This window comes from Serinus canaria, chromosome 3 (genome assembly GCF_022539315.1).
Source record: "Serinus canaria isolate serCan28SL12 chromosome 3, serCan2020, whole genome shotgun sequence".
In the NCBI taxonomy this organism is placed as follows: Eukaryota; Metazoa; Chordata; class Aves; order Passeriformes; family Fringillidae; genus Serinus; species Serinus canaria.
In genome coordinates, this window is record NC_066316.1 from 42,550,452 (window position 1) to 42,838,809 (window position 288,358).

Consider the following 288,358-nt stretch of genomic DNA (forward strand, 5'->3'; position numbering starts at 1 on the left):
TATGCTTTAGTTCTCAGGTTGTGCACTGTGTGAATGCTTTGTGCCCTCAGGCTCTTGGGAGAATGGGTTGTAAAATTTGTAAAGAGTTGCTTGGCTGACTGTAGAATATAAAATTAGTGTTTGAAAAGGGAGAGCAAAACAGCCAGGGTAAATGCAGTTTCTCCTTGGAGTCACTCAAGTTTTTTGACAGCTGCAGTGTTGCAGGAGCAACTCAATGTCATGGGAACACGGGAATTTGTTTTCATCAGAGAGTTGCTTTCCCTGCCAAGCTGGCAGCAGCTATGGATGAAGCCTTAACAGGGAAACACTTTCATACTGCCTGTGCTAGGAGGGGGTTCTCCATGAATGACTAAGTGACAGAACAGTGACCTTCACCTTCTGATCCTACATCTTCTCACTGCCCTTGTTGTGTTTCGAGGTGTTTGGTTTTATGTTATTTTTTTTATTTTCTGCTTACCAAGATGCTGGATGGCAGTGAACAGGGATGCATACAGATTTGCTTGTTACAAGGGCAAAATTCAAAAGGTGAGAAAAACAAGTATTGTGTAATGCTTAGTCCTCCACCTCGAACAAAGCTAAGGTTTCCTTCAAACGTTAAACTGTTTCCTGCAACCATTCTGAGGATCATCCTCACAGCCTACTCTGAGGTGTGCGATATTCTGGAAGAAGTTAGTTTTTAGCTTTGATCCTGAATCAAGCCTCTGTCATTTACGGGCCAAACATCTCTATGAGTTAGGTGATCCACTGTGTTTTGTCCACCACAGGGAGATTCCTTGAGGTTAAGCGTGTAACTTAACAACCCTAGAGGGACACAGCCCAAGATAAGAGTTAGAGGGGACTCTGATGGCCAGCCCAGTGATAGTGTTTGTTTTTGCAAGTGTTGGAGGGTGTGTTCCCCAGACATGTGAAGAAACAGCAAAGAAAATACCAGTTTGCAAGGGTGAAAGGGAGGTCAGTGAGATGAGCACTACAATTATTTGCTAGTATGGGCCTCCTCAATGTTCTCTCTATACAGTAGGATATAGGCACTAATAAGTTGAAAAAAGATAGCCACAACCCTGTGGATTTAGAAATGCACTGAAATACTCTCTGCTTTTTAAATTCTATTTCAAAATTCTTGCAAATGAACTAAAATTTCTCTGCCATGGATATTTCTGGGATGGTCAAAGCACAGTAATTAATGTTTTGAAGTGCGCTGTCTGCTTGTACTTGAGATATTGCTGTCTTATATCTGGTTTAATCCACTCCTCATGCTGCCAGGTACATAAGGCAGATGTCTGTCATCACGGAGCAGTTTTGTCCCAAACCAGTCCCTGGAAGATGTTCAAGCTGCTGACTTGCCATATTGCTGCTTTAGTCATTACTGGGTTTCCTCCTGTTCCTCAGGGTCACCGTCTCTTCTTTCCTCTTCATGTTGAAACAGGGCTTGTTGAAGGACCTGGTTATCAGGCACTCTCAAAACATGGCCAAGGTCAGTCTGTTTTCTCCACTGTACTGTTTGTACAGCTGTGGGTAATCACACAGGCTCTGAAATCTCAGCATTCCTTTGGCTCTCTGGCTGCTTTATGATCACTGTCCCCCCGCAGGCATCCGCGTTGAAGCACTTTGATTTCTAGGGAATAGACATGTCCTTCCAAGACTTCAGCTTGTACAGGTGTATGTGTAATGTATATTTAATAAGAGTGGCTCAAAAGAGCTTACAGGGAAGCTTAGCATTGATACTGATGACTTCCATATGGGATGTATTCTTGTCATGGGAACAAAAGAAGTATTTCACCCATTTTGAGATCATATTCTTGGACCAGTGAGTAGAGATATGCATGTCATCTAGAGGTATCCTCAGAAGATCTGTGCTCCAAGCTTACCCTAATTTGTTCATTACCCTTACATAGCTTGTGATAAACTTAGAAACCACTAATAGAGGCATTTAAAAGTCATTAGGATTAATGTTTCAGTTATTACAGTTTTCTAAACAAGTATTGATTCTCTGGGGTTTGTTGGAATAGGTGGATTTTCCTGGAGGACAGAAAATAAAAACTTCATGCTGACTTTTTAAAGGTGATTTTAAAAATATAAATGCATATAAAGCCTTTATTGATTTGCACTCTGGGGCCTTCACACTGTGACAGAACTATAAAATGTTCAGTCTGTAATGAGCACAGTTTTAACACTATTTCAGTTTTCCAGGTCAAAGCTGATCATACAGCACAGCACACAGGAATAGCTGGGCCTGAATTTTGGAGACACCTGCAGAAGTAACAGCCTGTGGCCAAATCACAGCTTTGGCATACATATGAAAGTTTCTGTGAGGAGGTTTTCAGCCCTCAGTGACTTCAAGGTCATCACCCATGACACAAAATGGCATTGTTAGACTACTACCTCTTCTCCAGCTCATTTTGAATGGACAAAGGTCTGTAACACAAGTGTTCTTCCTCTACTCATCTTGAATTCTTTGTTTTGATGCAGCTGTGTCAAAACCCTCCCCTGAGAACAAGCATAAAAATTCTGGTTTCTGTGCCTGGACTAATAGATTTACCTTTCTGCAGAGTATGAGAAGACTCACAAGCCCCCTGTGGCACAGGGGCAACAGACAAAGCCTATTAGTTTGATGCCAAAACATTTCAGAATACATGGGCATAAAAAGGCGGAATTAACTCTGTGTTAGCATTTAAAGAACCAGGTGAAACCTGTCAGTACTGGTCACTGTGACCCACTTGAGCACAAGAAACCTGGATGAAAGCAGCCACTAGGTGTGGGAAGGTAAAAAGCTATGTAGGGAAGTAGATGGAAAACCACCAACACACTCTGAAGCAAGGCTTCTTCAATACAAGTCTGTAACTGGCACCCCCTGTTCTTGACTCCTCATAATATGGGTAGCTTAACCAATGCCAGTTCAAAAGGCAAATGGCCAGCCTCTGTGACCAAACTGGTCATGTCATGTATCAGTCTCCTTTCCCTTCCTCATCAGGTCTGGAAGATCCCATGCACCAGAGAGAATTCTTCTCCCTGTTCCCTATCAGCCTCAAGTCTCCTGGGCCCTGGGCTCCCTTCCTTACCAGCCTTGAAGGTCCCAGGCACTCAGGCTGTGATGACACCATCACAAAACAGAGAGATGAGGCAGAACACAGAGCGCTGTCTATAAAATCAAGCACTTATGAGACTACAGTGAGACTTGGACCACAGTTGCCACTGGACAGCAGAACCCATGATCTCCCAGTGGTCAGGGATAGTTTCACCATCATCTGCTTCCCCCAGGTTCTGAATGTTTCATGTTTTTATTCTATATTATGATTATTATATTGATACCACAAGCCAACTATTAAGATTTGACCCATTCTGCAGAACATCCAGGTGATTAGGAACTGTAAGCCAACCTGTGGTACAAATTTTGAGCTAAGCTACCTAGAAAATTATGATATGCTGATTATAAAAATCATGTTTGATTCTGGTCAGAATTGCTATGTCAATCATAAAGTTCTGTTTAAAAAAATAAAGCTTTAATTATAATTACAACTTCATATCGTCATCCTTCCACCCCATAATGTTGTGTGACAAAACAGCTTTCATGTAAATTGTTTTCTGGCCCAACTGGGAATGAAGCACTTAGAAGAAGCTGCATACAAATACCTGGTGCAGATGTAGCTATTTTTTCAGCAAGGGAAAATATTTATTCTGGTGTAAGTATATCAAATAGCTCATTCTCCAGTGTAATAAAAGGCAACAGATGGCTCTTCAGCTCTGCATTGTGGAAGGGGTCTACTAAGTGGAGTGGCCAACCACAGAAAAAAACAGTCTGATGAAGTCACAGGAGGTCCCTGAGACCAGCAGTACCAACAGAGCCTATGCTCAGGGGGCACTTAATCTCCATTTCCCCCTATAATCACCGTAGACTCTCCACATGCACCAGCTGCTAATGCTAGTGTTCCAAAAGCCAGAGGGTTTTGCACTGGAGCATGTAGGAGGTGTTTAGTTTGCTTCTTTATCCTGCAGAACAAGGGGAGCTTCTTGTTGGGGTTTGGAGTCTGTCACTGGGAGTGGTTAATGTAAGGTGAGCAGAATAGCTTATGCAGGGAAGGTTCCCCTAACCTGTCATTTCTTGTGTGGGTGTGTTTTGCCCTGGAGCAACTTTAACTGCTTTTTTAACAGAACTTTTTGGTGGGAATTGTTAGGAAAGCATTTCTCTAACTACCTAAGCCTTGCTGTGTTTTTTTGGCCCTACCTAAACCGCAGCATAAAATATTCTGTACATTGGGAATTCTCAAGACTTGATAGTCATCTCAATGGCACCCAATTTAAAGGTAATTATTCCTGATTTACATAGGTGTGAATAAGGGCTTTCCATATATAATATAATATATTGCCCCTCTCAGATGTAGACACAAAAGGCCATTCTCAGATTCCTTCTCATAGGGAGTTAAGTGCAGATGAATCAGATTACCTCCTTTGCCAAGAGCCACTACTTCCAAGCTGCAGCACTGGAGAGGACCAAGAGGGTGAAGGAGAATATGTATTTGGCACTGCAGTGCAGGGGCAGCAGGGAGTCCTGAGGGCTGTAGGAACTGAAAAGCATTTGAGGTTCTTGAATGTTCATTTGGTTCAGATGAGAGACCTAGGCATGCATACCAAAAACAAACAAACAAACAAAAAAACCCCAAGCAAATTCTGCTGTTATGTAATTGGATTTTTCTTTTCTGATGAGAGCCATACCCTCAGGTTCCCTCACTTTTCTGACTCCCAAAGCTGAAGGAAACGTTTTAAGTTTTCTTTGCAGCTCTTACTCCACCAGCATCTTTTCCAAAACTGAAACACATTGTAACTTTAGCTCTTACATTTTCTGTCCTGCCTCCATGCTGTGGCAGAAAAGCCCAGCATCTAACTATCAAGCTACTCCGGAGCAGCTAGAAATACAAAGGATCATATCATTTCAGTTACACTTTGCAAGGGTTTCAGACAGAGCGGGGCATGGGAGAGATGAAGGAGAAAGGTTAATTTTTGCATTTCACTTCTACTGCATTAAGGGTTTTGGTGTTGATGCAAAATAAAGATATTCTCACCTTGAATTCCTCCAAAGCAGTTCTTTTATGTGGCTGCCTCAGTAGAATGAAATCTTTATTAAATAGCCAGCACACCCACCCAGACATAAGCCAGGCACTAACTGTTCATGTTTAGAAACAAACTTTCCCTATGGGTACATTATTCACAGCCGCTCACTTTCCAGTTTTCCCTTGTAAGATATAAACTAAACATTAGGAGTAAAGACCATGCATAGTTTGGTCTCTTTTTTTTTTTTTTTTTTTTTTTCCAGATGGATGTTGAAGCAAGTCTGTGGGTTCTCTGTCCTTTTTTCCACTCACTCGTTTACAAGTCAGCTAAATCAATGGTGCATTCCTAAAGTCTTTCTGCTGATCCACTCAAAGGATGCACCATGGTGTATTAACACTTGCATCCTGAAATCTCAAATTCTACCAGCACTAAAATATTCACAGCTTTCAAACCTTATTCCAGGAAATTAGGAAATCATCCTTCTGATCCATCCTGCCACTGCTGTGGGCATCTCTGTTGCCTGAGAAACATAACAGGTTGTTGTTATAACAGCTAGAGACCAGCTGACCTCCCCCTTCCTATCGTCAACCAGCTGCGAAACTCCTCGGTCATGGAACAGTCTCAAATTAAACATCTGACCCCAGTTTATGCAATTCCCCTGTGACCGTTTCATAAGCTTTTTGTCACTTCACTTCACTCAATTGTTTGTGGAAAGCTTTCACAGTTACCCTGGCTAATGGGAACGTTTCGGTGTGACAGCTTGCCCCGTGGCTAAGCCCTCCATCTCCAAGGCAACCTCACAATCTTGCTCAAAGAGTACTGCGCCATGTCATGAGATAAAATGAAACCCAAAAGGATACGCTGGGATAATTCCAGCTCTAACTATCCATAGTGCTTATTCTGCTTTAGCAGAAACTTTAGAAAACATTCCCAGGCTGGTTATTTAAACATGGGAGGGCACCACAAAGATAGCATTTGTCTCTAAAGATATACAAGCCATACAGGGGCATGAAGAGCTACACCATGAGCTCTGCCAGGGATCCCAGGGATCTTAAACCGTTTCCGCAGAGCTACAGCAAAATGATTGAGGGCAGAAAGAAATGGTAATTTCATGTGTCTGACATATCACCTGGGTCCTACCTCTGTGCAGCTCCATTACTTGAAGCTGTAGGTGTTGAAGCAGCCTCACTAGTATGGTTCTTGAGCTGGACCCACCACACTCTGCCCTTCACAGAGTTCAGCTGAGTCAGTGTTAAACTCGGGCTTTTACAGGAAAGGAATGATTCCTTGCCTGGTCCCTTGAGTGCCATGTTGAGGTGGTCTCTGCTGATAGTACTGGGAAAGACCAGAAGCCTCACTGAAGGACATTGTGTAGGAGTGTTGCTGAAGCAGGTCATTGCTCAAAGCAGCAAACTTCAGGGATAAAATGAATGGAGAAGTTCCAACTCCCTACAGTGGTTGTTTTCAGTTGGTTTCCCCACTCAGAAAGGCACAGATCCTCTCTGGTCTATGCACTTGAGCACTGTCCTAACAGCCCTGAGTCTTGAAAAACGCTTCTTTCCCATGTGAAAGCTGAGTTACCAACTTGTCTTAGGATCTGGAGCACAGTCCTGTGCAACTCATATACAACATCTCAGTGTGACCTTAAGTCTCTGAGAAAACCTTGTTGGTTTGTTTTTAGCTTGTTTGGGTTTTGGGATTTAGGGTTTTGCTCTACCCTAAATCCTCACAACTCCTTTCTCCTACCAATTCCTCCTTCAAAATGTTGCTATTCCACCTTCACACTTGGGGAGGTGCAGGTGCCATTCACTTCAGGCATAAAGAACATAAAACTGTAAGGGGAAGGGAAAATGTTTAAATAGCAGCTAGAAGAAAATGAAAAATACTGCAACTAACCTGTTACCAAAGTGGTTTAACATTGCCACATTTAAGTGGATTGTTTCAGAAGAAAAATCCCAACCAGTTCTTTTTCACAACAGCATCCAATTGAAGTCAAATAGGTTGAGTATCTCAGTACACGTGCAAATTGTCACTAAATCCAGCAATAATCAGCTGAAGACCTGACCTTCACTCCCTACAATTGGCTGAAAATTCTCCACTGCTGGGAAGCATTCAAAAGCAGGCACTCTTTCCACTCTCCTGTGACATTGATATAACCAAAACAACTCTGCTTTTTGTCCAAAGAGCTGCCAAGAACAGGGAAATAGCACAGTTAAAAAAAAAAAAGGGTCTGTGTTTCCAAAAGCAGTTAGCAGTTTTGAACATCTTCTAAAACAAAAGGCTGTGCCTGAATGTGTTCAGCGATAACACTGACACAAATCATTTCATGTCCTGATTTTGCCCCATAGAAAGCAGAAATCTCCTGTGCAGCTGGGAGGGCAGCAATCAAGCTGTTGCACAACTCAATATGCAGATCAGGCCTGAGGAAGTTCTGCCGGGATCCTCTTTGTCCTCTGTTTTTCAAGTGTGATTGAAATCTGTTTTCTCAGATTAGGAAATTGGAGAGAGGTTTTATGTTACACTTCTGAATAATTTTGAACACTGCATGACAGTCACGTGTTCTCAACAGTCGAAAATACCAGGTTTGAGCAACTCCTCCTTGGTTGCCTCCAGACTTTAAAGCTCACTGTCAAAGTTTTACTCCTCTGCTATCTAGTGAGGTGATTTACTGTCCTCTTGGACCTGTTGACAGATTCACCTGATATTCAAGTTTGTCAAAAGCTGTCTTTGTTTATTTGTTAAATGCAAAAGACCTGATACTGGGCTGGTGTCCGTGCTCTTGCAGAACTCCCACAGGCTGGGCTCTGCTAACTTTCCACTCTGAAGCATTTGCATTTCACAGCTGGGCTTATCTGATTTCTAGTAAGGTGCAAGTTCCACCCAAAAATTTTTCCTTACTCAGGATGTTTATAATCACTCCTGGAGGCTCTTTCCCTCTGTCAAATCAGATCGACCAGTTGACCAACAGATTAAAAAATTATTAAGGGTGGGGAGGAAGGACAGGCACACATGCACACCCACACACAAAGGCTGCAAGCACTCCGCCTTTGTGCTCATATGAGCTTTGTTTCCTTGGGAATCCAGCTACTAAAACAGGCAACAGCTGTGACAAGAAATGAGATCTATCAGCAGAGCAGCAAGACTGATGATTTGCAAACCTTTTGATTTGGGGATTTGCAAGACCTATCCCTATTTTAAACATGTTGGAGTAATCCGTCAGGATGCATGTGTAGGGAAGTATGAACCTAGTGGGCAAGCAGACTTTTTGTAGCTTATCATCATAAGAAGTGAAGCATCATCAAGTGCCCTCTGTGCTGGGAAATATTTACAGTGTGCATCCATCTCCTTCATGCTCAGTTCTGCAGTGTGTCCTGAGAACACTCACACTAAGTCTCCAGTAGAGGAAAAATAACTTTTACCAGGCCTGACTAAACATAGGATGCAAATAACCTGAGTTTGGGAATTTGTCTCCTCTGTACCAGCAGCTATATCTGCTGCTTCTCAGATTTCTTTTCCTGGTATCATGTGGCTTCACTATCAGATCTTTTCGGTGTACAGTTAGTGTCTCCAGTTTCCAGACCCTGTCTCAGTGTCAGTTTGCCATCCTCCCTGGCCTCCTTCCCCTGGCACACCACGTGGACTGGCACTAAGGGGAGTAAGGCGGCCCCTGGTGCTGCGCTGGGGGTTGCTCCCAGTCACATTGCCTGGAAGGAGAGCACCTGGATCCTGACGTGCTGGGGAGGAAAGGGGCACTAAGCAGCCAGGAGTGGACAGGCAGTGAGCAGATGACACAGTCTCATGCTGTGCCAGGGAAGGTTTAGGTTGAACGTGAGGAGGAATTTCTTCACAGAAAGAATGTCTCAGCTGGGCATTGGGATGGGCTCTTCGGGAAGGTGGTGGAGTCACCATTCCTGGAAGTGCTTCAGTGTTTTACGTGTCCCAAGACGTGACACTCAGTGCCATGGTCTGGTGGTGTTCAGCCACAGATTGGACCCGATGACGCCAGAGGTCCTTTTTAACCCAACTGATTCTGTGATTCTCACATCAGCACCATAGTGCTGATGTGCCGGGGAGGAAAGGGGCAGTAAGGAATCAGTCTGGGAGTGAGGAGAAGGCGACATGAGAGCCGCTTTGTGCGGGTCTGGGCTGCGGAATGTCGCTGGATTTCTGCGGGTCCAAGCCGAGGACCACCGTTGCCCCGGTGGCGGGACACGGCAGCCACCAGCGGGACATCGGGCACACGACCCCAGAGCTCCCAGCTTCACTCCGACTGCGCCGCAGCCCCGCCCGGCACTACATGTCCCGTCATGCCGCGGGCGCTGAGGCCCCACGACGGGGTCGCACACTAGCTGCCCACAGAGTCGCCTTCTCGGAGGCACGGTCCAGCCTCAGCGTTGCCCCGATGTCGCGGGCAGCAACGTCCGAATCACGCTCCGCGCCGCCACTCCCCCCCCACCGCTTATCCCGCTCCGCGGGCGGCGGGCCGGGCTCCTGCCGCTTGTGCGGCTTTTCGCCGTCAGGCACCCGTGGGGCGCCCCTCCATGGCGCCGGCAGGGCAGGGCAGGGCGGGGGCGGCGGGCGGCGCGGCGGGGTCCTGGCGGCGCGCGGGGAAGCTGCGGGTTGCCGGGGGGACGCGGCGCGGCGGCAGCTCCGTGATGAGCGGCAAGGAAGGTGATGTCCCCTTCCCACCCCACCCCACCCCACCCTCAGGAGACCGAGGCGTGAGGAGCTGGAGCCGGCAGAAGCAGGGGGAGGCCCCGCGGCTCGAAGGGGACGGGGGTGCGGGGCCTCTGCCGTGCCCAGCGGCGCCCTACGAGTGTGCCTTGAAACTCGCAGTGCGAGAGCCGCTCCTTCACGGGTGTCACCGGCCTTTCCTTCGTGGGTGCCCGGCCTTCCCGCTGGGGCTGTGCGGATGCGCCAGAGAACCTGGCTGTAGGGGTCTGTGTCCCTGGGGGTGGAAAAGCAGATGCCACAGAGGGAAGCTGAGTGTGAAGCCTGTAAAGCATTTGTTCAGTATAGTGTGTGTGTGTATATATATGTGTGTGTGTGTGTATAAAATGTTATGTATATAGCATAATATATATGTGAAATACATACTTTTCACAGCTTGCTCTGCCACCTGTGTGTTAGTTTAGCCCTGGCAGTCACAGAATCAGAGTCACAGAACGAGTCAGGCTGGAAGGAACCACACGGGGTCATCTGGTCCAACCTCCCTGCTCAGGCAGGGTCATCCTAGAGCACGTGGCACAGGGTTGTGCCCAGATGGTTCTTGAACATCTCCAGTGAGGGAGAATCCACAACCTCTCATGACAGTCTGCTCCAGTGCTCGGTCACCTGCACAGTGAAGTTCTCCCTCATAGTCAGGAAGAATGGAACTTCCTCTGCATTGGTTTCTGCGTGCTGGCTCTTGTTCTATTGCCTGGCACCACTGAGAATCACACGGACCTCCCTTCACACCTCTTTCAGGGGTGCATTTAATGTTTTATACTGCTATAGGAAAAACAAAACCCTGAACTCATGTCCAACAGAAAAGAAGAAAATTATTTTCAGTTTCCTCTTTAAGAAAGTAGCTACGCCCACTTCTTGTTTTGGTTTGGGATAATAAACAATCAAGCGGAAATATTTTAAAATCCAGTGTTCCCTTGGTTCTTCTTTTAAGGAAATTGAGAGGACTCCACGTATTCAAAAGGTATGCCTGTATTCAAGTTTGCCAAATTTTTTGCTCTGGAAAGGAGGAACAGTGTCCAGCTGTTACCAGAAGGAAGGAGACAGAGGAATGGTTGAGAAATGGGTGACACGATGAGTTAGTCTAAGGTGAAGGAAGGACGAAAGGAAGAAGCAATATAAGGTGTAAATTGGAAGTAAAATGTAGTCCAAAAGAGATGAGTTCTGGGTGTGGGTTTGAAAAGGAGGGTTAAGGAAGAGGCACACGAAGCAGCTGAAGTGAGCAGCTACATTCAGAGAAGAAACTGGTTAATGGGCAGAGTGTAAGGGCCTAAGAAGCTACACTGCAGGAGCTAAACCTATATAGCTGAATAGGGGTAGTCTGCTTAAATTGTGCCTTGCCTTACTTCTTCTTTGCATTACTGAAGACCCCCGACATAAATCACTGATTTCCATGCAAACATTCATCTATAGCAAGAAACCATAAAAGGGTGTGAAGACCCAAAGACCTGACAAAAAAAAGGCTTAGGTTCCTGCCATGCTCATCCATTGAAATGGATTTTTTTTCCCTAATTTTCACTAGCGATGTGGTAGAAGTAACATGATAATGTGAAGCTGGCATCGGTTGATAATAAGGTTCATCCAGTTACCTTATTCTGTCCTGTGGAATATGATTGCTGTCAGGAATGCTCTGAAGACAGCACTCTCGTGCTCCTTATGCTCTGGCAAAACTATTTTTCAATTTTTTTTTTTTTTTTTTTTTTTTTTTTTTTTTGCTATTTAATAGGATCAGGTGGGTTCAGAAAACGAAAACATGATCATTTTCCACATGGTCAAAGGAGAGAAGAAAAAGAGAATGTTAATCCACCTTCAGCTTTGATGTCGTCTTTTAAATGTAAGTAAGCATTTGGAAAACCAGATTTTAAAAATGTAGTGTAGAAATTTGTAGGAAGTTATTAGTGAAATAAACCAGTTTCTCCAAGGGAGAAACTCTAAACTAATTTGACTCATACTCCATACCTTTAGAGCTTAGTGTTCTGCATTTTGTGCAGTGAAGTCCTCGGAGTGGGATTTTGCAGACCTCTGCCTGGTTCATGACTTGCTACTGTTTCCATCCCACCTGCTGTTCCCCCTGCCCTACTCACTTGTGCTAAACATGATGCTGAGCAAATTGCACAAGTATTCAGCCAGGCAAAAGGTGATCAGGCTCTTTGGTGACAGAAAACTGTAGGATCTGCAGAAGTCTAATACAAAATCTGAGCCACAGGGGCAACAGGAGGAGATGGTGATCTTTGGGAAACCGAGGAGGCTCTGACCTTGGCTGTGATTCACATGATTCACAAATTACTAAACTACTGAAATGTAAATCTGGATGCATTGTTTCAAGAATTGGGAGTTGTTTATACCTGCACTTTAAAAAAAAAGGCTTCAACTAACTAATATTGACCTTCATGTAGTCACTTTATTCACTTTGAATGCCTTTTAAATATTAACATATATTTGAAGTTGTTTAAAAAGGCAGGTGTAAACTTCCCTTCAGCCAAATTGTTTTTATAGGATTTTTCATCAAACCAGATTTAAACTCCAGTAAATTTAAATTTCTCATTAGACAACCCCTAACAAAACAAAGCTGACCTTCAGAAATGAGAAGCCTTGACTGAAGAAGGAAGGAGATTTGAGATGGGAAACAGATTAATTCTTGTAAAATTTTCCCCATGTCACATACTTTTTATGAAGCTAAGAAGGGTAAAATATGAGCTGCTTTAGATGGTTAATGTGTACTTCAATGTCATACAACTTCCTGGCTATTTTAAAAATGGGTGTTTATATTTTTCTGTGTAAATCAGCTTGGCAGATGATTAACCATGACCCCTGAACTTTGCCTAGAGAAGCTGTGGCAGCCCCATCTCTGGAAGTGTTCAAGGCCGGGTTGGAGGGGGCTTTGAACAACCTGATCTAGTGGAAAGTGTCCTTTTGGACTAGATGATCTCTAAGGCTTCTCTCAACCAATCCACTCTATCATTTATATTGAGTATTGTATATACACTTTTGAATTGAGTAGAGCAGCTGTACTTTCAACTTTAATTTTTCACTGTTATGAATATCAGTTTGTCAAAAGTTGCTACTGCTTCCACTTCAAAACAGTTTCCCTCCCTTCTCATGAGATCCATTCATCCATGTTTGGTTAATTTCAGACAGAATTTAAGGGACATGGTTTCTTCGAAGTTTTTCAAAGATCCACTCTTTGTAAACATTTATCATGTTTGACTGTCAAAACCAGATACGCTTCCTCTCTTCTCTGTATTTGTTGTAGTTAGAGAGAACTAATATCAGCAAGTCAGAAATCTTATTTTAAACAATTGATCTCACTTTTCTTTAGTACTTCTAGTCCTTAGAGATATTAAAATACTCAGCTTTTGGCCAAGTCTAGCTGGGATGTGAAATGCAACCTTCCTTATGATTAAATGGTGCGTTTTGAACAGTATATGTGCCTTAGCCAGATGCTTTTTATTTGATTGGTTTAAGCACTGATGAATCTTATTAACAAATGATTGTAGGGTTTTATTTTTTGATTTGTCTTGCTGAATTGGGGTGAAATTTTCAGTCTGCTTCCAGAACAACAGTATTGTGGAATAGATTTTATTAGCAAAACCAAATATTTTACCTTAAAAGTTGTATAGGCTGCTTTAAGGCATCATCAGGATTGATATCTCCTTAACTTGGCTTATTAAACAAAGGTAGTATTAATGATGAATTTTGCAGCTGTGGCAGGTGACAGGCAGTGATGCTGTCTGCAGCTGTGCCCCATGCAGGGACAGCCCACCTTGGAGAAAGGTGCCCAGGGGCAAGGCTGGTGGGGTCTGTAAGGAGTTAGTGCAGCACAGGTGCTCTTCTCTTCCCCTGCACTGTGTTTGTGTGACAGTTGAGTTCTCCTGTAACGATTGACTCTGCAGCATTCCAGCTGGAGCTTGACACCAGGCACGATAAATACGAGCGGCTCGTGAAGCTCAGTCGGGATATAACGATCGAAAGCAAAAGAACAATATTTCTGCTCCACAGGTTCACCAGGTGAGTCACGGCGAGAGTGAAAATGTTCATAGAAACCTACAGTCTGCTTGCAGTGTTGTCTGTGAGTAACAGCTGCAATGTTCTGTTGAGAGGAATTTAATTACCTTCCCATAAACATCCTTTCAAGTGGATGTGAGCTAATGAATGCACAGTCCAGTTAGAGAATTAAAAGATGCTGGTACAGGTTTCTGAGTTGGTTTTATTGGTTTATTAAACCAGTGTGAAGCAGTAGAGTGAGGAGCAGATGAGAGCCTTCCAGCTTTCGGCAAGCTGTGAGAGAGGAGTTACGCACCCTTCCTTCAGGTTACTTGCCTGGGCAGTTCTGTCACCATTTTGGTTGTTGCACCACCACCCGAGGTCAAAAATGCAAATAGGAGGTGATCTGGGATCTGTTTATGTAAATACTACAGCTGGATAGGCTTCTGCGTGAAGTTTTGAGCTTCCATATGTTTTGTGTTCTCATAAGCCTTCAAGCAATCTTTGGAAGCCAGAGACAAACTAGAAGGCCAACAGGAAAATTTGAAGCTTTGCATAGCCTGCTGCATGAAGTGTTTGCTGTACATGACAAACACTGGTCTTGCATGTTACAACAGCTCTCCCTGTTACTTTTCTTTGTAATTTCATTTATCTTAATTTGCATTTTGTTACCTATCAATATATTTATGTTGAAGTAGTAACTATTTATAGTTGCAGTTATGAATGGAGAGTATGAAGTTGCCTATTCTTTAACTTGGTTTTCTTCTGCAGAGAGGTACTGCGATAGTTCCAGTAATCTCTACAGCCTTGACTGTAAATAACTACTCCCACTGCAGGGGCTAGGTAGCTGGGAACTTGTGGAGGAAGGAACAACAAAGAACTCCTCATTCCTCTGAATTTAGATTCCTGTTTTATAAGGCATTCCTGGTTTTGTGAGAGTAGAAATTTTCCATGCTGTATTTTGTATTTCCTTCTTCATTGCTTTTCACAATTATTGTGGCTTTAATTTCAGTAAATTTTACTGTTTGCTTTTAAATGTCTTCTCCAGACCAATTAATCAGTAGTTCCTTAAAGAGACTGTAAACTAATATACCATGTGGATTATTTGGGCTCAAGGGAGGAGAAAGTTTAAAGGAAATTAGATAAACTAAACTTTAAATGCCAAGTATATGTTGTGGTTGTGAATCAGATATTTCAGTTGTTCCTGAACAGCCCAATCCATAACTACTTCCTTAAAAAAAAAAAAAAATGTTGAAGTACATAATATATTGTATTTTGCAATACTGTCAAGTATTGCAAAATATTAATTTTTTTTTAAGAAGTTGAAGGACTTCTGTAAATACTGTTAGATTCCTGGAATGTTTTTTGAAGCCTTTGTATGTGTTTCTTACTTAAACAATAATAATGACTGTAGTCTGGAATAAGCATCATGCTACCAGAACCCTGACTGGTTGATTATTTTCTTGGTAAGAATCTACAGAATTTCAGAACCTGCAATAGCTATCTGTGAAAGTTAAACTGTTTCTCATTCTAGTATCAGTTTTGCTTTTTCTTGAAGCCAGTAAAAATGTATTGATTAGTGAAAGAAAAAGTGTAATGTTTTTTAACAGTTTATTCATGCTGGAAACTGCTCATTCAGTTTCTGTATGATTGCAGTGCTCCCAATGGGGAAGAAATACTAAGTGAATCTGAAGTCAAGCTAAATGCTGTCCGACAGAAGATCAAGCAGGTTGCACAAGAACTGATTGGAGAAGACATGTATCAGTTCCACAGAGCTATATCTCCAGGTAAATAATTTTAAATTAGGAAAGGTGTGCAGTTGTCAACTAAGCTTATTTTCTCTTTATGTAGCAATACTTTCTCTTCATACTGCAGGTCTGAATTTGTTAAATTTCTGTGATTATAAATCAGGACTTAGGTTAATCTTTGTTACTAGCAAAGTTAGCTCTGGTATTAGAGAAGCTATTGTCCTACAGTTTCATTGGAGTTTGAAGGAAGATGTAAATGGGAGTCTACAACTGGAACAATTTGGGCCCTGCCCTAAGGTGAAGTTGGGAGTATTTCTCACAAATGTACTGGCTGAGAGGAATACGTAGTGCACTCGTTTGCCCTGCCTGAAGGATTACGATTTCTAAGAGGAGAGTGGAGCAACTGTCTTGTGAAATTATCCATTTTGAGTGATAAAGTGATTTCAAGGTGATAAAGTTAATGAATTTAAATCCTTAGTTTAGAATTTTCTTTCTTCTAGGTTCAAAATGTGCTTCTACCTCTCTTTTACAAGCATTAAACTAGTTTGAGTGTTTCAGTCACATCTTTTTCTGCTCCCCTCTGTAAAAAGCAGTCTTTGCTAACATTCTTGAGATATTAAATCCCAGTTCGTTCATGACTCTTGCTGCCAAACCATATTTCTTTGCTGACTCCTTGCTGGCAATCTGAATATTACCTAAAATTGGTATGCCTTGGTTGTGGCAACACATGAGTAAAATATGTAACTTCTTTCCATAGTATAAAAGTGTCTTGTGTTTATCAATTTCATTTTAAACAATTTGGAATTGTGTATATCTTTCCTTGTTTGGGCGAAATTTCAGCTGATGAGAGCTGAAGATTTGCCCTGAATTATTTAATTGTTTAAAAATGTCCATAAGATTGGTTTGATTACCCAGCAGCAAATACGTGTCTGTAATTTACAAGACAAAGAATGGTTAAGATAACCTGTACTCATGTCTTAAACTAACTTTGCTGTAAGAGTGACACAGGTCTTGAGTCTCAGTTTAGCAATTTGGAACAGGAAGGAGCCCGCCCTGATAGTCTTCAATAGCTCTGATTAATTCCACAGTCCTGTTACCTGTGATGCATTGGGTTGCTCAAATTAGATGTAAATAGTTTTTCTTAGTGCCATTTAATCTGTATGTGTCTTGCTGCTATTTAGAGCCAAGTACTGTAGTGACACAATGAAAAGTGATAATTCAAAATGCTGACACTACAGATGAACTTAAACTGTGAACAGTAGTATTCAAAGTGTATTATGAGTATCTTAACACATTAAAAATGTCTTTTGATTTTCATTTTAAGTACTGCTTATAAAAGCTGAGAATCCTTGCAATTCAGTTTGTTTTTTTTTTTTGAAAGCTTGATTGTGACCTGTAAAATTTGTTTGAATAACCCCTGAAGTTTGTAGTCCTGTGTGAGTCATATAATGCTGTATATAGAACAGCAGTGTTTGAGCTCTGCTGCCTCATGGATCTTTGTGAGACTGCATGGTGCAAGCCATCAGCCATGCCATGTGAGTCAGATTGTCACAGGGTAACCACTTACTCTGCATCAGCTGCCTCACCTGACTCTGTTTTGTTTGATATGTGTCTTTGTGGCAGAAAAATGAAAGAGGCTTACCTGCCTCTAGTTCTACTGAGGAGCAGTAGGCCTGGAATTAGATTCACTCATCTCACACATGAGAGAGTATACCTACATGGCAGACATGTGGAAAGTTACTGCACAATAACTTCTGTCTATACCCATGTTCTTACAAAACAAGTAAGCAAACCTGATGCTAGTTTTCTATATCCAGATTCTCTCCTCTAAGTAAAAAAAAAAAAACTGTTTTTGTCTCTTTAAAGAAAATATTTTCAGAAATTAAAGGTTAAATTTCTTTTTACGTGAAAGATACCTAAACTTAAGCTAGCCATAGCAATCTGGAAATAAAGAAGTTAATGAAAAAAAAGTACTGTTCAGCTTTGCTTTGTGTATTTGGTAAATACACACTGTCAGCTACACTGATTTTCTTGCATAATTTATTTCTGACTTGCATAAAGGTACTCATTAATACCAGAAAAGACCTGAATAAACTGTTTAGAAAACAACTGCAAGTTTCTGTCAGGAATAATTCAGAATTTTAAATAGTTTTTTCTGGTGTTGTAAATCTCAGCCTCTTAAAATGACTAAGATGTATTTGTCCATTGGGATGAGTTACTCTAGGGGAGGTTAGTAGTAGAAGTAGTTAGCAGAGGAAGTTAGAGACCTGATGCATGTGTATGATGACTCAATGCCTCCACAGCTGCAAACTTTTAGAACAGAATAGGCAAATTCAGATGGAAAGAACTACAGTGATCATCCAGTGGCACTGCCTGACCACTTCAGGGCTGACCAAAAGTCAAAAAAAGTTGTGAAGAGCATTGTCCAAATGCTTCCTCTAAACACTGACAGCCCTGGGGCATCAACCACCTCTCTGAGAAGCCTGTTCCTGTGTTTGACCACCTTTTCAAAAGAAATACTCCTGCTTAGAGCCATTCCCGCATATCCTGTCACTGGATGGCACAGGAGACCAGCACTACCTTCTCCACTTCCTCTCCTCAGGAACCTCAGGAAGTTGCACTTCAGCCTTGTCCTTTCCAAACTACACAAGCCCCAAATCCTTAGCTGCTCCTTATAGGACATTCCTTCCAACAATTTCACCAGCTTTGTTGCCATCCTCTGGATGCCTTCAGGGACCTTCACATCCTTTTTAAATAGTGACGCACAGAACTGCACACAGTTGAATGTATGGTAGCACATCCTTAATGCTTACATGGGACTTGGGGTGAGATTGTCATAGAATTAAAGAATTTTCTTACTACAGTCTTAAGAAAACTTATGAGAATGAATCTTACTGACCCCTCAAGGTAAAAAGAAAGGAAGGCAAGAAGGTATTAGTGTGCTAAATAAGGGAGAGAAGAAGTAGATTCTGCTCTCTATCTTTCCAGCAGCCAGGTGTGGAATCTCTCAAATACCTGAACTTTGCAGTTTTTTTGAACAGAACTAAAGGGTAGAAATACACCGTCCCCCAATGCATTTCTGAAGTTAGAACTGGAAATACCTGTACTTTTACTTTTTCCCTCTCTTCAGGTGAGGTAAATGGTGAGTCTGTGCACTCCAATCAGTTGTATAATAGTTGGCCCTACGATCTTCCTGTTGTTTCTGTAATTAGGTATTTGTGTCTCCTTAAGGAGACTGTTTATAAAATCCAACTGAAATAAGTTGCCTTCATTCTATTTTGGTACATCATCCACATGATCTGCCTAACGTTCTAGCTCTCCTACATATGCTCCTCTGCAAGGAAAGTTTGTGCCAGCTGTTGCCCATAGTGCATGTTTAGTAAAGCAGTGTTAGAATGTACCTGTGTGTCACTGGGAAGACAGGGATTGCTTTGAGGTGTTATGTAAATGAGCTTGTGTGCATGACAAGTATAAAATGCTGACTTTCAACCAGACCCTTACTCTTACCTTCGTTAAATCCTCTGCTCTCCAGTTAGTCATTGGGATGGCAAAAAGGGAATATGCAGGCTTCAAGACGTAGATCTTGATTGTGCTGAAGCTGGCATCAGGGAGGTGTCAGAGATGTGAAGATGCTTGATGTCAGGATTATGAAGCTGAGATAGAAAACCTAGAAGCAGGAAGAATGAAGGGACAGTTAGATGAAGAGCAGCTGGGAGAGAGAATGCTTTATTCCACCTGCCAACCACTGTTTATGAAGAACTGTAATTAGGAGGTGAAAAGTGATAACAGTTAAGAATGTTGCATTTAGTTTTGGTTTTAAGTCTAGTGTTCTTTAATTGTTGCTTTGCTTTTTTTTGGTGGAAAAAGCTTGCATGTCTTTTTGAAAATAAAAGCAACTAAGAAAAGTGCTAGGTCTTTGTCTTTATATATTTCCTAGGGCTGTAAGTCTTGACCTTCCTTTAACCTAGTTTTCAACTCTGATTTTGTATTTTGAAGAAATTCTGGAGAACTAGTTAAAAAGCTTTTTATGAACAAAAGCATTGCCATGAAACTGGTTTTTTCTTCCAAAAAGAATAAAGAAATGCTTATGTCCCATATCTCAAAAGCAACATGTCTAATTAACCTCAAACTTCCTAAAAATATTCTCCTTTGTCTTGAAACCAAACATGAAACATCCTCCTGTTCCCCACCCTACCTCTCACCGAAGGAGTAAAAGGGTTCAAAATTTAGCTTATAATGGAAACCACTGTAGTAGCCTTAACTGGGGAATCATGATTGTCTGCATAATAAAGCTGCCTAATACATATTTTATTCAGTATAATAACTGTTAGCCTATAAATAGAAGAATGCTATGAGTATTATGCTTGGGAATATTGTTTGCCACTTGTAATTGTTAAATGCTTTTTTTGGGGTTACTCCAAGCAGTTGTTCTTTTGACTCGAAGATAAAACAATTCTGGCAGAGCACTAAAGGAGTTTTGTGCTTTCCCTCATTAAGAATAGTGCTAATGGCACGCAGGACGTTTCCCCAAAGGACACTTGCATGAGCTCAAACACTGAGTATAGCACTAATTGAACAACAACAAAAACTGATGACTGTTTTCTACACGTTTCTTAACAGTACAGATTGTCCCAGGGGATGATTAAACAAGCAAACAAAGAGATACTGAAATAATGAAGTCTTTTTTTAATGCAGAGCTCTTCATTTGTTATGTTAGAATGTTCTGCTTTGTTGATATTTTTAAAGCTTTACTATTTGTAATATAGAATTCCTGCTCCTTTGGCCCACTTTACAGTGTATACCTTATATATCCTGTGAGGAAACATGTACTCTTTCTTTCTTTAAAATTGTTGAGAGACACTATGCAAGAAGAGGACTGAGAAAGATTGTATGGATTTATGAAAGGAAGGAAGAAAATTTTCAGGATTTTTTATTTGTATATACATACGTGTTTAAGTATTTTATATATATATTTAATTCTCAGCTGCTGAGGGAAATATCAACAGTATACAGAAAAGATCTGTATGGAACTTCATGACAAGAAAGAAGTGCTCTGCAACTTGTGTAGGGTCCCACACTTTCGTTACACCAACCCCATGCAGTGCTGCAGGTTAGGGGGAGAACAACTGGAGAACTGCCTGCTGGAAAAGGACCTGGGGTTTCTGGTCTACAGCAGCTGAACATGATCCTCCAGTACATGCCCAAGTGACCAAGAAAGCCAGTGGCATCCTGGCCTCTATTACCAACAGTGTGGCCAGCAGGACCAGAGCAGTGATTGTCCCCCTGTATTCAGCACTGGCTGCACCTCAAGTTCTGTGTCCAGTTTTAGACCCATCACTAGAAAGACACTGAGGTTCTGCAACGTGTCCAGAGAAGGGCAATGGAACAAGTGAAGGGTTTGGAGCACAGATCTGCTGAGGAGTGGCTGATGGAGCTGGAGATTTAGCCCAGAGGAGACTCAGGAAGGACCTCATTGCACTTTACAGCTGCCTGAAAGGAGAGTGTAACCAGGTGGGGGTGCTCTCTTCTCCAATGTAACAAGAAATAGGATATGATGAAATATATCCTATTTCATATACAATATAAATCTCTAGGGGAGATTTATATTGTATATGAATAAAAATTTATTCGTGGGAAGGGTTGACAAGCATTGGAACAGGCTGCCCAGGAGAGTGATGGAGGCACCATCCCTGGAGGTATTTTAAAGACATGTAGATGTGGCGCTTAGAGACATGGTTTAGTGGTGGACTTGGCAGTGTTGAGTTAGTGGTTGGATTCAGTTGATCCTAAAAGTCTTTTCCAACCTGAAAAATTCTGTGATTCTATGCTAGGATGTATATAATTATTCAAAGCATGTTCTGAATCTTCTCTGCATAAATGTAAAACTTGTGTACTGCAGAGGGAAAATTAAGGACTGCTCGATAAGTTGGCACTGTGTGGGATTGAATGGAGTACCTTTTCAACATGACTTTGTTAAATGAAATCTCTAGCTATTTGAGGACTTTACTCAGTTTTTTACCCCTTAAGATGAAATATTGAATGGGGAGCCTGTAATTCTTCTGGATTTCCTTAAGTGGGGTGATGATGGTAGATGCAAGTGGAGCACTGTTGGCTGACCTTTGCTGTGTGCCTGTGCTTGCAGCAGTGGCGAATGGAGTGCTGTGCACAGGGAAGCTCATTAGCTGTTTATCATGTCTGCACTTGCTCTCAATAGGATTAGATGATGGGGCTGTAAAATGTCAGCACCTTGTCAAAACTATTGCTCTGCTTCTGCTGATGATGATGCAGGAAATTCTGTGTAAAAGTTCAGCATTGACGCAGTCTAACACATAATTTATCTTGTGCAGGCACTGTTTGTATTCTGAGAGATTGGTATAATGGAGCTTATTTCTGTCTCCTGCCTTATGCCATTTAGAGTCACTTCAGGCATGTAAGATACTGCAACAAACTGCACTGCTCGATTGGACCAGGCCAGTTAAATCTGTGTGGATGAAAAGGGAATACTTCAGTTGCACTAGAATGCCACTTTCTAACTGCAGTATGTTGGACCACCAGGCAGGATGCTGTAAGAAATGCTGTGGAGATGAGTGGAGTCTGTCCAAACAGGCCAGCTTTAGATTACTGATGATTTAAGTAACAACATTTTTTGGGTATTGTATGAAGGATTTTAATTAGAATGCAAACTAAAGGAACTATCTGTGTAATGATTTCTGTGTTTACTTGGCTTGTTTTAGGTTTTTTTTCCCTTAGCTTTTTAACTCAAAATATGGAAATAACATGCTCAGATTGTTCTACTTTGTAAACACACATGTATTTCTGAAATAATATCAAGGTACACACTATCAAAGATATAATATTAATGTACTGTTCTGCACATCAGGAACAGTATAAGTGAAAAACCTGTTTTGTTTTTTTTTTTCTTGAGAAAACTTAAAAACTGTAATTAAAATAGATGGCATATTTAATTTTAGGTTGGTAAGAGAAAGGAAAAGCTTTGTACTGCAGGAAGAAGGTATCACAAATTGTAAATGGCTCACCCAGGATGAGACCTAAATACACCTAAAACTTGAAAGGAAAGCTGACCATGAAGGAAGCAATCAGGTTTATGCAAGATGGTGGGAAAACACAGTAACACAGGAACAGGATGTGACTGAAGAATTAATCTCTTGCTGTTGTAGGTGAGGGGTAAAAATGCCAGAAATGGAAACAAAGTTTCCTGATTATACTGGAGATTTAACAGAATTTGCAGTGAATAAGCTTATGGTTATCAGATACAATTTTGTTAATTTCTTTCTTTCTGTTTTGTTATTTTCTGTGTTTCTCTGACTCATATGCCCACTTGGTCATACTGGTTTGGTTTTTTTTTTTCATTCTGCAAGTTGCCTATTTGAAATTTGATACCTTCAGTTTGTTGCATTTTGCTGCCCTTTTATTATTTTTGGTTCGTTCCTTTTTCCTAAGTTCTTCTAAGGAAAAGGAAAAAACACCGACTGCAAAGCCTCTCACTTTGTATTTTCTGCTGCAAGTTTTGTATGTCCATACACAAAAATTAAAACAAACCTGCACACGTGAATGCAAATTCTGACATGAACAAACTAGGCATGCACTATGTGAGAATTGATTATCAGCTCATCCCTGAATGAGATGTAGATTCAGCAGGAGCCGTTCAGAGCAGCAGAAGTCCATAAGAGAAGCTATGTAGAGTCTTTTAAAGATGCATGCCGTGGGTCAGCATGATCACAAAGATTGTCCTTTCCTGCTTGTCCCTTCAGACCTAAAGTCCTGCTGTACTATTATGACAAACACTGCAGTTACTCACATGACAGCCTGAAATTAGTGACGCTGTTTGTCTTTTAATTCAGTTTCATAGCTGGGAAATGGAGGAGACCTTGTTCTCTGGCTCAGGATTTTTTTTCAACCCTGCAGTTATTGACATTAGTGATTCACAGACCAGATCTCTCCAGCCTTTGCAGGAACAAAGCGCAGCTGGAACATAAGAGAAGTTAAAAAAAATCTGTGAATCTTTTTTGTTTGTTTATTTAAAATCACACAGGAGAATGTGTCATAGAGGAATTCCATTCCAAGAAGCAATGGGGGATAGCACATCTTGGTTCGGTTTTTGTTTTACAGTCACATGGGGAGAAGTAGAGGTTGGCAAGTGGTGAAGTACCTTTGTGCCATCCCACAGATCTGTGTTTATGTGGACAAATGGCCACTATTGGTTCTTCTGATGTGCTTGTGAGTTGAATCTGTTGCATGGAAACAACATCACCTCAAGAAGAACTTTCACTGTGTTTTGAACTGCAAAAGCTGTGTTGTGTTAGGTGCTCTTTCTTCTTTGATCATTGAACATCCTGGCTGAGTCAGAGCTTCCTTTCTTTGGTATCTTGAACACTTGCCCTCAAGGCTGCCAGGAATATAAAATTTGCTGTCTGACTGAATGACTTTTAAAACTCTGTATTAATTATGAAGGCAATTGGGGGTAGTCAAAGAGGTCAGGAAGATTACTTGTCACAGGAATAGTTTTTTTAAGAACTCATGTAAAACATTGGGTGCCCTTCATAATTACTACATTTGGGGCTTGTGAGTTGGAATAAAACCCCAAACTTCAGAACAAAAACCTTGATTACAAAAGTAAGCATGGTACATCCCTTAGGTCTACAAGTAGATGCAAAATAAAAGTTTGTGAATTTCTCACCCACAACTATTCATCTGCAAAAAGGCCTATCGTTTGTCATATGTCCATGTGTTTTTAATAACAGTAAAGAAAAAAAGGCTTGATTCCCTGCTCTCTGCAATGAGAGATTAAAATATTGTTTGCAGTTCTTTGAAGAGTTTTTGTACCTGTTTGGAGAAATAATTTAACTCTCACAGTCACCTGTCTGATAGGGAACTTATATTTGTTTCTGGGGTTTTTGGGAAAACTGACTAATCTTGGTATTGCCTTTTCCCCTGAAATGGTATTACCTTTTCCCCTGAAGTGTGTATTCAACTTTAAACAAAGTGCAAACAATATTAACACTTCAGTATCTACAATACATCGCTTCAACACATGCAGCTAGAAGAGATGTGGATGTGTCAAGTAGCAGTTGACTAATGAACAAAGCATTCAGGGCTTTGCAGAAGAAATTTACATTATTTTAATTATTGATATAATAATGAACATACTCAGCTCTTGAGTTATTAGTGAGTGAATAGAAACATGTGTTTTTCCAAATCTGTAAGCTCATACAGACTTTTGTTCTAGTACTTTTATTTGTATTTATTAGTTAGTACTGTTTTATAAAATCCATCCCTGACTGGAATTACTCTTTTAAGCCATTTTCACAACAGGATGTCCAGAGCATTCCTGTCTGTGAGCAGAGCTGGCTTTATCCTCTTTCAGTGTGTGTTATAAAATTAACCTCTGACTTCATGCTCACAATCAACAAAATGCTTTGATTGTTTCGTAGCCTCAGTTTAAGTTGATTTACTAAATTTTTACCCCTTCTGCCAAGAAAAAGATGTCTGAATCTTAGGAGTCATTGTCAAGTATGCAGAGAACTTGAAAGGAGTAGATTAAGGTGTGAATTACCAGTTTCATCTAAATAGGACAGTGGCTTTAGTTTTTGTATTAATACTTCTAAATTTATTGTATATACTTGTTTCAATTGATGGTTACTTGTTTGCTTATTTCACTCGTTTTCCCATTTATTAATCCACATGCTTCTAGAAACAAGTTCTTTAAGTTTAGCATGCTCCCCATATTCTGTGTAATTATTTCTCTGTTTGGGATTTCCACAAGAATATAACTTTTTTTCCCCCTGGATTATGGCAGGGATTTCTATGTTTTGGTGGTGGGTATTTTTTTTGATGTTGCTTTCTTTGTTTTTTCAGGGGAGGAGAAAGAAGGGAAGTTTTTTTCTGGGTTTGTTTGGGTTTTTTTAATGGCAGTGTAGCTTGCCAGCCTAAACATGAGGATAAGATAGAGTCTTGTTGGTGCTGTTTTGGTTTTGTAATGAATCAGCAAGTGGGTAGTTTCACATGACTCGCCCTGTAAATAATGTACCCCACCCTTCATGCAGTGATCCTGGAAGAAGCTTGCTGGGTGTATCTTCCTACCATCTTTCTAGTGGCTGCTCTTGGCCTGTGATTCCTGCTGCATGGCTTAGGGGAGGAGCTGGGTGAGAGAGCACAGGCTTGTGTCTGTCTGCTTGTGTCCACACCATCAGCACAGGCTCCTCTCTAAACAAAAAGATAGAAACAGGACAGAGGATGAAAGAAAATGAGTTTGGGAAGAAACAGGAAGAGAAGCAGCTTATTTGAGAAGATGGCAGGTGGCACTGGCATTGCTAACCTTAACAACCAAGAAGCATGAAATCCTTTTGAACCTGTTTTGTAACTGTTGAACCGAGATTTAAAGGAGGAAATGAAGTAAATGAAATTTTAGAAGGAAACTTTCACCTCTTATTTGATCTGTCATTCTGGGTGGAAGCTTCCATGCATGCATGGATGCATGCATATCTCAAGTGGAATTAGATTCTGTTTACCCTAATATGACTCCTGCAATTAAGTATTTTCAATTATTTACTCATTCTTTAGATAGAACTAGCTTTTCCTCTGTCTTATGCATTTATTTGACTCTTGGATTGAGTGCTCCAATTACTTTTTTAAAAATTATTTTTTCATCTAAGAAACCTAATTTCTTTCTAAGTTTCTTAGGGTAACTTCTTTTTCTTATTTTTCAGATCTTGCATATGTAGTTAAGGAAAAAGGTCTTGAATATCAGTTGGCAAGAGGTGCTAAAATTTTCAGGCAGAAAAATCTATATTTGTAGACACAAACTCAGAAGATATCTCAATGTAACTCTGTAGTTCTTGTACACAAAATAAATTTTTTAAAACATAGAAGGGAGCTGCTATACTGGGTCACTGTCACTTGTCTAGTATAAGCTATTTCTATAGAAAAAATGTAAGAAAATATCAAAATACTTAAGCAATTAATTTTTTACCATGCATCTGTAATTTTAAGAGGTGCTAGTAAAAATAATACAGTGTTTTTAATTGGTATTTTTGTCCATGTACAACAAAAAAACCCAAACCCATAAAAGGCAGTCTTAAAAACTATTCTATTACTGGCAGCTCAATCCATAAATAAGCTAATTTTGGAATAAATCCAAAACAAGAGCATAAGGGGAAAGGTATTGTTGGATGGTGTAGTGAAATGGGATGGGGTTTTTCACCTTGGGAATTATTTGCTGAAAATAGCGGATGTCCTACCATTAAGCTAAAACATAACATGTTTAAACATCCTTCTACCTGCACATGGAAATACCTTGTTTCAAGGTCTTGGCTCATTGAAATACCATTTTGTAGCTACTTCTGGAAGAAGGACTTGTTAAAAAAAAGAAGTAAAATACTAATGTTTTTTGCAAAATAGTAATGAACAGGATTTGTTAGCAGTCTGTTTGTGATGGTAACTTTAATTGAGTTCTGTGAGGCTTTCTAAACAGTGGGAGATAGATTCCCTAATTGTGAGAAGGTGACAGTAAATGGCAACCAGACGGTGTGCAACATTCACATGGCGGTGTTAAACCAAAGGAGCCCAAGGCTGGAACATTCATTTCAGCTAGTGTGGCATGGCAGGAGGAAGCAAAGATCTATGTGTGTACGTACGTATAAATATGCCCATAGAGATAAAAGAGCAGAGGAGCTGCTCCACTTATAATGGAGAAGGACAAAAAGTGTGTGAAGCAGTAAAGTGGAGTGAGTTGAAAGTGGGAGATCTGACTGATCAAGAAGACTGTTTACAAAAAAGTCTGAGGGCTGATTTGATCTCTCTGAGAGCTGTGGAAAATGCCAAGTTGATTCTTCATATATGATAGTCTTCTCCATAGATAGCAGAAGGAGATTCTCACAGATGTTGTCATGATGAGTGCTGCTGTATCTGGTAGCTTACAGCTTATCCTCAGAAAAAGCCAAAATTTCGTAATAGGTTACTGGTCCTGTTACATCAGAAGGTAAGTCAGGGATAGAGTGAGTGATGAAATCTACCTTTCTGCAGCCTGTGAAGTTATTTATCTTAAAAGATCCTGAGTAGCTTTTATCTAGTGCTTTTCTATTGCTTGTGCCCAGAATGCTTTACCTGAATTCTGTTGATTAAATTTTGGTGTTTAATTGGCCTTGCCAGCTCTGTGTTTGTGTTCTGGTTTGTGAACAGCAGTTTTGAGTGTGAGTTTGGTTGCTGCATATTTATTCTGCTTTTCCCAGTGCTGCTGTAGAGTACCGTAAAGGAATTGCCATTCTGAATTGCTTTTGCTCAAATACATATTTAAAAGAAAACAAAATGCAGGTCACTTATCATACTTCTGTAGTAGTAACTTGGAAAGCCTCCTACCCCTTGAGTTTTTTGGGGTATTTCCACACTCATCTGTTATTCAAATCTATGCTCTCTTCTTTTTGATTTAGACTATTTCTTTGATCCAGGTGAAGTCTAAATTTGCTTCTTCCTGCATACTTCCATAAGCTGAAGTCCTGGCACTGTACAGGTCAGTTGAGAATATTAAGATTATTCTAATGGAAACAGGCTTCTACTTCTGGTACCCTTGGTTACATCCTCATTTTCTCACTGACAAAACTATTGTCTGATCCTGGCCCTCTTGCAGCAAGATACCTGCTAGTGTCTCTTGAAGTGAAGTCATCCCCTTAAAATGGCTCAGAATAGCTCTGCTAGAACCTCCTCTGTCATGTGGCCTTTCCTTTAATGTCCTCTTTGGGCATTCTCCATGGGTCAGATATACACAGGCATCGACTTTGTCTCTACAACTTTTTTTAGCTTAGTACTGCCTTACCTGTTTGTTCCAGCCTTTTTTTCCACCAACAGTGCCAGCTTCAGCTTTCTGCTTAGGAACTTTTCTCACATGCTTCCCCCAAATCTGCTCTCTGCACATAAACTGACAACCTGTGAAATCTCTGTCTGAGCATTCAAACTTTTTTTTTAGATCCCACCTTTGTTGTAACATGTCACTGTTGAGTCAGAGATTATACATAATCAGATCAGAAGGTAAAGTGGCAAAAGCCTCATTTAGTTCATTCTCTCTTCTTTTATAGCTCAGTTCACTACAGGTGGACCTGATTGGTCATTTATTCAGTACATTTCACATGATTGGCTAATTAAAAAGACACCGATTTAGGTCTTGTTAAACAATCCTATGAGAAAAAACAGTAAAACAGATTAGAAAAACACCAACTGCAGGTTGTTTTAATATTTGGCTATCATTGTTTATCTCCAGCTCCCTAAAGCTTCCAAGGCCAATTCTGGGAAAACTTATCTAGCTTTCTCTTTCTCCAGGCTGTCACATCCACATTAATGCATAATAAAACCACCATCTGCTAAGTAGGTAGTGAGAGAGAATTGTGGCAGTAGATGGCATACAAATCTAGTACAAGCTGCATTTGTTATCCCATCTTTTATTCTCTTGTCAACACACTAACTCCTGTTGTCCCTCTGCATTTCTTAATTTTAGAGTGTAAGTTCTTTTGGACAGAACAGTTATTAATGTATTAATAGAATCACAGAACAGTTAGGGTTGGAAGGGACCTCTAGAGATGACCTAGTCCAACCCTTCTGCCAAAGGAGGATCAGCTGTTGGTCTTCTTATTGGACATCACAGTCCTGTCTGGTTTGTTTATTTGCTTATTTTTGTATTTATTTGGTCTGGAGTGATTTGTAACAACAGATGCTTTGCTTTGAATGTGAATTTCACCAAACCTGTGTATTTTAAGGAGCCTGATTCTCACAAAATAGAGAAGTGGGAAGCTCAGTTTTAAACGAGTATTTACTACTAGTCCTCCTGGGTAGGGTTGCTCTCGATCTGTTCTTCCCCCAGCCTGTGCTGATACTGGGGATCCCCTGACCCAGGTGCAGCATCTTGCACTTGGTTATGTTAAACTGCATGGGATTCCCATGGACCCAACTTCTCAAGCTTGTCCTAGTCCCTCTGGCTGGCAACGCATCCTTCGGGCGCATCAACTGCACCACTCAGCTCAGTGTCATCTGCAAATTTGCTGAGGGTGTGTTTGATCCCACTCTCTGTGACACTGATGCAGTAAACTGTACTGGTCCGAGTATGAGCCCTTGGGAATATTGTGGGGAGCTGATCTTCAGTATGTTTCTGAGAATACCATGATGCTTTATATTGAAATTACAGAAGGTTCTGCATGAAAGATGCAGATGGAGTAAAAACTTGAACATGTTGGTCTGTGTGCTTGGTCTGACTTTCATACTTCAGAAACGTGCTATGTTGGATTATGTTTCAATGTTATTTCTGAATTATGTTAATTTTCACTTTTTGCTGGTAACATTCAAATAGTCTCACTTAAAAGATTTCTTAAAAACTAAATAATTGTGAGCATGGATCATTGCTGGAAAGTTTGAAGCATAAGCTTGTTTCTGTTTTTGCAGGACTTCAAGAATATGTTGAGGCAGTTTCGTTTCAGTATTTTATCAAAACACGATCTTTGATCAGTGTTGAAGAGATCAACAAACAACTAATATTTACAGCAGAAGACAGAGAAGAAACAACAAACATGGTAAAAGTTTTTCTTTTCTCAATTGACAAACATCTTTCTGGGATGGAAATGCAATGAGAAGGCTTTGTCACATTTTTGGCATCTGATTAAATAAGGCCAGTTAGTGGCATGGGATTAGATAGACGTGTGGGCTTTGACTCACAAAAACATGCCTTTTATTCTGATAAGTAGTAAACTAAATCTGTGGGATGCAAGTTTATAAATTTCACATCCTTTTCATTCAGAGCAAACTGAACGCTTTCTGATATGGCAAAAGATCCAGGACAGTGAAATGCTAGCTAACAAATGTAGCAGAGGGATTTTTCCTGCCTGGGGCTGTCTCCAAGACCTTCTGGTGCATAGTGATATTGCAGAACATCATTTGTTGGGGAACACAAACAAATCCAAGGCAGAATGAACTCCAAGACTGAAATCTTATTGCTGGTATTGAACTAGTCACTGGAGGCACTGTATTTGCCTTGTGCATATGCCTTAACTGCATCATTTGTAACTCTTCTGGAGCTGATTCCTTTCAGAGGACAAACTGGTATCCCATCATACCTTAGCCCTAATGCTGTATCTGCTGTTTCTTGACTTGCTTGTACTCCTAGCCTGCCCTAAATGGCTCATAGGGACAAACTGCTGTCACCAAACACAGTAAACTGGGTGCAGTTTGATTGTTGACAGAGGACAACAGTGATTTGGTAGCCATCTACAGAAGTGCACAAGCAGTTGAGGTGCAGTGTACAGTAATGCTGCTTTACATGAATTCCTGAGTTTGCTTCTGCTGAGGAGATTCTGCTGTAAAGCACTTCTCATTCTTTCTTTATTCTCTTGGTTAGATATTTGCAGAGAAGCCTGATTTTTAGCTTAAATTAATTTGTTTTTACCAGAGGTTCCAACTAGGAAGTTGTTAACCCTAGCGTGCATGCCTCTGACCAGATCTGTCAATTTGGGTAGATAGCATATTATGGGAACAAGCGAACAGAAAGAAACCTGCATTGTCTCCCATGTTACCAATATGCTGGCAATAAAAAGTATTGGAAACTTCAGATATTGGAGCAAACTTGTAACTTTGTAATGGGTTTGCTTCATGAAGATTTTTGTTTGTTATTTTAATAAGCTCAGTTGATATAAAACAGATCTGAGAATACTGTGGCTACTTGTAGAGAATATATTTTGAAATTCAAGACACCATTATGAAATTATATTATTTGTTTTCATAATGCAGACTATTTTTGACTGATTTGCTAACTTTGGACTGACTATTTAGGAAAAAAATCTTATCAGGCTAAGATCTGTCAGATGAAAGAAAAACCCCAAACAACTGCAAATAAACGTTGCTGCAAAGATGTGATAATACTGTTTGCAAATTGAGATGGTAGAGTTAGGGTATATTTATCATACTTGCTAGAATGAAAATGACATCTCAAGTAGAAATTATCTTTTTATATGCTGGAAGGAGATTAGTACTTCTGAAATGAGTCCATGTGGAAGTGTCATGCAATTTAATTTTCCAGAATGTTTTAAATTTCCAGTTATATTAGATGAGTTAGCATGTAGTTGAACCATTACAGATGGCTTTCTCACACTTTTCTGTGCTGGACTTTCTTCCAATTTGTCTCCAGACCTCCAATTCCCATGACAAACAGCCGCATACATGGAGCCTGAAGGTAACCCCTGTGGATTACCTGCTGGGAGTGGCTGATCTGACGGGAGAGCTGATGCGGCTGTGCATCAGCAGCGTTGGGAACGGGGACATAGACACGCCCTTCGAACTGAGCCAGTTCCTGCGCCAGATTTACGATGGGTTCACCTTCATTGGCAACACCGGACCTTACGAAGTCTCAAAGAAGCTCTACACCTTGAAACAGAGTCTGGCAAAAGTAGAGAATGCCTGCTACACGTTAAAAGTACGGGGATCCGAAATCCCAAAGCACATGTTGGCTGATGTGTTCTCCACCAAAACGGAATTGATTGACCAAGAGGAGGGGCTTCCTTAAAATCGGGAAGCTCTTGCTACTCAGGAGAGAAGAGGACATAGAGAAAGCTCTCTAGTTGTCTTTTGTGGGGTTTTGACCCTTCTCAAAGCTTTTTAGGTAGAGACATTTTTAGTTTTATCTATGAGAAGGCTGTTTGCAGTGGTAATTTGTAACCAAAAATACTTTTTATGATGTGCAAGAGAGGAAATGTTTGACTTTGGCTTCTTGGTATGGAATTTCCTGTATTGGTCCATTGTATCTTCTTTCAGAATTACTAAAATTTCCACTGCACTCTACTCCAGTGACTGTCATTTGTATGACTCACCTCAGACTGTTGTTGGTACAAGTTTTCATCAAGCACAGCAGTGGAAAAAAAATTAGGTGCTCTTATTTAGCATTATCCGTAGGTTTCTGCTGACGCATTTTTTGAGTATTTGGGTTCTTTACTCATGTCACACCTACAACAATGCACCTGTGCATAAGCTCACCCCTTGACTTGAGACTGGGGTGGTCTCAACAGTGCCATGTAATTCAAGTTTTCTCTGATTAGTGCTTTAAACTATGAAACTAAGTCAACTTTTTGCCAGTTGATAATGAAGCTAAATGCACCAGGTAAACGCTACCGTCGCCTGTTATTTTGGGTCTCTGTTAAAACTGAGCTCTGTTTGAGCTAACACTGGTACTTCACAGTTTTGAGATGAGCTAGGAAATCCACAGCAAATAATTATGGGATGTATTGTTCTACATTTTTTGTAATAAAGTTTAGTGCAGAATCTGACATATTTTTGTTTGCAGACAAAAGAAGTTGTCATACAAAGTATGTAATTTGGTGTTTGGATAAGCAGTTTTTGGCCAGAACAAATGTGTTGCAGTGCTGGAAGTCTGTTCTCCATTGTTTGTGCTGCCCTGAGGACCTCCAGTGGGATTGAACTGGTATAAGTGGAAAAGGGCTAGCCAAGCTTTAAATACATGTTAGCAGGAACTATATCATGTGCACGTTCCTGTGGAAAGGAAATTGCAAACAGAAGTAAGGCAGGCATTCTGGCTTCCACATTTATCTTTGAGGGGGGTATGTCACTGTTGGCAAAAAATCAGGGCTTTATGCTGGTGTCTGAAGTTATGAAAGTCTGATAATGTACATAATGCTAAAGGAAAACAGATAAAACAACATGATCTCTAGACTCCAGGAAATAGGCCTCCCAACTGCAATTGAAAATACTGCATGTTTTTTATTTCCACTTCCATATGCTGTGATACTGCCAATACTTTTCCCATGAGCATGTTCTGAGTAGCTGGAATCATCTGATATATGGATAGGAATGGGTAAATACATTTCTGTCAAATATTTCCATTGTTTCCACATAAAGTAGTATGGGGTGGATTAAACAAGAAGTGGTATTTTTCCTATTGTTTAATACTATTTTTTAAAATAAATTCTGAAAAGTAGTCACTGTCTCTATGTTGGTCCTTTTGCCTGTCAGTCCAAGTGGTAAATTACGATGCAAGTTTCCCACCATGAAGGACTTCACTTGGAAGTTTTGATCCATTCCTATATTCATACTTCCATGGGCACTTTCTAATGCTGAATGTTTTTCTTCTCCCTTAACTTTATTCTGTGGTGTCTGAAAACTAGTTAGTATAGAAACTTCATGTGAATCTTTTGAATGAAAAAAAATGCAAAGGATTCAGATGACAAAGCAAGTATATCCCTGGAACAAATCTGCAACAATTCCCATGTTTCTACATCTCACCTTTGTTTTCTGCTTTTTTTTTTTTTTTTTTCCTGATGAGAGGAGGGGAAAGAAAGGAGGCTTGTTGCTAAAAAGGAATAGTTTTGGGGTGTCACCTTCTCCCTGAGATGCATACATCTAGTATTTCAGTTGATGTAGCTACAGTGTGGTTGTGCCTCTTTTGGCACACTAAATTTACTGCAAGTCATTGCTTGTTTAGTGTAAGTGTGTGAAGTGAAAGCAGATACTGTTAGATGTAGTGTGTGATGTTAAACAGAGGTCTGTCTCTTGTCTTTCCTAGCAGCTATCAGGGGGAATTAAAAAATGTTCATGGTGCAGTTTGAAACAGATGAGATGAATTTCAGCACATTGCACTGCTTGGCTCAGTGACATTCTGCCTCTAGCCATGGAATGAGCACACAGTGGCCACCACTTTAGTCAGCTCCTGCTTTTATACAGTCAATCATTTTAAAACTACAGATCTCTGAAAAGAGTACTTTTTTCCCCCTAGCAATGTTTAGAAGTAGATGCTCTTTCAACAAGTACATACTGGTTCTAGTGATTTTGGGATTCAAATTTTTGGTAAGGCAAGAGAAATTTTTTTAATGGCAGACATGATTTCTAAACTTCATGCTGCCTGGCCATAATCAAAAGCTGTGAATAATTTCTAATAAGGAGCAAAGTGTATGTGCAGTGTATTAAAACACCAGCACAGATGGGAAGTAGCTAATGGCCTGAAAACCTCCTGCTCAAGGAAATATTTTCCCCAAAAAACAATTGCACTGTAGCTATTTGAAAAGTGACAGACATTTATCAGCAAAACAAGCTGCTAAACAAGCAATGGCAATTTTCCCATTTCTTATCCCATTACTCTATGGAGCTATTGATACGCTTGGTCTGCAGCCAGAACAGGCCTACGTCATAGCAGATGTTTCACAAGGGCAGCTCTGCGGGCTAAAAATCATCTCTCTTTCTGGAATCTCCTTTCTCAGAAATGATTTTTCTTTACGGGTTCACTTTTTTCCCTGAGTGTTAATTTTCAGTGAGGAAAAGTGCACCCGCATTTAGCTTTCCAGAACTGCCAGAGAAGTTATGCAAGAGAAACTTCCTGTTGATAAGACACATATGTCTGTCTACTTAAACTCCTGCTTACTTGGTGTTCAGTGGGTTTATTGAAAATCAAAAGAAAAAGAAAATAAACCGCACCTTTTATAATATTTAGCATATTTAGCTTTATAGAATCCAGACCAGATTCTGGCACTGCCCTCAAAGAGTTTGCAGTTTAAGACTAGGCAGAAGGTCAGCCAAGACAAACAAAAGGAAGATGGCAGAAAGGGGAGGGGATAAAGTGACAGGATTTTTACCAGAAGATTTTGTGTAGTAGTAGGTTGGTTTACCACTTCCCATTTTGGAAAAGAAACTTGTCCAAACTTATGGAAGTCTGCAGTGTGACAGTTAAAGGGTTAGTTGGGAAGGGTGAAGGCAGTGGAGAGGCAAAATGGAAGGAAGTGAGGTGGAGACAAAGGGGGGAAGAGTGGCAAGGAGTGGGACAGCATGGAGGAAGAGCAGGCTGAACCACAGGACAGCGGGTGCACATGCAAGGAGGGTGGGACTGGGGAGGACGTGGGACAGGAAGACAGCCCTGCAAGAAGTTGGAAACAACACTTTGAAACCAAGTGACTCAGCTTTGGAGTTGACCAAAGGAACAGAATTTAAAATTACCACAAGGTCCCCAATGCATTGATCTAGCCTTGGGCCATAAATAAGGGGAACTTGATTTCCTGAGCAGCTGAGAACCTGCAGGTCCTGGATTGAGCAGGGTTTGCAGGCTTCCAGTCATGCTGTCACTAATCAACAAGCTCTCAGTTCCCATATGACCCAACTTCCCACTCACATTACCTTCACTCCCACACTAGTAGCCACAAACCTTGATGTTTGAATTGCCATCATCTGCAGCTGTTAGAGACATGGTTAGATACAGTTCTTAACATAGAGGGATGCTTACGGTGACGACAGTTTCCCCTTGTGTGCTGTTTACGTGTCCATTTCGCTGGCATTGCTGCTTCAAACCCCTCTCTGTTTCTTCCCTTTCTTTACTTATCCTTTCTCAGGCTGTACTGTTCTTTTGAGCCATGGCCCATGTCCATCCCATGGTTCAGTCCTTTCCGTGTTTAGCTGGAATCCTGAGGTAAAATGTGTCCGTGCAGCAAGAGGAATCGATCAGTTTCTTAGGTAGGGTTGTCTGCTCACACCTCCAAATTTGGGAGCAGTGCTCTGACTCTGAGGGGAGAGGTCTGGTATTCCTGCATTCGGATAAGGCCTACAGCAGCCATGGTGCCATGTGTCAGGATGGGTGGGCGGGTGGGCAGATCTCATGTTGCTTTTGCAGGTGAGCAAACCTCGGTTATTCTGAGGTTTGCAATCATCACGAGCCAAGGAAAATTGCCTACAAACATGAAAGAAGTTTCTTCGCCAGTTCTGAGGAAGGTTGTCTCTGAGGAGTATGATTTCCCACAAATTCTACCTCTTTTTACCTCACCCATCATCCCTTTGAAAGGCCTATTTGCAGAATGTAGCAGAAGAGACTTGCTCGTGACTTCTTCTGGAGCCAGTCGGTGCCTCCCTGAATGCTGGCCAAAAGTGATGTGATGGTTCCTTTCTCAGCTCCTCCCACAGACCAGGCAGGCTGGCTCTGGTGTCCCTTCAGCCACCCGGGGGCGGGGGGGGCTGAACTCTGAGCCTCCACTATTGGATTTTGCAGAGCAGTGACATGTGGGTTCATCTTCTTTTTTTTTTTTTTTTTCCCCTGGTGTTTTCATGTCATGCAGATGTTCATTCCTCCTAAAGAAAGACTCTGTTGTGTGTGCTGGTCTCCTGCACTGCCACAAAAGGTCAGATGACTTCTTGAGCCCATCATAAACTGTTTCTTGGCTACAGATACAGGGCAGGTTTTGGGGTGCATCTAGATTTGGGCACTTCTCCCATAGCCCTGAGGTTTCCTGCAGGCTTGCAAGTCCCTTTTAATCCAGAAGGGTCCTACTAGTTCCATTAAATTCTTCCTTAAGGTCCTCTCTTCAGGTGACCCCAGCAAGAGAAGCTGAAAATACTGGTCTGGAAGTTGCCCGGGTTTTTGTTCAAATGAACCTCTTCATGCTCAGGGACAGACCCCAGGGTGGCAAAGGATGTGCTTGAATAATCAGTTCTTGGAGTTTGGATGTCATGGGAACATTAAGTCCCAGGAGCCTCCTTTTAGGAGGGAGTGGGGGTTGTTTTCTCTCCTTGCACCAGGGGCAGTTGGTAGGTGTGCTTTACTTTGCACCTCGCACCTGGAAGTAAAAGTGACAGGCAGCAGATGCCGAGGCTGCGAGGAAAGGTGAGTAAGATGAAGCCATAAATCAGTAAATCAGCCAGGAGCCTGTAATAAGGTGTGACTGTTTAACCTCCAGCCCTGCTCCCACCATTGCAAGCCCGACCTCCTTTTTCTCCCGAGAGCCAGCCAAGGCCAGAAGCTGCACCACCAAAATGCCAGGGTCACTCGCATGGGCATGTCTGTCACCTGCCACAGGCCTGCATTTACATGTGCCCAGTGAGCAGGGGGTGATGTTGGAAACACTAATGTAGAACCTCCTGCTCGCCTTCATAAAGTCCTGATGCCCGTTATTTTATATTTATTAATTATTTTATTTATGGTTTTTATATCTTTGCTGGAGGGCACGAAGAAGAGGGCAGGGCACGGGCAGGATGTGTACTAACATCTGTTTCCTTTGCCTCCTTCCCAAGCCTTTTTTCCAGCTTTTTCAGCATAGCCTCTGCCTGTGATGGCTCCTGGTTGATGGGCTGTTGGAGAAATGCTGCTTTGCAGGAGCAAAAAAGCCCAACCTTAACAGAATCTGTGCTCATTTGAACAGATCAGGAAAAGCAGGGCAGCTAAAAACCTTCCATTTATTTGAGATACATCCTATAACTCCCTGGGCCTGCCTTCTTACTATAAGGATGAGTATTTGTCATGTACTGGAGAACATATAATTTTTGTGCCACCTAGTGTCCAGCCTTTGGAGTGCTCAAGCTTTTGGCTGTGAGTTACAAGTTAATTATTGTTTTCTCTTTAAGTGCTTATAAACACAATTATTGACGTGGTGTAAATTTCATTTTTAGACTGAGGTAGGTCTCTGATACTAATAATTTTTACTCTCTGCATACTCTACTATTTGGAAATCTGAGGTAGGTCTCTGATACTAATAATTTTTACTCTCTGCATACTCTACTATTTGGAAATCTAGAGAATAGCATATTTTTATTTTATATCTCATCATATGTGCATTTGGTGTTTTGAAGACAGATAAATAAAAAGCCGTGAGAAACTTTGACCGGGTGTGTTCTTGCAGATTTATGAATTATACAAATGTTCTAATTTGAACTAGTATGTTGAAGGAGTCTATAACAATTTGTAGACGAGAGTCCTAAATTCCTTAATTTATGTTCTACTCATGCTACCTGTACAAGAAAATTCAAGCCTTTTTTAGCTGTTGAACTCCTGGTATAAAATCAAATGCTCTTGCATGTGTGAATGTGCCTGTGTGCTTCTCTGCCCTGACTGTTGTTGCCACAGAAGCCCCTCAGGTAGAAACATGGGAGGCTCCAAACCCGCAGTGTGTCTGCAGGATAAGAGACGCAGCTGAACAGAAGGGGGCTGGGGTTGGTGCTTAATTGCTCAGTTTATGCTAAAGGTGATTTGGTCCCTTGTGTTGTCCTGGGCCTTTGTCTCTCCCTTGCACTGTGCTGCTCAGGGGTGTCCCAGGGCAGGAGAGACCTGGCATGCACCACAGCAGAGGGATGATGAACCATCAGGCTTTTAAAGGGGATAATACAGCCATAGTCATCACTTGGATTGCCCCAGTGGAAAAGCATTAAAAACAATCACTTACAAAATTACATCAACAGACTTAGAATTGTCACCCTGGAGATTCTTCTTCTAAAGGTCATTCAAGGGCAATGTTAGGTCCTTCTCCTGCAGGGTACGATCTCCACACGATACCCACTCTGGGACTGAAAGCCAGAGAACAGCCTAGATCTCCTCTTACAACCACAATTCCTGCCTGTCCTGTACCCAGCTCCAGAGTGGAGGGCTGGAACACTGGAAAAGATCAGGTGAAGCTGGTGCGTCTGGACACATGGCTGTAGACATCTGTTGCTACCCAGGCATTCTGCAGTACAAAATTAGCCCTGTTTTATGTTATATGGTCACAGTCGTATCTGAGCATCTTTGGCTTTTTGTAGCTTAGCTGGGGGCCAGATACCTCATTAATGTAAACTGGTTTCTGGATTACAGCCATGGGAGGAAGGAGATGCTGGTTTGTTTTAGAGCAGTTCCTTTGCCTCTGGAAGATCACAGGTTTCAGGGGGATTTCCGTCTTTTTCTGCCACAGCTTAACAAAGACAGATTTAATTTGTGAACCTCTGAATGCTTGGGACCCAGCATGCACATGTATAAAGGTCAGAGACAGTTTGAGTGCTCTCAGTCTTTATGATAAATTCCAGCTGGTGGCTTCAGTAAAGAGTTTGAAATCCCCAGCTTCAGCAGGGAAGGTAGTGGCATCCCTAAGCTGATGAAACTCAGCAGCTACATCCTGCAGCTTTGACCTGGGGCAAAGCTCAAAGCTCTCCCTGAGATCGTCAGGAGTTCTCGGAGTTCAGCTTGATGCTCCTTCTGGGCAGCAGGAAAGCTCAGAGACAGGCAGCTATGAAGGGTCTCCGAAACTTGGCAGCCCTTCCCTGGCCTGCCTGTGGCCCTGCTTTTCTGGTTCTGGTCTCTTTGGTTTTGGAAGTCACATTTTACTGTAGGGTGTTTCCATGGACGTTTGCTGATGCAGCAGCTGAAAATGGGATAACTGATACGTGAGCACCTCCTTGGATTTTCCCCTTGTTTCCCGGGCACTTCCCTCCTGCTGCCCTGGGCACGCATACGGCACATACACATAGAGATGTGGAAAAGAAGGGGAGCTGTGAGGTGAAAAAGTTTGCTCATGGTGAGATATCCACTGTAGTAAAGACAACAGGTGACTAGAAAATGTGCAGAAGAGCAATATGGACCTGCAGAGCGACAGGATGGGGAAACAGACTGAGTGTAGGTAGATGTGAAGCAATACACAGAGAAACACAATCCCCATGTACCCCCTTCAAAATACTGGGATTTTTTAAAAGAAAATGTCAATTCAATGATTGTCAATAAGCAAACCCCCCCCATTCTTATGTTAGGAATTTTGAGGGTTAGGAATAAAAGCAAGGATATGCTGTATAAATGGAACTGTATGAATCCCTGGGTCACCTGCTTTTGAGAGTGACTCTGATCCTTTTATCTTAAAAAGGATATTTTTAAGATAAAAAACAGCAGCTGCTGCTGCTGCTGCTGTTTTCCTCCTTGTCTCCCAGCAGAAGGGTGCAAGAGGTCTCAGGAGAGGAGACCTGGTCTCCTGCCCAGGCAGCTGCAAACACTGGGAAGGAGGATGCTGTTGAAAAGGGCTGTCTGTGCTTACACTCTCATGTTTTTCAGCACTGGAAAATAAAGTTTAAACCAGGTTTCCTGGGCCATTGAAGCTGAATGATTTCTACAGGAGCCATCCATGTCTTAAACCTTTCCCCTAAAGCTCCTCCAGGGGACTGGTTTGGTTTGTCAGGCTGGGTTTGGGGCTGGGAAGAGGACACAGCTCCCGAATACAGCAGGGCATGGCCCGGAGAAGCAGTGGGGATCCAGACCATGCATGGGCACCTCAACTCAAAGCTGCTGCTGATTGTGCTTCTGGCACAGCTCTGTGGTGAAAAAAGAACCATGGCAGCATCTTCCTGGCTTGACCTGAGCTCCTGGCTCACCAAAACACTTACACTGCCTGAGCTAATGCAGGTTTTGATGTCGATGTCCTTAAATTGTTTGTCTCTGTTTGCAACAGGCTTGTATTGATTTAAGTTAATTTGGTTACCCAAAAAAAAAAAAAAAAAAAAGGGTTGTGCTGATTGCTCTAAATGGATTAAATAGTGATTTTAGTTAAACTGATGGCAGGCTTGTGTGTAGACAGGGCCTGGAGCTTTGTAAGCTAATGACTTGGCAGTAATGCAATGGGGTTTTTTAGACAGCTGAAACCAAGCTGTTGTTTTAAATACAAGACCATAAATGTTACTATTCTAGTAAATGGTCCCCAAATGTGATAGTTTTCCACTAACTTAGACTCCTTCTTAATCCTGGCTGATAACTTTGCTAACTCTCACTTTCCTGATAATAATTTGCAAGTACCTTTATTCCAAATGGACTTTGCATTAAATCCAAGTGCAAAACACAGAAAATTTCCTATTTTTGACAAAAGTCTCTAATTTCTGCTCACTTTCCAAGCCTGCTTATTTTTGCATTTTTTTTTCATTTTTTGTCAATGGAAAAAAAATCATGCTCTTTTCTAATAAAAATTCAAGTAGAAGAAAAATGCAAAGGAGCTCCTGCCAACAGCAGGGGCCTTTCTGCACCAGAGAGCTCTTAGTGGAGGACAGGTCCAGAAGCAGCCACTGTTCAATTTCTTCACTTGGAAAAATACAAGGGTGAGATCATAAGAAAATCATAGAGGGGTTTGGGTTGGAAGGGACCTTAGCTCTTGGGCATTACGTATTTTGTGCCCATATAATCTCAATGGGAAGAAATCACTATATAGGTATAAAGTCTTTCCTGCCTGCCTCTGAATCCCCACAGCTGAGCTTCTGCCAAGTGTACCTGCCTTCACAGGTCTTTTCTCCACCAAACTGCAAATCCCATTTTGATTCATCTGCTTCCTCTGTTGATTTTTTTTATCTTCAGGTGGGGACTGAAGTCCTGACCTGAAGGTAACTGAAATTAGAAAGTAGATGACTGACATTAGAAAAGAATATGACTCCAGACAAATGAGTCACTGAGCCTTGTTTGGTTCTGATCTTGAAGGAAGTACTGTGAAGGGTTCTGAGATACTGAGTAAGCCTTATCTCAGGAAACAACAGTCCAACAGGTAGGCTGGGATCCTTTCCTGTCTTAGGCAGGTATGTGGAATCAGAAAGTGGATGGCAAGAATGAGAGGAGGCTTTGTGTCTCAAAGCACTGAGAGAGCAACAAAAAGGAAAAGCTCAGGGTTACCAACTGGAGAGCAGCTGGACACCACAAATCTGAATTATCCTGAGAAATGGGTACATGGAAACCCAGCGTGCACTAAGACATTTTTGGCAGATGTTTCTATACCACCAGTGCATGTTGGAGCCTGGACCATTTTCTGCATTCCTGGATTCTGAAAATTGGATCCCGGTAACTTGGAGCACAATAGAGGTGAAGCTGTGGGAGAGGAACATGACACAAACCAGGCAAATCAGGGCCGAGAGCACTTATGGTGGAGCTGAGTTACCCAGAAAGGGTAACAGATTGTTTTTCCAAGACAGAGGCCAAAGAGATTGAGGGAATCAGCACTGTAAAAGTCAGTGGGTTTTGTGTATGTCAGCTGCAGCATCTTGCTGGGGTGGTGGTCAGGAAGGGGCAGGGAAGTGCCAAAGCACAACCACGAGGCAGGGCCAAGCCATAAATTTGCAGTATGCTTGTGAGCCTGTGCTAATAAGCTGTGGAAGCCATTTCATCCTCAGTGGCCACCTCACCAGAGCAATCTGCCCGTGGGTGAATGTCCTTTGTCCTTTGGGCCTCTAAGCCCCACTGAGCAATGCTCAGGGGATGATCATCCACTTCTAGGGGCTTAGGGTAGAAATATTTGTCAAATAAAAATTACAGGGCACCTTCCTCCCTTGAACACCTGAAATGCAGGTGGACAAATCTTAATCAAACTGACCAAAACATTTGCACAGAGCTGATGGGACAGCTAGATTGAGAGCAAGGCCATTTATCCCCTCCTCCCATTTGCCATCTGGCGGTGTCTGAGAGCTCCAGAAAACAGCTCCAAAGCTGTTCCAGGCTCACAGCAGAAAAAGCTGCCCATGAGGGCTGGATGCCCAGCCCTGGAACGCAGCCCTCCCTGGGCTATGAGTCGTAAAATAAACTCTCAGATCACAAGGGCTGGCTTTGCTACAAAAGACTACAAAGCTCACAATGAGTAAAAGAATATCCTACAAAATCCTTCTTAAGACTTCCCTGAGCCTCTTCCATGAAACAATTAGTGGATGCTCTTGTTTTGAACTCTGTGACTCACTCCTGTAATTCAGTTGTGGCCTGTGATCACTCAGTCACCTAATTTGTGGTGGGGAAACAGGCAGTTGTGAGAATTTCCTCTGTGCCTCCCTGGGCCTCTCACTGCAGCCCTGGGCACATTGGAGCCTGGATGGTCCCTTTCCAGATGTGCAGGCTGCCCCTAAGGAATGCTTCCTCACAGCACTGAGTGGTGAGCAGGAAGGTTTGTCAAAGAGTAAACACATCTCACTGTGTTTTACAGTACTTAATCCAGCTGCAAGGGTGGTCCTATTATCAATGGTTAAATAGTTAAGTTGTGGCTTGTCTCCACCAGAGTTTTATTTGTGATTTGGTGTCTTCACAGCAGGTACACGTGTGCACAACTGTAAAAACTCCATTAAAGATAATGGACCCTATCAAAGAAATTACACTGGCTAATGTCTCCCCCATTCTTTTCTATTCACCATCCTTAACTTTGCCATTCAGCAGTACATTTACTGTTATGAACCAGTAAGTGACTTTTAATCACTGGATTTGTATAACATGCAGATTTGTGTAACTTTCCAAGCACATTGTAAGTATGAAAGACATTTAACAATTAAACCAAAAGTGTTTCCAGAGATTTCCAGTACACACTGAAAGTATTTCAAGGCTTCTCTGTGCTTATGTTACCTTGGTCCTGCTGAGATAATTTGGAAAGCAGAGCGAGGAAAAAGCACTGAATAATTTGCCAACTATTTCCCATCTAAAAGAGAAATTGAAAACAGAAAACTGAAAAATTCCTCCTGCTGGTACCACGTGTCAGAAACCCTGCCCTGTGTCTGCTGAACGGTGCTGAATGTTTGTCACGAGGAAAAGACAATTGCTTTCTCTGGCTGCTGCCTTCCAAGTGCTAAATTTCTGCTCTTACCAGGAATGGCAGAAGGGGCCATCACAGAGTGACCCTGGCAGAGGAAACTGCAGTGTCCTTCACGCAGGGCTCCCTCCAGACCCTGCAGGTGGCTGAGCCAGTCACTCTGGTGGCCTTGGGCAGTGACTGCTCCTCTGCCAAGGCACAGGGATGCTTCTCCACAGGATGCTCAGGCTTGTCAATCACGTGCTTCTGACTTCCCTCTGCTTGACCCCTCAGACACTTTTAGCCCCGTAGTATCTCTGTTATTTCCCTTTGGCAGTTGCTTTCCATCTTACAGCTCATGTTCATTCCTTTCTATTTCTTCCCCTCTCTCTCTTTTGCCTTCCCTATTCCTCTTACTTTTCCCTCTTGCTTTCTGCCAGACTGTGTGCACCACTCTCTCCTTCTCTGGTTATTTTTCCCAAGGGCTGAATCACAGCAGTTCTGTTTGAGTGGCCACTTGTCATCTCAGCCCAGAGTCATCTCCTAGAGTGTGGGGTGCTAAGCTGAGGAAGGTGACCTTCCTTGGTTCCCTCTGCAGTCAGCTGGAAGACATAGGAACCTTCAGAAGGTGACTGAGGTTTTGAGGCTGTCATAAGACCTTGTGAAGACTGATGTCATCCCATGAGCTGCCAGTAAGACAGACAAATATCCTAACTTACAGGCTTTGAATTGGGGACCCAATTTTATTTAGTACAAATCATGCTTTTGCAGACTTTTGGCACAGGTCAGATGGATGAGAAGCACAAATCAGGGCATCTTCCCTCTAACCAACATTGCCCTCCCAGGTGCCAGACTCCTGCCCACAGCCTGGCAGTTAGCAGCAGTGGCATCTGCAGCACAGCAGCTGACAGAGCCTTGCAGCAACCTTCCCCCACCCCAGAGTCCCATCTCTGCTATAGACAAAGCACTTGCTCCAGCTTCAAAAAGCCAAGCAAGCACTTTTGCTCCTGTTCCTTTTTTTGCTTTAAAATAAATATCATGCAAGGAATGAGGAAATAAAAGTGAAAGGGGAAGCAGAAGTGTCATTCTCACACAGCCATTTAAAAGCAGGCATCCGCACAGTTTCCACGACTTTCATTTCACCCGGAGAATGTTTCCCAGGAGTTAACTCCAACACTTTGAATGGAGCCACATTTAGCCTTTTCCACTGCAAATCACACAGGAGCCATGAACTGCAAATGCAGCCTTATCTCCAGCCAGACATTTGTTCCCAAAGAGAATTTTCCAGTTTCCTGTGATCAGACCAAGAAAATGTGAGTGACATTATAAGAGCTCTCCCAGAGCATGCTCTGTTGTATTCTGAGTTTGTTGACAAGCTGGTAAATGGTAAGGGCTGGTTTTCTCTGTAGAAGTCTGGTCCTATGATCTGACAGTGACATTTATTCACTGGCTTCCCTAGGATTTCACCTCCAGTACAATGGAAACTTGCTGATCCAAGAATGAAAAAAAAATTGTTGAAGTGGTTTTCTCCCTCCCCTTCCCTGTGCATGTCTGCCCTTATAAACACTTGTGGGCCCAGGAGGGATGAGTGCTTCCTTCATGAACATCCCTTGTCCCAGGGCAGGCTCAGCAGGACACTCTTTCCCACACTTTATCCCTCTCCACAGATCACTGGGGCAGGGAAAACTGGGTCCACACCCCCCTGTTCTTAGGCCCAGATAGCTGTTTGGAGCATGCTTTGTTTATTTTTATTACTGACATAATAAAATGAGGTGATGGATGATTCCTTGGCCAGGTGTCTGACCAAAGTGGCTGCTACAGCTCGCTCCCTGCCCTCTGAGTGTGCAGCTGACCTGGTGCCTTTGATAATCAAATTTTCACTAGGCTGCTAAGCAAAACTCTGGCATTGAGCCACAGGCAAGTTGTAAAGCTGGCCGAATAATTGGAATAATAATTCACTCATATTGAATGTGGTCCATTTAAAGGTGGTGCTTATTTCCTGAATGGAAATTAATATCTTCTAAGGATTTGGTTTAGATTACTTCACTGCATGGTTTACTTCAGCCTTATAATTTTCCCACTGATACGTAAAGTGAGTTCATAAATAGAGCAGCAGAGCCTTGGCTGTGTGCAGAGATAGTGCTGTGCACTAATGTAAATTATAAATGTAGAGCTAGAAAATGTAACAAGCCTGGCTGGCAAACTTCCCTGTATTATCTCACAATAATTGTTTCCAGCCAGTAGTGATTTTTTCTATAGCAGAAGACAGGTTATTTATATTACATATTTAGCCTAAAACTGTAATAACATCCTCTGGCAAAAGTATTATCTGATAGTGTCTGAAATGGAATCAGCTTTCCTCCTTTCAGGCATTAATAATTGAAACATTTGTGTCACCTCATGGCATTTCCTGAACTGGAGAATAAAATGAGGATGACTTTTTAATTCGTATCATTTACTTCTTAAAAAGTAGACAACCAGAATTTCCTAGAATTGTTATGTGTGGTTTGTATCACCAACCAGAGAAAGATTTCCTTTTGCAATTCTGATCAGGCAGAGACAACAGTACCACCAGCAGGACTGGCTGCTGGCTTAGCAGTCAGGAAAATACCTGTGACCAGGCAAGGTCTGTGAAGGTCACGGAGGAGAGTAGTTTCTTTCCCGTTTCCTCAGAAATGCCTGGATGCCTGCTGCATTGCCCATCTGCACATTCTCAGGCAAAGCCTACAGAAGTGAGGGTGTGGGCTTTCAATCCCCAGATGGCAATCCTGCTTTAGTGCCCCTTGGATTTCTGGCACGCAAGGGAACTTGTTTTACATATTAGGAGTTTCAATGCTGTGAATTTCTGTTTAATACATTATTGAAGGGATTCTTCACTTACATGGCATGTTGGTATGAAAATGGGAGAAAATGGCCTTCCCCTCACTGGGACCCACTCAATCCACACACGAGAATGGATGTGTACAATGGCCATTCTAAGATGACATGTTATAGAAGTAAGGTTTATTTAAAATGAATGCTACAGCCAAATGATGACAACTTCAAACCCAAACACACATGTGCTGTGAAAAAACTCCCACTAAAATAATGACAGCTCAATAGAAAGTAATTCCATATCCAGATGTAAAGGAAAAAAATAATGCAGGAATGTTTGTTTACTTAGTGGCTGTAGTATAGTGTTTAAACCCCAGTTTGTGACAAGCAGTAGATACTGAACAGTGTGAGAAATAAATTTGAGGAAATTTGGGATTTGGGGTGATTAATTCAGTAAAAAGGACAGTTGATGAGAAAAATATGTTTATTCTGCTTTTTAAATCATCAGTGTTTCTGCTTTTGTTTCTCACAGTTTTGTTCTTAGTTGATTTACTGACATATAATTATGGCTGGTCCACACTACCATGAGTAAAACCCATTTTAAAGCCTGCAGAACAGCAGTGTGAATCCTTATCTCGTTTGCTAGTGATCAGGTGTCTCTAGGGAAACTTAGTTCTTTTCTTCAACTAATTTAAATTTATGGAAAGTCATTCAGTCAAAATAAACATTGAAAGGCTTAACTCTTTTGAATTGTATACCACTGGATTAGGACTTCAAAAATTTTGAGTTACCCATAATATGTGATTATTAATCCCATAACTATTTTAATTGAGGGATAATGAGCTATCAGCTTTACTCTTGTTTTGAAGCCTACCCTGACACCAGTTGAGTCACTGTCTTTGGAACAGGATCAGAAAATGATGCCAGGAAAGCCAAAGAGCTGCTCTGCCACAGTTGGATATGAATAATGAAACAGGTGATTCTGGAAAGTGAAATGTATTCACCTATAACAAGAATCACAATAAAGCCTCATCTTTTTCTTTCAGATTGACATGAGTTTGTTTTAAAAAGCTGTTTATTTTTTTTTTAATGCTGTTTATTTTTTTTTTTAAACAAAATCCTGGCTTAGCTGAAGTTTGTAGGAGTTCTGTGGTTTAACAACTGAGTCTGGGACTTTTACCTTTCACCTGTATTTAGGTGCCTGTATTTATTTTATTTCTCTATCTATTAGGAAGATTACCTTTATGCTAGTCACATCACAAGGCATATTCCAGAGGTATTGTAAGTACCCACAGAATTAACTAAAGCACAAATTTAGAACAACTCATTTTGGATAGGGTATGATGGTACATCTAAACAAAACACTGATTAAAGCCATGCAAAAAAATTTTTGCTTCAGTTCTGTGGATGACCTCAAAATACATATATTTAAAAGTTCTTTGCATATTAACCCCAAATACCCTGGCTTTTACTAGTTTTTGATGGAAAACAATCATTTGCTGATGAATTTCATCATTGAAAGTGAAATCAGTTCTTCTGGTTTTGGCAAGTGGGTGCTTTGCCTCACTGTGCTCTGCCAGCCCATGCTGCTGCTCCACACTGGGCTCTCCTTCCCACCCTCCCACCTCACTGCAGCTGTCCCAGTCCATGCTGCAGCCATCCTTCAAAAGGTGCCCTGCAAATGGTTCTTCAAGGGAAGGAGAGAGGATGAGAAGAATAGCTCGAAAAAAAAAATCCATATTAGAACATGAGCATGATGGTTTTTACTCTTTTGATCCATGATAGATGCCACAGTGCCACATGCAAGCCCAGCTTAAAAAGATCAAGATGTCTTGATGTTGAAGAGATAAAAATAAATAAGTATAACAAGTCTGGGGTTTCCTCATTTTTATGCCAGGCAAAACCTTTTTTTTTTTTTTTTTAAATTTGATTTGAATTTGCAAGTAGAGCTGGCTTCCCTTCAGCAGCATGCTTTGATGAATACGTTATTTACTACTGAAACAGAAAAGATCTCTGGTGAAGCAGTGATGGGGCAGAGAGGGAAAAACAAAGATGAATGCAAGAAGAAGAAGAAAGGCAGAGTTTGCAGCTGAGCTGTGAGACGAAGCAGAGGTCGCAAGGGACAGAGCTACAGGAAATCTGCTCTTTATGGCAGCAGGTGCAGGGGCAGCTCTCATAGCCTGATGCCAATTGGAAGCGAAGGTACCGCACAAAGCAGCAGCTATGTGTCGATAATGAGAAGCTGAGAGGCCAAGACAAGCAGTGGAAAACAGGTCAGTTTGGAGCTTGCACGAGGGCTCAGGAAGCTGTTTGAGAAGGAAAGAGGCACCAGCTCTGCCTTCAGTACAGAGAGGGTTTGTTAAAATTTGGTGTGATTTCTGATGTAGCATGTAATGCTGTAGCTTCACAGTTTTCACAGGAGAAAAGTTTTTAGTGGGGGAAAAAAAAATTCCTAGTTAATTGTAGAGCCAATGAAACTCTCCTGCCAGCAGAAAGCAGGCAGTTGTATGGGGAAAGGGAAGGCAGGCACAACTGGAGATGTAGTGGAGGGAGCAGGCAGGACAATTTATTTTGGTGGCTGTGCCTGTGTGTGCCATTATAATGAAAAATGGAAATTAAGAAATAGCAAAATTCTCCAGCTCCCTCTTGACTAATCTAAACTAGAAGACAGCATTGTAGTATCCACTGTTAGGTACGCTCTACTGTGTCGTTTCTTACACCATCCTTCTCAATCTAAACACTTAACTACTGCCCTAAAGTGCATTAGGGCAAACTGGAGTGGGGTAGATTTCTCTACAACTCTGGATGTCTCATTATGTCATTTGAATCAGGCTTAGGGTTATAGTTATAATTAGGTTAGGGCCCAATCAAAACAGCACCCCAAGGGTACTATTCTCCTCTACTAACATTTGCTTCAGAGAGGTATCTGCACCTTTCCTCCAGTTATGCCTAAAGCCTTCAGTAAAAACTATCTGCCATCCCCCTGCAACTCCTTTCCAATGGTCTGGCAATTCAATGATCATGGCTGTCAAAAAGCAGCTCCTTTCTGGATAAAGGAACAGAATGTCATGTTCTCTGTACACACTCACATATTCACACATACTCCTCCTTGTTGTCTGAGGTAATGATTTACAGTCTGCTGAGTATTCTATTGCGGTGGGACTTTTTTGTTAAATATACACACTGATGTGAGTACACACGAGGTAAGGCAAGCTCACCTGAAGCAGAAGGGGTGAGGTTTGGAATAAAGTTTAACTTTAAAACTTTTGGAATTAACTTTAAACTTTAAAATCTACCAGTAGATTCAGAACAAATGCAAAGAACTCACTAGCAGGGTTTTTTTTCCTGAGTACATATCACGCCCTGCTTCTTTTAAATATTTGCTTTGAGACCATGTACCTTTTGGCAGCTTTGTATTGACCAGTGTCTCTTGAACTCCTCCTGTTCACCATATAAGCAGCTGGAACAAGTCTGCTGCTGTTACTGAATTACCTGAGTTAGCAGGAACAAGAGCTGGCTGCAAAGAACTGCAGAAGGACCTTGTGAGATTGAATAACTGGGCAATCAAACCACAGATGAAATTCACTGTGTGAATTGAATCAGCACCTACCAGGAAAAAAAAATTCCCAGCCTCTCATGTAAGATGAAAAGCTCTGAAATGATCACAGGCACTGAGAAGGAAACTTGGCACAAGTTACATATCAGAAAACATCAGTTAAGCGTGTGGTTGCACTCAATCAGATGTTACAGACCATTTGCAAAGGAACACAGAACAGAACAGGAAACATGAAGATGCCACTGCAAAATCCATAGCAAACCTGAACACTTACTTAGTCCCCTCATCCCAGAAAGCAGAAATAGAAAAAAATTAGAGAGAGGATGTGTACTAGGTCAGTTTGATTAGTTTAGCAGTGCACAATTTGGAAAATGGACTACATTATGAGTTAACACATGAAATCATCAGAGGCACAGACACATTGGGAAAAATATGTTTTATCATGCAGAAAAATCCAGGAGCTCACAAAGGCAGGGAGCCATAGCCAGGCTCAGAGGAAGAGCTGGTGCCTTGTGCAGCAGGTGAGACCTGGGCAGCCCCTCACCCGAGGATGATGTGTGGGCCAAAAGCTGCAGCAGGCTCAAGGTGGGGCTGGGCAAGCCCTTGGAGAGCCTGAGAACCATGGCAGGCTACTGACTCACCAAACCTCACCGAGCTGAGAAACCTGAGCACACATGGGCAGAGGAGGGTGGCACAGTCCAAAGGGGAAATGTGGCTGCTGCCTTGTTCCTGCTCTTGCTGAGGGAGCTGCCCTGGCTTTGAGCTGGGGGCAAGGCTGTGGTAGATGGGCCCTTTGTCTGCACCCATAGAGCTGCCCTTTTAGAACCAATTTCTGTCTGATTGATGGGAGCCAGCACTGACATCACTTGAATCAGATGCACTGCAGCAAGGCTGAAGGAAGAAGAAGGATGTGTGGCTATTTTTGGCATGTGAGGCACAGCTGCTTGCTGTCTTCTCTCTCAAGTCAGGAAGGGCACAGACTGGAGCAGGAGGTCAAAACTCTCTTAGCATGTCCTGTATTTCATAGTAAAGGGATTGAAACCAGAGAAAATTAGTAATATGACAGTTGTTGGATAAAGTCTAGCTTTTTTTAGTAACTTTTCTGAATGTTGTGAAAACTTCCTTGTGCACAGGATGGTGTATTTAACTTACAATTGCATTTCCTGCATTTGAGAAGAAAGGAGCATTCTTGAAGACTAGGATGGATGGAGGTCATCTGGAAAACACTGATTTCATGTACATGATTAATATAGTGGATATGATGATTTATGAGTGAAGCAGGTTTAACTTTAGCAAAGTTAATAAAAGCTTTTTTTCAGTGGGCACTCATAAGCTCATATAAAGCTTGTAATTATGAGTAAAAATAGAAATAAAACTGTCACTAGAGAAATACTAGGGATAGCAAAAATGATGTACGTGTTAACTAGGGAGGAGAAGATACACTGAAAATGGTGGAGGACTAAAACTACCTAAAAACAAGAAAGGGGATTTTAGCAGAAATTCATGTTGTTCCAATGATATGTAACAAGGAACTCGTTCACCACTTCCCATGGGCAGGCAGGCATTCAGTCATCCCCAGGAAAGCAAGGCTCCATCATGCATAACAGTGAATTTGGAAGAAAAATGCCACAAATTTGAACATCCTCTCTTCCTCCTCCTTCTCCCAACCATTACTGTTGGGCATGACATCATGTAGACATATGGTTTGGAATATCCCTTGGGTTGTTTAGGTCAGGCTGTCCCAGCTGTGTCCCTTCTCAGCTTCTTGTATACCTCAGCCTGCTCACTGGCAGGGCACTTCAAGAAGCAGTGTAAGCACTGCCCAGCTAAAACATCTCTGATTCTGGCCACAAACATAAAACAGAGTCCTAAATAAGCTACTATGAAGAAAATTGCCTCTATACCAACAAAACCACATACAAATATATAAAAGATAGTACCTTTCAACAAAATGAAAAACTCTGTGACATAAAGATATCCATAGCCATACAAAAGCAATGAAAATACATACATAAAATTCACAGTATCACAAAATATTCTGAGTTGGAAGGGACCCACAAAGATCATCAAATCCAGCTCCTGGCTCTGCACAGGACAGTCCTGAGAATCACACCATGTCCCTCAGAGTATTGTCCAAATGCTTCTTGAATTCTGTCAGGCTGGTGCTGTGACCACTACCCTGGGGAGACTGTTCCAGTGTCCTCTCTGGGTGAAGAATCTTTTCCTAATATTCAGCCTAAACCTCCCGACACAACTTCAAACTATTCCCTCAGGTCCTGTCACTGTCACCACAGAGAAGAGATCAGTGCCTGCCCTCCTCTTCCCCTCACAAGGAAGCTGTAGATGAAATGAGGTCTCCCCTCAGCCTCCTCTTCTGCAGGCTGAACAGACCAAGTGTCCTCAGCCACTCCTCATACACCTTCCCCTCAAGGACCTTCACCATCTTCATTGCCCTCCTCTGGATACTCTCTAAGTGCTTTATATCATTCATTTATTGTAGTGCCCAGCACTCACACAAGACTCGAGGTGAGGCTGCCCCAGTGCAGAGCAGAGCAGAGCAGGACAATCCCGTCCCTTGCCTGGCTGGTGATGCTGTGCCTGATGTCCCCCAGGCCAGGGCTGGCCCTGCTGGCTGCCAGGGCACTGCTGGCTCGTGTTCAGCTTGCCACTGACCAGGACCTCCAGGTCTCTTTCCATGGCACTGATCTCCAGCATCTCATTCCCCAGTCTGTCCATACATCTGGGGTTGCCCCAGCCCAGGTGCAGAGTCCAGCACTTTCCCTGGTTGAACTTCATATGGTTGGTGATTGCCTGGCCCTCTGATTTGTCAAGGTCTCTCTGCAGAGTTGACAGCTCCTCCCAATTTTGTATCATCTGCAAACTTTCTAAGCATCCCTTGAAGTCCTGCTTCCAAGATGTTTATGGCTACTTGAAGCCAATGAATTCCATTACAGCTGTACACGTCTTGCTAAATTCAGTGACTATCTGACATGCAAAGCAGTGCCAGAGTAGGACTCACAAACAGTCACACGATGGCTCTGAGACCAAGCAATGCCCAGTATGGCTAAACCCGAAAAGAAAATGTTTTCCAAGAGTATGTTTGGTATATATACTTGTTATTGTGCTGGGACCTGTGAGGTGGAGGACATATATCTGTATGGGTAGCACAGGTTGTGTCCTTCACCAGGATGAACAACCCAAGGTATGGCTCAGGGGCTGAGCTGATGGAAAGCAACTCTGTGGAGAAGGACCTGAAGGTCTTGGTAGACAGAAAGCTGTCCTTGAGCCATGCCCACACCCATGTGGACAAGAAGACTGATGGAACTCTGGGATCCATCAGGAAGAGCATTGCCAGCAGGTAACGGTGGCAATACCCTTAGAGAGGTATCCTGCCCATCTAAGGAACCCTGGTGAGGCATGTCCGGAGTGCTGTGTCCAGTTCTGGGCTCCTTAGTACAAGAGAAACATGGAGCTCCTGGAGCAGGTCCAGTGGAGGGATACAGGGATGATTAAGAGACTGCAGCATCTCCCCTGTGAGGAGAGGCTGAGGGAGCTGGACCTCTTCAGCCTCAAGAGAGACAACTGAGAGGGAAAATTATCCATGTTTCTAAGTATCTGAAGGGAGGGTGCCAAGAGGACAAAAGGCAAAGGGCAGAAACCAATGCACAGGAAATTCCACCTGAATATGAGGAAGAACTTTACTCTGTGAGCAGAGAACAGATTGTGCGAAGACGCTGTGGAGTCTCCCTCACTGGAGATACTCGAGAACCATCTGGACACAATTCCGTGCCATGTGCTCTAAGATGACCCTGCTTGAGCAGGGAGCTTGGACCGCTGTGGTCCTTTCCAATCGGACCGATTCTGTGATTCCCTGTTTCCTCTCCCGCCCAACTTAACGCCGCAGATCTGCGGGAACAGAGCCTGCACAGCCTGGGACGGCTGCGCGGGCGGGAGCCTGGAGAGCCCGGGCTCCCTGGGCTGGGCCGGTCGCACCGCACCATCCTCCGCAGCCAGAGCCGGTCCCGCCCGCCGCCCTCTCCTTCCCCGGGGCGGCGGAGCTGCCTGGAGCCCGCCCCCGGCGGGGAGTGGCCGGGCCAGGGCCGCTTTCCGCCGGCTGCGGGCCGGGCCCGGGGCTGGGGCCGGGGTCTGGCGGGATGTGGCGGCCGCAGCCCCGGCCGGGCGGTACCGACAGGCGGCGCCGCGGCGGCGGCGGGGACGCGGCGGGCCCAGGTGAGCGGGGCCGGGGCACCGCGGGGAGGAAGGGAGGAGGCGGAGGGTGCCCGCCCGGAGAGCTCCGCGGGAGCCCCGGGGCGTGGGGCACCCCCGGCGGGGCCGGGGCCGGCAGCGCTGCTCCCCGCTGGAGGGGCCGGGCGGCTCCACTCGGCTGGATGCTGCCCTCGGGCTGGGAGCAGCGGCAGCGCTTGGGAGTCGCTTTGAGTACGGGGAGCATATAGTTGAGGCTTTTGGTTTTGTTTTTTTTTTTTTTTTTTCTTCTTTTTAGTGACGGAAAACTCCACCCGGATCTTTCATTTCACAGTCCGAAAGTTTTAGGATTTTTAAAGTTTTTTTAGTTTTTTAAAAAAAAATTTAAGCCCCTGGTGATGATGGCATTTATTTCGCCGTTAATGCAGTCTAAGATAGGGTCTTGCGACTTTGAGATAACGTAGCTATAATTTTTTAACTCAAAAAATGAGATGCTTTGATTTTGCTTCATCCCGTGTGGGCGCAGTTATAGTGAAGATATTAATGGTTTATTTGGTATGGTTTGTTTGTTTATTTTTTAAATAACCAACTGCAAAGAGGGAAGCAATGGTGCTCTTAGAAAAGTCACCTACGTTATCTCTCCCGTCCTGGCTTAAGTAAGAAAACTGCCTTAGTGGACACTCTGTGTATATGCTTTTATAAATAAAAGAATCTTACAAGACCATGATCTCTAGTGCGGATGAACTGCTCTCCTTTTCTCTTAGAGCAGCGGCAATTAGTTGGTCTGAAAAGGCTGGAGCCACAAGGAAATTCTGGAAAAGAACACTTCACCTTTCTCAGGACAACTGGGAAAGAAAGGTGTATTTCTCACTAGGTGTGTCTGCTGTCTTTTGGGTTGTTTGGGATACGTGGTTCTCCCAGCTCCATGAGTCCACCAAGACTTCCTGCAAACACTTCAGTCATCCTTGCCAACAGTTTAATAGAAAACGGCTCATTCCTGTTTTGGTAATCCACATTAATCTTTGTGTACACTGCTTGAATAACTTGTTGCTATGCTTTTGAATTAATTATGCTAGCATTCTAAGAGTTCGGAAGTGAAGTGCTTTTATAATAAAGGCTTTCACAAAGTATGCTGCAGAAGGTGTAGCAGCAAGTGCTGCTGCTAATTTGAAGTAATGAAGGTTTTCAAAGAAATGGGTGAAGTCCCCTGGGATGCATTATCTCTTGTTTTGTCCTTTCCTATTGGTTCATTTACTTGCTAGTTTGCTATTGGCTTTACAGTAACTCCTGAAAATGGGAAAAGTTCTACTTATTAAAACTTTTCTTAGTGTTTAAATACTGAAGTGATGTTGTATGATCCCCCATCTCATTGCTAAAGTTGAAATTGTTGTGGTTCATTCTGGGAAGGCATTGACAATGGTTTTCCAGTTGAAGCCCTGTTCATAGGGCTTCTAGGCCCTTATGAAACTGCAAAGTAGGAGTGTTTAAAATAAATATTTGATTTAAAAGAAAAAAAAAGGTTGAGTGTAGAGATTTGTGGTTACTTAAAATATTGGGATCATGGGAAGTTGAAGGAAATGTACAAGAACCACCAAATGTTTATGTGCAGTGTTTTGTATACTTGAGATTAGGACCATATCCAATATGCCTTTTTTTTCTTCCCAGTGCTTGATATTATCAGAATTATCATTTTTCTTTCTAGCTTTCTTTGAGATGGGGCTCCAGAAATGGCACGTTCTCATACATGGCACTGAAGATTACAGTGCAGCAGCACTCTAAATACAGTCAGAGGCAAGTATTGTATTGCCACTGGCTTCCTCCCTCTTTAAATTTAGATAAATCATCCTTTGTTCCCTTCATTAAAGGGAAGTCAAAACTTTGGGCCTAAGCTGCTTCTGGTGGAATTGTAGTGGGTTCATGAAGAAAAGAGGATTTATTAGCATCAGGATAAATTAATTGTGATGAACAGGAGGACAGAAAGCACTGCAAACAATGTTTTGTACTGACAAAAGCAAAAACCCTAAAGGTTAATTCTGACTTTGTTCACAAATTAGGCACACTTGGTTAGACTTTTTTTGCTTGCCGTGGCTGGGGCCTTTGACAGCTTCTGAACCAGCTGACCTTTCAAGTGTGATTTACTCGAGTGTGGGACGTCTCACGGGCGCTCCTCGGGAGTTATGATTTTTTCTTTTCCCATTTTAGCCTTGTTTCCTTGAGCAAACCCCTCTTCCCAATTGAGCAGAGACAGGCTGTGACCTTTCCTGCTTTTGGCCATATTGCTTATGAATGATTCCTGTGGAAAGGGCTTTTCTTACCTCCTTTGGAGTACTGGCCTCCAAGGTGAACGGGAAGAGACCTGCAGAGTTGCCATAGTGATTTCCAAGTTCATCCTTAGCATCTTGTGTCTCTTTCCAGAAAGCAGCCCTTTCATACCAAGTCACTTAGATTAGGATTGAACCCAGGGTGTGTTGTAATACTATTCAATATTCTCGAAGGAAAACTGCTGCAAAACCCTGATGTATTCGGAATGAATGCGCCCTTTGTAAACCAGCAGTCACACAAGGGAAAACTTGGCCCTCTGGCACTGAACAAAGGCTGCTGTTCCTATTTTAAGCATGGTAGTATCCTTTTTTGAAGGTGTTTCCTTAATTCTGTGTCGTGTTAACTATTTAACACACCATGTAATTTCCTTTTTTCTTCTCCTTTACCATATAGGTGTGGACTCCATTAAGAGCTCACCTGAAAAATGCTTTCAGGGAGAAATATCAAGCCTGCAAGCTACTGATGCTGTGGAAGCTGGGATCCACTATGGATATACTTTGTTTGCTAAACATGAGATTTCTGTATGGAAATTGAATTAGCTGTTGACACGGAGTTACTTCCCTATTTAGTGATGCTGAGAATGTGAAGTGGCTTAATGAGTAATCTGAAGTCTGCAGGCAGAGGGGTGAGATCATGTGCTTGCCTGAAGTAGGGTTTCTTTGTTCGGTGTGATTCCTTTGGGACTTGCAGAATTTGGATTCTGCCTCCCCTTTGTACATACTGTAAAATGCTGCTTGCTGTGTTTCAGACCCTCCTTCATCTCACAGCCAAGCTTCCTTCCAGAGCACCTCTTATTATCTCTGTGTGATATATTTCTAATTGGGACCCAGCTGTCTAATGAGTATGATCAATGGTGCTTTCTGATTTTTCCCACCACCTCCTCCCTTCCTCTCTTGCTGCCTTACAAATAGGTCTCTTAGTTGTGTCACGCCAGAGTCAGGGTAAATTGTCTTGTTACCCTGCTCTTTTTGCCCTCTGTCACTATGTTTGTTTGTAACACTGACAAGTGTAAAAAAAAAACAAACTAAATTAGACTTTACCCTGAATAGTAAATATTTACTACATAAACAGCTGTGTACTTGGAATAAGGGATGGAAAGTGGAAAATATGTTTTCTTAGTACTGCTTAGTTAGCTCCTCTAAAGTTGTATGCACTACCTGTGTTTATGGATTGAATGAAAGAGCAACCAAGTCAGAACTACAACTGAGCAAAAGTTTGTTAAACTCACTGTATGTATGCTTAGATTATAAAATCTCCTTGGGAAAGAGCTGTGTGGGAAAAGTGGCTCCTTGAAATAAGGAGCAGAATGGATGTGGCATATGTGACCTTTCTCTGTTCTCTGCAATGGCTGAAGAGTTGGTTGTTTGGAGGGGTTTAATGTGCTCTTGTTGAAAGTTTTCCTTCGCTGGGCTGGGAGATCAGTGGGGCAGGAAACCATTACAGAGGAAAATCTCTTAGTAGGGAGACTTTAAGGCAACCTGTGGAGTGAAAAGTCCAGAGGTTGATAGTGAGTATTGTAAAACTAAATAAAATGAAAAGGTTAGTATCTGTGAGAGAGGCAGGAACTGGGAGTTAATACCATTAGATACCGTTTTCTGAGTCGTTTTGCAAGTCACCAGATCTGTGTAAGGTGAGGCATGTGGCTCTGGTGTAACTTTTCAAGACCCTGCTTCATGGTGAATAATAATACTAATGGAAAATCAGGATCAGATAATAGTGATGTTTTGAATGTGTCTGTAGATAATGAAGTTTGTCAATGGCTTCACAACTTTATTGCTTAATGGGGTTGAGCACCACAGTCCCTAGCTCAGCTCATCTATCTGACAGCAACTTGAGTTTAAATCACCAGTCTGATGATGTTGAAAATCATCAGACTGGTCTGAAAAATATGCTTTAAGCAATAAAGGAAACAATTTTTAACATCTTTTTGTTTGGTTTTTGGGAAGCCATCAACTCTCCAGAGAGCGTGGGAAGGAGAAGAATAGTTTTTTCACTATAGTAAAATGCTTTCTTGCTGTTTTAGTGGGATACTTCAAGTATTTTGTTTCTGTGCTGGTGGTAAGCATTCTTCCCACTGAGATAGCAGCTCAGTCTTATGGGTTATCATTACTGCAGATGTGCAGGCACTTGGAGTGGTGCTGGGGGAGACTACTTGCAAGGCCAAATGCTCATAGCCACAGGCTTTTCCTTTTTGTTATGGCTATCTAATTCTTGTGTTTGGTTGTTCCCCTTCCTCCACATATAAATATTCTACCTCAGGGAAACACCATGAGGTTCAAAGAAAGGAACATCCCTGAGCCTGTTCAGGGTGGTAAATTGAGGTACGAATTCTCTGTTACGATTTTGGACAAAGATGGTTACTGAGGCAGGAATGAGATTGAATTTCATGGTGCTGGTCTGTTTCAGGTGCTTCCTGTTGCTAATGGCCCGTGGAGATCGCAGTGATGGAAGGAAATGGGCAGCACAGCTGTTTGCTGGGGCTTGACTTTTCCCATTGAATGAGTAGTGCATTAACCCATCAGTATTTGCATTAATAGCTCAGGCCCAGCTGTGGCTGTGTTGCATTCCCTGCTCTGCTCCTGGAGAGCCATGGGCACCCCAGTCTCGGGGGGGTGTGACACACAGCTGCAGAGTTTGGAGATATTTTACATTGCTGTCGTAAGATTTCCTTGCTGTCAACATCCTTTTGGTTGCTGTGTCTATGGTGGGAGCAGTGTAGGTATGGTGCTGATATCTGTGCTTCAACAGTGATGTGGGGTCTCAGCATGAGGTGCTCTTGGATGGTCCCGGGCTGTGCTGCCACTGCAGTGGGACAGCGCTGTTTTAGCAGGGCACCATGCTGAAACTTTGCTCCTGTCCTGCCAGAATCCTTGTTTAGGAGAGCATGCCATTTTAATTTGCTCAGAACAGTGAAAATCTTGAGGAGACCCTCACTGAAATGGTTTAAGAAGGATCTGATTACTGTTGCCTGGGGTGCATAACCAGAGCTGCTGATCCTCTGTGTGGTTTTGCTCCCGAAGCAGTTAATAATCTACAGTTACTGTGTTTCCCTTTCCCCTGGAGAGCCTGAACACGGTCATGGTGAGAGAGCTGCTGTAGTGTTCCCACACTTGTGGCTGCTGGGGACTTGTACAGACTTGGCTGGGAGAGAAGAGCTGCTCCAGTTCATGGTTTCCTCTGAGCAGTCCGTCAGAACTGGATGTCTGCTTCCTGTGGGAATGAAGACTGGGGCAAAATCCGCTTTTGCCAGGGGGTCTCGAGTTGCTGTAAGCTAAGAAAAGATCAGCTTCGACTTCTCTTTTTTTTGTATGCAGTCAGCACTAGCAGTAAGGTATTTGTTCTTTTAGTTAATTGAGAATTTTCCTACTATGGTGCCAGCTTTTGCCACTGACACAATTTTCCATGGGATCATCTGTTCCAGGATCAAGTTAGGATCTATTTCATGTTAGCCAAGGAGGTGCTTTCTGCTCACCTTGAGTAGATGTAGATTTGTTACTGTCTTTTCCTATGTGAGGTAGGACTGGCAGGTAAAAACCAGCCTTGTTGTTTTGGGAAGAATAATCCATAAGACTTCTGATTGCCCATTGTGAAACCAACTGGCTTGTCCTGTTGTACTTCAAGGCCTTGTGTTTATCTTTTAAAGTGAGGTTAGTAAGGTTTTCCATCTTTGGGCTAAGTAGACAGTGCATCTTCATGTCATTCACTTTCTGAGTTAATTTTATATTATTTTAAAATAATTTATCTTTGTTACGAGTAGCAAGGATGGTGTGTAGCAGCTGTTCTGCTGTGTTTCCGGTGAGTTTGGCCTGGCACTGAGTTTCTTGGTGTGAGAGTCCAGACTTTTCTCCTGAATCTGGATGCACACACACTTCTTGTGTCACTGCTTCATGTGCTTTGCCTAGGCATAGCACAGTTGGAGGTTGGAAGCCTGGGCATTAAGTGTGACCCTTGCAAGTTTAGACTGGCTGTGCTATTAATGCTGAGAGGCCAGCATGACTCTTCAGTGCATGCCATGAGAAGTACATGGGGTTGCTGTCTTTCCTGCAGGTCTCTAAGGAGTAATTGTTCTAACTGTTAGTTGATCTCTAATGGCTTGGAAATCATGATGTAAAATACAGGAGGAGTTTTTAAAAGGAGGATTACAAGGCAGGGGGCAAGTAGGGAATAATGCCAGGAGAAATAATAATAAAAATCAGCAGACCAGGTGAAGACAATGCAGAGGATATGAGGAATTCTGGGTAGCAGCCTGTGTACGTATTTTGAGCACCAGCATTGCTAAAAAGTGGAACAAGAAAGAGACCAGCCCCCTCCAACTTGTACTAAACCAAGAAAGAGAAGATGTAGAAATAGCTGTGTTTGCTACTTAATTCAGTTATAGATAACATCAGATCTCTGGCATAGTTTTGGCTGTCTGATACATCTGTGTGGCAGAGTGTTCAGGCGTGACTTTTTACATGCTCATGTCATAATCAGACTTCATGGACTGGATAGGGTACAGGCAGTATTCCCTGGGCAGAAGTGGTCTTCCCCTCCCTTTGCTGGGAAATTTGTGAGATAGGCAGGTTTTGCTGCAGCTGTTCAGACGTGATGTTAGTTTTTTTGTGTTGTAATGCCCTTGGCACCATTTAAGGGATTATGTTTTTGAAAGGCAAGTGTCTTCAGAGAGTTGTAGTCTCACAGATGGCTCCATCTTGTCTTCCAGTTGGCAAGCAGCCTAGGAATAAGTATCAAAATAATTTTTAATACAGCAAAGAGAAATGCTTGCCAATGTTTGTACAGCCAATAAAAAGCCTCAGTAATAAAAATTTTGCGAAATAACTGCAGTAGATCAAAGTGACATTTAAGTGATGCTCATGAGCATCATTTAATCGCCAGCTAACTGCTAAAGGCCTGCTGCTGTGGAACAATTGGAGTTCCTGTGCTGTTATGCTTTACTGTATCTGTCTTGCTTAAGGCCCTGATCATCACCGAAGCTTGTAATTTCTCTCTCTCTCTGAGTGAGGGATGGTTAAATGCTGTTTGAGAACTTATTTATTTCTAGTATTGAACTTTATTCTGAATTTTGTTTCTAGAAAGTGAGCTGTTTTCAGCTTCCAGGATGTGATGGAACTATTGTTTGCTAACTTCTAGTGACTCCTTTGTGGAGTTATAAATCAGAGAAGTTGCTTTCTTGCAAGGTTGGATGCATCTCCACAGATCAAACTCTTGAACTTTTGTTGTGGGTATAGTTAACTAGTGAAATACTGCAAATCCTGAGACATGTATTTAAATCTTAGAAGTATGTTAGGATAGTTTGGGTTCAAGGGAACCTCAGATAATCTGTGGTCCAATTCCCTGCTGAAAGCAGCACTGACTCTGGGGTTGTGTCAGATTGCTCCGAGCTTTTATCTTGTTGGGCCTTGAAAACCTCCAAAGATACTACAGCCTCTCTGGGTAGGCTGCTTCGCTTCTCAGCTGCCCTCAGGGTGAAAAAGGTTTTCTTTGTATCCAGTTTCCTACTTTTAGTTATGCCCATCTCTTTCTTGTCCTGCCCCTCTGCCCTGCTGCGGATGGATTGCTGTCATCCTCACTATTGTTATGTGGCCTCTTCAGAGCCTTGCTACTAGAAGAGGGTAATTAGAGTAATTTCTAACATTTTAGAAGTCTTGGAGTAGCACACTTGCCTTCTTTGATTTGGCTTCCTTCCGACAGCCTAAAATAGCACTGTACTTACTGAGATTTACTGTTGCTGCAGGTATGTCTTTATACCCAAAGAGGGCATTCTAACCTTAAAGATGTTCTTAGTTCTGCCTTGCTGGCTTTCTCTGGTTCAGTCCTTGGTTATGACTCAGACTTTAGGGTAATTTAAGACATTTCATATGTTTTTGTTCAGTGAAGCACTATGACACTTTCATTGCTCAGAAATGAAAATCTCATTCTTCTCCGTATCTCTCATGGTTTTGTTGTCACCTCTTTGTTTTTGTAAGGCTAGTCATGCTTAAGGTGTTCCTGCTCACAGAGGGCTGGAGACAGAGGATGCTTTCTAGGTTGAGCAACTATGGCAAGTACATCCAAAATACTGTAAGTTTTCCTTTCTGCCTAGTCAGGAGGAAATTTTAAAAGATTTCCAACATAAAAAGGTAGCACTGTTTCACTCAGTAGTTAAAGGAGCCTGTCAATTAACTATGTCTGTAGACTATCTTCGTGGATTTGCTTGACACAGATATTTTATAAATCTATTTTCCAGTCTCAGATCTCAGACTTTTTTAGATTTAGAGTACCAAAACTTAGATAGATGCAAGTCAGTATAAACGAAGAGTCCTCTAAATACGATGTTTGCATTTGCTTCGTGTTTCTGGTGAAAAATAGGAGTTTAACTTGAGATTTCCAATAAAAATTCACCTGACAGAATAGCATTATTGCAGTATCTGCCTCAAGGGGACCTGCAACTCTAAGGTTTGATAGCTTAGATGAAATAAAGATAAAATTCTGAGTGCTGCTTTTCAATCTCCAACCTTTTCCATGAAGACAGGAGTTCTAAAGGTACAAAGCTTTAGGTGTATTCTGATAGTGAAAATACTTAGCTGTCTTTCAGGAGTCCTGTGTTAGTCCTTTGTTCTGTCTTGGGCATGCTTTGTCTGGCATAAGTTGTGTAGTTTCTCACATGGTCTGCTTCAACCACAAAGCAAATGCATCAGATTACTGCTGTACCTCAGAACTCATGAGATCAAATGTCTCTGAAATTCTGTTGCTTTCCTTGAAAGGAAGCTACAGCAGCTCTGCCTGCTGCTTCTTAATAACAGTACTTGTCAGGAGTTATGTGTGTAAACCTGAAAGACGCATAAGAAATTCCTAATTACACAGGGACCTATCCCATATACCTGAAAGGGATATGCAAATATGAGCTACCTCACACAGGACCCTGCTGATCCTGGATTATGAATTCAGGTTTTCTAAAGCAAATAATACTGCTTTAGAATTGGAAGTAATGAGTTAACAATCTGTATTTATTCTGGAAAACTATCCGAATGACACTCAAAGTTTTCCTCTGCCAAGCTTTTTGTTGCTGAAGCAGATCTGTTCAGGTGTGTGTGTGTTTAATGCCATATGGTACATTCTGCACCTTCTTTATCCACTTAAAATGCTAAGATGGATCTGGAATATGTTGACCTGAAAAACTGGGTTATTCTTCACTGGGTTATTCTTTTAAGACAGAGAATATTTTTGAGAGGTCTGACTTTTTGTGTTGAGTGCAGTATCCTGCCAAGTCCCTGGCATCCAAGAAACAAGCTATGTCATATAGGGGTGCAATTTCTTTGAGGATTACTGCTGTGCTTTCATTTACTTTGGTAATAAAAGCAGATAGGTAAGATTCAGTGAGAGGTGGCAGATTCTGTGTTTGTACTTAGGTAGTAGTACTTCTGTGAATCACAAACAGCATGTGACAGAAATATGTTAAACTTCTGGCAGAAGTCTGAGCTTTTGTTGAGCAGCACAGACAGGCGTTAGTAAGAGTAGCCTGTGTTATTAGCTAATGTGTGTTAGCCCAGGGAGAATGTCAGAGTAAATTGTGACAGGCAATTGTCTTGATTTCCTAGACATGAATAGCAGGGATTTACAGTCAGGGGAAAGAAGCTCTCACAAGGGTGTTTTCCTTGAGATGATTTCCAAGGAGATGAATGGAGTCAATGTGCCTTTAGAGTGAGGTTTAGTTTGGATTGTCATACGAGCTCTGTGTGCTGTGAAAGACGTAAAAGAAACCCTCAGCCAAAAAGCTGAGCAACTGGAGGGGAGTGATGAAATCAATGAACACAGCTGAAGTGGGCTGGACTTCTTTTAAATGCACCTGGAGAAGCCCAGAAAATTCTGAGCCCTGCTGATGGGCAGTGTGAAGCAGGAAGGCTCTCCACCTAGGAAGGATGGGGTGGGCTGAGGAGGTGGAGGGCCTGGAAGCTCATATGAGGAGGATTTCTGGGGGTAAGTTGAGGCATGCTTTTTTGCTGTTGTGAGAGAAAAGCCATTAAGGGGGCTGGAGGGAGGCTTGTGCATGTTGGGGTCGTGACCGAAAGGAAAGATTGCAAAGGAAGAGAGAGGCAGAATTGTGGAAATTGGTATTGGGAAAGAAAGTATTTCCTCTTTGGCTTGGAACACTGTTCAGGAGCTTTGTGGATGGTTATCGTTCTAGACTGTGAAGTGTGACCTGTCCAGAGTTTTTGTCAAAGCTCCAGAGCAGCAGTTGGAATGATTCTGGATCAACTATCTTTTTCACTTGAAGAGAAGTAAGCCCTTGGTTTGGAAGGAGTAACTGATGATTGAAATGCAGTGACTGTGGGTGTAAAAGCAGGCAGGGTTTGATGGGAACAGTGGAAAGCATGTGCAGTGCTGGTACTAGCAGAGTTAGGATGGAGACAAAAATGAATGAATGACACTCAAAGTAGATTTGTTAGTGTTGGTGATGTCCTCCCTCAGGCTAGGGTGTGACTGGCTGCTGCTTGACTGTATTCCTTGATCCTTGTCTGTTGCTGGTGGCCATGGCTTTTGAAGGTGTGTGAATGGGCTTTGGTCCCGTGGAGTCTTTGGTGTGAGGTGCATGGGTTGCTCTCAGCTCCTGCCTGAAGCTGAGCAGGCAGTTGCTAGGATCTCTGAGTTCCTGCCATACCTGGTGATGTGGGAAGTGTGGCCTCTAATCCCAGGACTCCTACATGGAGAAGTATGGAGAACCAGCTGTCTCGTGCTGGTGGGTGCCTCCTTTGAGTGCTCTCCAGCTGTGTATTGAGGCCTTCTCAACCTCTAGCAGCTCAACCTATTGGCAGCCCTTGTCCCTCTGTGCTGCCACATCTGCTAAATTCTGTAGTTCAGTGCAATTACCTTCTAGAGAGAAACGCTATTCTTTGCTGGAATGTTAATTTTTTAAAAAAATTTTAAAAGATATCTGACTTGCTCTAGGCAGAGTGACTTCTGACCCACTCTATTAGAAGGAGCTCTGATTTCTGCTAGAAGTGCTCTTGCCTGTGGTTAGTATTCTGCTGCTGTTTCAGCAATCTCTGCTATAGTATTTCTTTCGTAGCCTGTTCATAGATAATCTCAGAATTTCATCTGAACAACCCACTTTTCTGCTCTGTGCTAGAGGAAAAGGATATAGCTGACGTCTTCACTTTTGTGTTCTGGGGCCCAGTAAAACAAACTTCCAGCTTCTGTTTTGTCTGTCTGCAGCCTTTGGTAAGAGTTGTAAAGGTCAAGCCATATTCTCAGTGAAGATCTCAAAGGGGATATCATGTGTGTCTCTCCCACTTGCCGGTGAAGGTCTCCGAGGGAGCTGCACTCTGCTTGCTGGAGCACCTTTTCACCCCTCCCAGGCTGTAACATCTGCAGGCTGATGCTGCTGAGCAATTTGCTGGCCTTTGGCGAGGACTTGCACTGACTGAAGCTGCGTGTGCAGGCGTTGAGGACAGGAGGGTGGTGCTGCAGGCTGTGCCTCGTGGGGCCACTGGAGGATCTTCATCTCGCCACTCGGAGCAGCACTTTATTGTCAGCTGGCAAAGGTACAGCTCACACAATTGCTGCAAAGAGCAAACACTTGAGTGCAGGAATTCTGTTAGGGCCTAAAGAGCTGCAGGGCTTCAGGTAAAGCCCAGTGGTTTGGTTTCAGGGGAGCAGGGAGAGGGAGCAGCACCACTTCTTTGCCTTTCTCCTAGCTCTGGGTTGGCCTTGTGTCCTGTGCATTGCTGTAACTGCAGTTTGTGTTCGTGCCTGGCTTTTGCACTGTCTTGTGTTTAATCTGCATCCTGAGGTGCTGTGCTTTCTGTGGGAATTTGGTGCTCAGCTTCCTGATGTCTGGAGATCCATTCCATCTCTGTCCTTGCCTAGGCAGCATGGACTTTGCATCTGACAGCCTGACTGGGGCTACAAGATGAACTTCCTTCAGCAGGCAGAGGAGGAGCATTTGTCCTGGGACTTTGATATTAAATTATAAAGCTAAAAGCCTTCTGACTCCTCACCCTTGGCAATATAGGAGCTGCCACGTTGTTTTATTTTCATTATATGTGATCACTACTGAGCTGTTAAGAGAAAATTACTTTCTATTTCAGTAAACTCAATTCTGGTTTCAGACTGACTGTGCATCAGATGCTTAATTTGGAACCCACTCTCTTGGTGAAATTAAAAATTCAAATCTCCAAGCTGGAGCATTCAAACTGTGCTTGAATTAGAAATTGACTGCTGTCAATGTGCTCTCACACTTCACTTTTTTAAAAATTCCTTCTTCCCCTCCCCCCTGATGAGTTTTATATTAGAGTCTTGCTGTAGATGATCTGACTGAGCAGAAGTAGTGGGAATCCACACTGTCACTCTGTAGACAGAGTGATGAAGGAGAAGTGTGGTGTGTTAAGTAGACCATTTTTGAAAAGGACTGCTGTGTACTGATTTCACAGTTTCACGAGTGTTTGGTGGAATGATTTTATGGGATATGATGGCAAACCCATTAAGTGTTGTTTGCAAATTAATTTATGACCTAAGAAAACTACACAGTTACTATGCAACATCTTTGCTCCACTATTTCTGTGTAATATTTAAAGCTGTTGTCAGATCTTGACTGAAAGAATCCAGAGTGTTCTCTCCACTTTAGACATTTGCATGGACTGCCTTTACAGACTTTTGTATTGAAAGTGGGAACAAAAGAGTTTTTCCCCGGGAAGAAGAACAACAAAACTTACACCCACACCCCACCTCCTGAAATAGGCTGTTGTGAATATTTTCTGTAGGCTTGCAACTTGTGTGTCCATCTGCCTCTTTGGAAAGTGGGTAAATTATTCTCAATAACTTAACTATAAGTTAAAAAGAAATTTGCCCACAGGTTTGGAAAAAATTGAGCTGGATATTTTTGGGGAAGTGTCTTCTGTTATTCACTATGCTGAAGGCACCCAGTGCTGGTGCTGGCTTGTTTTTCCAGACCTGCTTGAGTTCATCCTTGGGATGTTTTGTTGTTCATCAGGTGGGCTGGCAGGATGGATTAGTGAGCTGGGTGTAGGGTTAGTGGTGACTGGGGAGCCTGGGAGCTGTTCTGTTGGGCAGCTGGTGGTGTGAGTTTGGCAGCTCTAGCTGGCCAAGGCAGGTATCAGTTTGTTGTTGGGTGGAATATATCTGTGAATTGTGTAAGGAGGTTTGGAGAATGACTGGATTGAGGCTGATCAACCAGAGATGAATTTGGAAAGTGAGTTCTAGTAACAAATATGTAATTGAGGTAAGGGTGATTTCTCTTATTCCCCTGACTAAATAGGTGATTGTTACTGACATGGGAAGTGTTTGCTATTTATCAACTTACTTTTTGGTAGAATTTTTTTTTGCTTTCTTAGTGTTAGGGCTAGACCAGGTTTAAAACTGGTTTTTTTATTTCTTGAGGTGTGAAAATTTAATATCAGCTGATGTGATTCTGATTCTTGAGAGAGGTGCCGTAATTTCATCAAATGGCTTAAAATGAGCTGTTGCATTAAGGGGGTAAGTGGCTTGATTGTGACAACTCAATGACATGCATTATGGGAGTGTGTCAACAAAAACACAATTATTTAAACCCTGGCTAAAGAAGAGCATTCTGGCTTTTGCAGTGCTCAACTCTTTGAAGTGCTTTTTAGTGGAGAATGGAAACGGCCATGCATTTAATGACCTCAGAGGATATGTCATTTGCCACGTGTTGGAAATCTAACAGTTGAGTAACTGAACCCAGCCTGTGACCTTAGAAATTGCAGGAAGCCTTGGTGAAGAAATAATTATTATTATATCAAATAGAGTGTAACTCAGCCAAACTTCCCTCTGTAGATACACTTTATAAAACTTTAGATAAACCACAGTTAGAGTTAACACTCAGTAGGTGAGGTGAAAAAGCGGAGACCTTTTCATTTTAGGAGTTACAAAAATCTTTATTCGAAATTGACTTTCAAAGAAAGCTTAATTGTGCAAAGAGATGATACTTGTTTGTTTCAACATAGGCTGTGTTGAGATCAGTGCCATCTTATTTTATATTTTTAATGGGGTCTTTGAAATTCAGTAAATGAGTCAAACTGTAACTGATCAGGAACTTGTCACATTTTACATATTTCTGTGACATAGGAGCTGAACAGTAATGGTTATTGTCATGTCAGATTAATCTCCAAAAGTGGTTCGTTTATGCTTCTGATAGGTTAAACATTTATGTGTGTATGTTTGTAAATAATAAATATTTGGAACTCACTTACTTTGTTTGTGTATAGTTTGATGCAGGTGTTATGGGCTTCTTTCAGAGCAGCAGCACTACAGAAATTGCTTGGAGCAGTGCTTTGATAGTTGGCTTTGAATATGACCAAATACCTTTTGTTCCACATCACAGTTACCACCCACAAGGGCTCTGAAGATGAATTTGTTATTCTAATAAAAACAAACTGTGTATAATATAGGTGTATTCAGACAGCTGAGCTACCTTTAAAACTTCATCTATCATTTCTCACTTTCAGGGAGAGCTTAAATGATCTTGCAAGCATTCTGCATCACATGCTTAAAGCAGGAGTGAGGAGATGATTATGATGGGGTTTCTGTACTGATCTATAGAATTCTATTGGAATAACAAAAATGTAAGGTATTTACACCTTTTCATCCACAGATGCTGTTAGAACATTCAGTCAAAAAACCCGAGCTGCCACTTTTGTGGCTGAGAACAAAGACTGGTGATCTAAAATAAATTAGATGACTGTTTTGCTGTCCTTTGGTGTCAGGTTGGGTACAAGAGAATGTGCTCTTTCCATCAGTGGGAAATGCTCCTAGGCTTCACCTCTCCCTCTTTCATCTCACTTGGTGTGACTAAGATGTGAACAATGTTGCTTTACAGCAATAGATTATTTTCTTTTTCCCTCTGCTTTGGATCTGAACTGCTATTGTACACGAAATGTTGATCATCAGGAAAGATTGCTATGGTGAAAGAGCTGGTAAGAATATTCCTGAGCTTTCATAATTTGAATTTGAAGTAATTTGCACATATCTGCCATTAAATACATGATACACCGTATTCCAAGACTGAAAAATATATGTTTTAAAAAACTGATTTTTAATATTACTATTGGAAGGCTCTTCCATTTGTGGCGTTTCTCTCTTTTTAAATGTGTGTCCCACACAGTGCACAACACATTGTAGTGTAGGGTTTTAAAATTGCCTTTGGTTGTTTTCATTCTGATAATTTTGAAGTTAATTGCAAGCAGTTGTTTTTTCTTCCAGCTGAGGTAAAAATGAGAAGAATTTAAGGGCTGTCTTTTTATTTTTTAACAAGCCAGCTGAATTGGTTCAGTGTCATTTCTCTGACATGCAGACAAGGCAAGCTATGGTTGGAAGGCTATGCAGAAAAAGTTTATAGAACTGTATTTCAGATATGTAATAGTAAACAACTGAAATTATTCTAATCTTGAGAAGAGGGACATGGCACAAGATAAACAGTGCTCAAACAGTACACCCAAGGCAATAGAACCTTCCTGGCTGGGTTTTGTGATGGCTGAAGGCACTGTGGTGCTCTCTAGCTGGACCTGGAGACCAGGCTTCCCCTTATCCTTTGGGGAAGGTGTGAGTGTCCATGTTCATGTCAGTCCCAGCTCTGTCTACTCTGCCTTGCTCTCAGGGGCAGCCACACTGGGGCAAAGGACCTGCAGCTCTCTCCCTGTAGCATCCTTGGATGGCTTTTGGCTTGGCCTAGCTCTAATCCTGGTAGGACTTGGGCAGTGTAACTCTGCTGTGATATCCAGGTGAGCGGTTTGTGCTGCTGGATGGACTCACCAGGAGATAGACCTGGGGTCTGTGAAGGAACAGAAAGCCAAACCTGTCTGGAGGGCTGCCTGTGAACCTTGTGAGGAGCACAGAGATGCCTGGGCTGTGTGTGATCTCATTCAGGACACTGGAATCGTACCCCTTTGGCTCCAATAATTTTTAGAATTGCATCCAGTTTACTTGGTGTGAATATCTAATGCTTTGGCCAATTTAAACCTTATTTACATTAGCGTAGTTTAAATTTGGTGTTTAAAGAGCTGTAATTGTCTGTCTACTTTAGAAATTCATAGTGACTTAGTGAGATCAATTTTAAACTGATTTTAATTAAACCAGAGAACCTTTTGTGTTTTTACAGAGGAGGCCTGTGACAGGCCTTTTTAAAAGGCCATGGGGTATATGCAGCCTTAGAATGTCTCTTATGCATGACTGATTCCTTCTGCTGAAGTCAAACTTAGGCTATTGTTTTGTATATAAACCAAAAGAATTGAATTTTTAAGAACATTCTGTTCAGTTTTTGTTCCCTTGCTCTGAGAGTGATTCCTGTTTTTTAGGACTTCTATTAAATTACTCCCAGAACAGCATTTCACTGTCTTTTTATAGTAGACAGGCTGATGGACTCCATGACCTTTTTTACTTCTGATTTCTGTGATGCTTTTTTTCCTCAGACAAAAGAGAGTATAAGAGACTGCTGGGATATTCTAATTTATGGTGATAGGAAGCAGAATACAGAGGCTTAACTGCAGTCCCATGGTGAGATGTGCCACTATTCTAGTATATGGAAAATGTATAAATTGCTTTTGTTGAGGGTTATTTGGAGAGAATGTAATGAATGTTGGGGAAATCCTCCTGGGAAGTTTTGGTTCTAATGCTTAAATTCTTGTATAGGATGTTGTCCTAGTGAGGCATGCATGAGGCCTGTGTTAGGAGCTGCTGAGGAGTTTAGATAATGTGCATATCCATAATGTAAAAACTGACAAAGGATTGTGATTAGGGTGGAATGTTGAGAGGTAAAGAAAAAATCAGAAACTTGTGTATTTGTAAGGGCTCTGTGTAGGTGACATGAATATTTCTAACACCCAATTGATTCTGTTTCTGTGAGTAGAGGGCAGCTAATAGAGGGCATAATTCAGCTAGGCATCAGATCCCCTTGAAGAGTGATTCTGGCAAATAGGTGCAGTCAATATCTTTTTTGTGTTACGAAATGGATGATAGTGCAGAGCTTGTATTCCCATTGATTCCCATTGTGCAGGACAGACATATGGAATTACCTTTTAACTACCAGTAAATCCATGAGAGAATGAAAGTAGTCATCATGTAATCTTTTACCAATAATGCAAATACAAAAATATACAGAAAACACAGACATTAAATTCTGATCTCCCAATTTTAATGTTTACTGTGGTATTTTTATCTTGTTTGGGTGGGGTTTTTGTTTGCTTTCCTACCTCTGCAAACAGCAAATTCATCTTTTCATCTGTGTAAATACGGTATGTGTAAGGAAATCAAGTTACCGAGCAAAGGCTGCTTCTTAATGATATTAATACTTTAGTAATGCTACAAACTAATAGTTTTCTAGGATTGGTGATTCTTCATGCAAAGCATTTTCTTTAACTTTACATTTGGACAATAGGTAGTATCATAAATCTAAATGTCAACTTGTACAGTATCTCATTAGAATGACATCTGCAACCACAGGGTGTTACAGTTCTATCTGTTAAGGCAGCAGAGTCTGAACCGCTCATAGTGTTGAAACATGGGTATGAACGCCAGAAACTGAACAAAACCTCTTTGTGATCATGGTTCTCACATTTCGGATGCAGGTTCAGTCCTATCTTAGATGTGTCTGTAAGCCTGAAATCACTTTGGATCAGAGAAACTTAAACCGAGTTTCTGCTTCAGCGCGCTGTTAAGGAAGTTGAGAATGGAAAAGCAGAGCGATATTGGGAACAGGGAAGATGATGTGATACATTGTACCCGGGTTTGTGTCCTGATGGACGAGCTTGTTGGTGAGCTCACTTAAGAACAGGTGCAAACTCTTTAGAAGGTGAATGAATACACACGTTGTTCTCCATCTGCAGTATGGTCAGTGTTTGTGTTTTGTTGAAATGGAAAACGATACACTGCCTGAAATTTCAGAAACGGCTATTTTTAGGTGTCACAGTATGTTAAGCCTGGAAAACTGCAGAAACACTGACTGACTTGTTCTCCCCTCCCAGGTGATCACCAGCAGTTAATGCCGGCAGGCTCTCTCCGTAAAAAGAAGCTGGCAAGAAGACCTGGATCCATGAGGCCAGAAGCTCAGCGACAGATCCAGTTTCAGTCCCTGGGTGCCTGCACAGGGTCCAGCCCAGCAGAGCTCCAGCATGGCAGGCAGCACTGTGGGGGCTCTGAGGGCTGTGCTCTGCACAGACAGTGCCAAACTGACCTGGAATTCCTGCGCTGTAGTGCTGTAGCTCCTGCTAATGGGGTGACAACCTTGGCCGCTACTGGAAATGCTCCCGGATGCTGTGGCAATCTTTCTTGTTGCAGTAGTCCACGGTCAGATAGCACAGGGCTAGGGGTCTGCCCTGCTGCCGCAGCAGGCAGAGATAAGGCTTCTGCTGTGTGCTGTATGTGGCAGGAAAGCTGCAGCACCAAGCCCCCAAACATGTGTGCTTTGGATCAGGCAGAAGTGAATAACAACTGTGACTATCAAAACAGAGATGGTATTTCTCGTTCTGCTGGTGCACAGGATAGCTTTAGATCAAGTTTCAGTTTCATACAGCTCTCCCTGAACTCGGCCTCTGGAGTAAACGATGTGGAAGGCAAATCTATTGAGGAAGCTGAGATCGTTCTGCATCCCAAGACCACAGGCAATGTGCAGAAGCCAGAAGAGATGGCACAAACTCATGAACACTTGGGAGATTTGTGTTGCTCCTCCAGTTCCGGTGAAGATTTGCAGTATGAACGAGAGAGCCCAGTAAATGATAAATTACAGGACTGTGAGACCATCTCTCTCTTGGATATAGACACAACATTTTCATATTCTACAGATTCCTCGGATGCAGCATCTGCTGGCTCTTCTGTCACCTCAGGCTATGAAAGTAGCTTTACTGTCAGTGACCATAACTGGGATACTTTGATGAAAAAATATGAACCAGTGTTACAGGATTGCTTGCTTGGCAACCGCAGTACGTTAAAGGTCAGTAATCTCACTTTGTTTTTGATACCTTTTCCTCAAAACATTTTATTTGTAGTGCCAAAATCAAAGTTTATGTGGGAGTTCAGATACTACTGGCTTTTGTGGCCTTTGTTCAGAGTTTTGCAGTAGATCTCTGCATGATAAAAATGAGATAATGGGATTTGTTTGGTTCTTTAAAAATAGGTGATATTTTTGCAGTACCCTATTCTATTCTCTACTGAAACTTTAATCCTCTCATTTCTAACATCACACATCAGTTTCTGACTTCAGTAAGTACCATTTCTTTTCACAGGTGGCTGTTTTGTCTGCAGCTTGGGTTATACGTAGTATAAAATTAGAAGGTGGTAAGAACTCTTTTCTTGAAGTATCATGATTTAATAGCACTAAACTTTTTAACTGGACATGTTGAAGTTGAGCCAAAGACTTCTAAGAATTAGTCAACTTTGTGAAAGTAGTGTGTAATCTAATAGGTGCTCTCCCCACGTGAAGAAAAATGGGGGTCAAGTCCCTCTCTGTCTCCAGCTGGGAACTGAATCTTTTTTTCTTTTCCCTTTCCACCCTAGGGAAATAGTGGGTTGGTGAGTCAGGAGTCTTTTTGCATATATGTATGTTCCCACATTTATACCTACAGTGTATACAGGCAGTTTCATTTCACTGTGCTCTTTATAGGAGAGGGGTGGGAAAACTTTAGAAGGATCAGTTGTGTTATATTTTTATGGTGGTAGGGTGGGCATTCTGAGCCTACCCAATCAAAGGAGCCAAGTATTGGCTTTATTGTGCACATAGGAAACATTAATCTAGAAATTAATATGGACACAATGGATTGTACTAATTTGTTCAAGGTGCACTGAGTGGGTAGTGGGGATTTTGTTGCCTTTTTTTTTTTGTTGTTGTTGGTGGTGAGTTTGGGTCGTTTTTTATTTTGTTTGTTTGTTTTTTTATTTTAATCGTCTCACTAGTGCCTGAGTTTCTTGGTTGCCTTTCAGAAACTCAGATCTTTGCAACTTCTCAGCTCAGACACATACCTGATGAGATGTGCTGAATTGTCTTTAGGCCTAATGGAACAACCTGCTCTGGGGAGACTTTGCACAAACCTCCTGTCTGGGCAAGACAGAAGGCTGAGAAACATTTATTCTTTCTTTGCTTACCATGACATCTGACCTGGGCTTACAATGCTCCATAATACTTTATTTTCATAGATGATGTGTGTAGAACTCAAACTAGGTTCTCTTATTTACAGACTTCACACACATTTACATGGAGCAGTTTCTTTGGTTTCATGCCTGGAATTGCAATGTGCCCATAGTATGAGGTGGTTTGGGAAATTAATTCACTGCAAATTTGGGAATGTATAACGCAATCAAAATAGGAAATTATTTTTCTTTCTTTTCATTATTGTCTATTTGATAGGCACAAAAGAAACATTGCTATCTTTAATTTCTGTATTCATTAATACGTTGAATGGAGAACTGGGGATTTGTGCCCTCAGATGTCTTTGCCCTTGGTTAGCCAGTAGTGTATGTTGAATTTGAAGCACCTTCCTATTGTAATGGTAATGAGTAGAGTCTCAAAGTTTTCAGAAGGGAACAAAGGCAACGGTAGTCAAGAAAAGGAGACAAAACCAAAGTTGTTAAAATTATGCTTTTTCTGTACTTAAAAAGTACAGAAGATCTTCATCTGGTACACATCTAGGACATGCCACTCTCAAGCACATGCAGGTCTTTGATTAGCTGAGTTCCAAATGCCTCCCAGCCTGCAAATAGAAAGCACTTTACAGTGCAGCATCAGTCAGTTTGCCGTGGGCGTGCCTGGGCTGTGGTACCCAGGCAGACTTTAAATGACCTGCCACTGTAGGGTGTGATGGAATAAACACTGCTAGCAGCAGCAGGGCTGTGCTCCCATATAGGTGGCTGTTATACATCATGTATATGAAAAAAGTGTCACTTGAAACATTCCTACTGCAAGCTTCTTTAAAACTATAAAAAATCGAGCATAAAACACAGGAAATAATTTATGGTGAGGGTTCAGAGCTCCTCCCTTCAGTACCATTCGCATTCCTCACTAGCCTCAGAGAAAAAAGATTGTAGTTTCAGAAAGTGAAAACTGAAAAAATGTAAAGCACAGAAGAAATGGGAATGTGTGAAATGGTTTGTGTTTGTTTTTCTTGTGGAGCATCCTGTAGCATATTATTAACCAAACATTTTTGTATACTCTCCTGACTTTGTTTTTATAGTTCGTTTCTTACCAGTCTACTTTCACATACTATATTTAGAGGGAAATCCTGAATTTAAAGGTTTGTGTGTTGATTGTATAATTTATGTGTTGATGTGTAGTCTGGATAACTGAGTGCTTCTATTAACTTGTTGACTGGCTATACCTGTTTTTCTAAATATGAGGATTAAATATGAAAGAGCTTCAGGGAGAAGGGAAATATTTTTAAATATTTCTTAAGGATGTCTAAACTATGGGTTTTAGTGCCCTCCCAAGCTTTTTCAGGTTTTGGACTTTTAGAATATACACTGCTTCTTTCTCCAGGTTCACCTTTCAGGGCTGATAGTGGCTTGTTTGGTATAGATCATGCATAAATTCAATAAGAAACACATTCCAGTCACGTACCTGCAGCTGTGGCTGTCATGGCAGTGAGGAGAGGACTCAACCTACCTTCTAACAAATTTCTTTTAACAGCAAAAACTTGTAAAGGCCTTACAAATTTTTAGTAAATTTAGAACTTCGGTCCAGACTGTTGATGTTAACAAAGAGAAGTATTAACTTTTGAAATAAAACTTTATTATGGTAAGTTTCTTTTGGAATGTGAGAGAGTACTTTGTATGTGGTTTGGGTATTCTTGGTGTTCTGCTTTTTTTCCTCATCTAGCATTTGCATTGTGAAAATGCAAATATCAACATTATGTAGATGAGCCTAAATTGTGTTTTAAGGAAACTTTTTTTGGCTGCAAATTAACATTATTTTCTGACCCATAACATCAATATACCTGTTCCAAAGTACTCATACTGCATTTCTGTTTACAGAATAAAATGTGGTTTGCATATGGAAATTTTATATTTGTTCTCTGCAAAATTCAGGTAAAAGATTGTTGGAATGAGCTCGGGAACACACTGTTGAGTAGAATGTGATCAGAAGTAGATGTCGTGCTGACAGAATTCTCTAATAATCATACTTTCATTTATTCAAAAGGTGAAAAATATCCCACGATTGCACGATCTCCTTTGCTTTTCAAGAAATATCATTTGTTATTCCCTGTGTTTGGACTAAAGCCATGCTTGGCTCAAGTAGCTGCAGTTCAGCTGACTTCCTAATAGGTCTGTCTACTTAACAAATGCTGGGCTTTACTGTCAAAATTTGGCCATTGTAGTGATGTAGTAATCCATTAAATTTATATTGTGTAAAAGTTAACAGTCTCTAAGTTTTAAATGCAGCTTCTTCTTAACTAACTTTTTTTCTTTGCGTAGTTAAAATCCTTGATCTTACGGCTTCAGAGGCTTCAGGAAAAAGCAGTAGAGGAAGATGACTATGATAGAGGTGAGAATTGCTCCTCCCTACTCCCCACTGGATCATGCTGCTTCTTTGTTTTCTTTCCTTCTTTCTCTATTAGTTTTATTTTATATTTCTTACATAGCAGTGACTAGGTGTGGAAAACGAGTTCAATGAACTGTATTGTTTATTCTGTCATATGGCAGGAAACAAAGTAGGTCAGCAGCAGGTAGCAACAGTTTTTATTTTCTTGAGCCACATCACCATGTGGCAAGGTTGAAATCCAAATACCCACCATCTGGATCAGCTGTTTTGAAGCAGCATGACTGAAAAAAATGCAGAAATGAGTGGAAGCTTCAAAAGGTGAAAGGACAGGCACTGGCTGCTGACAGAGTGAGATTTGCTGCTTGCCACATTTAGTCATGACACTACAACAGGGCTCATAGAAGTAAGGTCAGTAGCTATTACAGAAGTGAATTATACTGTCCTGTGGGATTAAGTTGATGTCCACTGAGTTCAGTCAAATTCAGCTAGACAATATGGTGGTGATGCAGCTGCTGGCAAATATCTATCTTTGAATAATGCTTTTTCTTTCAAATGCCTTGTCACTTCTGATAGGTTTTATGTGTGTGCACATTAATAATTAGAGCATCTGTTAACACATGTTGGGTTTCTTATTGTTTCCTGTTGTGGTGGTCTGTGTTCAGGTACTCACATTTTGATAATCTTGAGGTTCTAAGGTAAATTCTTCCTGCTAGGTCTGTCTTCAGCTGGAAGAGACTACAAGCATTTCACTGAAATCTGCATGGTTACTTCAGAGAATAAGCGTGGAAAAAGACAGCTCCTTTCCTCCCACTTTAATACTCTTGGCTTTTAGGAATTGGGCAGTGGTCAGACTTGTGGTTTGCCTCTCCAAACTAATGTGTGATGCTTTACAGTTGTACCATGACTCTGTTTTCCTGCCCCCAAACATGTCCCCAAGATGAAATCCTATTGTCTAGGGGGTAGGTGTCTAGCACTTCTGCAAGAGTGGTTCTGTTGGCCTGTGTGTAGGAGAACAGTCTGCTACTGCCACCAGTCTTTCTTTTAGTGTGGCATCTCCTAATGGGGAAAACCCTTAGGTGTGTTAAAATCTGAGGATGTAGTAGGTATTTATGGATTTAGTCTCTGTCAAATAGACATTATTAATGTGTGTGCTTTACATGTGTAACACTCATAACTCTTCTTTTTTAAGTGCCTGTGAGTTGAGCTCACAGTTGGAGACTTCCCAACACCTGTGTACTCGGTGTGCATGGTTACCACAGATTCCAGCTGGGATTCTCTAGGCAGTCAGCCAGTCTGACAGCAGTGTATCAGGTGTGATATCTCCATGTGATGCCATATAGCTGTTGACCACAGGGAAAAATGATGACTTGTGTTGAAATCTCACACAGAAAACTCTTATGTAATCTTCCTGGGCACTAGTCTTATATCCTTAAAACAGGACAAGTTGTCTGTTGTCCATCACTTCGTCCTTTTACCCTTTTCAGTTCCACCCTAGTTATCAAGCAGGGTTAGCACAGGGGGTGGTTTGCAGAATGTTGCATTAATTCCCCTCAGGTCAGTGGTCTGGCTGAAATGTTATTTCACCAGGTGTTGTGGGCAGAGAGAGAAAAAGTGATAAGGAGAATCCACAGGTGGGACTGCTGTTTTCTGTGCTAAGTCTGGCATAAACAGGCAGAAAACATTTGTTCTGATATGGGACTGGATGCTGAGGTGCTTGAGAGACTTTAACTTGAGTTCTTCCATCCCTTTGAAAACTAGACACTTGTTCTCAGAAACTGACATGCTTCATGCATGCATGCAACCAGGCATCCTGAACTTTATAAATTCCTAACTTTTGAGTCCTTGACCTGTTTTCTGTCATGCTGGTCTTTGTTCTCTTTCTGATACAAGTACCAACTGTTGTTTTTTTTTTTTTTTTCTTTTTTTTTTTAATGGAAGCTGAACTGGCTCCCTTAGTTTTACTTTTGTGAAACACAGGCAATGTATCTTCAAGATAAGACTTGCATGGGGAAGGTGCAGTGCTGCAAGGAGAATCAGAGCTGTGACCTTCCTCACCTTGCAGTGGCAAAGCTTTCCACCTTTGCTTCCAGAGCTATGCTGCTGCTCCTGGTGGAGAACAAAGTTTTCCCTGGCGTGAAGTGAGAGCTTGTTAAATAACTCACAGATTGGCCCAGTATCAATTTCTGTTCAAGTGAAGTCTGTAATTAGCCATCTTTAAAGGGATCTTACTGCCAAATATTGCTCGTAGAGAAAGGAATTGCTAAATGTGCAGAGCCATGATGTGGGGCATAAATGGTGGTGAATTATCAGGGAGTGGGAGAAATGAGCCTGGTGCATGGGGAGGGATGAGGACATTTTAACTGTAATGCTAGAGAGAAAATTACTGATCCTGTAATTTGGGGAGTGACTCTGAGTGTAGAATGAGTCCTCTGCTAAGAGCTGAACTGTTTTGGATCAGAGATGATGGCAGTGTTACGTGTAGTGCCAACACAGGTCTTGCTCATTTGGAAGTGCTGCAGGGGAAGGATAGACCTAGTGTGATGAGAATAGCTGTGAAATGGCCTGGGCATGGAAGAGGTGAAGAGGGAGGAGGGAGAGCAGGTGGAGGAGGTGTATGTGTGGCTAGACTCCCAAAGGAAAAGTTAAATTGCCAATAAATACATTATCATGTGTAATTACTGCCTTGCTGCTAGAGTCTTCTCTCCAGCTTCAGCCATAGTCAAGACTTTAACTCCAGAGATTTTCTGACTCCAGCTCTTTAAGAGTCATGTAGTCTTGGTGGAAGGCCTCTTGGTGGCAGGGAGATGTGTTAGCACTTAAAACTCCTCTAAGTGCTCAGAACTGTTTTCTGCTGTCTGACGCTGCAAACTTCACAGCTTAAGGAAAGACAAGCATCACAGGTTTGACGTTGTTGCTTTCCTGCTCTACAGAGCTTTTTGAAAGCTCCTGTAGTTTGGGGTAATGATTGAAACTGAATTATCAGTAAAGTAGTGTCCTTACAGGGAGGGAAAAGGGATGGCGCGGTGTTTTCAGTTCTGGAAGCAAGACTAGGAAATGACACAGAAATAAAGGCAAGCTTATCCCCCTACAAAGCCATGGACAAATACCTTGTTGCAAACAGCTCAGCAATAAGGATGCATTTGTTTTTCCACCTTGCAGAAACATAGGAGAAATGTATGGTGCTCGAGCTGTTAGAGAGTGTGGTGTCTTCCAGATTAATGTTAATGCATTAGCATTTATTTCCAGAGTGAGGGAAGATGTTTTAAGGGCAACCACAACCCTCCACTGTTGTTTTAAGAGGCAAGGGAATGCCTGTTTAGGTCTTTAGCTTGTTTCTTCCTAGTTTTTCCTTTCTTTAGATGAATCTATTTGCTTTTTCTTCCTCCTGCCCTTGAGCTTGAGAGGTGCACAGCAGAAATGACTTTTGCTATTGCTTGGTTACCTTTGCTGTGCCTCTGGAGGACCTGCCTTGGCATGGTTAGGGTGTTGGTGTAGAGGAGTTTCAATCAGGCATTCAGAGAAGTGCATTTTTTTCCTACTCTTTCTGGCAGTGCTGAGTGTGCAGGGTGTAGGATGTGTTTGTTCCAAGAGTGCTGGGGGTTGCTTGGGGTGGAGGTCACCCCCATGTCCCTCACTGGTGCTCATTTTCTAGAGGTCACAGTGCTGTGAAACCTGCAGGGTGTTCTCTCTTCGTGCTGTAGCTGTCAGGGCTTGTTTCAAATGCAGATATTCCTCGGCTGTGAAATGGTTGTGTGAAATGCAGACTCAGTGAGACAAATATCCTCAGTCCCAGTATAATTTTAAAGTAGAACCCTTGGGATGTTATGTGTTTTATTGCTCTTGCTTCTTTTTAGGTGCAGAAATATTGGGAAATAAATGATTTTTTTTTCCTGTATTTACTTGTGGTCTCCTCTTGATGGCCACATTACTGTATATTTTCTAAGCAGGTGGTGTACCATGGGAATATAAGCATTTTGCCTTGCATAGCATATAGGAAAAATTGGTCTGTTCTCCAAGGATCACTTGGAGTGTTGTCATGGCTCATTATTCATGATGGAGCTTGACAGCTCCAAGGTTAAACACACTGCTGAATACAGGAGGAGAAAAAAAAAAAAAGACTGTGTATTTTGTGTCTGTGGGAGTTGTGCTTGCAGTGGGAGCAAGTGCATTTTGCTCAGTACAAATCTATTGCCCAAACATTTGAAAACCTTTTTCCTGCTCTTTGCTGCTTGTGCTTCTCAACCTTGCCTGGTGCAAGAGGCAAGTGGATTGGTGACTATCAGGATCAAGTCTTGCTGCTGAACTCCACTACTGGCTCACGTGCCATCTTGCTTCTGAGCAAAAAGTTTCTGCAGAACAAATGATTCTTTTAAATTCTGATAATTATTTTTTAAAGCAATTTTTTCTTTGCAGATGCATTGCTTGCAACTGATCAGGAATGCTAATTTCCCCATGCAATTCAGAGTTAGGGTTCTTCAGTGAAGGTCATTGAGCAGATCAGAGCAACTCCTCATCAGTCCAACATGACAGAAAGAACACAGAAACGTTTATGCCTGTGGTGGCAAAATCTATCCTATCTCAGCAAGAAGGATTCATGCTGTAGATACATTGAATGTCATGTAAGCCTTCAGTTATTTTAGGTGAGCTCTCAAAGGATGAGCTGTGTGAATTGGTGAACTGCCATGGACTTGTGCACTGTGTGCTCTGCAGAAAAATAGTGTTTGCATGTTTTTTCGTTATTTTTTGCTCATTGCTTGTGTTTTTCAAGAACTTTTAATACCAATTTTCTTTTCCATATTTCAGGATCTGCAGGGCATCAAGGACACCCTATGGTGTGTGTAGGAGTTTGTCTCATTTTGCACATTTCCCTTTAATCACAAGAATAGGAAGGGAAAGGAAATACTTTGTAGCTGTTAGTCTCCTGTGGGTTTACACTATAATAGGTGCTGTTGCTCACTTGAACCAACTATTTGTTTTAAGGCAACTGCAGAGAAAGTAAATGAGGTAGAATCATGTTCAGTAATACTTGGGTTGCAAATGTTAAATGGCACTCAGAGGAAAGCTTTTGCCACTTCTTACACTGGTACTTGCAAATACTGAATTTTGCAAAAACTCTGAACACCTGGTCAGATAGGTAGCTGTTTGGTCTTTACAAGTTGCTTTTTGCAGTTTAAACTGGAGAGCAGTCCTTTTCCCAATTTGGAGTACTGTTTCTAATCATAGCTCTTAAACACTTGAACTAATTTGATATTCAAGCAGGTGGGTGGTGTGTTGTTCTTTTTGTTGTCTTTTTTGTTTGTTTGTTTTTTAATTTCTTTTTTTCTTGGAAGAGCTGTTTGTACATGAGGGTTGGATAGAATCCCTGCTTTACTGTGCTTCTATTATTTTGAACTAAACTGCTTGCTTGACAGATGGTTGCTATAACAGGACATAGAAACGAAGGCAACTTGGCTTCTTTCTGAGGAAGGGCAGGGAATTTGAGAGAAGTTATATCTGGAAATAACTCTCGAAGAACATGTTACTTTGGATTGGACTTGTTTCAGTGTGGCATGTACCTTTGGAAGTTGAATCTTCAAGCCCACCTGTATGTTTAGTGAAGCTCTCTAGCTGAGGCTGCTGACTAAATAAAAAGTGGTGAATGCTGGAGGAGCAGAGCTGCTGTGACACGGGAGACTTGCTGCAAGCTTGTAACTTGCAGTTGCAGTCACTGACTTGTCACTGGGTTTGGGGTGGATGGAACAAATAGGGCTTTCTGTTGTGCTATGCTGTCAGAGCCTTGTTTCATCACAAACTTGTAGAAGCTTCCTGAAATCTGTGGGTAAGTCTTCTAGGTTTAATTTTCATTTTTATAGCTTTCCTGTAAAGCTGTTAAGAGGATGGGGGGAAAAGAACTTGTATAAATTCTCAAACCCAAATCTTTGTTACATGGATCTTGTTAATCTTGTCCTACTCTGATAAATTTGAATAACTTCCCCAAAAGACTTTGGAAGGTTAAGGATAGTAAATGCTTATGTGAAGTATACATTAGACTTAATTTGCCTTCCAACAAAACAGAGGCAGCACAAGCCTTGCACCTCTACCATCTTGTCCATGTTCCTCTAAGATAGCAGCCTGAAATGAAAAACAGAAGTCTTTTTGCACACATCTGTTTTTTGTTTGGTGCTAGTTGAACCTGTGGACCGAAATGCTGTTGTTCAAATGCTTCATCTTGGCTTCTGTCCACAAGCAGCAGTAACAACATGACTGATTATTTTTATGCAATCTGTGTTAGGCCTATCCTGTTGCTATTGTGCTTGAGTTTGTTTTATTTAATTGTAAAACTGAGCAGGAGTCACAATTTAAAGGTATGAATTTCCTTATCTTGCTGTCAGGTAGACAACTGGGAAAACTTTTTTTAATACTAAAATAATAGTGACCAGTGCTTATGAGAGGGAGGTCTGCTATGCATTTTTGGGTACTTTGACTTCTTGCTTTTAGTCATTACATGAGAAACACATGCATCTTCAGCAGGTTCTTGAAATTCTTTTGATGTAAATTCTTATTTTAGACCAGTTGTTCTGTTTCACATCAATGAGTGTCTTGGAGGTAGAAACGACTCTTGGTGTTTGGGTAGTTATGCACCAAATTGAAAATGCAGTTGTGTTTTCTGTATCTCTAATTGCTTAGCCAGTATTGGAGCAGAAACTGCTGTAGTCATGCAGCATCATGCTTAAACTGTGCAGTCTAATTATTTTTAGGAAGCAGTAGTATTTTATGGGATTCTGCTATGCTCTTGTATTTTAATCTTGGCCAGAGCGAAGAGGTTCAGCTACGTCTTGTGTTTCTGGAAGCTGCTTGACAAGAGGGAAATTGCTGGGGTTTTGGCATACAGAGTGCTTGGAAGCTTTCTCTGCTCGTGGCCATCTGCTGTCTAAAGCTGACACTGCCGGCCACCCTCCTAGGGCACTCAGGCTCTGTTTCTCAGTCCATGATGCAGCCAAGCTGTTCCCAGACAGCCTGGCTAGTCTTTCACAAACAAACAAGCAATGACAAAAATACGAACAAAATAAGCAATTATGGGTAATTTAAGATCTTGCTTGCTGAATGGCTGTTTGAAGCATTGGGCTCTGATGGGTGTAGCTTGGGAGAAGTGTTGATGTGCTATCTGGACAGTACCCACTGAGTGAATGACATGGCTCTCCTGATACCCAGCCAGCCCATCTGCTTACTTTGCACTTGAAAACAAATTTTTTATTCAGGACAGACTTAGCTTTCCCTAGCTCTTTAGAAATATTACCTCCAGATAAGAAAACTGTGTTTCATTTGCAATATGACGACTGGAGACAGCATGGCTATTAATTCAACCAACAACTAGAAATTGATTTTGTTGCCCTTGTCTTACACTTTGGATATAAAAATTCTGATGGAAGGGGGACACCTGCTCTTTTCAACTGTTATCTGACTAATAAATGACTGAACACGGGCAGAAACTTCTAGATGTCATGATAACGCAATTTCTTTGTGAATTTGGATTAAAAGGATGCTGAATGAACGTGACTACCATTTGAAAGCAAACATGAAAATCTTTCAGTGTGAGTCTTCTGTGGGGACATGATAATGCTCTTTGCTGATTCTTGAATTGTGCCTGGTCAACTTCCTTAATAGGATGTTATTGGAGATCTCTGCAGCCCTTCCATTGCTTTCCAAACTCCCCTGCAAAGTGGGATTACCTCAAGTCAATTAGCTTCTGTTTTATCTTCACATTTCCCTCCTCTCCTCCATGTCCACCTGTCTAGGCCAAACTGCCCATGCTGGGGTGTGTTCATTGTTCTGCAGATGTGTCTGTGCTCTCTGATGCTTCACTGCCCTGCCCTTGGCATATGCAAGCTTCTGTGTGCTTCCTTCTTAACATTAGCCTGTGGCAGATGAAAGTAGCAAATATGGTATTTGATGGAGATCTTTAGTGCTCTCAGGACAGTGATAAGTTTGTGGCAGTAAGCATTAATGAGAACAGCCAAGTGGGGAAATTTCAAATTCTTAGCATTCTTATACAATAGCATGTGTTGGACAAAGACAGTGAGTCCATAGGAAATGCTGACTCTGGGAACATCCAAACTGATGTCAGGTGATGTGGGTTTTAAACTTGCTAACCAGTTTAATACCAGTCAGGATTCCTGTGACTGGGACATCTTTGTGCTCTCAATGAGATTTTTTTAAAGTGTGAAAAAAGTAGATGAAATTAATAAGTCGAATTGGTTTGATGTTTGGCAAAGTTGGCAACAAAGCAAGATGAGGTGCTGTGATTTGGAGGCGTAATTCTAACATGACACTGGAGCCACATGCAAATAAAGATGGACAGCCTTTATTGCTTAGGTCACAGCGTGTGACGTAAGGTCACAGAGTGTGCTATTTATCTGATTTATTTGTGGGTATTTATTTGGGTGTGCCTCTGGCAGTGCCGTGTGCCCCTGTATGCCTCCCTGGAGAAATAACATCTTGGAGAAAAGGCTTTAACCCTGGAGTTGCTAGAAACTCTCCAGAGGCCATTCAGCTTCTTGAGAAACTCAGGGGAAGTACAGAACAAAATCCATTTGGGTTCGAACAAAACCCATTTGGGTTTATATGTGCTGTGTGCTGTTGCCTTGCACCAGTGTCAGGGAGGGTGTTAAATATTGAAGCGTTTGAAGTATTGGTCTCAAGAATAAGACCTGCTTAGAAATGAATGGGTTTTTTAATTCTGATTTATTTTTCTCATGATGTACTGTACCTGAAATGTTCCTATGCTGTCCTTATATCCAACCCTAAACTTGGAATAGGTTGTTCTAAGATTGGGAATTGCAGTACCTAAATTTCAGACATTTCAGTTTCTTCCTCTTGCCTGAAGAAACTTTCAAGGGGCATGGTGCAATTGATGTGTTCTGCAAAGCTCCTGTACTTGGGTAATACTGAGTGAGAACACACAGGAGACATCTCGAATTGGACAGAAGTAACAATATCACTTCACTGCTTAAGCACTCTTGAACAAATGTGTTTTGTAAGATTTTTGTCAAACTCTAGGATTTCAGTTGTGCAAAATATGTGGGAAATTTTTCTTTGTTTTCTTCCTTTTGTGTTGTGAGGCTAATGAGATTAGTCATTAGCTATGGGTACAGGTGTTGGCCTTCTGGAGTTAAATACTCATTCTCAGTGCAGGATTCTGTAGGGCCATGAATTCCGGACAAGGTTTGTCACAGGGAAATATCTTTAGGAGTCTGACCATAATCAGACAAGCTTTTAGACACACAGGTGTGGAGGAGTTTTCATGCCTGAAATTTTGGATTACTGTTCTAACTTAACTAGTTGCCCTGGCTGACTAGTTAGCAGGACAAGCCTTGCGCTGCCTGTTTTGTGGTGCTCTGATAAATGTGTTTATAGGCAATAGTGTGGTGCTGTGGTGCGTGTGAGGGGAAAAGACAGTTCTAGCTTTGCTTTACAAATCAGTAGACTCCATGCTTGCCTTTGAAAATTCACAGTGAGAGTATATTTGCTTCTCTAAAACTGAGTTTGGTATTTTGCAGTAGCTGGTAACTGATAATGTCAAGTATGTTGCCAGTTTTACCTGCTTCATTAAGTTTGAATAACCAAGAGAACATGTATATAACTAAAATCACCATCTTAGAAGGATTTCTTTTTATGAAAAATAAATACTGATCACCTATTAGAAAATTGGAAATTCAAAAGCAAGTAGTTCCCATTGTGAATACCAATAGCAGTAAAATAAATATTGCTGGAATAAAAAGTATTTTTAAAAACTTCTGGAGGAACTTGGCTAATAAAAGGTCTTCTGAAAGCACAGGTGTTACTAAATGGTGTGATTTTTTTTTTTCCTCCCAGCTTTAGTTTTCCTTATAGAGGTGAAGATCAGCCATACAGTCAGAGCAGTGATCTGTGGCTTCTAGAGTTGTGCATAATTTGAAATTAATAATGGCATCAAAAAAAAGGACATATGAATAGGGTTGTGACTATCAGCCCAATTCTGGAACTTAATTCTACTTTATCTGTTTTTGAAGCAAATTATTTTTAGTTCTAAGAATTTTATAGTTTTAAAGTGGACTGTATGTTTAAAATTCCCCCAGCAATACAACCTGTGAATTTTTCTTGTGTTATCAAATGAGTATGACATGCCCTTGTGTATTTTTCAACTTTTTAAAATAAAGCATATGATGTAATGGGATGACTTTTGGCTGCACCTCTGCACTGGGCTGAAGCTGGTGCTCCTTTCAATCTGAATCCTGAGTGACACCAAGAACATTCTCAATGGGAGTAATTTGAAATGAAAAGGTTTTCTTAATCATGAGCACGTAGGAATGTAGAGAGAGAAGGTTACTGCTGTACCCCATAACACAGTGCAAAGCCTACTAGTAGGGTTATTGCTGAAAAGTCCTCATCTTTCAGATACCACTCAAGGAGAACTGATTTCTCAGTCCTTAATCTGAGCAAAAGTCAAACTGGTGAACTGGAAGTGGAAAGCTCAATAGCCCATTAGTAGTTCTGCTGAGTTCTTGTGTTTGCAGGTTTGAGAAAGTGGCCCTGGTGACTTAAGGAAGCTACACTGACTCTTACCTCCTTCAAATGTGTACAAGCAGTTATCTGCTGCTCTGTGTTCACAGGCCAAATGCCCTGCTTTGAGCCCATGTTCATAGAGAATCTGCTGTCCTGGCCTTTCCAAGAACAAACAAAAGGAATAAATCAAAAAGCTCAGCTCTTTTAAGTACACAGCTATAATTAAAATCAAACTCAAATTCATATTGAAGTGCAGGGGTGTTGGTTTGAAATATTTTAATTACTACCTTTATGTGGTGGAGAAAACACTTTTAAGCAAGAGCTGAAATAGCCCCATTTACAGATAGGCTTTAACAGCTGGTTATTCTGGTGCTGTCTAATAATGAAAATAGTGAGGAGTTCTGAGCAAAGAGGTTCTGGTCAGGCTGTGTCACTTGCCTTGCAGAACCTAGAGGAAGAAGATTCAACATGTGTGTGTAAAAAAACCCAAACCAATTCATGATGTTTTGTAAAATGACAAGATCTTCAAGGGAAAGAAATGCTGAAGATACTGAGGAGGATAAAAACAAGAATTATTTGGGGAAAAAAGATTCAAAGTAGAATGACTTCAAAATTAAAATTTAATTGTGTTTCAGAGCAATCTGCCTGCATAAACACTGCTACTACATCGGTTTTCTGATATAATTATTCTGCCATCACAAGTCTGTTCATGTCTGTGTGTAGAGAAGTCTGAGTTTTGTGCAGTTTTATATTTCCTGTCTCAGGTGCTTATTTCCCCACCTGTAACTCCCAGGACTTACTATGAGGAGTACATAGGATGCTGTTATTTCATTTAAATGGCTCTTACTTTTTTCTTTTGGAACATTTTTGAAAACAATAATGATGTTCCAGGTAAGAAGGAGGAGAGAAATCTGGCAGAGAAACAAATAGTCTTTGCTCCCCATGTCATGCACTGTTGCCACTTTGCTTGTTGAGTGAACTTACCCTTTACTTTATATAAGAGCTGTTTCTCTCTGCCCTGCTCCTGATTTCAAAATATTTAGGCTTTTTCTACCTATAGGTGTTGTACTGACTGACCCACTCAGGCTGAATATATAGGGACAGCCTTACGTGCTAAAATTATTCCATTGTTATTGCTTCTCAGAGTGACAAAAAATAAAAAAGACAAGAATTCTTTTCCTTTTCAATCAAGAAAGGAGAAGTGAGGCTGCCTGTCTGTGTGTGAATGGCTAATGCCTCACCAGTGCAAACAGATGGGAGTTACTTGGGAACCGTGTGGGCAGCACAGCAGCTGAGCTGTATTTGACTTACTTTCCTTACTTGTGACACACTTGTTTCTTGAATGTAGGAAAAGAAATACTCATTGTGTCAAAAAAAGTGACATGAAGCTTTTTTGACTGGTGTAAAGTGTCCTGAAAAATTCTGCTTTTGCTCAGATGATGAAAAAACAATGAAATTAGTTCCTGTTTAAGCCAGTGCTCAGTTGTGTGCTGACGGCAGGAGGTGTAGGTCATGTGAGGGCTGGAATCCTTTGTGGGGATAATGTCGCTGGTTCTGCTGGACAAGCATCTTCTGTGCTGCAGCTTGAAAGAAGCAAACTTGAAGTTTGACTTTAACAGGCCTCTTCTGAGAGGTTTCTTGTACCTCTGTGTGTGCTCCTGTAGGGATTGTGCCATTAGTGATGTTTGCCACATTTCCTGGCCTCCCTTGGGTGCCAGCAAACAGCATTGTTTATCCTGTCTCTCTGAAGTCAGTGGCCAAGTTTGCCTTGCATGCTATGCCTGCTTTAATTTGTCTGGAAGGCCTTTTTTCCTTGCTTTAATTTTATAATGTACAATTTCTTAATAGAAACCTCCTTGCCAGTGCCTCTAGTTGTTCAGAGTGAATGCTGATAAGAGCAACTACTATTGAACTGAATGTTTGCTTACAAAATCAGTTTTGATTTCTAAAGTTAGGAGGGATGGAGAATTAGCTCTTTGGAGAAGTGTGCCCTCCGTGACTCTAAACACTCCTGGCTTTCCCTTAGAGGCAACCTTTCCTCTATTTCCATTAGGAACGGGAACTTCTGTGCTCCACTTCCCCGCCCTGGAGTCCAGAGTGCTGCCTGCCCTTCTCTACACTTCTCCAAATCCCTTCTTTCCCTAACAGAAGTGGGCAGGTCAATGGCTTGTGTGCCTACCCCGCTGCTGGAGCAGGATCCTAGAAGCTGTTGTGCTCTTAGCCAAGACTGATGAGGGGTTTTTGAATTTTTTCATGAAAGGCAGATGCCTTTAGGGTTCACATTTCTTTGTCTGTAGGAAGATCTAAGGAGTTGTTTGGATCGTTGGTTGTTCAAGTATATGTAGTTGGTGTTTATTAGACCTGAGGAGTGTCTTCTTTCTCATGCTTGCTTTTTACGCAATCTTAATTCTTCTCCCCTATCCATTACAAAATTATACTTCATATCTGCCCAGAATTGTCAAAGTTTTTTTTTAATATCCAAGATTAACCTGTCTTGTAATGCAGCAGCACACAGTATTCCTAATATCTCCAATGCCTACGTAAAAGAAATATCTCTGGGATGCAGAACTTTTAAAGCAACCTTGGGAAAGCAAAGAAAGCCTTTTTACAACCCTGTTAAGCAACCAGAAAGGCTCCCTTTGCCAAAGTAGACTGGATAACCTTTGGAAAAATGAAGAAAACAGTATGAAATACTAGATATTTTTTCCCTCAGTTCTCATCTGCAGGCCAATTGACTCTTGACAGTTGGAGGTCTTTTTTTGAAGATGTGTTGCACACAAACCTATCATCTTGGCTTCCAAGCAAGTAGACAAATGACACTGGGGTCAGTCAAAAGTCTCAAAAAGTGCCAGCCATCCCTTCTATGCAAAGGGGTTTAAAGTAACAACCCAAACCTACTTGCAATAGAGAGATAGAGAGACTTCCTTGATGTTAATATTCTGCTCAGCCAAGATTAACTAAGTGCTGCAGACTTCTTTTGAAGGTTAGGATGAAGCTGGTGCTATGCTTATTTCCAATCAAAGAATGTTCTTGGGAGCTTGGAGTAAGGTCAGAAAGTTGAATGAATGTTTCATTGCTGCCAACTCTCATGAAGTTCATGACTGTCCTGCCTTTTACAGCTTTTTCCCACTTTACTCAGGACTTGTCAGGCCGCACCTGGAATACTGAGTTCAGTTTTGGTCCCTGCTGCATAAAAAAAGATGTGGACAGGCTGGAGAGGGTCCAGAGAAGAACCATAAATATGGCCAGAGGACTGGGAGCCTTCAGTGGCAGAGAAAGGCAGAGAAAACTGGGTTTGTTCAGCCTTTAGGAAAAAAGGATTAGGGGGAGACCTTGTCACCATGTTCCCATATTTAAAAGGTGGCTTTTAAAGAAGATGGAGAGTCCCTTTTTGCAAGGAACCACATGAAAAGACAAGGGGGTAATGGACACTAATTACTCCTAGAGAGATACCAGTTGGATGCAAGGAAAATTTTTCACAATAAAACCAATCAGTCATTGGAATAATCTCCTTAGGGAAGTGGGGCATTTCCCAATGTTGGATACCTTTAAGGTTCAGCTGGGCAGGGTCCTGGGCTGTCTTGTCTAGACTGTGCATCTCTGAGAGAGGTTGGATCAAGTGATCCCTGAGGTACTTTCCAACCTGGTATTCTATCATTGATTCTGCTTCCTTCTGTTGGTGAGGAGCCTAATTTGGGCTCAAATAGCTGTTTGAGAAACATCCAGTTGGTTTGGGGTGTGTTTAGCAGCATTATGATGTGTTCAGTGCTGAGCTGCCTGTTCATAGTCTTTGTGCAGGTGGTGCTCTTGCTGTGCTTGGGTTTTGATCAGTATTTAAATGGCTCTTTCTTTATTGCTCAGCTGCTTCCAAGCATAAGCAGCTGCTTGTTACTGCAATCTGTGGGGATGACCATCGTGTACAAGGAAGTGCTAATTACCAGGGTGACACCAGTGGGAAATGTGGTTCTGTCAGAACTGCTGTGTCTGGGTGGATTTTGTCCTCTGGTGTTTTGTACTTGTTCATTTAGAAATACTCTGCTTGGGGTCCCCTCCTGGCAAAAGGGCTGTCCATTTGCTTACTGCCTTAACCTTGGCCATGAGGAGCTGCCAGGGCTCCTACTGTGCAAATTCAGCCCCAGCAGATGCTGTTTTAGAAATAATGCCAAACTAAGAAAGGAGAAGAAGTCACAGAGTAGAGGATATCTTAATATCTGAGTATCTTAACCCTTTGTTTAGACAATAAGCAATTTAAATAGTTGTGTTTAGTACAAGAACAAATAATGGCTTGTTTAGCTTCCAAAGGAAAATTGGGAAACTGGGTGGAGTGACCAGGAATGCCTGAACGGAACAAGAGATATTTTTTGCTTCTTATAACAGAATTAATTTATGACTTTTTTAAACCTTTATGCTAATTATCTTGTTTAATAACAGTGGAGGAAGAAGGTGAATATGATGACAGTGCAAATGATGTGGCATCAGGGAGAACTTCTGTAGAATTTTTGTTTTAGAAACAAAGACTTTAGATCATTGCTGAAGCTCAGTAACTGGGATATAATGTAGGAGATAAGGCAGTTGTACAGAGGGAAGTATTCAGTGGGAGTTTTTTAAAAGAATAATGTCAGAATTTTACTTTCCTTGAAACTTTATGCAAATACTTTGTTGCATTTTTTATTATACCCTTTTGTGTATTTGACACGTTGCCTGATTTTACCTTCTGCCTAAATGTGTTTTAAAAAGTTATTTCTGGAAAGTTTTTTTTGAAAGTTGGCATGAAGGGATTTTGTTTGAGGGTTTATTTCTAAATGTTCATCATGGATAATTGCATTAAATATAAGACACAGCAGCCTGGTAATTCCTGGAGCTTGCTGAAAGAGGTCTGTAGTATTTCCCTGCACCAGAGGTGGGTGCAGTATTGCAGAGGCTGGCAGGCTTTTCTCTCCATCCTTTGAAGTGTTGAAACATCCAGTTGTCACTGCTTCAGGCAGGAGCCTGTGCTGGAATGGACCCTGGTCTGATCTAGTTTGGCAATTCTTGTCACTTCAAGATTGTTTTGGTTTCTTCTGCTGGTGTAGTATGCCCGTGTTTTGTTGTATGTACTTATTGTGCTGGCAAAGGTATAAGGTAGCATCTGTAAACTTTTTTTTTAGCCCTTTATAAAACAAAATAATTTTTTTTCCTGCAACTTAAGCTCATGTAACCACTTCAGCCTGCACATCTGAGAATCCCACTGGCTTCAGTGGATATCAGATTCTTTATATTTAGGTTCTGGATCTATAAGTTTTCACCTCTTCAGATAGGAGACAGCTGGCCTGGGGCAAATTCTATTTACACAGTATGCTTCTATTTGATGAAACCTCCAACTAAACAAATAACTTCTTCCAGAATGGGGATGCTGGGTAGTGTTCTCCAGAATATTGTTTTGTGTCAATACAGTTACAGGCAAAGCATCTACACATGGAGAGACATTAATCAAACAGTGTTTCATTAGCATAAAAAAACTTAAAAATTATATTTTCTGTCTCTTACTGAGAAGCTGTTTTCTTTTGGGTTTTCTTTATTGCAGCTGCTTGCAGCCTGACATTCTGATGCTGCTGTCATTCATTGTGCTTGTCACTGAAGAAACCATTGTGGCTTTCTAAGGTCTTGATAGTGTTGTTATTGAGTATATTTGAATAACTACTTGAATTTGACACAGTTAGGAAACCTGCCAGAGGGTAAAACAAACATCATTCCCATTCTTGCATGTGGCAGCTGAAGTGGCAGTGAAGAGGTCTGAAGAATGCCACCCTGTCCCTTTGCCAGCTTCCAGCCTTCCCTTCCCTGTGGAAGTGAAAACCTGTGAAAGGAGATACATGTTACTGTGCTATACCGGATATTTTCTTTTCAGTGGAGAGATAATACTGCTTTGAACAAGGGGTGTGTGGCTTCAGATACCTGTTACTGTATCCCTTGGAGTACCTAGTGATAAGATGGCCTGATTCTGTTCTTACTTGTGATTTATTTTCCCTTATCTCATTCTGGAAACATTCAGGTTGTTAATGTTTATTCTGTGTCTTAGGGACAGAGTTGCAGCTGTCTCTGCTTAACTTTCTTTTTCTTCAACAGAATGTTGTTTCTTTTTGTTTTAATCTAAAGCTTGCTTAGGATGGAGGCAATTTTTAGTTCTATTCAACTAGTATTTGGAAAGTCTAATAAGACCTAACCTGCTTTGCAGTAAATCTGGAATCCCTGTGCTTACAATCACAGTGTTGATTGCATGACTTTTATTTTTGCTTGTTTTAGAGTTGACTCAAAAATATTTCTACCACTCTTCCCAGTAACTGCCAAACTTCTTCCAAACTTGTCTTGATGATACAGGGTCTGAATCTTAAGCAATAGTGCTGAATTTTTAATGTTTTGTTAGTAATGGAAGCTGAGAATAAATTGAGTTGTGTATGAATTGAGTGGTGGAGGGATGTAGTGAGATGAGGAGAACCTGAATATCTTCCTTTCCCTTCTCCTCCATCATTGCACTGTACTGCTCCAGGCTTCCCTGGGTGACAAGGGTCGTGTGTCTGTGTAGGTTGGGTTTTTGATCACTTAACCTTAGTATTTCAGCTCCAGCATTAAAGTGGCTTGATGCTAATTTCTGAATTTGTATATGTAAATTTTATATTTTACAACATACTGTGATGTTACAAATGATTAAGTGCTGCTTTTTTAAGAAGAAGAAAAAGGTTTTGATAAGACAGTAATAAGGAGCTAAATGAAGGAAAAAACCCAAACGCATAACAGATTTTCTTTTTTGCGTTGTTTTGTTGTAGTCTGCATAATCATATTTGCTTTTTACTTTTTTAACTTTAGGCAAGCTATTTCAGTCTGCTTCAGGTGAGCTGTCCATAAAATGGGTGTGTCATCACTTGCCATACTACAGTTCTTTGAGTTCTAATTAAATACTCCAAAGCCCACTGACCTCCAGTCGTCAAACGACAGTAATGTTATTTTGTCATGTCTTCGGAAAAAAATGAAGTACTTGAACTCTTTTTTTTTTTTTTTTCCCCCTCTATGATGTAGATTACAACAAAGTTATTTTCTGTAGTAGCAATTATTGGATGGAGTGACCTTTTCCAATCTAGACACTGATGTAGTGGAAGGGACAGTTTTCCACTTGACCTTTATGCAATGTGTCAGCTTTTCCTGTAGTGCCAAATGAGTTGCAATTGACAGATTTGATGGAACACTGACTTGACGGGGGCTTATTGTTTGGAAGCAGTTATGTGTGGAAATGTGGAGCCACTAGTAGATAATGTGATAAAAGTCATTTGCATGTCTTTTATCACTAAGGAACAACTTGCTTCAAAATGACCACTGCCTAAATTGAGATTTGAATGCTGGTTAACTGAGATTCCAGTAAACCTTATCAAACAGTGATATTTTAGATTAAAATCTATTGGCTTATCTTTTTATTTCTGTGTTGCTTTGTAACCAAATAACAATGGTTTTCTGTATTTTCATCTTGCTACTTGTTTTATAAACAGTAAAGAGGAATAAAAGATAAACAGTTTTCAGTGTATGACAAGGAAGCAGTGTCTTTCAATAGGCTGGCCACGTGTGTGTGTGTGTGTATGTATATAATAGCTTTCTTGGTTATTTATTAATATATTACAGAAATAATGGCCAGGGATAATTTGGGAAGAGAGAAGTTCTGGCTGTGGGGAGGAGTGGAGAGCTATAAGCACTCTAGAGTGAGGGTGGTGGATAGCATAAAGAGAGCCATAAAAGGAGAACCAAACCATCCTGCCCCCTGTTTCAGCTAGGAAGTGCAGATGTCAGCTGCTCTTCACATCTGTTAAAATAAAGTAGGGAGAAGATTGTGTTTGTGGAGGAGAAAATTAAGAGCAAAGACTGAAAGTCGTTTATTTCAGGTGTCTTGTTCTAATCCAGTATCTCTTTCTGCTCTGGTGGAAGGCTCTTATACTTCCTGTAAATAAAATAATTCCACCTCCAAAATGGATAAGAAAAAGTTAGACTGGAGCTCAGGATCTACCTGACACTACCTAAGTAATGAATTATTGTGGCTTTTTGAAACCATTGAGCAGCAGGACTGAGAAAAGAGCAACAAATGCCATCTGTCTGATCTACATATTTTACCACAGTTCTTCTGAAGCTGTCTGTTGAGGTAAAGTAAAAAGGATCTGAATGGGTGTGGGAGGGGAAAGCAGCTCAGGTCTCTTCTGTTGGATTTGCAGGAGAGATTTGAAAGGGGGAAAAAAATTAGGAGTTTATAGAGGTTGCTGTTAGCAACAGACACATTAACATATTATTTGTTACTTCAAAGACAATCTGTTCAAACAATTTCAGTAGCAGGGGATGCTGCTGGACAGAATCAAGGTGGAAGGCTAGATAGAAATGTTTATTTTGCTGTGGTATAACAGGTTGTGTGGGTGTACTGGCATAGCATGAAATTCATAACAAGATTCACTAGTGTAGCAATGTTATTTGATTGTAACACCCAAAGAAAGCACAGATTAGTTAATGTGGAGCTGTATGATAACTTCACAAGAAAAGTTTTTATTATCATTTGTAGCTAATGCATGCCACAAAAGATAGCAGGCTTTAATGCATTTACTTTATGTGCTGCAGGAGATGAGCTGCAGGGGCTGGAAGCAGAACCTGCATCTGGTGAGCTGCAATTCTGGGGTCTACAATGTGATCACACTTGAAAAATGTTCTGTCTTTTGTATGAGGATTCCTATAAAAATGACAGATCTCTCATCCTTTCTGGAGCACCTCTTTTCTGAACCCCTTCTGGAGAGCATGGCAATATCCAAATCCCTCTCCCCAAGCTCCATTTCTAGGTGTGCATCCATCAGACTCCCACTTTGCTCCTCTTTCCCCTTCCCACCTGTCTCTGCCAACACAGACAGTGGTCTGGCAGCTTTCATTTCCAGCCTCTGGAGCCTCTGCTGAGCAGGGGGAGATGCTGCTGGGGGCAGTGACACTTCATGGGCCCAGGCTGTGTAAGGCAGTGAGCCTGTATGTAAAATTGTCAAGTCTTGTAGCTTGAAGTGTGAGGACCAGTGAAGGTACCTTGGCACTGCTGCATTCCACTCAGGTTGGGTGTTTGAGGGGCTCTTCTGTGGATCTGCCTGCTGGAGGAGGTTGGACTTCTTGCAGTGGCTGTCACTGTGTGGTCACTGCTGTTGTCTCATTCATACCTGCCTTGCTGAAGGGCCCCAAAGTAGAGTTAAAGAGCTGTGGAACTTCCTTAGAGAGCCTTTGCTCTTCCCCCTGCTGAGGTCCTCCTGTGCAGCTCTACCCTCTGTCCAGTACGCTTGAGAAGTAGTTCTTACACCTAAAACACTTCCAGGAGCTCAGAGCCAGGATGAAAGGAATATTGTAAATGTAAAAAGTTGAAGTGCATATGAGAAAGGAAGGAAGGTAGGGAAAATGACTTAAAAAAAAAAAAAAACAAAAACCCCACCAGGATCCCATTTGTTAAAACAGGAAAGATGATGGGCTTCATCTTCTTTTGAAATGAGAAGATGAAGAGGTGACTCCAGTGGGTGAGAGTCTTTTATATGGAACAGTCTGCAAAGCTCAAATTATGAAAGGGTTAAATACAAGGTTTCTTATGCAAGGAGCAGTTCAGGTTGTGTAATTACACCTATCCTTTTATCTGAAGATCTCACACAGGTGTTAATTAACCCTAATGAGGCCCCTATGGAGCAATTGTTGCTCTCTGTGTTTTTACAGACAGAGGACCTAGAAGCTGAAAGAAATAAGGTTATTGATAATGCAACACTGTAGAATTGGTGTTCATGGGAGAATACCCAGTGTGGCTTGAAGCCACGTGGCATAGGCAAGGCAGAACTAACCCCTACCATGAAACCATGCCAGTGGTATGTCCCAAATGTTTTCTCTTTGCCTTAAAGTGTAGGTATGTGTAGATGCATAAAAAGAAACTGTGAACTAAGAAAAATTACTATTTCTAGATGGGCTGTCTTCATTATGCCTGTAACTACTCCTGGGTTTTTCTTTGGTTTTTTTTTTGGTGTGCTATGCTTGTAATTTGCTGGTTCCTGTGATGTTTTGGTTAGCATCCAGTGTTTTGTGAGGCTTATGGGAGCCAGCAATAAGGAAAATATACCTCTGTTTCTGAGGTTTTGTATGCTAATTCCTTTCCTGTGTTCATCTAAATCTTTTCTATGCAGAGCAGACACATTGTTTTGTCAGCTTCCCATAGGGAAATCAAGCAACTCCTAATTGTTGTTTTGCTTCCTGTAATACTCCTGAGCTGTTGATAATTCCACAAAAGAATTCTGAAAAAGTACTGGTGGATGGATGAGGATGGGTAAATAGAGAGTTCTGAGATTCCTACTCTGCTTTGTTTGTAGAATGTTGGTTTTCTTAAGCAAATCATCCAAGCCTTTTGTCATTGTCTGACCCTACCTCACATAGTGTGGGGTGGTTGCCTGCCTTGTATTTAATTGTTCTGTTCTTTTTCCCTGGTGGTGGAATTTGGGCAGCTCCAAGTCCAAGCTTGTCAAAATTGCTGCCTTTGTTGTTTCTGGAAGCCTCTGTGACAGGCTGAACGTGGTGATGGCACTGAGTGTCCCAATGCCATGATGTGTTGGTAGAGATCTGTTTCAAGGAGGTGATGTCTCTGAGTCATCAGCTCAACAAAACACAAGCACTTTTCGCAGTAAGAACCTGCTTAAGCTAATAAGAAGCTGCCAAAATGAAGTATGGCTTGATAGCTGAGGAAATGCCTCCTCTGAGGTTCTTGCAGTGAGATGTGGCTTTGATCCAGTTCAGCCTGAGACTCTGTTTCTTCAGAGAAGTTCACTTCCTGCAGTGCTCTGAGCCCCACAAAATTTCTGGCTTTTTTCACAGTATTTGGTGACATTTAGGGGAATGTCAGGAATGCAGGATGTTTTTGAGTTCAGGATCAATAGGACAAAGTGTGCTTGAGATTAATTTCCAGAGGGGAAAAAATAAAAAAAAGGGTATGCAGCTTTTACATATTTTATATTATTTTTGGCCTTCCAAGGGAAGTTGCAGGATCCAACTACAGTTCCACTGCCCCAAATGATTTAAATTGTTTTGTGTTTATGTTTTGGTACCACAAACAGATCTGGAAAAGCAATGTTGAAGATGGTAGGTAGGAAATAGACAAAAGCTTAGTACTTGCATGTCTAAGCTAAATAAACTGTAGGTGCAAGTGAGACAGCTAAAAAATCATATTTTTTTCTGTTTTTGGAAAAGACTAGAGAAGCAGATGCTAGCTGGAAGATGTGGAAAGGGAAGAGGATCAAGGGGCAGAAACACTTAAGAGAGAAACTGGGGTGTAATGGTACCTGTGAATTGCTGAGAGGGAATTGATAAATAAGGCCAAGTTCAAATGGAAGGGCAGGAAGCCAATCGCCAAGTATTGACAGTCAGCAGGTATTCTGTGTTTATTTTCTTTGCCATTGTATCCTGATTCCTGGAGCAGTAATTTCCTGGTAGAAATTATTGGATCTGAGTAGATACAAGGCAGAAATTTTTTACAATGAGTGTGCTTTTGAAACACTGGAACAGGTTGTGCAAAGAGGTGATGGATGGATGGATTTATGCCCCATCTCTGGCAACACTGAAGGTCAGGCTGGATGGGGCTCTGAGCACCCTGGTTTAGTTGAAGATATCTCTGATTATTGCAGTTGGGTTGGACTAGATGACCTTAATAATCCATTTTTTGTTTTGACAGTCAGAATAGTCTGAGAACAAATGACAAAGGTTGTCAACCATTCTCTCTTATTGCTTGACTTCTTAGGATATGGCCTTTACTGTATAAAGCAGAACAGTGTAACTGCTGTGTGCTAGAACAGTGATGGATGGTAGAAATTGGAAAAGTGACTAGGCTGAACTAAGTTAGCATCTTTTATTTGCTATTTTAAAATTTGCCTTTATTTTTTGAAATAATGTTTTAAAAGAGTTTTTGGCTTTGCATCGACTGGTGCAGAGTGCTTGGGGAAGGCTGGAAACTCAGTTTGATGGTCAAGTTTTAGTTCTTGAAGACCCCTGGGAATAAGGAAGAAACAATGGAATTAGATTTATATATTTGAGATTATGTAGAGTATTAAATGTGAGAGTGGGTACCTGGAATACAAGCAAACATTGAGTAGTATTGTGGGAGCTCAAGAAGGAGAATGCAGGGAACAAGAGAGGCAGAAAAAGGATTGCTTTAACCTAAAGTAAAATTCTGGCAACCAGGTACTCATCCATAATGAATGGATGTACTGTTTTCAGCTCTGGTGCCACAAAGACTTACTTTATTTTCTCTCTCCCCTTTTGTTTCTAGAAGCTTCAAATTTCCTTGTAGAGTTCCCCACTGCAGTTTTTAGAGCAATTGCTTTGGGGCTGCATGCACACATTTATATTCTCTTTATAGTACTCTGTGTATAATATTCAATCAATAAGAAATAGTATTTTGTACCTTTTCATCAGCTTGCCTTGCCACAGAAGGGAGATAACATTGCCTAACTGCATTTTGTTTTCATGGTGTTGGTGGCTTAAGCAGAACTGCAAGCTGATTTCTTCCACTATTGTAGTCCTTGGGAAACATAGCACAATTTAATATACTAAACACACTTCAAAATCTGTGCTCTTTTCTTTCAAATTTCAACTGAATGCAACTCTGCATCTACTCATTGGTGTTCCTTAGCCTAGACTTTTTGCTGCTTTGTTCTGCATTTTTGCAACATGGCTTTGAAAAGTATGAAGATAAACCTTTGTGGAACACTGCTTATGTTATTTATGCTACTTTGTGGTTTCTCTCACAAAAAAAAAAAACCTCCAAAAAACTTTTAAACAGTATGATTTAGGATGGTGTTCTCAATATATTCACGTTAGGCAAAAGTGAAGGATCCTTTTCTTTGACAACTGGATCAAAGCACTTTAGATTCACAATATGTGCTTAAATAGAGCCTGGTACAAAAAAGTCCTGACAAAATCTGACTGTCTCTGGTTACAAAATCCTTGATATAAAAGCCCAGATATAGACAATCCCATATCAAAATTTCTTTCTGGAGTATTTAGAACCTTAAAAAAGTGACAGGGATCTCACAATGTAATGCAATTAGTTGTAGAGCACTGCATGGTTTACTGTTAATTGAGTCACTTGTTTTCTAATCAATCCATGGCATTTATTCAGAGGCAGTGAAGATGGATGGATATTGGCTTAGAGCTTTCTGGAGCAAGGAAAGGGACGTGGTGAACTGGGATTGAATCCCCCACAGTTGACATTGATATACAGCTGACAGTTCTTGTACTGGAAGCATCCACCAAGCCTGTTCTTCTACCATCTCCAGTTAAAGAATAAGCTGTATTGCCAGCCAAGGAGCTTTGCATGGATCTCTGTGAGCTTCCTTGCCTTGTGAGATCTCTTTCAGAGTACAATTTTTTTCAGAATAGTTGTCTGTGCCGTTGTGCTGCACAGCCTGACATTTTTAAAGATACAGATTTGACCTGGAGTCACTGGTACGTGTTTTCCTTCATTTCTCTAAAATCTCATATGTAGTGACAGTACTGTCAGCACTGCTTGCAGAATAATGTTGCTATCATATAAAGGGCACAAGCAATAAGCTTTTTTCCCCTTTTAGTGTATCTTTTGATGTTACTGTAAGTTATTTTTATTGTAAAGTCATATTGAAATGTAAAGGTCTTGGTGGTTTCATTGGAAACTTTGTGAAAGATTGTGGAAAGCAGACAGTCAGTGGGGCACTGTTTAATTTGTATTGTGAAATGGCTTAAGGAGAAATGATGTCTCCAACATTCACATGTCTCTCTGTGAACTTGTGTGGTGTTTGAAGGAATTTACAAATGCAGCAAATTTAAAGAGAAGGACTCTAGGGGATAGAAACTGTATGGAATTGTACTTTTCATGCAGTTACAAAGATTAATTACTAAGGTTGTCACATACAGAAAACTGCCCACTATTTCACTGTTATGCATGTCAGGCACATTAAAAAATGTGATTACTCCTGCATTTAGAAAATTATGGAAGTAGTTAGTTTATGATCTAATGTGAAATATTTATAGAGGTCCTAATATTAAAAATGTTGCTATTAAAGATACTATAAAACCTTAGTGTTTTTCAGAAATTTCAGATTAAGAGCAATGGAGATTAAGCTGCTTCTAGTATGCTGAAATTATTGCCCCTCATTTTCACCCAGAGTGTGGGTCTGATACACTGTTCTCTCCATTTGTCCCTTTGGCTGTCATTTATTTTGTGGATTGTAAATTTATTGGAGTGGGGTTACTTCCCCCCTGCGCCCCCTTGTTTGAGCCTAGTTGGAACCTCCATTGGAGGCTCCTCTGTGAGATGCTAGTGGCAAATAATAACTACTTTCCTTTCAGGATAGTCATGTTACAGGAGATTGTAAGTTTATCCAAGTAGTCCTGATGTCCTTAAACTCAGCCCAGAAATAACAGCTGTGAGGATAGTTCACCCTGCATCATTGCCAGGTGAGGAGAAAGTAGCATGAGAAAGCAAAATTTTTCTAATGTTGGCCAAGTAAGTAGAGAGATTAATTGTCCAAGTCAGGACTTGGATATTTTCCTCTCAGCCCCCAAATTTCCCAGAGGTGTGCTGGACAAAGCCCTTCTGGCTTTGTGGTTTCTTGCTTATGTTCCTGCTGATGTTGAAAGTAACTGCACCTACACTCTCACCAAACCCGTGGAGTTCTGTGGCTTGTGCCCCTAAATCCTGTTAAGTGTTGTTATTGAGAGCCAGAGAGCACAGCACAGATCTGAGTGACAGTCTGGCAGTCACACTGCTGCTGTGGAGCACTGGTCAAAATTTGTCATAAAAGTCTGCCCCAAGCTTTGCACTAGTTAACTTTCTGAGGGGAAGCTTCTTTCTGGGGAGATAGATTTTCCAGTGTTAACTGGAGGTGTATACTGTAGGTGGAAATCTTGGTGGTGTGCTTTGGAGGAAGCATCTGTTAAAATGTCTAAGAAAGTAGCTTTTTGTTCAATGCTAAATGAGTGCTCTTAAATTCAATATAAATTAGAGGAGGGAAATATCTGCCAATGTGTCATGCTTCCTTTTGTAATAACAGCTAAAAAGTGTCTGTTCTTGTATATTTTAAAGCTTTCAGACTTCCCAATTCTCCTGCAACACAGATGTTCATTACACTAAATTCTGAAATGTTATATATTTTAAGGAGGCAGCAATTTCCTGGGTTGTAATTGGTGTGAACTGATGGGTGGAAAAAGTAGAGCTTGCAGGGAGGCAGAGAGCATGCTTGAGCTGTCCTCCCTCTTAAGAAATCTTGTAGACAGTGTTCTCCATCCCGTCTCTTGAAGGGACTATTTTGAGTACCAGGTTTCCTTCCCTTTCTTCCCCCACCAGATTTATGTCTAGTGGTGTCTCATTGCTAGGAAAGGAGAAGGAATCTGAGGATAGGCAGCTGATGCTGACTGCAGCAGGGGGAGCTTGTGGCATCAAATGCTACATCAGGTCATTGCCGGGTCTTTTGGTTACTCTGGTACCTTGAGTCTGTCAGGGAATGCAGGAGACTTACTCGCTTGTACTCCTCTGGTTGCTAGGCTTTTAACTTTAAACAGCACCATCATTTGAGGTAACTAACCATCCATGGAGCATCTCAGCAGGGATTTGAAGGGTTTGTCTTCTGTACTAAGACTGAGAAATAACTGAGGAATACACACAAACCAAGGAATTATGCAGTTGTAGCTCCTGCAGATTTTGGCCCTCCTGCTTTAGGGTGAATTTTGTGGCAGTAGCTTCTGACTCCAAAGGGTGTTCAGCAGACAGGAGTTTGGTTTGTTCTGCTGCTCCTCAAGGTAGTCTTGATAGTTCAGGAGCAGAGCTGGAGTGGAGAAATTGCACAAAGTTGCCTTTTTGACTTGAATGGAAAAAGTTAAGTGGTGGGTGAGGGGCATAATTACATTTGCATTTTGCTCTACCTTTTTATGAGCTGAACATGAATGTTTGGCTGTGGTACCCAGGGGGTTATAGCCTTGTCTGGAAAGCTTTAGCCTCTGCTCACTGGCCTTTCCAGGAACTGCTTTTTCCACTGACTGCTGGATGTATTTAATGGACCCCGGCCAAAATATAATTTTAGTTCAGATTAGGTGCCTGAGCCTAAGGAGGAAGGAATCTCCCAATTGTCCCATTTACTATGCTTTGCTTTGCACTGTGGAGCAGTCTTGTAGTACAATGGGTTGGTTTTCTTTCAAGTGAGACTAAGTCAGAAGATATGCTGTAGAGCTACTAGAGGGGTTCAACTATCTGTTCTTGATTAATGGCATTGCACTTAACCTAGTTTGAAGTAGAACCTTCTGAAATGCAGATGTTGGGGCCTCAGTACTGAAGTGTTTTGCTCTGCAGATGTTCTCCTTTTAATCCACTAAATCAGCAGGGTAGGCATAACTCTGCTTCTCCCGTTGATTCAGTGGTGTCTGTCCCCAGCCCCGTGACTTCTTGGAGTCAGCCTTGCCCAGGTGTTCAGTTTGACTTTGCAGTGGCTTTATTTTGCTGTTTTCCACATGCAGGGCTGAATGGAAGGGAGGAAAGGTTTGCTCTGTACTCATGACCAGACAGCACATGGTAAGGGCTAGCTGTTTGACTATCCAAGAGTAATCTGAAGATGCATTTTATACATATCAAGTGTCTTTACGTTCAACTGTGTATATGTTTGGTACTGTTAAATGGTTAATTATTTTATCCTTTAGAGCAGATAGATATTCCAGGTGCTTACTGAAAGCCTTCAGTTCTTATCACAGTATATGTCTTTATGTGTCACATTTGGATATGAATTGGTCTGTGTTTTCTTCTGCAAGTTATTTTGCAGGGGGCCAATGCTAGTAACTGGGCTGTAGACACCTTGCATCTGCTCTCCAGATGTGTTTCAGTCCCATATTCAAGCTCCACATTAGACTCCTCTAGTTACCACATGGGGTATGTGTTTAAATAATTCATGATTCAATTTTTGTATTCCAAAAGCAAAGGTATCTGAGAAGAAAGAAGCTTCTGGTGGATAGAAGGGCAGTCTTTTAGCTGACAGACTTTAGAGATTTGGGAACAGCAAGGGGGCACTTTGCACCCTGGTTCTTTGTCTCCCCTCTGAAGTCCTGTCACTGTGTGTGGTTCTGGATACAGGCTGCAAGAGGGATCTTTGGTTCTGAACCTGGGACTTCTTTGGTTCTTACAAAATATCTTTGGTGCTGAGCATACAAGAAATCTCCATCATCTTGGACCCTTACAGTTTTTAAGAAGGTGAATGGTGGGGAGATTATGTGTTTCCAGAAGTTTTCTAGCAGACAAGAAAAAATATTTTAGAGCTGCAGTGTGTGAGTTATGGTTATAAATCCTACCTAAATCCTGTTTTAGGGCCTTCAGATTTTATGGGGGTGCAAGGGCAAAGGGGAAGAGGTTACTTGCTGAATTGTGGAGCAAGATCAAATGACCTTCCCTAGTTGAACTAGCTGAAGGAACACTTTTTTAATGTCCAGCAGTTTGTAGACTAGCATGATTGATAATTTTCCCACTTATTAGCACAGACATAAATAAACATAAATATATGCAATTCATAGCAAATTAGGTTCTGTCCTTACTGAGATGATTTTCTTAAATGTTTTTTAAAGTATGATGAATAATTCTGATAAAGTGAACCTTTTCTTTGGAGGAATAAAACCGATGTTAGAGTACTTAAAAAGTAGAGAGGTAGCCAGATGTTCTCACATAGTCAATTAGAAGTTATGGAAATTGCTTCCTTTACTCAAAGCTATTACGAAGCATGATCTTTGGAGACACTACTGTTCTCAGACTGCTGCTTGTTTAATTGAGAGCAGCAGTCAGTCAGCATCTTCCAGGCCTGTGCTATGGCTTTAAAGGGAGTGGGATGTCTGAGGTACACTGGCAGTAGTGGATTGCACAGAAATGGCTTGCAGTGGAGGGTAATTTAAGAGTTAACTTTTACTCTTTGGTCTGAAGTAGGAGCTTTGTCTAGGGTGTCTGAAGGACTCTTCAAGGCAGCGCGCTGGCACCAGAACGTAGTGAAATAAAAGTGATAAAGAGAATTAGGCCTCATTTTGAATGCTTCTGTAAAACAGTATGTATTGATTACCTGAAAGTTTGTTCATTTAAGAACCTCATCAAAAGGGGGGGGGGAGGATTTCTTTTTGGCATGTGAGCTGTCCACTAAGTAATTTATTTTGAAGTGAGGTGAAGAATGGAACAGGGAAAGTATTGAGCTATTCTTTGTAATGAGTAATGAGTGCATGTGGTTTCTTTTGGTGTCTCAGTCTATCAGCGGCTTCTTGGATTCTTTTCTCTGTTGGAATAACTTGTTAAAACACTAAAATGAAAGTAAAAGAAAGTTGTGTCTGTGGGTCTGATGACTTAGCAATAGCAAAGGCCTTCTGTGTCTGCTTCTTGGCTGAAAATCCTAGAAAATATGGTGGAAGAGATCACACTTAATATTCTGAGGTGGAATAAGGATCATCAAAGTCCAACTCCTGGCCCTGAAGAGGGGCCTCTTCCCTGGGGAGCCTGTTCCAATTCCCAGCCACCCTCTGGGTGAAAACCATTTTTCTAATATCCAGCCTAAACCTTCCCTGATGCAGCTTCAGGCCATTTCCTGTCCCTGGTCACCACAGAGAAGAGATCAGTAGCTGCCCCTCCTCTTCCCTTTGTGAGGAAGCTGTAACTACAACGAGATCTCCCCTCGGTCTCCTCCAGGCTGAACAGACCAAGTGACCTCAGCTGCTCCTCAAATGCCTTCCCCTCAAGGCCCTTCACCATCTTCATTGCCCTCCTCTGAGCACTCCCTAACAGTTCAATGTCTTTCTCATATTGTGGCACCCAAACTGCCCCCAGCACGGGAGGTGAGGCTGCCCCAGTGCAGAGCAGAGCAGGACAATCCCGTCCCTTGCCTGGCTGGTGATGCTGTGCCTGATGTCCCCCAGGCCAGGGCTGGCCCAGCTGGCTGCCAGGGCACTGCTGGCTCGTGTTCACCTTGCCACTGACCAGGACCTCCAGGTCCCTTTCCATGGCACTGCTTTCCAGCATCTCATTCCCCAGTCTGTCCATACATCTGGGGTTGCCCCAGCCCAGGTGCAGAGTCCAGCCCTTTCCCTTGTTCAAACAAGGGAATGCATTTGGTTTTTCTGGCCTCAACCCTTAAACTCTGCCAGAGGTATTCCTGAGAGATGTTTGTCTGACCTGAAAACCAACACTGGAGGAGATTTCCTGTCTAACCCTGGCAGTTAGATTTAGTTAGATTTAGTGCTTCACTGTATCCAATGTTTTTTTCCCCGATAATTTGCTGCAACTCAGGTTTGTTACCGAGGACTCAAGTTCTAAGAGAACATTCTATTACTGCTTTCTTTGCAGCTTGCTGGCTTGTAGTAGTAGTACTGGAAGTTACCTTAGTCTTTATCTCTGCTAGTCTGAGGAACCCTGCTTATTTCCCTCTTTCACATCCTGTTGGCTAGACTTCTGATAATTTCCTTTACTTGTGTTTGATCCAGATTTCTGCAGCACTAAAAGCTGGATTGAGATGAGCCTTATTTGCATGGTTCCCTGCCCTGCAGCTGGCACTGAGGCTCTTGGGTCTCTCCATGCACTAAAGATATCACCCAGGTCAAATGGCACGAATCTCCTTTCCAGGAGAGGATTCTAAAAGCTGATTGTTCCAGTATTGTTCAGCTCACTGGTGCTGGAGTCTCTTAAGTCATAACCCTTAAGTATGATGCTGAAAAAATGAAAGGGTAAAAGATCATTTAGTGCAGAGAGATAAGTGGATATGTGCAGCCATATTACTTATAAGATGCCAGTGGAACAAATTCTTTAGAAACGTCTGTTAGTAGAAACTAATTGAATACTGTGTAGATTGGAATATATGAAGCAGGATGCAGCCAAGACTTAATGAGAGAGAGAGAGAAGAAATTGGCATGTGGATTCCCTCATCTGTTTTCCTTCCCAAAATAGCGTGTTTCTAGGGCCAGGAGTGGTAGGAGTAGAACGATGAAACAACTGGACACACAAACACAGTTAAGCATAATTATGTCAAAGAACAATGATGACGTTGTTAAATGGCTATAGAGGGTTGCCACAACTCCCAGGAAGCCCAGTGGTGAATGGTGTGAGTAAAAGGAAGTGTTTCCATGTGGTTTGGCATTCAGTGGTCATTGGTCACTAGCCAATCCTTTCAGCCCTCACTATTCTGTTTGTAACAGTGGTCTTTTCGATGGCTGAGTTTGAAATGCTAAGTGGCATATTAGCATGCAAGTGCTGATATGTTTTTCTGGTCAAAATGTGGGGTTGGGAGTCTGATCTCAGCTCACATTTCAGTTTCAGTGTGGTGATAGGGATTGGGTGAATCTGCTTAGCTCTGGCCCCTGAGAAATGCATCACAGGTGTGATGTGAGAAAAGCATCACCTCCACTGCTTTGCAGGGATAGTATGCACATGGGTACATGAGGGGTAGGGCGCTCATTTCAGCAAGGGCCTTCTGATATTTTGCATGTGGATGACAACACAAAAGTGATTTCACCCTGGAGAACAGTGTGCTGGGACAGGGGAAAAATCTAGTCTTATTGGTAAGGTCTCTGTCTTTATTCTACCCTGTTGGCATAGAAGCAGAATGGAGATCAATACTAATGATAGATTATTGTAAAAATGCATCATTTCTCTAAATCAGCAAATGTAAGCAACTTCTCATGTTAAATCCCCTCAGAGGATAAAGAAAGAAAATAAGCAATAAAAAGCATGCACAGATGGATGCTATTCTGATAGTAACATACTGAAAATGTTAAAAGGATTGCTAATCACACAGAATTGTGTGCAGTGAGGTCACGAGCAGAGTACTGAACTGTAAAGGTTTTCCATTTGTGGGTTACTCAAAACTCTCTAATTTGACTAATGTATCATCAAAGGTGTTCTGACTTGGTTGGCCAGGCTTGTTATCTGTCACGAGTGTGATTTTGTTGATATAGTGGCACAACAGAAGGTACATGTACTGCATTAAGAATTAGTAGTTGGAATGGTCTTCCTTTGTTTTCTACACAAGGACAGAAAACAAATAAGTAACTTACATAAGAGAAGTGGTTACTCTAAGAAATGTGTAGGGTTATGGTAGAATCAAAGCAGTCTCTTGGGGACTACTGTTATTTTTATTTAAAGTTGGAGGTAAATCTTTTTATTTTTGGATGATAAACTGAGCATAATTCAGGAGAGCCTGGAATGTGATAATTGTTCCATTGCTATAATTGTACATGCATTTTCTGCTAAAGTACACTTTTATATCATATGTGATTCTTCAGTTCTTGACGTAATAACAATACAAATTTTTAATACGGTCAAAACTTAAATATGTAACTGCTGTCTAGGTTTTAAGACAAACTGAAGCAGTGAAAAGTAGCACTTTTCCTAGAATTTAATTCTCATCTGTTAGTCTAGGAAGAGCATGGATGATAACTTTGAGCCAATTCTTTGGAGCCCTGTGAAATAAAAAAGTGCTGGGAAGCCTGCAGTTTTGTCCTTGTCATAGAAAATGTAGCTTGGCATCCTGGTTATCTGCTGTTTACATTGCAGTCTTGTTGATTTGTCCTTGAGCAGAACAGACTGAAATATTTTATGGAACGAGGAAGAAGAACCACCAGAGAGGTGGATTTTACTTTTTGTTGAGACTATTTTCACCCCCTCCAGGTAAAACAGGACCCTTTCATCACTGTTTAACTTTTTTTTTTTTTTAATTTAATTTCTAGCTGATAAATTTAGACGGAAACTGGAAGAACTGGAGAAGGAGAAAAATTCTTTAAAATTTCAGCTTCCTTCAAGGCATCCCTCTGTGAGCAGTTTTTTGGATAGGTTCATGACCCAAGTTCAGGCAACATTGCACTGGGCTGCTGATAATTGGTAAGTTTCTTGATTCATTCTTGTGTAAAATGGTGCTTCTATTTTTCTCAAAATGCAGAATACACTTCTGAATATCTATAATAAAGAGTTTTTAATGACCATCTAGCATGTCCATATGGAGCTTGTTTATGAAAATCCCACCCTGCCCCCCCCCCCTTTTTTTTTTCTTTCTACAATTCTTTCAGAATTCATCTCAGAAACATTGATCATGATGAACTGGCAAATTAAACTGAGTGTTTCTCATTGATGTTGAGTGGGAATGGGATTGAATCCTTGACACAGCAGCTTGAGCACACAACAGCAATGCAGCATGAGCAACGCTTCCCTGTGGAGTTAATTCTGATGCTCCCTTTCAGGCAATGAAAGGATATTTAAATATAAAGTAAAAACCAGATTATTTTTTGATATGAATAGATCTTTGGGAGCTTCCTTTTGTGTGCCACTTCTTAGATAGCAATATTGAGCTCAGCACTGTACAAAGTCACAAAAATAAATTCTAAACCTCGTCTTGAAGGGATAACTTCAAAGATGGGAGGAAAGAGAGATGTGTCGGATGGCCCAGGAGGGATGGGTTAGGGGAAAAAAACAGTCTCTATTTCTTGGTCTGTCTTAATCTGTGCTCCTAGTTACTGTTGTTAGAAGAGGATACTTCATAGGAATTGAAAGCTATTCTCAAATGCAATCACACAAATGAAAGAAGAGAAGCCTTTTGTTTTCTGGCAGCTTGTTAATATAAAGGCTGCAGAGTGCTAGTCAATACCGTCGTGTGTAGTGGTTGATAGACATGAAAATTAGATAAAATCAGTACAGATAATATGATGTTTTTTGGTGAAATTGGAGAATTTGAAGGTATTTTTAGTCTCTATTTATGGCATCTAGTAATAAGGGAGGTTTATAAGAATCTGCATTCCTTCAGAGCTGTTTCCTTCTACCTTCTGAGGCTCTAAAGGCTGTTTTACTGTTCCTTAAAGATTAGGATACACCATTCTCTATTTTTTCAGTAGTATGTGTTTGGTCTATGCATTCATTTGTAATAATGATTTTGACATTAGAGGTAGTGTTGTCTTCTTTGTCATGGAAATTGAGTCACTAGAGCATTTCTTAGATACTGTTGGCTTATTTTTATCCTGCATAATGTATGTATAAGGCTTTTATATAGAAAATAGATGCTATAACATATTTATGAAAGTGTTCCTGTTCTTTGAATGATTACATCTGTAACTCTTCTCTTTGCACAGGTCTGAGCAGTGCCATTCTTCAGGGTCAGATGAATATCCTCTTCCTTTTTCTGTCTTGTGCACACTCCTTTCTTTGAGCTCAATTTCAAGTACTGTTGTTGTGACACCCTTTTATTTGCTTGCTTGATTCTTTTCTGTGGCCTGACTCATTGATACAGCAAGAGTACCCTTTGTCTTCTGTACAGGGGTTTAAGTCCTTTCTATTCCAGCAATATTTTTAGATACTGCAGTGGAAAACATAACTTCTTCCTCAAGGAAAATTTGGAGGCTTCATTTTTAATTGGAACATAACCAGAATACCCAAAAAGACTTATTTTTCCCCATGGAATATTAAAAAGATGATGAGACTATCAGACTAGTCTCAGAATACTAGATCATGGTAATTTTACTGTAGTCAAAGCAATCTCATCTTTTTGCAAGAAAAGTGTGTATGGCAGCTTATTTAACATATGAAGCTGAAATTCATGCCTCAGTTTTGTTTTATTTGATTAAATTACGAAATGAGTTTTTAAGTAAATGCATTTGAAATTGACACAGAATATTGATGGGAGTCAGATTTGGTTATGTTTAGCCTAGGAACAGCAAATGCTGTGGTTGTGCAATCAGTCAGGTTTGGTGACAGATACACATGGAATTTCAAAACGGTTCTGAAAATAAACTTTGTTTATAATGGAATTTTTTCTAAATTTTGACCAGCCACTTGGAAATTTATTATGTACATCTCTAGCAATGATGCAGCTCCAGCTTGAAGAAGGTGACTTCAGAGCTGCTGGGAAGTGTGGTTAGTTGGAGCCACAGGAACCTGTAATGTCTGTAAGGCACAGTGATGGCCTGGCACCTCATAATAGGGATGTCTCTTTGGTGCATGCTGTTAATACAGAAATGCAGTTACACTCTCATTGTCTATCTTGCTTAAGGATACCTGTGCTAGTGCTGAAGCTTTATTTTGCTTTTTCAGTACATTCTGCAGCCCACAGAGAGGGAGTAAAGCAAGTGTGTCTTCTGATGGTCCTGCAGAATAGATGAAAACCTCTTGTTCTACACACTTGTTAAACACCTGTGCATGGAGATCGTAATTGTGTGATTGATTAATCATGCTTAAGCCAGACTTATGATGCATGTTTTATATATGGCATGGATGGATTTGCTTTGCAAGATTACAGTGGGAAATGATGCCTCAAAACACTTTATTTGAGATGCAGTATTTTTTAAAGAAGATACCGAAATGTATCTGTACTCTTTATGTGGAGATGAATTCACTTGTCTCTAAAGATGGACACAGAAATGCAATTGCCCTTTGCAAGCGCACGTGCCCTTACAAGGGAACATGGAAATGGAAATGGGTTTGCATTGTTTGCAGGTGCATTTTGAGAGGCAGATTATGGAATTGATACTTAACATAATGTGCTGATTACCTTGGAGTCCAGTCATGCAAAGATTTACAAGTGAGGGTTGTACAGATGACTGGGAGGAAGCCCACTGATTGTGAATTTGAAAGAACTCGCTGTGCAAGAGAGAAGTCAAATTTGGCATTGTGGAGCAAACACTCCAGATGATCTCTAATGCAGTCTCCAAAAGCTGACAGAAGCTGCAAAAATGGCTTTGGCAAGTTTCTAAACTTCTGTCTAAGAGATTTTTCTCTGTATTGATAGAAACTACATGCCTTAGTTTTGTCTCTTTCAAGGCAGTGATGGATAAATTTCTGAAATATGATAAAGCTGGGGGAAGCCTGAAGCTATACAAGCTTTCCATTTTCTTTCTTCATCATGTTGTAAAAACAGTGCAAATGTTTGAGATAATAAAGGATTCTATGCCAAGGGAAAAAAAATCTCTTGTTCTCTAACTGTATCTGTTTGAAATGTAATCATTCTGGTGGTGGAGTGTTACGACTCTAAAGGTAACATGTAGCATCCTGACCAGTTTAATCCTTGAGACACTGAAACTCATGAAAACCACTAATTTTTAGCTTTTCTCATTTTATTTTTCATAGGGTTAGACATGAAGAAATTGGTCTTTGTAATGAAAAAGAGCTCAGACTTTTGAGATCGACTTCCCAGGAGAGGACGCAGGTTTCAGCCACAAAACGAAACCAGCTTTTTCAAGAAAAGAAACGATTGCAGGTAACAGGACTGCAAAGTTGTGCATAGGAACCAGTGCTGTGTGGGGAAAACCTTGTAAGCTGTCACACAGAATTAAATAAATTTATTGTAATAGCGACTTTGCTTCTGTGTAGTAATTAGAGCCTTGGCTGGAGTCCAGTCGATAATCTAAGTGATGATTGGAGATGGCAGCCACAGGAGTTGTGTTAATCTCATTACAGAAATGCAGAGCTGGAAGGTTTGGTGGCTTGTGTGCATGCTTAAACTTTCCTCATTATCTTTTTAAGCATGCTCTTTGTTACAATGATGTTTTAATATTACACTGATCTTCCAAAGTTTTTATTTGAAGACAAAAAGTTTTCATCCATTTCTGGTTAGAATTTACTATAAATATGTGATTTACCAGCTTTTATTCCTGAAAGATGATTGATGCTTTTCATAAGGATGAAGGAATCATCACGGAGCAGTTAGCATTTGCTAACAATAGCATTACAATGACACATGATGTCACAACGTGATAGTTTGGCAAATGGAATGTTTCAAGATGGCATTAGTCCAATTTTAAGTCTGCAAGCCTTTTAAGCAAAATTTAGCTTTTTCTTTTCACCATCCTTCAAAAATCTCAATGTGCTGTCTAGTTACATGTCTTTTAAACCTTGGTGATCACACTCAGTAATGTAGCACCTTAGCTAATTTTTCTTTTTTTCTGTGGTCTCATCTTGAAATATTTTTTTGTGATATTTTCATTCCTTTGGTGGATGCAATAGTATAATAGTCTCTGTGTGTGTGCACACATAAATTTATATATATAAAAAAACCTGCAAAGAAGTAGAGAAAAGCATCTTATGTGGTCATTGCAAAATTATACTTCAGTGAGGAAATGTCTTTTTCTTATCCTGTTAATCACCTTTGTATTTTTTAGGTTCATTTCATCAACAAGAGGAGACATAGTGTAGTTCAGCATTATCAGTATGTAGAAAAGTTTTTAAATCTAGGCATACAAGAGGCACCTCAAGATGTTGAACTGAGAACTGCTGTACTTAAGACTCCACAAGAGCTAATTTTTACACTTGCTCAAGCTGAATCTTTATTCTTCTGTAATTATACTAGGAAAAATTAACCACACCAATATACAGGCATGCTGTTTATTAGCATTTTATCAAAATTACTGGGAATTCAAGGTTCTGGGGAATGCTGATCTGTGGTGATTGTTTGCACCCAGGAATCCCTAAAGATTGCTCCTGCCCAAACTCTTGCATGATCAGAAGTATTTTTTTTTTCTTAAATTTTCCTCAGCCCCACTTTTCTTTACTTTCTCTTCTGCTCTTTTCTGTTGGTTCTGCATTTGTCTTCAGGGATTTGAAAACCCGTGGCAGTATCTATAATTTATGTATAATATTTCTATTGCAATCTCTATTTCATGGAGAACATCAGTCCATAGGTGAGGCTGGAGGTGTACAGTCAGTACTGATTAGCTGCTGGGTTGGAAATCCCAGTTTAAACTCAAATCTGCAAAGTAGAACTCCAGCTTATGTTTAGTGAGATGAATATCATCTGCTGCTCCATGTTGAGACTTTAGGCCCTTTTTATCTGTCCCTGGAGGCTGACCAAGAGCACGCTAAAGGCTTCTTTGCATTTCTGGAAAAGAATGCAGGAGTATTCCAGTTTACTGATTAAAATTTCCATGCTCCCAAGAATGCCTGTGAACTATTCCTGAGCAGAGCAGCTTTCTTTCTGTGAATGCAGATTGTGTGCTTCTAGTATCTATTTATGTTGTACATTTCAATACTAGAAGTGTGATTATAAAACCAGATTCTGTTCATCTTGCTTTCTGTTCCCATGTAGGTTGCTTATTGCAGTGATTTCAATTACCACATTTTCGGAGTATGGAGGTCTCTGTATTAAGTAGGGCCTATTAAGATTTTGGCAATATTCCCAAGGCACTAAAACAGAGACAGAATTGTCCTTTGTGCACACTAAAAGCCTAATTTGAGAGTGAAAGAAACAAAACTGATGTTTTTGGTTTGCTGACCTTGTCCTTGACAAATGCCTGTGGGTTGAAACATGGGCCATACCATTCTCTTCTTGCTATGTCTAAAACCATAGAAGGAGGAAAATAATTGAGGAACCTAGTGTGCAGGACTATTAGAAGTTGAAATTTTGGAGCTAGTCAACCTTTGAATGTACAAGGACCATTTCTTGTTCTAGGTGATACTTGAGAAAGCTGGTTACAGTGCAGCAAACTTGAAAGTGTATTTGTTAACAAAATTTGTGAACTTAACTTCATGTAAATTGCATTGAAAACATTAAAATAATGTTAAAGTTATCAAGTGAATATCTAAAAAGCAAAGAAATGCCAAAGTCTGTTATCTGTGTGTAGTACATATGTTTTATAAGAGTCTGTAATACTGAATTATGCCTTTTTCCCTCCCCTAGATCCCTGCCTTATACATAACTGAAGCATCTGTTCAGATATTCAGAATATTATTTTATCTTCATTACTCAGTATTTGACCCCAGAACCCTTTTACTGTGTGCCACTCAAACCTTCTTTTGAATAGAAGTTTATTAATTTGTGAGTTTGAATTTGGGCTCCTTTTATAATATTAATCAACATGGCATCTTAGTGATTCAAACCCACTTAATTTTATCTCTGCAACACCATTTTGGGTGTTACTGCCATTTGCTCAGATGCAGAATGGAGAAGTGAATTGCCATAAAAAGCCATATGGTTGCTTCTAACATCAGTGTTGTAATGCCTAATTTTTTACTTATTAAAGATTTGGTTTTTTGTTTTTCATTTTTATTTTTAGTTGGACTGAATGTGATCAGAGTTTGAAATTGAGCTTTGGTTTCTGTTGAGAGCCTGTAGATAGCATCTCAGAGATCTCTTGCAGGTTGTATAGAAAATTAATGAACATACAATCTGTGGCTATGTGTGGACATAATAGTTTAAATGGCTTGCAAAGTTTCCCAGAGACAGTAAGAAGTGTAGGAATAGAATCACATTCTCCAGTATGGTGTTCATCTAGTTTGATGACAACTTTCACTCAGCAACCCAGTTTCCTTCAACAAGTGCTGCTTCCTTGGATGCAGGCTGTCTGTTGGGTTTTCAAGGAAAAACTGTTCAAGGATGAAGTACAAATTCATGAAGATTTTTTTTAACTTTTGGCCTCTCACTTCAGGAAGGACATAGAGGTGCTTGAGCACGTCCAGAAAAGAGCAGTGAAGCTGGTGAAGGGTCTGGAGCACAAGTTTGATGAGGAGCAGCTGAGGGAGCTGGGAGTGTTTAGCCTGGAGAAAAGGAGTCTCAGTGAGGACCTTATCACTCTCTACCTGCCAGGAGGCTGTAGCCAGCTTGGTCTCTTCTCCCAAGTAACCATTGACAGGAAAAGAGGAAATGGCTTCAAGCGGTACCAGGGGAGAATAAGATTGGACATGAGGAAGAATTTCTTCACTGAGAGGGTGTTCAGGCTTTGGAGTAGGCTGCCCAGGGAGGTGGCAGAATCACCATCCCTGGAAATGGTCGAGAAATGGCTTGACATAGCACTTGGTGCTCTGGTTTAGTTGACAAGGTGCTGTTCAGTCAAAGGTTCGGCACGATGATGTTGGAGCTGTTTTTCAGCATTAATGATTCTACAGTTCCATGGTTCTAAAAATTGTAGTTTGCTCTTGCAAGAAACATCAATATCATAATGCACACAATTTGCACTTCTAGAGAAATGAGTGCAACTGACATTGAAGTTCTGTGCATTTTAAGTCAAGGGAAGGATTTTGTGCTTTCAGTTAAAATGAAATGTTACTTGTCAGAAGGGCTGATTAGATAGTAAGTGATTCTCTGCTTGCATCCTGTGCTTCATGTCTTCATGAATTGGAACCATCAGGCAAGCCATTGCAGGGATATTCTGCAGGATAGATGTTGGATCAGTTTAGCCGCCAGTCTGTAGGACAAGATCCTGTTGCCGTGGGTGATCTGGCATTTGTTTTTTTGGTGGAGGTTTTAGCTTGTGAACTTGTGAAATACCTATGTATTTTAAAAGTGAAAGAGGACTGACAGTAAGTGTTGGAAGAGGAACCTGAAGTGCCATGTTGAAGTGGAGGTGGTGAGTTTCAGACTGCTGGAAGCACTAGAGTTTCTGAGTACAACTGACATAAGAATTTTTGTGTGTCAACAAGAGGATGTCTCATTTAATGTTTGCTAAATTGAAAAAATTTAATTCATGCTACTTCTGACACTTGTACTGTTTTTTCTTAGGAGCAAATGGGTTTCTTTTATAAGATTCATAGTATGCTTTGGTTTCTGTTCTATGCAGAAAGAAATTGAAGATCTCCGAACAAGACTGGCCTTATTAGAAGGAAAGGATCAACAGCTGAGAAGAGAAATTGAAGAACAAGATAGGCTTATTCAGTCACAGGACTGTGAACTGGCTGCTTTACTTGGCTGCATTTCTTTGAGAGAGCTGCAGGAAATAAGCAAGGCTGTGGACGACACTTTAGCATCCTCCTATCAAATTCCATTCAGTTTAGATCTTCCAGGAGCTCTAAAGAGGTATTTAAATTCCAGTTTAGATGTAGAGTCTTGTATCTTCCTGTATGTTCTGCTGAATTAGCTGTCAGTTGTTTTCTTCATCCTTATTCCAGCTAATTATCTGGATTTAGACACTTTAAAACTTTCTGATAAGAGATTTTGGCGTTGTTAATATTAATGTACTTCCTCAGAGGAGTTTGTATCTATTTGAATGTCTTGCACTTCATGCTCTCTTATGGTGAAGACCCACCTGCAGAAAGCATGTGTGTCCATCAACTGTTAATTCCTATCATGAGCTTACACTATTTCTTGTTAGCTGGTGAAATTCTTTCTCCAGTTTGGTAATGCAGTAATTCAGACATATTTCTTACAGCCTGGAAATGTGTACTAGGCACCATTCAAGTAAATATTAGAGATGCTTCTTGCTTCCAGACAATAAAGTCTGATGTGATGAGGAGTGCTAGACTCTTCAAGACAGTGGACTTGAGGCAGTGGGGAAGAGGTTGCAGCAGGAATAATTTTGGAACACTCACAGTTAAATGAACAGTAGATGCATCCTTTAAATGGAAAAGTAGCTACTCTAGGCAGTATTTTGGAAATAACCTCATCTTTATTTAAGAAAGCAATTGAAGTACTGAAACTGTACTGGACTTTGGTGATGGGACTTTGAAAGTGGTAGTGCTGCTGTGTCACCAAGAGAAAATAAAATTCCTGTTTATCCTAATGTACTTTTCTTCCAGAAAAGCAATAACCATGTTGCTTGCAATTTTTTATCTCCCATCATGTTTATTGGATTTAGTTTGGTTGTATTAACATTCATGAGAAATTGCTGCTCATGTGTGCTAATTTATACAGATTTTTTGTAAGTCAGCAGAACATTTTATAGAGGTGGTATTCTTCTCTTTTGACATATGTTTAAAAGTTTAAATTAGGTTATGAGAAATAGTTTCTTGCATTAAGTTTAGCTTGTTTTGATAATATCTTATACCTGTGTTTCTGAGATTGAGGAATAAAAGATCTTAGGCAGTCTGAGAAACTGATTTGAGTTTTCTTGGTTTTGGATTTGCTTATGAAAGAATATTCAGATTTTTTTTTTTCTCTCATTGCTGTTGTAATATTTGCACTTTCTTCGCTGGGAAGTTATTTAAAAGTGAGTTAAATAGTATGGGTTCAGGAGGAATTTTCTCTGAGTTGTTTGCTTACTAGCACCATGAACAGCACAATCACTTGAGAGAAAACAGGCATTCATTATTCAAAATGAGTTCATAACTGGAATGAAAATTTTAAAATAATTTCTTTCCTTTCTGTTTATTTTTAAAAGATGCAGTGAATGAAATCTCTCTTTTTTCTTTTTTCTTTTTTTGGGGGGGGGAGGGGTGTTTGTTTGGTTTTTTTTGTTTGTTGACTTTGTTGTCACCAGTGGTCAGGTGATTCTGCTCTCATTCCCATAGCTGGAGTTCTGCTGTTGGGACTCCTCTGGTGTGTTGACCTTGGCTGCACACCAGGTGCTCACCAAGCCACTCTATCACTTCCTCTTCCCAGCTGGCCTGGGGAGAGAAAATAAGATGGAGAACAATCCATAAGTTGAGATAAGGCAGTTTACTAAAGTAAAAGCAAAATTTTCCATGCATGCAAGCAAGGGTTTTACTCTTTACTTTCCATCATCAGGGGATGTCCAGGCACTTCCCAAGAAGCAGGGCTTCAGCACCTGTAGTGGTTGCTCTGGAAGACAAGCACTGTAAATAATGAATGGCCTTGCTTCCTCTTCCTTTTGTTAGATTTTATATCAGCAGACATCCCAAACATCCTGTAGTATGGACTGTCCCTTTGGTCAGTGGGAATCAGATGTCCTTGGTATGTCCCTTCCCAGGATTTTGCCTAACCCCAGCCTACTGCTGGTGTGGGAGGGCAGAATGTTGGAAGGAGGGGGCTGATGCTGTGGCAGTGCACACTGGTGTGCTTCCAACACCTTTCCAGCCACCAATGCAAAGCAAAGCACTGTGGGGAAAGTTAACTCCATCTCAGCTAAACCAAGTACAGGACACATAAATGCAGTTATTTAACAGTGAGAGTTTCTTCAGATTAACTGATGGGTGGCTTCCTTTTTGAGCTGTGCAGTCTATCATACCTCAAGTACAGAGATTTTATGTCTGAATCCAGGCTTGTCCTCCTTCTGTAAGATGAAAAAGCATCATGCACATAGTAAGATATTTGGTGTGGGTATAATTCCCTTGTGCCTATGGGCATCCCCCAGACTGTCAGACAGTTAAACAATAATTTAGGAGATTACCTTGTTTAAACTTCTGCTCAAAGTGAGGCTACAATTTCCAAGTGAGATCAGGTTGCTCTGGGCCCTATATCTCTGAGTTTTGTATATCTTTAAAGACGGAGATTTTGCAGCCTTGCTAGGCATCCTGCACTTCACCACTCTTGCTGTAAACTCCTTTTCCTTTGTCTTGCCAGAATTTCCATGGTTGCAACTTGCATTGGCTTATTCTAAATCAGTACTTCTTGTGGCAGAAGTATTGCCTATTAGGTAACAGGTTTACATACTTTGTTGATGCTAGTTCAACATAATAGTTTTAAATTCCAAAGTCTTGGCATAGTTAATCTGGAAGAGATTTTTCTAGAAATTTGCATTTGATTTATGAATAATTGCAGAGGAGAAAAAAAATTTTCTAAATTTAGAGCTATCTGTGTGAGAAATAAAGCTGTTACTCATGCACATGTGCTAAAGATCAGTGATTATGTAGAAAGTTCAATATCAATGGACAGTAAATTGCAAACTCCTCACTGCTGGGCTGCAAGATACTCTGTATTTATTCTAGCAACATTGTGCTTGTCAGTAAAGTACTGCTGTAATGTGCTTTTGCATAATTATTTGTTGACTACATGAATTGCATTCGGCACTGGAGTAACACAGGCAGGGCTAGTGTGAAGCATCTCTTAAGACAATCTGTGCTGTAATGAATTGTATTTGGTGGCTTGCAGCTCACTAAAAGATAAAAAATTGTTCAATATATTGAAGCAAACTTCCAGGAACATGACAGGATATGTTAAACAAAGAAGACTTGCCAAGTACTTGCCCTTCTATGTGAAGGAGGAAAAGAGCAACACTGGGACGAGCATTGGTTCTAAGCTTATTTTTCTTTTCGAGTGTTGTTATTTTTTCAGGAGTGTTCTTTGTTTTGCCTTATCTTTGGTATGTGCTGAACTTTTAAAATACAAACAGCCTTTGTCAATACTTAAAGCGTGCTTTGAATTTGAAGAATTAAGAAATGTTAGATGCATTACCCTGGGACCTTACTTGAGGGCTATTGGAAGACACGGTTAAAACCTGCTGGTTAATGGGCAAAGAAAAATGTTTTGACAGGGAATTCTCACTGAGGTTGAGACTGCAAAATATGGTAGTTTTGCTCATCCAGACAGGCTTAATTGCTCTTGGTAAGCTAAAGGGTATAATCATTATTTTAAAATGGGAAATTGCAGGGCAAAAGCTCAGCTCACTTGTATGAGGTTGTGTGGAGATGTGTTTAAAAGGTGGGAGCATCTGGTGCTGTGTGCACTGTGACATGCCAGTGTTTTAACTGAAGACAACACACTGAAATCAGAGGAAAATGGGTCTGCGTGTTTCAGCATGAAGTACTTTCTTCTGGAGATTGCAAAAGGTATCCAAATATATAATTTTCATATTTGCTACTGGACACCATTTCAGAAATACGTGGTTTTAACTAGTGTAACTTGCATTTTCTAATTCTAAAGGAAGACCATATTAATTATTTGACCTGTTCACTTCAATATCTGTTAGTTCCTTTATTTGTTTCTTTCCATTTCACAACACAGACTAGGGAAATCTGTTTTCTTTCAGTTTATTTTTAGTTTCATTTTGCAGTTTCTTTGTTTTATCCTTATCTGCAGATGCCTGTGTTCTTACAGCATGCCATTCTTAAAATAACTGGCACTGCTCCATCTGGACTATTGTCTGGGCACTGATTGCTGGTTGAAAGAAATTCAATTATATACCTTTCAGAATATTAGAATGTTCTACCTCTTCTTCAGGTGGAACAGGTTTTGATTAGTAAGTGCTTGTTCTATGGTGGGTTTGTGGGACCGTCTGAAGATAAGGAAATTCTCTGTTATGTGTATTAGTTATTAGAGGGTGGCCAGTGGTGCAAGGAACTGAACTTGAACATTTATGCAGCCAGTTCACTCTGCTTTTGTGACTTCTGGAATTCATTTGAGAAAGATCAATTAGAAATGAAGCACAAGTACTCAGTGGGGTGTAAATCCTTTTTGTTGGAGTGTACTCAAAATATTCAGCAACTTCATTTGAAGACAAATCCTGATAAGGGCAAAAGAGCTGGGTTTTTTAGAGAACTTGGTCTACTCGAGTAAAGTGGGAAAGAAGACTTCAACATAGTTTCACATACTAACTTAGGAAAGTAGTATTTGGAATGGGCTGTCATTTTTTGTTGTTGGGAGAGACTGTTTGCTGCTGTTCAGGGCCCCACTGGAAAGTGTTGTTCTTGTGGGTAATTAGGCAGAAAGGGCTCACAGTCTGGTTGTACTCAGGAATGTGCATTCTTTAAAAACCTGTGGCACCCAGAAAAGCTTGTGTTTCCTTCTTGCTGGTTGGTGGAGACCTTGTGGTGATCTTGTTGATGACCTCGGTGGGAATCTGACGCCATCCATCTTGCCACTTTACTCCCAGGAACTGGATCTCTCGGGCAGGTCCCTTGACTTTGCTCTTCCTGATGGCACAACTGGTTTCCAGCAGAATCTGGATGATTTTCTTCCCTTTCTCAGTACAGGCTGTGTTCCCCCACACAATGATGTCATTGATGTACTACAGGTGTTCTGGAGCCTCACCCTTTTCCTGGTGCAGCCTGGATCAGTCCATGGCAGATGGTGGGACTGTGCTTCCACCCCTGGGGCAGTCAGTTCCAGGTGTACTGCACATCCCTCCAGGTGAAGGCAATTTGAGGCCTGCATTCTGCTGCCAGAGGAATGGAGAAAGACGCCTTAGCAATGTCAGTGGTGGCATACCACTTCACTGCCTTGGACTCCAGCTCGTACTGGAGTTCCAGCATGTCTGGCACAGCAGCGCTCAGCGGTGGAGTCACTTCATTCAAGCCATGATAGTCCACAGTCAATCTCCATTCTCTGTCAGACTTGTGCACAGGCCAGATGGGGCTGTTGAAGGGTGAGTGGGTCTTGCTGACCACCCCTTGTCTCTCCAGCTCACAGATCATTTTGTGGATGGGAATCACGGCATCTCGATTCATCCGATACTGCTGGTGGTGCACCATCGAGGTGGCAATTGGCACTCATTGTTCTTCCACTTCAGGAGTCCTACTGCAGATGGGTTTTCTGATAGTCCATGCAAAGTGTTCAACTGCTTAATGTCCTCTGCCTCTACAGCCACTATCCCAAACGCCCATCTGAGTCTCTTTGGGTCTTTGTAATAGCCATTCCGGAGGAACTCCCAATTTCTTATCAAATGTCATAACCCAGCTTGAGCCTTGATAATATGATTGTTTCATTTTCAGCTAGTCCCATACCTGGTTTGTCTTTGACAAAGCCATCATCTCAGCTTTCTCAAAGTATTTGACTACAGTCAAATAAGTAAGAGGCTAAGACAAGTCATAGGTGAAAGAAGAGATCTGCCTCGTCTTTTGTGAGCTGACTGATTCAGAGGTTCATCTTTCTTATAGATAGATAGATAGGTCTTTTCCTCTCCATTTTGTCTGCCTAGGATTAATTTCATTCCTTTGTTCTTTGCCTAGGAGTAGAGTTCATGGGCAAGTGGCTTTGTTTCCTTTCTTGTGGCAGCAAATCTAGGAGGAGCAATGTGCCATGAAGTGTCTGTGCTTTTGCACGTGATGTGAATTTGCTTTCTGTGAAGGTGCAAACGTGGCTCAGAAGTTCATAATGACTCTGATCCCGCTGGAGGAGGAGAGGGGACTCCCATTGTAGGGAAGAAAAAGGGCTTCTGCAAAGTCTACTCCCACACTGTAGGCACTGGCTTTCCTTGGGAAGAACAGGGGGAATTAAAAATTGAGCAGGGAAAGGAAAGAGCCAGTCTTCCAACATGGAGGACAGAGCTATTGCTGTCAACCTGAATTGTTTTGGAGCAATCTTAAATGCAGTTTTTTGTCCTTCCAAGCAGTGTTATAGTAGGAAAAAGTCGCAGCAGAAGGATAAGTAACACTTGCTTGAGTGCTCATGTGTATGGTGTAATGAGGAATCTGGTTTTCCCTGCTGAGCATCTGGTTCCCCCTGCTTGCTTGAACAGCATCCAGTGGGATGTAGCAGCCTAAAAAGCCCAGGCCACATATGTGCGGATTCCTCTGGGTATGTGCACAATGAGATTTACTTCTCTTCAGGGAAAAATGACCAGCTGTCTCAATCAATGTGTGATACTAAATTAGTTTGTATATAATGAAGAGAAACAGCTAGCAACAATATCCAGGGACAGACCCTTTCAGTCAGTGAAGTAAAATGGATGTTATTCTTAGGAGAATAATTGCAACTGCTGTGGGCAAGCTCTAGTTTTTGTGCACTCCAGACAGATGTAGCAGAAGAATGGGGATCTATTGATACATCAGAAAATCTGGGGAAAGTGTTAGTTAGGATGTGATGAGCTGCTCCTGCAGATAGCTGTTTGATTGTCCCTTTGTTCTCATTCTGATGCTCCTGTTCCTGATAGCAGCTGAAGCAACAACTGCTTCAACTGCCCTGCAGCATCAGCTGGCAGAAGAGTGGTGGGAAATCTAGCACCATATGAATGCTTTGGTTGGTTGGAACAGCCAGCTGGTTTGGCTGTCTGAATGGTGATTTATAGGATCAGAAGGTTTCTCAATACATGGCAATAAAAATTGAACTTGCTGTGATGATTTAAGATGCCAGCAGCATCTTCAGGTGTCTGTGAACTGTCTTTTCTGCTGGAGTGATTTTATGTAAAAGCCCCAAAACCATACTGAGATTCTGCCTCTGTCCTTGTATTGCTGGCATTTAAGAAACCACTTTATTAATCATTCTTATTGAAAATTGTGAAGTGTCATCCAATGCCCTGATTTTTCTTCAGGTCTCCTAAGTGGGGCTACTCTCTGGCAGCACTCAGCAAATAAGAGTTGACTCTTTTTAAAGTTTTTATGTACGCAACAGCTGGGCAGGATGATGAGTTTTTTAAGTAAACTGCCTATAGGTGTAAGTCTTTGAGAGTTGACAAAGGCAAGTACAGTCACTGAGCAACCCATGAGCCAGTGAGACACCCTGTTGGTAAGCTGAGGTTATACAAACATTGGGAAAGTATATTTCCAGTTCTGACTCTTGAAAAATTCTGAGTGGGAAAGCACATGTATTAAAGCAATCCTTGAGGTACAGCAACAGTGAAGAAATACTGCTCTGCAAATGATAGCTTGAAAAAGAGCAAATTGCTCTTCTTCAAAAAGAAGAAAAACTAGCTCTCTGATCACTCAGAGGTAGGTGCATAATCTCAGGTTCTCATTCATATTCCTTTGAGAACTTTGTAGATTGAAATGTGCAGAAAGTGCTATGCTCCTGTACCTTAAAGTACATCTCTTGATAGTTGTTGTCTCAAATCAGATTAAATTTTGAGCTTGGAAGTTTTCCAAGGTGAGACTTTGCATTTTACTTCTAATACAGTGACTAGTCCTTGCAGCTGCCAGAAATTTCATTTTTATTATGAGTTAAGAACAACTTTTCTCTACTTGTCTTTAATGTCCTCATGAGCACTTTCAGGTTTTGATAGAGAAATTGGATTTTTACCACATCAGTTGAGCAGAAATTTTCTATTTTTATAATTCTTTAACTAGCTCTGTCATCATATAGAAGTTTTCTGTGGGCTGCATTATCAAAATAAAAATCAGAGTTTATTTGGAAAACCCTGACTTAAGTTTAAAGAGTGGTTTTACTTCCCATTAAAAAGATATGCTGCTGTGAAAATACCATTGTTTTAAGTCCCATGGATCATTGCACAAAGATGAAAAGGAATTTATGTACTTGGCTGAAAAATTGCTTTCTGGGTATGGTGATACTCAGATGTGTAACCCAGACAGGCTTATGAGACAATCCTATTTCTTTCTTGATTAGATAGAATTCACTTTGTGGTCAAGAGTTTCAAAAGAGAACAAAAAGTGGTGGTTTACCTTTGTGCATCTAACGCATTCTAGCCCTGAATGTCCCTAATTGAGCAGAAGTGTAGGGCCAGCAACGCCCTCTAGGTCTTGTCCTGGTAAAATCTGCCCATAGTGTCTGTAAATAATCATCTGTTAGTTTTGCTCAAGTAAACTTTGGAAACAAGTATGTTTTCTTATTTTTATCTTTAGTCCTAGTTGTACATGTCTAGCTTAAAGATGCCTCTTGTTAAATATAGTTTTGTTCAAAGCTCTTTTTTTTATGAGTTGTTTTCAAAACTTTCTGAAATATGCCCAATGAGGGAACTATTAAAAAAACAAGGAGGTTATTGATTTGATTTTATACTGTTTATTCTCTAAAGGCACAGGGAAGTCCATATACTGAAGACTTTTGGTGGATTTTTGCCTTGATGTAGAGTGTATCAGACATTTACACCAAAGCTTCCCCAAGTAGCACTTGTGATTGTTTTTTTTTTTTTTTTTTTGCAAGGGTCTGGACAAAAGCTCTTTTTGAAGGTCAGCTTCTGTTTGTTGTTAAAAGCAAGATTACAAGTGTAGGGCTTGGTTTATATATTTTTATCTTCTAAGAGTGTATAGCTTCTTGTGGCTTCAGAATTGGAGCAAGAATAGTGTTAGAAGACATTAAGCTGTAAAAGCCATGGTCTCTGCAGTTGTGATCATGAGAATGATCACAATAACCTTATTGTTTGCGGGCAGTCTCATTACTCTGGGCCAAATTCAAACTGTAAACTGTTTAAATTTGCTGATTTTTATCTAGAAGGAAATACATATTCATGTGAATGGAGGGTTCAGCCCATCATGCTTTTTGCATACAATCTGAGCGTGGGCTTCTAGGCTGTTGTTCTTGAATTAGAAATTCAAATATGGGTAGTTTTAAATTGTTCTGACTTGTGCTTAGTTTTAAAGAAATTAAAGTGCTTTTTGCTTAAGCACTGTATTGTGGTGTGGAGATTGGGAGTGTAATGACAAGATCTATAATAATTTTTTAGGTGACAGTAATGTAAAGGAGAATACTTGCTGTTAAAGGACTTTTTACTTGTCTTTCAGTATGTTCAGGCAGGGATCAGAGATGGCAGCTTAGTTTCTCTATGAAAAATATGAATTTTTAGTACAGGATTTATTTGTTTTTTATTGGTACCCTGTGTGTGGTATGCTCTGTTGTGTAGATACAAAACTAAATTCTGACTGCACTTTTTGTTGCTGTTTAAAAATTTTATTATTAATACAGGAACTGTTTCTGTTTAAGTGGTGTGTATATTTATATATATTGAATATAGAGAACAGCATGAATTGCCTTTTGCCCATTTGCATTCTTTGAATTTTTTTCTTAGGAAGTGAAACGTAAATACATAATAGCTTGGTATGCAAAGGGAAGTATACTAGCATAGTGGAAGGAAAGACATTCAGAAACATGCCTTCCTTTTGGAGAAAGCCATTCTTCCCAGTATTGTGCTAGTTAGCCTTCTTTTGAACAAACCACTTCCACAGTATCTGTAATTCTTGCATGCAAATTTAAACTTCTCAGAAGATTCTTTAAAAGACATTTGAAACATTATCTGTTATATCGTGACACCTAATGTCCTCTGTGGTAATGTGGGAAGGTGTGATAGAGTGAGGGATGTGGGACCCAGGCCACTTGATTCTTATTCTTCCCTCTGTCCCCTATTGTGTTGAAATGTCTTCCTTTGTTTTGCCTGCACACCATTCCTAATTATGAACATCATCATCTCATCAGGTTCCAACTGTGTTACTACAATTAAATATACTTAGTAGCTACTCTTTAATATCAGTAGAATGAGGTACTTAAAGGGTACTGCCTGAAGTGTTTGGATCTTAAAATTTTTCCCATAATCTGTTGCTACGTGCCAGATCAGCTTCAGTTCCTGAACAGGCAGCATTCCCACACCCTCCTGCAGCTCTCCAGCCAAAGTCTGTGTTTTGCCAAAGCAGGGCTTCATGTGTCATCCAGAAATTACATAATTCCCAGCTCCTGCTTTCCCGTTCTAGTCTAGCCTGGATGCAGTGATACTCTGGGACGTAGCACGTGTACATTCCTGTTCTTCTTTCCTCCTAATGGATCCCAATGTTTGTCAGTCCATGGTGTGTCATTCAAGTGAAAGGCCTGTGTGGCCATCTACGTGAATGAAGATATACTGCACATGAGGTATAGATTGCTGTGGATTCTGCAAGTGTTAAAAACCTTTCTTTTCCTTCATATTTAGTCAGTTAAATTTGTGTTAATTGGATTCCTGTCTTGCTCTAGTCCTTTCATCAGCTGGGTCAAGAATTTTGCTTTCTCTGGGATAGAGTTAGCTTATAATGAATTTGAGAAGTAAGTTCTAAATGGTCCTCATAATGGATTGCTAAGACTGTGAGGAGAAGCTGTCAAACTCTTGATAGGCTGTTCTGTCAGAGGAGAATAGCAACGAGTCAAAACTATGGACGCCTTCCCAGGCAAGAGTTTTGTGTTATTCCAAAGAGCTCTTTCTAAAGCCATTTACCCTTGTAGTAATACCTAAAGCAGCTTTTAAGCAGACAGAATACCCCTCTTAAAATGAAATATGATGCTCCAGGGTGGTTGTAAAAGAAAATGCTGTTTCTGGTTCAAGTCACATGTAATAGATCATGGCGGTTAAAGCTCTTTGTTGGCAGAATGAATCAGTATTGACTGCCTGGTTACTCTTGTGGGTCATTACCTTGTCAGTTAATTGGAAAGCTTGTGAGGGGCTTCTCTGTGACAATGTTTTGTGGTAGAAGAAAACAACCTGGGAATAAACGTAGTTAAAAGCAGTTTGTAGTTGGTAACAATGGCAGGTTCCTACATGGTTTTGATTGCTGTGTGTGCATTGTGTGATGGGCTAGTCTCTGCAAGGGGTAAGGGATTCCTCTGGTATCACTCTGAAGGCTAACAGGGACTTGAAACAAAATATTACTGTGAAATTCATGCCATAAATAAAACAAATACACTTGTAAGAGTCTGTGTGAATGCTGTATCTGTAACAGAAGGATCTTTAGATCTGAGTCTCTGGTTATTCCAGCTATCACTAGCTTTGGTCAAATTAATTGCTTACTAATGATATCCTTTATTGATATTGGTCAGATTAATATAAAATTCCATTAAAACTATAGTTCCACAAAATTGTCTTTAAAATGTAGTTTTGCTGTCATTGAAGTGGCAGCATTTGATTCCTTATTTATTTTTCAGTGACTTGTTAGAGACTCATGAAAAAGAAATCTGGGTAGAGAGAATGTTTTTTTCCCCACTCAGCACCTGGTCCTGAAAGTCTGCATGGGTTTGTGCATCCTTGTTAGCAATGCAGATTTGACAACTCGGTCCTAGTTTGCCATGCTGTTTTGAATGCATTGCTTCAAAAGAGGTTAAAAATTGATCTCTCTTCCTGCTAGCTGTGTGAATTATGCAGAGCAGTGAAATGTATGAACCTGGGGGGAGCTTTCTGTGAGGAAAGGAAACAGATGAGAAGAAGAGCACATGGAAGATATTTGTTAGAGTTGCCATCTATATACTGTTGTTCTTCTGGCTAAAACTGCACTTTACATTTTATTATGGCTTGGGTCTTTAGAGTTGAATTTTATGAGGCATTTTCAGTACAATTGGGTCAGTCACCCAGTATTCATTCAATTACACACTGCAGCCTTGCTGCTGCCCCTTGACATCTGTACACAAAGCCCATCTCTTTTTTACATAACCTGACCAGCTCAGATGCCAATTGTGGGAGATGCTGAAAGTCACTGGGAGCTCCAAAGCATAAGAAAAGAAGTGGCTAAATAGTTCATTCTGTCTGGCATGCCCAGAGGCAAGCAGGGAGCTGATAATGGCATCATTACACCAGCAATGCTTTGTCTTTTGCACATATATTCCTGTAGAAGAGGGAGACATTTGAGATTCTGTGAGAAATGTCATTAAACACTTTTACATTGGTAGGCAGCTGCATTCCTGTTTGTTTCATTGCACAGGTGCTGGGGTGGTAATGAGGTGACAGGCCTGGCTGGGCTGTAGATAGGAAAGATGTGTGCTCCCTGAAGCAGGGTATTAGGGAGAGAAATGCAAATAGGTGCCTCATTAATGTGATTAAATGATACTCTGAATTCTGCCTCTGAGGCTATTTCACTCCTTTGTGCAGTTGGCCAAGATGGTCCAACCAGCCTTTCTGTAAGTGATCAATAGCTGTTTGCAACTCCAGCTTCACCTGCTTTGGGATTCATCCCTGTGAAAATGCTGACTCTTGAACTCAGGCTCAGTAAGTGCTGTGCTTGGAAAATCAGGGCAGGTTCTCAAAGGAAAACTGAAATGCATACAGAAGAGGAATGCATAGGCAGCAGGAGCTGTGTGCATGTCAAAACAGGCACTCAGTCATAGAGTGCTCCCTGAATAACCCTGGCTTTTGTTTCTTCCACCTGTAAAATTAATACAACGCTGCCTTGTCATGCAGGAGTATCACTGAAATAAATCCAGTGATGTCTCTGATATGTTTGGATATTTCAATGCCTAACACTAGAGATAAGCTCAGAAATATATCATTAGTTCTTGTTTGGGAAAAATAGTAACGGTCATGAAAGAAATAGAGATTTTACAACATAGGCATGAGGAAAAATTGAGATTCTGCTAATGGGGAATGCTGACTGTCACGTAAACAGAACTGAGGTGTTTGACAGAAAAGAAAATAGTGTGTGATAAAGTAATTGAACACCATAGAAAAAGTGTACACTTCCTGAGTCAGAGAGAAGGGAGTATTAAAAAACAAAATTGCAGAAATAACCTCTCTCCTAACTCCTGATGTTTGATTTGACTTGGATTTTTGAAATTGATGTTAAAAATGCAAATGGCGGATTTATTTGCTAGAAACAAAGGCAGAGGTTTGCTTTAGATTTGGTAATAGAAAAGTAGGAAACCTACATACTTATAATATATGGAAAAAAACTTTTCATTTTGTTCATACAAGCATGGGTGATGCCTCAATTTCAGACCACTGTTGCATCAATTTGGTACAAATATTTGTTAGGTTTTTATGGATCTAAAGAAACTGAGTGCTGGTATTTCTTGTAAAATTACTGTGAGAACAAGTGACTGTAACTGAACTTTTTCTGGTAGAGTTGAAATCTGGGTTGTAAATTGCCAGTTCTTTGTGTCAGAAATGCCTTTGTGTTAGGTTTTTGGATGATAGTCTAGCAAAACACCAGTCCTGGACATTGCTGGGAACTTCTAAGTTTGCTTTAGGTGTTAGGATTACACAAATAATCATAATTGTGTTTCAAAGGAGAAGTAAAATCTGTATTCTTGTTAACAAAGAACTGTAAAGGTGATGTTGGTTAGTGATTAGCAACCCTGAAATGAAGCATAGTTTTTGTCTTGATATTGGCTCTGTTGTGTTGGTATGAGTCAGCTTAACCCTTTATTTCCATATGAAAATGTGTCTTACCATGTTGAGCAGAGGTAAACTTTTTAATTTTTTTAATTTATTTTACTTTATTTCCTTTTAGCCTTCAGGAGAAAGAACAACTGTTCAGCATGTCCATTAAAGAAACTACTGCCAAAGTAAGTACATGTTTTCAGTATTTCAGAATATTTACAGAAGCAGATCATAGCATGCATATTGTCTTTGTTTTAGGAAGTTGGCTTTGTGGTGGTCCTTCTAAGAACATAAATATTTTTAAACATGTACTGAACAGCCCTCCCCTGTTTTTGTTTGAACAGGCCACAGGGATTATAATACTTCAGGAAGCAGATAGAGCAATCTCTTCTTTCTCAGCTTTTTTACTAGCAATCCATGCTCTTGCTGAGGTCTCCGTTCAGGAACACGCTCCTCAATTTCATGAAATCATGGTCACAGCTGAATGCTTTGGCTCTTAATACAGAATCTCTTACTTTCTTCTCTAACTGGTTTTGTTGGTGTGAAGAGAAGAGCATAAATGAACTACCTCTTTCCCCCACCATTTCACTAATAATCTAGCTAGCAATCTTATTTTCATACCCTTTAAAAATACAAAGAAAAGTGATACAGCATATTTAGCATAATTTTTGTTTCTAACTAGAAATGTTGATTCTTTATCTTTCTTATTTCATGGGCTCCTTTCAAGAAGTGGAGCACTAAAGTTTTATTTCAGGATGGCCCGGTTGGACCATGAATGCTCTAGAAAAAAGAAAAATCCATTTATTCTAGCCAATTCACAGAGATCTATATGAAACAGGAAGTGAAAAATATTTCTGGGTTTTGATTAATAATGAATTTTTACTCTGAAATAAACTTGTTTTTCACATTTTCTCTAATAGCAGTTGCCTAAATCAGTAAAAATTTTATCCTTCATCATCTGTTCTTCCTAATCATCTTGGCCTACACTTTGACCTTGCACTGTTGAAAAGATAATTCTCGGGGTCTCTAGCTTTTCAGAGTGACCCTGAGAAATGATTACAAGTCTTTTTTCCCAGCCCAGCTCTTGAAGAAGGAGTCAGGGCTCTTCATTTCTCAGTCTCAAGGTTGTTTATTTTGTCTTATCTATAAAATTCTTTCTCCTGCCCAGCCGAGGTCCATCCCGCAGGACAGTCAGAGGACTCTGCCTGCCCCCGGGGCTGTGTTATGTCTTTATACTAAAAACTACATATAACATGTTTACAATTGCTTTCCAATACCTATCACCTGTGTTAGACAGTGAGCTTCTACTCTCAACCAATCTAAAAGTGCCAACATCACAGCAGAAGATGGAGGCCAAGAAGAAGAAGGAGAAAGGCTGGACATGCCCCAATTCCTCCATCTTGCCCCCTGAATCCCCATCCTAAAAACCCCAAAATCTACTTTTGCACCCTGTGATAAATTCACTGTCAATCTACTTAAACTGTTGTGGTTTGTAATCCTTCATATAAAGGTTGGTAATTGTGTTTTCCAAGGGCTAAATCAAAGGCACGGGGGTCTTGGGCTCTGTGGCAAGGTGTCTGAGCCCTCTGGGCAGGGTCTCAAGCCCTCCAGGACAGCTAAAGGAATTGCCTGTGTTCTCACAGATAATTTGAAGACTGCACCTCATAACCCCTTCTTCCTTCTCTTCCACTTTATTTTGAGCTCATTTTCTCTATTCCTTGCTTATACCCACATCTTGGGAAAATTAATATAGACTATAACAATGATTACCCCTCTGTTTTTTATATGACTATGAATAAAGCATCAAGGAAATTATTGTAACTGACCTACAGCTCATCTACTAAAATGAATGAGACATTAAGTAGCTCAGAGTGATGTTTCAAGTGTTGTTTCAAGCCATTTGCAAGCTAAAGCATAAGGTATGGAATTTACCTATTTCCCAGAAAATGTCTCATGAGGTTTTATTTTATCACCATAGTATCTAGACACTTTTTCAATAACAGTTGAAGCCATTGGGTAGCAGTAGAGAAGTCTGTGAGGTAGATTTTCACAGCTTGGGGTTTTTTTTTCCCTTTGAATTTTCCATAGATAAAATACTATTTTAATTTTATTCCAGTCCTGTGTGATGACTTTTATTTGTTATAGAAGATAGATAGGAAGCATGTAGTGAGACTCCTCCAAATAATTTCCTATTTAGTTTATTCATATCATCTCATGCTTCTATTTTCATCTCAGAATAAATAGAGCTGGTCTTTTAAACCTTTTTATTGTATGGGGAAAACATTCCTCTGTCAAAGGTCTATCCTTTTCCCCTGTGCCACTGGTATTTCAATGGCCTTTTCTCTCTCATCTCTCTCGTTTTCAGCTGTGGCTGCAAAAGCTAACTTCTGCCTGCTAATGAAGGGAGTGCTGCCCCTTGTTCACCACCTTCCTTCAGAAATTAATACCTGCTTTCACTAATGGCAAGATTGTGCTGTGTGGGAAACCAGGTAGACTGTTTCTTCCTTTGGGCAGTGTTAGAAGAATTTGTTTATCTTTTCCAAGGTGCTGTTTTAAAGAAATGCGAAGGTTACTCAAAACTTCTTTTCTCTTGAGATGATTGGAGAGTCAATTCCAGGGCTTTACTTGCTGTCCTTGTCCCTGTTTTTGCTGCTTTAGATTAAGATCATAAGCTGGGAAGATGGAAGAGGATGACAATGGGCAAACTTGCCTTTGATATTTTGCTGTTTTTCATCTTGATTCCGCATATCTTTGCTAACTGGCTTCCTAGTGGTTTCAGATAGGCTGCTTTTTTCAGTAACATTTCAATCTGAATGTAGATTTGTAAGGTATATTCCTAAACAAGAGCCCTTTAAAAAAATAAAGTCTGCCTTAAAAAAAGTCAGAAACCACTGAAGAGGACATTAAAATAAATAAGGTAATACTTGTCTGCAAAAACACTTTGCTGAAACTGAAAGAGAGTTTTTGTTAAACTTTGAGCTTGTTGGTCTGTGGGTCACAGCAGAGCTGGTCGCTGAGAGCAGGGAAAGGCATTGCTGGGACCACAGGCCCCTGCAGTCAGGCTGGTTAGTGAAGGATGGTGTTCACTGGAAGCCTGGGACACTGGCTCTGTGAATGTTCACCATCTTTGTTAGCTAAGAAATAACCTTTCCTTAGTGGCTGAATTAGCTACTGTAATGAATAATGGGATCTGTTATGAAGATACAATAATTATAAAAAATGAAAAGGATTGGAGCTTGTAGAGTAGACCTGACGTAACTCAGAAGCAGTGCCATTAGTTTAGGGGTTATTACTTTGTCTTTCCCACTTGCTCATTTAGTTGTGTTGAGCTATGCCATATGATAGGTCTGAAGATTAATGTTGTTCATTTATCTACAGAATACATGGGACATAGATACAAGCAGGGGCCCAGCAACCTACTTATCTCATGTTCCAGAAGAATCATCTCTGAGTTGGAGGGGCTGCCTTTCTGCCTCTGGTCCCTGCAATTTGGTCCGTTAATAAAGAGTGCCAGCAAGCTTTGTTCCGACAGTGGGGCTTACAAAGTGGACAGTGCTCACTAGAAACTGATTAAACATCCCACCTTATTTTGCATAATTGCCAAACAGCTGTCTAGTGATAATGACTTTAACTTATTACCAGCATGGGATATATTAATGCAGTTTTCCTGGAGCTGAAAGATTCCCCATCTAATTGCAATTCACTGAGCCATTCAATGCCCCTAAAGAGAGAGTGCTGCTTGGAAAGAAGTCATTAAAAACTTTCAGATTTATTTTGGAGATGGGAGACAGAAATGGCCTTTGGGTTTTTTAGGCACTTTTATTCACCTTTGACAGGTTTGGGGTTTTAAAAACATTTTAACTGAATTAGCTGGTGAGTCGCTTAGAAGGGGGTGCTGAAACAAATTGAAATATCTGGGAATTAAAAAATTATAGTAGGTGCAGAAGCCATATGTGTTTTTAAATTAATAGAATGACTCTGAAGTCTTTACAAGTAACAGTTACTGCTTGGAGGCTAGTTCTGTTGACTCAAAAAAGATGACCCATTTATAGTTAACAGATAATCTCAGTAAAGCAAGAGGGTGTTATTAGTTTAAAAGGATTTAAAGCTAGTGTTATGTATGAATTATTATCATTTAACTGCACAAAGAGATAAACCATTAGAACTATAAAATTTTGCGCTTTATAAAAGGAAGTGATAACTGTGCCTCTGTTAATAAGCACTTATTTTTGAGGTAGGAAAAATAAAAGTGAAGGAAGGCAGGGAAGCTTTTCTCTGGAGATTTCCTTTCACATGACATCATTTCAGAACTGGCCTGTGCCTATCTTGACTATTGCTTTAGTTTTGTTTCCAATGAATGCAATGTTTTCTTAAGTGTCAGCTACTATTTTAAGAAAGTGTTTGGCATCTGCCTCCAGTACAAGGGATTTGTCTTAGTTCAGTGAAAGGTTTTTGTTTGTTCATTTTGCTTTCCTTCCAAAATGATGCAATATGGAGTAAACTCCAACAGTTTTAAATATGTGGGATTTGTATAAATTCTGCATGCTGTATAAGCTCTTTCTGAGATGGCAGTGTACACTGAAATGTAAAATACAGAAACAAGTGAATTTCCTTTATATTTTTTTCCTCTATTTTTCCTATCTCCATGTTTTCAGTACCAAATCCTGTTGATTGTTGAAGGACCTCCAGTTAAAAAGACAAAAAAGAGAGCATGGGAAAGTCAGAAACCTGAACCCTAGTCATGTGTGTGTGCTGATGTTAAACAAAGTACAGTATCAAGGTGATCAAGCCTTGTTTGTCGCCTCTGTAAAAAAATAAGGCTGCTTTGCCTTTTTTCAGTTAAAATGCAGAGCACGGTATATTTTGTATAAAAATCAGTGCACGTTGTATGTTTTGGAATTTTAATCTCCAAATACTTGTTTAGTTGTGCTCCACTTCAGGCATGATTATTAATACTGAAATTGTACAGAATTTGCACAATGGCCATTCTTCTGTGTGCAACCTCAGTATGTAGTAGTGGAACGTGTCCTCTCTCATGCAGGTAGCTAATGCTAATACCATGCCCTGTTTCAATAATAGAATGTGCAGCACAGCCTGGACATTTTGATTCAATGTTGGGTGTTTCTGTAAAGACATCACTTTTTATTAAGCTTTTTTACCTTGCTGCAGGATGTTATGTCATGTCTGTTAACCAAGAGCATTTGAAGCACCATTTCAACTGCCTTATACTTTTACATGAATGAATTCTATATCATGGCTGTCTGCCTCAATTTAGGTTTGCACGAGTCAGAAACTCTGCAGTACTTTGAGGAGGAAAGTGAGTGATATTGAGACTCAACTACCAGCTCTACTTGAAGCCAAAATGCTGGCTGTTTCAGGTAAGTTTTAAGTGATGAGAAGGATTAACAGTGTTAAGGAGTGTATTAGAGTACTTATTGACCCCTTCATAACACACTTGTTAGGGAAAGTTGTTCATGTGCTTGAGCAGATCCCTTGAAGTTGTGACCAGCCTGTCAGAACTAAACTATGGCTATGCAATGCCTTGTGTAAGGTACTTCAGGTCCCTCTCCACAGTTTGGAACTACTGGCAAAGCTGATGCTGTGAGGTAGACCATTAACATGCAAAACACATGGTATTTTTCCATAGGTGAAATTGATGTATAATCATCAGTAACTGTTCCAGGATTCCTCAAGTTACATTCTTGGAGCTCTCTAGCTAAATTGTAAATGTATACCTAAGGTATCATAATTACAAGTCTGGCTTTAAATGACACTTTAAAATGGAATACAATAATTGGCAGCTTCTGCTGTTCAGATCATTAAACAACTAATGCTGGCAGCAAAAGAGCACTTTCATCCTTGGAGCACTCATGCATATTATTTACAACCAGTAAACCACTGAAATGTGATTACAGAGTGTGATACATAACAGCCTTACATGCCACTTGCTTGGGATGGCTGCACTGTTCACCAAGGAAAAAAGGCAAATCAGCCCTTTCTTTTAAGTTGGAAGAGGTGGATTTTCTAATTCAGCAAATGTTTCAGTAGGTGTCTCTTTACTAAGCACCTGCCTCAGAGAGGAAGCTGAGTAGAAGGGAATGTGGATCTGAGTGCAAGGAGTTTTCCAGTGTTACACCAAGTAAAGAAAGGCTAAAGGGTATTTGATACGTGTCAAGATGAGATGTAGCTCTCCATATGTGATTTATCTTTTCAATTATATACAAGAACCTATATTGCACACACAAATGATTTTAAAATGAAACCTTGGGCAGTGTCACATGTTTTGTTTGCCAGAAGTGGATAATGTCAGGCTTGAGCAAAATCTTAAAGGAAATTAAAGCCCAGATCCTGTATTGGTGCTGACCATGCTCAATTTCCTTTCTTCTCATAATACCTTTTTAAAATGGAAATCCTCTTTATTTTTCTCTCAGCCTTTAAGAGGTAAACCAGGCAATTGCCCTTCTCTACCCTTAGACTATTTAAATATAGGTGACTTTGTCACTTTCAGAAAAGGGGTTTTATGGTTTGGGAACAAAACAGCCCATAAAGTGGACATGCAGTAGGAACTACAGACCACATGTAGGAAGCAGTTGGCCAGAAAAGCTGTATCTCAGTCTGACACTTGGAGAGAGTGAGTGACAGCTTGAGGATCATTTCCAAAACATTCATAACAGCATTTTATACTTGTTAGCTCTCAAAAGAGGTTGGTTGTTTCAGGAATGAATTCCAAAGTCAATTTAATGCTGCTCTTTCTATAAACTGTTTTTTACAATTCTTTGACTGCCTTTCTATGCTTTTTAAAAAGTATCAGTGCAATTTCTTTGTACTGTTAAAAGTACTGTTTCTTCTTTTACGCTTGCTTCAGGGAATTTTAATGATTGCGAATGATACAATCCTAATTTGTTACTAAGGCAAAATTCTGCATGGCATGGTTGAAAATCAAGGACAAAAGGTAATTTAGTGAAAGTGGGTACTGTAATTTCTTTACCTCATTGTAAGATATAGATACATATAGTCAATGTGGTGGTACCTGTTTATGTAAAATGTAGAGTTGTATACAGAGGACACAGGGGAGATACAAAAATAAAGAGAATTTTTTTTCTCTGAAGACCTAAAAGTAAAAAAGAAAAAAAAAATCTGAAAACACCAGAAATAGTTTTATGGCATGAGGTGAATAAAATCAGAAAAGCCAAGATACAGAGTGAGCTGGAGCTAGCTAGCAGAGAAGCAAATCAGGAAGAAAAGATTTGTTAAATGCAGAAGAAGAAAGAGGAAAGAAGAGATAAAAATAGTGGGGGTTATGCTGTTGTCTTTTTTTTTTTTTTTTTTTTTTTTTTTTAACTTTATAAGGCAAAGCCAGTGGATAATGGAGAAGGATAAATTGCTTTAGTTTCTGTGTGTTCATGTGTTAGGAGTAAATGAAGGCATGCCTCTTAAGGAAGGCATAGTTAAGAAGCAGGTCTTAACCTTCTAAATACTGGCTAAGATTTAAGCAAGGTACTTTATGTGCATATTCCCTGGTCTCTCAGCCAAGAGTGTTAATGAACAGCCTGGGTTTATTCAATTGTTAGGAGTTGGAAGAATGTTTGGTGTGATAATATGCAATTGTTTAAGGACAGTCTTAGAACAGCATGAAGCTCAGAAAGAATTATAGTGTGCATAAGTAAATATGCAATAATAATATAGTTTAGTGGTCACATTTACAGGTTTTCGTTTGGTTTGTGAATATCAGGCAGGGTTAAATGTCTGTAACTTCTTCTTATGTAGCAGTTAGATAATTCATTCAGACAGTTTCTCCAATGGAATCCTAATGGATACTGAGAACAACTGTTTTTCTCTATACAGCTGTCACATCATTTTTGATTAAAGTAGCATTTTTCTTGAGGAAGCAGTTAGAGTTAAGTGACTGTGGAACAGTGTCAAAGCAAAAAGGTGACTTGATCCCAAAAGTTTGATTAGATGAACCAAAGAATAGAGTTATTAAGTGAAAATTAGCTTTCAGAGCTTATATGTGGTGGCTTAATGATGTGATGACTTGGAAGGCATAATATATACCTCAGCCTTTAATGGCTATCTTGACCGCTTCAGACAACATTCATTTGCTACATGGACTGTACTTTCTAATACAAATACATTGATTTAAAATATTGATGTATTTGCACCAAAAATGTAAGAATATAGTTGATCTTATTTTTGGAGGAAAATGCTGTGATAAATACAATGCAGGGAGAAGTTCTATTAGTCTTATCAATGCAACACCATGGAATTTAAGGCTATATGATAAATGATACTGTAAAGATATGAGACAATACTATGCATATAAATGCCTCTCCCTCCTATTATTTCATCCTGGGAAGAAGTATAAAATTGAATTTGCAAGAGAAAAAAGAAAGTTTGTGAATATTTGGATTATTGAAGGCCATAAAATAAATTAAATTAAAATCCATTCAGCTTTCTTATGGGAAAAAGAAAACAAGCCCATACTTACATGTTCAAGAAGTATTTCTATCAACAGTTACAGTTCAGAACCTTTATATCAACAGCTCACTTACATCTGATTGGCCTGTTGGGACAAATATCTAATGGTTAATACTCTGGAGATGCTAGTCCAGCATTTTCCTCCAGAGATAATTAGAAGGATCCTATATTCTTCCAGTTGTTAAGTCAGTAGCTTTAGGTAATTATCAGTAACAAGTTCTCCTGATGTCATGAAATGTTTTCATATGCACATTTGCAAATCCTCATCGATGAACTATTATCATTTAGCATCTGGTTGGTCTTTAATTATTAAAAAGCCACTTGAATGTCAGTGCTTAGAAACCTGCATGTGATTTTTCCAACAGCTGCTTTTTACAGTGGCTCTTAACATGCTCATAAAATTTTGTAGTCAGTTATAGGAAGAACGTGTCAGTACCTGATACTCTCTTCTTTCTTTCAATATTGTGTTTCTATTTAGCATGAAACTTTTCTAGGGAATAAATTTCAGATTAAATAATTTTAAGCTGGTAAGAAAATTCAAATAAGATGATGTTTAAGAAGTGTGAACACTACTGTAGAAATACTGTTGAAGCTTATTTCATACTTGGATCTGTTTATACAAAAGGAAGTAATAAGAAATGGTGTGTTTCTAATGTTTCTTTAGTGAGAAAATAATTTAGGAATAGGAGGGAAGATGCAAACTAAAATGAATTTTTAGTCCTGTTTAATCTCTTTCCTATATTTGAATAAAAGAGGTTTATGGAGGTACATTTTACAATATTTTCATAGACTCTTTGAGAACTTTTTTTTCCTCTTGAGAGTGCATATTAGCATGGGACTAGATAGCCAGAAAGTGAATTAATGGGAAACCAAGGAGGCATGAATGAAATACTGTGTTCATTATGTAGTTATCCATGAGATTCATGTTGTTAACTTTCTGTTTTTGAAAACACAGATTAGATCCAAACACAGAAGTTAGAGTGAGGTGACTTGAAGTTTGAAAATCTTTAGATTGTCTATACCATAGACAAGTAAGAGACCATGTGTCATGGTCCTATAAATATCATTACCTCTGTTTCATTAAGTACTGGGAAGTGGGAGCTGCTTGGAAATGATGTTGTGGGATGATTTCCAGCAGTACAATAGTTATATATAATAATATAATTCCTTATGTCAATGTAAAAACATAGTTTTATAAATAACATGACATAAATACAAGATAGCATATTTCACAAAGCTTAATATTAGGGCTGTTGCCTCTTTGGCTGCTGTTTGATGCTCATTTAGGGCAAATTCTGCATGGATCCAACTGTAACAAAAAGAGCCCCCAGCTTTCCAGATTTGGTGCTAAGTATTCCTGTTGGGAATGAGTGTGTTAGAGAGGGGACGGAGCCATCAGGCTGAAAGATGCCAGTGCAGGCAGAAGGACATTTTCAGCCATCCATCTGTGGTTTATGCTAATGTGGATGCCTCATTTTCATGCTCCTGCTGCTTTCTGTCATTTCATTTAGAAAAATGAATGGACACATAGCTCTTGGTATGATGTTGAGTTTTTCCCCAGATGTGCTGCATACAGCTCCTAATTTGTATTTCTCTGGAAGGTAGTGGTGTTCCTGGTTTCTTCAGCTTTTCTGTTTCTGAGAATTGAGGTAATGGTTGCAGAACTTGCCTAGCCTTAAAGGCAAAAATAGCAATGCTCCTTTGTGCCTTCTCATGAAGGCTCAGTTTTTTGATGAGTTGGAGTCCAATAGAGGGCTGCATCTTGTCAGATGATACGGCTGGTTCCACACTTTCCTATTCCTGATTCCAGCAGCAGCCTGGGTTGATGGATGAGAGGCGTATTCAGATCAATTCTACTTCATGATTGTAGTGTCTGGTTCCGGCATTCAGTGCTGTGTATGGTCATGTCTTCCCACAACACTCACTTTATACTCCATGAAATAAAACTTGCCACCATGTATTGGTGCAAGCAGTGTACTTTTTGGCACGCCTGTTAACTCATTTGAAAAATAATGCTAGTGAGTCCCCCCAAACCAACTCTCACATAGTCCCTCAGACTTCAGACAGTTCTGTGTTGTGGTTTGTCCCCAGCCAAAAGCAAATGGGGACATTCTCTGCTCACAGTGAGGGAGGAGAATTGAAAGAAAAAAAGTAGAATTTGCGGGTTGAGATAAGAACAATTTAATAACTGAAGCAAAATAAAATATAATAATAATATGAATGATAAAAATAACAGCAATAATAATAGTAATGAAAAGGAGAGTGAGAGAGGCATAAAGCCCAAGACAGACAAGTGATGCACAATGCCTGTAAAGTGATGCTTACCACCCCTAGACCAGTGCCCAGCCCATTTCCAGGCAGCTATTGGTCCCTCCCAGCCACCTCCCCCCAGTTTATTTGCTGAGTATGATGTTCTGTGGTATGGAGTATCCCTTTGTCCGGTTTGGATCAGCTGTCCTGGCCATGCTCCCTCCCAGCTCCTGGTGTACTTGCCTGCAGATCATGGGAAACTGAGATGTCCTTGATTTTAAGCTAACAACCACTCAGCAACAAGTAAAAATATCAATGTGTTATCAACGTTGTTCTCTGTCTAAATCCAAAACACAGCACTGTACCAGCCACTAAGAAGAAAATCGACTCTATCCCAGCTGAAACCAGGACATTATGCTTTTAATCTTTTTAATCTCATTTTCAAGTCAGACTGCTGGATGTTACTGGCTTTCAGTGAGCTTCAAGGGTAATTCATTGTAGCTGAAGTTCCAGCATGATATGTGACCAGACAGCAGAAAATCTTTTCTTCTGTTGGAGAAGTCAGTCATGAAACAACTTACTCTCTTTCACTCCTCATACCTAAGCAGCTATCCCTGGAGCAGGAGAGAAGGTCATGTTATCTCTCTGGCAGCTTCTTTTCTGTGGTTGTGTGCTCAAAGGAGACATGTTGGATGGGAGAGCTGTGAAGAAAAGGTGCTATCACCCTGCAGAAAAGTTGTGCTGTGGTCTGGAGTGCGTGAGAGAAAACACTTGTGGAAGGGGACAGTGATGTCTTTTTCCCCATTGTTGCTACTGATTTGAAATGTTATTACTTTGGGGTTAATTTATTTATTAATTTGGGCTCCCTACCACCCCTAGTTTTTTTAAATTATTCCTGAGTTGTTCCATGGTGACTGATTCAGTCCAGGTACAAGAGGCACTCTGTGACTGAGAATTGCTCCTCCAAATGTATGTCTGTGGGGTCTCTCACCTTCTTCTAGCTGGCATTTACCTTTCAGAATCATATCAATCATGTAGTTGTGTTATGCTTCATAAAAGCATTGACATGTGTTATTGCTTAAAAACAATAATTGCAATTCAAATGTGCTGGATTTCTGTAAAATGTTTGAGGAGATGGTAGACTGTCCCTCATTTGCAGTTTATTTTTTCAGAGGTGCAAACACACTGGCAGGCCTTCCAGAATCTTACATTTCTGTCATGTCTTTAGCTTTTTCCCTTCCCTTTGTGTGGAGGTGAATGATATTTATTTTGTTCAATTTCTTTTGTGGTGTTGAAATCACTTTGTATCCTCATTAATCACAGGGTGGAAGATTTTCAGCCTTGAATTCCAGTACCATTGATAAATACTACGGTGGCAAATGCCTTAAGCTAAAATGCAAATTTTCACTTATGAATTATTAAAGGTAGTGCTGTAAGTATATGAAGAATTAATTTATAGATAATGATAAATAATGACCAGTCTATTCCTTGTTACATTTAGGCTAGTGTCAAATAGATATGCTTTATTATTAATGAAAAAAATTACTCCTTTGTTTGTACTACAATGAATATATTTTCAGCGGGACTTAGACTTCTCTCTCTGCTTCAAGTATAAATAATGGTCACTAAGAATGTATATAACTTCTGCCATAAATTTGAAAAAAATTGTGACTAAAAATTTGTGGACCTTTAACTTTGTCTTATATTTTGAAGGGGGAAATATTTAATAAAGTTTAATTAATAAGGTATTTCCTGTTTTTTGGTAAAATTGCACAGATTTCAAGCTGTATTTTTAATAAATTTGTTGCTGGCAAATGGTATCAAAATGATGATATTTTGCTTCAAGACTACTAAATGGGCAACAATCTGCACAATACAGTAAAATCTGACAATGAGGTATTATAATGGGCATGAGTTTGTGGCTAAATCTATAGAAAATATATTTGATGTGCAGAGTACAATTTAGCTGTAACCATACGAGTAAAATTTTAAGAATGGAGGAAATAACGGAAATTTACTAATGTTACACTACGTAAAAGCAATTCTATAGCTACTTTCTGCCTGGGGATTTTAAAAAATTTTTACTATTTTTCCTGTGTGGGTTGTTGTGCTTGATTGGGCTGGTATTTTTGGCATTCACATCAAGCTGCTGGAGCTTACCTGATGTCACTTTCTGTAGAGGATGAAGGATGCATGGAAGGAGAGAGCCCCAGAGGGCAAGATTAAGAAGGAAGATTTAACTTTTTTTGTTGCTGTCTTTTGAGGCAATGGTAATGTTCAGTGCCTCAAAGTGAAGTGTACATGCTCAGTTCCTTCTGATAGTGCACTGCAAGCACATTACCTGTTCAGAGCACTGGCTACTGCGAGTTCCCTGCCCCAGATTTCACCCAGTGTGTTTATATGGACATGGATGCAATGGCTAAAATTGCACATCTGCAGCAAGCATCACTGTGAGACAGAAGGAAAGATGGGGAAAGTGGCATCTTGCTCTTCGGTCACCTTCACAGAATTTCTGTCCCATGTCCTGGTTTAGATCAGAATCTCAGCTTTGGTCTTAGACTTTTGATTCCTTAGCTTTGTTTTCTCTGTATGTCTTTTCTGAGTGAGCAGTTCTATTGGCTGCATGATTTTTGAGTTTCCTGGGAAGAGTTAGACTGACTTAACTTATATCAGCCAACCAGAGCCCTCTCACTGGTATGGCTGTGTAAAACATAGCTCCCAGTGGCTGACAATGTAACAGTTACTGTGTTCACTTAGGCAAACTAATTATTAAATTATCACAAAGATGAACTTAAACATTTTGAGAGCATTAGCAGAATAAAGTATCTTGACATATGTCTTCAGAATGTTTGTATGGCATACAATATGACATCTCAACAACAAAAAACAAACCACAACAAAACAACAACAACAACAAAATAGGGGGGCATGTTTTTTCAATGCTGGCAGCTATGGATTATATATTAATTTTTTAATCAACCTGCTTATAGCATGTAGAAAGCAGTTACTTTGATTACTGGGACTGAGGTCAGAGCTCACTGATAATGGTGCTTGTGATGCCTCAGTTTTTATATGCTCTTCTGAATTTTCACTGCAGACTTACAGACATTTTTGCTGTCATGGGAAGCTGCAGCAGGTAGGGTGTCTTTTGCTTTTGGGTTTGTGTCTGGTGCCATTTCCTTATAGCCTCAGTTTTGATATAAACTTCTCCTCTGGGAATTCAGAGCCATTCAGTGTATATAAAACTTTCATATGCAATATCATACCTTTTTCCTTGCTGCCCTCTGAAATGTAACAGCAGGCTCCAGATTCTAATGAAGATTTTCTCACCTTCATGTTTTATTAAGGCTCCTGTGCTTTGATGCTTGGGATGAATTCAGGTGAATAAAGGTGGACTCAAGTCTTGTTGCCTTAGAAGCATCTGGATATTTGCCATTTTCCCAGTGATTTTGTCTTGCTTATTTTGCTGCTTGGTTTTGCCCATTTGGAAACATGACAAATTAGGGTAATAAAATTTGTGCTGTTGTTTCCCAGTAAAGCTCTATTAAGCCATATGATCCTACAATGTGTAAAGCATTTTTATAGTTTTTTAATTGTTATTATGAGACAGAAGTGTCAAATAGGGTTTTAACTGGGAATTAGAAATGAAGGACTTTTGGCCTGTTAAAAAGAAGCAAGGAAATGTCACCCTTAAATGAGGAAGAGGTTGAATGTAACTATCATAGCCTTGGGACTAAAGAAACCACCAAAAAACCAAATGCAAAGCAAGACTACCGTGCTTAGCAATGTTCAGTCTTCAAACCTGACTTATTTGATAAAGTATTTTCCAAAATTTTGGTAAGTGCAAGCCTCCCTTTGGCACACCTGCCCTCATAGAGCCACTTGAGTTTGCAACAGCACCTTTGCTCCAGGAGAATGGCTGTAGGTGTTTGGTAGAAGTGCTCCTGTTTTCTCTGGCATTCTGGAGGAGTGGAACCTCTCCTGGCAGCTGCTGCTGGTGGTTTGCCATCTTCTGACCAGCGTGAACACTTGCATCATGTTCTTGCTGCCTTGTCTTGAAGGAACTGAACAGCAGCCAAACTGTTTCCTTTTAAGGCTTTGTGACCAGCACTTTGACGTCAGGTCAAAAAGATGTAATGCAATAATTCAGGATATTCTGATTTGGATTGGATTGTTTGGATTGTATGGTAACATTTGAAAATAAACTTTTCAATTGATCTGTTGTGTCTAAGCAACAGTGTATCATATTGTGTAAACAAAACCAAAAAGAAACCCTTACATCTGAATAATGCTGGTGGTATTATAAGGTGATTTCAGGAGTCTAAAGTCATTACACATACCTCAAAAGCTGATGAGACATTTGTGTGACTGGATTTGTTTTATGTTAATATTTGCTTCAAGGCTGAATCTTATAAGTGCCTTTACTTACTAAATACCTTTAGTTATTAGATCATATCACCAAATTTTTGTTAATTTAGGATGATATCACGGCTTAAGCCTTATGCTGAAGATCTTTTTTCTTTTATTGGGCAATTCTATATGGAAATTATTTGTATCAAGAATTTTTTAGATTGAAGTGTAATGGTGGGTTTAGTTTTTTTGTATGTATATTTTGGTTTGTTTTTTTTTCCCCCAGCCAGGTATCTCAAGCATTAAAATGATTCTGGGACAGTTATGTAAATGTAACATTGTTATTCTACTGCTATTTAAAGTAATTTAATGGCTGAGTATCTCACTGTCCTTTTCTATTTATTACAAAAGACTTCTTTGCACAGTAAGGAAACATTCCTCTCCAGCTGCTTATAAAAGTGATTTTCAGAACAGTTAAGTGGATAAATATTACTAGGCTACACTCTAAACCAGTTGGGAGTTGAACTTTTTACTCTGTATCCCTGTCCAAAGGAACCAGACATTTTTAAATACTCCAGAACAGTGTAAGCTGGTGCTGCCAAGACATCCTACCTGTCTGTGACATTTCATTCTTCAGGGAGAGCCAGAAGTGGAGGGTTGTGACTTCTGAATGTGTTCTCTGAGAAGAACATCTCCCTGTGGTCTTTGCTTGAGGTGCAGGCCATTTAAAAAATGAAATGTGCCATTCATAAACAACCTTTGGTGCTTGTTACTAAAACCAGTACAGGGTTTGTTCAGAGAGGAAATACTTTAGGGTCCAGCATGTTGATGGTCTCTATTTCAAATGTACTCTGTGTTGAGGGGTCCTCCAAAAGAAGAAAATGGTCTGATAGATCACACTGCAATAATCATTGAATTACAGTGTGACATTATTTGAACCCTTAGGAACAGGTTTCCTGAAAAACTCTAAATCAATAATTAAAGAAAACACCATTTCTGTGTGTGTAAGGTTAAATCAGCTATAATTATTATTCTTGTAATATTAATGATATGGATGTTTGCAAAGCAGTTTTTCTCTTTTTTTCCCCTTTCACTTGCTGTTGGGAAGTATAATTGCCTTGTTTCCCAGGATTGCTATGTAAGCTACTGATGTTCCAAGTGTCTGCCTCATTGTCTTTTTCTTCTTTCTTCCCCTGCCCCCATGAAACATGCAGGAAGTAATTTTGGCACTGCAAAGGATCTTGCAGAAGAAATAAGATCATTAACATCTGAGAAAGAGGGACTGGAAGGACTTCTCAATGAACTGTTGGTTCTGAGTGCCAGAAATACACGAAAATTAGAGAGAATTAAAGATGATTACACCAGACTGAGACAAGAACTTGAACAAGGAGAGACTGCCTTTGGTGAGTAGTTTACAGATTGTTAAAGCTTTTTGCTCAGACCTGAACTCCTGGAGATGTGCTGGGTTTGAATCATTCTGCATTTCGCAAAACATACTGATTGTCCTGAGGAAAGTCTGGGAATGACCTAGAGAAGAAGTATGTTCAATATCCTCTTGTCCTCCCCCTGGAGTTGGGGGAGGCCGTGAGGAACAAGGGATACCCCAGCAATATACCACTCTAAGAAATCTGTTTTAGCCCACTTCTCAAAACCTTGCTTTTCTAAGCCCATTTTTATCACAGTGATGATGTTGCTGTGCTTGTGTTCTCATACAGAGGAGCACAAAATCTTTATGCAGAAGCAGAAGATGTGTCTGGCTGTGACAATAGGAACATGTTTACTATATAAACCCAAATATTTAGTGCATACATATATAACACATTTGGTGGTGGGTCTGAACGTATGAGGTGCAAGAGATTCCTGATTCTGAAAGCAAGAGTTCTCAGAGTAAATTTGTGTTTGAGAGGGAGTTTAAACAACTTGCCAAGCACCACTATGAGCAGTGTGCTCAGGCTGTGGTGTCATGGTGGAATTGGGGAGGTTGTCTGTGATTACTGGGAAAGCTACTGGCAAATTATCAAACAGCAAAGTCATTCCTAGGCTTGCCTTACTCTCTTACCTGCTGTACTCACTCCTGAAGTTGAAGCAGTTAAAATAACCTTGCTGCTTGCTAAATGAAAAGGCTCAGTAACATTTGATTGACTACAAATGTACAATTACTGTAATTACCCCAAAACTAAATACAATCCTGAGAGCTACTTTAAAGCTTTAGGATTTTGAAATGTCTTTCCTTTTTCAGGATCTTATGAGCAGTAGGTTGGGTGAAGACAGGAAGGTGCCTCTGTTTTAGAAGCATATGAAGTTCCTTCATAGGCAAGCGGATAAGCAGAGCTGTCTTAAAAACAAAAAGATTTGTAGGCAGTTGGATACATCTAAGACAATGCTTTAAAAATACGAAGAATTATATAAATACGCACACACTTCTAGATAAAAACTTGCTTTTCTAGAAGCTAGATAAAATTTTAAAAAATTATTCCTCAAATTTAGTGTTTTGTGATACAAATGCATAAATGCACATCAGGCATCAGGCAATGCTTCTTTCCTTGGATTTTCAAGGGAGTTGAAAAGGATTCTGACCTTCTAATCAGCCCATTTTGTTTCTCTTTTATTTTAGTACAATTAAACTTCCTATAACATACATGTACATTCTCATTTGTGTTTTAATTTCGCGAGGTTTTAAATCAAGCCTGTGCAAGATGCTTGCTGAAGCAACAGAAATGGTATAAGTTCATAGACCATTTTTTTCCATTTTGCATTTATACAGCTGAAAGCAGATACCTTTTTTACCTGACCTCTAGAGTCCCACAATTTGTGACAATAAATTTCAAAATACTGGGTGTTTTACTCTGTAGATCTTCTTTTAATTTACTGTGATTCTGTAGGCATAAGGAGAAATTTATCCTTGTGTTAAAATGAAATACTGTCAAGCAGATGCTATTCAGAGATACATAAATTGAAACCCAACATCTTCCCTTTTCATCCTTCCTGCCTCCTTTACATGTGATCAACCCTATTTTCTCCTTTAAAAAATGAAAATATTTGAGAACACTGGCATGGGTTTGATACCAACACATTTAACTGAATGTAAGCTTTCAGATACTCTCTGGAAAACAGTATGCAGATGGTGTCTTGAGGAAAAGAGGCCACCTTTATGGAACAGTGTTATTTTGCACAGCACTTATATGTTTAGAGAACAAAGCATAAAGAATTGGAATACAATTTTGTTGCCGTTTGTTTTTGCTGTTGTTTGAAAGAACTGGAGGTAATTGTGTTGGCATTGTCTGCACTGTGAAAGGTGTGATTTGAGTTGGGGTAGCTGACCTGACTTGCATCAGAGCCCTAGGCCTGGTTTCATTTATGCCAATAAAATCTGTGTTGCTGCAGAGAAAGGCAGTTCTGCCTTTTTTTCTGTGTTCCTGCCCAACCTGTGCACTAGGTTAGGGTTAGGTCCTATACATGTCTTTTTCTGTGTCATCTGGCACTTGAATTGTTGTTTTGTGCCTGTGAGCATCTTGAAAACTTTGATTTTTTTTTTTTTTAACTGAACATAATACTCTTTTGTATGGAAAATATTAAACAAAAAAATTTAAATGCTAAAATATGTGTGTATATTTGTCTTTATCTTGTGTGTAAATTGGTCACCTATTTTATTTCATTAATAATTGTTGATTTCTCACACTAATGCAGATATAAGGAAGCAGACGTCAAGGGAAGAGACTTAATCACACAATAATCAGAACTGGAATTTTAAATAGGACACATCATTAGCATGTTAATGAATTTTCTCACTCTGTGCCAGCTGCCCAAGTATAAAAGATATTGCAGATGTAGTGCAAAAATCAGGCTTGGCTTACTGCACTGAGAGCTGTCAGTGCTCTCAATGAAGGAAATTTGACAAAAAATCCTTTCGTATTTTTAGAGATGCTAAAAAATATGCTTTTCATGTTGGATAATAGAAGCATTGACAAGCAACACTACATATTAGCATTTTAGGATGAATAGTACTAACTTGCCCTTTAGACATTGACTTTCTTCTGAGGCCATCAAAACGGCTATAAAAGTGATCAACTTTGATTGCCTTTTTACAGATAGGAAATCCAGAGACTTAGAGGTCATGTAATTTTACCTGAAATGGTGGTGAAACAGTTTCCCAGCTGATGGTTCAGCATCAATCCTTACTGAATCAATCCTTGCAATAAACATACAAGACCTAGTGGTGCTGTTGATTCTGGGTGAGCTTTATATTCTTCCGGACCTCAGCTGAAGACGTGACGGTTCTGGGGAAATTGCTGAAGATCTTGTGCTTGATCATTGAGCAGACCTGTCTTATAAAGTCAGGTTCTGTTATGGCAAAGAAGAGAACTGCTTTACAGCCCAAAACAACCAAACTTGTGTTCCAGACAAGTGAAGCTTAATTACTTGCCTGTCTGCCAAACTGTTGGATTGTGCTTATAAATCCTGGCTTGGGTTGATTGGCATTTGTAACCCAGGGCTGGAAATGAAACCTACCCTCCTGTTGTGGTTTCCTCATCACCAGTACTGATGGGCAAGTTTTCCTGTCTCGTCTGCTGAGTTCTTTCCTTGGCTGCTCTCAGCCTTCTTCTGTCCCTATTACACTTTTGGGAAAGCACCTCCTGTATGTAATGTGTGTACACACAGAGCTAGGGGACACCGTGCTTCCCGAGCTAATTGCTGGCTTGTGCTTGCCAAGTCATGTTAAGTAGAATTTCTATACTGCATTAATTTCTAGAGGAAATATAAAATAAAGGCTTTCATGCACATGAAAATAGCTTTTTAACCCTTTTAAAAACCACCAAAACCCAAACTACTATTTGAAGGCTGATATTTCAATCTCTCTGCTCAACCCTTGTTTCCAGCCTTGACTTTTATTGTCTTAGAAATTGCTTGTGTAAGTCCTAAAGCTCTTACCAGTCTGCTTGTACAGTAAAGCTTTCTGGAATTGAACAGATATGTTTTTTAAGCAACAAGCTAGATGTAGCAGAGGGGTTTCTTGGGAAGCTGGAAATTTCTATCACACTCAGTTTTGCTTTCTTTTCTTCAATACACACACTCTGCATGCTTGCACAGAATATCTCACAGTGTTTTGTCCTTTTAACAGAAGAAAAACCTATTGGAGTTCATTTTTTAATCTGTTTTTTTAAAAATAAAGTAAACCTCAATGTTTTTGCTTTAGAATTCTAATTAGGAATAAATATGTTCAGAATGTACTTTGAAGAATAACAAAAATTCTGCTACTTTTATACTCATTGTTCCAAAAGCTGAACATTTGACTGTTGTGAAGGATGCAATTAATTAGTCTGAAACTTAATATTGTGTGGACAGCAGAAACCACAAGTGGTGCTGCTTAACGTAATACTCGCTATTGTATACTGAAATATTTATGAAAAGAAGTTTCCGTGCTTCGTATACAATTGTGTAGGATGTGATTTATCAAAGTGTTAATGACCATTTGCTACAAAGCAGTTTTATTCTATTTCAAAGACGTTTTTATTCTGGTAGATGCAACACAGAAAGTCTTACAATAGAAATACATGCAGTGTGCTTTGCACTGGGAAGCCTAGCTTTTTTTTGTTTGTTTAAATATTTGTTTTTAATGATAGCTGTAATACAAAAGGTTCTCTATTTTTCTTCATGACTGGTGTTTGGAATACTATTTGAAAATGTTTAAACATTATCAACAATTTTATGCCATTTTTAGTTGTTGCAAAAATACCAACTAAGTATGACATAAACCAGTGTGCCTTTGACATAATCAGAATGATTCCATGTTTTGTTTACTGATTTTTCAGGTGGTGGTTTTAATGTTCTTCCTCAGTGCTAGTTTTCTTCACCAAATAGGCTTTCCATATTGTTTCTATAGTTTGTCCTCTGTCTGAGCAATTATCTCATTCTAAACTGAAGAGCTGAACCTTTTGATGGCTTCTGTTTAAATAAATCATTAAAGGAGAGCCCACATAGTGTGTAACAGATGGGCTTCCATGAGGGAGAAGTAGCTGCTCCGAGTATTGTTGTACCTCTGCTTCTAATCTGGGCGATGTCATTAAGTTCTGCTTGTCACACCTTTATGAAATGCTTGCTGCCATTAAAGTGAGTGGTGCAATTGAATGGCTTATTGCCTATGTCTGTGGCCATCTCTACTCAGACAGTGGTCCTTCAGGATTTAGCCAGTGATCCCTCTGTTTAGCTTTCACAGAATGTTTGAAACCCTCAGTGATGATGCAGGGATGGACTGGCAGTGCAGCTGGTAGCATCCTTTACTCTGAGCTGATGCTGCAGAGTAGCACTTGGCAGCCTTCTGTTGGGCAACGTGGAAGAGTCATGTCCACACAGAAAACCAAAAGGATAAAACAACAGCAACAACAAAACCCCTAAGAAGCTCACTCTTGCAGAGCTCCTTTTGTGTTGTCTTGGGCAAATACAGCATGAGTAGTTACCCTCTCTGCTCATTAGTATTCTCTCTGCTGTTTCATTTGAAAAATTGGTGTTCCTGCATTTGCATGGACTTGCACTCTTAGGCTTACTGTGTGCTTATTTGTGTTTCACTGATTGTGAGCATTGGTCTCATTTTCTTGGCTCATTTTAAAGCACCTGGGATCTTACAATTAAAGTATACACATATACATCTTCTGGTCTTATAATTCTGTAATGGTAGTAGCTGTGTATCAAGTGGCTACCAAGCTTTGAGGATCAAATTCAGACTTATGATATTCATTCCATGTCATGCATCCACAAAATCATCCTCATCATCTTTGTTAAGTAGTATTTAACTATAAGTACTTGAAGGGTTTTTTGTGTAATGGAATTGCATTTTTTGGATAAACACTGTCAATAGAATTTAGTAACATAAAAAGAGTAAATTCTGCTAGGCATCTCCTGTAACTAAAATCTCAAATACATTTTAATTTTAGACATCAATTTTTGTCATGATGGAAAAGATTGGAAGCCAGTATGTTTAAGCATAATTAAGTTTGCCATATGTCTTAAGTCACTTGTAATTGTGTTTCTTAGAATGGTGATTTTAAAGGTCATCTTGTCTGGTGTTGTTCATTTAAATATGTAAAATACTTTGATTTTCACTTGGAGCATAGAGGTTTAGTCTGTATAAATGCAGTGGAGGTATTAAATTTAATCTGGCCTTTTTGTATAATTAGATGCAAATCTGTAATGCAGAAAATATGAAATTCAGGCAGCTTGAACTGAAAAAGCAGCTTGGTTCAGAGCCTGCCAATATCTGTGGAGATCTTTTGATCAGGGCATTTTTCTGTTGATGCTCAAAGGTAAGCTTCTCTTCTATCTCTTTCTTCCAAGATCTGATGGCAATAACCTGATTGAAATGTTTTATGTACCTGTGTAATACTTTTTGGACAGCAGTATGGGGTAATTACACACAGAACAGAAACTCCTGAAATGACCCAATACAGATACTGCAGTCATAGAGGAGATTATCTGCCAGGTGCAAGGAATAAAGCTTGGGCTGAAGTTTTATGCTGGGTCTCTTCAGGGAATATGATGTCCTCTTCAACTAGGATAAGCATAAAGACATCAAAGTTCTGTAACTTTAGGGCCACAGAAATACAGACTGGTTCTGTTGTAGTCATGGAAGTGCAATCGAGTGGCGAATAGTGCCACTGAACAGCTCCCTACTGCAATGGGAGATGGGCAATCTCCCCCCTATAATCCACTATGGACACGTTTTTGTGCTGGTGTGCAGGCAAACCAGCAAACAGAAAGTTCTGATGGTATTCCAGGCAACTTATTCCTTTACATCTGAAATGCTGCTGCCAGCTATATGCACGGTGCATTAGACTTTTGGAGTGGGCGTCATATCAAATTATTCTGGTTTGCCCTCTCTGCTCCAGGTTTCTGCACTGCTCTGCTTTTTAGTTCAGCTTCTTCAGCTGACTGCGATGCAACAGAATAAGTAGGAAAAAGCAACACAGATGAGTGAAATTTGGAATAAATGTGGAAATGCATACCACCAATTTTAATCATTCTTCATTCGATTCTGCAGCTGCATCTTCTGAGGTGCTGGGCTCAGATGGAAAATTCACGTTGGTTTTTTCCCTAATGGCTATAGTTGGTTTGAAAAAGAATGAGATGCTAAGATGCCAGAAAGCTAGGATTAAAAAAGAGAGAAAAAATAGTGTCTTCTGTTCGTTGGCCAGATAAAGCAGGTTCCCAAATGTAATTCAAACTCCTTTAGCATGACACTAGCCCTGGTGACAACCAAGAAACATTCTTTAGTTTGCCACTTCTGGAGTTTGAATATATCATGCTAGGAAATTTGTTACTCTCTTCCTGATAGTTTATAGCTGCTGTTCCTAATGTAATATTAAGAGAATTCCAGTTTTGTCAGACAGATGTTGTGTCTGACGAGCTGCTCAGAGGCAGGCAGAAAGATCTGTGGGCCTGGTGGTGGGGTGCTCAGAAGAGGACCAAGACAAGTGATGACTTGGAGTGACTCTTAGCAGATAGGATCAAATTATTTTTCGAAGAAAGGTAAATACTGCTTTCTTTGTTTCACAAGGAGGCTCTTGGGGAAGTGCCCCAAGTGTGATTAATTTTGTGTTTCTGCTCATTTTGCCATTACATATAGCTACTGCCTGTATATATTTGGCCTTTTGGATGGGATTACAGCATGTACTTGTCAACTTGATCCCAAACCATTAATAAGTTGGAAGTACGAAAACTTAAAAACCTCAAGTTTTATTGGAAAAGTCAGTGAACAGTTGATCTGCCATTCACAGGTTTAAGTTATGTTCATTTTTGGTTTTGTTCTCTGTGTCATACAGCATGGTTTTGCTTTGCCTTCTTTTTTTTTCAATTAGGGTTTTTTTTTTGTGTGTGGTGTTGTTGTTTTGGTTTGGGGTTTGTTTTTCTTTAATGTTGTTCAAGTTATATCAACATGTCATGATATTTTCAGGTCCCAGAAATGTGCAAAGGGCTCATTAGGAAACTTAGCCTCATTTAGTTTCTCCTGAGGATAAGTATAGAGATGGATAGAATATTTAAGAAATAGTGTTAATTTGTTTTCAAGTAGTACTTCAGTGAAACCAGTCTCAGGCAGTTAGCCTTTCAAATGTTCAGACTTTCTGCAAATTGAAGATAAATTAGTGCAGCATTTTTTATTCAGTTAGTGTTCTGGATTTTATTTAATTTTCTAGCTGTAAGCAAGAAAATGTTGGTTTGGATCATCTGGGATAACTAACATAAAATTGATGTGCTAGAAGAAGACTATACTGCAGCAGAAGCAGAGTGAAGATACTGTTTAACCTTTTAATTGCAGAGGTTTTTCAGATGTATTTATTTTGGTTCAAAATTTTATCACTTTACTACATTTCCACACAAAAGTTTTCATTCGAGAGTTTTTACAGTGTTCTCAAATTACAGTGTATAAATCTAATTCTATGCTTGCATAAATACATGCAGTTTGTAAAGAATTACACCTCCTTACATTGGTGGTAAATCCACCTTACTGACTAAAGTCAGATATTTCTTTTTCTCAGACATTGCCTTTCATCTTTGCTTTGATATTGATTGGCAATATTCAGATACAGCATCTAAAATTATGTACATCTAAGCAAAATAATCCCCTGGGATACAATTCCATTTGAAATACAAGGTGTCCCTCATGAAATGCAGGTTTTTTTCTCCAGTTTTTGTTCCTGCAGATTGTCAGATGTCATTTCTGCCTTGCTTTTTTTGGTTTAAGGTTTTCTTTGAGGTATACAGTAGTAAAGATACAACCTAAATGAAAGTTTCTATAAAAGATTTTGTAAAATATGGATGTTACCAGCCTTGACTGAGTTTTCCCTTAATTAACTATTTAAAGTTAATGAAATTACTGTCTGCTGTATAGTTTGTTCCTTCAGTCACCACAGGGTGATCACAATCCATGCATGATTGCAGGCTTAGTACCCACAGATATGCAGAAGTATAACTAAATCTGGAGTAATGGATAATATTTATCAAAAGCTGGGGAGGTATAATACCTGATGATAAATCCAGAAAAAACCTACGGAAATTCTAATTCTTTCTAGAAGAGCTGGGTTTTTTCTCTAAAATCATTTTAATGCTACATGTATTAAGGTAAAGAAGGCTTTACAATAGAAAACCTCTTCCAATTTACACCTTTTACCCAGACAGACAAGTAGAAATACAGAGAATTTAAATGGAAGAAAGATTTTTTTTTTTCCCTGACTTTGATTCCCCAAAGAAAATGTATTTACATCTTCTCTAAGCTTTTAGTCTTTTTCTGTACTTCCATTAAATCCTAACTGATTACTCTGAGGCAGTGGAAATCTTATTATTTAGAGCAAAGTTAAATACCTTCCATTTCTGGTTCAGGAACTGAAAGTTTTCACCCAAGAATTTTCTTTCTCTGTCCTTGGAGACATAAACAGGAGCGAAGGGCAGCAAACCAAGGGATCCCTAATGCCTGCAGTTAGGAGCTGGAACTCCAAGTCCTTCAGTTGGATTTCTGCTCTTACTTGAGCAGGAACAGAGGCAGTTTGCTGATGTTTCAGTTGACTTGGGCCCCAGTTTCCCTGTGGGAGGTGGGATGTAACCACTGCTTCTGTTACAATCCTGTTGTGAGCTGTGAGCTCCGCACATTCAGTATTTGGGCACGGGACACGACAGCAGCAGGTGATAGTATAAGGCCCAGGAATTTTGTCATCTATAATTGCAAAGAATCTGTGGCCCATGTGCAGCAGGTGCTTGTGATCAGTATTTCTGATGGCCTGCCAGATTTCTACTGATAGGCTGAGATCATGTAAGAAATGTAAGAAATTCACAGAACTGGATATTTGAAGCACTGCTTTTCTTGCTGATGCATTTGAACCTGGTTACTTTCTTTACACAAAAATATTGTAGTAGAATATAATGAAAACTTTGATGCTAACTGAAAAGGACATTCACTCATCAAATTTGTGGGTGATATCTTTGGTTTGATGTGCATGTTGAAGGCTTGGGTAAAGATAAACAGGCATGTTTGGCAAGCTGCATAAGATTAAACAGTTCATTACCTGTTGGAATTATCAGCTGCAAGACACCTTGCATAATTTGGACTACAACCTTTATATGCTTTTGGCTGGATTATACCTCTTATCTAGTGAGGTGCATTGAAATATAATTAACAATGTGAGCTGGAAATTACAGGCTGAAACTATGTGTATTTTTCTGCAGATAAACAATCCTGTATCTGGATCAGAAGTCATAGAAACATTTTATCTACTAATTTTTTCCCACTTCCTGTGTTCTAAAACATTGTACAGAGAAAAATCATCTGTGCTCTGTGCCAGAGAAGAGCAAATAGGCACCAGACACATCTCCTTGTAGGATTGACTTTAAGAACCTTTGGAAAATGTTGAATCCTGCAGAAAACAGCAGCTGTTTTAGATTTTTCATAATCATCATTTTTAATGTTTTGTTGGAGAGAGAATTTTGAAAATACATGGAGGCAGGAATTCTGATCCATTGATACCAGGAAGAGTTTTGCCTCCAGTTTCAGCAGAGTTCAGGGTTTTGTCTCTGGCATTCTCCACACTGAAGCTCCAGCATCTGTTTCTGAGCTGAGCTGCTGGGATGCAGATCATCTTACTTTGATGAAAGTACAGTCCACATAAGAAAGAGCAGGACTTGGTCAGCAATTCCTTTAGCTAGGAAATCCTTAAGCTTTATGACAAAATGATAAATTTTGGTCGTTGGTGGTCCTTGTCTACTAAAGAGGAATCAGGTGCTTTATTTTGAATATTTAAGCTAAAAGCTAATTGCTGTTGATTTTTAGTTCAGTGAACTTAACAGTCTTTTGACTTTTACAGTTAAATTATTATTGTAGGATATTGTTTCTATGTAGTTAGGAGAAAAACAGTTTTTTGCAAGTCCGAGCATGTGCAATGTGGAATTTCCAACAGAATCACCTGTACTATTTGTTCCTGCTACTGCAGTAAAAAATTACCTGAATAAAATGCATTACTCTTGCATTTTCAGGTTTCCAGTGTGCAATCTTCTAGGTATATATTTGTTCTTGATTTAGTTCTTAATCTGTTTAAATGTTCCTTGGTCTAGTGATAAAAATTTTCTTGTGCCAGCAGAAAAACGTTGAAAGGTTGAAGTTTATTTACTTCTATTCCGTACCTCTGAAAAAAACTCTGTTAGTACTGGTGTAGCATCATTGTTCATTAGCTCATGAAGTGGTCAGCCACATCCTTAGGTGGAAGGATGAAATTCCAGTGGGAGAGATGCCCTGTAAATAAGCTGCAGACACTGGCTGAAGCATCGAAAATGGTGGTGTTGTCCTTTTCAGTACCTTAGATTGCAATGCAAAAACACAGATATGGATTTTTATTAGATTAGCTCTTTTTTTCTCCATATCCTTTCTTCTTGTGTGGTAAGTAATGACAATCTGGGGAAAACCTGAAAATAACAAAATTCTAGACAGGGACACAGCAATACTTCCAGCTTTGTCCAATTCCTTCAGCTTTGCTGAACTGAGTTTTTGACAGCTTTTGGCAAGTACTTGGCTTAGACTTTTGACAGCCCAAAAAAGCATGGATGGTGTGTCAGTATTGTAGTCCAAGGATGCTTCAAGAGCAAATTGGCCAATACTCAAAAAGTTTTTGCCTGCAGCCTATCTGTGGTATGGATTATAGACCAGAGGAAAATGATAAATAAAGCTCATGGGTCCTAACAGTTTTTCCAATGAGGCTGGTTAAAACCAGTTATAGATATGAGCCATCTTTGTTCAGTTTAAAGAACAGAAGTCTGAGATTCTGAGATCCTTTGGTTATAGCCTGCAACTACCTGCTCAGAGACCAGAACTTGATACTGGAAACATATTTATAGTGATAGACAAAAGCAGAACTGGTCATTTCTAATGGCTAATAATTGAAGGCTGACAAGCTTAGATTAAAAAAAAAAAAAAAAAAAAAAAAAGCCTTTTAACTGACAGGAGAATTGTCTTTAGCCAGAGTTCAGTGAAGATGCTATTGGAAATGCCCAGTGAGTGGGGTTTTTGATATGTTGCTGCAGCTGGAATCAGTTCAGAGAGATCTTTCTGCATTTTGCAGATGAACAGGATAACCAAAAGCAATAACCTTTTTTAGACTTGTGTTCTGGATCTGTTGTTTTAGAAATAGAATGACAACTAGAGAAACTATGCCTGTTTTGGTATTTTTTAGATTAATAAAAAAATGGCAATTTTTTTATTCACCTAAAAATGCAAAATGGCATTCACTAATTTTTTATTCACTAATGACAATGAAAAATGGCAACATTTTCTGTTAGGGTTAAAATCAGTTGGGTTGTGCAGTAGTGCCTGGTTCCCTTCCTTCCCACTTTTTTCTATATTTCTTTATTTACTAGCTCCCAATACTTTTCAATCTCTGCATGGTTTATTTTTGTCTCCATCTTACGCTATGTGAAATTGTTTTCTTACAATTCAGTAATACAAGTCCTGCTTGTCTGAGCTCCTAATCATATGGTGCACAATTTCACTCCTTTTCCAGGACAGTGTACAGTTCACCAAGACCACACACTCTGACTTATTTATTCTTAAAAGAAGATGCCATACAGAAGCCTTCTCTGACTCCATTCCTTCAAGGCCCAGGATGTAGGAGTTTCCTCATTCTTATGCTGCTTGCATATTGCCTCTCATGGTGACCCCTGCTGAGGTTACTTATGTGGCATGAGAATGGATTGATTGGGGAAATGGAGACCACAGGAAAACACAGAACTGTAAAAGCACAGAGCATTTTACAAGCTGTCTGCCTGACCTTGAAAACCAATATTCACTGGTCTAAGTGGGAGACATATTCACAATTTTGCAGGATAAAGTACCAGGGCAACAGGATCTTTTCCTATGTTAGAATACTTTGTCACAGGGCTAAAATGCTGAACTGCAGCTCAGAACCATCAGGGTATACATTTATTAGTTTAGTTCTGCTTCTGTAGCATCCCCCTGTAGTGTTCCAGGCATCCTGTTACACCTTTCAAGAAATATAAAGTAAGAAAACTTCTATCTTCTAAAATTCTCAGGGGTTTTGGGAATTTTTTTAAAAGTTCTGAATGCCCAGAGTCCATCACCTTTGTTATTCTCTATGTTTATCTCTATTTTATACCTCTATCATTAGGCATTCTGCAAGGCTTGTATTTTAATACTTCTCCATCTCTGATAAATGCCAGGCATGTCTGCAGTTAAAAAAAAAAAAAAAGTTTTAACCTCTAAATTCTGAGCATTAATTTGTTGACAATATTTCTTTTTCCTTCCCCTCTTTTCACTTGATATATGTTCACTTTCACTATAAGTCTTCAAGTCCCATTGGCATGTTTTCCTGTATTTCTCTTAGATATTTCCTCATCTCTGTTCAAACTTTTTGAATTTTTGTGTATTTTTATTTGTATCTGTGTATGTGTAAAGTCATTTCATTTAGTTTATTATCCTGTTCTCTTATTTCTGATCGTTTTTCTAGTGCAGAAGGTTCCTGACGTTACTTGCATGGGCCCATTTCACTGTTAATTCAATTTTCTGTTCTCCAAGTTATTTTTATGATCTTTGTTTTTTCCCAGTTTAACTGAGCTTTCCAAATTTGATGCTTAATGTTACTTCTTTTTAAAAAATATGGACCCTCTTCCTTGTTTCAACCCATGTACAGCAAACCTGAGTTACAGATTTTCCTTTCCACTTGCATCATTTGTGACTTGATAGTTACATATGGTTGCTCTAAAAATTGAGCATGGGTTTTCCTGACAAGTAGGGTTTTTTTTCTAGCCTACATGATTAGTGCAAGAGAATATCCCAAATGGTCAACTATTTATGCTTTTTTCTTCTGTTTATATACCTTCTCACTGTCCCAAGAAATTTGTTAGGCTTTATTTAGTATTTGGGCAGTGTAAACAGAGGGTGTTTCACTTCACAGTCCCAGAGGCAATGTATCTGAAATTCTCAAGCAGCAGACCCATCTCTGTGTGGTGCTCTACAGTGCCAGGTCCTTTTCCTGTCCCAGAACATGCAGATGTTTTGAGAAGTGCCTTCAATTAAAATCCTGCTCACTCTTGCTGCGAGGTGGTCTGCTCTCATTAATAGTAACGAGGCTGGAAAAAACACTCTGTGCCCTCTCTGGTGGATCTGCACTGTGGGACAGTTTCCTTATCACAGATCCAATAATTTTCTTAGCCTGCCTATTATGCCTGTTCAGTGTGGTGCTTAAAGGGTTTGTGGTGGGGTAATCCTGGCTTTGTTGTGCCATCACACATTGCAAATGTGTGTTTCCTTCAGCAGTGTTTTCCAGGTTCCCATCTGTTCTTTTGGTTCCCTGTTAGGAAAAAGGTCCATGTTGAGCTGTGATGAAGTACTAAGCTCTCAAGGCAGAGTATGATGATCCCACAGAGGAGTATTTTTCCTGTATTAAGCAGCAGAGACCCCAAGATGACTTGGCATTGAATTATCATCTCTGTCTGTCTTTGTTTCTTCCATGGCGTTTTGCTGCTGAACAGTAGGACTGGTGATAAACTTGTATACCTAGGATGTGTCTCGAAATTACATAAGCTATAAAGTTTAAAAAGGCAAAAATATGGGTTTCTGGAAATAGCCTACCTGAAATGATTGTTTGATGAAGAATTCTCCTTCAGTACAAAGGATATACTTCAGTGAATAGTTGAGACTTAGTACTGTGTGCCTTCAAAGTTATAAAATAGGTAAAAGGCATAGTAATAGAAGAGTTGCTGCCCAAGAGTAACTCTGTAATAAGAGGTTAGGTAGGAAAAGTTCCTGTCTTGCAGTCAAAGGTCACCAGCACAGGAAAAACTCATTTAGCTTTTGTTCCCCATTCCTGCTGTAGGTGATTGCTTTCTTCACACGTTATTTTTGTTATTTTAGCACGCTAGGTGTGAGTGACAGCAGGATCTTTAACTCTTCCCAGCTTTGGCAACCATCCCCTTGCCTCTGTGAAATGACACTCTCTCTGTAGGTTTTGATAAGACATTCTTTAAAAGGGAACTTAATCTGCCATCATTTATTTTATTAGACTGAAATATGTTCCTGCTGCCCTCTTTGTTGAGAGTTATTGCTTCAACAATCACAGGCAAATCTGATTTACTGTAAACAGTTCTAACAGCAGAGTAGGAATGTAGGCTGTAAATTGGTTGGAAAATGGGAGCAATTTGCTAGAGTGAGAAAGTAAGATTAGGTTAAACTGTTGAAACATTCACTGAAGTCTTGTACCATCAGCTCAAGCATCTTAACTAAGGACTGTGAGAAGCCTTATGCCAGGTCATTCTTTGCCACTTACTTTGTGCTGTCATTGTTGCAGAACACCCTGCCTGGCAGGGTGTGGCACTGGCTCAGCCCATTTGTGACTGGTGGTAAATCAGCTGCGACGAAGAAAAAAGGAAAGAGATTCTTCCTCCCTTGTCCTGAGGTAGCAGCTGTGATTTGGATACTGCAAATAATTTATTTTTATTTCATCTAATGAACTGGAGAATTGGTGAGAAGGTGAAAAAAAACCCCAAAAACTTCAATGGAATAATTGAAGTGGTGGCAGGAAGGAGGCACAAACTCCAAGGACGTATTTGAAGAAAAGGTGTTGAAGATGGAAAGAAGCTTTGATTTGGTAATGTATGAAATATTTCCTGCAGCCAAAAGCAAATCTTGTCTCCTCCCCTTGCAAGCCTCTGGAATCAGGTTAATTGAATTTCCTCTTCCCTTGCCTCTCCCCTTAAAAAAAAAAAAAGGAGATCAGTGGCCCAGCACTCTGACAGTGTGCAATATCAGGATGGACTTTCTTCTGTGTGTAGGACTTGAAGCCACCTCTGACCCACTGAAGGGGGGCGATGGGTCCCCAGTAGTCAAACGTGCTCTTGAGGAGACAATGTGCTATTGCCTCTGTGTCCTGGCTGCTATACTGGAGCATTCTCCTTTCAGGGGTTATAAAAGTCACCCTGTTTTATCATGCATTGCCTTTCCTAGTGCAAACTGTCTCTGGAGTCGTGGAAGTTATAATTATGCAATTTGTATGATTTATTGCTTGCACTCGACAGCCACTCTGCACTGCTGTTTCCATTATTTCTGAATTGGATCAATTTAAAAGTTTGATGTTTTACTTCACTACAAAAGTGAAGTAAAAGTATTCACTTCACTATAATTACAGGTATTGTATTATTGGCCAGTCTTGTTTGGGAAAGAATTAATTTCAAGAGAAAATATATTCTAGAATGATTTAATTTGGAGAAAACCCTCATGTTTGCTAAGTTTTGTTTGGTGTGTGGGTTGTATCACAATTTTCATACACAGGAGAGGTGCCTAACTGCAGGGTTTGCACTGTGAGAAACAAGCTCTGCACACATTAGGACAGCAAATATCAGATTTTACTTAAAAAAAAAAAAAAACAAACTTCTTTTAATATGATGTATTTTCCACATGATAGCATTTATACTGCCTCGGAACGTTCCTTTTGACCTTGGAGAGAGGCTGTAATTAATCAGCAATTAAGGCGGCGGTGGCCTTGGGGAGCCGGGGGCGCCTCTGCGGGCCGGCGGCGCGAGGGGGCGGCATTGCCGCGGGAGAGGCGCGCCCGCCGCTGGGACAGAGCGACAGAGGGACAGAGCGAGCCCCTCTTCCCGGACACCCCCGCAGCTGCCTTCGCATCACCGGCCTCGCGTCCTGCGGCAAAACGCACGCTCGGAATAAGAAAAAGCGGCGCGGTTGCGGTATTTCTTGGTAGCCAGGTGTCCTCTTAAAACTTGCTGTTATTGAGGGGTTTGAATTGCACTTTGTTCTGTCTGGGCTCTTCTTGAATGCGCACCTTGCTGTAATGTTCCAGATGGCTGTCGTCTTAACAATAGATAAGAATTAAGGATGGTAATAGGGGATATTTTATTTAAATCCACATCTTTATCTTTCATTACTTATTCACATTCTATTATACCCTGGTGCGGTATTCAAAACACTTGAGGATTTAACAAGGGGAAAAATAACCATTTAAATTAGGATATTATGTTGACACCTTTACTGATGGTAATTTTTTCAAGCAGTAGTGCAGTATGGAAGAGCTGGAGCTGTTGCCCATGAAGGAGGAGGAGGAAGCTTCACCAACACAGCATTTAGTTTGAGTTGCATTTACAGGCTAAGAGTTCATTCTGAAAGAAAACCAACTTATATAATTCGGTGGGGAAGGGTTGCAAACAGGCAGACTGTTCAGTAAATAGAATTGGTGAGAAGACTTCTGTAAGACATTTTGCTAAATCTTTGAATTTGTTAGAGCATCACAGAGCAAGGGCAGACAGAGTTAAAGGACACATTTTGCTGAGAGACTTCTGGCTAAAACTTCTTCAAGCAAAGGATGCAAAACAGGTAGTAAATGCAGTGGTCTGGGAAACTGGGTATCCATGTGCAAGTCCATGTGTGGCTTGATTCAGAGTGGTATTGGATGTTGCTTCCTTCAGAATGAAGCGGTAGAGAGGTCACATTGGGCCTCTAGTGCTCCTTGTGCTAGCACCAGATTTCCTGGGATGGGTGAATTCACCTTCTCACTCGTAAATGGACACTTCGAGAGGACTAACGTTTCTTGAGATAGTGACCAGACAAGTCTGGGTATTGTCTGACTTAAGTTCAAAATATCAGAATGCTGCTTTGACACTGAATTATTGTCCTTGATCACTGCTGGTGGTGCTGCAATGTGTAATGAAGCCAGATCTCAAAATGCCTGCAGAGTAATGAGTGACTGAGCTGCATAAAGTGCTTTTTAATAGAGAACACATTTCCTCAAATGTCAGTACAGTGGGAATAAAAGTGGGTGCATTGACACTGCAGTAGATTTGTTTCAGTGTAGCCACTGTGTGCATAGAATTAGTCTTCTGTTGGGAGAACTTACTGTCAGAGGTGGAAGTACCATTTTCCTTGTTGCTTCTGAGATTTGAGCTAGGAGCCTTTATTTGGTTCATTCCTTAGTTTCAGAATGACAGTCAAATGCTTCAAGTAATCACTGATGAAAGGCAGGCCCTTCTGTGTCTTGATTCCCATATTCAGGATGGATTTGCTTGTGTCAGATTTCTGATGTATTGTTAGTCTAGATAAAATGAATGGTGGTTGCTCTCCTTTCCTACAGCTCAGCCTGCAGAGGTATTTTATACATTGATGGGAATTTCACATGAGAATTAGCTCTGCACCATAAGCATGGCACTTGGATCATCCCTTAGGCTCGTTCCATGAAAGCCAGGATTTAGGTTCATTGGAATAGTAGAATGGAATTGGGGATGCTGTAATGTGTATGTATGCTGACTAAATTTAGAGAGTCATGTATAACATTTTTATAATCCATTAAAGTGATGTATGTTGTTAATGATTTTCATAGCCCCTCAAGTGTCTGTCTCTTGACTACTTACCTTAATACAAGTTTTTTGATTTCAGCCACTGTGTTATAAATGCAATTTCAGTTTTTATTAATGTTATTGCTCACCTGAATCTGATACAATATCAACATGCCATGCTGATATAGTGTCAGACTTACTGTGTTAGTAAGAGTTAATGCATTATTCACCAGTTTGAACTAGAAGTCAGTGGGGGTGTGCTAGGATGAACAAAAAATCTGGATCTGTATCAACAGGGAACCTAAGAATATCACTAATTTACCAAACACATAAAATGTCTTGGATAAAACCTTCCTTTTCAATGCTGTTACTTTCTTGTAGAAAATATAAACAGCTGATGGTTGCTGGTAAACCCAGGGTAGTGTGGTCTTCGCAAGGTAGTGCATATATAGAAGGAAACAGCCCATAACAAAAATCCAGATTCTTTTTACCTAGTGTGCACTACCTGCATGTTTTGGAGCTCAGCAAAGTTTCAGGATATACATATGTAGATGAAAGTTTTATCAGATTGATCGAAACATTTATATAACGCCTCTGATCAATGGAGTGAAGACTATGTGAAATATGTTTTAGGGGTAGATATTATTATCTGTAAAAATCAATACAAATGTTACAGGTGAATTATTGTTGCAGAATATGATTTGTTATATTGAGGTATGTAGCTATTTTCCTTTCAGCTCTAGTGTTGAGCCATTTTTTTTCATAATGAACCATACTGAAGTGTTCTTTTTACTTTTTTTTTTAGTATTTTTGTGGGTTCACTTTACTAGTTCTAATGAATGGAAGATGGAAAAACCTGTTGTTGGACTTGCAGTTAGATTACATTGCTCTCTGGACTTGTCTCTTGCTTTTCTTTGGACAACACCTGGTATAAGATTATAAGTGGGCAATTTTAATAAACACAGGTTTCTGAAACCCTTTTATGCACAATTAAAGTGACAGCTAAGGAAAGAATGAGACTAATTCACAAAAGTCAGGTCATCATCTCCCAGCTTATTGTGTAAGAGAATTTTAAAATGAAGGGCAGGATCTAGACCCTGTGTGCTCTGGATCTCAAAGCCCTGCAGTCAGCAGTTTCTCTTCCTTTGGGTTGGTCTGACATGTCATGAGTTAAGTCCTTCATTAAGGAACTTCTCATAAAGCATTTTTCCTGTTGAGTTTTGAGTACAGCTCTGTTTTGCTCAGTACAATTTATCTGGTTTATGTATGCTCAGACACATTTTTGTCTTCCATCTAGAAAAGTTCCTTAGGTGGGAAGAAATGAATTTAGGTGTTTTTCTGTAAAAAGCCGCTGTAGGTGTGCTCATTTGTGCATGAAGGCACATGGTTAATCTAGCATGTCCAGAAGGACTGCCCTGCTTTGCCTCAGTGTCTCCAGCTTGCACTGAGACTGGACAAGGGTAGGAGTGTGAAACCAAATTTGTGTTACCATGTGTGGCTACTGGGAAGCTTACATCATTGTGGAATCATCACAGAATACATCCACATGCAAGAAAGAAACAAAGCAATTATGGGACTTTAAAAGGATAGGCTTTCCAATGTAATTCAAATTTTGGATTTGTTTGAGATTTGTTGAGCTATGCCCTTACTTGTTGCTGTAGCAGCAGTATGGTGGAAGTGGTGTGGGCAAATACAGAATCACTTGAGATGATAAAGTCTCCTTCTTATTCAGAGCTTTTTTCTCACCACTCTTAGAAAATCTGTCATTGTGTTTGGTTTTGCCCCTAAGTTTTAGGAGTTGCAAAAAAACCTGTCTGCCTGCAAGTGCTACTTGACAGCTGGGGACGTGAAGCTGGAAGCAACCTAACTTGGGGTACAGCTGTGTGTCTTGAGAGTCTCTCTTCACTTAGCTTTTCCAGTGGAGTAGGTGCTCAAGTCCTATGATGTTGACTGGAATTTAGGCTGTTTAATGACATAATAACAATATCTTTCTGGACAGTTTTTTAAAAACATTGGATCATTAATTGTTTAATGAAACGTGAGTAAAATAGCATTTTTGTATCTCAGTAAAGTCTTGCAATAATTTTTTTGAAAAGTGTACTTCTCATACTACATGAAAATTTGTCAGGAAAAATAAATTTCTATGAACAGAAACAGCATTTCTCCTAAGTTATTTATCTAAACCTGGGAGTAATTTGATTTGATTATTAAAGATTGGAAAACGGAGCCAGAGCAATTAGTTTTCTGAACATGTATTTTAAAATCTTCTAGCTAATTTATCCTTGGAAACAGAAGCTACATTGCAACTGTTTCTAAACTAGCAACTCTGTAAATGCACGAAGCATTTGAAGGCTGTAGCAAATGAGGTGGGAGTGTTCATCTCCCTCACTGTACTACTTAATGTACATTACTTTCCTGAATATCCATTTGGTGTACGGGGAGCAGTACACAACAGATGCTTCATGTGCTTAACTGAGAGCATTTGTAAAACAAAGCATCTCTGTAAAACCTGTCTCATCTGTGGATATCAGTATTTCATTCAGTGCTGACGTTACTTCTTAGAAGAAAGTTCATCTAAGAGCAGCACAGGCAGCATCTCTGCATAAAAGCAAACATTAAAGGTGGTGAAGGTAAAGTTATTAGGGGTACGTGATTCCAAGTCTGAGTTTATAACCATGAGTCTGAATTATCTTAGTATGTGTGTGAAATGTCAGATATTGAAGAGTTTGTCAGAGGAGTGTCCAGGTGTGCTACGCAGGCTGCCAGCAATAACTTGCTCCCACTGATCTTATAAATAATCTGTGGCTTGTTATGTTTTAATTCAGAACACCTTAAAGGGCAGCGTGTCATTATATAACCATGTATGTCCCTGTATGCTCTTTCAAAAATTAACTTTGGCAGATACTAAAATGGTGAGCAGACTTGTTGGCTCTTCACATGGGCTTCTACAAGAGTTTTGTATGAGCCAAAATAGTGTCAATAAATAGTATGAGCTGTGGATGAAACATTTGCATGGAAACAGAGAAGTAGACTGATATGGGTTCTTTTAAATATACCCCTAGTGATGAATTGTTATTTGAGAAGTGATGCCTGACTATCCTTTTAAAGATGATATCACGCATACAAATTTTGTATGTCTTTAAAATGCTCCTCATTTTAGTTCTAAACTTTAGACTAAATTTTAGTCTCAGTGTTTATTTTCTTCCACTTCTCAATAATTTGTGTCCTCTTTGTCAGTTCTTCCTGCCATTTTCTGTACTTGTTCAAATGATTTTTTCCCCCCCACCCCGAGTGTTCTGAAGGATTTTCTGTATTTGTCAAGTTATTTTTTCTGAGAGAAGTAGGAATATACTGCTGGAATGTACATGAAGACTCCTGCTACTAATGTAATGGTTCATCCCTTGAAAATAGTACTACACACTGTGTGCTAGCTCTGACTTCTTCCCTCCCTTGGAAGTGGCTATTATTTGTTGAGCGCTGTCAACACACTCGATGCTGTGTGATAAAAAGGAAGAGGAGGATGGGATTTCTGCCCCAAAGGGTTTGCAGTCTGTTAGATTCACAAAACAGATTAGATAATGCTAAATATGGCACCGGTCAGATGCACAGATTAGTCTGAAAATGCCACAGATCTTTTTAATATAACTTCCTCCTTTGATGGATGTAGTCTGTGTTTTAATGAAAGTATAAAAATACTCTTGTCTTCCCTGAAGACTTTACAAAAAGCTACATCTGAATAACTGACAGGTAGGATCTATCATGCCAAGCTTAAGCTTATTGCTAAGCCAACATATCTGATAAAGATGGTTTGCCTACTGGCAAAGAATTAATTGGATTTCATACTTTAAATCCTTTCTTTTGCTCCATCCTTATTATCATGGAGTTACAGGAGGTAGAGATATAAAAGACCTGTTAAGTCATCCAAGCAATAGGCTTCTCAAAGCCTGCTTTCTATTACCCTTCCTTTTTTTCTTGAGAGTCAGATGTTTCTTAATTTCATCTTTTTATTCATAATTGTATCTGTTTTTTCCATCCTCAGTAATTCATTTCCTTATTGCCATACATATCCTTCATATCCTTCATATCCTTCCTTCAAATATTTACAGGTTGTAACTGTGTCCCCCAGAAAGCTGTTCCCTAGTCAACCTCTATGCAGTTAACTTTTAATGTCTTGATGTAATAACGCTCTTCAATCTTCACTTATCATTTTTGTTGCTTCTCTAATAACTCTGTCTAATGTGTTATCTTTCTGGTAATGAGGTGTCCGGAGCTGAATGTAATATTCTGTACGTGCTTCTGCAAGAGTTCTGCCGTGGGGGACTTGCAGCTCTCTACTGCAGGAAGTCACAGAGCTCTTTAGGTTAGAAAAGACTTTAGGATTCAGCCACTAGCTTAGCACTGGCAAGGCCACCACTAAACCACGTGCATCCGCAAATGTGGACAAAATCCCTTGGGCTTTATTGCGCTTTGTCATGTAGCAAACAGGAGACCGATTGATTCAGATGACAATGGCTTTGTATCATTCCAGATGATAAAGCAGTATTATATTGTCTTTCCATGAAAGTGTAAGTGGGAATTTCTAGATTTTTATCTCTGCAGGAGTGCAACTATATTCATCAAAGAGATTTGTTTCTTTTATCCCCTCTTTATAACGTAGGCAATTAAGAGCAGAACAGACAAGTGAGGTTAAAATAACACGGAGGCAATTGGCAGTGCCCTGCTGCTGATCTCTCCTTTGAACATCTGCTGGCACCCTCAGGGGAGTATGGTTGGGATAGGAGTGATTTCTGCTGACTCATTATGGTTTATTAACACCAAATTGAATATATTGGCAGTGTAGGTGTCCCTGGGGAGCAGCTAGAAGCTGTAGCACTCTGTAGATGTGCTTTATTTGCCTGTGATTCAAAAATAAATCCTCACACTGGGAAAGGTAGGAGGCCAGAATCAGGATGTGAATGATAAAGGAGGAGTGCTCCTGCAGTAAACCCTCATTATTTCGAGGTGCATAGAGGGAATTTCAGCTGTGATTCATATCCTCTGTGCAGCAGAAGATACAAGACCAAAGAGTGAGGGGGGCAGGGAGAAGAAGCCAGGGAAGTGCAGCCTGTCCTGATGGTGTGCTCAGGGCCAGTGCTCCATGCAGCACAGAACCACATCCATCTGCAGATCCCAGCATCCAGGTACAGACCCTCAGCAAATACACTGGCATGGGTTTAGAACCAAATGCTCTGAAACTGCTTTTGATACTATTATGAAACAGCAAAGAACTAAGCTTGCTGTGATTTGCTATATACACTTTTCATCTTTAGTTGCTTGTGTACAAAATGGAGCCATGTGCAGTTAAAACTTTTGCAGGAATTTGCAGCCAATGATCTGAAGGGATCCCAGTTGCTTGGACTCCAAGCAACTGGGATCCCAGTTTGAAACTGAGGTTTTGACATCACGGTGTCATTCTTGTCTCTCCTGCAGGAGCTGTGAGGTTATTTTCTGTTTCAGTTTCTGATTCAGTTTAGTGACTGGTTTATTGAGTACTGAAAAAGTGAGTTGAAATACTGAGAGGAATACCTGTTTCTCCTCTTCCAATCTGCAAATAAAAGCTGTGTTTCAACAAATGCTCCATTACTGTTATAATCTTGGTGTAATTTGGGAACTAGAACTGATTGTGTCCACTTCCTTTGAGGTAATGTTTCTTCTTGATCGATTTAAAATTCAAATTTGGATAAACTTTACTTCCTTAATACATACACAAATAATGAAAAAATGGTTTAGTATGTGAATTTGATATGATTTTTTGTGGTCTTTTAGTGTCTTTTTAGAAGATCCCACTGTCCTTCAAGCTGAGCTTGGTGTAAATATAATAATGTCACACCCACTGTCCTTCAAGCTGAGCTTGGTGTAAATATAATAATGTCACAATATAGAAACACAGCTTACTGTTTTTTAATAAAATAAGTATGGAGTTAATACAAAGGTACAACTCTGGTAGGTTATAACTGTTTAGATAGCATTTCTTTGTTGTACTCTTAGAACATATAGTACATATTCTGACATAGAGCATCATTTGGTTGTGAATGAACCTGTTTTGATGACTGCTGTACAAAGAGAACCACGTCTTTTGAGGATAAGCTCAAAAGTCGAAATGTGGATTAAGAGTGATTTAAGCTCAGGCTGTGTTTAAAATGCAATACTGTTCCAGAGAACAAAATGGCAATTTTGTGTGCTCCCCACTTTTGTATCTTTAGCTCTTGCATGCCTGTACAAGGCTTGCAGTTAATTCAGGATAATTTTTTCTTGTTCTGTTCACTTCAGCAAATCAGTGTTGGTGGGGAGTATCTGCACATTCCTTTACCTGGCAAGCTATGGTTCTTGTTAGCATTGCTTTGGAGAATTTGTTCCCAGTATCTGGGCTAGTATTCCAGTGTCCAGGATGGCCTCCTTCAGTGTTTATTCCTCTCCTTCAAGTACCTAGTTAGAGGCAGACCCTGGTTTTGTGCAGGAGGCATGGTGTGATGCTCCCATTGTTTTATTTTACCATAATTTAGAGCAAGTCTGATATCCTGATAATATAAAAGGGAATTAACCCTCACAGATGTACCTAGCTCTCCTTTTTCTTGTAGGTGATCACCAGTGAGTAGGCATGTATTGTTCCCAACCTTCTGGCATGCTGAGGACAACAGAGAGGAGCAAAGGGCAAACTCACTTGCCTCATTACAGTCTAATTTTTTAATTTATTCCTTAATTTTTCAGCCAGCCTTACACATGCAGAATACAAAAGCAACGAGTTGAGGCCACAGATGCAAACATCAGCCTTTAACTGCAAAACACCCCGTGGACTTTATTCAGGATATTTTACTGGGGGATGCACTGATACATGCTGAGGGAAAAGGAATCTGTATTAAATTAACAGAAGAAGAATGAATACTTTGCAAGCAGACCAGCATTATTCCTCCAAGTTTCTGAAGGGCTTTTAAAAGCACAAATTAATTAGTCTCCCAGCCCCTCTGAGATAAAGCTCCTTTTACACAGGGTTGAGGCCAGGAGAGACTGTTAAATTATTTAGTCTGACTTTGCCATTTGTGTGTGCCAGGCAAATGCTTTCTTAATGTCTCTCACAGACAACCTGATGTGACTTTTCCTACTGGTCCTTAGTAAGTTATTGAGGTCTTGAACTGAAAGAACTGGGTGCTGCAAGGCAGGTGTCTGGCTCCCAGGTGCTAAACCTTGCTGTGCATGGTACAACACAGTGTTATGTGTGTGTGGGTATCCTGTACAGAGCTTCGTGGGAATTAGTGCCTCGGGTGGGATCTGCAGCCCCAGCTTAGAGCTGGCCAGCAGAAAGATTAAGAAGAGAGAGGAGTCCTCAGCCTTGAGTTTCTACAGAGCTTAGGTATTTTGCTCAGACTTTCAGGGAAATGCTTCTTTCCATTTGAGTTCATAGACTGCTGCCCTCTCCTGAAGACAGGACAAAGTGTAGGCAGTATTTAATTTCTTTTATCACCTGGAGGGATAGAAACTGAAGAATTTTCCTTTGTTGGAGAATATCCAGACTGCCAGGGAAAGAAAGAGAGGATAGGTTTACTGCTAGTCCTCTTTGTCTCTAACCAAGAGGATACAGAATAGTATTTCCTGGTGATCTCATCTTCCTCCCCAATGAGCAATGGAATATTTTAACTACACTGATACCTGAGACAGATGTTGAGGATTGTGTTCTTGCCAAAGCAGGGATACTAAACTCACGAGGCTTTTGCTGGTGGTGGAACTTGAAGATTAGTGAACTCAGAGGCATATTGAGTGGTTGAGACAACCAACAAATTATCCAGAATAATTACAACATCACTTTTGTGGATAATGGGAGCTGATACTTCAGAAACTTTCCAAGTTGGAAAGTTTGTTAGCACTGTATTAGAAATCAGCATCTAATTTTTTTTACCCTTTTTCCTTGTTATTGTACCATTCTAATTGTCACATAATGATTTTGTATTGTTCCAGAAGAGGCAAAGGGTTCAATTCTTTTGTTTTTGAGGCCTTAAATGAGATTTGTGGCAAACGGGATCTTATGATTCTATTGACGTTTACAGGTCCCTACTGCTTATTCCCTTGGTGAATTCCAGTCTGTGAAGAGTGAAGACTGGTGTGGTGTAAATATCAATGCCATTATAAGTGAAGAATGGTACTTTAGAAAGCAAATAACCAATTGTAGTTAATTCTGTAAGGCATTTAAATTCAGGACTTGCAAAATCACATCTTATAATGTTGCTGTCGTGATCTGCAGGAGTCTGTTTCTAAACAGATAAAACTTCATTTTAACATCTGACATTAGACTTCTGTGTTTATGGCAGAGGAATTCACACTTGATTTTTTTTCCTGCCATGGTTTTACCCCCTAACTATAACTTTAAGGCTTGTGCCCCTAGTTTCAGCTACTCAGTATATGGCTTAGGGAATTCTGTTCAGATCAATCACTTCTGAAGAGAATGTCAGGGAAAGCTCCATGAAATGTTTGTTTCACATCTGATAGGTCTTTAATTTTTATAGTAGGCAGGCAATCAAATGGCTTCTAATATGCTGGTGACTGCTTTGCTATCACTTCAAAATGGATGTGTCAATTACCTTCTTGTGCTGTACATTTAATGGTCAGATCAGCCTCTGCATTGCAATTTTAGTTTGTTTTTACTGTACCCTTTCTAGTCGTTGTTCTGGATGGTGTATTTCCAATGAAGTCTCTTTATTGAATCTCTTAGGCGAAATTAGAGGAGGAGAAGATTAGAATGGAACTGTTAATACAAAAACATGCCTCACTGAGTGCTGAGGGGACTACTTTTGAGATGTTTCTTGCTGCAGCGTGTATGGATATGAATGTATTGATCATGTATCGAGCAATTTTGTGCAGACCACCCACATTTTTTCTGCTAAAGAAAAAAAGAGTCCTGTCTATTTGTGTGTATCTATAAATCGGCATTCTTCTTGAATAACTTATTTTCAGCCTAAACTCTGTCCCTCTTGAAGTAGAAAATTTTTTTGTTTGCATTTACCCCCCTCATTGCACAACTTAGTGCAGATGTGTTTTGAGTTATCCTCCAGTGAGCAGGTACTGACCACTTCTTTCTCCCAAAAATCACTGAACGAATTATCCTTCTTTCCCCCTCTTCCTTTTCCCCCCAGACTTCAGCATATTTGTGTTACCTGTAAACCAGCCTTGCTGTGAAGTTTTGCAGAAGTTCATTATATAAACCCCAAGCTTGGGTTGCTGTCAGTGTTCTGCAGTGAACACGCATTGGTTGCTTTATTCTTCCTCAGTTTCTTGAGACAGTGAGTTTTGGTACCTTTTGTGATGTCATCTTCATTCATCTGGAACAACAAAAAGGGCTATAGCAGATGAAGATGTTATGAAGATTTCAACTGTGTAGCAGGTGAAGTCTATCATTGTGTTTATCTGTTTGGGTAACAATGAAGAGAAGAATAGTAACATGGTGGGGGTTTTTTCCCTTTTTTTTGTTTTGTTTTGCAGCTACAAGGTGAAGATTTTTTTTAATATGCATTTGATTATATTGATTAGTTCAGCAAAATTCATGTCTACAGCAGTAATCTAGTTAAAGTCCTCTCCATTTTTAAAGAATCTCTGAAGTCACCAGTTTTACTGCGAACATTTGTTTGTGTCTCCTATTCCTTATTTACCTTTAATTATTGCTGTGTGCAATAATCTAATAGTCAGTAATAACTGAAAAAATAATGAAACTTGGAACTTCTCCAGGTGTAAACAGCATCAAAGCACCCAGATCATAACTCTTTATACTTTTAAATGTCTCTGCAGTTTACTTTTGTGCTTAAATATATTGCTCTTTCTTCTTTTTTGTTCAGACAGGTAGGTACTTCTTGTCTCTTTTGAGGCATTCTAGTATTGCATTTCATCCTGTCAGTCCTGCATCCTGGTTGCTTCCCTTCCTTCAACATCTCTGCCCCTGAGAGAAGCAACTGCTACAGCTGCTTCTCTTTCAAGTTCCCTGCCCTCTTGTCCTTTATCTCAGTTGCCTTACTCTATTTTGAACTTTCCCATGTCCCACTAAAAAATAGTCTGACACTCCAGTCTCTGTGAAGACTAGTTAATTTCTGCTTGTCTCTCTTAATATTTTTGGTAAAATCTGGGAGGAGAGTGGGAATTAGTTTGAAGATGATGCAGGCTGTTTTTTTTAAATAAGGATTTTTTTTTTTGGTAATTTTAAAAACTGCCCACAACAGTGACTATAATCTAAACTATGATTAATAACAAATTAAGCATGAAAGAATCATGTGCACCAGTACAAATGCTTTGTGATGAATATAATGTTCATATTGGAGCATTATCCTCCAGTTCACGGTAATGATTAAATTTCAAAGTATCTAAAGAGAAGATGGAGCAACTGTGCTTCTAATGAATCTGTAATGAGTTCTAGGGCTGGGTAACCATGCAGAGTTGAGGGATTTGCATAATAATTCTTATAGCTGCACTAAAATTATAGAGCTTTTTTTTCCAGAAGAAATGAGAATTGTTGCACTATTTAGTGAAAAATTTAGTTTTGTAGCTTATCCAGAAATACCACAACTATACCTAAGGAAAAAAACCTGCAAGGAAGATGCATTAATGGCACTTCACTTGTGCATATGTAAAAAGTGTGCCTGAAAGCAATGGATTTTATAGCCTGTGTAATTACAAATAAATAAATTTGAATTTTGTACTAATTGGGTCTTCTTCAGCCAATATTAGGATTCAGAAGTGAATATCTGAGAAATATAGAGTGTAGGTAAAAAAAAAAGTAAAGGCTTTCCCAGCATCCTTACTCACTAATAAACTGAGACAATTCTTTTTTAATAAGAGGACTACTACTAAAAGAAAAAGATTATTCAATTTCCATTGCAGGAAGAAGATCTTTGCTAAGCCCAGAGTTGTTGCAGGCTAACATTGGTGTGGTTACTTATTTGACTTTTTTTCTGTTTAGTTTTACTTTCTACTTAGGTTCTCACAGTATACAGTAAAGGGTTCAAAATTCCATTCATGGATTTCCTGTAACACAGTAAGAAAGAGCTAGCACTTTCTGTGTTGACTAAAACTAGAGGATTGTGAGGGCTCTAAAACAGTGAACTGGAAATTCTGATTGTTATTATTTTCTATATTGACATTGAATTTATAATCAAAAATTCCAGTTGCAGTTTTCCAGGCAGACAATGTTCTACAATAAAATTACTTCATCTATATGCTGCCTGTCTTGGTTTATTCAACCATTTATTCTGTCAGGAACCATTTTTCACTTTGTAGAAGTGTTGAATTTTCTTATTGGTATCAAAGGGCGGCATTAAAATGAACCCCATCTTGTGTCCACATGGTGTGATAGGAGGAGAGTGGCACACGATGCTGTGCTTGTGATTTGAGGCACTGTGCTGGCCACAGTCATCACTGTGACTGCAAAAATAAAGCTCTTGCTAGTCCTCTCTTTGGGTTTCTTTCTGCTCCATCAGGTGGTCAGTTTGTGCTGCTTGGCCTCTTCTCAGAGCCAGGCTGGTTCTCCTTCTGCCAGGATCCTTTCTGCTTTTGTTTTCTATGGTTTCACTCATCACATATTTCTCCAGAAAGTGCTGCCTAGAGCAATTTCAGCTGTTCTCTGCCTCTGATGTTGCACCACTTGTCTGCATTTTTATGGTCTGACCCTGTCTGATGTTGTTGGATGTGAGTTGCACTGACACTGCAGTCAACTTCTGAAAAGAGACAATGGAGGAAAAAATCCAGAGGGATTCAGCTCTTTGGATGGTGGATATGGTTCAAGAGTGGAGGGACAAAACATGTTACAAAAGTTTGTGCAAAGTCAAGCGGTTCCTTACCAGGTGTAGCAGGTATCATGACATTTCATTCACATTCTTTGCCTCCCAGAGGTACACAAGTCAGGCCTCTCCTTTTCTTTTCCCTGTGCCCTGGATGTGAATGCACCATGGTGGATGTGGATGCACTGATGAAGGATTGAGCGCAGCAGCTGCTGATGGTGCTCAGAGCAGTTTGTATGGCTGAGGTCACCCCTGACTCCAGCTGCAGGCTGATGAACTGGTTTGTCTCAATGAGACATGGAAGCTGGGCTTCACACTCTTGTCTTATCATGGGCAGTTTGTTACAAAGAAATTCTCATTTTCTGACCCCCATCTCCAGCCAGAAGCCTTGAGGTTGCAACAGGTCAACATTACATGTGGTGTCAGAAAGTATGTGGTTAGCATCACGCTTGTAGCACTCCTATGGCTCTTGGACTATAGCAGAGGAAGCTGTCATTTCCTTAAAACCTGAAACCCTTGACATGCTTTCTTGGCACCAGTGAAGTTTCTCTTTTTTAAGCTCTTTGCCATGTTCCAAGTCTGGAGTAGACCAAGCATTCAAGTTGATTTGAACTCACAAAAATATTTAATTCAGATTTATTTAGCTCTGCTGCCGAACTAAATTGATCTGTTAATGGCATTGGGAACAGCAAATGACTTGATTAGGAAGAGAAAATCTGATTGATTGATAAACTTCTTATTTTCTTGAAGGATAATTTGGCTTCTTTGAAGTAGCCTTGCTTTTGAGTCATTACCGTGACATTATTTGTGCACGCGACTATACTCCTAAACAATTTGTTTTCTTCAAAACGTGGTCTCTAACAAGCTTTATCAAATATTCCTTGCTTCATTGCAACTTTAGGAACATTTTGAGATTTGAAATTGATATGTTTTCTACAAGGAAATGGTAGTGTTTGAAAATGCCCTTCACAGTTTTTAGTTTATCTCAGTTGAAAACAATCAAGAGATTAGCAAGCAATGATTTTTGTCCTTAATTCTCATATCAAAACTGTTTGTGTTAACAAGATAAAATGCATTCTGAGGTAATATGTGCAGAGGCTTGTTTATCAGCAAGAAGAATAAAGTTATCCTCACTTGACCTGAAATTTTTTCTTTGCTTTGTGCATTTTCTGGATACTTCTTAAACATTTAACTGAAAAAATAATTTATATTTTAACCACACTAGCACAATTTTATCTTCCTGTTTTGTATTTTGTTGTTTAATTTAAAACAAATCTGTAAGAAGTAAAAGGACTATTAATAAAATAGTACTGTTTTTTCAAAATAAGCTCAATGCTACTGAGACTCATACATCTTTAAGTATCATCAGAAATGAGTTACTCAGTAAAGAAAATGAAGACTTGCTACTTTCTAGAGTTATTATAAGCATAAATCCATCTGTGACTACTTGTATTAGAGAAGCATGAAGGATGTTACACAAAAAACTTCTTGCCACAGCTTTGCTATCTCATTTGAGCCAATTCTGTGTATCCCAGGTGAGCCCCAGAACAACCACATTTTGTGTTTGACTTCCCCTTCCACACAGGCTGTCATTAGAGGAGCTCAGTCCTATGACCCCTTGCTCTATCCTTGTTACATCTTCTTGTGCCAGTTTCCTACTGTGAACCATGAATGCTCATCAGGACTTGAAGCAGTAGGCTTCCAGACTCTGTCTGGGAGTTTAATGCAGGTGGACAAAGGAGCTGTGATTGAGGCAAAGAGATTTTCCCTTCCTTTTTTCCAGTGGCAGTACTGTGAGCACTGTCTATTTGAACTGTTTGATTCAATCTGCAATGCCTCACCCCATCAATAATTTGTTCTGTCATTCTCGGTCAAATCTGATACAGTCTTCATGGAAAAGATAAGAGAATCCTTTTAATCCAGGAATGACTTTTTTTTTTTTTGGTTTCTTTATAAATTCAGAGTTTTGCTCCTTGTTCCTGACCACAGTTTAAAATGATGCTGTCTTCAATTATCAATATTTTTTATGCAATATGCTGATGATTTGGGACTGTTTTGAAGCAGAGCTTTAGTAATATCACTGAAGGCTGTGGGAAGTTGAACTCAAAATCCATTATTATTATTAGATAAAAAGTTTAATTTCTCAGGAAGAGCAATTAAAGGAAGGTCTCAGAGTTGTAGTTTTGTTCTCCAAGAGCCAGAACTACGGAGAGGTGCTAATCTCAGGAGATGACCAGGAAAAAGTATACAAAGCTGTCAATGAGAGAATTAGTAACTGAACTTACTGAAAATGAACATAATTTTGAGTAATGGGATAAGTGATTTTTTTTTTAATTTATCTTTAATTTTTTTAAATTGTTCACATGTTTTTTCTGGCAGGAGGGCACTTTCTGTCTCTTATGAGGAAAATTCCACTTAGATGACACAGAAATGCTTGAAGCTTGTATATCAAGCTTGGTTTGTGAATTTTTGGAGGATTTTTGGTGTCAGTTGTGAAGATGTTTCTGCTAATGTGGTTCCTTCCTGCTCCTTGTGTTTTGTCATGTGTTGATTCTTGAGGATGTTCTGGTTTTCTTTTCATTCTTCTGTTTCATTTACAAATCTTTCAATTTAGCTGAAGCTGCTCAGAACAGGGGTAAGTTTTTCAAGGGGCTTTTTGAGGAATCTCTTAAAATTTTTTTGTGCTTACTGGAAAGTCTGAAAGTATTGGCCTTGTAGGCAGATGAATTTTTATCAAAATTATAAAGGAAAATGTGAAAAAATAATAACAATAGGAAGAAAGCTAATCAAAATCATTGAATTGAAATACCATTTGACTTGTGCTTGGGCTGGGTGTTCCCTCCTATGCCCCACGGCGAGTAACTTGCCTGTGATGGTTTGTGCTGGAGCACAAACAGCACTAGAGACAGCTGTTCACCCTGAGGTCGATCTTTGTGTGTGTTGGCCATTTCAGTCTGTGAGGGGATGGTAGTGCTGAGCTGGAAGCATATGAAGTAATGCAGCTAAAACAGGGTTTTACTGGCATCACTTTTATCAGCCAGTCTTTCAAAGATGCAGAGACCTAAACGTCCATGCCGAACAGAGGGAAATTGCTTTGTGGCATGGGATCTTCCCGTTTCTGTTTTACTGTCTTCCCCACTCTCTTCCCATCCTTTGAACCTATTGGATTCAGAATGAAGCACTGTGGTACCCTCTAACCCCTCTCCCTGCAGCAGCTCCTGGCTTATGAAACGCCTCGACGTGTCCACTTTCCCACAGGCTGCCTTCCCCAGCAGCCCACCTGAGCTGCAAATGTTCTGCCTGTGGTTTTGGGGCTAAGCTGCATGCTGGCACTGGCTCTATAGCAACAGAGGCAGATACTGAAGCTGTGCCTGCAGATAGATGAAATACCTTTGTTGATAATCTTTTTGAAGGAGGGTAAATGGAAGTAGGAAAAAAAATAAGGAAAAAAGCAGGTCAAAAGCAGAGCCTCGCTGAGAGGATGAAAGGAGTTAAGAGTTTGTTTCTGTGGTATGTACCAGCTGATTAACTTTTTGCTTTGACTTTTGCAAGTTACAGTCTCCCTTTGAGGAGAGTTTGAGGGTTCCCTTGCTAGGCATTGTAAGTCACAATAAGTCATAAAATCTGTCCCCTGGGGTGCCTTGCCCTCCATGAACTGTTGGCGTGTCCCAGCTGTCCTTTGGTGTGAGGGGTGGGGCATCCCAGTGTTGGAGGCTGGAAAGCAATCTCCCTGAACACTGGCTATTTCTGATATCAGGGATATCCCCAGTGAACTTTTGAAGTGTTCTGGTCCTTCAGGTGACACAATGATCCAGCCCATCACCTGGGATGAAACATGCATTGGCAGTGTGCAGTGTATCCTCTTTCCCAGCTGAGGATGGGACTTGCTTTCACCTCGATAATGCTTTTAGAAATAGTCTTAAGTCTGGTTGTATTTAATAGTCTTAGGCTATGGTTCTGTTGAAGCAGTGTGCAGTTTGCAGCAATAAACTGAGCAGTTGGACACTTGGATTCAGGTCCTGCCTCTGATCCCTGTACTCTCAGCTGATGTTGACACAGTGCCCACGTCTTTCTGAGTCTCTGTTCATGTAACTGAAATGGTGAAACAGCTCCTCTCTCTGTGAAGAGCATCACTTAGTTTTGTGGATCTAGCAGCAAATGGTACTCATCTAAAGGCAGGGTGATGAGTGGTTTATAGAACTGTAGAATGTTAAGGGTTGGAAGAGACTTTAAAGATCGTGCAGTCCCAACCTCCCCTGCCATGGGCAGGGACACCTCCTGCCAGACCAGGTTGCTTAAGGCCTTACCCAGCCTGGCCTTGAACAGTGCCAGGGTTGGGGCATCCACAGCCTCTGGCAACCTGTTCCAGTGCCTCACCACCCTCACAGTAAAGAATTTCTTCCTAATACCTAATCTACACCTACCCTCTTTCAGTTTGTACCCATTCCCCCTTGTTCTATCACTGCATTCCTGGCAAAGAGTCCCTCTCTGGCTTTCCTGTATCCCCCTTTGGAAACTGGAAGGTTGCAATGAGTTCTCTGTACAACCTTTTCTTCTCCAGGCTGAAGAGACAAGAGTCTCTCAGGGGGAGGTGCTCCAGTCCTCTTAGCAATGTTGTGGCCTCCTCTGGACTTGCTCCAAGAGTTCCATGTTGTCTTATGTTGGGGACACCAGTGCTGGATGCAGGACTCCAGGTGGGGGGGTCTCACAAGTGCAGAGCACAGTGGTGGAATCACCTTCCTTGACCTGCTGGCCACATTCCTTTGGATGCAGACCAGGATTTCCTTGGCTGTCTGGGCTGCGAGCGCACATCACCAGCTCATGTTGAGTTGTTCATCAGCCATCACCCCAAAATCTTTGCTGGAAGGGCTGCTCTCGGTGCCTTTTCTGCCCAGCCTGTAGGTGTGCCTGGGATTGCCCCAATCCATGTGTGGGACCTTGCACTGGGCTTGGTTGAACTTCATAGGTTTGCATGGGCCCACCTCTCCAGCCTGTCCAGGTCCCTCTGGATGCCATCCCAGCCCTGCAGGGCATTGATGCACCACAAGGCTTGGTGTCTTCAGTCAACTTGGTGAGGGAGCACTCCATCCCATCATCAGCATTGCTGATGGAAGTGCTGAACAGTGCCAGCCCCAGCAGTGACCCCGAGGGACCCACTCTGAATTCCTGAGGGACGCACTGTGCTTCCTCGTGGAGAAGGGTGCATCTGCCATCTGCAGGCTGCCAGGTACAGAAGGTCCAGTCTTGGGCTGAAGCTCAAGTGGCCTGAGAGCTGCTCTCTATTTGCCAAAAAGATCCCAAAGGGGTCTTCTATTAACTATCCTGGCAAGTCCAGAGGACATTTAATCTGCTCAGTGTTTTAGAAAAAAATGAGAATCTTCATTTCATTTCAGCCAAAGCAGTGAGCAAAGTACACTTACAGGAGGCTGAGACTTGCCCTTAAATACAGTTCAGCCAAGCTGTCACTTTGGTCTGAAGCTGCTTGATCTGAAATAGTTGTGGTTCCCAGCTTGAATTCCCATCAGGGTACCCCAAGTACATTGTTGCCTCTGTGCTTTTTGTAAGAAGTTTTTTCCTGAAATAGACTTTTTTGGACAGTGAAGGATTTTATTTTCTCTGTTGTCCATCTGGTTCCTTCATCCACATCTGGAATGTTGTGATTACCCAATCCACAGCAACAAAGATAATTTAAGTCTTAAAAAGACAGCAGAAGCTTGTGGAAAGGATTTATAGCTTATTAGGGCGCCTCTATATTTTTTCTCTGTCTAAAGAACATTTGCAGTGTTGTGTCATTTCTAAGAATGAAATTGCCCTCAGGGAAAATTAGAATCCATCACAAAAATGTACTTGAGAGTAGCATTGTTTTCCTAGAAATCACTGTAAATACAAGAAGCACTATAGGTAAATAGTGAGGCTGCAGAGTCCATTTCTTGGGCAGTTTGGGGCAAAAGAACAAATATTCTTCAAATAATTGGCAAAGCAGGATAATTACTTTTATTTTTGTTGCAAGTGGGATGTGGTTTATCTGTGTGGCCTTGCCCATGCCCAGTAGAAAGCAGATTACACTAACACCTCTCAGAACTGATGAAGTCTTAAGACAGTGCAATCAGAGGAAATCGAGTGTCATTTAATGCTTTTGTTGCTAATTCCCTAACTAAGGAAGGTGGAAGATAAAAGGTTAATCAAAGGTGATTCTTACTAGACTAAGTAACTAAAGGTGATTTTTATGTCAGGATGACAGAAGCCGTGACTCAAGGGTTTCTTTTCATTCCCCTTCATTTTGTGTCTCCCCACTCCCCCTTGCACTGTGCAAGCTGGGCAGGTCTGTTGTGCCATCTGAACCTGGTGAGCCATTGCATGCCTGGCTGGCTGCAGCAGAAGGCTGGCATGGCCATGAGCTTGGGGCAGGAGGTGGCACTGTTCCCTCTCTGCTGGCCTCCAGTGTGCTTCTGGTCCAGGACCCCCATGAACCAGAGATCCCTGTTTTTCAAGGAAGGCATGACACAAAAAGGTAAGGAGAGCTCCTTAAAGCCCAATGAATGGATTTTAGTAAGTTGCGAAGAGGTGGCAACCTCCTGTGGCAGGAGTTGTGTGTCACAGTTCTGTGAAATGACCATACTTGGCCCACAGTAGTCAGTTTGAGCAGTTCAGCTGGCCAATACCTCTTACAGATCATCTGATTTGGTGGGAGAACAAGTGCTCAAAACTCTGTTAAAGATAATTTTGAAAATATAAATATGCTAATGCTTTTCAAAGAATAGTAGCTATCCAAATGTCATGGACCATCTCACAAAAAATATATTTTGACCAAAGATGCAATGCCAGAAATCGAAGTAGGCAGCTGTATTTTCCTAAGCTGACATGCTCCATTTTGCTTTACTGAAGCAAGACTGGCTTCCTGCTGCTGATTGCAGTCGTGTGCCCTCTTTAAATATCTTCTGGGGAAGACCAAGGAGAATGAAGTTATTAAAAATCTGTGTTTCTCTGGGTTCATTTGAAATGAATCATTATTAAGCAATTGTGCCTCACAACTTTTTAGAAAGTGAGTATTTAATTGCTGCTGCTCAAACACATTTTTTTAGGGTCTGATTCCCCTTTGGACATCTTTTCTCTTTAGATAATTTAGTTTTAAAAATGCTGAAAATGGGAATAATGCACAATTAAGAATAAGAGTTGCATCTCATTAGGGAGATGATAGACTGACAGAATCATGGTAAACACTGAGGAAGCAGAGATAAGCTTTATTTCCCCACTCTTGTTTGCCCTGACCCTTTGTGGATGCACCTAGAATTCTGCCACAAATTCAGGTACATTTGTGGATCAGTGTATGTTAAAAGTAAACTTGTAATTGATATTACAGTGTGGATATAGAAAGGCAGGATGACAGAAAAATATTGTGGTTTTCTTCTTCAGGACAAAATATTTGAGAGTTTCTCTGCCTTCTTTAATGGTTATAAAAAGTGGTGGAAGAAACGTTAGCCGTGAAGAACCCAATAGAAAAGAGCAGCAAATTGAAAAGAACAGTTGTAATTGAAATAAGGAAAGAAAACAACTCATAAGCTGGTTTGAAAAAATTTGGAGAATTCAAATTCAGCTGAATAGTCCTTAAAAGAGAGGGGTTTTTTTCATAGTAGATCTTATTGAATCTTGCAGTAACACATTGCTTCACTGCAAATTCATTTGTGCTTGGAATCTAAGGCTCCTAAGGCCTTAGATTAGCTTTGCTGTGCTACTGAGTAGGTATACAATAAGCACTCAATTGATTTGTGTTATTCTACCTAGTTTCAGAAGCACTTATTATACCAAATGTCTTTTACTTTTCTGGGCACTTTAGCTCATCTCTCTTTGTTGCTGAGTTGTCATGCAATAGTAAGCATCTTATAGTGCTTACTCTCCAAAATACGACTGTCATTTGTTTGTATTCTGACAACATTTTCATTTTATTTCAATTTACGTATGCTTTCTGATCTTTCATGTGTTACTGTCTTCCATATAAAGCATTTTTCACCCAGCTGAGTATTCCGTCCTTGCCAGCTATTTATAATTCACTAAAAACCCATTTTCTGTTTCACACATCAGTTTGCATTGCAGCTAGGGTGGAATCTGTTATGTATTTGTGTCCTGTTTTCTCACTTAGGCAAATCCTTTCATTCTCACCACTTCCACCAGGAGGTTACAGCTATTTAGCTGGTCATGCACATGGACACCAAAGTATTTTTGTGGATGTACTCAACTCAAAACATCCAAATTTGTTTCCCGTTATCTCTTCTTTTATACCTTTCTAACTGGTCCTGTATATAACCCAGCAATTTCTTTCAGGCCTTGTGAGAAGTTTTGCTTGGTTCTGCCCCTATAGATCCATTAGGCTGAAGCCTAATAAATTGAAGAATTATAAATATTAGTGATGAAATACCCTTATGTCTTCCAGCTCTAGCCATCTTCTTGTGTGAGGAATGACCATTTTTATACAGTTGACTATAAAGCCTGTCCATTGAATGACTTCTGTTGTGTAATCTGAAATCCCATAATTTGTTTGAAGGTAAAAATAATAATATTGAAGTTGCCTAACAGTTATTTCAAGTATCTTTCTGCAGATAATAATGATGTGTTTTGTTTTAGCATTTACAGAATAATCAATGTTTCAAGGCAGTTACATCAAAATTTTAGAAGCTTAACCACAAAATATTCCAAGGAATGAGTCTTAAGATCATTGGCCAGGCAGAGGTATAACCAGGCAGAGCTATATACTATGCTGACTTGATGGCTTGATAAGACTGACCTGAACTGACTGTAGACCAGACTCGAACAGAATAATATCCATTAGCCCTTCCATTCGTTTTTAGGTGGCACCTTCTGGCTTCATCTGGCTCATGAGGTAGAGCTTCATTAGGATACCTCTTTTCCTGTTGTGTCTGCATGCTTCTGTTCCAGCAGTTTGTCCAAAGATGCTGTGTGGGCTCTGAAGTTCATTAAGTTCATTAACTGCTAACATATTTGTCTGTGTGTGCATACATGTATGTTTGTCTGCCCTAAAAGTAGTCCTACAAGTTGTTGCTGGGAATGCCTTGCCTTAATTTGTTGTGGGCCTCCTTCCATTATTAAGCTGTGATTTTTTAGTCTCTGGCTGTGGGTTGGTACATGCTGGGTTTGCTTTTGTGGAGGAAGCTGAGTATCTTTTCTGCATTAGTTGTGTTTTTATGTAAGCAATATATTCTATGTTAAATTCACACATACTCCTTTTTTCCCTCATACTCACCTGTTCTTTTAATTTGGATGGGAAAGGAAGTGTCTCTGTGGGGTTCTAAGGATTTCCACACCTCCTAGGAGTTAATTTTGCCCCCTCTTTAGAACAGGTCAGTAGGTGCTTATCAGGCATCAGGGTCACTGGCATCAGGCTACACTGCTGTGAGCTGAGGCGTTCTGGTTTCTTCCAGAAGTGAAACCAGACATCTTTTCAGAGGCACTTGGCTGAAAAGAGGATTTCCTAGAATTTTAATCATACCCCTTCTGTTTTTACCCAAAATACTGTACTTTGGAGCTGTGCTAATTGACCTGATGTTCTGGTTTTAGATTCATGGTAGTAACCCTCAGAGCTAATTTACACAACGTGCTTTGAACTGAACTTGGTAATGCAAATATAATGTCCTATTAGCAAACTGTGAATGGTTCCTACTGGGATTTGTACAATGATTCTGAGTTCATTATTACTGTCATTCAATAGTGTGGATGAGTAGAGGAAAAATAATTAAACAAAGTAGTACTTTAAATCCCAGAAGGAGTGTAAAATCAACAAAGTTGAAAACCCAGAAGTCTTAACTTGTGTTTAATATATACACTCTGTGGAAAGGAAGGGGGAAGCAAGGGTGTGTGTTAAATACTCTGCCTAGCTGCCCAGCCTAATTGGATGGAAAAATTGATACCCAGTGAATAATGTATTTTCCCCAAATGATTCTGTATTTCTCCAAATTTTAGACTGATAATGTTACATGGAAAATGGCTTAAGAAGTATTTTCTTCTAATCCTCCTTTAAATATAAGTCATCTTCCAAAAGTGTTGCTTGGGGATTTAGCTGTGTGACTCCTGCTGATATCCCTGGAAGTTTCACGGCTAAAATGCACAAACAGCGCTTTGAAAAAGCCTCCTGCAATCCAACACTGTGGAAGCATTTGCTGTGTGAGCATTTCTCATTTCTAAAACTTGACCTGGTGTTAGCAGCAAAATCTATGGGGCACCTTAAAGCTGGGAAAATGTTGAATGTTCCTCAGCTTTGCCTAAACGTGCAGGCTGGTACAAGTCCACTGCTATTAGATGGTGGGCAATTTGTCCCAGTGTATAAAATTGAATTGTGAGGGAAGACTGTGGAAAAACCACTCTAATTGTTCTACTGACATATTAATCAGTCAGCCAGGCAAAGAGGCAGCAGCTCAATTGAAAAATTGTTCTTCAGTGTGGTGAACTGTACCACTTGGCTCTACTCACACTTGAACAGAGTGCCCTAGAAAGTTGGCTGTAATCTGCTCGTCTGCTGCAGACCAGTGGAGTTTCCCTTGGGCTCAGTTCTTCAGCAGCACCTTTCAACCTGCTTTTCATCATGATTCTTTTTCCCTGTTTGACTCCCTCCACTTCTCTTTTCTCCAGTGGTTTCTGGGCAGACTGGCTCTCTTAAGCTGTTAACTGTCCAATAATTAGACTGGATACCTGAGCAGGAAACCTGAGTCATCTTCTCTATTTTCAGGCTGTGAGACTCATAGAACATTTCGTTCCTTAGGTGTCACAGCCCAGGTTTGTTGTGGTCCAGCCAGTGGACAATTCCATCTGCCTGTCCACCTTTTCCATGAAGGAGTGGTGAAAAATGGATGGGTGTTGTCTGTAAAGCTGATTAGTTTGTCCAGAGAGTGTCCAGAAGAAGTTACTGCTGCACTTGCACCTTAGTGAGAAGGTTAAGAGAGGAGGCATAATTCTAATCCTAACATTGGACATTTTGGAATAGCCTCATAATGCTGTTCTTGCTGCAGTTTTTGGGATGTTCTGAAGATATGGACCTTGATTTTTGCCAGAGTGGGATTTCTGCCCCATGTCTTCAAAACGTAGGAAATTAAAATTTTCCTTTTCAAGGTGACACTTGAAAAATAATTTAGGTCATGAAGATTACATCATCTAAGCATGTGAAATCATACCTAAAGAACATTTGGTATTTATGTTCAATTAAGCAATTATAGACGAGTCTACATCAGCTATTGGGAAGTTGTTTCAACATCACCAGAACGACCAGTAAAGTGTCCACAAACTGCTGTCTCAGGAATCCTTACTAGCTTGTACTTAAAAGTTTTCTTTTCTAGAAGTGGCTTAAATACTGCAAGTTTGGTATAGAGAGCAAAGCCAGAAGTAAAATTCCCTGTGGTATTGAATGATTTACAGCTTAAGTGAAAGAACAAAGCTGACAAAAATCTAAAAAAGAGGAATTTGAAAGGCAGAGTAGAAACCGAAAAGAGGAAAGGAGGAGAAAATGACACAAACAGCATCGACTTAGGAGTCAGAGAGGGAGACAGCTTGGGTCATATGGCAAATAAAATGTATGAGAAAGAAAATCATTGTCAAAAGTCAAGAAAGAGTGCCAGTTTCAACGGAAATTGCTATTATCAGGGATTTTTTTAAAAGGCCACTGCATTAGAGCATTCTGCTGCTTTGAAGAATGAGTTCACTCATCCTATGTACAATATAGCAATGCAGAGACTCAATATGAAGGGCAAGACCTTTAATTTCTTTCCTTTATGGACATTACAGAAACAGAGGTCTTAGGGTTTAATTCAAACAAAATATTTTCTATTGATGCTGAAACTGTCTGCTTCAGTCTAGAAAGAGATTTTGAATAGTAATAAGGCTGCTTTTTCCATCATCTTTCTAAGCTAAATATGAATTCTGTCTTAAAAAAACCCAAAAAACAAAAGGCTAAAGGGAGCTCAAATATTTTATACTTTATCCAGATAAGGGGAAAATGTAGATTTATGCCTGGCTCTGGTGACCAAAGAGGGTATTGAGGAAAAAAAGATAAGAAAGAGAGGGTAGCATCAGTGAAGATTACAGGGTAATCTGAAATATCCTGGTGTCTTTCTTCCATTGGAACATCATTGGAATCCCCTTTTTATTATGCAATGTAAAGTGGTGTGTACAACTAATTTATAAAGTGCACTTTATCACCCTATGTAAAATCTTATGCCTTGGTTGTGACCAGCTTAGCTTAGAGATATTAAAGCTGTTGCTTTCAAGAGCTCTACTGCAGTAGAGTTTTGCACAAGGAAGTTAATAAGAAAACTAGCAAAGAATTTACAGTGTAAACAATATTTTGAAGTCAGGCAATTAAATTAATGATCCTGTCTTGAAAGCAGTTCAGAAAAACATCTGTCCACTCAACAGTGTGCCCTTGTGTCTGTTACTCAGCCCTTTTGGGTGCTTAGGATTAGAAGAAGCACTTAGCGCACAAACGTTCTTGTAGGTACATCTGTTTTGCTCAGCTGCAGTAATTCTCCCACTTACATTGTGTAAATCTCTGCCCCAGCTTTGTGTGTAAGGAGCAGAGAGGCTTTTAAGGCATCAGTGCATGTTCCTGGTCAAAAGCATCATGTTTACATTGCTATGTCAGGCATGGCCAAACATTACTTGTGTGCTTAATGAAACTCATATGCTGTTATGTGCAGGTTGCACAATGTCAGGAGGAAGCAGCTAGGGCAAAGATTATTAGGGACTAAGGAAAGTGATATATTAAAGCTCTTTTGTCCCTGAAATGACTGCAGAACAGGCTCTGCTCAACCTCTCTGCTAAGCAGCTTCACATTTTTTCTTGTTTGGAAGCCCTGTAATTACATTGCAGAAAGGATGACTGGTACAGCCAACAGTAGTCAAATAGTTTACAATGAGTTTCTGAAAAGTTCCCTGTATGTGGGACACTGCTTCTCTGTATCATGGTCTCATTGTCAGCTATTTTCTAAAATAGAAATTGCTGCTTCTCTGAAGTTTCAAGACCTGTTCTAGATCCTTGGGGTGAACAGCAGTACAAAAATGTAAGCTAGTGCTATTTGCAGGTATCGTTTGTAAGCCTTGTTACAGGAAGTCCCTGCTTTATTTGATGTCATTTCAAGGTTATTGAAAAGTATCTTGGAATTCTGAATATTCTTTCTCCTCAGTTACTTCTAACCTTCAGTATATACCTTTAAGCTACGCTTTGCTTTTTTTAAAATTATCTGAAGGACTGACATCTTAGTAGCAATTTGTTCTACTGTGAAGGTAAGTGTGGTTTTCCTTTGTCAGTAAGAGCATTGGCTTTTCACTTATTTTTTCACTTTTTTTTACTTTTTGTGTTGCTTTTCAAAGCTCTTATGCTTGCATGCTGTTCTCCCTTTAATCTATTTTAGTAACCAGATTTTACAGCAGCATTTGGGGGCAAATTCATTTTTCTAGTTTTTTTTTCTGTGTTGCAATGATAGGGTTTTGTTCTATAAAGAAGTTTTGAACACAATTTCTGCAATAATTATTTCTATTTGTTGAAGTAAAAATATATTTTATCCTCTGACTGACTTAGGGCTGTCTCCCTGTAGGTGCCTGGGCTCTTGCTAATTTGTATGGCCTGACTAGCAAGCATGTTGACATAGGAAAAGAATGATCAGCAGTATCCAGACTAGCATGAAATTTTGCAGGGTTAGGAATTTAATATGATCTTTTAGTTGCAATTTAGGTACTAAAGCACTAGGTGTAAGACTGCATACGTGGAAGTTCAGCAGAACAGCCACCTGAAACCAGCTCCTGTGTCTTTCAGAAGCCTTGATGTTGTTGAATGGCTGTGACATGTCCCGTGGTCTGTGGATCATCCATATTAGCTGTAAAGTATGCTCTTTAAGCCAGAAATTGAATTGTGATTTCACTTGTTTCATAGTTTGTCTGTCAGACAAAAATGTTTGGCCTGTCCCTGCCTTTCATAACATAGGCATTAGGTGTTGTCAGTAATTGTCATGGAGCTTAGCCTGTGCATAAAGCCTTAATTGTTCTCTGTTGTTTGTCTTGGATAGCTGCATAAAGGGCTCATTCTGGGTCTTTTTATCTTATCTAACAGTGTTAAAATAAATCTTACTTCCAGGAAAAACTTGTGGCAATTCAAGTAACGAGTTTGAACTCTTCTGGTGCCCTTGCACATGTTGAGTCTGGTTGCCTAGTTCGGGTGAGTAATGATTTCCAGATGATGTCTTGTGACTGCTGACAATCTACAGAGGACAAGCTGGACACATGGCTCTCCTTGATGTTCAGGCTTTGCTTTGTGAGGAGAAAGGAAAAAAATAAATTTTTTTTGTTGTTGGAGCAGGGAGGCTGAACAGATGGTCAGCAGAGGATTGAAGTAATAGGTGGTAAACAGCAGAGAAGAGAACCAGGTAGGAGAAAATGTAAGCAGATTGCTCTCTGATAGCTCTGCCTTCCCCTTCATTCCTTCCCAGCTGCTTAGTAAAGAATGCAAGAGAAATAAGAATAGAAAGTGAAAGGAAGCTTTTCTCATGGATTTTGGAAAAGAGATGATACTTTCAATACTAAAGTGGTTAGTAAGTTGTATAACAAAGTGTAAACAGTGATTCTGGCAGCTACAGAGAAACAAGGAAAACAAGATGGCCTTATCCATGTCATGGAATGGGAGAGGAAAAAACCTTCACTTTCCCATAGGAGTGCTCAGGAGCCTTCATCCCCTGAGGATGTTATCAGTGAAGGTCTCCAGTATTCTTCCAGAAGTGGTACTATACAGTCATTCTGGAGCTAGAAATTGTGCATGAATCCATGTCCTATCTAATTTTAAATAAAGTTAAAAAATAAAGCTAACTGTCTGCAATGAAGAAAACCTTTCTGGGACAAGTTGGCTTATGTATGTCAGCAGTGTAAAGCAGAGAGAGAGTTGTGTTTGAGCACAGATTTCCCTGCAGTGACAATGTTGTCACCTGGTACCAAACGTGTGCAGTAGGAATGGTTTTCTCCACGGTTTTCTGCAGCCAATTAAAAATTCCATTAAGTGCACTCCAGCCATTTGAAGCTTTTAAATCATTTGTGGAAAAATAACCAAACCTGTGACTGGGGATCTGCACCTAGCCTGTGGTTACTGCAGAGGTGGTACATACAGGGCAGAAGTTGGACGGCCAGGAGGATGCTTCCAGACCTGGGGCTGCACAGGGTGGTCTGGGTGGTCTGGTGCTTTGTGACTCTCCCTGCTCTTTATATAGTCTCCTAAAGTATCAAGGCAAATCTTTTTTTATGTTATTATGAGCTCTGGTGACTGCTGGGCCTACTGCCCCTTCAGTTTAGAATCAGTATGCTTGCTTTGATACTGTGTAATAAAAAAATATGTAAAATTTCAGCTGTTTTATTTTTTTTAAGGTAAATAATTTACTGAAAGTAATTTGCCTCCTTCTGCCTGCTGTCTCCCACATGTAGCACGGAAGGAATCCCTGTGTCAGGTTTGACAGATTTTTCAGAAATTTGAAAGAAACTCAGAAACCGTGTGAAAGTATGGTAATTCTCTTGAATGTAGGCAATTTAATCATCACAGAACTTGAAGGGTCACCTGTCTCTTTGGATGAAAAGTTCTGCATGCAACAAAGAAGGTTCAGGAGGCAGAATCTGGGAATGTCTGTTTCTCAAATGTATCTTTTTATACAGGGTGGTTTTCCCCTGCTCCTTGTCGCCTCTGCAAACCTTTTATGCCTTGCTCAAAGACAGAATTGTCAGTTGTTATAGGCAGAGCTGCTGGCACCTCCTGTCATTTCTTTTTGTAAGATCTATTTTCTGTTTTTTATTTCTTTGTCAAAGTTCTGTTCATTCTGAGATTTTCCATAACTTATATCTGCCTTGACATCTAACTTGAGAGCAGAATGTGGCTTCTCTGTTAAAATCAGTATCTTCTGTATGCCATCTATGTTTAGTTGTAATTTTTTGTATCAAAGGCAAGGTGCCACTTGTCTTATTGCATGCTCAAAATCATTGTTGCACCAAGGTCTACAAATTAAGCCATCTGTAAATATGCTGAGAACTTTGACACAAGCAGAAGGAGCATTTTCTTTGCCTACTTTGCTATGTGTAAAATACTGCCATCTTTCCAAATGACCTGGAAAAACTTGGCCAAACTTGGCCTTTATGTGATCTCCTAAAGAGAAGAAGCTGTTTCTCCCGGGCTTGCAGTGCCCACCCATTCCCAGTATGTCTGGAGGTTAGACTAGGCTTCCTCCTGCTCAGGATGTACCAACCTGCTAGGGAGAAATGGAACAGGAGACACTCTGTATCCACAGCTCCAAGGGGAACTTCCTGAGGAAGGCGAGTTGTTCACACTGTTTCAGTCTTTTCCTGTTTCAGTGCAGTATTAGGGCCAAAGTGCTGTGCTGTCCTGTGTTCTGGCAGTTTTGTGTTTCTCTATTACTCTTCATAGATTTTTATTACTTCCCATATTTTTCCAGAGTTAGAGAGTATAAAGTGGAAATATCATATAAGATTTTAAATGTGAGAGTGAGCAAAGTGTTTTAAGACAGTGATGCTCCAGATGGAACCTTTAGTTGTTTGCTTCTATAAATCAGAAGCGCTGCCCTGTGGTATCAGAGCACCTGACTGTCTAGTGCTGGAGAGGAAAGTGGTGCTGATGGAAATCTTCACATGGACAAGATACTACATACTCCATCTCTCTGAGAGCTCTGAAAGCAGTGGAGTGTCATTTGACAGTGCATCCCTGCAAGTCCCCTCTTCTCCTGTGGGATGGGATTATGATAAGATCAACATTAGTGAATCACCCAGCTGTTGTTGCAGACTCTTTTCCATCCAAAGGGACTGAGGCTGTCTAGCAGCCCTGCAAGGTACAGCCCTGCTGCATTCACAGATCTCAGACCCATCAGAGCTGCTGCTCCTGAGCTGCCTGCCCGTGCTATGCCACTGCAAAGCACAGCTTTCCATTTCTGTGGCAGGACAGTATCCTATTCTCCAGGCCAGCTGCTTACAGAAGGTGGGAAAAAACCTTGTGATTGAATTGTGGAATCATCTCAAATTAGGCAGAGAATATTTTCAACTCTGTCAAGTAAGATTAAGTTGTGTCTTTAAACATCTGGCTTTCATTTCTTAGATGTTCAGTACACATGTTTGTGTTTCCAGTTCACCTTTATGGAGTGTTTTTAATTGCAGAATAGCCAGTCCATTTGGACTCCCAAATTTTTGCCACCTCATCTCTGGTGGCAGTAGTTTCCTCAGTTATTTTGTGCTGTGTTGCAATGTTATTCAGGGGATTTGCACATTTCTTAGAACAAACCACAATTATTGGAAAAGACAGATAATAAGTACATATCTCGGAATTTACTTCATTATTGGATGACAGGGAACCAGCATAGAATTTCATTTGCCTTTTAAAAGTATTTGCAGTTTTGAAATAAGGCACTTATTTTTGTGCCTTTATTCCTGACCTTTTCTGTACTTGCTACTTGAGTTCCTTGAGAACAATGCATAGGAGAGTGGCTATTGTTCTTCACAGAGCTTGTTCTTTGGGGTTTTGCCCTGTCAGTCTGCAGGATGTAAAATTCCTTACCATTCTCTAATCCAAAATCTTGTCACTGGGGCTTGATAAATCGTCTTGACATGTAGTTGGGCAGCTAAAATGTCATCTCAAGTGTCACTCTTTTCAAGTGAACCTTTAAATTTATCAAAGCCATTCTTTGGTTTTTCAGACCCCCACTTCACACATTAATGTAGTACATCTTTCATGACAGAAAATATCAGGATGATTTGCATAGAATCATTTTCTGCTTTTATTTTATCTTAGTATAAATAACAATTTTTACATTAAAAAAAGTGTAGTGACAGGAGAAGCAACATGTCAGCCTTGTTCACATCTTATTCTGTCCTCAGATCAATATGTGCCTATGCAGTTTTTTTTTTTTTTATTCCTAGATCCTTAAGTCAGGAAAAAATGCCATTGAAGCCACTGGGAGTTTTAGTCTACCTAATATAATATTTGAGAAGGAACATTGTGCTTGTGGATCAGAAAGGCTGATTTTGTAGGTATCAGGCTTGTCATGCAGGCAGGTAATGTCTGGCAGTTCTTCTTTTTAAGCTGGGTGTTGATGTAGGAGCTATTGAATCTCTTCCTACCTTTAATTTAGTGTAAAACTATGTGTCATTATTCATCCACACTGTCTATCCATAAAAAAAAAAAAAAAAAAAAAAAAAAAAAAAACAAGAAAAAGAAAAAAAAGGAAAGAATACCTTCTAGGATGGAAGGCAAAAACTTTACTTCAGACTTTGTATCTCTTGGACTCGGTGAATGACTTGTCTGGTAAAGAACTACTGATCTGTGAAAACTCCTGTGATATTGACTACTATTTTTGAAGACTTATTCAATTTTAAAGATCTGTTCTTCTGAGTTGCCAACCATTTACATCTGGAGCATCCATTACTGGATTTGAGGTATCTCCAGCCAAATACTCAAGTTTTATAAAGTTTTAGAAAATATTGATCAAAGAATCCCAAGCATATCTCATAGTCCATAGGTCTTTTTAAGTTCAATTTTTGAGGCCCAAAGAATAAGAGACTGAGGAATAAAAGTAATGATACACTTTCATGTGCGGGCTTGAATAATCTCTGTAAGTAACAGAAATAGCATTACCCCACTGGGGCTGCTTTCAGATGAGAAATGACATGTAATGCTATTTTAAAAGAGTGATATGTAGGTTAATTATTGAATGGTATCTATGCAGCTTCTAAAATGGCAGATTTACATTCTGTAGCAATTAAAAGGCCACCACAGGAGCTCACTGCTGCTTCTCAGTCCTGTCTGACCAGATCGGATTCCAAGACTGGGCTTTGCTGCTGTAAGAAGGAAGAAAAATTTAAGATAAAATAAGGGAAAGAAATGCTGACTCACTTTTTTTCAATTAAGACTTCACAAGAGAAGTTTATTTTTAGTCTTAGCAAATAACCTGGTGTTCTGATCTTCTATGAGTATTTATACTTCTTTATTTTAATAGAGAATTTATACTTTATTTTAATAACTCCCCTCAAGGCCAATATAAGCTAAGCATGTAAATCCCCAGAGAACTGATGGAAAAAGGCAACCCCATTCACTTAAATGTAAAAATAAACCATTTGGCTTGCAGAGAAGAATCTCATGAATTATTATTTCTTTTCTTTCTCTGTCATCTAGTACTTTCTTGGCCAGATTGAAAGCACATACAGTTTCCTGTTTGCATTTTTTTTGCTTTGAAGTGATGGTGAATAGATTCATTAAATTAGAACAACAAAATATCTGCTAATCTTTTGCTTGTCTTCTATTTCAATGGATGATCTAAAGGGCTGAAAGTATTTGTTGCAGTGCTGTCTACAGTTTGTTGCAAGGGAAGTAACCTTAATCAGATTTTTAAGATATGTTTTCCTTCCAGCAAAATCTCCAGGTCAAGCTTTTCCAATTACACGGAGAAGAAGGCAAGGAGACAAAGCTAGTCTGGGGAGCTTTCTCTTTCAGCAGCAAAGTTTGCATTTCTTTTAATGTAGTTAAAATGTTTGACAGGAGAGAGTAGGGTTTAGTGATGTGAGGTGATTTCCAAATGAGTGTTAGCTTTTTGCTGACCTACTTTTGACTAGTGGTGTATTCTTGCCCATTACTTTTTGTCATTGAATAATGCTGATATATTAAGCTGTGTGCTTCAAGGGCATTGTAAAATTGCATGTAGGGGCAGAACTGAACTATGAAAGTGCGAATTACTCTATCAGATCAAACCCAATTAAAAAGTGACAAGCACAGCAGGAGAAATTGAAAGCAAGGTTTATCTTTCATGTAACGTAAGAAGTCACTATATCGGTTAGAAACAAAGTGAGTGTGAAACAGATTCTCCACCTCTTCTCATCCCTCTCCAAAAATTAATAATATCTGCTGGCTTTATTATCCAAAAGAATAAGCCCCTGAGTTGTAACAGCTCACGTTGAAGGACACTGTGACAATGGCAAGAGAAGGGGAAGTACAGCACCTGAACACCTTGAAGCTATTTGCTATCAAAGCGGGCACTGGGCCTCAGGTCAGCACATTTGGGGATTGATGGATAGGGAGTTTGCAAGAAGTGCTGGCAGTTTTCATAAAGCTGTAGTGTGTCATTAAAGGAAGACTTGCCGCCTTGCAGGCTCTCCACAGTTCTGCAGGAAGTGTAGGAATAAAAGCATGGTAAGGAAACTGAGCTTTTACTAAGCCCTGTAGTTGTTACAGAACTGCTACAAGCTAGGGAAAGTTATTTAGACTCCAGTGCCATTGCAAAAATCCTTATAAACCCTTTTGGGTAATATCCATCAGCACTTTTCTAATGAGTAATTGGGCCTGTGAACGTATAAACTAATGCAGTTGTCTATGTACAATACAATACTGCAGAATCCTGCTTCCAAGCTACTGGGGCTGTGGGGGCTTTGGGTTTTTTGATTGTTTCAGGGTTTTTTGTTGTTTGGTTGGTTTGTTTGCTTGCTAATCTAATAAACTCGTGTATCAAGCAAAAGAAAACCAAATAGACAACAAAAAAGTAAATCAACCTTGCAAGATGTGTTCTATACTTGCCATTGCATTTCAGACAGCTTCAGTGATGTGTGACTGCTGTGTGACCTGGTGAGCACCACCTTCTGCAGACAGTGTTACACTGACCCTGATGCTTGCTGCTAATGGTATTACCTCAGAGAACTCCTCTGTGTGTAAACTTTAGCACAGCTCATTTGGGTAATGCCGAGTTTTCAGGTCAGGCTTGAGTGGGTGACATTTGACTCTATGAGGGGAAAAAAGCCCCAACAAACACAGAAGGGGGAAAGCTCTGGTGTGTGAGCAGTGCTTGGAGCCATCGTGTTGTAAGGAAGGAGGGGGAGATGAGTGGGTACACTCACACGGTACCTGACCCATGTAGCATGTTTTCCCCATAAAAACAGTGGTACTCTGTAGGATGCCTCTTCATATAAAATATATATGTGATGTACAATGAATTAAGGCTTTAAAAGAGACTGAGTGATTTACAGTCCTATGAGACTTAGACTTTGCAAGCAGCTTATAGGGAGGAGAGAAGAAAAGTTATCATATTGTGGAAATGGTTATTATCTAAAAGGCTCCATTTTCCTGGAAGAGGTTTACTTTCTACCATTGATGGAGTACCAATGGTCATTCAAAAGGACAGCTTTGTTGTTGTGTGTTATGGTAAGTAGTCTTGTGGAGTGTCTTCTGGGTGAAGAAGTTGTAGGGGCTCAGAGAATGTCTAGGTCTGAGCTTTAAAAACAAGCACAACACTACTATCCCCCAGACACCAAACCGCAAAATACCGCAACCTAAATTTCATAACAATCTTGAGTGGTATTTCTTTGCATTCTATAGTGATTTGGTTTTATCAGAAAATTTTGATACAAGATCGATAACAGTTTAAAGGACTGTTGTGCATGGACTGATGCATTTGTAAGGCTGGCTTACTTCTCCTAAAGGTAAAGAGGAGTAATGGGTAATATTTCTTTTTTTTTGTGGGGATGATTTTTTTTTAGCTGTCATTGTTGCCTTTGTTTGTTTTTTATTTTGTCACTGAGCTTACTTCTCCTAAAGGTAAAGAGGAGTAATGGGTAATATTTCTTTTTTTGTGGGGATATTTTTTTTTTAGCTGTTGTTGCCTTTGTTTGGTTTTTATTTTGTCAAGAGGAAGCTTCTACATACTGTGTGTTTGTTTGTCTCAACGTTTTTCTGGCCCAGCCAAGAGGTTAATGCATTTGTTATTGATCTATTATTATAATATAGATACAATAGACTTTCAAGAAAAAAGGGAGAGACACCCACACTGCAATTTGAATGTGAAAAAGATTAATGAAATTCTTATTCTTAACTGACATGTGTAAAATATGTGGGTAAGAGATGAGTTGGTTTAAAAAAAGAAGACCCTCATAGAACTGTACAGTTATATCATTACCTAACTTTGGCCTTTTTTTTGCAGTGACCAGTGTAAAAGAAAATGCTGAGAAGTACATGGAGATTCTGGAGGATAAACTTCATAGGTAAGGATGGTATCATGAAAACCTTTGAAATCTTAAAAATGCTTGTACATGCAGCCTTGATATGCATAAAAGTGTTAAGGAACTTGCATTAGAATAATACCAAAAGCAGTTCAAGGTAGGAAATACCATGAGTGTTAAGAGCTCTGTTCATGCCTGCATTCAGCAGCCCGTCAATGGGTGCAGGTAAAAGAAAGAATCCCTGTGTTCTCCAGTGCAAAGGGCTGCTCTGGAGCAGCAGTGGTCCAGCCTCAAGTACTGGGGATATGACAGCTGGGTGAAAAATCACCCTTCTGCTCCTGGGCAAAAGCCAGCACTGAGCAGGGCCAAAGAATCCCTTAGCAGAGTTCTGGACATCTTTAGCAGGTAATGACAGTCCATATAACAGCTTTGAAAAAATGCCAGTTTGGGGTATTGCAGAGAGCAAATACAAACCAAGACAACAATAGAGATATTTTAAGAACTGAATCCTAATGCAGAATGTACAGATTTTTATGCCTTTTTTTTTTTTAAAACAAATGCTAACATTTCTATTTCCTTCTCTTGCTGTGTGAAGAGTGTTCTAGGTGACCCCTCTGACTTTAGGATTCTCCTTGAAATATGGTTAGCAAATATTACAGTGCTGTTGTAATGGAATCTTCTAGTGAGTGAACTTTGCCCTGCATGAGTATATTTGTATTGAAAAAGGCTTTCGTGGGTTGTAATTGGAATTTGTGTCTTAATAAAATCTAATCCACCAAATAAGCACCACTTCCATTTCTATTACTGTGCAGGTATAATGAATAAATTGTTGCCCTTGCTATTTTTTTGTTCTATTGATAAAGATAAGGTTTTGTCTATTTTGCTAAATCATGCTTTTGAATATAGAAATATATATTTTGCTCAACTCATAAATTTAAAAGATATTCTGATCTGAATGAAAAAATGATGGAAACAGACCTGAAGATCAAACTTTTTTTCTGTGTGCTGCTTAACCCTCTCTTAATTACATTTTTACTCCATATACTTCAGTCCATAAGTTTATGAGAAGTCTTAAGGACTTTGTGTACTGTCTTTTTGAAAGCCATAGTCTTTATTAAAAAATAAAGTATAGCAACATGTTTTGATGCTTCAAGAGTGTATGGATTTAATTGACATATCAGGCTTCAGAAGAATGTAAATTTCTCTTTAAGTGTTAAATACTTAGAGAAGCTGTATGTTTGTTTTTCTTTCCAGAGGTTTATCAGGTAGAATTTGCAGGTCCCAGATGGTGAAGATTCAGTCCTGAACTTGTTTTCCAAGATGTGCAAATGGTATTAATCTAAAAATAGTTCAAGTAATTAAGAGCTAAGAATTTGAATACAGATGGAAAGAGAAAATCTTTCATGTTTTTATGAGAAAGAAGTTTCCAAGATACTATGTCTTGAAAAATATTTTAATTTTATGCTATTTTTCTTTTAGGTAGTTATAGATATTTGTTTTTTATAGGTTCTTTTTAGTTTCTTTAAGTAGCTAGCTACACCTGCTTTACAGCTTGAGCAATAAAATATAAAAGCAAGCAAGCACCCAAGAGGCTTCCCCAAACCCTGCCCCTGCTTAGAGCAGTAACTTGAGAGAGTTGCTCTTTTTTGGTCTTCATATAGATGCTCAGATTACTCATTTGTATGTATCATAAGCTAAAGAAAGAGTCTCTAAGGAAAGTTTAAAGAGTAAGTTTAAAGATTACATTTTAGACAGAGATAGAATTTGCATCTGGCTCGTGGATGCACTTTTGGGGAGGCTCTTGAAACCCAAAGAGGATCAAGTCTGGGTAGCATGAATTCAAATAAGCCTCTAAAGCTTTGCTCCAGATGAAACCTATAATTTTGCCAGGTAATGTTTCAAATAGAAACAGCCTAGATTGAGAACCCTTCAAAATACAGCTTCAAAGTAAAGCAGAACTCTTAGAAATGTCATTTTTGACCACTTTGTAACAGAAAGAAAAGGAAGTTAATGAAGAAATCTCTTAACAAAACAGCTTTAATGAAGCTTCAAGTTTCAAAGAATCAGTTTTGTCAATTAAGTTCCCTCCCCCCTTCCCTTTTCTCTTTTATTTTCTTAAGAAAAGTTTGGAATATATTCCTCTTGTCTGTTTTTGGTTCTTTTTTTAATGGAGAGAGGGGAGAGTAACCTAGCTTATTTGCTGGAATACTTGTTGGGGAGGTGGAGGTTTTGGGTTTTTTTGTTTGTTGGTTGGCTGGTTTTTAAAACAAATGCAATACTTTTCACTGCTACCTAAAAGATGTATCCATTGTCAGGTAGCTTGATAGAATGTGTTTCATTAGGAATGATACTCTTTTGATAGCCTTGTATCTAAAGAAAAAATGGGAAAACATGCATTGACCAAAAATGGAAATATGTTCAGTAGCTGATAGTTTCACCCCAAGGAAGGCAAAGCACCCATAAAGTATACAGATTACTTGACATTGTTTTTTCCTGATTTAAAATATAGGTTGTATTCTGACAGGGGACTGACATTCATCGAAGACAGTATCCTCCAATAAAAGAATGAACAAATAGCATGTTTAATAATGCTGCTGGCTGTCTCTTTCCTAGTCACCAGCATACATCAAACCATTCTTCAAGTTTATACATTGAATCATTGACTGCTCTCTTGAGAGTGTAAATGCCATTGCTTACCTTCTGTTAGGAAACAGGAGATGTGCAAAAGTGGTGAGAGTTAGGATAATAAAAGTGAGTTCAGCAGAGACCTTTGTCTGTGTGAATATCTGAAGCACAAGATGTTTTGTGTTGGTAACTTCAGCTCATCACTTGAGCCATTTAGGAGGGATTGTACAGGAGAAGTTTACAGTAATTGCTCTAACTCATTGAAATTCAGATGAGCATCTTCTCATGGGACCCTTATTCTGCCACAGAAAGTGGGAGATTTTTTCATTTCACATATTTCTATACAAAGTGAAGGCTTTGCTAACACTTTATATCATTACCATGAATAAAGTGGACTTCAACCATCCAACTCTTTCAAAAACCACCAAGTTCTGCCATGAGTGAGTTTTAGTCCTGTAAATGGGTGAGGGTCACAAACTGATCCTAGTCCAGAGTGCTGTAAATGCCATTAAAGATTTCATCTTGAGCTGTTAGTGCCTGTGTGTCGTGTTACAGAAACTCTGATGTCTGCTATAGGGAAACTGCTGTGCTAAGGCTACTCAGTAAGTCTTTCCAAAAGGTTTTCCCTCTTGTCTGTGGAGCAGCACAAGCATGCTCAGGAGTGCCAGATGGTCTGTGGTAATTTTGTGTAACCCATGACCCCCCTCAGTTGTGCTGAGGGCTGTTCCAGCTGCTGGTAGTATCTCAGCAGTGCACAAATAGGACTGAAACGTCATCTTTGCCTGCCTGCCCCCAGGACTGTGTGTTTTCTACTGTGCTTCCAAGAGACTTCACAGCCCCATCCCTTGCTGGATAATGATCTCATCTTATTTTGCTTACCAACAGTTCTATTGTTGGAGTGTTAAAATGCAGGTTAGACAAAATACTAGATCCTTCTAGTGACTAATTTAGTTCCTTTCTTCTTCCCAGCTGGTCTAAGTCATACACAGCTGTGAGAACATTAGCTCCAAAATTCTGAGAGGCAGAGACTTTATATGTGGTGATGCATTCCTTTATATCTCTTGGCCCACATGGTGATGACTTCTAAATCCCTTATCATAGCTGCCTCAGGCTGGAAAAATTTTTTTTGTACCAGCTGATGTAAAGATGACATTTCTTGAGCTGAGGGAATTTAATGTGATTGTACTGTTCTCCAAACCTCAAAAAGATTATGTTGTGACTTCCATTCATCACAAAACCAGGTCTTTTAAGGGGCTTTTCCTAATTCCCAGATAGGAATTGTGAAATTATTTTGGGGGAATAATATTGTTCAGGAATAACTGGTGAAAATCACACAAAGGTTTTTTATTGAGCTATTTTCTGTGCTATCCTGCAAGAAAGGGGAAATGCATAAATATAACAAGATGCAATACTGCAGTGACTGTACTTTGCCATTGTTGAACGATACAGCACCAGGTAACTTTGCAAATGTATGCAAAACCTTTCTTCTTTAACTGACTCTCTTTTGCTGTTTGTCTTGGGTTCATTTTCTGTTCAACAATATTTGTTTTCATATTAATGGTGTCTTTATTTTTACTCATGGATACACAGTAGGGAAGATGTCGTGGAGTCTTACTCTGACATAACTTGCGCTCATCTGCATGGCTCCTCGTTCACTGAGCTGATAAGATAGTTGGTGTGATAAAGGCACCTTGCATTTATTGAAGCAGCAGAAATTGAGCCCAAGGTCTGTTTTACCTGATCTCATGTGTGGTTTTTCTTTTAGGAGTTTCAATCAAATGTCACATGCCTAGTTCAGAACAAATGTGGCTGCAGCCTGGTTGCTCAGACTGCTGGGGCATGCACCTATTCTGTATCAGAAACAAGGGTTTCTCATGCAGGCAGTGCTTTTAATGCATTTGAGGATGTCATCTTCACTGAGATCCTGCCCCTTCAGGCAAGACATGAGATGTTCTGAGGGTCCCATGCCATAAGAGGACAGGTCAGGATTAAATGCCACCACATCACCTTCCACTTTACATGAAAATGAACAGTCTTAGAAGTTACTGTCTTTCCTTATTATTCACTGTTAGCTTACATACCTCAGGCCTCCTGTATAAAATACTAAGTTTCAGAAATGGTTTTGGGAGCAGAGCTGGGCACGAATGCTCTGAATAGCACAGCACACTAAAAGGACAGTGTTTCACACTGCTGATGGACTTAAAGGCGGTCTCACATCAAAAGGACTGTGTATCCTTGCAGATTTGTAGCTCTCTTTCTCTGTTGCTCCTGCATGTATGGAATATTTTGTGGTTTAATTTAATGTTGATTATATAGGGGTGGTTCTCCCAACTGTATTATTTGCTTATGACTTCAGGCTGTTGTTTATGAGAGGTCCTTTTCTTAATGAAAAAATGCCCTTGGATGGCAGTGGAATCACTTGTGTTGCCTTCTGTTGCAACAAAGGACTGCAGGACAAGGCTCGGTGTGATTAACTTAAGGACTGAAAATTTGGAACATGTTTAGAAATTGATGCTGCATTAAGTGAATATGTACATAGCTTACCAGATCCATAAATTTGGAAGAAATCTTTGCACTCTCCAGTGCTATTTGAAGGTATTTTGCCTAATCATGGTTTGCTGTTCTTTAAATAGTTTTCTCTTGACTGTACTGTGTAGTTTTATCATCCTGGTGAGTACACAAAAAGCCTTCAACCACTACCAAATAATTTCTCATGTTTCAGTAATGTGAAGAACACATTGCAGTGTCACCAAACCCTCATGGGAACAATCAAACTCTTTACTTTGGACAATCCCTTCTCCTTGTTGTGAACAATACAGCTGCTTTGTTTCAGTTACCTTATTTTTCTGTCTACATAATAGAGGCTGTCATGAAAACAGGGCTATTGTTTCTTAAAGGCTCCTGTTTTCCTGATATTTTTTTCCAGCCTGAAAACATCAGCTCTTGTCATACTACTTACTTTTGCTGGGGAAATGTTATGATATTAAAAATCAAAGCATTATGACTTTTCAGCCATGTCACTGGTAACAGGAACATAGGAACTTGTGAATAAAAGTTACATTTTAAAGGTGTTTCTATAGGGGAGGGGAAATTTGGCAAGATCCCACTGATTTCTTGGTACTGTTGTAGTGAGGGAAGTTTACTTGCCCAAAATACTCACAAATAAAAGGAGCTGTAAATATTGAAAAGCAAATTTATAAGTGTGTTAGTTAATAATTAACTAACTAATTAATAGGTGATTTTTTGGTTGCTATATTGGCCCAGTCTTATCTTGGGAGATACGTCCTCTCTTTTTAATAGTTTAGGAAAGTTTTACAGTGGTGAATCCAATTAACAAAGAAGAAAAAATTAAGTATTCTTTCTTGTTCTATTTTCCCCTCTGCTTTAAAGATTGCGCTCTTTCTTTTTTGCTGTTCTTTAATTGCTCTGTCTTGATGTTAGCAGTCTTAGAAAGGGGACTTTCTGATTCTCCCCCTGCTCTTCCCTTTATTGTGGCTCCTCTGTCTTCCTTCCTTGGACTTGTCTCATTTCCACTTTGTGCATTTTATTCTTACCTTTGTTTTATTTCCAACTTTATCCCTTAGGACACCTATTTTTGCCTATCTCTTTTGTGTTTCATGGAGCAGGGGAAGTTGGATAGTAGGAATATAATAAAGCACTTTCTTCACAGAAACCCTGTTTTCACCTTTAAAACACATTCAATTACTTTTAAATCTGTCTTATTCTACATGACCACAGTGCAGGTTCTCACCAAATATCCTTATTCTCTTCACAATCACTTGCAATCTATTTGAAAATGTTTGCAGTTTCCTGACAAAGTATAGCATCTTGGAAGCTCTTAGTAAATTTAAATAATGTCAGAAGAAATTTGATGGTATTGCTTCACAGAAGTGGATTAGCCTAGATTAACTGGGTCTGGAGGAAAGGGGGGGAATCTTCACTATGCCTTTCCTTTCTGCTTGTGGTAAGTGTAGCTAATGCCCACAGGGCATGGAGAAGGAAATCGTCGCTATAGAAGTGCAGCAGATAAGAGTTTCTAATCATGTTTCTGCAGCAGAATGTGTGTTTTATCATCAGTGCTATCTGGTGCCATGTGCTAGTGGAGATCCTTTGATAAACTCATGTCTGTGCCAGGATGGAACTCTGTTCCCAGCCTTGAACTTGTCTCTCAGCCCTGGCAGAACTAATACCTATCTACAGATGAAATGCGTGTTGCACAAGCAGTAAAAATGGAGGGCAAAGAATGCAATCTTCTTCCTGCACCAAGTGAGAAAAAATATTAAAAAAAAAAACCCCAAACAAATCAAACAAAGCAAAAACCAAACTGAAAAACACCCCCGCTATCCTTTCTGTCTGTGGCATCCACAAGATAGGAGATAATTGCATTGATGGAACCCCCCATGCCTTTTGTGTCAGTAGCAGGAATCTTCTGAATTTGCAGTGATAAAATTAATTTTTTGCGACAAGGGGAGGAGAATGTTGTTTTATATCCTAAGGAACCATCTGCTGGTTTAAGGTGTGGAGGGAGATTTTTGCAGAAAGCGAGGGATGAGATAGGTAGGCTTTTGGACCCCACAGAACTCTGGGGGAAGAGGACATAACACAAAACTTACCTTTTCACTTTAAGTCCTAGCAGACAATTATTATTGCACCAATGTATATGTGTTACATATAACATTTTAAAAGACTTTATTCTATAGGAGATAAGAAGTGAAGAAGGGCACAAGAATTAAGAACCCAGAAATTGTTATTGTTCTTTTTTTTGTGTTTGCCAGTTCAGAGATGCTGGGTCACAAATACTGATTTTTAATTGGGAGATGGGGGAACTGTGGCACTTGACCATACTGTTTGATAAGAAGTAGCAGAAAGCTCTGTTCTTTTAGCTATTCTCAGCATTGAAACTAGATCCTTTTAGGGAAAAAAAAAAAAAAAAAGAAAAGGTCAGATTTGAGGCCAGTTTCCAGTGCCTCAGAGCTTTAGAAAAAGCAAAGCACATGGTTGAACAGCCTTTACTAACTCCCTGTCCATATTAATTCAGGTTTCATCCAGGGCTTTTTCCAAGTTACTGAATTAACATCAGTAGTTGGTGTGCAGCATTGTCAAAGGCAAGGTGACAGGGGATTTTGCTGCTTATTCATGGAAAATCTTGCCCTTCTTTCCTCTAGGCTCTTTGTCTTCCATTCATTTTATTCTTAGCATAGCAAAAATTGTCAGAGGGCAAGGCATCTCCTCTTCTAAAAACAGAAGTATTGCCCTTGCTAGAAAAGGAAGTATGATGAAAGTTCACAGCCTCTCGAGCTGCTTCGCACTTGTGTATTTTGTTAGGATTTGTTTTGTTCTTGTATGCCTTTTTCTTATGCTGCATTGTTCTGGTGCTGGTCATTGGTGCCTGCAGAGTTGCAGTTCACCACTTTGCTGAAATTCATTAGTGTCACAGTCTCTTAGTTTAACCCCAGGCAGCAGCCAAGCCCTGCCCAGCCCCTCACTCACTCCCCCAGCAGCGGGATCGAGGAGAGAACAGGAAAGGTAGCAGTGAGAAAACTCATAGGTTGAGATAAAGACAGTTTAATGGGGAAAGTGAAGGCCACACCCACAAGTAAAGCAAAACAAGGAATTTATTCACCACTTCCCATGGGCAATATTCAGCCATTCCCATCAGAGCAGGTTCCCCTCACACAGAGCAGTTACTTGGGAAGAGAAATGCCACAAATCCAAATATGCCCCACTTCCTCCTTCTTCCCCCACTTACATATACAGCATGATGTTATATGGTCTGGAATATCCCTTTTGTCAACCCGGGTCACTTGCCCCAGCTGTGTCTTCTCCCATCTTCCCTGCACCCCTAACTTCCTTGCCAGAACTTCCTTTCTGCAATACCAGAAGCAGAAAAGGCCTTGGCTCTGTGTAAGCTTTGCTCAGCAATAACAAAAACATCTCAATATTATCAACCCCGTGTTCAGCACAAACCCAAAACACAGCCCCATACCAGCCTCTGTGAAGAAAATTACCTCAGCTAAAACCAGCACACACAATAGTCTTCCCTGCTGCAAACTCTTGTCTCATTAGGAGTAATTCTGTATCACTTTGCTGTGCCGAGATTTCCCTGTTTTGGAGCAAAAGTAAATTTTTTCTTATCTTTTTCCCTTGTCTCCTGTGCTCTTCTTGCTTGAATTATATGAATTGTATGAAGAGTTTAAAATTCTTTTTGTTTGTTAATTAGTGATGCTTTTCAATGTGAAGAGGATACCATTTTATGAGTGTCTACCATGACTGACAGCAGTTGTAGATCCTTCCTCTTCCCCAAGAGTAGGTTCTTGGCTTTTTGACCTGGAAGCCTATACAATTTCTCTTGAAGATACTGATCCTAATGTATGTTTGCATTAATGAAGGGAAGACTGATACAATGAGCTTTGGTGGTTTTTTTTAATATTTTCCCATTTCCTATGCAAAAATGCTTTGACTATGACATAATATTTTTATAACAGCTCCACTGTGCTTCACAAAGATTGTTCAGTCACTGACCTCATCATAGCATTTTCAGAGAGAGTTTGAAAATAAGATCCAAGATCAACAATATGAGGATGCATTGGCAGTGTGCTGTGGCTGTTGAGGAGTTAAATTTGGGCACTCTGTCAACCTAAAGGACAGTGGTTTCATCATTCCCTTCAAATAACAAGGAAAACATGCAGCAAAATATAGTAGTGTTAGGTGAGAGGCAGTCTGAAAACTAGTTTGAGAAGTTGATAAAAAATATCCCTTTACGCAGAGGACAATTTCCAGTAATTTTATGGGATTTTTCCCAGTCTTACTGAGAAAAATAACTGTAAACTCTTCAAAGTGCTTCTCTTTGCCCTTCAGCATCACCTGTGCCTTGCCCAGCTCTGCCCTGCTGTTGACTTCTCTGTGAGCTGATTTCATGCAAACCTCAACCCATCTTGGCTGTGAAGATATGACTGTGGAGGAGGGAGGGACAGCAAAGCTGTTTGTCACCTCTGGGTCCGTGGCGTTAAGCTTTTGCTCTCTTGCCAGGTGCTCTTAGTGGCTGCATGTAAATGAATACATGTAGTGAAAAACAGCTGCTCCCTTCTGAACTTGGCAAGAAAAATGTTGGGAGGTGGATGTGTCTTTTCCTACTGCTCCTGTTTTCCAATGCATCCCTGAAGACAAAATTTGAAACCAGTTTGTGCAATTACAGAGGCTTTGTCATGTGTCCTGAGTTGGATTGTCATCAATGGTAGTCATGGGTGTAGAGCAGTCAAGGAAGATGAGGATGGATGCCTGACACCATCTGCCTGCTGTCCAGCAGGGCTGCTAAATCCTCCTGCTCTGTCTTTGGATGATACTTTGCACAAAGCTCTGGCTGGCCAGTTAGATAGAAGCAATGATAATTAAACCAGTAGAAAACAAAGCATTGCCATCTGCATAGCAGGAGTATAAAGATATAGGATAACTCTATTTTGCATGCAGCTGGGACAGTCTTTCCTACTAGCATTTGAAAGTTTTCATTAATTAATGTACTTGCTGCTGGGAGTGTATTGTGCTAGTCTGGGGAGACGACACGCAGCCCAGCAATTCTGTGTTCTGTCAGCAGCAGTGCAGGGTTTTTGTAGCTAGCAGGGTCCAGCCAGGGAGGATCTGCAGACCTTGCCCTTTCTCTCTTGCTCTTCTTGATCCAGAACAGGGTTTGGCTCCTGAACCTGTATGACTCTGCAGCTACAGCAGGTCATATGGTGCCCTTGGATGTTTCAGAGGAACTCCGTAAGCATGTGGCTATTGACATCAGTATTTGGCCAACACTCTCTTTTTTCCAGGTGTGTCTTCCTGGTCACAAAAGCTGAATTTCAAGGTACATTCCTACATGATGACAATATATCATCTCTCCCAATTGTACCTCTTCTAAAAGGTTATTTCTTTGCCCTGTTTTTTGATCATTACCTATGCTTAATTCCTGTTTGGTCATTGGTACACGGGATGATTCACATTCCCAAATTCCCTTGACAATGAAAGTCTAAATATCTCATGCTTTCAGAGAGAGAAGTATATTTTAAACTGTTTTGTATCAGAGAACAGAGATGAATAAAAATGATAGGAGAATTGTGAATTCTTTCTCTGTGCTTCTTTGCACTGTGGTCAGAGAATGTTATAAGCAATAAGAGATCAGGCTCATTATTCTAATTGCTTTGAAATAAGAACACATTCTTCTCTTGGTATAAATAGCCATTGCTGCTATTGCAGCAGTGTGGATTTGTGGCAGCTGAGAATGTGGCCTCAATGCAAATGCTATGCTTTCTTCCTGTGGCATACTTTTAGAAACAAATGTATTCTCTTGGATCAGAACTGGTTGTGACTTGAATGACTTCCGTTTTAGAGGAGGTCACTAGAAGTCAGATGCTTTGTGGGGTTCAAGCTCAAGAAGTTATTGAGGCCTTTGTAGGAGCTGAGCTGAACAGAGCTTAGATGGATATGTAGATACTGAGATGCATGTTTTTCAAAATTGGGGCCTAATTCATGCCTCTCCTTTAAATCTAATTTGGGATCAAATATTAAATAGTGCAGGAAAAAGATCTCATTCCAGCAATTCCTATCCAGCCAAAATTAATGACATTGTGGGGCTTTGCTGTTATTGCAAGAGCCAAAGGCAAGCAGGATATAGACTGAATTATCAGAGTTAGTACCAAACTTGAGGGTGTTTTATCAGATTATGAATAAGGTGAATGATAAACTAGGGTTGAGAAGCTGACTTCATGTGAACTGCTGAAAAAGAAGAATTCCCTGGTAGCTTTCTCCTCATCTATCAAAGTTTCATAGTCTTAGAATAGATTATTTGTAATAGATGTTTCAGTGGAGGTAAAGGCAGAGGACCATTTCTTTTCTTAAAGAGAAGTAAAGAGCCCTGAAAGCAGGTAGTAGATTTTTTACATTATAGATTGGGTAATATAGTAAAAATAAACTGCAAAGTAAATAGAGGGACACAATTGAATTATAAATGCTCTCAACAAGATGCCTTCCTTCTTCCTATTTAAATTACTGAATTTCCTGCATTCAGCGAGTTCGTCCCATTCCTGCATCCACCCTGTGTTAAGAATCAAAGTGAAAACCATCAGCTGCAGCAGTCTATCATTTTGTGTTTCCAGTGGAGATAATTTAAGTATAACACAGTGACATTGAATATTGGTAAAAAGATGACAGCCTGTGATTTAAGTTCTGCACCAGGTAAAATAAATGGCTGGAGGATTGAAGACAAAATGACGGAAGTATTGTTTGATATTGCGTGGTATCTTGTTTTTTAATAACACTAATCAAATGTCTATTGATGGCTTTAAGCACTAGATATATTGTTTTTAACAGGCCATTTGGGAAAGAAAAAACAGACACATAATACGTACATTTCACATAAAATACAAGGTGGTAGTTCTGTCCTGGAGATGCCGTATCAGGGCAGGGTTTTTTTAGAAAATATGTCAATTCTTAGCAGACTGGTTTTAGATTTCAGTGTTAATCTTTCAGTATTCTCGATGCAGTAGTTTTACTGAATGGAAACAATTGTGGATAATGAGTGTAGTTGATAAACCTAATTTTTAAAAATACATTTGGCAGAAAACATTGGCAGATTTTTTTTTGTTTGTTTGTTTACTGAGAGTACTCTGAGGGACCATGTATTTTTAAAAGAATATTATTTCTTACTTGTTGCTATTAGCTTCTTTCTATGAAAAATTCTGCATGGAAAGGAACTTTTAAAGCAATATGAAGGCAGTTCAAGTTTATAGCTTTTGTGAGGTCTGAGAAAATTCCTTAGAAATCTTAGAATCCATCATAATACTATATTTACCCTTTTTTCTTAATTATGCATTTTATAGAATTGGTGGTATAGCCTCATTATGAATATATAAAAAATGTATTTGTCTAAAGACACTACCTGGAACTACCCCAAGTAATAGAGTGGCAGTGGTTTGGAGGCCCTGCTCACCTAGATAACAGGACAAAGAGAGGGAGAAAATAGAAGCAGTGAAGAGCAGGGTTAAGTCTTTTAACTGAAAGGAGTACAGAGACCTGTTGTCCCTGCTCCCAGACCCGCAGAAATGCACTGTTCCTGGAGTGGAAGTTCAGATATGAGCAAGCAGAGAAGTGAGAGAAGCAAGGAGCATGCAACAGGCAGCAGCTGTCTGAGGAAGGCTGTGCAGTGTTCGAGTGGTTGCCTTCCAGCATGGCAATTTTCCTTCCAACACAGTGCTACATTTCAGTTCCATTCTCTAAGTCTTTTTTTGTACTCGGCATGGGGCGTCTCCAGTGTTAAATATCTCAGATGAGAAGGTGTCTGAATGTATTTGGGGTTCTCCACCAGGACTCATCTGATATTTGTGAACAAGGAGGGAATTAAACAGCTGCTCTTCTTTTTTGCTCACCAAGCCAAGAAGTGAGAGCTCCTAATCCCAACACAATTTAAGACTGTGGTGGGTGTTCCATAGCAGTATTGTAGATGTTAGATCACTCAACAAGGGCACAGGATAGCTGGCTGCAGGTACTCTGTCCACTGCACCTCCAGATTTACTGTCCTGAGGAGACATGGGTGCCATAGACAGCCTATTAAGGGCTGGTTTGGAGGCTCTGCTCACCTCTTCCCTCAAATCTGTCCCCTCCTGCATATTTGCCCTCCTGGGATGCTGTAGAAAGCGGAGCCACTGCCAACACCCATTCTTGAGCTGCATGAGAGTGATGTCCACACCTCTGTGCTGCACTGTTGTGTCCTGTCTGGGTGCACTGGATGTCTTTTGGATAGAACTGATGTGCACAGAACCTGACTGTGGCTATAAAGTGTAGATACTAGAAATGTCAGCCCAGAGCAAATTTTTCAGGTTGAAGATGTAAAAGTCTGAAAGTTAGATGGGGATTGTGAGGATTGCTTTCTTGGGCTTCTGTGGTTCTGGTCCAGAATATTCTCTAGTGGGTGAAACATCACATTTAAAGAGGGAGAGCTAATTACTGGTTTGTAGATATTGTTTTATTTTTTATAAAGGAGAGAGCAAGGTTGGAGAAGCAAGTTGCTGTTGTTTGTGCCAGGAAAAAGTACTACCAGCTTCAAATTTTGCCTGGGAGTTTTAGCTAGTCTCCAATGTAGAGAAGGTTGTTATCTGACAAGGGAATATGTGGAGTCTCCTTCTGGGAGTGAGTCTTGTTTTCACATGGAAAAATGTGACAATAGTGCTGCGCAGAAAACAAGTGTTATCATTGAGCTTTAAAATAAGGGAGTAGAAATGATGTCTCCCACACTGGGAGACAACCACATGATTGGAACCATATGAAGTCATTTCATGAAATTTTTGGCTCCTGAGGAGAATGGGGAAGAGAGACACAATGCAAGGAATTGAATTGTGAAATTGAGGTTATGTTGAAGGCATTTATAGGATTAGGGATACTTGCAAGAAGGGGAGGATAAAAGAGTTTTGATTTCAGATGTTTAGGGAAGGTGACTTTCTAGAGTGCTGGCCAAGGGGAAACAAAAGTTTTGTTGTTTGGGCAGAGTCCATATTTTCTTTGTAGTTTCTCCCTTATCAGTCTGCTGTTGCACACCAGTCAGGTGGGGAAAACAGGATTATGTGCCTCCTTCCCCCTGGAGCCTCATGTGAGTCACTGATTGGCACATTGTAGTCCTTGGTCTGTTCCACAGGTTGGCTGTTGGCATCTTTAATCTGAGGTTAAAGAACAAGAACTGATCAGGCTGGAAACTTCTTTTTAAAAATGTTTTTAATAAAAAAGAGAAGTAAAGCATCTTTTTGGAGTAGATTCTTAAATCTAAGAATTATATACAGAAATATATTTAAGAGTATCTAAGAGATATTCTTAAATATAAGAAGTGTTATTAATGCATGACTGTGAATTAATATGATGAATCAAATAAAAAGGTGAGGCTCTGCTAAGAGTGAAACAATAATATTGCCTTTTATCTTCAAAGTATCATTAGGAGATACTTTCTTTTGCTTGCCTCCTTTGTTCACTTCATGGCTATTGCCTTCAGAAAAGGAAAAAAGTCACAGCTAAATGTTGAGTGAGAAGAGCTCATTCCTCCCCTGTGGTGCAAAATATAAATAGAAGCAAGTGACCAAAATATAGAGAAACTTTCCCTAGTTTGTACAATAGTTCAATAAAGAATGGGGGTATTGAACAAAGTCTTTTGATTCACAGTGCCATTTTATGCAAGCCTCAGAAGTTTCCAATCATTTTAATTGTCATAATGAAAATCCCTGTTGTTTCTGCCAGACTATTTTTGTTGCATTTTGTTTGCTTTTTTTTGTCAGAGAAAACTGCTTTTAGGGTCAGTGAATGTGGAGTGAAAATATGTGCCAGGTACTGGGAGAAGATAAGTACATTGTTTCTTGAAAATGTACCTTAATGTGGCTCACCTGTTAAAAGGAAGTCATCTAGAATATCTCTTCTTAGTGATGGTTGACCTTCCCTCCTAAGTTACATTTTGATTATGCCATTTCTCAATAGTTGTCTTACTGTGTAACCTTCTAGCTTTAGTCTCACTCTCTTGGCTCTCAGTGTGAGGGTTCTTACAGGTATTTCCCTTGACATAAGCAACATCATGGTGTTGACCTCAGGGTGTTATAAACCACTTGTAACAATTCATTCACTGAGTGGCATTCCTGAAAACTATAGATGATGAGATTTAGAAGCAGTGACATCTTCCTGTGTTGATTCCAATATGCTTTTGAGGAGGTTTTGCAGAACTTTGTTTTGGTTTGGTGGTTTGGTTTGTTTTTTGTTTTTTTTACTAATAGAGTTTAATATAAAATCGTTTTACTATTTTTACACAGGCATGTTTTCATTTAGACTACAATGTTCAGGAACTGAATGTGCCTTTTGTATGTATGCAGAGCCCTCAATAAAGAAAAGTCATGTTCTTGTAGTTCCAGTAAGCACTATAAATAGCTTTAGAATAATGTTGTGCTCAGAGCCATAGAGAGCCCCCATAGATACCTCCCAGAATCTCGTCAAAAGGCAGAAGAGCAATGTTCTTTGGAGCTCAAGAGAGAGAACCCTTGCTGGTTATGTCTCTTGACATGAATTTCATCCAACATCACAAGTAGAAGGGAGATATCCTCTAGTTTCCTTTTACCCTGGTTGTGTTTCCTATTAAACTGCTTGAGCCTTAGTAAAGGCCACTGCAATTACAGTGTCAATTGCCACTTTATGAAGAGAACTCAAGGATAAGCCTCTGTGTTCCACATCCATTTCCTCCTGCCCATAAATGCCCCTGTTTCTCTGACAGCTCTTTCATCATCATCAACTTGACCTAATGCAGAATTCTGTCTGCTGCGTCCTTTTGTGTTGCTGTGGATGTCTCAGCCATTCTTCAAGTCAGATTAGGCCTGCTCTTGTAGATTCTTTCTGCACAGTATCCTTGAGGTAAAACCTGTCCCAGCTATCCATGCAGCTAAAAAATTACTCATGTGGAGTCTTGCGTCTCACTTACTTCACCATCAATTTCCCTGGCCGTGACTTGACAAAAGCAGTCTTGACCTACTCTCATTCATTTAAAATGAGCACTTCTGTCTTTTTTTCCATTTCACTTTGTTTTTCCTTCACTGACTCCTTCTGTTCTGTCTCATCAAGACCAAGTGCTAGCTTCCAGTGTCAGGGCTACTCAGAGTCTTTAACTCCCTACTCAGTATTTGTCTTTTTTTTTAATATGAGAAGACAGACTTTCCTCAGTAGACGTTAAACCACATTGGTGTCGATCACTTTCCCCTTGTATTCTTATACTAGCATCTCTTACCTTACATGATTCCTCCTCCAAGGGATGGAGATCTTGGGTATCTAATGGCATGTTTCATTGCCCTCCCACAAATCTTTAAAATGCTCATTCACTGTGATGCCTCAGTGTTCTTGGCACCACTTAGATTAATTAGTTACTCGTGTAACTAATTAAACTGTAGCACTGTAACTAACATGCCGTGTCCAGTCCACTGTGTTTCTTTGCACTTCCTCATCTGTATCCTGGTTCTTGCTGATTGTTTGAAAGAGAAGAGTTGCTTTGTGGAAAAGGCCATCGTTCTAATGTGTTTGGTGTTTGTACAGAGCCTGGCACTCTGGCTCTTGGCAGTTCAGAATCAGCAGGTGATTAAGGTATGCTTTGTGTCACTGGCTCTGTATAAATGGTTGATGGATTGTGATTTGTTGTGGATTCCAGCAGATTGTTCCAGACACACTTGCCACATATGCCACTTTGATAGTAATATACAGGCAGGCATATAACACCTAGAGGTGTTGATACATCATGAAATATTTATAAGTATAGGAATAATGTAAAATCTCATCCAGACTCGATCCATCATTTTGAAACATTTCATACCTGAAAAATCTCACTGTGTTCTGTACAGCCACCCATGGAGGCTTCGTGGAGACTGCAAATGCACTTTTAGTGTGGATTGAAAATGAATAAACCAAACTCTGAAATTCAATTTAGTTTAATTTTTAACACCTGATGTAAAAGCTAAAGTTTTTTGCATGCTGGAGAAAATATAATTGTTAATAATAATTTTAAATGTGTCTCTGTGTTAGCTATTTGCAGCTTTAAAATAATTTACATTCCAAAAGTGTGTTTGAAAAATGCTTCAAGGCACTGAATTCCAAAATACAGACTAAAAGGTGGAGCCTTGATATGCTGGGCTTAGATCTCTTCAGAGTATCTAAGTGTACATGCATTCACTGATTTCGGTCGAAAAATTCAGCATAACATCTTAGCATCTTAGTTCAAGTTGTATCAGAGTTTTACAAATACCATGATAAAACAATGATGGCCTTCAAATAAAAGCCATCTGTTAGCAGTAGATTCAGTAACTGCTGATTACTAAAATGCATTTAAAACTTAGACAAAACCACATTGACCAATGTGCTGAGTCAGGGCCAAATAACAGCAGCCCAGGCACCATTATGCTGTTCTGTTACACATGCTGTTCATCTTCCCCACTGTGAAATCCTGCATACCTCACCATCTCTGCCCTAATTTTGTCAATAAAGCTCTTCATTAAATTAAATAGCCAAAACAAGTTATCCTATAGAAATTATGATTTAGCTCTCTAGAGTGTTTTTTGTTTTTTTTTAGCCTTTAATAAGAAGCTATATATAGATGCAAACAAACATTTTCAAAAAGCAAGTAAATGGGCTTATGTATGTCTTCAGCAAAATGTTTTGCCTGTGTAACTATGATAATGTGATTGACAAGTAGGGAAACAGCAGGGGTTATTTTATTTTTCTGGCTTGGTAAGTGAAATGCTACCTGGATGGAACACAGATGTGTAATCCAGTGAAGCATTTTTCCCTTTCTAATTAGTGATACTTTGAACTCCTTGGGGGAGACCAATTTGTGGACCCCTTGCTGCATTATGCCTTCAATAAACACATATACTGACTCTTAAGCACAAATCAAATAGCTCAGCTTCTGAAGTCTGATTTTGCTTTCAATCTCAGTATATTGCTGTGTGTTTTTTACAGCTCGGCATCTTGTAGAATTTGTGGAGTTTAAAACATACTTGTGTTAGTTTAATGAACTCATTGTGAGAAGTGCAGCTTCTTTTTCCATTGTTTGGGATAAAAGATAAGCTGGTATTTATTTTAGTCAGAAAAGTTAAAATCAAATGGTTATTTTTCTTCTTTTAGGTCACTTATAATTTCTCATAATATAGTGTTTGTATGGTAAATTATATAATTTGAAAAAGAACAGTGAAAAAAATATTGCAGTTATTAGTGCTGCAATCTGTCTGGAAGTGTGTATTCCCATGGGACTTCTCAGTCCCATCCCAGGCTCTGCCACTGATATTTTAGCAAGCAACCTATTCATTTGGTTCCTTAGAGACAACATGTATTAAATGGAGATGTGACCACGACACTTACAAACAGTGTGATGTTAGTATTCAGTTCTCAAAATCTATCTACACATAGAATTCCCATTTTTTTGAGGTGGAAATAACTTCTGGATGGATCTCAGGAGCATTATTTGTAATGTACATGTTTGAGAGATGATTAATGGATGAAAAGTTTATAGAGGCTTTGTATTTTGAATTCTGTTTTTGTTTTGGTGGTGTAACAAAGTAGAAGGAAACCAAAGCACATTAGTAAGAGATAATGACAACACTCAGAGACTCAAAAAAAGGGAGACCATTGTGGTTTAGTCTAATCTGATTCACCAGTGCTGAAGTAAGCACATTTTAGTCTAATAAGAAATTTAGTGTACCTATTTTCCAAAACTTAGACCTGACTTAATGCAGTAAGTAGTGTGATTGTTCACACATGACCTTCTACATCAAATTCAGGGAAGCCACATGGCTGCAGGATGGCAGGCCTGTGTATCTGATGTTGTGAAGGAAGCCCTGGTTGTGATGGCAAGGCTGTGTCTGAAGAGCAGAAGGAAGTTTCATGTAGCCACTGTTTGCTGTACAGTTGGAAGCAACATCTTAACCCAAGGGGGTTTTTCTATCATCCACCTTGTAATATGGCAATAATTTTGCTGCTTTTCAGTTTGATGCAGCAATGTTATCTCTGTGGGAGTATTTGAGGTGCTGTTAGGTTTTTTGGTTGTTTTTACTTTTCTGTCTATAATAAGCAGTTGCTGTGAGTGTTACTTGAAATAGCAACTATTCTCCCTGAACTGCAGTTTTATTTTCTTTTGGCTTTTATTTCAGCTGTGGGAGCCAGCTGCTCCAAAGAGTGTGGGAAGCTGACTTGGAGGCCTGTCAGCTGTTGATCCGAGGGTTTCAGCTGAAAGAAACCAGTTGCTGTGGTTTTGAGGAAGAAGAGAACCAAATGGACGAGATGGAGATGACTGCTGATGCCCCACCTGATTCTGAAAAAAGAAAAGAAGGTCACTTTCTAAAGGGCACAGAGTGGGGTGCTGTTTCCTGCCCCAAACACAGGGAGCTGAAAGAGGTATCTGAAATACTCTGCAGCTGTATTTCAAGGGATGCTGCTGGTTTTCCTGTTGAGAGGAGGAGTTGAATCTTTGTGATGGGTCAGCAGGGCAGGTTAAGTATGAACTTAACATCTGGCTTTCAATCTGGGACATGAATAAAATAGCTTATTAGCTTCTCAGAAGTCCCTCAACCCTCTTCCCTTTTACCATCGATCTTTTTAAAATGCAGAAATTATTCAGGCGATAAATACAGAATGTACATCAGGATTTAAAGGAAAAGCTATTAAGTATTTAGGCAAAATTATCAGTTGTTCCTTATCTCACCAACGAGTTTCATTCTGAGTTGGTCCTGCTGACTTGTTAGCCTGGGTCATTGTTAGCTGACATGGAGAGAGAGTTACTTTTCCTCCCTTAGTGAAATGGTCAAAGGCTTCTGAGCTAATAGATGCTAATAGGCTTACAGCATCCAACAATTATTAAAAGGAGGAAAAATAATGAAGCTTAGAAGGTTTGACAAATTTCTTTTATGTTTTCATGTTTTGATCTGGAATGCTATCCCTGCTTGAAAAATCAACCATTATATAATAGTCTTTTAACTGTACTGCCTATGTCAACAAGCTGTTAAAAAATCTTCATCACCCAACAGCACCATTGAGACAAAAAGATCCTCCAACAGTAGTTGTTAGTTTTATTAGCATGGAATTAAGTTGAAAAAAATTTAAATTATGCTTAATTGCATCTGATGTTAAGAGCCGTTGAACTGTGCATTGCTCTGAAATCTGATGCCTAATTTTACATTTATACTGACTGAGTTTTAGTGAAAAGCAGACCCATACCTGACTGTAAAGTCTCCTCTTGTTAATAAAATTCTGGTTTTATATTGGGCTTGCAGTCTTTTCTCAGGGCAAATGGTTTACAGACTGGCTTCACAGAGAGAACATTTTTATTAGAAATGGTCAGCTTGGCTTTGATTCCACCCCCATCACTGCCTTACCATATTTTTTATGAGTCTACTGAAATAATATGAGGAGTTCTGTTGGTTATGGAAAGCTGTGCTCCTCTTTCAAAAGTGCTTAGAGGCTCTGGAGTGTTTGGGATTTTGTGACTGTTTCTGTAGCACTCCTGATATTTGTTTTATAGATTATCACCTCTTTCGACCCTGCAAGCCCAGATTGTTTCCCTGGAAATCAACCTTGCTGTCCAAGAATGGCAGCCTGGCAGCTGAAGTGAGATGACCTCTGGTTCTGGAGAGATCTGTAGGACTTGAGGGATGGTTCCCCACATTTTGAATGGAAGAGGAAACTGTATTTGCAGTGAAAGGCAGTATCTTTTAGAGAAGAGCCACCACAGATTATTCCCTGACATCTCTTAGTAGTTCATCACAAGGCAGAATATAAAAGCAAACTAAAAAACCTGACACAAATCATGCAAACTTCTGGTTTTGAACACGTTGAAGTGCAAGAAAAAATTTGTCTTGATTTGTAAACGGACTTGAAAAACAAACCACTTCTGAAGAATTTAAGTGCTCTGTTATATGGTAGTGATTTTTTATTTAAAAATAATTCAATATTTGTGGCAAAAAAAATAGTGATGTGGTGCTTAGTCTCTCAATTTAGCCATTTATGACTTCCTAGGAAAACCTATTCCTTGCCATTACTAGGGGGCATTTTCATAGCCATTTATCAGCAAGTGGGGATACCTAATAGAAAGGCATGTATTTGTCAAAATACGTGGTTTCAAATTATTTAACAAGGCTGTGGTGCCCCTGTGAGAGGGGTAGCTTGCTGTGGTTGCCATGTTTCTGGAATGACTATTCTGTTCAACTGTGTCACAACCTCTGTTTGCCCCCAGGGAATTTCTAGAGAGCACCATTGGCCACTGAAGCAGAAGGAAAGAGTGGTGTTCTTTGTACATAGAGATTACTGAATTAATTACTTCAAGGCAATATACAAAAGGCTGATAATAACATATGTGCATGTATGCCTTGGAAAGTACATTACATCCCCAGGTGATTGATTTGCTTTACAGTGGAATTCTATAAATGAAGCTCTCCAGTTATTTATTGTGTCATATAGGACTAAGCACTAGTGCCAGGTGAATATTGGTTTTGTTGATGTGTACTATAAATAGTTTTCTTGCATATTACTGTGTCTTACTCTATAGGTTTACTTTGAAAGCAAGAAAAACTAAGTAAGAAACATAACAATAATAATAAAAGCAAAATAGATGAAAGAGCCCTTCTCGTAGATCCTCAGATAGTGCTTTGCAGAGGGGCCATTTATCATTTTTAATTAAATAGCCTCACTAAATCATAAAATATGACATGTTCTGGTATAAAAATATGTAAGGTGTAAATTCTTTGAAAGTTTGTTATTTTTTTATCATGTGAGCACAGGTTTATTAACTGTCAACAGTTATTTTATAGTTTTCATAACTGTGTTTTTTAAGACACTGCTGATTTTTTTTTCTACAGTTTTTATGTGGTAGTCTGGCCTCCCAAAATAATTCAGTAAATCAGGCTTCCTTTATAACACTGACTGTTTACTAGGGATGAAAATCAGATGCATTGGCAGCTTAGCTTGTTGAAACATCATTAATGATGTTTCAGTGAAGGCTAAATAAAATGGGGCCAGCAAAAATCATCCTGTGAACCACTCTGAGTTACTGAAATAAGATGTGCTTCTCCCAGTTGAAGATAACTCATTGGGCTCATTAGGCTAGCATTAGCAAAAGACTGGAGCAAAGTTGCAGACAATATTGCTACCCTCAGTCATGTGGAATGTGTTTGGTGTAGATTCTTGAATTCTCATGTAAGTGTGTACTCTGCAGCTGGTAGCTGTGTTGGTGAAATTAAGGCATCCCATCATTTCAGTTGTAGTTTGACTTTTTGTGACTATTTGGCTTGATTTTCTTCTAAGCCTCTGAAGAATTTAAGGTGGGTTTTAGTTTTCATCCCACATTTGTTTCATGCTTTTAAAAACTGAGTGAGGTGGAAATTGCAATGATCATTACATAAATCACGGTTAGATGCAATCTGGGGGGTTTCTAAAATATACAGCACCACTTCATTTCTCTTCAGACATTAATGCCTGCTTCTTCCACTCCTTATAATATCTTGCTTTATTTTTTTGCTTCTTGATAATATATGTGTAAGCAAGCACTTTCATAAAAAGCTTTTAAAAACAGCAAAATCACCAGTGATCACTAATAAACTGAGAGATTTATGTGTGCTGGAACCTTCCTAACAGCAAGTAACCTGATGAACATGGCTATCTATGTGTGCACCTGCAGGCTTGAGTTCCTGACCTATCCTTTTTTCTTCTTCTGCTCTCTGGCATGCTGTGCAGTGCTCCCTCTTAATCACTATGAAGGAAAGAAACACCTACTAGATTTCAAGAAAATTGAGGTGATTAAAGTTACAAGGTAAAATCCAAAATTCAGTAGTTCTACCTTCTGTAAGTCAGCATTTTTTGGTAGTTGTCCCATCAGAATTGTTTGTAGTTAATTTCTCACTTTTTCGTCACAAAGAAAGTAGAGAGCAGGGATAAGGATAAGGTCAGCTGCCTTTTTCCTCTTCTCTGCATCCTTCAGTTTAGCCATCTGGGATGATATTTTGGGGTTGGTTGAAGATCACGCTGGTGTTTGGAAAATGTTCTATAATTGTAAAGCCTTCCTGAGATTAAATTTTTAAAAGTTACTGAGGTCTAAGTGATACCAAGTGGACCATCACAAAAAATAATATTTAATGTGGTGTCTGCCATTAAAAAGAAGTTATCACAGAACGTGATACAACATTTTTCAGAATTTAGTGCTAGCAAGCACCAAGAAAGCCTTTGTGAGCAGACTGTAACTGATTACTGTGCATTGGGATAGCCTGTGGTCCAGGAAGCAAACCTGTAATGTGTAAAGGACAAAGCCTTTTGAAAGCTAAATAAACTCTGCATTCATTTGAGCTTTAATTAAACGCTGTATTTGTGGAGCTTAGAAAATAATTTGGAAATTTAAAATTTAATCTTATTTTTAAATGTCAGCATGAAGCATTAATGAAAGTCGGCGTTTGTGTGTTTCTTGTATTGATCCAAGCTAAAAAAGGAAGTCAGTGGCAGGAGGCAGCTGCCTTGTACACAATGGTCAGATCCTCTCTGCACAGCCACGTGTGGAGCTGTGCAGCACAGTGTCCCTCAGCTGCATCTGAGACTGGGGTGGAGTTCTGCTGGTAAAAATGCTGGCTCTTTAGGTAGGGATTGTGGCACCTCAGGAAGCCTAAAGCTTATGTGTAATTTAGCAGTAAAAATACCATCAGAAAATTGATAGTATAGGCAAGAGAAATTGAAACCATTTTTTCAGATTGATTGCTGAAAATAGTATCCAGTAACAATTGTGATTTTATGGCAGATTAATGATTTTGCACTTTTATCACGTGTGTCTATGAATGTGTGTGTGTATGTGTGCATACCAAAGCAGTATCCCTATCTCAATTTATTATCAAGAACACTGTTATGTGTGATTAGTATTAATGATTTCCCAATGGTGCTAACTTCAAATTTCTTTGCTTCTCAGCCAGTGAATGAAACATTGGCTAATTTCTTATAGACTTCACAAATGAAGGAAGTTTTGAAGGAAGAACTGACTATAGCATTTGTTACCAATAGGAAGCATTGATTTGACCTCTCATTCTCCTGCCCAAGATAATTTACAGGGTTTGTACCAAAAAAAAAAAAAAAAAAAGCCTGTAGACTCTTGAATGGTGTACAGATCTTCAAGAGCTTGATAGAAAAGTTTGTTTCAATCTATAGTTAGTCCTTCAGTTTTAGAGACAGTATTCCTTGTGGGTTTTAAGGGAGAAGCCAAAGCAGGCCTTAATAAAATGTATTCAAATACAGTTTTAAATATTGGGTGGCTGCCGCTGCCCCATTATAAATGCAATATAAGTCTTTCATGCATGTGAAGAAAATTGGTGTAATTTTTCAGCTTATATAACTTTTTATTGTGCTATATGGCTTTTATAAGTTCCATTAAAATCATACTCTTTATATAGCATGTATCTACTATATACTTAATAATTTATCTCTAACAGGTTATGGAAGACATTTCATTTGGAACAGAGGGTCATTTATCTGAGGTAAGTGTTTCCTAGGCAGAATAAAGTGGTGATATTGTACAGAATTTTCTTTGTCTCAATTAGAATAAATGACACTTGTTTTTATAGTGTTACCTTTGCTTAGAAATTTCACTTGTGTGAGCACTTGGAAAAGCAACCCAGTCACAACTACAGTGGGCCTATTCCTTTTTTCTTTTTTTTTTTTTTCCATTGAAGATAATGATATAATTGCTGAGTATTTCAGGGAGTGTATAGTTAAAACCTGGGCTAATATTTTTTACACATACCAACACCAGGATGAACACACTGGGAAAAGAAGAACCAGTAATACTTAGCCAGCCCCACTGTAGCACTGTCATGATGCTTAGGAATGGAACAAAATCATGATGCTTAACCTCATTTTCTTGTGTGCCACTAAAAATACCTTTTGAATTTGTTTTTGAATTATACAAGCATACTGCCGCAGAATACACAGTAATAGGAATTTCATCTAAACAAAAATACTGGATGTTTGTAATTTTACACCATTTTCATAAATAACAAGATCTGAGAACCTAGTGCATGTATTCAAGAAAGCCAGGATAACTGAGGAACATGAGATGCATGGCCAATGAGAAAAACCTGCCAACATACAAAAATCTGTCTACCTACAAACTAAGAGTTTAGGTAATACATATAAGGAGACTTACCCTGGGTCTAAGAGCTGTGCTGTTCCAATCTGGTCCATTTATATATCAGTATGCCTTGGGTTGCAACTGACATAGTGAGGAAATTCAGTACCCAAGCATTGTGTCAAGCCAGCAAATAAATTACATGGACAAGTAGCCCCCAGTTCACCTTCCATAACAGCATACATGCCTTCTGTCAAGTACAACTGACAAGTGCTCCAAACCAGGCAAATGTTAAATAAATAAATAATAAATTTAGGATGGCTATTCAGATAAGGCATTTCTCCATATTCCCACCAGTGAATCCAAAGACTGTGGAGCAGCTGGAATGCTCCAGGAAAGATAATCTAACTGCAACACCAAGCTCAGATTGTTGACTTTGTGTTTAAAGAGACTGTGACATGAGGACACACCTAGGATAAGCTGCTTGGCTGTGTGTGAGTTCAGCATAAATAAAAACAGGAAGCCTTGAGAATGCAGGTGAACCTTGCAGAAAATGCAAATGGCCTTCCTGATCAGTGAACTTTGCAGTGAACTATGGATAAACTGTGTGGCTGCTTGTGTCCACACATGACGTGAAACAGGGGCAGGTAAGCCTGTGGGATAAAGGCAGCACAAAGCCCTACTGCCATCAGGGCAAAATACTGAGGGCATCAGAATTCACAGGTATACAGGGCTGCTACTGTAGAAGTGGGCACCGAGAGCTTTATATCTTAAAGTCCTCAGAAGCAGAGAGACTTTCAAGGTTTTGGCAGAGGGGGACAAATATGCATAAAGAGAATATAAAGCAACAATAGAAATAAAAGGAAATATGGTAGAAAGCCAGGCTCTACCACACTGCTACAGCTGGACTGATGGTGACTTTTAGAGGGCTCTCCATAAAGCTCTGTGAAAGTGTCAGGAGCCTGTACCATGTCAGGCTTTTACCTAAATGTACCTTTGGTGCTCTGGTCCCCTAATTCACTCTGGTCAGTCTCCTCACTCCCTGCAGGAGAGCACCCAGTTAGTCATTCCTGACTGTTGAATCTGAGTGACTTGGGAACAGAGATGGGAATGAACAACACTAGGAAGCACCTATAAATGAAACGCAGCTCTACTGACTCCTTGCACAGCAGGGTGTGGACACAGGAAAACAGTTTGGTACTTTTGTTTCTTTTTCTTACTTTTGTTTCTTTTTCCAAGTCCTGACCCACTGTGAATTTTTATTGGTAAGTCAGTAAATAGCCTCATCCTCCCGCAGCAGGAGCTGGAATTGTCCCAGTGTAATTAAATGAGCCAGTGCAGTAGTGTGCTCTCATTTTAGAAAGTCTGCAATTAGGGAATATCTTCAGTCTAGTAGGGATGAGAATAGGAAGACTGCTGTCAGGCCACAGCAGGGTGCTGGAAGGCAGTGCAAAACTCTGTTCCTGCAGAGATGCTTTTCCAGGGACACTCCTCTGTAGCTGTAATGGGAGATACACAAAGGGAAGAATTGCCAATGTCCCACTGTAATTCTGATGAGTCATTTAACACTCCCATGTGGAGAAGGGTTAGGGATCAGTGCAAGAAAGGGAGTGTGGGAAAAGCATGTTATGGTGGGAAAGAGGTAGGTCACAGCTGGCTGGAAGGCTTTATGCCTAAATTGTTGCATATGAGAAAGTGGGGAGTGTGTTGTAGTGCTGAAGTCTCCTAAATATATATGAACCACACTGATGGAACAAGGGAGCAGCCTGTAAGTGGAAGGTGATAAGAGCAAAAGTAATTGGGAAACAACCTTGATCCCTGATCTGAGAGAAGTTAGATAGCTACCTCCATGAAAGAGAAGCTCATCTAAACAAAATCAGGGAAGCAAGGGGAGTTTCTGTGGGACAAACTCTGTGGGAGGAGGAATCAGCAGGTATTCTTTGGTACTGTCCAGAAGACATCAGGTTTATAGTACAGCACCAGCTTCTATTGGTGCAGAAAAGTGCAAACACAGTCACAGACTATGTCAGCAGTCTTTCAGTGGCTCTAAAGTTTTGACAGGGGAAGGACAAAAGTGTTTGTAAGAATGAGTCTGGAAGCATACTGCTCAGTTTAAGTGTGAAGCAGCAAGACCCCTGAGCACACTAAGCTACATTAAACAGAAGACATGTGAAATGGTAAGGGAGTTTAGAAATAAGTTAGATGCAAGGGAAAGGTGAAAGAAAGCATGGAAGGTGGAAGGTTAAGCACCTTTCTAATAGGAAAGGTGAATGATAAAATAAATGAAATCAGAAAATTTTTCTTCCTTATTCTCTGTGCTTTTGGTCTTTCTAAAAATTATAAGCTGTGTCCAATTATATAGTGCTCCTAGGATTCACTACAAGGTAGCAAGAGTAAGAGATCCAAAGGCAAATGAGATGTACTCAAGTGAGGCTAGACTGATGAAATTTCTCCTGAGCACATAGGAGCCAAGAAAAACAATCTCCAAACCATTAACAAGCTCCTTTGAAAACTCCTAGAGGAAGCTTGAAGTCCCAAGGGATCAGTAAAGGCAGACTTTGTGTTTGCCTTTAAAAAGGAGGTAGGCCAGGAGTTTATGTGCCAGTCAACATAATTTCAATTAGGATTAGAGTTCCAAATGGTCTTGATAGATTGAAAGAATAGTCTGAAATCAATAAGAAGGGATATATTGAAAGACAGGTGCAAATTACATTTGAGGGAGAAAAAGAGTCGGATTTATGTATACAGATGGTAAACAGCAGCTAAATTGACAATACTGCAGAAAAAGAATCTAGGTTTATAGTGGACTGCAAATATAGTGGGATTCATTACCTTCATTGTGTTGGAAGAAAGGGCAAATGTCACTTGCAGTCTCATTACTGGGAATGTCAGTTGTAAGACAGAAATAATTACTGTGCTTAGCTGAGAATACCAAAGCCTCCAGAGGACTATGGCTCTAGTCTGGACACCTTCCTCTACAGAAGACAGGAACATGGTGAAGAAAAGAAGGAAAGGAATAGAAATAAACATTTTAGAAATCCTAGTCTGGTTGAAAGTCAAAGTCTTCAACCACATAAAACATAAAGATATACATAGGATAACTATTAGTTATTGTTATATAGGAGAACTATTAGTTATTGCTGTGTGCTGTGTAAGGGTAAAATGGAATGTAACCATCTTGGTTTGTAGCAGGAGGAAAGCCTGCTCACTGCAAGGGGGCTTTAGCCCTGAAGCAGTCGGTGCCCTGCACCCAGCACCACCAGATCCCATGTCAAAGAGCCATGCATGCAGACACCAGCTGAGGACAGTCACAGCAGGCTTGGTCACACTGCAAATGACAGAGCAGGCTCTGGTGGTCCCTGGCTGCTTCCTGAACAGCCTTGCCGTGCTGGTGTTGGTCATGAGTAACATGCATTGTTCTCAGTGGCCTTCCTCACTCCAACAGCTGCTCAGGACAATGCATATGGGTCAGTAAAACTGGGATGCAGAGGAGGAACAAATTCTTTTGTTTGTTCCTCCCCTGCACTGTGGTCTCCTTATGGCCCTGCAGCTCATTTATCTCAGGGCATGTGCACTTAGCCTGCATGTGGCTGAAGCATCTGCTCAAGCAGGACAAATATAGATGGTTGCATTTTGTTTCTAGCAATTATTTAAGATACGTCATGGCCTAACATTCTGGAGTTTCAAGTGCTGACAATTGCCATTAACTTCTGCAAGGGAAAGCATTGGAAAGGGTCAAGGGAAAGCATGCAGCACTTCTGTCAACTGTAGATCACTGTTCTAAACCTTGTGCCATAATGTGAGGTATCTGCCTGCAAGGACAACTTTTTGTAGTTGTTATTTATGTTACTTTGTGTTATTTTAACTATTATGTGGCTGGGGATGTTTAGTGTAGGTGAAGGAAATCTGGCTTTCACTCTGCAGAAGGTGTTCTAAAGCTTCTATTTTATTTGGATTATGATATTGGTGCTTGAAAATAAGGCAATGCCTTTTTACAAAATTTCCTCTGTAGGAAGAGTGAATTTTAAGGATATATCTGGGAATCCTCCTTCTCAGCACAATCACCAAAGACTCTAATATAGACTCTAATCCCAAATAGAATTTAATTAATCTAGCTTCTACAATGCCAATTCTTCTATATAAAATTGCTAAACTAGATGGAAGAGCATAGAAGGTGTTTGCATTGAAAAAGCTGATCAAAAGTTTTCCTCAAGTAATGCTGTCAAGGAGCTGGTGCTCATAGGTGGCTGTAATGTCTTGTAAAAGGGTAAAACAAAACACAGAAGATGAAAGTGGAAACCATTCCTCTGCTCTTGATGCAATATGCTGATGTTACAGCAGTGCATCAGCTGGAACGTTGTCTGTTTTTACCATTTCTTGCATCAGACTTTCACATCTTTGGGAATGAGAATTTTTACTTTGTCTGAGAAGGCAGAAGAATTGCACCTTAAAAAGTAAATCACACCCATATTTGTGCTGTTTTCACCTGCTTAAGGATTTAGAGGGGGAAAAAAAAATCCGAGCCAGCTACGTTCCCTGTTCAGAGAAAAATCCATAAAACAATATTACATTTCAGCTCTCTCCTGACTCCTGCAATCCCTCCCAGCTGCTTCCTCAAAATGCTGTTAGAGCAAAAATAACCAAAGTCTGCAGACTTACAGCATCTTGTAGCATTGGCATAACCTACAAGCTTGCATGAGTTGTATTTTATGAATAAGTTGAGCTTGAGGCAGAGTCCACTTTCCTCTCAGAGATATTGTTGATCAGTGTAAAGTGCCACTTCCCAACCAGGAGCTGTTCTGAATAGTTTGTGTATCACTGACAGGGGTTTTCCTGCCTACATGGACTAATGTCAAATAAAGATGCTGCCAATGATGTTGCCAGGCATGAAAGGCACTAAGAAAAATCTTTTCTATCTACTTCTCTGGGCTATCAGACCTTTTTAAAATGAGGCCCTGGAGGCAGAAGCTATGGAATTGGTTGAATATTTAGAATTATTGTTGTGTATTTTTGAAAGCACTGTATGTTTCTTCCATTTCTGTTTATTTATTTATTTATTTATTTATTTATTTATTTATTTATTTATTTATTTATTTAGTTAGTTAGTTAGTTAGTTAGTTAGTTAGTTAGTTAGTTAGTTAGTTAGTTGTTATATAAATTCTGGAAAAATCATAATGTATATGTTGATTCTCCTGTGTTTTTCACATGACACCTGCAAGTAAATTCCTGGGAGTTGATGTTTTTCTAAGATATTGGAGGAACTTCTCATTTCTACTAAAAAGGCAGCTGTGTTATGTAGGTACAGAAATAGTTCATTCATACACAATTATGGCTGTAATAAAGAGAAATTAAGCTGCATTATTAGGATGTAAAGACTAATTAAATATAACCTCAATCTTACAGAGCTGTTTTGGTTGCTCTGAAGTGCAGCCATAGCCATTTTAGTTTCAATTAAATTGGTTTCAAGTGTATAAAGGCCTAAACAAGTTTGATTTGACTTTTACACTCTCAGATTTCCCTGCCTTCCCATATTGTTGTTACAATTGGTTACATTTGCCTAATATTTATTGTTCTTTTACCTTAATTTCCAAAGTAAATGGGATTTTGTTACATTTTTAGGCAATGCCTTAAGTACCCAAAATGTGATCATTCAGGAATAATACCCTGCATTTTTTCATATGTGGAGCTTTCTCTACATGGTCATAATTTTAGATGTGCTTTCAGAGTACCTGTTTGTTTTTTTCCAGTTTACTGATTTGTTTAGCCTGAGCCCTAAGTTCTCTTGGACAGCAGTCATCTGTTCTTGCATGCATGTCCCAGAATGCCAGATGATTCCCTAAGGGCTTTTTGCTGATAGAAATGGCCTGGGTCGTCCCACTCCGTAACAGCTCATGGAGTCCTGCTGGTATGCTGAATAATAATTTAGTAGCTGGATTGAAGGCTTTTTCCTCATCTTTTGCCACTGGTCTTCAGAAAAAGACATTCCTAGTTTTTGCAAGGAGAGTGTTTATTTTCCCCTCCCATGCTCTCAGTTTAAAAACAATGGAGTTTTTTCACATCCATACATTCTGTGGGGTGCTGCTGTAGGTTCTCAGGTTTGGTAATGCCTGGAAGTGGCAGCTCTGGTCCTGTTCACAGAGCCAGGGACTCTGTGCTCCTCTGTGTCTGAGCTACAGGGGTTTGCAACATAACCTCTTAATCCATCTACCTGTCCAGGGCCTGAGCTGCAGCTGGTCCCAGTGGGATCTGCTGCATAGCCATGTCTGGGAAAGGCCCAAGGAAAGCAGAAGGGTAAGGCTCAGTGCCATAACAGAGGATGTGCCAGCAAGAAGAGCTCTTCTGGCATTTGACTCCGTGTATGCAATGTACTGTGAGATGCAAAGTGAAAGGGTAGCACACAACTGAGATTTGGTAAATGTGTTCACCAAAATTCAAATTGTTTCACAGTGAGTAGCATTCCAAAAAGTATTGGCAGGATTTCTTTGGAAGGCCTTCTTTGGAAGGGCTGAAGGCTTGATTTCTCTTAAACAGCTACTGATGTCTTATAGCAAGAGACAAGTGCAAAGGACCCCAAGTACTTTTTTTTATGAGGAGAAAATTTTTCTGCAGATAGTATATGGCCACATTAGAAGCTGGCTTTATTAATGAATGCACAGACTAGGTCTAGCAAAAATCCAGTTTTCTGGATTCCAGCTGATGAATTACTCTTTTTTTTTTTTAACATGTTTCTAGCAGAAGTTCATCTGGCACCATAATATTTTTTTGCAAATAACCCCTGTCATTACTGTAGGCAGCACTGTGGTGCCATGGGGGGGAGAGGAAAGGCTTGTCTCAGAGCTGCACAAATGGATTGATTTTTTTTTCCCCTCTTCTCATATTTTCTGCTTATTTGGGTCATTTCTCAAAGTACCACTCAATGCAAAATACGAAAAAATAGCAATTACCCTTGTGCAATGTATATGAAAAACTTATGAGAAGGACTATGAAAATGGTTTAAAATACTCAGTTTAAAATAGAAAAAGTATTTGCCATCTGTAAGTTCTAAGTAGAGAAGTATTATTTTTGAAAATTTAGTCTTGTTTAATGATAACTTAGTAAAAAAGTACAGTTTCATCTTGTAATCTCAAAGACTTTGATGCATTTTCTTTTACTGCTTGAGCAAAGCCCCAAAGTACTCTAGCCAGATTTTTCCTCAAAAATATAAGTACATTTTATGTGTATAAGAGTTACCAAAATGTTGCTGCTTTAAATATTTACATGATCTAAAAGTGTAAATCATATTTACATGAACAATTTGAAATTTGGGTACCCTAATGAGTGGTAAGCATGAGACTTCCCTCCCCTGCTGTGATGAGATAATGGGGGACAAAGAGAGCAGTTCAGAGTAGCTGTCTTCACACCCCTAATCATCTGCTGAAAGTGAGGTTGTGACTTTTTTTCCTGCTGGGAAGAAGACTGAGACCACAAGCTCATTCCATTTCATATTAATCACCAATTTATTATATAGAAACAGCTTTTCATCTCTCTAATGGGAATTTGCTTTTAGGCAATGTCTTTGACTGCAAAGTATCATATTCCCTTACTAATATTTTATTTTCCCTTTAATTTGATGCTAATTTGATGTAGAAAAGTGCAGTCAGCAGCAAACGTGCTTTCTTTTATTTTTCAACTTTCTGTAGGAGTTCTTCATATTTTCTGCAGAGTTGGGAGAAAAATGTGAAGCAATAAGTGAGAAATTGGTGCATCTGGAAGATCAATTGCAAAATTCCGCCTGCAGAGTTGATGAAGGAGTTATTCATATCCTTTTTGCTCTAGCTATGGATACGTATCAATCTCTGTAAGTATGCACATGAGATCCTTGCCTGTCAGACTGGCATGCAATGCTAGTTCTTAGTGTAGGTTAGATACATTAAGGGTAGGAGAAATTATTGTCTTGCTGAAATGGGCACTTTTGTGGAGTAAGTTTTCCTATAATGCATATTTTTTAAAATTGATTTAAACAGAAGTTAGTTCTTTGTAAATTAAGATTGGGTACTGAAAAGCCTTTATTTCACTGTTAAAATCTTTTTTTAGTAATGTTCGTATAATTAAATACATAGCACACCAATATGTCCATGCACCTGCATTTCCCAACATGATTTAGCTGAATTAAATGCTTCATTATTGACTCAGACTGTGTATATTGTCACCTGTAGTTTGGGGTTTTTCTTTTTTGAAAAAATGGGCAAGAGATGTATCATGTGGCATCCTACACATTGTAATCTGCCTCTAACACTCCAATGCAAGTAAAGATGAGACATTGTCTTATGCCCACTTATCTCTTTCTGTGCTTTATCTGTGAGTTTTTCTGAAGATTGCTTAACCTTTATGAGAAATTCCTTGGCCATTTTTTCAAAATTTAAGAACACAAAAGTTTTGTTTCATTTGTAACTTTCGTAGGAAAAACTTTCATAAAAGGGATTTTGTTCTTCTAAGAAAGGGCAAAGAAAGTAAGAACCGGTGAAGCTGAGGAAGATGAGAGTACTGAGCTGGTTAGGTTTTAGTAGAGAAGAGGTGGCAGTAGAGAGGATCACGAAGAAAGAGAGATAGGTTCAAGGTGCAGAGATTAGCAGAGGAGCCCTTGGAGATATCTGAATGTGAGTAGGGGTGATGATGGTGCTAGAAAGGATTCAGTTCCTGCTAAGAGAAGGTGGACAGTCCTACAGTGGATAGTTTAGAGAAAGGGGAATAAATAGTGCATGGAAATACCGTGTTTTAAGTAATAGGGCATTTATTACAAGTTGTTGCAGAATTCCTGTTCTAGAAACTTGGTTTCTTTAAAGGTAACAGAAGGATAAAGTGCAAGGGGCAGAGGGAAGGAGGAATGGTGCTAGGAGAAGGGGATTTGGGTTGGAGGAGAGAAATCCAGTCAGTAATTTGTCACTGTAAATGTTTCTTTTCTAAGCATTTCCATATACACACAATATACAGAAAGATTATTCAACCTTCTTGGTTGCAGTTGTGTTTTCCCAGTGCATTCTTCTCAGAGCTCTATGGGTGTGTCTTGTGTGTGTGTGCAGAGCATCCCATTCCTTTCTCCCTTGTGTCTATTCACTCTCAAATGAACTTTGTCTCAGAGTCCCTTACAGAAAGAACACTGAGGGTTGGAGCTATAGGTTCTTTGCAGGGGACTTAAGTAAATATTCAAACTGAACAGTCACATCTGATCATACTTAAACTTTACTAGGTAATGTGAAACAAGGTAGAAAACTGCATTTTGGGTTCCAAAAGATAATACACTACATATATGTTTAATAGTAGTGTTTCTTATGTTCTATGGAGTATGCCTATTTCTTCACAGCTGTTGACATGGCAAGAGTTAGTTAAAAAATAAAATTAGTAATGGTAAATTTCAGGAGAGTTGTAGATTAGTCTAATTTTAAGCCACAGTTTTCTGATAGAGATCTGACTTCCTCTATCAGCTCATGTCATCTAAATACAGAAATGCACAGTGTGTGATATCCTGGTCCTAGCAAGACCATCAGTCACAAAATAAGAAACCATGTTTAAAACACAGAGATGTACAAAGAAACAGTTCAGCAATTCAGCTACCCCTCATTAAGATTAAGTTGCTATTTCAGAGGTAGTCCAGGTCAATGTGCATTAAATGTTACCATCTGGTACATATAATCACTGTGCTGTACTTCAAAAAGGAATGAGAAAAATAGCTACCACAGTGCTACAGACCTGTAGACTGGGGGCTTTTTTTATATAAAGACTGCTCAGTGCCTATAAAATTAGCTTTCACTCATTGGTAACTTGCCTGTATTGCAGCAACCAGCACTAAGCTAAAAGACAACAATTAGCCTCAGTAGAGGAATTTATTCAATAGATGAATCTGTTGTTTGCATGGTAATCTATTTGATTTTAGATAAAACAATTTCCTATCACAGATACTGGACAATCATGCAGTTTTCATTAAAATCTATAGAACTCTAAGAGCAGGAGCTTAAAGACCTGAAATAGTAATGAAAGCAGGATAAATTTTTACAAGTCCATTCACTGGTTATTTTCAGCCTTCCCATATTCCTCCCAAAAAACTGCCTTACACATAAATGTTACAAAATGTGTTAGGTCAAAAATCTAACTGGGAGCTGCACAGATGTAAATTAGTCCTGTGGTCTGATTATTAAAAGACTTCCAAGGACTCCACTGAGAAAAATAAATTCCTGATGCACTTGAGCCATTTTCCAGTGTTTAGTGTGTGTCATAGCTTTGATTAATAATTAAGTTTGTATTGGAAGAAAAAACCCAGATGTCATTGTTTTTCATTCTCTGTTTTGATGGCATAGCACACTTAAATCAACCATGCTCCTCATCATAAGTGCCAGCATGACCTGAACAAAGGAGAAATCCAGTGATATTTCTTGGCCCTGAGTATAGGCACAGACCCACTTGCAATTCTAATTTATTGTTGAAATCTTTCACAAAAACCACTAAACTGCCCTTCTATGTAAAAGCATCAAACAATAGGGGCGTGGGACTGGATGTTAAAGTTCTCTGCAGCACTACAACATATTTGCTAAATTCTATGTAGTATAACCAAATAAACCTGCAAAATATTCAGTTAAGGTTGATCACTAATGAGTGTATGAAAACAGTCCACATCATTAATTGGAAAAACCACAGGATGAGAGGTGACTCATTATGGTGTCTGCAGAGCTGATGAGAGGTGTTACTTTCCTAACAGTAAAGGCCTGGAATTCACACTAAAATTAAATGGAGCCTATATTGCAATTTCACAGTCATTTTTTGTTCTTAATAAGTAGTTACATTTTGATAGACAATTTGAATGCATGTAATAGTTCCTCTTGATGCAAATGCTTTGTTGGAATAAAACCTAACTCTAGATTATTACAAAAACAATCTTCTTTCCTTGCCCTAAAATGGGCATTTTAATCAGTTATTCTGAAAGCACAATTTTGTGCCTAAACGTTGATTAAACTTCTCAGGTCACTTTGCTAACCTTTCACCTTTATCCTGCAGCAGGCTCCCACCAGTCCTATTTTATACCAGAGCAGGTTTTCAACAGAATCATGTAAACTTTAGCCCTGTCTGCAGCTCAGTGAGGAATCTCACTCTGGCTGAACCTGTAAGAGATTTTGGGATCCTTCAAGAGTTAGAGGTGGCAATGGCACACTCTTTGATTTTATTTTAGATGACAGGAGGGTGAGCTCTTCCCACTGTGTGCCACACAGAGAACATGGTTCCACTTGTAGAGTTTATGCTCTGATAGAGGTAGGTCAGTGTATTTCCACCCAGGTGCTGCAATTTCTTTGCCTTCCATTTTCTGTTGGAGCAAGCAATTTGAAAGTAGCTGATATTCAGACCACTGAAGGGTTCCATTTTTCAATATGTACCAGTCATTCTGTTGCTGTTTTTTGTTTAATGGTTTTTGGGGGAGTATTTTGGGTTTTGCATGGGAGGGGTATTATCTTAGTTTATAGAAATAACATTCATGGATGTGAAGGAGGGCAACAGTAATCAAGGGGGTAATTTAGAAAATTCTAATTGGTTACACTACTGCAAATACCCCTGAATTTTGTAAGGAGAAGTGATGGATTTCCAAGGGCCATTTTACTCCCTTGCTGTGACACCACACAGAAACTGCAGGGACTTGCTTAGTATCTTTCCCTTGCTCCCAATAATGCTCTCAAAAAGGCCAAAACCCAGGTCATTCAAAAGACTTACTGAACTCTCTTGGCTCTTCATTGGTCCTTTGTCATGTAGCACACACAGTCAAAGAATTGTTTAGCTGGAAGTGATCTTTTGAGATCATCTGGTCCAAGTCCCTGCTCAAGCAGGGTCACCTAGAGGAGTTTGCCCAGGACGTTGTCCAGTCAGATTTTGAATATCCCCAACCTGATTGTGCAACACAGTCCAGTGTTTGACCACCTGCAAACAAAAAAAAGTCTTCATGGATTCAGATTCAATTTCCTATTTTGGAATTTTTCCCTGTTGCTTCTTGTTCCGTTAGTGGACAAAAATGTCAGAAGAGTCTGGCTCCCTCTTCTTCATTCCTGCCTTTCAGCTATACACAGTGGTAGTATCCTGTAAGCCTTCTTTTCTTCAGGCTGGAGTCCCAGCTCTCTCAGCATGTCCTCATGGGATGGATACTCAAGTTCATTAAACTGGTCCTGTGCTGGAGTCTTTCCAGAAAGTCTTTCTCTCTTATGTTGGAACCCACAACATCCAGATGGGACCTTAGCAGTGCTGATTAGGGTGGAAGGATCATCTCCCTCTGCCTGCTGGCTGTGTTTTTGTTAATCCAGCCTGGGAGGCTGTTGGGCACCTTTGCCTCATGACAGGTTGCTGGTGTACAGTTTATTGTCCACCATGACTCCAAGGTCCTTTTCTACAGAGAGCTGTTTTCCATCTGGCTTAGCCCCTCCATGGGTGCTGGTGCCTGGGGTTAGGAGTGACACTTGCAGTTAGGTGGTGGCACATTGAGCTGAGCTTCTGACTGCAGGCACTGTAGAGTTTGTCTTTTGGAAACAAGCAGAAAAGTTAACCAGGTTAGAAACAAGAACAACCAAAAACCTCTTTTTGATTATTTCTGTTCTTCAAGAACTAATTTCTTCTTCAGATGTCCAAAATATGCAGTTACTTTCCAAAATCCCATTGGCCTTTATCTCAGAGCAATAGTAGTCCTTCATCATCCTTCCAATGTCTTTTATCTCATAATATGTACTCTCAGTTTCTAAACTTTCCTATAGGAATGCAACTAATCCATAACATCTACTTTTTGTCTCTCTTCCCTGAACATCTGGGCTGAGAGATCAGAAGCTGCATTTGAGCAAAATGATCCCATTTTTTCCAAAACCTCAAGAAGTCTCTACAGTAATTTGGTCTGCTTTTTATCTGCTTGCAAATCATGGTCTCTGAGATGATGCTCAAGTTTTTCAAAGAGACAAAGTTAAATAGGTGAAAAGCTTAAAGCAAGACCTGCAGCATTGTTGAATATGGGTTGTACTTGTTCCCAAGTACTTTAATTTACTGTTTATTTGACATTGTGGAGTTTTTTTCAGTTTTCAGAGGAAGAGAGCAGAACCAGAAAATATTCCTAGTTGGAACTTGTTTTCACTCCTGCCTTGGATACTGGCTCAATATTTGCAGCACTGGATAGAGAATTTGAGCATAAAAGGACACATATGCATGTGGACCCACACAGAACTGTTTGTTTGCATTTTTTAAATGGGTGAAGCTGTTTCTCCAGATCCAGCCTGTGTGTGGATAGAGCTGCCATGCTCAGCCATATATCATATATTTGTCTTAACCATAAAGGCACATTTGACAGTTACTTGTCTACATATCATTGTGGTGTTATTTACGAGGTTAGTGGTACTTGCTGTACTTAGACTATGCAGTCATCTTTTTTTGTTGCTCTATCTTTCTGTTGGTTGACAGCTTTTTTCCTGTCTTCCTCATTTTCTTCCATCCTTTAAGATTTCTCATCCACTGTCACTGAAACATTTCAATTTTGCTTTTTCTCTGAAGAGAATTTTGTAGTTGCTTGGGATATTACAAGTAACAGCATGTAGTCAGAGACTACACATCAGAATTAAACTTCAGAAGGTTTATGGTGTTCATGGATTGCAGGATTTACGTTTAACAGGTTTTCAGCAGAGCCTTATGCTTAAGTTGCAGAGGGGTGGAGAATCCAGGACTTAGAAGAGGATAATAATATTTCTTACTTCAGAGAAGATGCAAAGCATAATTAATTTGTCCTTGTTCAGTGCTTTGTAATCTTGGGATAGGAGAAGCTTTGTGTACTTCTACTACTCATAATCAGAGACATAAGCCCAGAGCTGTCCAGAAATTAGAATTATGCATGAACATATTAAGAGCAAAACATCATAGCAAATGCATGTAAATACACAAGATGAAGTTTTGGGGAATTGATAACAGAATCAAAAGCAGCCAAGACTTTTCAAAGACATAATAATGGTTGCCTGAAAGAGCTGAGGTTGGTATAGCTTTACCATGGTCCAGTCACAATTTTTCAAAAGTAGCAGCTTAGTTTTTACAGTCACCTAACCTGAGGCCATCTTTTTTTCTTGACATTGCATTAACATTGCAGTCAAGTAAAACAACATTTCCTAACATATGAGCTCTGCAAAGGACAGACTGTCCTTGTGCATTATTTCTGTGTGTTGTACATTTGAAACTGAGTTGTCTCAGTGTCATCCTTTTTTCACTTCCCTTGAAGTGAGATTCTGGCATAATTTGATAACATGCTGCTAGAAATGAACAAGTTTCTGTCTTTTGCTGCCTCTGCCCTTCATCCATACCTGTCCAGAAGACCTCAGTAGGATGGGATGGGCCCTAGGGTTTATAGACTTGATCATTGGTTTCTCATTTCAGCAGGCTCTAACATGCCTCTGTGTGCTTTCTTCTCCACATAAAGTAAGCTATAGAAGAGAGGATAAAATTGGTTGTCTCATTGAGCATGGACTTCTTCCAACAATGGATAGTGTTGCTGATTTAAGATAATCAGCAGAAAGCCCAGTATATTTGTAAGTACAAACTCATTCCCAGTCATAGCACAAGAAGCTGTACTGCCAAGGAAGCCTAGCCACTTAGAAAGATTTGTGCACATGACAGTAGTTGCTGCTGTCTCTGTGACTGTCCTGCCTTCATCTGCCAGTCTGGTCCCTGCTGCACCCCTTGCTGCCACCACGTGACACCCTCCCTCTCGTCATTGTGGAGCTGGGAAAGAGGGAAGTGGAAGGTCTCTTTCAGAGGCTGAGCTCTTCACCATCAGTTTCTTCCTGAATTCATTGCAGGAACCCTGAACTAGACAGAGGAAAATAAAATGTGGAAAACTCTTTCTTAAGCAAATGAAGCATTTTACACTAATTATTGGATACTTTTCAGGTGGCCTTCTTCCTTTTAATGCACAGCAGTACAACCTAGTTACTGCCCTCTTTGCTTTTCAACCTTGCTTTGTTCAAAGCATTCCCTGTGGAGTCTTGTGTAGCTTTATGTTTGTGTGTTCTGCACTATAATTATAATGATAATTCAGCTAATGTGAAATCTTTCTGGAGGTAAGTGTAGCAGAAACACTTTCTCTGCTGTAAGCTAGTTTTGCTCCTTACCTAGATTCCCACCCCACCTTGCATAGCACACGTTGTTGAGCTCACTAATGCCACACAAGCTGTGGTCACACTTGGCATTTGTTTCAGACTACTCCTGTTGCCTTCACCTGGTCTGTGTCTCTGGCATAAAAGTCAACCCTCTATCCTAAAAGTCATTCCTCTATCAGGGAACTCACACCTAGTGCTACTGCCTCCGTGGTACACAATATTTTTTGTCTCTTTCCTTCCTTTCTTCCCATGAGAACAGCCTCCAAGCAGTATCCTCTTTCCCCTCCCTTTTTTAAACTGCTAAATAATGCTACTCGAGAACTTGAGTTTGCCTGTATTTTTCTTTTGCTAGCAAGTGTGAGAAATGTATTAATATTTAATCCAAACAATTTGGAAGAAGTTGAAGCTACAATTAGATAGCCATGGCCATCTGTTGTGAACAGCAGAACAGGAATGTACTTAATAACTTGGAAAGAGAAAAGGGACTGCCAATCACCTATAGAATATTCCTTAATAAAGCTTGCACAGTCTCTGCAGAGGGAGATCCAGGTGGTGAAGGAGACACTCCAGACCGTGCTGGTGCAACTTCAGTCAGCCAAGGAGGCAGAAGAAAAGGCTGGAGACTTCCTCTGTGACAGCTGGTGTCCAGGAAAACAAGACTTGAAGGAATAATGAGCAGAAAGAGCTGGTAGGATGACATTAATTCACAAAGGGCTGCTTTTAGTAACTGAATACTGTTTTACTAAGCCTCAGGGATCTCTTCTCTCCCCTGCATAACTAATAACTAAATCAATTATGGAGAAACAGAGCCTGGAGGTCTATCATCAGAAGTATGTTACGCAGCCTCATATGTTTTGGCACAGATTGGGAAACAGCTTTCAGAGCAGAGCAGCTCCTGTAAATGTGTAGATTACAAATTGATACATTTCAAGTGAGTCTGCAAAGTTGCCTTTAATGTCAGTGAAGTGTTCTCCTTGAAGGCTCATAAACACGGTCTTCCTCTACTCATGGATTTTTGCCCTGATTTAAAATGCAGCATTAAAACTGGAACATCTAGTATTTCTTGGAAAATAGCTCTAAGAATAATATGAACTTTTTTTTCCCTCTTTGGCTTTAACAGCTTTCTTACACTGAATGTATTTTCACATTCCTGCCAATAATTAAATCAATAGGGTGAAATTCAAGCTAACCGTGTTCTTTCAACTGAAATTTGGATCTCATTTCATCTGTGGTATAAAGTACAGTGGAGGTAACTAACAGCAGCCCCTATAGGAGTAGTTTAACTCAATTTATTTAGGTATTAATATAAACTTTCTTTAGTATTACAGGGGTTGTAAAGCAAAAAAAAAAATCCTGTGTTGGTGATTTGTGTTGCTTATATTTAAATATTGTATGAACAAGAAGTCATTTAAGTCTGGTCATAAAGATTACTGCCATTACTTTGATCTTCCTTGTAAGCTTCAGAAGGAATGCAGATTTTTTTTGTAAGACATGTATGTCAATATATACACTTGCATAGTTAAAAATGTATTTTATAGGAAATAAAAGCAATACTCAGCTGAAGCCAACTGGATAATTGTTCAAAAGACTTCATGTCTTCAAAAATTCATGTGTACTTCTACTTTGATACCAGTATATCTCTGATACCATAAAAATTCTGTTGCAGAGGGAGAATTAAAAAAAAAAAATCTTAATTTTAAAAAATACAATAGAAAATGTCTTGCAACTGAATACTGTACTTTTTTGATACTGTTTTTCTGACATTTTTAGAATTACTCTTCTATTTCAGTTACATTTTTATAGCCACATTGTGTTTTTGCAAACTTTGAAGGTCCTTGGACTACTTTCCCACTAAGATCCCGTTCATTTTTTGTGTGTTTTAATGCTAGTTGAAACTTCTACCTCAGTGTTAAGTACGGAAGGAGGGGGGGAAAAAAGTGCCAGGCAGCTGAGACATACAACAGGATTATAATTGCCTCCAGGAGCATATGGTTGTCAACCCAGGGCAGAGAGCTCAGATGCTTTCTAGAGTCACCAGATCCTCAGGGTTGCATTAGAGCCCTGTAATTCAGAACATGGTTGACTTTTCTCACTGAGTTATATATGGGCCAGCATCCACATTGTGGTAAAGACTCTTGGAGCTCCACCTTGCCTGGACTCTGCTACTCAGCTCCCTAATGGAGATCTCTTGCTGTTCTTCTTGCTAAGTGTCTCTCTCCACGTCCCTGTTCAATACCTACCTCCCCACCACAGCTCTGGCACTTTCTGAAGGTCCCCTGAACAGATGAACAAGGTGTTTGCCTCCAGCTCAGGGCAGGAGACAAGTGCAGGTGGCACCCTGACATTCAGCCCACGCACAGGAGCAGCTCCAGAGCAAAACCTGCCTGCCAGAAAGCACTCATGGAAACCCACATGAGTTCAGGTAAAGAGGAAGGAGAGCACTCTCATAGAAGCTCCCTGGGGTTCAATACCACACAGGGCCCAGGTACTGCATTTCCTGCAAGGAGCATTTATATAGGACCCTGAAAACAGTCCCAGAGATGATGGCCAGTACACCAAACTAAGGTTTCATGACACCCCACTCTCCCACCCTGCAGAGTTTTGTCCTTTGAATACTTAGTGTCTGCAATGTAAGCAGTTGTTAGGCCCTAGAAGTGCCTTAGAGCCAGGATCAGCTACGGCTGAAGCATCAGATCTGCCTCCTTGCAGCAGCAAGGGCTCAACAACAGCAATAGGACCCAGCCACCCCAGGGGCAGGAGAACAGCACCCTCATTCCCACTAGCAAGGTTTCTTGAAGACATTCCCATTCTATTAAAAAAATTGTATGGCTTTTGTATTTCAAAGCTTCAGAGCACTACTGCATCTTAATAAAAACTCAATTAAGGCAACCACTCTAATAAGACACTGAATTTCTAAGGAGAAGGGAAAATGAATCAGTCATCATTGCTGTTGTTTGTATCTGTTAACATCTATTTTATATGTAACATGGACTACTACTCCTTTAATTTATTGTTCCATTAACTTCATTGTTTGTTGTGGGAAGTTAGAGCCAGTAACCATCCCTATTCTGAGACACATGTGATAATAAGCATACTTTAAAAAAAGGTATACTATGCAATGTATCAGCTGCCTTTTATCTGTGAATAAAAAACTTTCAAATAAAGAGAAGTATGTTTTTAACTAACCCAATGTCTGTTTGCATTCTGTGCAGTGTACAGCATTTTAGGAGTTTCATCACCGGGAGTGGAGGAAAGAAAAGGAGAAAGAAACCATGTGTGTGACTATTATTGTGCTGCTGACAGCAGTAATTCTTCTGCTTGGGCTAGCCTGTTACATCTTCTGAAAACAGTCTAAAGACATATTCAAGACTAAAGCCTGACAGCAATATGTAGTTCTTTTCAGCATGAGAGGGAGAAATAAGTATCACACAGTGAACTGTACAGACAGGTAAAACCTGCACTTGGGTCCCAGCTTGACTCAGTCTTGCTGTGCAGCTGAGCCCTGCCTGCCCTGCCTCAGTTCCTCACCCATGGATAAGGGCTGAAGGAAGAGCAGCACGACTGTGCCTCGACTACAGCAATACCTGAGGCCAAAGTTGTGCTCTTACACACATTCATTGCCACAATGGGAGGCAGGAGAGTGTGTATGGTGTCACAAGGACCAGTTTCATACATTGTTGCTAGAATTCTCACTTCTGGGCAGACTGGTCTCCCACCACCTGCAAACAATGAAAATCTCCAGAAAGAAGTTTCTTTCCTGCCCAGGTCATGTGCTGTTCCTAGACCCAAGAGGTTTAAAGCCCAGACCCAAAAGGTTTAAAGACTACATAGGCAAATAAGGCTTTGTGTGTTTTCTACTGCCACAGCAACAGAATAATAAAATAATTCAGGTCTTTAAATTAAAGACCTTAAGTCTGAGCCCAACCATTCGTCCAGCACTGCCAAGCAAGTGCACCACTAAAATACATCCATAAGAGCAAGAGCTCCCTTGCTCTTCCAGAGCACACACAGTGGACTGCTCCAGGAGAGCTGCAAGATGAGGAAAAGTAGCTCATCTTTAGCAGTCCCTTTCATGTGCTTTGTGGAGGAGTAGTTGGTTTGGTTGAATATACCCCCCCTCAGTGTACAAACATGCTCTCAAGGGACTAAAGACTGAAGCAAGGAGGAAAGGACACTCCAAAGGGTGTTCAGCTCCAGCCTAATATTGCTTTTCACAATCAATTAGCTAATCCATTATTTCTAAAGCATGACAGCTCAGGCTTTTGCTATCATTACTTGTTAAATCAAGATAAGTGCCTGCTTTCTAGAGCATTGGAGAAGGCAGTTCAATAATGGGTCCCAGATAGGCAGTAGTGCTGGAGAGAGCTCCAGGGTGAGATTAGAATAATCCTCATGTATCCTCTTAGTTTACTATCCCATTAAAAATGAGGCTGGGACCAAGAGATTTTTTTTAAATTTCTTTTTTTTTTTAGTCTCAGAGATTACCATGCTACAAAGAAGCTCTAAAATACTGAATATTTTTCTGCACTACTAAAGATGATAATACAAGTTTCTGGAGAAGCATTAAAAAATAATAAGAAGAAAGGGCCTGTGAATAAAGGAGATTCTGCCTGAACCTGAAAAGCTGCCAAGCCAGCAGCCACTGTAAAGCATTTCTCTCAAATTTCTAATGAAGACTTGGATATGAGGCCTGGGAAAAGAACATCTGGGGCTGAGTGAGTAAGGAAATGTTTGAATTCTGCACATGCATGGTATTCAGTCACACTTTCCCTGTTTCCTTATCTGGAAGAGCAGTGTCTTTGGGAAGGGGTTGTTGGGGCATTGTCAAAGACGCATAATGTCAATACAACACTAGGCTATTCTTGTAATCACCTGCAAAGTTGAATAAATTGTTTAAAATAAAACCAGCCATACAGGAATACTAAGTGGCAAGAGAGAGAGAGAATATTAAACTAGTCAGGTACAGGTAGGAGACACATGATAGATCTCACTGGAGAAATGGAAAATTAAGAGACCTTTTCACAGTGACGATCCAATTTACAAGAAGAAAATGACCTTGAATTTATTACTTCTCTGACACTGAGACTTTGAAACTCCAAAGGAAAGACCTCTCTGTTTTCTTGTCAAAGTAGGCTTAAGATATTGTCTATCAGCTCAATCCCAAAACCTAGAGTTTTGTGCTCACTCTCGTGTTTCCCTGTAGTAGCAACTCCAGGGCAAGGCTCAGGAGTAGCAGTGGGGAACCAGGCATAGCTCTACAGGTAGAACTTCAGGGCTGCATCACAGTTTACTCCTTTAATTTCAATAACATGAGCTCCTGGAGCAGCAGCTGACTGGTTCACCCAAATATTTTCCTCACTTAGATGGGCAGCTCTGAAGAGCAAGAACATGGCATTGCATCTGTACACAGTACAGACAAGCACTGACACCTCTGCTGTGCCCCCACAAAATAAAAGCAAGTGAGGTTTCAGAAAAAGAGGTACAAGAACCTCTTTGGAGATTAGGGAAAACTAATGTAAGTTGTGAGACCAGCAAAATTCAGCACAGATAGCTTGCCAACTAAAGCCCAAAATGTGACCCACTCTTGTCCTTTAGTATTTACATGGAGAAAGATTTGCCTGCTGGTTGTTTCATCCATCAGAAATCATGAAACAAAAAAGGGGGGGAAAAAGATATTTTTAGCAGGGAGAGTAATTATCCACTGAATTTTTTTTTTTCTCAGAAACTGTGAATAAAGCCCTTCTGCATCCCAGATGTAATGCACTTGACACAGAAAACACCACAATTCAGTTTTATAATACAGCCTGTATGATACCTGTAGAACTGAAGAATAGCCACAGGGCTTTGCCTTAAATATATGTATTTTCCCTACTAGCTTAAAAAAAAATAGAGTAACAGAAAAAGAAATGCTTTCATAAAATGGTGCTTAGCTCAGAGCAGAGTTGGAGGACAGAACAACTGGATGTCAGCAAGTTGGGAAAGCCTATTTACCCATTCTCTGATCTTGACCTTAGCTCAAAAGGGCAAATGAAACCAAATGCTAGGGAAGGCCTTCCTGTAAATCTTCCCCAGGAAGCAAAGACTGAAGCTATTACTAAATGCTTCACAGCCTGGCTAGGGAGAAGCCGAGGCTTTTGAGCCAAATTTCCTTCTTCCCACGTGCAGGCAGGTTAAATGGGCTCAGGAGCTAGGGACACGTGCCATGGTGCAGTACCAGGGAGGACAGGCCACCAGACATGGTGGCCCAGGAGCAGAGGCAGTGCCACAGCACCTGCACAGCGCTGCAGCCTGAGAGGCAGCACAGCCACTTGCAGCATTGCTCATCATCCTCTGCGACAGAGGAAAACCCAAAGAAACTCAACCAACACCAAGCCAGCAGGCACTGCTTGTCTTGGCTGGTAGTGCTGATCAATGTGGGGCTGCTTGGTTTTGTTAAATGAAAAAGAAAAGGTGAAAAGAGCATCCTGCCTCTCACAGCCATACGTGATTTGTCATGGCTAATTTTCTATAATCAGCTGCAGCAAGTGAAACCAGTCTCTCTCCATTAATCCTGATAGGAAATGTTTCTTCTCTGTCCTCTCACCAAGTACCCCAAATTGCTTGAATGAATACAAGCTATTGCTGTACCAAACACCCAACAGCCCTTGGAACTCCTCTCCAGTCTTGTGAACTGAAGGCAGCAGCAGAGAGCAGCTCTTCCAGCACAGTAACATTCCCTGGTTATGACATGGGAACAATAGGGCATCACCAGCTTTACTTCCTTCTACATGTGGGGTTTTTTATTATCCTGAATTAGAAATGTAATATTGGTTGGGTTTACTATAGTGGGGAAAAAAGGGGAAATAAAACTAAACAAAAATCCAATGACCAATGTTGTGTTCTGAAGGAGAAGTAAATCACCTGGTTAATGTCTCCTGTTTTGCAGCCTTAGTTCTCAGGCTTTAGGAAGTTCTTTCCACAGGATATATTGAGGGCAGCAGAACAATCATTTAGGGATTTTTTTTATTCACTTCCCCTATAAATTGGTAACAGAGCCTGCTTATCTTTTGCAAGACATTTTAGTAAGCTTCAAGTTTTACCTCAAACCATTAATGGTTACTGGGTTATGGGAGATGTAATTTAGCTCTAGGGGTTGAATCACTAGAAGAAAACATTCCTAATTCCTGTGCACAGACAGTCTAAATTGACCAAACCAACCAAAGTGTCTGATGTCTTATGGTCAGGAGCTCCCAGAGTGCTTAACTTTTCTCCAGTCAGTCCACCCCGAGGTAAAGGCTCAGGCAAACACATGTGCTCCACATTCAGCCCTCTAACACCTTTAACAGATGGTTTATGCATGTCCTTAGTGGTGCACTGATTGGAAAGAAAGGAGCAAACTTCACGCTGGAATTCAAGGCTTTTTCCCTACTGCTGGTAGTCATCTTTTCATTTCAGCTTTCCTCTTTGATCTCCCTGCACAGCATCCTGCCTCTGCCATGGGCTGGCACATCAGCTCTGGGACACGGGTGGTGGTGGCAGCGCTCACCCCTGCACTCAGCACATGTGCACAGGCACACCCCCCTCCTCACATGCATCCTTCATCCCAGAGAATAAACAGAGCCCAGATGCTTTCCCCTCACTCCTTTGGGTCAAAGCCTGCCAAAAGCCTGATGCTCAGGGGAGGCAGGCACGCCCATCAGGGAGTGAGGATCCCCAGGGCTCGGGTCAAAGAGAGCTGTTTTCATCCAAGCCTCACACACATCTGCTTCTTGAGAGGTTGAGACCAGCCAGGCAGAGAGCAGAGCCATTTGTCTCTAACCCCCACACCTAAAGTATCTACTAATCTTCTCCCTATCACTGCAAAAAGCACTGGCAGAACACCACCAGACAGGCAAGAAAGTTTAGTTCCACCGGTAGAAGTAGGAGACAAAAGGTACATTTTGGGCAGGCAGGGGCCTGCCCCAGCATCTCCCCCAGAGGAGTTCATCTCATCACAGAATCACAGGAAGAGCTACAGGGTCCTGTCAGCTCCACACGTGCCTGAACTAGGGAGCCCAGGATCTCACAGGGGATTATCAGCTACAGTGGTACATTCACACGACTTCCTGCCCATCTTTGCAGGGGGGAAGCAAACTCATCTGCCTGGAGATACAACAAAAGCAAATTCAAAAGTCAAGGATAGTCTGGGTGTCCATCTGACCCTACCAAAGCTGGGCTGTGTGAGCCCAGGCTTTCAGCACTGCGCCAGCCTCAGCTGGAGTTAACACACCAGTCCTGGGTGATTACTGTGCAGCTCAGTTAGTGATCATTAAAGGCTTTAGAGAAAGAGGAGGGATGAACCTCTCATGCCTTAGAGGTGACTCCAAACTATCCCCAAATTAGCAATTAGAAGTGCTGCCCAGTGCTGAAGGTAGATGAAAGGGCAGAGGTCCTGGTCCCTTAGGGCTTTTAAGCACATCAGTGATTTTGAGAATGTCTGAGTCTCCAGTAAATTTTACCAATGCCCTTAAAATAAAAACATTGTATGCTGTCAAGGCTGTGCAAGGTGAACTTTCTGGTGATTCTTGCTTCACTGATGCTAGGATGTAACCCACGTGCTCCTCTAATTTTTGTGCACCCACCACTCACCAGTCAAGAGTGAGGTCTCTTGACCAGTCTGTGGGGACCCTCTAGGCAAGGATGCACTGTGCATCAGGCACAGGATGTTCAGACCCTTTCTTTCATGTGTGTCTCTGACTTTGGATACCAGGTTGGTTTTGAAAAACACCTACAGTGCTTCAGTGAGGATGGGGGTAATTAAAAAGGCATCAGTAAAGGCCCTGCAGTTAGGCAGGGCTTTGCATAACCCTGGATTGATGTAGAGGAAATAAAGAGACATCCTCCAGGACACATTTGGCATAGGAAATGGCAGAATCTGTGTGACTACACAGACTGCAAAAGCCAGCACCCACTAGAAGACAAGCCTTCCCTTGTGACTTGGTGACAGGATTTCAACCATATGCCCTTGTATGTGTCAGTGGACCACTGAGAGCTGCTTAATTCTCACCCAGATTGAATAAATTGCCCCAGCAACTCCCAAACAGTGGCCAAGAAGTTATATTGAGAGTCACCAAGAGGTGAGACAACTTCTCCCATGCAATTAGGGGTAAAAATAGGACTTGACAACTTTTACTATGCCCCACATGGAAGAACAGTGTTGCTCTGCATCTGGGAGGGAATGAGTTTCAACAGGAGCCCCTAACATGGATGCATCCAGCAAGCATCCCCTTCCCCCAGCCTCAGCTACTCCCCCAAGGGCCTGATACCGATTTTCAGCTGCTCTTTCTACCTTCTGATGCCCTCTGAAGGCCTTACCTTCTTCAAGTTTCCCCTAGCAGATACAAGACCTTCTTTAGCAAAGAACAAAGTATAAGAACTTACGTGAAGAGTTGTCAAAAGGAGAGCTTCTCCTGCACTTAAAAATAAGCATTTCCTCCATCTCCAAGCTAAACACTGGGCCTTGTACCAAACACCACCTGCCCTTCCAGGCATCATTTGCAATCTGACAACTTTGAAACATAAGCAATAGCTGAATCTGAGATGACTAGAAGATCTGCAGAGGTCCCTTTCAACCGCAACCATTCTGTGATAAGGGGAGGGGGGAAATCCCAGCAAGCAAACTGCACTACTTTGTTGAGTTTCAGATCTGCCAAGTGTTCCCTGCCACTTCTAATCACAAGTCAAAGTAATCCTTTAAGAGGTTTTGCTTGAGGGAGCATTAAAGTGTGCAGGATCATGTGGAGCTCTCCAAGGAGAGTCACAAAGTGATACCAGGAAAAAAATGCAGGCAAGAGGCACACCACTGACACGGCTCCAGAGTTCTGCTATTAAAATGCTAGGGAAACCTGAGATTCGACAGACACTGACACAGGTTTCTCGTAACAGCAACCAGTAAGTGCATTTCACTTCTGAATTGCATCTTTATGAGTGGCACTGACCCAAATATAAGGTTTAAGCTCAAGTAACAATTTACAATTTACTTTCGGAGTAACAGCCGAGCTGCTTAAGGGAAGCTTGACTTAAGGCGACAAGAAGATAGAGTTCCAGTGTCTGCAACAACATCCCTACAGCATCTGTGCTCTGCTTAGGATCCTCGTGTGCCTTTACCCTTTGAAGGTGGTATATGATGGTCCTCTCTAAGTTCATCTCTTTGGTGCTCATGAAATAACAGGAATGGTGACATTTGACACAGAAACTCTGCACCAGAAGGCAGGCATTGCAGCAGCAAAGTAAAAGCCTGGATCTTTCTGCTCAGGGACTTCAGCATTTCAAGGCAGCAGCAATGACATAATTGGATTCACTAAAATAATTCTACCATAGGGTCTTTTGTTTTAATTTAATATTTAATCCAAAACAATGTTGTGAATATTTTCCCCGCAGATGAAACCTCACAGGTTCATTGACCAAGGTAAAAACCTGTGTCCAAGCATGGAGAGAATCCAAAAACCAATGGTTCCCCATTTGCCTGGTCTGCACAGGGACATCCTGCTCAAAGAGTTCCCTCCACCTACTACTGCTCCTTTCTATTCTGCACCCCGCACTGGAGGCCCCTTTTCACTGCCTTCTTATCCTCTCTCCTAGTTGATAAAATGAGTAGCATACTCTTGCCAAGAGGCAGCCCAGTCCAAGGCAGCAGAGAAACCCTCCATGCCACACACTCAGGGGCAGGAGTAAGGAGTTTGCTGTTCCCACCACTGTCTCATCAGCTTCACACTGAGAGGGGGAGGGAGGGACTGTCTCACCAATGACCCACCAAAACCAAGAGAGGTGAATGCAGTGATTAGTAAACCTCACTTCATTGGCAGATATACCACATTTCATGCAGCAGTCAGGGAAGAGATTGTCTAGATAAGGGCAAGATAATCAGGACTGGCTGACAGACTGCAGTTCTCTCTTTGTAGGGCACAACATCCAATCCACAGAGCATTTCCTCCTTCCCTACCTTGCAGCCCTTTGATACTACTAATTCCTATCTGCATATAAAAGACCCTGTTTTCATCATGACATGGGCTAATTAACTGATTCTGACACAGTAATTAGCTGGTAAAAGTAGGTCTACATTTTCTTACTTAACATAAGTGCTGCAGTTCTCATTCCATGCCAGGGAAGTTTCTGAGTGTGGCTGGGCAGCCTCCCTGTGCTGCACTGCTCCATGGTGCCAAAGACTGGCTGTGCACAAAGTGACAGGATGCTCTGCATCAGCAGATGCAAAGGGACACAGTAGGACTAAGGAAAAGTCCACACCTGCCTCAGAACTCGCTCCACCAGTGAATCTCTAATATCTTGTTGAGCCAAGTCCTACTTCAACACATCAGACATGTTTTGTATGAGAGATCTGGCACCTCCATATCTGTGTCAGATGACACTTAGGCAGTTTTAAAGTACCTCTGTGATTCTAGGAGCCTGTTTTGACCACAGCCATGTCACAGCAGGTGGTGCCAAATAGTCTGCAGAGAAGGAATAACAGCTCTATTGAGCCCCTCTGAACCAGGGAACAGGATGCACACCCCCAGGAGTGCTGGCAAAGCAGCATTTCACATGCCGTTTTGAACCACACATATCAGCTTACTCTGCAAATGTGACTGAGTCTTAAATCTCAAACACCCTACACAACATGATATTTCTCCTCACCTTCCCCCTCCATTCCCCACCCTCAGGGCCATATTTCCCTCCTCTCTATTTCCAGCTTGGAGACTTCTAATGAAGTTTTAGAAACTCTCTTGACTCTCTCATGAGCAGCAGGTAAGTAATATTGAGGAACAATATCTCAATATCTTCAGCCCAGAGCAGATGCACTATGTGACTGAGACAAAGAGATTATTCCATTTATTTTTATTTCTAAACTTTGTCAGGATAAGGAACACTGACTTTCTCGGGGCAAGCCAAAGCCAGCTATCCCTCTCTAACACCCATCAGCACACACACTCTGAACTAGGTCCAGCAGTGGTTGAGAAGGGCAGAGCTGTCTGTCTGCACCCCTCTGCTGGGTGTCTGATGGGTGAACCAGCCTAGGTACATCTGTCTCTTCCCTCCTCCTATACCTCTCGCTATGGGTACTGAATTCCAGTGCCACCAAAATTAATGGCACTTTACAGCCACTAGAGTCTGGGACAAGGGCTAGCCATGCTCTGGATCAGCTCCTGGATTTTGGTCTAAAATTAGAGTCTGGGCAGGGTGCTGAGAGGGGTACTGAAATCATCCATGTTTCACAGAGGAACACATGAAGTCTGCTGGGAGTTTGGCCTGTTATAGGCCACCATGAAGATTCCACCATCTCATAGCAGATGGCAGCATCACATGCTGCAGCATTTTTAAAGTGCTTTATATGCCAGGAAGCGTCACATCAGGTTAGCAGTTCACAAGCACACTGAAGTTCAGAAATTCATTTACTGCTGTTTTAAATCTCCCCAAATGTCACTTGTGAGCCCTACTGCCCCTCCATTACTATATTGCTATTTCCCTGCCCCCAGGAAATGGAAGATGCATTTTATGTGGTTTTTTCCCCCCGGTGTGAATTCCAAGAAACACAAGATTGTTCAGAAAGACTCTTCAGGGTTACTCCCTGGCACAACTCATCTGCCTTGCCTGGTTTTGTCCATCTTTGAAGAAAACACTTTGATTAGACCCAAGGTCCAACAAATAATGGTTACAGAACCCACAGAAGCATGACCTTCACTAGTGGGCTGCTGACAACATTGTTAATGCAAACTCTGTAACATAAAACAGAGTCCAGTCAAACACTGAGCTGGTGTTATCAGCTGAAGTTGTCCCATTGCTGTTCTCCATCAAGCCTGAGGTGTTCAATTCCAGATGTGTTAGATGGTCACTTCAGAAACCCCTTCAGCATCATCCTCAGTTTCAGGAGGCATGAAGGGTGCTCAATATCTTAGTGAAAGGGTCAGTTAATTTAACCCATGATCCCTTGATGTTGATGATTTTCAAATTTATCTTTCAGTCCATTTGATAATGTGTAAGGTGTTCCAACTTAGCTACAACCTCTTGTTTCAGGTGGATACGTAAGTAGTCACGCTCCTCAACAGCTTCTTTAGAGAATATTACTCTTCTGTGAGCCTGTTAAAGTGTTCCCTCTGTCCCAGCAGAGACATTAGCAAGTTAAAAAATTCTCAAATAAATTGTTATTGTCAGATATATCTGAGTAATTACCAAAGTCAAGAGGGAGAGCTGGGATTCAAGCAGTGAAATGCCAGTGAGCAGCCTGAGCTGAGCCATCTCCTGTGGGGACTGAGACTCTGAAATCACAGTGTTAAGACAAAGAACCAGGAATGTTAGAAGTCAAACAGATGAAGCTGGACTGAATTTAATCCCAAAGGTGAACCATGTAAAGTATGATCAGTGATTTTTGTTAAGATTTCTTTCATTTGCATGACTAACACCACAGTAAGAAAATAAGAACACAATTTCCTGGACTATATTTAAATAAATCCCTGATTATGCTGTGCCTTAAAGCAAGTTCAATGAGTGGTAAAGTTTTCCTGCCTCCTAAATGTACAATTGAAGCTCCACTCCCTCAAAGAAAAATTATCACTGTCAACCAGAGCCCAGACTGTGGAAGGGCAGCAGCACCTTACTAGAGAGGTCTTCCTGGGGCTAAGAAAAAAAGCCACAAGACATGTACTAGCACATCATGAAGCACTAGCTGATAATTCTGTATTTCTCTAGCCCAGAATGGCCAGGTCCCATGGGCTACAAATTCATGGATTAGTATAATCCATACAAATGTAATTACAGATCTCTATGGCTCTTAGCAAGCTCTGCATACTGGCTGCATGCAGAACTATGAGTACTTCTCTAATCTCATTTTCTGATTTTCTTTCCTCCCCAAAAGTACATCACCAAGCCTTCCTTTTTCCAGACTGAAGTTTGATGCTTTTGATCTCTCAGGATTGAAGACTCTATTGCCTACCACAGGAGCTTATTTTTCTTATCTCTTCCTCCATATCCCTTTTAGTCTGTATGGGCAAAAGAAAACATTCAGGACAGACATCAGGCTATGAGATCTGTGACATCAGTCAGATTTTAACTGCAGAGAAGAGACTTAGCACAGGCACTGTGCTGGTCTCAGCCTGAGTGCTGTGTGTGGACATACCTGGCAAGACCTGGACATTGGGACTGCTGCTGTAACACAGGTGGTTGGAGCTGGCCCCTGCCAGCAGGCTGTGCGGGGCAGGAGGACCAACTCCTTGCCCTGCCCTCCTGTCTCTGTGCAAGGGCTGGCCCAAGGCACTGCAGGCGTGGGAGCACACACACAGAGAAATGGGCATCACCCTCCTCTTCTGCAGTCAGGGAAGAAAGGAACAGCTTTCCAAGAAGGAAGGGATTTCCCTGGAAGGCATCATGATCTGAGACACATTCCAGTGGCCAGCCCAAGACCAGGACAAGCCTGTTCTACACCTGCCTCTTACCTCCCATGCAACTAGCTCAGGTAGCTAAAATTTAGGCAGGGTTTTAGGTAGGTATTTTGGGTGCCACAGCTAACCCAGAATCTTGTCAGACCCGTGACCTACCTCTAGAACGCTCATGGGGGGCTCCTCTATCCTTGTATTTTCTTCACCCAGTCTGTTTCTAGTTCCTCCACTTGAGGCCTGGCCCTGTATTTGGATATTCCCAGGGCTTAAGAGGAAGATCACAGTGCTCTGTGATGCTGCTGTGGGAGGAAGAGCACTGATTAAATTGGCAGCTCACCCCAGCTGTGGTGCCTAGTTACTCTAGGAATGCAGAGGAGGAAGGCAAGCTCCAGGGCCAATGGAGCATCTCTCTTCCCCAGCAGCACTGCAGGAAGCCCACGGAGGCCAGGCAGGTAACAAGCTATCGGGTGCCACTCAGCCCAGAGGCTGCTCCAGGAGCAGGCAATTACAAAGCAGCCATCAGGGCAGCCTGTCACCCGTATCACTCTCCCAGATGTCATGTTGGGGGTGTGAATGCTGGCAAAAGATGCCCTTTCTGACAGCGCCAGGTCTGAGCCCTCCACAGCGGATGGGCAGCTAGAGCAGCTCCCTCTCACACAGACAACATGCTCCATCCCCACCCTGCTGGGACACCTCTGAGGGCAGAGGCAGAGCTCGCTTTCTCTGACCTGTTGTGTTAATAGCCCCTGTGATGGAGACAGACAAGAGCTATGCCAGTTAATAGCACTTGTAATGAGGGAGAGAAACAATTCTTTTTCCAGTTGAGATCAATAACAAGGCTCCCATGGGTACCTATGGGAAGTGGATTAGGACTGTTACAGGAAATTAGGATGCACACAGAAGAGTGCAGAAGGAACCCTGGAGAGGAGTTTCAGAATTCTTGTAGCCTGATGAGAAATGACTCACTTATTTTCCCAGGTGTATTTTAAGAGAAGAGGCACAGTTGGCCATGTGGAAGAAATGCCATGCCATTCACTAGTTATGGGTAAACTGTTCAGCTTTAAAGCTCTTCCCATACTCCAACAGATGTAAATGCAGGAATCATTCCCACTTTCCTCTCCAGGCAATGGAGGCCTCACTTCCAGTGCATTTCACTTGGAAAACAAGTAGGGAGCCAGTAGCAGCTGGCCTTGTTATCTACCAGGGTATCAGAGGCAGTGGGTTCCTTTAGCACAGACAGCTCAGAGGTGGGAGAGCTGTGCTGGCATCAGAACCAGAGCAAACAGCCCTGTAGCACAGAATAGCCCTAAAACCTGAGCTCAGAACAGGGCTCAAGGCATACTGGAGAAGAACAAAAATTTTTCTGAACAGATAACATTTTCTGCAGGCAGAAAGGTCTTAACTTCAACAACCATGTCGTGGCTGTCCTGTGCAGGGCTAAGAGTTGTGTTTGTGGATCCCTTCCCATTCAGAGCATTTCATGATTCTATGATATGCTCCTAGCTGGTTAGAGCTTATCCCTTCCCAGTCTCTACTAGCATCCCCAGTCTGGAGTCAGAGCTTCACCTCTCACATGATGAATTATATCTCAGAGCAAGCCTCAATGGACATTAAAGCAAAATCAGTGCAAGTCTGACTCGTCTTCTGCTTTCAGCCCAGTCAGCAACAGAGACAGCATTCCCTGCTCAGGGCCAGTCCTCTCCCAGCCCAGGTACTCAGGGCCTGCTCACCCTCCCCTCACATGCAGGTGGCCTCTGCCATGCCAATTAGTATCAGGTCTGATTTTTCTTCCTGATGAGAATACGAGCATTTGGGACAGAAACCAAACAGCCTGCCTGACTTCACTGAATAGCCAGGTCCCAAACAGCTGATGCTGCATTATCAGCAAGGACCACAGTGAGTACTGGCTCATTAGTTATCTCTCCTCTGGCCATTTAGAGCAAAATGAACAGGAAATGCTCATGGTCTCTGAAGAGTTGCTCCTTTCCAAATTCAAGGCTCACCTCCATTTGCTGTCCTCCAAAACCTGAAAAGTGTTTGCTTTCCAGGTAGCTAGTTTGGGATTACTGTATAGCTCATTTTAAGCCAAAAGAGCCTAGTTTCCCATATAATGAGCATAACATTTGTGCCTGACAGCCCAGAGAAGCAGGCAGCATTTATTTATATAAATGGCAGCATTTATAGGTAGCACTTACAGACCCAGAAGGCCAGAGTGTGCACTGCCACTCTGGGCTGCTACCACCTCCCAACCTGTGCACGCACAACAGAAACCCACAGATCAGAACTTTCTCAGATAACAGCATTTCAAGTGAATAAATAGGACTGCCTGTGTCCTCCACAGCAGCTCCTTACTGTCTGCACCCCTGGCTGCCAAATGTAATGGCATAACCAGGGCACTGGAGCAAAGACTTTGTTTATCTTTTATTTGTGGGATTCCACAGATAGAATAGAAAAAACACTGCTCCCCTCCCAAAAAACAGCAAACTCTGTGATTAGACTTCTCTGAAGAGCTGCATCTCACTAGCATTTGAGGTTCTATCCCAATAGGAATATAGAAGCCACATTTCTCCTATATTATCTCCTTCTGTTTGTCTTACAGGAGCCAAAGAGGCTCTTCTGGCTTTCCAAGGAGAGCAGTGCTCAGGCTTCTCACTGGTTTCTAAGGAATCTGCAGGTGCTACAATCTGTGAGGATGAGGATCCTTCAGGTCAGGTGCTTACATGCATAATTTGAGTCAAGTTTGCTCCATTTAGCTTGGATTGAGGCTCAGGAGGTCAGCTGTGAAGGACTGAACAAGATGACTGCAAAGCAGAAAAGGGCTTGGCAGTCCCAGGAAGAGCCATGCCCCAGAAGTCCTGGGAACAAGCAGAGTCAAGAGTAGTGCAAAGTTGTGCTTTTGACCATCCAGTGTTACACTGGAGACAGCTTCATTCTTAAGAACTATTTCTTAGAAGATGCTCAATGAATTAGTGATGGCAAAATCCTGCAAGTGCCTCCAACCTTTTAATCTGACTTTGAGTAATTTCATTTTGACTTCCCAGGTATTGCACTTCCTTGAAGTGCCTGGTGAAGAACTTCAATTACAGACTTTTGTTGCCTCTCAAAAGTCAGCTTCTCAAAAGTCAGCTCAAGAGTAGTCTTCTGTATTTTCTCTTTTATTGTAGTTATGGTGAAAAGGAATCTTTTAGAGTTATTTTTGAAATGCTGACATAAAAGCCTATCTAAGATTAGCAAAGTGCATGCTTGCTATACAGCTTTAAGAACTCCATTCTCCCTTATTTAGCAGCTATATTCAGCTCTCTAATGCTGCACACTCTGTCTTACTCTTACAGACATCAGGAGCAGACAGGATGTAGGGGATACCCAGTTCTTTACCATGCAGAACAGTAGTAGGTTTCAAGTGAGAGCTCTCATCTGTCCCAAACATACACCATAAATGCAGCTGGTGATGGCAGAAAAAAAATGAGCATTTGTAGCATACAGGTCAGAGGCAATATGTCCTTCTTGGCCCTCCTTCATTTTGGCTCAGCCACAGAGCATCTGCAACAAATTAATTTCCCTTGGTGTGTTGCAGCCCCCTTTCTGCACGCAGACTGTGTGCTCAGCATCTGCTGCCTTTCCTCACAAGTTCATGGTGTACTTTCAGCCAGTTGTCACAGCACCTATCACTGCAGGCTTTCAAAGTCTTCCACAACTGTGTACAAGATGGATCTCCAATTCCAAAGATGAGACAAGGCCTCTATGTTAAATTTCATACACTGTCCAGATGAGAAATTGAACTTGGCTCTTCCTACAAGGAAAGCTAGGTACAGAACTTCAAAGGACCCATGTCCTTTCAAAAGCCATAACTTTACATCTTCCAAAGGAGATTGGATGGGTAAGTCCCTATTTGGACTGCTGTTATTTTGAACTTTTATACTTTTCCCTACCATTCCAAACCCAAGGCAGCATTTAAACAAATTTCATTGTACCACACATTTTTACTGCCACAGAGCAGAGCTGTAAGTTTTGAAGGAACAATTCTTTGGAAATTTCTCACCAGAAACCCATCAAGAGTAGTTCTGCGTAAGGAATTTTTTTTTCTTAAAAGAATTCATAGCTTAAAGCAGCTATTTCAGAAAGGACCTTTAGAAGTTGACACTCTTTCTCATGCAAGGTGCAAAGCTCAGAAGAACGTGATGTAAACAGGAAGAGGATGCAAGGTCTATAAACACAGAACTGCCAGAGATTGACGTGAGCTACAGCAAGTCAACAACTTTTCATCCCTTAAATTCCTACTTCTCAAAGCTTCCTGCTGCAGACAGGCCCTTCCTCCTTTGTTAGCACCTCCTGTTCAAGTTTCCTTTGCCACTAGCTCAGAGGAACACCCAAGCACACCCTGGAAACATACTTCAGTTGGGAATTAACTCATCCAGCACTGTGTGCCAGAGAGAGATTTCTCTTTCCAGGATGGGGGACACTGTTCTGTGGATCAATGTGCCATCCTCACTGGGAGGTGGCTGAGGAAAGTAACTAGTGAAGGGTGGGGGAAAAGGAGCAAAAGCCCAAAACTGCAGTGCTCACTTGCCAAAAGGCTGTGGTGGCATGCAGCAGCCCCCTGGAGATCAGGGCTATGAGGTCAAACCCATGGGCAGGAAGATTTGCCTCCAAAACCTTACCTCACACCAAACCAGCTGATGCTCTGGGGAATTAACTAGCTCACCTTGACAACCCACCTGCTGGGATCACTTTGTTGTGGTCCCATTCTCAGCATGCCACCCCTGGCTGCTAAGGCAGGACATGCCCTTCCCTCTGCTTTTGTCCAAGGTTCAGTTTTCACCAATAGGAATTGTGGCTGTGGAATACAACAATTTGCTCAAGGCTGTGGTTACAAGACCCCAGTTGAGCTTATTTTTTCATTTACTTAAGCCTGAAATAGATGAACAATCCTGGACAGGAAATCCCAAACATTAAGCAAAGAGTCTTGGATAGCTCTCATGGGTTTTCCTCTATTATATACACAGAATCCCCCTGTTATATGTAGAGAATTGTACTGCCCCTTTAGCACATGAAGTGCCTCAGATCCCACAGTTAAAAAACTCTCTGCTCTCTAAATTCTTCCTCCACACACTTGCTTTTCCTGGCTGTTTCTGCAGCACAACATAACACAGCTTGGGGTTTCCTTCTCACCCAGTATTTCACAGTAGGAAAAGGCAGAGAACTCTGAGAGGTAAGGAGAAGAGAGGCTTCATGCTCCTTTGACAGAACTAGCAGGCTAAGAGGTGATCCTGTGCAGATGTTTGTGCTCTTAGGACTGCAGAGCAGCTCTTGGTGAGCAAGAATAAATACACAGCAACCAAGAATCAAGACTGAAAGGTACACCACCAGTAGCACTGCCATTTACAAGGTGTGTGCACCTGATAATTTGTACAAGGAAGCAGCAGACAGCGTTTCAAATTTCACTGGTAATACAGATATGAATTGGCCCAGCTTTAATGACCTTTAGCTGTTATATAAAGCTTCAGCTTGGTTCAGCAAAGGCTACAACAAACAAACAAACTGACAAATGTTATGTTCTGTACCCACCTTCGCTATGCGCTAGGAATTGCTGGGGGGGGGGGGTAGCTAGCAAAGCTAAGCTCCAAGAGAGGGGAAAAGCCAAACCCACCATTTCCTTGGAGTAATGCTGTAAGCAACAGGGCTTTCTATGAAGTAGCCAAGCACTGAGGCACAGGACCTGTTTGCAGGTTTACTGAATGCCAGTGCCTGCTGGAACCAACCTGTATGCACAGACTTCTCCAGGACTGTCCCCTTCCTGACTGCAGCAACTCAGCAGGAGCCAGATCACACCCTGTCCCAGCCTGTGCTGCTCCCAGCTGCCCCCAGGAAGAGCAGGAGCAGCACAGCAGGACATTGAGAAGCCACAGGAAAGGCCAGGACACTGGCAGGGACATGCCCCAGGTGCCAAGTCAGCCCTGCTGCTCCCTGTTACTCACTGCCCTTCCATAAAGCTTTCTGCCCTGCTGGTACTCACTGCTTTCACCCAGCAGAGAGAGCAAAATTCTTAGGTTTGAGGGAGCTGATGGCATTTCCCTTCCCCACTGACAAGAGCACCTAGGTGCAGGCTCCTACAAATGGCTTTGATGAACTTGGATGGGGGAATTGGTGTTGACAGAATAAGAGCCATCAGCCAAAATAAAGTTCAGCTTGGATCAAGGCTGAGCTGCCTTTCAAGCCTGACTAACCACAAAAATGAACGACAAAGCCTTCCCTTCCTGTGCACCTTCTGCCTTCTGGGTGGATGTAAATATGGGGCCATCTTTGACTAATTCTCTGCTTGAACAAAAGCCAGAAAATACTGGAAACAGATGTTTTTAGAGGAATATTTTTTCCTGGAAGTTTCCCATCTTCCCAGAGACACTTCTTACCTGAAATACTGTCAGAACATTGTCATTAGTGCTGTGCAGGAAGCATACCTCCTATCCTATTAAAAGAAACCTTCCCTCTGTACCCCTAGTGAGGAAATCATGCTTTGTTAGTCTTCTTACACAAGGAAGGGAAAGAAAAACACAGTAACAAAACCCCCCATCAATTAAGAAACCACCTGTGTTTTTCACCAAAGCTAGTGGGCAAGTGACTGCACAGAATATGCAGAGTTGGAAGAGACTCACAAAGATCACTGAGTTCAGCTCCTGCACAGGACCATCCCAAGTGTCACACCTTGCTTGGAGATCAAATTCAAACTCTTGATCCCCCCAGGTCAGAGAGGATTTTATCTTGCTTTACATCCCTAATAATTGCATGGGTCTCCAGGCTGCTGATATCTCACTAATGATATTTTTCAGGAGTTTTGGATGACATGAAATTCTTTGCAGGATGGCAACCTGCCTGGAGCCTGACCTCTGCTATGGAGTTGGGATAGGGAAGTTCACAGAGCACTTCTTGCAAGTAACTCAGAGCCACGGAAACTGCCAAGACAAAACCCAAAGAGATTTCATTGGGGTTGACAGACAACTCCAGATTGTTATCCAGGTCACTGTCTACAAGCAAAGCACAAGAGATCACCAGACATATGCAAAATACGTTGCAGCTTCTGAGGAAAAAGCTTACCAGAGTCAGGTAAGAAAAGTGCCCCAGCCTGTTATTCCCACCGTATTTCAGTCAAGTGTATTCATCTTGCTCATGAAACTTGAGAGGGAGTTTCACACCATACAAATTCAGGGGTTCTTCCAGCTCATGCCTGGCCTTGTAAGCTGGGATAGGTGAACTCCACAGGCAGGATAAAACCAGTTTGGCAGCTTTACATAAGGAAATGCTTGTACTGATAGGCAGGAGCTTTTGAACCAGCAAAGGCAGACACCCAAGTTGTACAGCTATTATAGGCAAGGTATTTCAGAAAGACTCCCAAAACTGCTGACCTAGAAGATCTCTGGAAACTATTTATCATACTGCTTTGAAGTTGTACTGGAAGTCTGATAAGGCAGAACTTTACTTCCCTGTGTGCTCTCTCCACCCCCCTTCTATACTCACATGAGGGGAATGTCAGGAATATCTGGTGCAAGAAATTCTGTACATGGTCCAATATAGCACTCCAGTAATTGCCACTTTTGCCTTACACTTGCTTTTTTTCCTTGGGAATAGCACTGAAGATAACAGCGCATATTTCAAAGCATGCAGTGCTCCAGTACAAACAGGTTAACTTTGGGCAGAGAAAAAAATACCTTAGTGTTATGGATAGCCAGATCCCAAGGATAGATTTAATTCCTTAGTTCAAGAATGGGAAAAAGACCCAAAACCCCTATTCTCAGTGTCTCTAACCAGGCCGTGAGGCAAAAAGGCCTTTTACACTGACGTTGTCATACAGGCAGTTATAAGTGGCAGTTATAAGATTTGTCCTAAGGAGCAGAAACTTGGGAATTCATTTTGCCTGATCTAGATGGAAGCAGATTAGTGCCAAAATACCACAGCAAGATCTCAAACTACAGGCTATCCTTTCCATTACAAAAACCAAAATAAATTTGCACCTGCTGACACAGAAAGGTTCTTTTACACAACTTCCATAGATGCAACTAAGAAGCCCCCAAACAAACGTTAGTTCATTCATGTCTGTTAATGAATGTATAAATCAAGTTGTCACAGATATCTATTATCTCTACCTTAAAACAATAAAAATGCTACACTGTATGATTTTTGAGGGGGCATATCTAGCCACAGACCTTATTTTTGACTGGAAATACTAATGTGACTTTAGGGAAGTTACAGGCAGTTCTGCATAAAACTAGAATAACTCTTGACAGAATCTGCAAAATCCTAATTAGCATATGCCCAGCAGAGAAAAACCATTTTCAAATGGGCAAGTTGAGGTTGGTTTTTTTTCCTACCATCTTTAAAGAGGCTGAAAAAACAAGTTGTATTTTTGTTATTTGTTCACGGGACCATTACTAGAGTTCATTAAAATATGACTGAGCCTTGACTTCTTTCACTATGCCAGTTGCTCCTACATGGAAAGTCTCTGTACCCATTTTAAACTGTGGAAAGAAAAAAATTATGGGTTTAACAAAGGGAGGGGGAAAAAAGTCCTGGATCTATGGCCTCATGGTGAAAGTTTCCAGAGATTCCAAAACCTGACAAATTCAATTACCTTGAAATCACAGACACTCAACCTGCCTGAAAAACTAATGTTTTAAACAGAATACTTGGAAGATAACCAAATTCAGGTAGCCCCCGATCAACCTTCCTGGTCACCATTTGCATTGCTGGCATAGTTTGAAGCCAGAAATTTTGCTATGCAGCTGCTTGAGGATCAGGCTTCATCACCAAATGCTCACCTGTTGCCCATTATCACTTCTATAAGCCAGGAGAGTCAGCATCCCTCCCTGCCCACTCCAACCTGACACACCTGGAGTACACATTTCCCTCACAACCAGCAACAACAACCACTTGAAGCATTTTTATGACTATCTCATTCTCTCATTACTCCCTCTGATGAAGGGGGGTAGACTCTGGGTAGGCAATTTCTTTTGTTTGAGGCTTGTAAAGCATGGGCTGGTTAAAGGCTGCAGCAGATGGTGAAGATGCCTTAGGGAGCAGTAACAAACATAGATAGGGTGGGATGCACCCAAGATCAACACAGAGCAGACATCAATAGCAGCAATACGGAATGGGGCATCATTTATCATTGGAAAAGACAAGACATGGTTACCTTGAGGGACTATTTAAATCCCACTGCGTCCTTCCAACTAGCACTCTGCTGTTCTGGCTATGGAGCAATTCCACTTCCTTTCCCCCCAATGGATGGTTTGGCATTGAGCAGGACAAGGTGCTTTATTGCCCATGTAGCTCTTTATATGGTGAAATGAGCAGACTCACACAGAACTAGACAACCAAAGAAATAAGTGCTCCTAAAACTAGGAAAAAAAAAATGGCATGAAGCAAGATTGTCTAGATAAAGGCTACAGGGTGAAAATCAGGGGCAGAGTAGGAATGAGGAGTTACCCCAGCCATCAAGCACTGCTAATTCCTCTGGATGGTGCTTGCCCCCTCTTGCAGAAAGGGTGAACAAAAGCAGTTTTCCTCTGAATGCCAATCAGGTTCTTTACCAGATACTCTTAAATCTAACTTTAAACCCTGATTGCTGCAATTCTGCTACATTAAAGCGATTCTGTGAAATAACACTGATTTATTCACAATGCTGCTATTTAGCAGCCAGAGCATCAGAGCAATACAGTTATGTTTTGATTTCAATTCAATTGCCAACAGAGTAGAAGCCACAGCACAAAGCTGAGATATGCACAGCACAGCTGTGATAGTGGTCACAGCCCAGCAGCTCTCTGCCTCTCCTTCCCCAGTTTAAAGTCTTTTTGGAAATAACCTTCTGCTGCGTGGCCCTGGGCCAATACACAGGGGCTCACACCATTTACACAGGCAGACCCCCAAGAATGAGGGGGTATTTTCACTGAGAAACAGATTGAGACCCCTCTTCACCCACAGAGAAAAAGCTGGTTTCTGAAGGCAGCACCATCTGGAGAGGCTGTAGGAGCTGGGGTTTGAGGAAAGGGAAATACCAGGTCCCAGGAGGACACAGCCTTTTCACATGAAAGAGATCTAAAAGCTGAAATTAAAAAACAGTTCAAAAGGAGCAATTCCCTTTTCAGGGGGGAAATGAGAAGTCACCCCAGGCCAGAGCAAGAACAGCTCTTCCAGCAGACTTATTTCAGCGTAGTTAGGACCAGTCCCTTCAAGCAAAAGGGATAGGTGCCCAGACCGCACTAGTCAAGAAAAGTCTGGCTAGAAAAGACTACTCTCAAATTTACCTCTACTGCAAACTTAAGTATCAGAGCACCAGAGTTTCAACACGCAAAAATACAACTGCCTCTTCTGAAAATAACACTTTTCAAAGGACTTTACCAATCAGGCAGCTAAAGAAATGCTGAGATACAATTAGAAAGGACAAAAACATTTTCAGCTGTCAGCTTTTACCACCATGCTCTGTTCTGCAGTTGTAGCCAAGCTGCTGCACAAGGGTTTAGAAGGTAGAAATAAACTCTCACCAGTAATTTTTTTGCAGAGATCTATGAAGCTGAATCGAGAAAGCTGCACTTGCACCTCTCAGCACCTACAGCAGGCACCAAAAGTCAACAAGACCCACCTCACTTCCCAGCAGGACTGACCTTATTGCTTAGCCCCGTGCAGGAGCACCTTATCACTAGAGACAGCTGACGAGCATTCACCACAGTTGCAAGGCAGAGGATTAATTACAGCTTTGACCACCACACTGGTAAATTGAATTGCCTCCTTCAGGTGGCCTGAATGAGCAGAAGTATCCCATGCTCATACACATTTACAACAGCAGCAGCCCAGGCTAATAGCTCAGCCTACTATGAAGAGTCTTGGTGCTTGTCTTAATTTTTTTTTTCCCCCAACGTCTTTGCACAATAAAGAATTCAATTCTGCATGTTCCAGACACGTTTTTTTACCCAGAGTTGAAGGAGCTCAATGTTTTGGGAGGTCTATATTTTATGTAGAGGGATAAGCTGCTTTTATGCAGAGCTTGCTAATATGACAAAGCATGGAGGACTTTCCCAGTGCTCCTGGAGGAAGTGGCTGTGTTTCTTTAGTCTCCCTGGGAACTGTCTTAGCTCTCATGGGCTGCCCCAGAACGGCTTCTGCAGTGCTGGGAGGGTGCCCTGGGCTCCAGAGAGCAATTCCTTCCCTCCTGCTTTGTTCTCCTGTGCCCAGGAAAGGCCTTTTCACCATAATGCCAGACTCCATCTCTAGCTAGTGTGATACTACAGGTTTTTTACCCTCAATTCAAAAATAATAATGCTGTTGAAATAAAAGCATCCCACCCTGCTCTTCTTGATTCTTGGAGACAGAAATGAGGCCACAGCAGTAGTTATTTTCTGTTCTTGGGTCCCTGGGAATCCCTAGGAGTTCAGCACCCTGCTCTTAGGGGCCATGCCCAGCCAACTCCCTGCTGGTTCACTGCTCCTTAGCAGCTGAAATCTCAAAGAGTAAACACAATTGTTTTATTTTATGTCAAGGTTGCTGTGTGTGTCATGCTCCATGTAACAAAATGCAGTGATATTTAATGCATTATGACATATTTAATATTTAATGGGGTAAAGGGTGTTTTCTCAGAGCAAGATTTTATAAACCAGTTGTTTAAAACAGATTCAACTATGAAGCCACAGAAATTCCCCTCACCAAATTTTTTGAGTTCTGAGTCACCATCTGGAAGAGCTGCCTGGCTGTGGGGGAGACCAAGGGATCAAATTCAGATTGGAGGCCTCACTGGGGAAGACTAAAGTTAGGTGATAGGAATCCCAACCAAGATGCTGCAACAGCTGCTGAGAGTATTTCTGGAGCAGCCACCAAATGAAATGCAACACGAGTTTTTTTGACAGGGTACACTGCTGCTTTTAGAAATTAAGCTTTACAGCCCTGCTCCTGTTTTGGAATTCTTTTAACTGTAGGAGATGCAGGACATGCTTTGGTTCATCATATCCAAGAAGAAATAGATGCCTAAATCCCAGTGATTTCAGCAGGAGCTGAGATCTTCCAAACCCAGGGCTTTGGAACCCGTCTATGATCCATCTCTCATTCCCTCTCCTGTGGCTGGTTTGTCTGTACTCATAACTAATCAGAATAAATGGGTAGACTCCTTGATTTTATTTCAAGCAGGATTAACTGAAATTTGGGTGGAAAAAAGGTCTCCTCTTGGGTGTGGATCTGCTACTGGATGGAAAGAAATGTTTTTCCCTGCATGGTCACTCCTGGCTGAAGAGACCAGTGCAGGCAGTGGCAGAGAGCAGTGGCTGGGTGCTGGGCAGCCCCTTCTGCTGCCTGACCTGATTGTGACTTGCTCTGAGGGGTCCCTTTGCTTGACTGACATGGTCCAATTTAATGTGAACTTTGCAGATTTTTTTTTTGGTTGTTTTTTTCTTTTTTGTTTTATACTTTTTTCTATCCATCCCCATTTACCACTACTGCTGGGTAGTAGCCATATATAAACAGATTATTCTATCTGTGAGCTCTGAAATTAGCTACTGTTAGCACTCATCTTACACATCCTGTTACTGCATCAGTGTCTAGCTTGTTTGTACGCAGATTTTTTTTTTTTCTGTTTTATTCCCCTTTGTGAATACAGGCAAAAAGGGCAATAGTGGATAAAGGACCAAATAGCTTTCTGCAAATTATGTCTACATGCAGTGAAAATGGGCTGTGCACAGCCCCCAAACACTAGATTGCCTGTTGGCAATGCTGCATTAAATTTTGGATTGTACCTGGGCTTTCCTGCCTACTTTTGCTTACTCTGAACACTCTAAAGACATCCTGGGAAGAACTGTCATTTCCTAGTCAGAAAGAACTGACATCTCCTAGAAAGCATTTATTGTAAGCGTCAATGAAAATTTACTTCTACACTTGATACCCACTTGGATAAGGGGAAGGGTTCTTTTTTTAAATTATTTAGAAGATAGGAAGAAGAAGAGTATTCAAACAATCACTGAGTGATTCTTAACCTTTACTAGGCAGCTTTTTTCATTTAATTTTCTTGCTTTAAGTGACAAGGGAAAAAAAGCCCCAACAAAAATCAAACCTACATACAACCCAGAAAAAAAAAGATTAGGCATGTCACATGCATGACTGTGGGTTAAGAGAGATGATGGACTGGTCATTTAGCTTGCAAAATCAGACAATGTGGAGCTGTGAAATTAAAAAAAAAAAGTCAAAAATTGTAATTCCCAGAAACGTTAACTTGATTTATTACTGGCATTTAACCAGTGAATGAAGGTAGGAAACAGTGGATAGACAGTAACTAGTCATAGCAGACTGTCAAGTATTCACCAGATATTTGGGCAGAGCAGCTGTCTGTCGTGCATGTAACATACAATTTCTGGCTGCAGCTCTGCACAGATGGCTGCAGCGCTCTGCTTGTAACACGACGTAGCACAACACAGCCTAGCAGAGCATAACACAACACAGTGTAATGTTACATGGTGCCCTGATGTGTTCCCTGCCCTGCTACAACAAACCATGCATGGCATGGTGGTGGTGGCCCCAATTTCCCAGCACTTCCTGCCAGGAGGTGATGTGGGCATGGAATGGGAGGAGCTCGGAGTCAGCCTCAAATGAGAGCAGTAAAACAACAGCTACGGAAAGAGACGCGCTGCAGACCGTGACAAGTTGTGCTCAGAAAGGAGCCCAGCTGGAGTTCAAGTAAGACATGACTGCAGATTTGGAAAGACCTTTTTGCTGGAAAACAGCTTGATCTTGCCTGAAAACACATACCAGACTGCAGAAATTTCTATAAGCAAAAAAGAGGAAGCTGGCTGTGAGTAAAGTGATTAAACAACAGTTTAACATTCGGTGACAAATGTTTCAGCAGCATCTGAAGTCATTGAGAGGCCCGACACTCCTTCTTTTAAAGAGTGCCACAGAGACAAGAAATGCCTTAGAAAAGCAATGGAAAGCCACTGTGTGTAAAAGCAAAACCAGGCTCATTCTGATGCTGTTGCTCATTCCCAGCCCTGCCTTTGCCTGTGAGGGAAGGTCCTATTTTAAGCTCCTTGAAGTGGTGCAGCAGCAGCTAAGCAGCTTGCTATGTGCCAGAGCATGTGGGAGTCTGTGGTGCAGAAAAATGGGCAGAGGCCCAGCTGACCCCTCTCAAGCCACAAGACCTGTTGTCTTCAGGCCCATCTTGTAAATTTTTGAGGATTCTGTGAATTCTGTGAAAATTTCATGGCCTTCATCTGCTGGAGCAGGAAGTGGCAGTAGGAGCAGGAAGGTGGACAGTGGAATAAGAAGGAACAAGTTTATTTTTTTTCCACTAAAGAACTGGCTGACTTTGGCTAAACTCAAACACACACATGCACTCATAATTGTCACTGGCATAAGACAAAATACAGTAAAAGTTATCCCAAAAGTAGGTTAGCTTTTTGCTGTGGCTTAACCCCAGTCAGCCATCAAGCCCCACACAGCCTTTTGCTCACTCCTCCACCGGTGAGATAAGGGAGAGAACAGAAAGGGTAAAAGCTTGAATTCTTATGGGTTGAGATAAAGACAGCTTAATAGGAAAAGCAAAAGCCATGCACATAAGAAAAGCAAACCAAGGAATTAATTTACTGCTTCCCATAAGCAGGCAGATATACAGCCATCTCCAGGAGAGCTGGGTCTCATCATATGTAATTGTTACTTGGGGAGACAAACACCATCGCTCCAAACTTCCACCCCTTTCTCATTCTTCCCCCCCTTTATATACTGAGCATGATGTCGTATGGTCTGGACCATCCCTTTGGTCATTTTGTGTCACCTGTCCTGGCTGTGTCCCCTCCCAGACCTCCATGCACCCCATCTTCCTCACCAATGCGGCCGTACAAAAAGCAGAAAAGGCCTTGGCTCTCTGTAAGCCCTGCTTGGCAATCACAAAAATATCACTGTAATATCAAGCCTGTGTTCAGCACAAATCCAAAACTGCCCTGACTTGCCACTGGGAAGAAAATTAACTCTGTCCCAGCAGAAAGCAGCACACTTTTGTAAGTAGATCAATTAAGTACATTGAACTAGACTTGATTTTAAAGTGAATACTAGATAGATATGATATTATACTAATTCTGGGTACTAAAAAACTGGTCAAATCTTCTAAGAAAGGAATTCCTAAAAAATGTCTTGCCCTTCTTGGGCACCAACATTGAGAAAATGAATTCTCCCAATGTATCTCCCCAGTTAAGGGCAGCATTTAGTGGCTGAGAATCTGTTTGAGCTTCTCTGAGAGCTGGGAGGGCTTCAACTAACCAGCTAAACCACCTCCCTCTTGGCATCACAACTCAGGAAGTCTCAGTTGACATGAGAACTTGTAGAGTCCAAGGCTGGCAGATTTAGGACCCACCTTACATTGTTTTGGGGAATGTGAATTAGAAAATCCTGTTCCCTACCCATCATCCTGAGAGGCCAGTGAAGGAGCTGTGAGTTGCCATGGTGTGAAGAAGTGCTGCTGACATTGGCTTCTGGGGGCAGAGGAGAGCAGTCTCCTCCCTGGGGGTTGGTATCGCAGAATCGGCAGAAGGGAGAGGAGATTTCTGATTGTCCCTTACAAACCTCAGCTGCTGGGGCAGGCAGGGCATTGCTCAGCCTTCAGTGCAGACTGCAATGTAGTCCATCTGTCCACTCGGGACTCAGTCACTGCTGCACACTTTGAAACACTGAAAAATGCACGCTTAGAGTAAACCCCACTTTGAATCCCCCATCCTCAAGGCTCCCTGGGCAGAGGTATCCCTTTGGTTTCCAACAGAGCAAAGCTGATGGTGGTGGTGTGGGGGTGGTGGGATGGAGGGCTGGGATTGTGTTGCCCACCATGTCCAAGGCAGACCAAATTTGGGAAGAGGTATCTGTGAGGCTGCTTCTTCCCTGGAGCACTGACAGAAGAGAAGTACCGTGGACTGGCCATTGCTGAAAGCCCCTTTTATAACCAGTGCTGAATGCTCTAATTTGCTATTTGTAATGATGCCACTTGTTCAGATGTGCTTACAATAGGAGCTTCCTGGTCCACACTCTTCCTCATGGACCTCTCGACAGTGTTTGGCCCTGTGGGTATCCAGCCAGGGCTGTGGCCACAGGCACTGGAGCAATCTGGACCTGAGCACCTGTATGACCTGTCAGTGTGACAAGCAGCTGCCTGTTTACAACATATTCCTTTGTATCCGGATGGTGTTGAATCAAGCCCTCAATAAGCTCAAAGAGTGATGGGGATACTCCTTTTTGTAGTTGTTTAATTGTTTTGCCTGGCTTAGAACAGCAACTGCAACAAATACAAGCAAGCAAACCATGACAGGGAGTGCTTCTCACCAGCTCCAGGCAGCACCTACAATCTTTCTACAGTATGTGTTTGATTTCTGGGCGGGGGGAAATGAAGCAACTAGGTCAGGATACTCTCTTAATAGGCAGGACTATGGCAGGAGAGCCTTGTAACATGCTGCTAGTGACATGCTAGGCAGAAATGACAGCAAGCTCACGGAAATATATGGAAATTTGACATCCCACCCCTCTGTCCCCCTCCCCACCCTCTGGTATGTATGACTTGAATCTGCTTTGGAGAGTCCCTGCTGTGCAGGGGCTGTCCATCCATCTGGCAATGTTACAAACGCATTTCGGTGCTGTCTACAGCACGCCTGATGTAACCTCCTTTCTGTAGCCTCTGCTCTCCTCCTCACAATCTTTGTTTGATGTGGAGGAATGAAGCCTTGCAAAGCAGACCCAATGAACCGTGAGGAATCACAGGGCCCAAACTGCCGGCTCCCAAGAGGGAGAGGGGGATGGGGGGAAAGCACAAAAGGAAGAAAGGGGAAAGGAGGTGGAAGAAAAAGCTAAAACCCACAAAGAAGATCTTACAAAGGCAGGGTGGGGGAGAGAGGATAAGGAGAATGCCAGCAGAGATGGGCTGTGCCCTCTCTACAGGGGTTTAGCACTCAGTTATTACTGGCTTTGCAGCTGTATTACATCTGTCAAAATCTCAGATTCTGCCTGTCAAGGTATTTACATTATGCTCACTCATGACAGCAACAAGCCTGTCACCAGCTTCCCTTCTCCTCTCCAAGGCTGTTAAGGAGGGAGAAAGCCTTTGTTTATTTGTCAGTTGTGACTTCTTTTCTGCTGTGGATCTTGCCCCAGCCAGGTCACAGATGGTCACTACAGAAGCGAGGCACAGCAGCATTGCAGGTGCTGGGGATTGTAATGGCCACTGGGGAAAGATGCTGAAGTTGCTGTTTTAATCAAGAATTGCATTTACATATTTATCTAAGAGCTAAAGTGTTAATCTAGTTGCTCAGTAATTGATTTTGGTTTCTTTATGGCACTAAGGCAACATATTTTGTACACATTAATCAGAAATTCTATGGCCCATGACTTTAGGACTTTTTATTAGAAGTTAGCTGTGGGGAAAAAAAAAAAACTGAAACATTCAAATCTCTCTCTGGTATGACTCTGTGGAATCGCTGTTTACAAGTTCAGAACCAGTGCACTGAATACAGATATGAGAGTCAGAAACGCTTAAGATTGAAGCAGACTCTTGGTTTTTTTTCCCTAAGAAAGAAATTTAAATTGTGCTGATAATTTATGGAGGAAGCCTAGGTCTTTCTAGCTTGATGCCTTTGAATGACAGCATGAACAGGAGAAGTTTTCCTGAAGAATCTGCAGAGGGAAAATTTACCCTCAGGACACATAGAGCTTTTCTGGCAGTTTATTGAAAGGTGGTGGGAGACTGGGACACTGATGGTGGCCTGATCTCCAGAAGGCAAACTTCTGCTCCTGGATAAACTTTGCAGGTGCTGTTCATATGCAAGTGCCAGTCTGAGCAGTCATACATCTTTAACAGGGAAACCAAATGTGTTAGCAACTAATACAGGAGCATCGTTCCAGTTTTCCTTCTCATTTTTTTTTCCTAGAGCAGGTCCCATTCTGACTCAGCCTCAGTAAAATATTCCCCACAAAAAGAAAATAATCCCCTGTGCCCCAGCTTTGGAGATGGTGAAACTTCCTGACTGAGACCTCACATGGGCCACCAGCAGATTTCTACTGACTTTTGAAAAACTAAAGTAATTTCCCTGATTTCCACTATTTGTACTTTGCGCATTCTAATAGAAGAGCACATACAAAGGCAGGAGAAGAGCTGTAAAGCTCCTGCTTTTGTTTTTATTAGGAGCTTCAAGGATAGTTAGGAAGGAATACATGGGCTGCAAAACTCCCAGCCAGATCTGCAGCCTTTAGAAAAATGAGAGTTCAGCTGGAGCCAGGGAGCTGGAGCCTTCTTCTTTGGTAGAGCCTGGTCCCAGACTCCTGTGTTTCAAAGGGGGCTAATAAGGAAAACATTTCCCCTGGAAAAGGAGAAATATAAGCCATTTAAAAAGGGAAAAAAGGAAGACCCAGGGAGCTAAAGGCAGGTCAGTCTCACCTCTGTGCCTGGCAAGATCATGGAGCAGAAGGAATAGAGTGTTCCTACAGCAGTTTGCTGATGACACCAGGCTGTGTGGTGGGGTCAACATGGTGGAGGGAAGGGATCCATCCAGAGGGACCACGACAGGCTTGAGATGCAGAGCTGTGAAAACCTAGTAAAAGTTTAACAAGGCCAAGTACAAGGTTCTGTGCCTGGGCCAGGACAATCCCAAGCCCAAGTGTAGGCTGGATGGAGAATGGATAGAGAGAAGCCCTTGTGAGAACAACTTGGGGATGTTGACAGATGAGAATCTCAACATAACACAACAAAATCACACTTGTGGCCCAGAAGGCTGAGCTGCATCAAAAGCAGCATGACCAGCAGATCAGAGGAGGTGAGTTTCCCTCTCTGCTCTGCTCTTGTGGGAGCCCACTTGGAGTACTGTGCCCAGCTCTGATTCCCCCAACAAAAAGGACATTGACCTGTTGGAGTCACTCCAGAGGAGGGCCAGGAAGAGGATCAGAAGGCTGGAACACCTCTCCAATTGTGAGTTTGGAGTTGTTCAACCTGAAGAAGAGAAGCATCTGGGGTGACTTTACTGTGACCTCACAGTACCTCAGCTGGGCTTACAAGAAGGACAGAGAGGGACTTTTTACAAGGGCATGTAGTGACAGGACAAGAGGAATGCTTTAAACCGAAAGAGAGTAGGTTTAAATTGAATATTAGGAAGAAATCCTTTACTGTGAGGCTGATGAGGCACAGGAACAGGCTGCCCAGAGAAACTGTGGATGCTCCAACCCTGGAAATGTCCAAGACCAGGCTGGAAAGGTCTCTGACCCAGTCTAGTGGAAGGTGTCCCTGCCCATCGCAGGGAGTTTGGAACTAGACACCTTTAAGTCTTTTCCAACCCAAACCGTTCTACAATTCCTCATCAAATTTGCATTTTCCCCCTTTTTTTTGCAACTGGAATCAGAGCTGAGTTTTGCTTACTCCCTGCCGAAGTGCACAGGTTGCTGTAAAATCAAAATCAGCTTGCAAAACCATAGAGGAAGATCATGTATCTGCTGCAGCCTTTTGTATCTATTAAACCTAATTCAGTCTGCCAGGAAATAAGTTAGAGATGGGATCACTCGCGTGTTGCATTACTCCACTTAAAGGCCTTTTACCAATTTGCTATTGTTTGAAAAAAATTTCTTGTCATCAGTTGGTAACGTTCTTCCTCCTAGGAACATAAGCTTAATTAGTGTTACTAGGTTTGTGCGCCTGATGTGTTTGCTCCCACCTATTTCACTTGTGAACTGATTATTTTCAATGACTTGCTTAAAAAAGAGGTACTTCATTATTGTGACTGTGTTGCCTCTTCACTAAATGCCATGATATTTAGCTTTTTTCCAAAGCTGGAAGGATGAGCAGGGTGTTTTGACCGCTTTGTTTTACACGGTGGCATCCCTGGTGTTCCCTGTTATTCACAAACTGTAGGTGTAAATGGTTATGTGATTTGACCCCAGCTGGCAACCAAGTACCCTGCAGCTATCTGCTCACTCCCCTACCCCCCATCCCCTCCCCTGGTGGGATCAGGGGAAGAATCAGAAGGAAAAAGATCAATGAGATAAGAACACTTTAATAATTGAAATCAAAGGAAATCAAATGAAATTAAATTAGATTAATAACAATAATAGTAATTTAGAGGTAGACAAAAAAGAGAGGAATAAAACCCAAGAGAGGCAAGTGATGTCCAATACAATTGCTCACTACCCACAGACTGATGCCCAGCCTGACCCCAAAGCAGTGATGGGCTCCTCCTGGCCAACTCCCACACAGTTTATTTACTGGGCATGATGTTCTGTGGTATGGAGTATCCCTTTGGCCAGTTTGGGTCAGCTGTCCTGGCTGTGCTTCCTCCCAGCTCCTTGTGCACCTGCTGCCTGGCAGAGCATGGGAAACTGAAAAGTCCTTAATTCAGGTAAACACTGCTGAGCTACAGCTAAATCATCCGTGTGTTATCAAACTTATTCTCAGACTGAATACAAAATGCAGCACTGTACCAGCTACTAGAAAGAAAATTATCTCACCTGAACCTAGGACAATGGTGCCAAAAAAAAAAAAAAAAAAAAAAAAATTATGCTGGATGTTCTCCTTTTATGAGTGGCTGAAACTGAAGCCCATAGGATGGGAGGAAAGGAATGTGGTAGCAAATGCCCAACTGCAGCAGCTATATGTTCCAGAGAGGACATCAGAAATAACCCCACTCATCTAGAAATCTGGGGGTGTTTTACACATCCCTTGCTGTGTTCCCCTCAGCTCCTGGGAAGCTACTTGGTAGCTACTGTTGCAGGATGCACAGTGGCAGACTGTTTGTCTCTCCCTGTCCACATACCAGGGTATTTTCAAGAGTCCTGCAGAGTCAGGCTGAATATATTCTGCTCTTGTCTAAGTTGGGGGCTAAAAATTTCCCAGATGCCAGTCATTACAGGAAAAGCAGCACTGATATTAAAGTTATCAAATTATATGCTCAAAATTTAGGTAATTGGGAATGCATCATGTCTGAGATCTTGCCCACCAAGATCTTATCTTAGAGCCCATTGCAGTGGCTGTACCTAGTGGATTGTGCTCCCTTGATGGGCAGATATTCAATAGCTTCTGTTTCCAGTGCAGACTTCTGCAAACGAAATCTGCTTTTCTGCTCAAGATACAAAACCTTCTCAGGGAGCTGTGTGTTTCTGGTCTGACTGTCTGCCAGATAAGCACTTCAGTCTTTGAACCCTTCTTGAGTGTTAGTTCAAATATCCCAAGCTGCTTTTCCCATTACAGCCTTCCTGGTGAGCCCTGTAACATCCCTCTTCCTTTGCTCCGTGGCTGAGACAATGCAGCATCCTCTGACGCTGCTTCCAGCCAGCCCTGTGGTGTGTCCCACGGGCCACTGGCCTCCCTGCAGGCTCATTCACACCTGGATTTGAGCGTGACTCTGCACCACAGCCGTGCTACCAGGGGTGGAAGCTGCCTGATCCTGTTTCCCAGCTGAGGCATAGAAAGGATAAGGTCAAAAGGTAGCACTGATTTCAGCACCTTGTGGAAGCAATGAGGGTGTGATGATCTGGGCATATTTGACAACTTAGAGCGTGAAACACACCCACTAGCATTGTCCATTGTCAGCCTCTGCAGCTGGGAGAGCTACAGCATCTCAAGTCAGGCAGCAAAAAATAGGAAAAGAAATACAGGATCAGTGATTCCCTAATACTAGGTTTGGTTAAATAGCACGTCAAACATGGCACAGGATCCCTTCGATGATTGTAAGGACAGAATTTGATCTTTTAGAACAATGAACAGTTGCTTTAACCTTGTGATAAGCTTTTCATTTCTGGTTCAACACCTAGTTCACCCTGCAACTTCTTATTTCTGCAGCAGATGAGGCTTCTTTCTCTTCCCCAGTCTTGCCACCAGTACCAAATCCACTTTCCCTCCTATCCCATCTCATTCATACCAATTGCTTCTCCCTGGGCTTCTCCTATGCTGCTGCCTTTGCCCAGGCTGCTCCTATTCTACAGTCCCAGTCTCCTCTCTCTCCAGCTCCTGACAAATTTCTATCCTTCCCAGTGCCCCCACCTCCTCTTAAAAACCTCCCCTTTCCTGCTGTTCTCCAGTTCTCCTTGCCTGCCCCCTCCCTGCTTGCTGGTAGCTTTCCCTTCCACCTCCTCCCCACCCCAGCTTGCCCACTCCATCTCCCTTCTCCTCACCTCAGATGGGATCCTGCAGGGAGATGGTGGCAGCAGGCACCACACCATCCCACCAGCCACCTCCTGTGACAAAGTCAGTGTGGGATGAGCCTGGTTGTGGCACACTGGGCTGGGATGACACCTTCTGGATAGAACAGACCAATGGTTTCTTCATCTGAAGGACCACAGGGGCCTCAGGGTGGACAGAGGCAGCTCCTCACTGCTGTTGACACCTTAATAGTCAAATTAAACACCTTAATAGTCAAATGACACTAACTAACACGCTAAAATGATTACACACAAACTGATAAAAGCTGTTTCCAGCTGTACACTGTGAGAACTCAAAGGCTACTTCAATAATAGCAAACACTGTCAGAAATTTTACAAAATAGCAAAAATGTCCTGCAAACTGAGAGCCTGTCAGAAGCGCAAGGGAAGGTGCAAATATGTTAACTAAAAATGTTCATTTTTAAGATATGTCCATTCGTTCCTTTTTTTCTTCTCGTTGTTCTAGTCAGAGTCCTCTTATCAGTGACAGAACAAAAGCAGAATGCAGAAAAGCTGTGTAAGTGATAAAACCATCAATACACAGGCTTAGTATGCCCAAATACTTGAAAAATCTACTCAGAATTATGACAACTACGTGAATAAAGACCATTTTTATTCTTACCAGATTGTCATCAATTGCCATCACCTATTCTTTTAATGTCCCTACATTTTGTATTGTGAATTATTAACTTCTATTGTGAGTTATTCTCTTCTGATGAAGGAATTATTCCTAAAAAAGGGCCATTAATCAAATGATGGGGAATTGTGAGGTGTTAACCCACTTCAACTGTTTACTGTATGAACAATAATCAGTGCCCAAAGTCATTAAAAGCCTGTTGAAACACTGTGAATACGTAAAGCATGAACTGAGTTACTGCACCGGGCTAGACCAGAACCTAATCTCTGGACTGGCTCTCTGAAAGAAGCTGTGTCTGGCCTGGGAGGCCAGGAAATGACCTGGGATGAAGATGCATGCTTTGATTCCCTAGGGCCCCTCCAGTGACTACACCTGAGCAGCGATACAGCAAAACTCCACAAGTCTTGGTGGAGCTCTCTTCCAACACAGGACCGGGGCAGCTCCCGTGACAGCATCACCACTGTCTGTGCAACTCTGCAGTCATAACTCCTGCTCACAAGTGTGAGAAATAACTTGCCCACATCTCTTTGGGCCATTGATGCCTTGGAATGGCTACCTCGGACAGAGGCTAGACAGAGTTAGAGAATTAGGTTGGCATTTATTGAAGGCCTTCAATAGATACACCTTGGGCAATGCAAAAACCCCGGAGAGACTACACCCAAGATGGATGATGGTCATGAGTTTCTCAGACATAAGTTTGGTCTGCTTGCATATCAGGGGTTAATTGCCTAGTTACAGTTTCAGGTAATGAAGTCATGTTCCCCCCCTTTGCTCCTCCCCAATTCACTTTTGTTTATACTTTTCAGGGCTTGAGGCTGTGAAGGTGACCTTGGTTCTCAGGCCTGGAAGGATTATTTTATCTGACCAAAATGTGAAGAGAGCTTACAAATACTCTATATGGAGTTCAGTTATACACTAATGCAGTACAGGATCTGAAAATTATAAAAGCTAAAAACTCAAAGCATAACCATAACATCAAAGACAAGTGGGTCTTATTTGTGAAGATTAGAGGTGCTGTCATGCAACCTTTGGTCCTTCACAGGTGCGTTCAGGAGAGTGCAAACAAGTCAGTTAATGGTACAAAGTTAATAAGCAGAAGTCAATAAGCACTCAAACTTCTGCATTCAGCTCCTATGCAGATGCCCTCCCCTGGGAATATAGTCATTCTCTAAGTGGGATGGTGCACTGAAAACATAACACACAACTGGAAGAGTCTACTCACACTCTACACGCCTAGTTTAGGTGCATTGACATCACAGCTTGAGTTGAATGGCTTTGCAGCAGCTGACTGTGTCCTATGTATACATTCTGGTGGTTTGCTCTGTCTGTGTGTCTATTCACTCTGTCTCTTCCTCCACTTCTGTTTCTTTTGAAGAAAAGTCTTCAGTGTCAGAACCCTCTTTCAGCATGGGCATCTACACGGCCTACCAGTGACTCTGCACAGCCCCATGACCCTACAGATGTGCAGCCAATACATGTGGTGATCCTGGCTCATGTGGGTAACTTTAGGAAACAGCTGAGACACTGACACTGAGAAAGTGCCTCATGTGGTAGCCAGGACACACAGAGCAAATCCAAGCCTAAGGGGTGGATTTAAGGCCGAGTTTGGTGCATGAGATAGCCCAAGTGCTGCAGAATGGCAGGGAGATCACCCATCCCTGCCAGCACCAAAGCCAGAAGCCCTGTTGTCATTATGTTATCACCATTCCTGTAGCTGATTAGTTCTGCTGACAGGCAAGACTAATTACCTCACATACAACCCTGTTATCTTCCACCTGTACATCCTTAGGGAGCCAAGCTAGCATTTGTTATCACTAATAACCTGCAGCCCATGTCACAAGGTGGCCCAAGATCCATCAATGGTAGCCTGGGATTCCTGGCACCATGCTCTTGTGTGAAATACAGGTAACACAAGATGGCCCCTGAGCATTCCCTAATGGTCAGCAGCAGTGCTTTCCCTTCATCAGAGTCTTCATGCCACCTTTTGTAGTATTCCCAGTGACATAATTTCAGGCTGCTGGACAAAACCAAGTTTCCTATTCCTTCTTTTTGTTCTTGCAGTTCCCTTAGACACGATCAGATGTTTTTTCCCGCTGATAATCTATTGATCTAATGTACTGCAGTTTTATTGATATTCCCATGTTAATCTGACTCTTTCTGGCATCACAGAAACTCCTGCTTGCTCATGCAGTGTAAATTAGCTGCAGCTCAATTAACCTCTTGACATATGTTGTTTTTTCCAATTTCTCCTCTGGCTTGCTAGTTTTCCTTCAGAGCATCAATGCTCAGCTCCTTTGGTGAACACTTCTCTGCACTGCAACGCCGTGCTGTTTCAGCAGTGGTTGTTGTGACACAAGGGTACAAAGTCATGTCACAGCACAGCTTTCTGAGGAAGGCAGCAGGATACCCTGGAGCATGAAAGCCCCTGAACTCTTGGTCCAGAAAAGGAATTAGGGAATGGAAGAGCACAAGAGATAGGGGGCCTGAAAGAGAGCTTAGGAACTTGAATTTTCATTTAATGCCTCTGCTTATACAAGAAGAATTTGCCCCAGTACTGTCAGGGTTAGGTGTGTACAAGATGCAGTATTCTGAAGCAGTTTACCCTATTCATCTTCATTAGCTCCATTCCTTTAAATTCCCCCTAATTCAACACAGGGAGCTCCACTCATTATGGTCAAGAAGGCCATTACTTCAGGTGAAGAATACACAGATTTCCAATGGTGTGCTCCTGGTTAATTGAATTCAGTGAATGACAACACCATGACATTGCTAAGATTAATGACTCAATAATTTTTGAGACAAGGCAAAACGTGAAGCAAATTGATTGCATTAATTTTTTTTTCCCTTGGAAAGAGTACTGCATCCCAGCTCAGCACTGTCCTGGAGAGGAGGCTTTGCTGATACAGAGTGAAGCCCAGCTTCCCCTTCTCTATTCAACTCTTGCACTCTGACATCACTTTGAAGTAACTTTTAATGTAATTTCCTAGTTGCAGAGATGCAGCCTGACAATAATTGAGCTGAGATCTTGACAGACCAAATGATTAATGCAGAGAGCTTTTTAGAGTGGAAATTTCAGCTATTATTAGATTATTCAAGAGAAAGAGAGAAGGTGTCAGAGCACAGAATGGAGGAGTGCAGTGCCTACACATCTCACTCTTTCAAAAGTATGAATAGATTTTAATTTCTGCCATTTTGTTGGTAACTCTTATTCATATACTAATCAGTTCTTGCATTAATGCAATGTCAGATGTAACATCTTGTTTAAAAATCCATTTGCAGACAATGAGTTGGCTGCTTTTTTCCAGCGTGTGCCATAAGTTGAGATGACTTTTCATGTAGTATCTGTGATGGCATCTATCAAAAGTGTCTCTGAAAAATGTAAAGAGTAGTGTTTGGTGTTGCTCAACATGATCTGCATTTTTTTATAAGATAGGCACCAAAAAAACAATGGCTATGAGTCCAGTGAGAAGAATTACATGGGCACGGTGGTTTGTCTGCAGAAGACAGTGACAAAGACAAGTACTACAGAGCTAGGATTTTGTTAATTAAGGTGTAGATCAAAAATATTAATGAGAGTATCTTGAGAAAGAGGGAGGACAGGGGTCATGTAACTCATTTTGTATGATGCCATGTAGAGTCCAGAAACTAATCACAGACGTTTAGAAGTCAGTTTCATATGTAAGCTGTGTGAAAACTGGGGTATCTGAGCTTGGGGTGGGATAGCAAAACAGTTTTAGCTTTTGCCCTCTACCTTCCCTCCCTTGGGTTAATAGGGGGTGACAGGGGAGATAGTGGTGGTGACAGCTCTCTCTGACAAAGAAACTCCACCTTATGTCAGTGAAAAGAGATGCTGGCACCTAACATAAGAAAAACAAAAATGAAAAATGGCTGAGATCCACAAAGGATTTTTAATCGTAAATATTATTTAAACAACAAGATTTTTATTATTTTATCTGTTTGTGTTCCATTGCATTGTTGCAAATATTTTTCCCTTGAATTTCATCTGATAGTTCAATTTACCCAAAATCAAGTGACATGTGACACATGTTCCTCAATGACCTAAAGAACAAGGGTCCTGGTATGGGTATCTTGCTTCCCAACACAGTCTTTTCTGGAAGACAAGGCAGATGAGGATCACAGAAGCTCTGCTGATCTCCTCCAGGAGTTGCTTTCTCAGGGCTTAGCAGGAAAGACAGACCTCTTGGGAAACAGGCACAAAAGAAAATCTACAGGCATGTCTGAAGGAGAGCACAGCTGAATCCTGTGAGTTCCAGAGGAGGTTATAACAATGCCATAACACTTTTGATTTTCCCACTCATTCTCTGGGCTTCTCTGCTTTTAATCTAGAGCAGATCCACTGGCTGTCCAGTGGTTCAGAACAGGCACTACTGAACCAGAGCCCAAGATAAGGACTGGTTGTGACAACAGGGCTCCCTGTTCCTCTGGCAGAAATTGGGAAGTCAGTGGCTCCTGTGAGAGCTGTAGAAGAGTTGATATCCCTGAGAAATGGGATCCTTAGAGAATACCTATATCCTTCTGACCAGCAGCTGTCTTCTGCGAAAGGGCTCTAGAGGTAGGCAACTGGGTCATACTTCAGGAGGACTAATAACGAGAAAAAAGACCTGAATTCAGGCCTACCATTCAGGCAATGTGATAGGCCTTTGAAATTAAATGCAGACCAGCTGTTCATTCAACTTATATTTGGGCCACCTGCAGCCAAGGATCTTCTGTCTGACCAAAGAAAATTTCATCACTATGATGAGGCATTTAGATGAATTGCAATTATGGTATCTCCCACAGCATGTCTAGATCTGTAACAGTCAATATTGAGGGGAAAAAAGCATTGTCAGTCTGAAAACAGATAATTTTCTACCTCAGTGGCTAAATGTGATCTCCTTGTTTCAGTGCTGTATCATTTACTATGCTGTCCAACTATGAGCCACCTCACCCAGACCTAAGTGCAAAAGAGATGATATGAGCAAGGAAAACTGCTTCTTTCAGTAATGTTGCAACAGCACAGGGAATGTATGACCCTGGAAACATGAAAGCTCACAGTCACAGAACACTTAATAGTTACAAGTTTTGAAGGAAAAAGGCCAAGCACAAGGTTTCCCTTGTGCTTGCCCTTTTTTATTGCCCTCCTGAGTTTATTTATTGCCCTGAGCAATAAATAAACTCAGGAGGTTCAAATACCTTTCAGTATGAGCTGATGGTCAGCTCCTACTCCTGCTCCTCTTTTCTGAGGCTCCACTGCAGAGACAGAATTCAAGGATTTCTGCAGCAAGGCTCTCACATGCCTGGAGAACGCTCTCTGCGCACTTATGGTCACATTTCCATGAATGCCTGATCCTTCCTTTGGGGTGCTGCCAGCTGTTTGGTCCTAACTTCAGGCATGATGACCTGTCTCTAAATAGTGTCAGAGGCTCACTAGTCTGCATGAATTTTACAAGGGTTGAAGTTAAAAGACTGTCCCTGGAAATCAGAGCATGATTGCCATATCCCAGACTTACAAAACCATTTTGAAAAGGATGACATGTACAAACTGCCATGAATTTATCAATGTTTGACCAGGAATTCCAGCCAGCTAAAAGGACTGCTAGCTAAGGAGTATACTGATGACCTGGCCTGCTCCTAACCAGAGGGAAAAGCACTTAGTTATAGCCCACAGTCAGCAGAAATGGCTCTGGAAATGTCCACCAGTCAGTGGAGGAGCAGCTGTAAGGTATCAGGGAAGCAGGGAACATAGGGAGGGAGCAAAGTCTGGCCAAAGGTTCTCCAGACAAGTAGGGATCTACAAAACCAGTCTACAAAACCAGTCTTATTACTCCTTCTGCCACTGGAGAAATAGGCAGGATGAGGACAATGACTTCCATTGTTAAAAGTCCTGCTCCATCAATACTCACTCCCTCATGCACTCTTACTTCCTCTACCTGGCAGGAGCACCAGCAGCAGCCTGGCTTCCCAGGGTGGTGGCACAGGCAGAGCAGCCAGAAGGGAAACCAGGAGGGACCTGAACTAGTGGGGTATGATTCACTTAGAGATGCTGCTCCCTTCTGCCTCCATCCCAGCTGCTTCAATGACTTTCCCACTCCATCCTCTTCCTTCTTTCCTATCTGTTGTAGTTAAGAATTTTGGGAAGTGCTTGGTTGCCAAAGATGACCATCATTAATGCATTCCTCATTTAAGTGGCACAAGTGGGCAGCAATTCAGGGAATCCACACATGATGTATAGGACTCTGGGATTTATTGTGAGATGAAAGACTGGGACCTCATCAGGGTTTCTTTGCCCTCATTAATCAGCAGATGAAAAAATCTTTCAGCAGTGCTGACGCTTCTAGTTTTGGTTTCCTACTAGATTTAGACCAGATGAAACTCAAGTAACGAGACATTTGTAGAAAAAATAGAAATAGTAATAGTTCCTATAGTCATAATAGTAAGTGAGAAACTTTTGTAAGTGAGAAACCTGCAGAGGGTTGGTTTCTAGTTAAATAATAGTGATAGTGAAATGTGCAGGTGAAGGAAATATCCAGATGGATCACTGGATTTTGGGTTTATGTTGCCACAAGCCTTCCCTGACTTCAGCTACTTCAGACAGGCTGTTTCCCTTTCCTCTTCTCCCTGTGCCAGAGGTGGCTCAGGCTTCTCCCTAGGGGCAGAATATGGAAAACTGGTGTCCTCCAAAGGAGAGACTGAAGGACTACCATCACAAGAATTGGAGGGGGAGTTTACAAAGATAACTGAGCAACCATTCTCTTTTCAGTGCTCTCAACTCTACTCCTTCCTTCCTTCCCACCTTCTCCATTGGAGCAGCAGCAGGGGACTCTGCCAGTGGCCAAGGCATCTTGCTGCTGCATACTCACAGACACCCACCAGGAATAAACATTTACTGTGACATGTTTGGGCTCGTTTGGGGATCGCATATGCCTGATTTTGTACTGCCATGGCTCAGGATGATAGACATACCAGTGCCAGAAGCTCACTGTACTCCTGTGGTACAAAACAACTACAAATGCATCTTAATCTACTGCCTAAATTGGGCTGGGCTTTGATTTGTGTCACCACATAAAAGAGTGCTATCAGAACATCCTGGTGAATCTTGCTATTATGATTATCCAACAGGAGAAAATGGCACTTAGAGTATCACTGGGCTGTAAACACCAGGAAACCCATCAGGTCAACACTGACTTATTACTTATTATTACCGACTTATTTGGAGTCAGACATTGTTTTTAAAATGCTGGTCTCACACTGATTGCACTAAGCATGGGTGTAAGCTTGCCAGTAAGAAAAAGAAGTGGGTTTCAAGATGGCTTTACCACAATTTCTGGTATTAACTTTCTTCTTGACAGTGTCTGCAGGACTTAAACTCATGAAGAGCATTTGCACAGCCAGAGAAAATTCTATTCTTATTTGAGATTTTTATTTGAGTCCTTGGAACAATAGGCAGAGTATAATTGGCCTTCAAGGAGTCTCTGGATACATTACAACTAACAAATGATGGGAACATTGGTGGTATATGGTGTCTTTCATCCAAATAAGATTATGTTCCTAAAATATTGGGCAAGTCCAATACAACTGTACATAGTCATGAATTGCCTGGCTGCAGAAATAATGTCTGTCATGCAGCCCTGAGGAAGTTGGGGAGAAAGGTGGGAGGAGATGGATTGAAGAGCAGTGGGTCTGGGCTGTGCCCAGCAGCATTATGAGCACAGCCAGCAGAATGGGGAGCAAAGGCTCATGCCAAGACACATCGTTCAGCTTTGAGGTGAACAGCAGAGGGCCAGCTCAGGATGCGAGATCTGAAGCACCCAGTGGAGTGGGTGTTCCTCTCCTCGTCTGAGCTCAGTGGGACTGCAGGGGAGGAGTGATGGGTGTTGGTGCGCTGTGTGTGCACAGGTACAGCCCACTCACCATCGCTAAACCACAATCTGCTCTGCTCTGAAGGGGTAGAGGGGTGCCTCTGAATTGGGTACGTGTCTGCACAGAAAGTTTGTGATCAGTGCTTCATACAAGTAAGTTATAAGGAACCTGAGATGTGTAATAATATAACTGGAACTCACCCAGGACACTCAAGGCAACAGCCTTTCATTTCTGCTGTGAAGATTGACACGGGACCTAGATATTTGTACCTTGCTCAAAAGACTGCACCTCTGATAGCCAGCTGTCCCCTGGCACTATTTGATTGCACTGAGTGATAAAAGGGAAAAAAAGCCAATTGTTGACCTACTTTTTGTGGCGCCAACACTTGCTGTGTGCCATTTCAGGGACTGAAAATTCCCAAACTCGCCTTATTTATACAATTTAGTTGTGTTACAATGCATGTTTCAAAATTAGGCCGTGGAAGAGAAAATGTCTAACTACAAAATGAAAGGTGCTGTGAATAAAATCAAATAACAGACCCCAGAGAATAATGGTAAATGGCCAGGTAGCAGAGAATTAATCATTTTACCACATTGAATTACAGCATATCAAGGGAATTGTCATTGAGTCCAGTTTTATTAATGTAATACATAACTGATTCAGATGCAGCAAAATGCAAACTCCCTCCTGAATCAGTTTAACCAGTGTGAATTTGTGGGTAGACCAGGCCTCAGTCAGAACAAAAGAGAGAATAATCCCCTTGTAATGCAGCATTTAACACCTAGCAGTCAGGTGATAATTGCATCAGTCCAAAGGGATTAGCACATTTCAACCTCATTATAATGTAAAATGTAACTTCCCTATATGGGGTTGTCTACATGGAAAACTTACAGTGGCATAAACAAAGGTATGAATTCAAACTGATTTAGTTTCTAGTGTAAATTTATTTCTTTGGGGAAAAGAAAGTGATTTGTTTGTGGCGCCTTTTTTTCCTTTCTTTTTTTTTTTTTTTTTCTTTTGCAGCTCAATCAACTTAAGTTTATATAGTGTGTTTTATAAAAGTCCATCCAAAATGTGAGATGCTGGATGTTAGCCAAGCCCCCCATCGCTTAGAGACAACAGAACATTAAGGAAGTATAAAGTTTGGGGGAGTCAGTTTTTATTAACTAAGCTTAATTGTAGGAACCAAGTAAGAATGCATTTAAGGAATACTTTTGCATAGAAATGCTAAAGGTATCCAGGCTGAAGCAAAATGATTTCTGCTCTCAGTGACAAATTTGGCTTAATTGCTGGTACAAGATCAGATACATGGGATACTTGTGACGTGAAGATATGTGAAAATCAGCAATTGCCAGTGGTTCAGCGTGGAGTGGAGTCCCACCACAAGACCTGGTGCCTGAACTGGCTGCCAGGGTCCTCTTAGCAGGCCTGAGTTATGCAGGGAATGGCTGGATCTGGCAGAGGGGCAAAAATCTCTGACAGAAGTTTGGTAATAGGAGCCTGAGTGAATGCTGATGCTGAGGTATTGCGGATTGAGGGTCTGTGTATGAATCACGAACGGGATGGGACTGCTGTGGAACACACCTCGAGCTGTTTATTCTCCAGCATCAGTCTCATTACATGGTTATGACAACGGAAGATGCCAGCAGCTCACATCCCTGGCAGCAGACAAAGAACTCAATGTTACAACTCACTGTAAAAATTTTTTCACTGACCGCACAAAACAAAAACATATTAACAATAAATGTATCCAACCACTATAAATACACATACTTTTTATTAAAACAATACTGACTTATTTTAAATACAATACTTACTTATAAACCTTAAAACACAAAACACAAACCTCCATTATTAAGCTTAGACCTTTCTAATATCTTGCTAGGTATACGTTTCTGTAGCTTAGGGAGTTATTCCAGACAAGCATTAATACACAGACTATTGTTCCATTTGTCTTACTTTTGTACTTCTTATATAATTTTTCTGCTGACAAATCTTACGGCTACTGCTTAGCTTTAACCACAGTTCTGCTCTCTTTGAGGCTTGCCTTTTGCAGCTTTCCCAAAACCCTCTGATTTTAAGGATTCCCACACTGAGGAATAGGTATACTAATAATTCCATGCCGCTCTATCTGTCCTTGTTTGTTGGGGCTGCTCTGCTTTATTCTGACTTCTGGGTGAAGTCAGGATAAAGCAGAGGTCAACAGCTCCATGAAGGACTGCAGATCCACCTCCTGGGACCAAAATGCTAGCACTCTAGTATAGACAGGTCCTGAGGAGAGTTTCCAGACTATACCCTATTCTAGGATAAAGTCCTGTTATTTATTTCATCAAGCCAGTTCTGTAGCAAATAACAAGACCTCATTTTATCAAGGACCCTGAATGAACATTAACTGAGACTCAAGTCTGCTCTGAAAATATCTTGAGCCATTTTGATTTTAGAAGTGATCTAAGCAAAGGAAGGTGTTAAAACAGCTTTGGCTCACAGGAACAATGTGTAGGAATGGAGGAGTGCACGTTGTGAGGATCTTCTCCAACATAATGGCAGAATCAAGAGTTTTATCACACACATCCTTTCATTTCTCCCTAAGGAACAAGCCCCAATGAGTTCTCACCTGCTGTGGTTTTATGCATAGCTGAGGTCAAAACAAAGAGCAAAATATGAAAATCTGATCTGCTTTGCTAATGCAAAATAACTTCTTTCTGTATGTAACCTCACACAAGGTTCAGCCACTTAGTTATAACAGGCTGAAGATGGCTTTCAGAGATTTAATTCAATTTTGGAGAGCTTGCTGTGCACTCCCAGAGAATAATGTGGGTTCCTCCCTGCCTTTCCTGAAAGGAATATTTGGCAAAGCTCTTCAGGATGAGCTCTTTGATCTCAGATGCACTCTTACACACATCAGTCAGCTCAGTTGCATCCTTCAAATTTGAATCATCTAGGGATTTGGCCACCTTAGAAACAGTGTATGTTGCCACTAAGCAGGCATCTACATATCAGAGAAAATTCTTATTCTATATGCTGTATGCTTTCTCTTAGCAAATGGTCATTTATACAAAAGCACATGTTTCTAAACAGGATTTCCATTATAGATAAAATAGTGTGTAACAGTCCACCCATGTTTTACTCTGAATAAGTACTCTTTTTTTGGCTCTTTTTATACATGGGTGATCAAGAGCATTTGTGAATTATGCTGTTAACTTCTTATCACTTGCTGCACTCAGTGGAGCTATGCACCAAGGAGCATTTAAAAATCCAAGCTAGAGGCCTGTCTCTTCAGCCACTCTGTTGTAAACACGCACTGCACAGTCCTTTGCATCTTCCTCGGAAGAATGTGTCATTGCTAGTATGAAATACTGGCTACACAGACTCAACTTTCATTGTGTCTTGTGTTCACCTCTCCCACCCCATCCCCACCCTGTATATACATCTGGTGCCTATGGAAGCTTTTCATTTGGGGTACATGGGATCATACGTTGGATCATCACCAAGTCCTATATTACTTCCCAAGAAACCAGGGTGACAAGGCAGAACTGTGGTGGTATAAATTGATCAGTTCCTTACATTGGAAGTGTAGCTGCAAATATCTCCTGATCTTTCTGTTCAAGACCTTATTAGGCTTTATAGACAAACACCTTCCTTTATAGCAGCTCTACTTTCAAGTACTTAGGATTGACAATTCTTTTCATAGAAATTGTTAGCATCAGTATCAGGCAGTAAAGAATCTGTTAAAAAAAAAAAAAAGTTGTTCAATTTAATTGGAAG

At 40.7% G+C, this 288,358-nt stretch overlaps 2 protein-coding genes across 3 annotated transcripts; both read left to right on the top strand.

Moving 5' to 3' along the window:
• Nucleotides 1-9,625: 9,625 nt before the first annotated feature.
• Nucleotides 9,626-33,477, top strand: TSNAX (translin associated factor X). Of its 2 annotated transcripts, none has more exons than XM_030236185.2 (6): nt 9,626-9,714; nt 11,495-11,602; nt 13,662-13,776; nt 15,409-15,539; nt 29,943-30,070; nt 31,678-33,477. In XM_030236185.2, the coding sequence occupies exons 1-6, from the start codon at nt 9,699-9,701 to the stop codon at nt 32,050-32,052; spliced, it is 873 nt and encodes a 290-aa protein (XP_030092045.1). In that variant the 5' UTR covers nt 9,626-9,698; the 3' UTR covers nt 32,053-33,477. The 2 variants fall into 2 exon arrangements, with proteins under 2 accessions (XP_030092045.1, XP_009091094.1); XM_009092846.4 differs by lacking the exon at nt 9,626-9,714 and adding an exon at nt 9,838-10,732.
• A 20,776-nt stretch (nt 33,478-54,253) lies between these two features.
• On the top strand, nt 54,254-242,692 carry DISC1 (DISC1 scaffold protein). Its single transcript, XM_050972620.1, has 14 exons — nt 54,254-54,368; nt 72,635-73,599; nt 77,070-77,139; nt 109,414-109,564; nt 112,793-112,922; nt 117,214-117,449; nt 131,108-131,162; nt 136,253-136,355; nt 147,270-147,458; nt 199,156-199,216; nt 218,482-218,725; nt 223,786-223,830; nt 232,100-232,216; nt 240,071-242,692. The coding sequence occupies exons 1-14, from the start codon at nt 54,293-54,295 to the stop codon at nt 240,215-240,217; spliced, it is 2,589 nt and encodes an 862-aa protein (XP_050828577.1). The 5' UTR covers nt 54,254-54,292; the 3' UTR covers nt 240,218-242,692.
• The last annotated feature ends 45,666 nt before the right edge of the window (nt 242,693-288,358 follow it).

Excerpts from the sequence above, each read along its gene's own strand:
- DISC1 (XM_050972620.1), top strand. The coding sequence starts at position 54,293 with ATGTGGCGGCCGCAGCCCCGGCCGGGCGGTACCGACAGGCGGCGCCGC. Across the intron at positions 199,217-218,481 it reads CTGGAGGATAAACTTCATAG|CTGTGGGAGCCAGCTGCTCC; the intron begins GTAAGGATGGTA and ends CTTTTATTTCAG. Across the intron at positions 223,831-232,099 it reads CAGAGGGTCATTTATCTGAG|GAGTTCTTCATATTTTCTGC; the intron begins GTAAGTGTTTCC and ends AACTTTCTGTAG.
- TSNAX (XM_030236185.2), top strand. Across the intron at positions 11,603-13,661 it reads TTTGATGTCGTCTTTTAAAT|CATTCCAGCTGGAGCTTGAC; the intron begins GTAAGTAAGCAT and ends TTGACTCTGCAG. Across the intron at positions 30,071-31,677 it reads GAGAAGAAACAACAAACATG|ACCTCCAATTCCCATGACAA; the intron begins GTAAAAGTTTTT and ends ATTTGTCTCCAG.